The sequence below is a fragment of the Nyctereutes procyonoides genome, unplaced genomic scaffold (genome assembly GCF_905146905.1).
Source record: "Nyctereutes procyonoides isolate TBG_1078 unplaced genomic scaffold, NYPRO_anot_genome, whole genome shotgun sequence".
Classification (NCBI taxonomy): Eukaryota; Metazoa; Chordata; class Mammalia; order Carnivora; family Canidae; genus Nyctereutes; species Nyctereutes procyonoides.
The window spans coordinates 26,771,879-27,060,236 of NW_026575030.1; the positions used below are offsets into that span (position 1 = coordinate 26,771,879).

At 40.0% G+C, this 288,358-nt stretch overlaps 1 protein-coding gene across 5 annotated transcripts; it reads left to right on the forward strand.

The window, feature by feature from the left end:
- Window positions 1-47,748: 47,748 nt before the first annotated feature.
- IGSF11 (immunoglobulin superfamily member 11) lies at window positions 47,749-168,000 on the forward strand. 5 transcript variants are annotated; one of them, XM_055315772.1, is made up of 7 exons: window positions 47,749-47,889; window positions 146,841-147,004; window positions 148,403-148,610; window positions 151,522-151,677; window positions 164,090-164,212; window positions 165,020-165,170; window positions 166,755-168,000. In XM_055315772.1, exons 1-7 carry the CDS (start codon window positions 47,838-47,840, stop codon window positions 167,197-167,199), a joined length of 1,299 nt encoding a protein of 432 aa, XP_055171747.1. In that variant the 5' UTR covers window positions 47,749-47,837; the 3' UTR covers window positions 167,200-168,000. The 5 variants fall into 5 exon arrangements, with proteins under 5 accessions (XP_055171747.1, XP_055171749.1, XP_055171750.1 ...); XM_055315774.1 differs by having other exon boundaries at window positions 165,104-165,170; XM_055315773.1 differs by lacking the exon at window positions 47,749-47,889 and adding an exon at window positions 91,271-91,331.
- Window positions 168,001-288,358: the final 120,358 nt, after the last annotated feature.

A 288,358-nucleotide genomic window follows, 5' to 3' on the forward strand; every position in this document is an offset into this window, starting at 1 on the left:
AATTTCTTCCACTAGAGAGCAGCAACGACTCATGAGTGCATCGGGCCGTAGTTAAAAAAAAACGCTTCGGAATTATCCGTAGAATAGTTTCCAATGCAAAATCAGACAGGATGCGTATGTCACTAATTTTAAAAAGCATTTATTTTGTTGACTTTCTGACCAAGTAGAAATTAAGCCCTAGTATTAGCCGTTAAGTCTAATAAAAGCAAATTGTGTTACATGGTACAAGAGTTCTCTTACCTTAGTTTTCACGCTCTTTCCTCATCTTACTTGCTCACACAGCAAACATGAATTAAGCTCTATTCTGTGCTAGGCCCCGTGCTTTTCCTGGAAGTACAAAGCTGAATAGGACATAGTCCTTGCTGCAGAGAACCCTATTTTATCTAAAAAAAAATTTTTTTTTTTTAGTATTCCTGTGCTAAATAAAATAGGGGATTCCTGTATGTGTAAGACATAACAATAAATCACATGAATTGAATGCATCCAGTGTCCTAGGCACTGTTCCAATTTGCTTTACTTTTTTTCATCTCACTACTCAAACAAGGAATCAGTATTGTTTTATGGGTGTGACATGGAGGCCCAAGAGGTTAAGTATTTGCCAGGCATCATACAATATTTAAGTGGTAGAACTAACATTTGAACTGAGGCAGTCTTTTTTTTTTTTTTTTAAGATTTTATTTATTTATCCATGAGACACAGAAGCAGAGGCAGAGGGAGGACCCCAGGATCACGCCCTGAGCCCCAGGCAGATGCTCAGCTGCTGAGCCACCCAGGCGCCCCTGAACTGAGGCAGTCTTAACACAACACCTACACCCCATCTATACTGTTCTGCTGCTTCCCATGTAAGCTCTGTTCTCAAAAAACAATTGCTTATGGAGAAAGGAGACATGGTGGGGAAATAGCATCATGACTTAAGTGCTTCCTCTTGAAGTCTATGACAAAGTGTCAATGAAAGTATTCCTCTTTCTCAACTAGATTCTGGCCAGTTTAAGGATAAACAGACTTGGAGATGGGGCGAAAGTATCACCTTCATTACTGACAGAAGGCAAATTAGAGCATTTGGTTTTAGATCTGTTAGCTAAATGGGCTTACAGATATTGAGTCACAGCATCAGCAGGCTTCTCCACTTGCCCCTCCCTGCCCCATGAACAGAAGCTAGGCTTAGGGTACCCCTCACCCCCAACCTTCCATCCAGTGCTTGACCCCAGCAGGGACGTTGTCCCCAGAAGGGAGTGAAATGAGTGCTTCCTATAAGCGCCTTACTCCCAAAAGGAAGAAGGGAGGCTCTGAGCCAGGCATGACCAATTTCTTCTTCCCAAATTTACCACTCAGATAAATCACCTTATGTCTTCTAAGCAGAGAGAAGCCAGTAATTACAATTAGTGAGTTCCTTCTGGGAAGGAAACTTCAGAATAGTGGAGATTTATACCTCCCTAATATTTTCCTGCTCTTGCCAGCTATTTACTAGCTAATTTTTTTTGGTAAAGTCATTGTGGTAGACAGAATCATGATCCCCCAAACATGTCTACATCTCAATTCCTGGCATCTGTGAACATCAGGTTACATGTCACAGGGAATTAAGGTTACAGATGGAATTAAGTTTGCTAATCAGCTGACTTTAAAATGGGAGATTATCCTGAATGACTCAGTAGTGTTAGGGAAGGAATGCTTGTGTCCTTCCAAAATTCATATGTTTAAGCCTTAACCCTTAATGTGATGATATTTGGGGGTAGAGCGTTTAGAAGGCATTTGGGTTTGATTTAGGCTGTGAGAGCAAGGCCCTCATGATAAGATTAGTGCCTTTATAACAAGAGGAAGAGGGAAAGGGGAAATCCACCCTACTCCCCTGAGTCCACATAGAGGGAAGGCGATGGGAACACAAAGGGAGAAGGCAGCCATCTGCAAGCCAGGAAGAGAGCTCTCATGAGAGCGCAACCATGCTGGCCCATCCTGATCTTGGGCTTCCAGACGCCAGAACTGTGAGAAAATAAGTGTCTGTTGTTTAAGTCTCTGTCTGCAGACTCTTGTTATAGCAGCCTGGTGTGACTGAGACAAGTTAGGTACAATGTCATCAGCCTTAAAAGTGGAATAGGGATGTGGAAGGGTCAGACAGATGGCAGCATGACAAAGACTTGGCTCACAGAGTGTGAGAACCCAGACCTTGTGACAAAAGAGTTGTCTAACCTAAATGAGACTCCTGGTCTAGAAGACACTATGGTATGGATTAGATGGAGTAAAGCTCAGTGGATTAAAAAGAGGTGCTCCGTGGAGTGCCTGGTGGCTCAGTCGGTTGAGCGTCCACTCTCAATTTTGGTTCAGGTCATGATCTCAGGGTCGTGAGATCGAGCTCCATGAGATAGAGGTTAAGATTGTCTCTCTCCCTCTACCCCTCCCCTCCATTCATGCGCGCGCTCTCTCTCTCAAATAAATAAATAAATAAAATCTTTTTTTTTTCTTTCTTTTAAAATAAGAGGAACTCCATGGCCAGTCTCCCTGCTTAAGGCCTCATGAGATTAAATGGGGCTTGCAAGACGGAGGGAAAGTTATAACTTATATAAGCCAATCAGGGTCTGTGTTACTCTCTGTTTCTTTTCCCTTTTGATATGCTTTGGCATTTAGTAACAGCATGAACATCCAGTCCTTCCTAGCTGCTGGACATAAAGACACATTTGCACAGTATGCGGTAGATAGTTAAATGCAAAGTAGCACAACTTTACAGCCAGAGGCAAATATAATGATGGCATTAGTAATCTGCAGGAAGACCCAAAGGAGGAGAAAGTATCTCCTTCAGGGTCAGGGAATGTTGTCTAGTTGTTTTCTTCATTTAAAGAGTCTTGAGAATTCTGGATTTTATTATCATTAATAAAGATCACATTTCCTTTTAAGAAGTTAAAGCCGTATGTATATATGTTCCATTTGAGTCGCAACTATTTATCCTATATCCACATGTATGCCCCAGAGCCTGGGCCATGAGTCTGCCCACTAGTAGGTACACTCCCACCAAGAAGAATACTTGAAAGAAAAGTCACAAATCATGATAGATTATATTCAATACACTCATTGTTTATTTGGTGAGTCCCTACTAAGTACTAAACATGGGTTAGGTAGTTGCCAGAGATAAACAAACAAACAAACAAACAAACAAACAAACTGCTCCTGTCCTCAAGGAGCTCAAATATGCTTTAAAAGGAAGAAATGGGGACGCCTGGGTGGCTCAGAGGTCGAGCATCTGCTTTCAGCTCAGGATGTGATCCCAGGGTCCCAGAACGAGCCCTGCATTGGGTTCCCTGCATGGAACCTGCTTCTCCCTCTGCCTATGTCTCTGCATCTCATTCTGTTTTTCTCATGAATAAATAAATAAAATCTTTTGAAAAAGGAAAGAAATTAATAGTTAAAACACAGTATAAATGAAAATAAAGATGCTTATAAGAGACAATTCCCATGAGCTCTGAGCATCCTGCATGCTCCTGTTGGCTATGCCAAGAATAAAGGCCTTGAGTTTTCTTTACTTAGATGATTTCTCGGAGTTGGATTTGCAGTAAGCAACCCCATGGATAAGGTAATGTCTTCCCCAAAGAACAGCTTACTGCCCACTATAAAAGTGGTGAATCTCCAAGATAAGTGTTTCTCTCTCATAATGCATCCCACTGCATACGTAGACAACTTTCTAGACCCATCTGTGTCACTCCTGTGAGACTTGGAGAATCCAAGGAACTGGCACAGACATGAAGTTTTGGCTACTACTTTGCTGCAAGCAATAAAGTCCTTTGTCTCTGATCCAGCAATCTCATGTCTTCTGCCAGCATCCATGAAATGTAGGAAGCTAACTGGATAGCTTCTAAGTAGGGTACAATCCCAGACCTTTCACAATTTCTGACTGTATTCTGCGTTGGGAAAGTAAACAGACTTGAGGAATGAATGTGGATATTCTAGGCTGATGAGGACATACACTACGTCAGACAACACCGAGTCAGGCACGTTTACCCTGTAAAGGCTTTAGCAATATTGTTGATCCTGACCTTTATAGATCTACTTGGTTCATGGGTTCAATTCTTGGAAAAAGTGAGTATGTGCATCCTTTTTGTAGTAGCTCTTTACTAAGAACCATTTGCATATCCCTGATGATGAGTGATGTTGAGCACCTTTTCATGTGCCTGCTGTCCATCTGGTGTCTTCTTTGGAAAAATGTCTATTCAGGCCCTCTGCCCATTTTTTAATCAGATTATTTGCTTTTTTGATGTTGAGTTGTATAAATTCTTTATATATTTTGGATATTAACCCCTTATCAAATATATCATTTGCAAATATCTGGTCTCATTCAATAGATTTTTCTTTTCTTTTCCTTTTCTTTTCTTTTCTTTTCTTTTCTTTTCTTTCTTTTCTTTCTTTCTTTCTTCTTTCTTTCTTTTTTTTTTAGAGAGAGAGGTAGCACATGGTTATGGGTGGGAGGAGGGAAGCGCAGAAGGAGAGGGAAAGAGAGAATCCCATGTAAGCTCCATGCTGGGCATGGCTCAATTCTGCAACCCTGAAGTCACTACCCTAGCCAAAATCAAGAGTGGGACACTTAAGTGACAGAACCACCCAGGCATCCTTGCCTTTTCATTTTGTTGGTAGTTTTTTTCACTGTGCAAAAGCTTTTTATTTTGGTGTAGTTCCAATAGTTTATTTTTGCTTTTGATTTCCCTGCTTGAGGAGATATATCTAGAAAAATGTTGCGATGGTCGACGTCAAAGAAATACTGCCTATGTTTTCTTCTAGAAGTCTTGCGGTGTCATGTCTCAACGTCTATGTTCTTTTATCCATTTTAAGTTTATTTTTGTGTATGGTGAAAAAAATAGCCTAGTTTCATTCTTTTGTATGTAGCTGTCCAGTTTTCCTCTTTATTGAAGAACTGCCTTTTCCCCATTTTATATTTTTGGCTCCTTTGTCATAGATTAATTGACCATATAAATGTTGGCTTATTTCTGGGCTCGGTTCTGTTCCATTCATCTATGTGTGCACTGCTCCTTATTTTATATGGTGTTAAAAATATGGTGGCTGCTTTCTGGAGCTTTCTGGCTTTGTTTACATATGCTACTTGGTCTAGATATTCTTGTTCTTTTTTCTGTATTCTGCTCCATTTTGACTCCCAGAACTTTCTACTCCTTGTTCTGTCCTTTCCTAGCATTGCCGACTCTATATTAGCATCTCCTTCCACAAGGACCTTAACTGATAAAGGAGATCTGTTGTCAATTCCTTCAGAAGCTGCCTAATTGCTGCTTTATATTTCCTGCCAAACAGACATCAATTTCTTTTTTTTTTTTTTTCAGACATCAATTTCATACAAGTTTTGTGGCTGTTAGTGGTTCACTTGCCCTCATTTGTATTTTGTGGTTTGGAAACATGCCTTGTTGTCCAAATTTTAAATAAATGTCACTCATAGGCTTTTGACTTTGCTACCTGGTTACTCTTCCTGTTCTTATGTGAGGATTAGGGAAAATGGAAAAACTATGCTGCCATTGCCACCATCTTCTTGGGATCCACGTTAAAACTCTGATCAGCTATGATCATTAGTTTGGCCAGTATATTCCTGCCATCTGCTGCATCTGATGAGGTGATTTATAGGAATACTTGAACTTTACAGAAAGTACCTCTAAAATGTCTTAAGATCATTTCCCTTATTTTATCTAGGCTATCTTCTGATCTTAATTTGATTCCTGTCTCAGAAGCAATCATGTTGATTAGCTGACATAAATAAATTGCCTTGGTGGTTCTATTTCTCATAATGAATTATTTACATATTCACTTCAGGGTAACCTTTATTTGGGGCCTACTCTATGTGCCAGGCGATGTGGGCTGGGCACAAGAGAGACAGGGTTGAAATAAGCCATAGACCCTACACCGAAGGATTTCACAGTCAAATAAACTTGTTTGCTAGTATTCAGGATCTATCCCTAACCTCAGGTGGTATCAGACATTCAACAACCTCTGACAAAGAAAAGGAATTTAAACTATCAAAATCTTATATAAAAAACAAAACAACTAGTAAAATTTCTGGGAGGTAGAGGAAACAGAAACTTCTACTGAGCCCCAAATTAATGTGAAGGACAAGACTTTGTTTTGAGTATTATTGATTTTGAATTTCCTGGTAGTTGTTATGTTGGACCCTGGCTCACGGGTGCCAACGTGTCCCGGTGGACGCCCCAGAGACCCAGACCCCAGACAGGCAGATGCAATTAGCAAGAGGGTTTATTGAACGTTTGCGCAAACGGGCTCTCCGCCTCCGAGGAGGAAAAGAGCCCCGATTAGCAATTACAGGGATCTTTTAAAGGCAAAAGGAAAGAAACCGCCTAAAGGCAAAAGAACCGCGGAGTCGCATAGCATCCAGGTTGATTTCACAGAGGGTCAACATGAACCTATTCAGGGACATTCCAATCAGGGTGTGGGGGAAATGGTTTTCTTATTGTGAACAGAATGCTTTTAGTTGCTAAAATTTCAGGAAGGCGCCTGGATGGGCTGCCTCTGGATTAGGGCTGGCCCTACTTACAAGGGGGAGGTTTCTTCAGTTAGTGGTTTATCATCTCAAAATATAGACAGGTAGAGTTATTTAATGACTCTGGTTTTTCCTGACTAGTAGGGTCCGTCAAGGTAATTTTAGTAGTCTGGTGAAAGAAGGCCTTAGAAACCCAAATACATAAATAGCCAGCAGCTTCTGCAGGGAGCACTCTGCAGTACAGCGTTTGGTCTGTCTGGGCTCACTCCGTTGACATGGGGCTGATGATGTGGAATCCCTGGGAAGTGTATGTAAGAGTCCAGTGCTGATGATTCAAGGTGAAATAACTGAGCTTTGCCCTAGAGATAGCTTAGAAATCTTCAGTTTCTTATGTAACATTAAGACATTTAGTGTGTGAATTGTATTATGAAGCACTTTTGGTTATTTACATTTTTAATATTATCCTTACAATATTATATATTGTATATGTGTATATATGTATATCTATATGCAACATGGACATATATATATATATGCAATGGATTGACTATTTTTGTCCCCCCTAAAATTCATAAGTTAAAATCCTAACCCCCAAGGTGATGGTATTAGGAGGTGGAGCCTTTGGAGGTGATAAGGTCATGACGAAATTAGTGCCCATAAAAGAGAGGCCCCAGAGAGCCCCGTTCACCATGCCAGGACACAGAAGATGGCAGTGTAGGAGGAAATGGGGTCTCACCAGACACCTGGTCTGCCAGCACTTTGATCTTGGACTCCTCAGTCTCCAGAACTGTGAGAAATCATTTCTGTTGTTTATAAGGTGCCCAGTCTCTGGCATTTTGTTTTAGCAGCCCAAATAGACCAAGGAGTTGGGAATAACCTAAAGGGAAATAGTCCTTGAAGCTAACTGGGGATGATCGATGAAAGAATACACAATGTCTATTAAGTTGTCTATTTAGTCTGCTTGATTATAGCTTTGTCTTAAAATATAACCCTAACAATTGATTTTGAAGCTATATAGCACTTACTTGATATTATAACCCTAACAATAGATTTTGAAGCTATATAGCACTAAATGATATTATTCTTTTTTTCCCTCTTCTTTCTTTTTTTAATTTCAAATTTTTATTTAAATTCTAGTTATTTAACATATATGGTAAAATTGGTTTCAAGTGTAGAATTTAGTGATTAATCACTTACATATAATACCCAGTGCTCATCACAAGTGCCCTCCTCAGAATGCAAGCTGGTGCAGCCACTCTGGAAAACAGTACAGAGGTTCCTCAGAAAGTTGAAAATAGAGCTACCCTATGACCTAGCAATTTTACTACCAGGAATTTACCCCAAAAACACAAATGTAGTGACCTGAAGGAACACCTACATCCTGATGTTTATAGTAGCAATGTCCACAATGGCCAAACTATGGAAAGAGCCCAGATGTCCATTGACAGATGAATAGATAAAGAAGGTGTGGTGTATATATATATGCAATGGAATACTACTTAGCTATCAAAAAATGAAATTTTGTCATTTACAATGACATGGGTGGAACTAAAGGATATTATGCTAAGCAAAATAAGTCAATCAGAGAAAGAATTATCATATGATCTCACTCATGTGTAATTTAAGAAACAAAACAGAGGGTTATAGGGGAGGAGAGGAAAAAAATAAAACATTGAAATCAGAGAGGAAGACAAACCATAAGAGACTCTTAATCATAGGAAACAAAGAAGATTGCTGGAGGGTGGAAGAAGAGGGACAGGGTTATTAGGTGATGGACATTAAGGAGGGCATGTGATGTAATGAGCACTGGATATTATATTAAGATTAATGAATCACTGACCTCTACCTCTGAAACAAATAATACATTATATGTTAATTAATTGAATTTAAATAAAATTTAAAAAACCCAATTACCCTCTTTAATCCCTCTCATCCATCTAGTCCACCCCCATCCACCTGCCCTTCAGCAACCTTCAGTTTGTTCTCTATAGTTAAGAGTCTCTAATGGTTTGCTTCCCTCTCTCTCTTTTTAAATACCCCTGAGACAGGATCAGGTTTTTGTTTGTTTTTTTTTATTTCTGAAAACCTTTCTTTTTTATGTAGCTTTGGTCACAGAAGCATGATAAGTTGATGTCTTCAGAGAAAGCTTACCATGCCTCCCAGAACCTTTTAGGATTTCAGTAAAATTTAGTTTTTTATTGTTATAAATATTAGAATTTCATGTTTTAATCAAGGAGACCTATAGTGACATCAATTAATCTGAAATATTTAATGATGAGCATGATTACTATTATGCTTCATAAAATTTAAGGATAAGTGGCAAACTTTGAACTTTGGAATCAAAGTACTCATCAGTTGAAGGGTAGAACAGGCATATCCCCATAAACTATATTATTGGGTTAACTGTAAAGATGCTTTTGGGGATATGATTTAATACATTGTTCATTATTTTCTGTATGAGTACTCATGGAAAAAATTTCTCTCTGTTCTTGGTACCTGGAATAGTTGGGCAGCTCCTAAACTATTGTTTTGTTTATCTTTTAAGGACTCTGTGTTTTATAATTGATTATATTCCTCTTTGCATCACCTGCCAGGAAGCTCAGAGCCAAATTTATGGCTGACCTATAGTAAATTTGGAGGATATGATTATCTGCCTTAACCTCACACTTCATCTAACTTTTACTTTACCATTATTTCTTACTTATTAATTTTTATTTATAACTTATTATATGGTTTATTTTTTTGTAAGCCACTAAATTTAATTGAGGGTTGAATAAATAAAACAAGTAGCTCATATAAATAATTACAAATGGTAGGCATTTTCATGGTGCAACTCAGCTGCTCCAGGGTTGTTGCTAAATATGGGCAGACTGGATAAAGCAAGAAGTTGCTCTAAACTCTAGATGATGATCCCATGACCTGTAATGTAGGAGGAAGCAAGAAGTCAGGCTTTACAAGGGAAACCTTGTTGGAGCCTCCCATACTTAATTTGGACTGTGACCCCAAACTTGAGGACTATAACCTCAAACTCCTCTTTCTTCCCTATCTTCTGTTTTCATTGCTTGCCTCAGCAGCACAGACCAAGGATATATTGTGAGGTCTCTTACCCTTAAACATCTTCCCTTGCTGCCTGAAATTCCACCAGACACAGATTTTTTGAGCCACCAAGCAAATGCCTATGGAAGCCTTAAGAATTGTATCTTCCTACTTCCCTCCTCAAGTAGGAATGGATGAACAACAGCATTACAAAGCTGAAAGGGATTTCAGAGAGCCCAAAGAACTCTCACTTTGTAAAAGGGGAAATTGAAAGGCACCTGGGTGGCTCAGTGGTTGAGCCCTTTGGCTCATGTTGGGGTTTGGGATTGAGCCCCATGTCAGGCTCAGTGCAGAGTCTGCAGAGATTCTCTCTCCTTCTGCCCCTCCCACTTGTGCTCTCTCTCTCTCTCTCTTTCTCTCTCTCAAATAAATAAATCCTAAAAAAAGGACACATGAAAGGGTCAAGGAGCACTCCACGGACAGTCAGATGCTTCATCAAATGTAAATAGCAGGTGGAACACATTAACACATTTTTTTTATTAATGTTCAAAAAAAATTGGGTATTCATTTTACTTTTTAAGTTGTTGAGAGGCATTAATATATTGCCCTAAAATGAAAATTAACGCAATGCATAAAAAGGCAAAACCAACAAATAAGCTAGAAAACTTACTGGGTAAAATTTTAGTAGGAGGGAATTCATTAATATCTGAATAGATTTTTGGTCTGCAGGGAAGTAGTTAAACTGAAAAAAACAAAAACAAAAACAAAAACAACTGTCAGCCTAGGTATGGTCTGTCTTCCTCTAAAGATGCAAATTAAGCATGGACTCTCAAATGCTACTTAGGATAGGAAAGTTACAATTAGCTGCTATAATAATATGCTCTTTGGTTTCTTGCTTTGTTTCACAGTGGCTTTAATTAAAGGCCTAGTGATGTCGGAAAGTCACATTAATTATTCATCTGCAAACATTTACATAGACTTCCCTGTACCCCTTCAATAAATTATCAACTTCACATCTCCATAATTTAATCAAATGACTAAAAATACACCATCTCCAGCTTCTGTGCCTCCTCTCTGGGCTTTGTCTCTTCTGGGTTATTTGTTACTGGAGAAGACTTCCCACTGTTATTAAGAAAGAAGAGAAGAAAATCTGCCTGCTAAAACTGTATAGATAGCGTTTCCTTTTTTCCACACTGTCATGTTGATTGGTATAAAGCTGGGGTTTGCAAATGTCCATAATTTTTTGGAGCAAGATGAGAGGTACCATAGAATTGTGCTATTATTAAAAGCCAACATGATGTTGGGATATATTAATAGAAGCATAATATTCAAGAATAAAGCAATTTCTCCCATAATCCTCAGAGTGTGAAGAATCAAAGCTTCAACCACTAAGCATAGAAAAATCATAAAAAGGGAAACTTTTAGGGGTTATAGCTAAAAGATGAAGAATAGGCGTAGTTAGAGAGCCAAATGTAAAATCAGAAACGCCATTTAAGAAAAATTATTTGAGAAGGCAGATGTGCAATTCGATGTATAAATTACTTAGTAGGTCTGCAGTTTGGCCGAACTCTTAAAGGTACGTTGGGAAACAAACTCAAGGCTTCAAAGGATGGTGAAGGGGAAAACATAGATTTTGGAGTCTGTTGGAGCTGAGTTGAAATTTCAGCTCTGCTGTTTACCAGTGCTCTGATTTTTAGACCCTTTCTGAACTTTCCAAAGTCTTACTGATCTTGATAGGTAATGACTTAGCCCAGGGTCATTTGATTACCAGGAGTAGAAACCCATTCGAGCCAGGTTAAGCATATCAGATTTACTTTAAGGAAACAAAAGGATCTCATGGAACACACATGTACTGACTATAGTTCAGCCTTATGGAGATTGAAAAGTTTTTAGGCAGCTTTTCCTTTTTTTTTTCTTTTAAAGTTTTCTTTATTTATTCATGAGAGACACAGAAACAGGCAGAGGGAGAAGCAGGCTCCTCACTGGGAGCCTGACGTGGGACTCAATCCTGGATCCCAAGATCACTCCCTGAGCTGAAGGCAGAAGCTTAATCGCTGAGCCACCCAGGCATCCCAGCTTTTCCTTTTTTCTAAGTGTTCCCCTAGAATCTCTCATTTTTGATTCCTGTGCAAGATTTGTATTTCCTGAAGAAATTAAGGAGGACCTAAATAAATAGATGGACATCCTATTTTTGCAGATGAAAAAATTAATATAGTTAAGATGGCAATACTCCCCAAATTGGTCTAGAGATTCAACACAGTCCCTATCATCATTCCAGCTGTGTGTGGGGCTTTTTTTTTTTTTTTGGTATAAATTGACAAGCTGATCCTAAAATTCATACAGAAATCCTAGAAACACAGGATAGCTTGAATAATCTTGAAATCCAAATAATCTTGAAAAACAAAGTTGGAAAATTCACATTTCCTGATTTCAAATTTTACTACAAAGTCTCAGAAATCAGGACAGTGTGGTTCTGGCATGAGATAAGATCTATACATTCAATAGAATATAACTGTGAGTCCAGAAATAATCCATATCTCTATGGTCAACTTATTTTTTACAATGGTGCACGAACATTCAATATGAAAAGAATAGTCTTTTCAGCAATGATGCTGGGACACTGGATGTGTACATGTGTAAAAGATCCATGTGTTAAAAAATGAAGTTGAAGCTTTACCTCACATTTCATACAAAAATTAACAGGACTATGAAACTCTCGGAAGGAAAAATAGGTCTACATCTTTATGGCTTCGAATTAGGGAATAATTTTATAAATATGACACCAAAATCACAGGCAACAAAAGAAAAGGCAAATAACTTAGACTCCATCAAAACTAAAAATGTGGGCAGCCCAGGTGGCTCAGCGGTTTTGCGCTGCCTTCGACCCAGGGTGTGATCCTGGAGACCCAGGATCGAGTCCCACGTTGGGCTCCCTGCATGTAGCCTGTTTCTCCCGATGCCTGTGTCTCTGCCTTTCTCTTTCTCTCTCTCTCTCATTAATAAATAATAAAATCTTAAAAAAAAACTAAAAATGTTTGTACATGAAAGGACAGTATCAAAAGAGTGAAAAGACAACCCACAGAATGGGAGAAAATATTTGCAAATGTTTGATCTGATGAGGGTCTAATATCCAGAATGTATAAAGGATTCCTATAACTCAACAAGGCAAAAAGAAATCTCAAATAAACAACACAATTTAAAAATGGGCAAAGGGTGGCTCAGTGGTTGGGCATCTGCCTTTGGCTCAGAGGAGAGGGCTGTAATGTAGTCCCTAAGTCTCCAAACTGGGCCTTAGCTTCTCAAAATGGAGTGTGAGAGGAACTATCACCTTTAGTACAAAAATGCTGTGTATATACCTCAAAATTGGATTCAATGAGATAACATGTAAAGCACCAAGGAAAGTACCTAACTAGATTCCCATCTACCATTTTGCTTTAGTTTTTACTTCTTGTCAGATTAAAAGGACCATGATTAGATATATCACCCATAGCGATTCTTTGTGGCGTGGTTGCCCAGAGAGGCCAGTGAAGTGGGGTACTTCATACAGCCTGGCAGTAGTCTGCTACTGAGGTCTCAGACCCATCCTGATAAGCCTGTGTTCTGATCTCTTAAGAATCCTCCAGAACCTTTGGGCTTGGCAAGGTACTAGGATCATCCTTTCCCACATCTAATGGGCCTGGAACAGTGTTCTCGCCAGAGGCCTCTGAAAGGACATGGTGATGAACTCAAACCCCTGAGTGACTCTCTGTGGTTGTGAGACCCTTGAGTGTCCCCAAAATCCTGGTGCAGCTGAGGTCTTGTACTGTGGGATTTCCTGTGAACCAGAGCAAGTCTCTCCAACCCACCTCAGTTCAATTCATACCAGAAGGTTTTCTGAGGGGACATCAGGTACCTCTCTGAGACAGGGGACTGTCTACAGCTGTCTTCACTCTTTGATGCAGGTAAGTCAAATCCATGGCAAGTGAACAAGTTAGCTTATGGCAACTTGTTCATAAATTCTGTATTCTTAGTTTTGAATTCTCGATAGAGGGCTGAACTATTTCGTTTATGTAGTTGAATTTGATACTCTGAATTTCTAACAAAACTTTTGCCATGTGTGATTTTTCAGATATGGATGGATCTGTGGCCTCAGATCTTAACTCGATTTCTCACATCATGGCATTGTGTTGACCATAAGTATCAGTCAGCATTCCTGTTTTTCTATTATGTTTCCTCTGAGAGGGTAACCACTCCCACATGGTCACCTTAAGGACTTCTGATTATATAACATATATGTTTCTCAGAAGTTTGGAAATTCTTTTTTCAGATTTTATTTATTGATTCATGAGAGAGAGAGAGAGAGAGAGAGAGAGAGAGAGAGAGAGAGAGAGAGAAGCAGGCTCCTCGCAGATCCGAGAGCCCGATGTGGGGCTCAATCCCAGGATTCTGGGATCATGACCTGAGCTGAAGGCAGACACTTAACCAACTGAGCCACCCAGGAACCCAGGATTATGGAAAATTTTGATATGCATTTCCTTCTATCCTTTGATAGCGTAAAGTAGATTGACTCCACTGGGGGCAGGGAACAGGGCACGTGGGCACTAACTGCTTTGACAGGGCCAGGTACAGAAGTAGCTCTGAATCCTACATAATTTCTCAGAATATACAGAGTTGCCTAGTAGCTTCCAGAGTCCATGTCCAGGTAACATGAAGCACTTATGCCATAGAAAAATACAGGCAGTATTAGTGCTTCTGCATCTGTTGTATCCATGGTTTGTTCTGATAGGATGTTTTCTGACTGTGTCTTTCCATCTCTTCATGTTATGATAGGCAGGATGGAAGACTGGAGAGAGCATTGTATAAATTCCAGGCTTGTATCAATTCTTCACTATTTCTATAAGTGTACATCGCGTCCCTTGTAGATGTCGCTCAACCTTTGTGCCTTGAACCTAATTCTTCTTACTAGGATGTTTGTGTGGAGGTAGTAAATTGTGTGCTTAAACCATATAGCTCATGCTATAAGTGCAAAGAGTGCAAAGAAGATGCTCACTGAATGGTAATTTTTTTTTTCTGAATGGTAATTTGAATCAAAATTCACCTGTCTGGGTGAATTCTCCTAAAGGCCCAGCTCACATAGTTACCTCCCGTCTGTAGCTTCTCAGACTCTCTCCATGTGGGTTCTTGACGATGTAATTGTAATTTGTCCTTTGTGCTTTGTTGGTCCCTTAGGCTTCTGTGGTAGCAATATCTGCATGGTTCAAATGCATTACCGGAAGACCATGAGTGCTGGCCATTTGCCGTGCGACTTAGGCCTGACCTCCTTCATACAGTGCTATGATCTGCAGAGATCAGAAGCTAAAGATAGTATCATTTTCTCCCATGAGGACTGTGAATTGTTGCATTTCCTCTATGCACAGAGCTGAACTTTACTATGATTAAAGCACTGAAGGAAAGCAAAGCATTTTCATCCTGATTTCAGCCTTCCTACTATTGGTTTGCTCCACTTCCATTATACCTTCAGTAGCTTTTATGCATTTTTACTTCTCTTCTCAAACTATACCTGGCATCTCATCTCCTACTCCAAGAATTTGACCTTGTCTTTATTTTTCAGTTGAGAAAATCAACATCCATTTCCTCCTCTGCCACCTGAAGTTATGCCCTTCTTTCTTATGTTTCTTTCTTTTTAAAGATTTTCCTTATTTATTTATATAGAGAGAGAGAGAGAGAGAGAGAGAGAGCACACAATCAGGGAGAGGAGCAAAGGGAGTGGCAGAGAATCTCAAGCAGACTCTGTACACAGTGTGGAGCCTGGCTTGGGGCTCAGTCTTACAACCCTAAGATCATGACCTGAGCTGAAGCCAAGGGTTAGACGCCCAACTCACTGAGCCACCCAGACACCCCAGGAGGGCTATGTTTCTGTACTTTCTCATTTCCTATATACTCCTTAGCTCACTCCAATCTGACTTGTCTCTAATATTGGAATTTCTTAAGTGACAAGGATTCAGCGGGATTTTTGTCTCCTTGTCTTGCTTAACCCTTTTATATTATTTAAGTTTTTGATAAATCACTCTTTCAGCTGTGGCATCTGAGACATTTTTCTCTCCTGGTATTCATTCTACTCTCCGATCTTTGTATCATAGCCTCTTTTAAAGGTTCTTCTTTCTCTCATCTGCTCATTCTTTCACTTATTGATTGATTCATTCTACAGTTTTTTTGAGTGCCTACTATGCACTAGGTTCTGTACTAGGCACTGGGCTAAGTACAATGGAATATAACCTTGACAAGGCCTTTGCCTTCCTGGAGCTTAATTCTAATTGGGGAAATCTTTGGTAAACAAATAATAAATGAACAGTTACAAATTATTATTAGTGCCATAAAGAAACAGAGTGAATAATGGAGGACCCATTATAAATATAGTGAATAGGGAAGACCTCTTGAAGGAGAAACCAATAATAGTGTGAAGAGCAGAAGAACATTCTAGCAGGAGAAACACACTGAAATGGCATGTAAAGCCATGGGAATGGATTAAATCACTTGGAGATGGAAAAGAGAATGTTTAACATTTAAAGTCGAGCAGAGGAGGATTCAGCAGAGGGAATAGAAATGGCTGCGAAGGTAGGAGGCTCATGTGATGAGTGAGCTGGGACAATGTGGTAGGCAGACTAATGGCCTCCCAAACATCTATGTCCTGATCTTCAGAACTTGTGATTATATTGGGTCACATGGAAAGAGGGAATTAAGGTTGCCCATGGAATAAAAGTTGTGAATCAGCTGACTTTAAAATAGGAAGATCATTAGGGATTATGTGGGTATGCCCCAAAGTAGTCACAGGAGTTCTCATCAAAGTGGAAGATGGAGGCGAGAGAGGGGTAACAGGAGAAAGTCTCCACCTGCTGTTGGAGTTGGAGGAAGAAGGCCACAAAGCAAGAAGTGCAGATAGCCTCTAGAAGCGGGCAAAGTGCCCCTGCCCATGCCTGGATTCTAGCTCAAGAAGACCCACTGTGGATTTCTGACCTCTAGAACTGTAGGATAATAGATTTGTACTGGTTAAGCCACCAAAAATGTGGTGATTTGGTATAGCATCAATAGAAAAAACTGACTTGTGATCTCAGCTGCAACAGGGTTATTAGCCAAGCCCTCTCCTCAGCTTCTCATTCTCTGTACCTGCTCTGGACAATCTGGTTCTCATCATGACTCCTGTCCGAGCATATACTCTGGCCTCCCACTCTGCAGCTGTCACCTCTCTGAACTATAGATTTGTACACAAGTCTTTATTTCATAGTCCATTAAATAGATAATAAAGGGAAATTTATTGATCTTTTCCCCAAATCAGTTTTTTTTTTTCTGTGCTGCTTATCTCTGTGATTGGTACCAACATTCAATCAGTTGCCAAGTAAATCCTCTCTCACTTCTCACAGTGAATCATTAAGTTCTCTAGAGTCTCTCTGCTGACCCATCCCCACCTCTCCTTTCTATTGTCACTGCCTTGGTTCAAGCCTTTCTCACATCTGGCCTAGATTACTGTGGTATCAGGCTGAAATTCCTGCCTTCCCGCCCAGCTGCCAATCAATTCTCTATGCTGCTGCTGCTAGAGTATTCTTTTAAAAAAATAACCAAATGTGTTTCTCCCCTCCTTAAATTCCTCTGGTAGCTTCCTGCAGTAGCTTTTGACATCTCACCTTGGCTAGGCTGAACTAAAGTCCCCACAATTTCATTTCTCGTATGTCTCTGGTTAGGATGTGAGAGCTGGAGGATGGTAGCAACAGGTACCTTCTCCAGGTTATTCAAGGAAACTCTAATTTAGGTGCTTCTGAGAAGAGATGTGGCAGCCATGATTAGAGTCCCCTCATAAGTTGACTTTGAATTAATCAGGGGGATTATGCTAGGTGGGCCTGACTTAATCATTGGAAGGCCTTTGAAAGAGGGGCAGGCCTTCTCTGAGTGCAGAGATGCTGAACTGTGAATGACAACCCTTACCTTGTTCCCGTAGAGCTCCGGTGTGCACGTGATCTCCCTTCCAGTGTGGGCCCTATGGACTTCAGAATTGCTTAGCCCGCCCCCACTACTGGGTAAGCCAGCAGCATGTAATAAATCCTTCTATGTCTATGTCTATATCTGTATCTATGTATATACCTATATCTAGACCCAGATCTGTGTGTGTGTGTGTGTATGTGCATGTGCATACAACCTACTAGTTCTCCAGTTAAACAGTGATCCATACACAAGTTGGTACCAGAAGTTATGGTTCCAGAGGAACAGAATCTTTTTAAATTTTTTTTAAGATTTATTTATTAGGACTCCTGGGTGGCTCAGTCAGTGAAGTGTCAGCCTTCAGCTAGGTCATGATCCCAGAGTCCTGGAATTGAGCCTCATGTTAGGCTTTCTGCTCTGCAGGAAGCCTACTTCTCCCCTCCCTCTGCCTCTGACCCTGCCCCTGCTTGTGCTCTTGTGCTCTCTGTGTCTCTGAAATAAATAAAATCAGATTTTACTTATTTGAGAGAGAGAGAAATAGCTAAGCGGAGGGAGGGGTGGAGGGAGAGAGAGAATCTTAAGCAGGCTCCACGCTCAGCACAGATCTCGACACAGGGCTTGATCTCATGACTGTGAGATCATGACCTGAGACAAAATCAAGAGTTGGATGCTTAACCGACTGAGCCACCCAGGTGTACCCAGAGGAACAGGGTTTTAAGAATGAGTTCTTGGAATTGACTTTGTATTTTATGGAATTGGTTCTCTGATTAGATTTAAGGGCACTCATGACTGACGCTGTTTCCAGTGGCATGAAGTGGCAATAATGTTAATAAAATTATCGTGTTTGGGGATCCCTGGGTGGCACAGCGGTTTGGCGCCTGCCTTTGGCCCAGGGCGCGATCCTGGAGACCCGGGATCGAATCCCACGTCGGGCTCCCGGTGCATGGAGCCTGCTTCTGTCTCTGCCTCTCTCTCTCTCTGTGTATGACTATCATAAATAAATTAAAAAATTAAAAAAAAATTATCGTGTTTGGAAATCCGTCATCAACTACAGAAAGCAAGGCTCTGAGGCACCAAGTATTAGCAACCTCAGTACATTTTAGTCACAATGAGGAACTTAGTGGGATTGGTTGGTTGTTTTCAAGTACACTGGAAAAAGTAGGGGAAGAAAATGATGAGCTCAGGGCTTCACATTGACTGACCTGAAAGCTTCTATCACTTTCTTGAAAGAGATCCTTATTTACTTTAACCACAAAGTCAAGATTTCTTAAAACCAAACCCAGAGTTTCCTTTTGCAAGTGGCTGAATTATGACACAAATTGAATTTCCAACCCTACAGTATCTATTCTGTTAAAAATAGATCTTTACTGGGATGGAATGGGATCAAGACCATATGGTAGATTCCAGTGAAGATGAGGGAATTTGGACCTCTAAATTTAATCAAGGCTTTTTTTTTCCCTAGTAGAAGCAGCCTTTACACTCCCACCTGTGAAGGTTAGTGGTGTATGTGAGACTGGGCTTGAGCCCAACAGGTATGAAATAGACCCTGAAGGCACAAGCACGTTGCATGAGGAAGTGGTCCAAATGCTGATGGTCTCTTCTGCTATTATACCTTCTCTGTCTCAGCCTGTCCTTACAGCCTCGTGAGAATTTCTCTAAGACCAGTTGACTGAGCAAGAAAAAGCTCCAGACTGGTTTTACACATGTTTTTGTGTGATTTGCAGGCACCAACCCAATGTGGACAACTACCATACTATGTATAGCCCCTCTCTGGGACAGCCTTGAAAGAAAGCAGTGAAGGGAAATCTTCCAAAGTGGGTTAAACTCTGAGCAGTGCACCAAGTTGTTTATTTTGCTTGGAAGGAGATACAGCCAGGTGTGTGACTGCATACTGACTCATGGGCTGTGGCCAGTGGTTTGGCTGGATGGTCAGGACTCAGGAGGAGTGTGATTAGAAAAGTAGTAACAAGGAAGTCTGGGGAAGAGGTATGAGAATGGGCAAATAGTGTGAAGATACTTGTGTCCCATGTGAATTCTTACCAGAAGGTGATCTTGGCAGAAGAATATTTTAATAATCAAGTGCATAGAATGGCATATTCTGTGAATACCAGTCTCTTTCCCCAGCCCCTCCTGTCATTGCCCAATGGACTCATGAACAAGTAGCTATGGTGGCAGGGATTGAGGTTATGCACTGGGCTTGGCAAAATGGAAGAACACTCATTGAGGCCAGCCTAGCTATAGGCACTGCTCATGGCCAAATGGCCAGAAGCAGAGACCAACGTTGAGCCCCTGTTATGGCATCATTCCCTGGGGTGATCAGCTGTTGGCAGGCTGATTACACTGGACAGCTTTCATTATGGAAAGTACATCACTTTGCCTTTACTTAAAAATAAACTTACTCTCAATATGGATTTTCCTCCTCTGTATATAAATGCTTCCACTGGAACTACTATCCATAGATTTGTAGAATGCCTTTTCCACTGTCATGGTATTCCACATTGCATCACTTCCAGCCAGGAAAGTAATTTCACAACAAAGGAAGTGCAGCAATGTACCCAAGGCCATGGAATTCACTGGTCTTTTCATGTTCTCCATTATTCCAAGAAGCTGGCTTAAAATAATAGGGGGATGTCTCTCCAAATAACTAGCTATGGTGCCAGCTACAAATACTTTGCAGAACGGAGACAGCATCCTCCAGGATGCAGTATTTATTCTAAATTTAGTGTATAATATTTGAAACTGTTTCTTCCATAGCCAGGATTCATGGATCCAAGGATCCTGAAAATGCCACTGCCTCCTCTCACTTTTTCCCCTAGTAACACACAAGATTTTTGCTTCTTGGCCCCATATCTTTAGGTTCCACTGGTCTAGAAGTCTTTATTCCAAAGAGGAGAATGCTTCCACCAGGGGCACACAATGATTATTTCATTGAACTTGAAGTTGACATGACCACTTGTCTTTGGGCTCCTCATGCCTCTGAATCAACAAAGAAAGGTGTTACTGTACTAGCTGTGAAGACTTATGTGACCAATCTTACATGTTTTGAGATTTTTAGAAATTAAAGGAGGCATCAGGTACAATATTCCTTAGAAATAGAATGCAAATTCCTCAACTTCAACAGTAAATGAAATATATCGGCATCACTACCTATACATTGATAGTTGTATCAAGTAATTGGGTTTAAATTTCCAGGACAGACAATATCCTACAGGGAAGATACATAGCGAATATACCATACTCTCTCAGTCAAATGAATACCCTCATTTTATGAGCCCTCCTCCCGAGTCTCTTTTTCTTTTAACCATGGCAGGATCACATTTTGTCAAAAGCAGTGATCACAAATAATGTGAAGATTGCAACTTCTGTGATACATGATATATCACTATTTCCTTCAAGGAATTTTTTCTTTAGTGTAATTTTTTTTAAGATTGTATTTTTAAGCAATCTCTACCTCCCAACATTGGGCTCAAAGTTACAACCCTGAGATCAAGATCACATGCTTCACTGACTGAGCCAGCCAGGTGCCCCTCTTTAGTGTAAATATTTTCTGTCTGGAAATCATGGAACCCAGCCATCCAAGGCTTCGCCAAATTGTGAGTATGACTGCGACTGTGTGACATTTATGCCCAGCCTGTTCCTTAGCTCTCCTTGCTCTCACAGGACCTCTCTTCCCTCTCAAAGATTTCCCCCAGCTATTTCAAGCAGCCTCCACAATTCTGGTGTTTCACATATGCTCATAAATAATTATGTCTGTGCTCTTCAACTCTTGTGTGACCCCATGACTGCAAACCACAAGAGAGGTAACTTCCCCTGGCAAAGAGCTTTTGTTTGAGGATGCTTCTCTGCTGGGCACTGCTGCCCTTGACCTGCTATATGCCGAGGCTGTGTTTCCTGGTGGGGTTGGGGGAGAGGAAGAGTAGTCTCTCTGATTCTGTATGCATTTGGTCACCTAGACAAAGGTGGCTCTGTTGTGTTCAGTCTCCTGCAGTCTTTCATAAATATACTTCCTTTGGCCTTTTGCCATGTTACTGCTCTCAGAGGAATTTGAGCTCATCCATCAGTACAGCCACGTACTGATAAGAAATGAGAAAAATGGGCATAGCATTCCCATCACTGTCCCCAATTTTCTCTTGTCTTTATTCCACAACTGTGTCTATACCTCTCGGTCTCCTCTCAGCAAAAATTAAAAAATCAAAACCCCAAGCCAAAAAAAAAAAAAAAGGCAGAAAAAAACCAATCCCCATGCCCCAAAAGGCTCGTATACTCTAAAGATAGGTATTTGGATGCTACTGACGTTTTAAACAATCTGATTCTTAGTTGTCCAGGAAGGTACTGTGGGACAATTTAAAAAAATTTTTTAAATTGTTAGATTATATTAGAATCTGCATAAAATATCATCATTCAGTTGTTATTTGGATATGCTTGCTTTACCAGCTCATTTCCCATCACTTTATATTTTTTCCCTTAAGTATTCCAAATATGTACTAGTTTTCTATCTAGAACAGTATTGCAACATGTTATTTCGGGCTTGGATATAAATACAATAACCTTACAGGCTGAATCCCAGGAAAAAAAGCTAAGCTCTTTTCTTTCTATTAGATATCAATTTATTTTTGCTTTCAATTTTCAAAGGAATAAGAAAAATACATTTGAAATTCATGCTGAGGGCCTAGGGTTAAAAAGTCTCCACCTGTTTTGGTCTGGAAGAACTGTGATATAGCAGGAGCTCTAAAGTCAGAAACACCTGAGTTCCAACTCCACTTACACGTTCCCTGTCATGATGCTTTATGGACCTCAGTTTACCCCCTTTGAAAATAGAAGATACGCCCCAGTATTCATGTCAGGGTTAAATGAGATAACGTAAAGTGCCTAGTACCTGGGGCGTCAACAATTGTTACTTCCTCCTACGCACTGCCTCTTCTTCCAGAGTTGTCTCATGCTTCAGCGAATCATTGTTATATGGAATTTTCATTGCCATGACGACAGAATCAGAGCAGTGAAAAATTTCCTCCCCAAACAAGAGCAACAGTTAACAAAGTAGCACCTTCTTAATTGGTGGCAAATATGTGATTTCTTTCCTTCTCTTTCCCCCTCTCTTTTAACTAGTTTCCCTAATCCTGTTTATTTACTCTGAATCAACCAAAAGGAGAATTTAGTAATTTTCTACTCACCGTGAAAATATTAACAATGATATCGAGCTCTTTTCTAGCACCTGCCTTCCAACAGCTGCCTGTAGAATATCATTGAAAGTACCTGGGATTTTATTATAATGTAAAATTAGAATTTTTCATAATCAGTGTCTGTATTTGTCAAATACCTTTAAGCTATATTTCCATATTATTCATGAAAACTCAAAGAGTTACAGTGGTCATTTAGTCTTTCTTTCCCTCTCTAAATAGAATCATATGCAAGAGGAATTTTTCTACTCTTTGTTTTGACATGCCTTAAAGTTGACTCAATTAATTTCCATGGTAATATATTTCACTCCTTCATAGTTTTTGTGGTCTTAATAACCACCAACCTACAAAAACTTAAGCCTCTTCTCTCTTTTACCAAAGATATATAAAATAACTGATCATTGTTATTAATATATTTTTATTTGCTCTAATTAAGAAAGATCTCAAGTTGTATCTTTTCTTTAGGGTCATTAACTTTTTGTCACATGAGAGCACAAAACTATTGTATTTATTTGTTTATAAAATAATATTTATTTTAAGAGAGAGAGCAGGAGGGAGGGGCAGACAGAGAGTCTAAAGCAGGCTCTGTGCTCAGCAGGGAGTCTGATGGGGGGCACAGAGCCCTATGGGGGCTCCTTCCCAGGACCCTGAGATCATGACCAGAGCTGAAACCAGGAGTTAGATGCTTTAAACAACTTTAACCTTTTAACACTCAGGCACCCCAGTACAAAGCTATTTTATTTATTTATTTATTTATTTATTTATTTATTTATTTATAAAAAGATTTATTTATTCATTCATGAGAGACACTGAGAGAGAGAGAGAGAGAGAGAGAGAGACAGAGACACAGGTAAAGGGAAAAGCAGGCTCCACGCAGGGAGCCCAATGTGGGACTCGATCCCGGGACCCCAGGATCATGCCCTGGGCTGAAATCAGGCACTAAACTGTTGAGCCACCCAGGGATCCCAAAGCTATTTTAAAACAATGTGTTCCATTAAAACATATTTTTATTTTTAATAATTTTTTATTTTATTTTTTATTTTTAGAGAGAGAGAGAGAAAGTGTGTGAGCTGGTTGGGGGGAGGGAGGGACAGATGGAGAGGTAGAGAGAGCATCCTAAGCAGGCTCCATGTCCAGTGTGGAGCCCATGGTGCAAGGATGGATCCCACAACCCTGAGATCATGACCTGAGCAGAAATCAAGAGTCAGTCACTAAACCTTCTGAGCCACCCGGGTGCCCCAAAACATATTTTTAAAAGCTCATTTTAAAAGCCTGAAAATAAATAAATAAATGAATGAATGAATGAATGAATGAATGAATAAATAAATAAATAAATAAATAAATAAATAAATAAATAAATAAATGCCTGATTCCTTGAAGCAGTTTGGCAGAGATCTGAAGGCTTCAGAGTGAGAAAAGAAGTAATTGAATGAAAAATGTATTTTACTAAGTTATAATTGACATGTAATATATTAGTTTCAGGTGTACAACTTAGTGACTCAACATTTGTATACATTGCAAAATGATTACCACAAGACTAGTTATCATCTGTCACCATATAATGTTAATACAATATTATTGACTATATTCCCATGCTGTACATTATACCCCCATGACTTATTTATTTTACAACTGGACATTTATGTTTCTTTTTTTTTTTGACATTTATGTTTCTTGATCTCCTTTACCCACTTTGTCCTCCCTCCCCAGGCTCTCTGACTCTGGCAACCACCAATCTATTCTCTGTATAACAGTCTGTTTTTTTTTTTGTTTTGTTTGCTTTTGTTTTACTTGTTTTTTGTTTGTTTGTTTGTTTTAGATGCCACATATAAGTGAAATCATACAGTATTTGTCATCCTCTTATTTCACTTAGCTCGATACTCTCAAGGTCCATCCATGTTGTTGCAAATGGTAGGATTTCATTCTTTCTTATGGCTGGGTAATATTTCATTATATATATGTGTGTACTTATTTATAGATATTTATATATAAATAATATGTGGGTATATACTATTTATATATATTTACATATATATAAAACCGTATCATATTATGATAATACAATACACACACCCCCTACATCTTTTTTATCCATTCATCATCGATGAACACTTAGGTTGTTTCCATAACTTGGCTATTGTAAATAATGCTTCTGTGAAAATATCTGTTCAGGTTAGTGTCTTTGTTTTCTTTGGATAAATACCCAGTAGTGGAATTCCTATATCATATGGTAGTTCTATTTTTAATTGGTTGAGGAACCTCCATACTGTTTTCCATAGTGGCTGCACCAATTTATATTCCCACCAACAGTACACGAGGGTTCACTTTTTTCCACATCTTTATCAACACTTGTTATTTTTTGTCTTTTTTATAATAGTCACTTTGACAGTTACAAATGATATTTCATTGTGGTTTTGATTTGCTTTTCCCTGATGATTAGTGATGTTGGGCATCATTTTATGTGATTGTTGGCCATCTCTATGTCTTCCTTGGAAAGATATCTATTCAGACCTTCTGCCCATTTTTTAATTGGATTGTTTAGTTTTTGTTATTGAGTTGTATGAGTTCTTTATATATTTTGGATATTAACCTCTTATCAGATATATGATTTGTAAATATCTTCCATTCAGTAGGTCGCCTTTTTGCTTTGTTGATGGTTTCCTTAGCTATGCAGAAGCTTTATTGTTTGATATATTTCCATTTGTTTATTTTTCCTTTGTTCCCCCTGCCTTTGGAGTCAGATCCAGGGAACATTGCTAAGACCAGTGTCAAGGAGCATACTGCTTATGTTTTCCTCTAGGAGTTTTATGTTTTCAGGTCTTATATTCAAGGCATTAATCCATTTTGAGTTAATTTTTGTATATGATGGGAGATAGTGGTATAATTCTATTCTTTTGCATGTAGCTGTCCAGTTTTCCCAACACCATTTATCAAAGAGACTGTGTCCTTTCCCCATTGTACATTCTTGCCTCATTTGTCAAAAATGACCTGACCATATACGGGTTTATTTTTGGGCTCTCCATTCTGTTCCATTAATCTCTGTGTCTGATTTTTATTCCAATACCATACAGTTTTGATTAATATAGCTTTGGTAGTACATTTTGAAATGAAGGAGTGTGATACCTCTGGCTTTGTTCTTTCTCAAAGATTGTTTTGGCTATTCAGGATCTTTTGTGGTTCCATATAAATTTTAGAATTATTAGTTCTAGTTCTGTGAAAAATGCCATTGGAATTTTGATAGGGATTGCACTGGATCTTTAGATTGCTTTGGGTAATATAGACTTTTAAAAAATAATAATTCTTCCAATCCATGAGCATGGAATATCTTTCCATTTATTTATGTCATCTTCAATTTCTTTCATCAATTTCTTATAGTTTTCAGAGTACAGGTCTTTTCACTTCCCTGGTTAAATTCATTTCTAGTATTTTATTCTTTTTTTTCAAGATTTTATTTATTTATTCATGAGAGACAGAGAGAGAGAGAGAGAGAGAGAGAGAGAGAGAGAGAGAGAGGCAGAGACACAGGCAGGGGGATAACAGGCTTCCTGCAAGGAGCCCGACGCGGGACTCGATCCTGGATCCTGGTATCATGCCCCAAGCCAAAGGCAGACGCTGAACCGCTGAGCCACCCAGGTGTCCCAATATTTTACTCTTTTTTATGCAATTATAAATGGGATTGTTTTCTTATTTTGAAAATGAATTTCTTAATTTGAAATTTTCTCATTTGAGAAAAGAACTGAATGACAAAGAAATATGTCAGTAAAATTATTTCTGTCTCATTGATGAAGAATTACTGCAGATATGGAAGTCATGCTTCTTGCAAGAAAATATAAAATGGAATAATTCTCTGGGCTTTTGATACGGTATTTGGAGCAGAAAATGTTTTTTCTCAGGTACAATTATAGAGAGGAATTAGATAAGAAAGAAGCTAAAAGTGCTAAAAATGGAACTGTAGCACAGATTGCTAGCTGCTCACCTGATATCCATTTTCTTATTTTTTTAAAACTTAGGCAGAAGCCTTTTTTTAAAAAAAATATTTTATTTATTCATGAGAGACACAGAGAGAGAGGCAGAGACACAGGCAGAGGGAGAAGCATACTCCCTTTGGGGAGCCCGATGTAGAACTCGATTCCAGGACCCCGGGATCACTACCAGAGCCAAAGGCGGATGCTCAACCACTGAGCCACCCAGGCGTCCCTCTCTTATTTTTTCTTTGGAAGGGAAGCCCAGTTTTCTTGGGGGTGATATTGTGTTCAGGTTAACAAATATTACATTTCCCTGCCTCCTTTACAAATAGAAATGGGCAAGTGATACAGTTCAGCTCAAGGATTTACAAATGGAAGTTTAAGTTTAGAACTTCTGGGAATATGTCTTAAAAGTGAGTGACCCATGGTTAGTATGGCTTTGCTGCTCTGTGGACTTTTTCCTTTTCTTCCCCCATGAAATATAAAATGCATAATCGATGTGGGTCTATTTATCTTGTAAAAGTAAGGGAAAGCCTAGGTACCTTATAGATAACTCACCTCAGACCTCAGTCTTGTAACCATTTCTTTGATGAAGTCATTGTTGCTTTAGATTGGCTGCTTATTAGAATTGCCTGAGTATATTTTTAAAAACTAAGTGTTGGGACTTCTACTAGTAGGTATGAGGTAGAAGATAGCGGCAGACCAGTGTTTCTGTTGCAAAAGCCATACAAATTAAAAATACATTTCTAAAGGTATCTGAGAGCTGTAGAAGCAAGTTTATGATACTAAAATTCCAGAAAGGAAAGAACTGTCCTGAGGTAGGTGGATGGACAATTGCCACTTCTCTTCCTAGAGTCATTTGCCAGCCTTGGGCATGGTCTACTGATCTGTTGTGATCTAGGCAGAAGAGTCTGCTAAGAGAAAGAGAAATGTATAAAGTTTTTAGTGGACATGAAGGGTTGGAGTGAAGAAAGGAAACTTGAAGCATAGTAAATGCATGTCTGGTTTTCCTCACAGGACGTTGGTGAAGCTTTGGTTCTATACAGGTAGCTGGAGAGCTAAGCTGAAAGCTTTTATTTATTTATTTATTTATTTATTTATAATAATAAATTTATTTTTTATTGGCGTTCAATTTGCCAACATACATAATAACACCCAGTGCTCATCCTGTCAAGTGCCCCCCTCAGTGCCTGTCACCCATTCACCCCCACCCCCCGCCCTCCTCCCCTTCCACCACCCCTAGTTCGTTTCCCAGATTTGGGAGTCCCCATGTTCTTTCTCCCTTTCTGATATTTCCTACCCATTTCTTCTCCCTTCCCTTCTATTCCCTTTCACTATTATTTACATTCCCCAAATGAATGAGAACATATAATGTTTGTCCTTCTCCGATTGACTTATTTCACTCAGCATAATACCCTCAAGTTCCATCCACATCGAAGCAAATGGTGGGTATTTGTCATTTCAAATGGCTGAGTAACATTCCATTGTATACACAGACCACATCTTCTTTATCCATTCATCTGTCGATGGACACCGAGGCTCTTTCCACAGTTTGGCTATTGTGGACATTGCTGCTAGAAACATCGGGGTGCAGGTGTCCCGGCGTTTCATTGCATCTGCATCTTTGGGGTAAATCCCCAGCAGTGCAATTGCTGGGTCGTAGGGCAGGTCTATTTTTAACTCTTTGAGGAACTTCCACACAGTTTTCCAGAGTGGCTGCACCAGTTCACATTCCCACCAACAGTGTAAGAGGGTTCCCTTTTCTCTGCATCCTCTCCAGCATTTGTTGTTTCCTGCCTTGTTAATTTTCCCCATTCTCACTGGGGTGAGGTGGGATCTCATTGTGGTTTTGATTTGTATTTCCCTGATGGCAAGTGATGCAGAGCATTTTCTCATGTGCGTGTTGGCCACGTCTATGTCTTCCTCTGTGAGATTTCTGTTCATGTCTTTTGCCCATTTCATGATTGGATCGTTTGTTTCTTTGGTGTTGAGTTTAATAAGTTCTTTATAGATCTTGGAAACTAGCCCTTTATCTGATACGTCATTTGCAAATACCTTCTCCCATTCTGTAGGTTGTCTTTTAGTTTTGTTGACTGTATCCTTTGCTGTGCAAAAGCTTCTTATCTTGATGAAGTCCCAATAGTTCATTTTTGCTTTTGTTTCTTTTGCCTTCGTGGATGTATCTTGCAAGAAGTTACTGTGGCCAAGTTCAAAAAGGGTGTTGCCTGTGTTCTCCTCTAGGATTTTGATGGAATCTTGTCCCACATTTAGATCTTCCATCCATTTTGAGTTTATCTTTGTGCCTCTTCAATAAATGGTGCTAGGAAAATTGGACATCCACATGCAGAAGAATGAACCTGAAAGCTTTTAAAAGGCAGAGTGAAATCCCCTGCAGTCTCCTGATACTTAGGAAACAAAGATCTGCCATGGGAGGGGACAAGCATCAAATGCACACAGCTCGTCTCCCCTTCAAGACATTTGCTAGATTTTAAAATGTAGGGGCAGGCGATGGAAGAACTGGGCTGAGAATTTTGGAAAGGTAGAGCTGGATCTTTCACAGTGCGTTAGAGCCAAAGATATGGAAACATACCAGGCTCTCAATAAGAAGTTCAGGAAATCAGGTATATCAGGAATATCAGGTTCAGAAAGCCTGAGAAAGAGGGGAACTGGAGGTAGATCTGAGTCTTACTAGAACTGAAACTTAGTCCCAACCCTGTCAGTACTTAATTGGATTGAGGCAATCAGCCTCTTCTCCTATATGCTAATAGAGGACAGAAAAAACCCTCTTTGGTGAAGGATAACACACAGAGTTTGGCATACTATAAAAAATTAGTAGGCATACGATGAGGCAAGACGAATAGGGCCTATAATTAAGAGAAAAAGAAGACAAGTGACTAGGGCCACAGGTGGTCTAGGTGTTGAAGTTTGCAGACAAGGAATTTATAATAACTGTGATTCATATGTTTAAGAAAATAAAGGAAAACATGGCCAAAGAGATGAAATGATGGAAAATCTCACCAGACAACTGTAATCTATAAAAAAAATTAAATGGACATATGTACCCTAAAAATACAGTATCTGAAATTAAGAATTTAATAAATAGATTTTATGAGATTGGACACAGCTGAACACAGAATTAGTAAACTGGAAGACAATTCAAGAGAAAATATCCAAGTTGAAGCACAGAGAGACACAAGAATAGAAAGAACAAAACAGTGTAACAAATGCGTATTTAATCTAGCTCTCTGAAAAAAGAAATCTTGATTTTTTTCAGATATAGTGTGTAATGATTTATCATTTATGTATAACACCCCATGCTCATCATATCACCTGCCCTTTTATTTAATTAAAAAAAATTTTATTGGAGTTCAATTTGCCAATGTATAGCATAACACCCAGTGCTCATCCCACCAAGTGCCCCCCTCAGTGCCTGTCACCCAGTCACTCCCACCCCCCACCTACCTCCCTTTCCACCACCCCTTGTTTGTTTCCCAGTTAGGAATCTCTCGTTCTGTCTCCCTCTCTGATATTTCCCACTCATTTTTTTCTTCTTTCCTCTTTATTCCCTTTCACTATTTTTTATATTCCCCAAATGAATGAGACCATATAATGTTTGTCCTTCTCCGATTGATTTACTTCACTCAGCATAATACCCTCCAGTTCCATCCATGTCGAAGCAAATGGTAGGTGTTTGTCGTTTGTAATGGCTGAGTAATATTCCATTGTATACATAGACCACAGCTTCTTTATCCATTCATCTTTTGATGGACATCGAGGCTCCTTCCACAGTTTGGCTATTGTGGACATTGTTGCTAGAAACATCGGGGTGCAGGTGTCCCGGCGTTTCACTGTATCTGTATCTTTGGGGTAAGTCCCCAACAGTGCAATTGCTGGGTCGTAGGGCAGATCTATTTTTAACTCTTTGAGGAACCTCCACACAGTTTTCCAGAGTGGCTGCACCAGTTCATATTCCCACCAACAGTGTAAGAGGGTTCCCCTTTCTCCACATCCTCTCCAACATTTGTTGTTTCCTGTCTTGTTAATTTTCCCCATTCTCACTGGTGTGAGGTGGTATCTCATTGTGGTTTTGATTTGTATTTCCCTGATGGCAAGTGATGTGGAGCATTTTCTCATGTGCTTGTTGCCACCTGCCCTTTTAAATGACCATCACCAAATTACCCCATCCCATTGTCCACCTCCCCGAAAATCTTTTTTTTTTTCTCTCCGAAAATCTTGATTTGTAATGATACCACTTACTGCCATGGTATAAATACTGTCACCATGGCTGATTTCAAGCAACCAATGATTTAATAGCCATGCCACCAGATACCTGAATATTTAACAATGTACTTTGGCAAGCTGGTACAAACTAGTTATACTGCACTCTTCATGTGAATCATATTCAGAAACTCTAAAATATATTAGAAACCCAGAGGAAATAGAATGAGGTAGATGCAACCTTTGAAGAGATTATAGCTGAGATTATCCAAAACTTTTAAAATAAATCAAGTCATGAATTAAAGAAAGCTCACTATAAGCATGATAAATACAAAGAATACTACACAAAGAAAAATGCACCTCATTATAATACTGTTGCAAACCAAGGTGCAATGGGCTGGATGGTGATGCCCAAAGTGAATTATCCATGTCATAATCCTTGAAACCTGTGAGCGTTATCTTGTTTGGAAAAAGGGTTTTCCCAGATGGAACTAAATTAGGGTTTTGAAATGAGTATATCATTTTGAATGATTTAATCCTGGGGGACCCTAATTATTTTCCTATTGTTTTTCAATCATTGTAACAAAAAGGTAAATATAAATTACCTGCATCAGTTATTAAGAAGGTGATATTACTATGGACTTTAAAGACATCAAACATACACTGAAATTTTTATGAATTTGGAGCCAATAAATTTGGATAAGATAGATTTTTGAAAAATAACAACTAGCCAAAGCTGCCAGGGATAAATAAAATCTGAATAGTATGTTATTTATGAAAAAGATTGTCCAAGAAGAAACAATTTTAGGTAATGAAAACCCAGGTTTGGTGGATACATAAGTAAATTCTCACAAACATTTGCGGAAGAAACAAAATACGTCTTTCACAAATTCTTTTCTAAAGAATAGAATAGAGACAGAAGAACATCTTACTTTATATGAGGCCAGGATATCCTTGTTTCTTACACTTAATGAAGAAATTATAAGAAAATTATCTGCCGATCTTTCTCATGAATGTAGATGCAAAAATTTTGAACAAGCACTTTAAAAAAATCCAGTTGTATGTAAAAAGGGATGACCATATGACCAGTGGCATTTATTTCACAGACACAATGGTAGCTTACTATTCACAACTCAATTAAGGTAACTTACACATTATCAAGGTAAAAAAAAAAAAAGAAGAAGAAGAAGAAGACGAAAGGCCATGCTCATTGCAACAAGTACAGAAAAAGCATTTCAGAAAACTTAAAACTGCACCTGAGTGGCTCAGTTGGTTAAGTGTGTGGCTTCTCCTCAGGTCGTGATCCCAGGGTCCTGAGATGGAGCCCCACATAAGGGCTCCCTGATCAGCAGGGAGCCTGCATCTCCCTCTCCTTTTCCTTGCTCCTCCCCTTGCTTGTGCTGGCTCTCTCTATGTCAAATGAATAAATCTTAAAAAAATTTAAGAGACATTAATGATTTTTTAAAATCCTGGCAAACATGGAATAAAATGGAATTTTCTTAATTTCATAAATATATTAAAAAATATAGAGGAGACATCATATTAAATTATGAAATATTCACAATGCTTCCACTGATACTAGATGTAAGACAAGGAGTCCTACTGCCAACACTTCCATTCAACTTTTTCTGGAGGTCTTAGGAAGTGCAATAAGGTGAGAGAAAGAAATAAATAAGGATTGAAAAGGATTATTTTCAGATGACATGACTGTATATGTAGACCATTCAAAAGAATCTATAACTGTTAGAGTCGATAAGTAAATTATTGGAAATAAGATGTATGAGTTAATTTTTTTCTATATACCAGGCAAAAACAAATAGAAAATGAAATTTGAAATATGATACCATTGACAATAGCATCAAAGGATTGAAGTCAGCTAAATTTAGGGATAAATTTAATTGGGAATATAACCAAAAGTGGACAAGTAGCTACTAACTACGATTGTGAGAAATGAAAGAACCCTAAATGCCTTGCTTGATTTGGCATGTTCTTAGATTGGAAGAATGAATATTATAAAGATATCATTTTTCCTAAATTAATCTACAGTTTCAACATAATCTCAATCAAAATTGCAGGAGATTTTATTGTGGAAATTTAGGTGCTGGTTCTAAAATTTACCTGGAAATGCAAAGAAGCAAGAGTAGCCAAAGCAGCCTTAACAAAAACAAAACTGAAAGAAAAAAAAAAAAAGAAAAAGAAAAAACTAGAGGATTTACACTACTAGGTATCATGACTATTATATATCTATAGTAATTAAGGCAGTGTAGCATTGGAGCTAGAAGAGAGAACTTGATCGATGGGAACAGAATAGAGGAATCAAACCCCACACATATTCATCTCATTTATGACAAAGGCTACACTGTAGTTCAGTAAGGAAAAGCTAACCTTTTCAATAAATGGTGCTGGGTTAGCTGGCTATCTCTGTGTCCCACCATGCACAAAAATCAAATCCGTATGATTGCAGATATAAATGTGAAAGGTAAGATGATGCATTTGGAAGAAAATGTAGGAGATCATCTTTCTGACTTTGTAGTTTTTCATCGGTGGGCATTTCATCCCAATGTGAGGGCTCACCAGTGTTCTTGGCATCTCTGAGTGCCTCCCTTACCTCACTCAACCAAGAACATGATGATAGCTCCAATCTCTCCTTTCTCACCACCGTCATGGAGTATATACAATTCTGTGCAACCATCTGCTGGCCTCTACCCATCAACACTTTTTCCACAGCCATCCCTCTCCTACCACTCATTTTCTAAATCACAGCAGTGCCTCCTTGAACTGTTGCACCTACCAGGGAAAGTGAAGGCACTCCAGTCGGACTTCCTCACCTTTTCTCTTTCTCTCCCTTGGTTCTTCTTAGAGAAGCTTCCATGGCCTTCTTGGTAGGGTTGGAACGTCATTTATGTAGTATCTCTGACCTGTCTCCAGGATGACGTAACAATAGAAGCCTTTTGTTTCAATCCATCTGTCTTGTCTCTTGATATTTAAAAAGGAGGTATTTGATTTATTTTTTTAAAGATTTTACTTATTTATTCATAGAGACACAGAGACACACACACACACACACACACACACACACACACACACACACAGGCAGAGGGAGAAGCAGGCCCAATGCAGGGAGCCTGACATGGGACTCCATCCCGGGTCTCCAGGATCACGCCCTGGACTGAAGGTGGCGCTAAACCGCTGAGCCACCTGGGCTGCCCAAGGGATTTGATTTAAAAACAAATAAAACCACAAACAATAATGACAACAACAACAAAAGCAGGTAGACCTTTTCCATCTCTTGAAGCCTGGTTACTAGGAAGTGGCCCTGCCATGGACTCAAAAAAGGGACCATCCTTCTCAAAGCAAAAGAATGACCCTTCCCTCTCCAGCTGCCTGTTCTGCCTTCTGCCCAACAAAACTCATGGCTTTCTGTAAAACGGGGAAAGATTGAAGGAAAACATGATTTACAAAGGGAAGTTAAAAAGGCATCACCTTGTTTCAGAATATCTCAGTTACACATTCTGTTGCTTGAGCCAGAAATTATCTACTTCTCCATTGCTAGTCAACCTTCAGTCTTTTTAGAGGAATCATTTCTTCAGAGAATTCTTTACAGATCTCTCAAATTATGTGAGATTCTGTTTCAGTCCTGCTTAAGCACCTAAACTCTCTCCTTCATATCACTGTCACATTTGTTTGTATGATTATGTGATAAATTTCTGCATTTTCCACTAAACTGGAAGTTCTGTAAGAGCAAACATCTTTTGATTTTTGCTACTTAATGTATCACCAGAGTCTTGGACAGGACCTGGGATATGTAAATACTGTAAAACTACATTATATTATGCCTCGTAAATAATGAGAATTAACATGTAATGGAATTGACCATTAACTCCTGTCCCATGTTCATCCCTTTTGTGTATTGGTGGTGTGAAGACAGGGTGGTGGCTAAAGCTCTTACTTTCCAAGGGAGGTTATGGTGGGGTGAGGCTGGAAGGTTAAATGGCAGGTAGTTATGCCTTAGGAAGCAGAGGGCATGTTCCTGTATGTTATAGCCAAGTATTCCTTCATCAAGGTAATGAAACAAGTGCCAACTCAGTATTCCTGGAATCATGGCTGCTGCTGTGGGCTACCTACTGATCAGGACCCACATTCCATCAGTAGCCAAGCTTTCGTTAGATATGCCACCAGGTGGCACTAAAGCACAGCTAGGACAGGAATAGATCTGGATCCAGCAATAGGACCCCTATTCCTGACCACCTAGCCGATTTATTAACCTAGCCATTTTATTAACCTCATAATAATGCAAACATGCATTTTATATGATCTAGTTGCTCCATTGCCACTTAACACGTCATATAGGAATTTCTCTGTATTTGCTGAATTGATAAAAGACTGCGTGAGACCTGTGTACACTCATTAAAGGTGGAAGGGCAGGGTAGGGTTGGCTGTGAGGCAAAGGTGTTCGTTAAAGCAATAATGCCTTAAAGTCTCTCATTTCAAAGATCTGATCAGAGGTCTTTTCAGTTTATTCTGTGAAGTTATCTTGATTCTGAGAATTAAATGGATTCAATGATCTGTTAGGGGCTATAAAATACAATGCAATGAAAAATTTTTGGTGGAATATCAAGTCCATAAAATGGATGTTTTGTCCCCATGAGGGAAGAGTTTCAAATATAAGATAAATAATTTATAAATAATAAAATAAATAATTTCATAATGGTAATAACAGCAGTTAACATTACTTGCTAGGTTATTTGTCAGAGGTGGTAATGGGCATTTTCACATATATTACCTCATTGAGTTCTTATAACAACCTGTGAAGTAAGAATTATATTCCTTTTTTTAAAAGATTTTATTTGTTTATTTGAGAGACAGAGAAAGAGAGAGCAAGCATGAATGGTCGCAGAAAGAGAGGGAGAAACAGCCTCCCTAATGAGCAGGGAGCCCTAGGTGAGGCTCCATGTGGGCCTGGATCCTAGGATCCTGGGGTCATGACCGGAGCTGAGGGCAGACACTTAACTGACTGAGCCACCCAGGTGCCTCTATATTCTATTTTAATAAAGATTATGGTTGAAGCCTGGATAGGTTAAGTGACTTTCCAAAGGTTATTTAAAAATATGTGTAGCAGAGTTGACATTGAGCAAAACCTTTAATCATTTAGAATTTTAAATGCAAAACTGTATTTTTTATTTGCCTTGATTCTAGATTTCAACAAAGATGGGCACCTGGGTGGCTCAGTGGTTGAGCGTCTGCCTTTGGCTCAGGTTGTGATCCCGGGGTCCTGGGATCGAGTTCCATATCGAGCTCCCCACATGGAGCCTGCTTCTCCCTCTGCTTGTGTCTCTGCCTTTCTTTCTGTGTCTCTTATGAATAAATAAATAAAATCTTTTAAAAAAGAGAATATTTCAAGAAAGATACATTATAGAGACCTGCCAAAATCTCTAGGACAAGGATAAGTGTACTATTCCATAAATTTGATGTGTAATTTGGAAAGAGCTGGTTATTAAAAAAAAAACTATAATAGAATCTTAGTAAGAACCATATATCCAGTCATATAAAATCTACTAAGGGTAGGTCTCTTAGCCTAGATTCCCTTGAAAGTTTACCCTGAGACAAAGGTTTATGTAGAGTTAGCTTAATTAGAAAGTGATTTCAGAGATCAGGGTTAATTGTTGAGGAAATGAAAAAAGAGAGGGAGGAAATGCCAGTCCAGGATGGATTCACTGTTTCTTGGTTACTGTTGATCATGCTGGGTTCTTCTGCAGAGCTTGAGGAAATAAGAACTGACCCCATCCTACATAAGCCAAGTGTAGCCCCATAAATGTTGACATCCCTGTGCTTCTAGGTTACACACGTCAGTCCCACCAAATTCCTGCTCGTGTTCCAGGCAGCAGTGTCCTGAGTAGGGAGAGGTACTTGGTGTAGGTCACAGCAAAGCAAATTAGTGTCAGGTTGTATCTGTGAGTAGCTGATTTGAGCCTGCAGCAGAGACTGGAATAAGAAGGGGGCTCAGAAGATCAGAAAGGCTGCATAAAACCGGTCTAATCCCCTTCCTCTAGGAATACATGGTATTAACATGTAGATTTGGGTAATAATGATCAGATATATATGGATTTTCTACAATGATATGAAAGCCATGAGCCAACTTATTGGAATTAAATATCTTTGAGGCCATCTAATATTTTCTTCATTGTGTTACCATAGAAACACAGCATGGCTCACTGTTGTTAATTCAGTTCCAATTTTTATGGGTTATTACTGATTTTATTATTAATAGCACATAAAATCCAGGTATTATTTAATCTTTCAAGTGCACTAACCATAAAATTTTAAATTGTAAGGAGTGGTAGTAATCACTGAATTGTGTAAGTATCTTCTAAGGAAGAATGTTCATTAACGGATTCAGAAGACAGGCTGAAATGCAAACAAACAATTCTTTAGTACTAAAAAGTAGCAGAAATAGTTACCAGTTCCAAATTGCCAAGCAGGTTGCTCATTCAAATAGAGGTGTTAGGGTATAGTGGAAAGAAGGCTGCCCTTACAGTCAGAAAGGTTGGGTTTTACTATTTGGATTTACTATTTACTATTTACAACTTAAGAACTGTATGTTTTTGACCAAGCATTTAAAGTTTTTTTTAAAACCTTGGTTTTATTCACCTGGGAAAATGAGGGGGAAACTATCTCAGAGGGCTGTTGACAGGATTGATTGATTGATTGATTTTGTTTGTTTTTTGACTATTCATTTGCCTTATTTTTAAAACATTTTTTTTATTGGAGTTCAATTTGCCAACATATAGCATAACACCCAGGGCTTATCCCGCCTAGTGCCCCCCTCAGTGCCCATCACTCAGTCACCCCAACCCCCCGCTCACCTCCCCTTCCACTACCCCTTGTTCATTTCCCAGAGTTAGGTGTCTCTCATGTTTTGTCACTCTCACTGATATTTTCACTCATTTTCTCTCCTTTCCCTTTATTCCCTTTCACTAACTTTTATATTCCCCAAATGAATGAGACCATATAATGTTTGTCCTTTCCGACTGACTTACTTCACTCAGAATAATACCCTCCAGTCCCATCCACGTCGAAGCAAATGGTGGGTATTTGTCATTTCTAATGTCTGAGTAATATTCCATTGTATACATAAACCACATCCTCTTTATCCATTCATTTTTCGATGGACACCGAGGCTCCTTCCACAGTTTGGCTACTGTGTACATTGCTGCTAGAAACATCCGGGGTGCAGGTGACCCGGCATTTCACTGTATCTGTATCTTTGGGGTAAATCCCCAACAGTGCAATTGCTGGGTCGTAGGGCAGGTCTATTTTTAACTCTTTGAGGAACCTCCACACAGTTTTCCAGAGTGGCTGCACCACTTCACATTCCCACCAACAGTGCAAGAGGGTTCCCCTATCTCCACATCCTCTCCAACATTTGTTGTTTCCTGTCTTGTTAATTTTCCCCATTCTCACTGGTGTGAGGTAGTATCTCATTGTGGTTTTGATTTGTATTTCCCTGATGGCCAGTGATGCGGAGCATTTTCTCATGTACTTGTTGGCCATGTGTTGACAGGATTTAAATGAAACTCTCTGTTAATGCAGATAGCATGGTGCCAGCACATAGCAAGTATGCATAAATATGGACTGAATTTAAATCTGAAATGTATATGTGACACTGACTCTGATCCACACGCTGATCAGGTATTTACCAGACTGGAAGGCATCTTTCTGCAATTTCTGGTGCTTTTTATGGCTTATTTTTTTTTCAAGTTTTTTGACTACTAGGTAAGATGTTACCTCTTTAGAACGATAATCTCTGCTGGCTGTAATCAAATAGGACCTCACCTTTTTTGAAGTAAAAGTTCATGAATCTCTTACCTCCTTCTAGAAAGGCAAGAACCTTAGGACACTTTAACTCTGAAGGCAGTGTTCTTGGTGGCAAACAACATAAATTGATGGTGGTTAATTAAAGCAGGAAAGGAGAAGATGGGAAGTCTAAAGGATCAGAAAACAAGCAGCAACCAAAGGAGGCTAGGTCACCAGAATGACATCATAGGAACAGTCCAGAGATAACCAATGCTGGAACCAGGTACTAGATGTCACAACTGGCATCATAGCCACAATTACCTCTCTTCAGTGGACAGTAGAATGAATTCTTTATCCCTTCCTTATTCTTATCCCTGAATTTTTGTGACACTTGCTTAAAATTTATAATCTAGAGGTGAGCCTCTCCACTTGGCTAAACGTTCTGTTATGTGAGCATGCTATAGTTGCTAGGAGTTCAGAAAGCATTTTTGGCATTTGCAGTGGAAGATAGACTCTGATTCCCACTGAGAATAAAACTGGGGAATTCTTGAACATTGAAAGAAGAGTCTTGATGCTTAGCAGTCAAAAAATACACAGCAATCCTTACCATAGTGTACTCCTTCAAATGCTCAATGTCTACCAATACTTTTTTCCCTTATATTTATATTTTAAAAATACATAATGTGTATATCTTCTCACAACTGTAAAATCACTCAATTCTACCTTAGGAGACAATCCAAAGTCTTATGATTATTTATGGTTCCCAGATTTAAGTCCAGTGGTGATATTCATTCTTCTTTTTGGGTTATTCTTATGTCCTGATATTCCTCAGTCTGTGGACTGACTATAAAATTACCTGCCACCCATAACACCCTAATAAAACAAGAAGAGGAAGGAAACAAAATTAGTTGAAAGTGTAAATATGTAAATGACACAGCAAGGAAGAGATAGAGGTAGAGGATACAGACATTATTTCTGAAACTAATTATTAGGCCATAGTTATGTTAATTCTGCATCTTTATGAGGTAACATTCTTTTTTTTATAAAGATTTTATTTATTTATTCATGAGAGACATAGAGAGAGAGGCAGAAACATAGGCAGAGGGAGAAGCAGGCTTCCTGCAGAGAGCCCCATTCAAGACTGGATCCTGGGACACTGGGATCATGCCCTGAGCCAAAGTCAGATGCTCAACCACTGAACCACCCAGGCGTGCCAAGAGGTAACATTCTTTTAGCACATTCATAGAAAGTACTTGAGTTTCAGTCCAGGCCTTGAGTCCAGAATTTTGGGATTTAAGTATATTATCTTTCTTTAAGCAATGTGGTGGCATTAAAAGAATTCATCTACCCCAAGGCTCTTCATACTGCTTTTACTGTTCTCTGGGAATGGCATCTCAAAGCTTTGTTTTCAATGTGCACTTAATGAAATAATCATATGATTTTTTCTTAATCCTTTAATAGTGAATAACTTTAATTTTCATATGTGAAACCAATTTTACATTCCTGAAATAAATCCAATTGTTGTGATGAATTAATTACCTTTTTTATATATCACTGAACTTGATTTGCTAACAATCATTTGCATAATGTAAATCTCTATGTGCTGAAAATTGGCTTATCTTCTTTTCTCCCATTATCTTTGTCAATATTTGGTAATCAGTATAATGCTAGCACTGCAAAATGAGTTAAAGAGAGTTTCATTTTTTCTTTATTGTCAAGTAATTTGCAAAAGATTGGAGATTTTGCTTCCTGAACATTTGGTGAAACTTGCTGATTAAATCATCTGGATCCGTAGTTTTACCAGTAAGAAGATTTTAAACTATTGCTTTAACTATCTTAATTACATGGGACTATTCATATTTTCTGTTTATTTTTGAGCAAGCATTGGTAAGTTCTGTTTCTCTAGAAATTTGTCCCTTTCTTCTAAGTTTTCAAATTTATCAGCATAAAATGGTTCATTATTCTCCTTATCATTTTAATCTCTATAGCATCTGTAGTGATGTCTCCTTTTCAATTATGATATTATTTGAGATCTCTTTCTCTTCCCCTGTCTCTCTTATTTTAAATTTTAGATAAGATGGTCAGCAAAGGCTTCAATTCATGTGCATGTGAGAAAAGACCTACAGGAAGTGAAAGGAAAGCTATGCAAAATGTAGGGAAAGAATAATTTTGTTGGTTCCAAGGCAAACATGTTCCTGTTTGTTCAGGAGATGTTGAGGAGGTCATTGTAGTGAGAGCTCAGTGAATAAGGGGAAAATAGAAGAAGCAATTAGATAAGGAGGGACTAGATCCAGTTGGGCCTTGTGATAAGCAGAGTAATGGCCCCCACCCTGCAAAGATGCCCACTTCCTAATTCCTAGAACCTGAGAATATGTTCCCTTACTTGGCAAAAGCAAATTAAGGTTGCAAAGTGAATTAATGTTGCCCTTCAACTAACCTGGAGATGAAGAGATTATCCTGAATTATCCAGATGGGCACACTGTAATCATAAGGATCCTTAAATGTGGAAGAAAATGCAGGAGAGAGAGTCAGAGAGGCAGCAATGTGAGAAAGCCTTGGCCTGATGTTGGTGACTTTGAAGATGGAGAAACAGGGCCATAAGCCTAGGAAAGTAGGTGGACTCTAGATGCTGGAGAAGGTAAGGAAAAGGATTCTCCAGAAAGGAACACAGCCCCACAGCCATCTTAATTTTAGCCCAGTGATACCCATTTTGGACTTCTGACCTCAGAACTGTAAGATAACAAATTTGTGTTGTTTTGTACCACTAGATTTGCAGTGATTTGTTAAAGCAGCCATAGAAACCTAACACAAGCCCTGTGGTTTATAGGAAAGACTTCTACTTTCACTGTGAGTGAGATAGGAAGTCGTAGGACAGAGGAGTGATCTGATCTGATTCAATAGGATCATTCTGGATGCTGTGATGAGAATAGACTATTGAGGTATTCCTTCCCCCTTGTAGGTTTTGGCTTGACAGTCCCATATTTTATTGAGGTCTCATCAATTTTTTTTAAGATTTAGAAAAATATAATTTCACATTTCTTTTGTAAGTTGGGGTCTCCGCTCTGTTTTGTTGCCAGAAATAAAACTCTGAACTTGCTTTAAAGTTCTATGGAAAACTCGGAATTTGAACCAGCCAAAATGTGATTGCAAGTACCACAAAATATAAAATCAAGTGAGAGATTGAAAGAGATTAGTTTAGATTAGTGAATACTGGTAAAGAGACTTTGAAAAATATTTGAAAATTATTTTCCTTGCATTATAAGAAAGAGAATACAAAGAGAACACTGAAGTGACATAAAATGCTTTTTATGCTGTTGCCCTTTTCAAGTCCTAAAAATCATAGTGGCACCATCTTAGATTTTCCATTAGGATAAATTCAGTAGCATTTTGTCTTAATGGGCCCTGCTCAGAGAGTAACTTTACCTGAAAATAAATGTGTTCATAATATTCTTAAAGTTTAAATTTGATTAATATATAATGTATTAATTTCCAAGGTAGAGGTCAGTGATTCATCAGTCTATAATACCCAGTGGTCATTACATCATGTGCCCTCCTTAATGTCCATAACTCAGTTATCCCATCCCCCAACTTCTCCCTTCCAGCAACCCTCAATTTGTTTCCTATGATTAAGAGTCTATGGGATCCCTGGGTGGCGCAGTGGTTTGGCGCCTGCCTTTGGCCCAGGGCGTGATCCTGGAGACCTGGGATCGAATCCCACATCGGGCTCCCTGCGTGGAGCCTGCTTCTCCCTCTGCCTGTGTCTCTGCCTCTCTCTCTCTCTCTGTGACTATCATAAATAAATAAAAAAAAAATTAAAAAAAAATTTAAGAGTCTGTTGGGGGATGTCTGGGTGGCTCAGTGGTTGAGCATCTGCCTTTGGTTCAGGTCATGATCCTGGGGTTCTGGGATCAAGTCCCATGTTGCGGAGCCCGCTTCTCCATTTGCTTATGTCTCCGCCCCCTCTCTGTGTGTCTTTCATGAATAAATAAAATGTTAAAAAAAACTCTTATGATTTGTCTCCCTTTCTGATTTCATTGTTTTATTTTTTCCTCTCTTCCCCTATGACCCTCTGTTTTGTTTCTTAAATTCCACATATGAGTGAGATCATATAATTATCTTTCTCTGATTGACTTATTTTGCTTAGCATAATACCCTCTAGTTCCATCCACATCTTTGCAAATGGCAAGATTTCATTTTTTTGATGGCTAAGTAGTGTTCCATTATATATATATCTCACATCTTTATCCATTCATCTATTGATGGACATTTGGGATCTTTCCATAGTTTGACTATTAGGAACATTGTTGCTATAAACATTGGGGTGCAGGTGCCCCTTTGGATTAAATGTGTTCATAATCAAAGGACTTACAAGAAAAGAGCCAACTTTTCCCCAAATAGATGAAGATGTGAAACTTTGCTTCAGCAATATTCACAGTGACCATAGGGATTAGCTATCGTAACAGGGATGGAAATACTGCGTGCCTTTGTGTAAATCCTATCTAGCACTGCTCTACCAGAGGACTGGGTAGAAACTGACAAAATGAGCAGATATCAGAAAGACTATGCTGTCAATATATCTAGGTTATAAATTGATCCAACATTTGAGAAGGAAGTGTTAAAGTATGAAATGGGTTCTTTAACATAGAATAAAGTTATTGGCTTATCAGTTATTCTAACAATTCCCTTCTTATCTTCTCCACTCCTTTATTGCTATTTTAAAAAGTATTTTATTTATTTATTTATTTATTTATTTATTTATTTATTTATGAGGGGGTGGAGAGAGAAAGAGCTAGCGCATGAGCTGGGGGAGGGGCAGAGGGAGGAGCAGACTCCCCTCTGAGCAAGGAGCCAATGAGGGGCTTGATCCCATGACTCTGGGATCACAAACTGAGCCAAAGGCAGATGCTTAACTGACGGGGCCACCCAGGTGCCCCCTTTATTGTTATTGTTCGTTTATTTATTTATTTTTTTATGAAAGGGAGACCATGCATGAGGCAGGGGGGAGGGGGTGGGGGGAGAGAGAGAGTCTCAGGCTGACTCTGTCTTGGCCAGGCTTGATCTCACAACCTTGAGATCATGACCTGAGCTGAAATCAAGAGTCTGACAGCTTAAACGACCAAGCTACCCAGTTATACTGATTATAATTTTAGAGCCTAATCCCCTCTTCCCAAAGGAGAAGGGGGAACAATTCATTTCAAATTTTACTTCTGAAAGGACCAAGCTCCAGTCTAGCTTATATATGGTCCTAAGTAGCTTGGTTAAAATAGTTACAAAAAAACAAAAAAAAAGTTACAAAAATGAGTCACTGGATCAAAAAATATTTTCTAACTTTAAGAATGACCTTCTTATAAACTATTCCATGGACAAACATCCTCAAAAACTTAAATGCAATTAACTTTTAATTATATACATAAATGGAGAGGTGTAGGTGCTATTAATAATTTAAAAATAGCTAATTAAAAATAATATATATTTGGCTTTGGAAAGCCTTGTAATTCCCTCCATTTCTCTTTCTTGTTTTTCTCCTAAGCTAATATTAAAATTAATTTTCCATTCTTGAACGCAGAGTAACGGTAGAAAGAGGATCTAGCATTTTGATGGGTGGAGAATAGAAGCTGGTCTAGGATTACATTTGGATTTGGATAATCTATATTTAGATACTTAGGAATTGACTATATTCTCATGTCATCAATGTTTTCGAGCCAGGATTATTATGACACTGTATCAGAGTCCTTTACCCTAGGGTTCCTGGTCCCAGACATTCCCCTCTCCATTTCTTCTTTGGTCAGATAGACCAACAAGAGCTCCCTTAGAAGGGGTTGGGGGTGTGGCATCAAAATGAACAAAATTTTATGGGCTACTTATGCTGAGGTAGCATGGAAATGGTAGGAGTGGGGTGGAGATGGGACAAATGTTGGGGCGGCACCTGCAGTGGTCCCCACAGACAGTTGTTAAGACACTATGGTATATATAAATCTCTTCAGATATTGGTCTGTAAAGAGAGAAAAGAAAAAGACTTTGTGGTGTGGTAGGAAAATAACTATAGGATGAATGTCAGAAAACCTTGGTTTCAGTTTTGGTGTTTACAATCCCTTGATCTTTTGGAGACTTAGTGTATTAACATGTAAAGAGGGGTAATAATACCTACCTTATCTACCCCCTGGGGATTGCTGGGAAGATCAGAGCAGATAATATATGTAAAAACACTTAGAAGTTTATAAAGTATTACACAAAGGTAAGATGTCTGTTGCTTTAGCACTTGGAATACTTAAAAGATTTAAAGAAATCCTACTGTGGTCATAAAGTAGATTAGGACGAAAGAGTCTGGGGAATTCATCATTACTAATAACAAATTTACTCAAAATACATGCCTGTGGTATTATCTCTGTGAACTAAAAAGCATGTTTTTTTCTCTGTTTCCTGTGAGAGTGTCCTTTTGGGATGCTCTGTGTACCGCACTTAGAGTTTCTAGAACTCCCAATCTGCTTCCTGTGAGTCCACCATCTACCATCTGCCCCTGAGCTTTCGGGCAGCCAGATTGCCACCTGAAATCGGATCCCCACTCCCCCTTCAGAAGCCACATTTCCTCTTCTACTAAAAGGGCTACTTCTCTTCCTAACTCACCAGCTCCTGTTGGTAGAAGGTAGAAGGTACACCATGGTGACTTAGAGGCAGGAGAGCGACTCTCTTTCTCTGATTCATGACCTTGCAGATATACCCCATGTACAATTATGAGTTTTTTAAAGGGTGGGGGTCATATCTTATACTTTACGTTTAACCTTCAAGCTAACCAGTGTCTTACATGGTGTAGATACTTAGTAAATACTTGCTGAGTAGATGTGCTAAGAAATATATGAGGCAATTTGCTTTATCAGGGCTTTTCATCCTAGATTATTAGGTTAAGAATGAATATTCTTTTTTTTTAAGATTTTATTTATTTATTTATGATAGAGAGAGAGAGGAGGCAGAGACACAGGCAGAGGGAGAAGCAGGCTCCATGCTGGGAGCCCGACGCGGGACTCGATCCAGGGACTCCAGGATCGTGCCCTGGGCCAAAGGCAGGCTGAGCCAAACCGCTGAGCCACCCAGGGATCCCCAAGAATGAATATTCTATCTCAATATTTAAATCTGGGATGATAGAGAAGTGAAGACCCATTCTGAGTAGCACCTGCCACTTGATAGCTTCCTTGCTTTTCTTCTTATATTACTCTCATGCCCTACTTGGGACTGGGTTTGAATGTGGGAATATGTGCAGGACAAAACAAGGAATTGAATTGGATGGAGGAAAATATGTAATCCTTGCTGTGGCACTTAAAAGAATGAGCCCAGTGATGAAGTCATAGTTGAAGTTTAAAATTTCTGTTATTAATGTCAAATAATCTATGCTGTCATATTATTCTTTTTTTGCCATTAGAAATCTGGTAAGGGATTCTAACATATTGGAAGTAGTGAGCAAAGTTGAAGCATCTTCAATTAATAAACTATATCTTTTCAGGGTATTGGTATTAAAGGTGATTGGCATTTCTTAATGTGTTCTCTCTCTCTCTCTTTTTTTTACTTAAAATTATAACATCACCATTTTCCAAAAAACAGTGCATCCATAATTTCACCATCTTGATACTGTTATTTTTGCATTTATATTCCGATCTTTGTCCAATGTATGGATGTTTTACTTACTTGCTTTTCTTCTGTGCATACTGTTTTCATTCTGAATTGCCCTGGGAGTATTATATCTGCCAGATGGAAGCTCAAAATTTGAGTGGCTCCAAGAATTCTAATCGATGCTGTTGTAGAAATTGACATTTCCCCCTGGGGGAAGGCATGTCCAAAAATTTTAGAAGGTTCCCTTTGGAGGCTGAAGCAGAAAGTGACTATGGGCTGTTAAAACACCAGCGATCCAATGGAAAAGGAAGGCAGGTTGGCTTTTAGAAGAAGAGAAGTAGGTGGATATTTAAGTAAAATAATTTCAGATGCCAAGAACATATCTCTTCCCACTTACCCAAAACAAACAGGAAACAAAAAATAAAAACCCAAAGTAATAATCACCATAATAAAATCACCCTCTCACAGTTGACGAAGAGTTGAAGTTAGTTTAGGAAAGCTATTACGTGGGGCACCTGGGTGGCTCAGTGCTTGAGTGTCTGCCTTTGGCTCCCAAGGGGAGCCTGCTTCTCCTTTTTTTTTTTTTTTAAGATTTCATTTATTTATGAGAGAGAGAGAGAGAGAGAGAGAGAGAGAGAAACCGGCCCCATGCAGGGACCCGACGTGGGACTCTATCCCAGGACCCCAGGATCACACCCCGGGCCAAAGGCAGGCGCTGAACCGCTGAGCCCCCCAGGGATCCCCATGCTTCTCCCTTTGCCTATGTCTCAGCCTCTCTCTCTCTCTCTCATGGATGAATAAATAAAATCTTTAAAAAAAAATCTGTAATGTTTAAAATGGCAGATTTTAAATATCAGAAGCTGAGATAAATTTTACTAAAAGGGCAAGAGAAGACAGTAGGGGTCTTTGCTAGAAACGGGGAGTGAGGGGACTAGTACAGCCCTTTAATGCTCTTTTATGGGAAAAAAACAAGAAAAGGTAGTGGGGTTGGGGGAAAGGAAAGGAAAAAAAAAGTTCTGAAATGGAACAAACCTCAGCAATTCTTAATTGTGCCAGATTGCACAAGAGAGGAAGTGGACAACTAGAAATCATCTGAAAAGGGCCGCGGACAATCTTGCTTCTCGCAGGTGGCGGCGAGTCCCGGGCGCGGGCTCTGCGGGCCGAGACCGCGCGGGCCTGGGGGGCGGCCCGGGGCGGGGCTGGGCTGGGCTGGGCTGGGCGCCCCCCGTCTCCTCCTTCGGCCCCCCCTCCCCCCGGGGCCCCGCCGCGCTCCCGGGCCGCGCTCCCGGGCCGCGCAGGTGCAGGTGGCGGGGCCGGGCCAGCTGCGCGCCGCGCCCGCTGCGGGGGGGGCCGCCAGGCGTCGCGCTGGAGCCGCGGTTGCCCCGGAGACCGAGCGGCGAGTGGGCGGCGCGGAGCCGGGCTGCTGCGGGGCCTGGGGCGGGCGCGGGGCGGGCGCGGGGCGGGCCTGGGGCGGGCCTGGGGCGGGCGCGGCGGCCCCTGGGCGCGGGAGCTGCACTCGGCTCGGCCGCGCGTCCCACGGTCCCGGCCGCGGCGGGCGGAGCGGCTGCCCCAGGAGCGCCGAGGGCCCGGGCGGGCGGCGGGCGCGCTCCCCGCGGCCGCGGGATGACTCCTCCGGGCTCGCCGCTGGCGCCCCTGCTGCTCCTCTCCCTGCACGGTGAGTAGCCGAGCCCGCCGGGCCCGGGGCCGCCCCGCCCGGCGCAGGTGGCGCAGGTGTGGCCCAGGTGTGGCCCAGGTGTGGCCCAGGTGTGGCCCAGGTGTGGCCCAGGTGTGGCCCAGGTGTGCCCCAGGTGGCCCAGGTGGAGAGGTAGCCGCCCCCGCCGCTCGGTCCCCGCATCCCCGACCCGCTGCCGACCCGCCGCGCTCTGCCGGTCACCCCGGGTCACCCCCGGTCACCCCCGGTCACCCCCGGTCACTCACCGGGCTCGGCGCGAAACCGTTTCCGTGATCCCGCGGCTCCGGCAACAACAGAGGTGCTTTGAGATAAAGGAGAAAACTTTGAATTCTGGCTTTACCGTGACCTTCAACTAGCACGTGCAGCTTTCGCTGAGTCTGTGATCTTTGCTTTAAGAATAACTAACTGTAGTGCGCTACACCATGTCCGAAAACACTGATTTTATTTTATTTATTAATTTTTTTTTGTGCTCTAGCTTCTTCCCCAAAGCATTTACAAGGGCTTACAGAAATGCATAATGTGCAACAGCGTTAGAACGGAAAGACTAAACATCTGTGTAGTTTTCTTAGTTTTTTAAGAAAACTGACTTTCCACTCTCGATTTAATCTCTCTTGCATTTTATTTTTCCATGACTAGCTGTCCTGTTTAACTCTGATTTTCACCTAACACAGTGCCCTTCTGTGAGCGCGCTGTCCTTGGAATCAAGTTTTCTGTCCCATCTAATTGATGAGATTTATTCCGAAGGTTTCATTTAAAGAGCAGGTTCAGTGATTTATGGAATATTGTGGTTAACCTTGTTTGCTTCTGGAGATACCAGTATGTTTCCCATAGTTTTGTGGCCTCACTTGAACTGATAATGTACCAGGGATCTTGAAGTAACTTCATGTTAGTTGACTTAAATTGTTCGAATTTATTTAGTAGGGGAGAAAGAAAGACAAAATTTTGCATACTTTTTCCATAGATGCAAGTGAAGGAAATCATCAAAATTACAGAGAACTTTCCTAAAGTTCAGTAGATATATTTTTGGTGATGACGTGTAGACAATAATTAAGTGAACATGAGTACGTGCTTGCAAATTAATTTTGTCTGGTTACCCTTTTGAAGGGGCCGACATTTTTCTCTGTCCTACTTCTCTCAAGTGTGAAATAATTAGAGCTTTTTATACAATTCTTTGAATATAACTGCAAATGTTTATAAATATTGCTATAAGAGCTGCTGAAGTTTTGGTAAAAAATATTCTTAACCTTCATCTATTACAATAAATGCTGCTCTCTTTTTGTAAGTAGCATTTGTGTATAGTTTGTTTTTGAATTATTAGGCAGTACTTTAAAGAGTGGATGTAATTTGCAGAAGCAGCCTTACAAGGTCATCTGATTTGTTTCCTTTCCTTCAGCAGAACTATTCCTCAGCTGTCCTAGGATGTTTTTAGAGACTTCCAAGGACAATTCAGCCTTCATGATAATCTATTCTGTAGAAGCACTTTTCACCCTCAGAAATGAACAGTTGTGTTCATTTGCTCAACATATATTTACTGAGCTCCCACTCTGGGGCTGGTGGAAGACAGGGATGCACAGGAGCTTGTCTGCAGCCCGTATGGAGTCTGCCTTTTTAAAACAGGCTGTAAGCATGAAAAATTATTCATGATATAAGGAATACACACACACACACACACACACATATGATTGCTATTTATTAATGGTGATAGCAAGGAAGACTTCATAGAAAAGTTTTCTGTAATCTGGACTTTAAGTTGGATTTGAATTGGCTGACATGGGAGTGGTTGGGCCTGCTTTCCTAGTCAGAGGAACAGCTTGGGTGAAGGATATGAAATAAAAAATACTGGGGCATATTCTTGAAAGGCCAAGCGTCTCGCTGCTAGAGCAGGAGATGTGTGCAAAGGAGAAAGGGCTAAAAAAAGTAGTAAAAGAATAGTAGAGAGCCTTGAATGCTGAATTTGGGATTTATTCAGGAGGCCATGGTCTCCTTAAGATGGAGAGTGGAAGGGGGTGAGCAGCTGTTGTGTGCCTACTTGTGCCTAGCATAACAGTCCCCAGAGTATACTGTGTCCTGACTGCCATTAAGTTCTTGAAGTCAAAGACAAAGTTGTTTTGAATGAATTAGGGCTCATCCCTAGGACTTAGAATGAGGAGAAGGGGTGGAAACATGAGCAAAGTGGCTTCATTATGAAGGAGGAAAAGAAATGGAACGCTGAGTAGATAACTGTTGTAGCATTGGCCACTACGAAGGCAGGATACACGAAAGGTAGAAACAGAGTCTTGCACTTTTGAAAGAAAGTGGATGTCAAGAGATTCTTGTTTTTATTTTTGTTTGAGTTTCTGTAGAGTAACTTCCAAGGGAATTTGGACTGAAAAGTTGGCTTCTATATAGTTTTACCAATGGGTTAGATATATCTGAAGTGGTTTTTTGTACTACTTGTGTAATTCCTTGAAATAGCAGTTACTTTCCAGAATCTGAGAAAATCCTGTAAAAAGAGAGATCACATGAAATGAAAATGAAAAGAATTATGAGCCTAAATGTTAGCATTCTGAAAAATTGCTTGTGAACTTTGATTCCTTAGTTCTAACTGGAATTATGTAACTGCTTTGGAAGGATTCACTTTTTAGCAGAAAACCTGTCGTTTTCCCTACTTGAAAGGTGACAGCCACTGGATGAAAATTGTAGAGAAATTAAGCTTAACACACTGTATATTCAATGTGGACTATTCAGGAAGCAATTTAAACATGAAATCACTAAGTGCTTCTAAAATGCTATGCTTAAGAACTGTTGTCAGGCTTAAGGTAATGATGCAATGGGTAAAGATCCCCCCTCCCCCAAGTAACAGTATGTTGCACATTTTCAAATGAGTTTTCACACTTTGATAGTGGAAGCATTTATAATGAAAAGTCTCATTTGGATCTTCATACTTAAGCCATGTGATTTAGTGCCAAACAAGGTGATGTGCTGGTACACAAGATTCTTTAGTTGCAATGAGTTCTACAGAACAAGAGACTGGAAATACTAGCTGAGTTGAGGGGAAATTGTGGCACTCCCACTGAAATTCTCATCTTCCTTAGTTCATTTAGAATAGGGATTCTGAATTTATAGTTACCTACAATAGTGATATTTTAGGCAGTTGGAGGTAGGATTGCGGGATTTCTGGTAGCCCACTCACTTCAAGTATCCCCCTCCTTTGTTTGATAAGGACTGTCTGGCACTCAAATATCTCACCCTTGCATTTTGAGAGCATCCCTCAGACCATCTGGAGGCTCTGATACCCTCCTTTAATCATAATTGAGACTAACTGGTTTCGGAGGGGTTGTCAGTTCTTGGGTGGTATTCAAAACGCCATATGAAAAAAGAAAAAAGAAAAAAAAAAGAAAAAAAAACGCCATATGATTTGAACTGAATTTGGTCTTAAAAGTGGGAAGTTATTTAGTTACTTATTAGTTAAGCTGATCTTACTAAATTGTGGAAGGATTTTTTTTTTCTTTCTATTAAAGTTTGGGTAATTGATTCCCTCCATACTGGTTTCCTACCACCTAGAAAGAGCAGTTTACCTTTGTGATGATTTAAAAAAACTTGAAGTTAGTCAAAGAAATAAAATCTGTTTCCTGATTTCACAAATGATAGACTCGGCCATTGACCTGGTACCAGTTCATCTTCATCATTGTCAGATACCACATAGCTGGTATATGGTGTGACTCTGCGTCACATGTATTATAGGACGATCATATTTTAGCAAATATCACTAAAATTTTTATATTTATAAGAAAGATTAAAAAATACAAATTTGCCAATGTGAAAAAAAGCCTGTTCAATGAAAAGATTTTTTAGAAGAAGTCTAATTAGTGGTTTCCCTTCATTTAGCATTTTGATCTTGAGAAAGGTAACAAACTGGGACGCCTGGGTGGCTCAGTGGTTGAGCATCTGCCTTTGGCCCAGGGCGTGATACTGGAGCCTGGCATCGGGCTCCCTGCAGGGAGCCTGCTTTTCCTTCTGCCTGTGTCTCTGCCTCTCTCTCTGTGTCTCTCATGAATAAATAAATAAAAGCTTTAAAAAAAAAAAAAAGAAAGTTAACAAATTGAAAACATTGCCAGTAAAGAAGTTGAGATGCCAGAAACCCTGAATTCAGGAAAGTCTTGTACTACTTAGAGTTCTTTGGAAGAATCCCATGTTCTCATTAATGCTGATTCTTTTCTGTCCTCTTTCCTTCTCATCTTCTTCCATTTTGGAGAATGTTCTATCATTCTATAGCATCAGGGTCTTTTAAGGTAAATAACACCATTCATGGTTCCTTCCAGTGATTTAACTCTACCTAGTTTGAGGATACATCACCCATGGAGTCAAGTAGGCCAACCCAAAAATCACCCTAGAAGCTGGGCATTGTTGAGGATATGTGAGAATGTGGACATAGTTTATGCTAGTATTTTCCCCTTGTTCCATGATGTCAACTCTATGATATAACTCGGTGTGTGTGTGTGTGTGTGTGTGTGTGTATGTGTACGTACACACATATGTATATATGTATGTGTGTACTTTCTCTAAAAGACATTATCATACCTGGCACAGAGTAAGTGCTCAGTAGATACTTGAGAATGACTGAGTGGTTACTTATATAATTGCTAATCCTGAGTGCCTGGAGTACCCGAAAAGAATGTTTTTTTCCCCCTTTTAAAGAAAAGTAATTTTTGTTAAGCATTTTTTTAGGGATTTGGTGAGACTGTATCAGCTTCAGTGTATCTTTAAACCTAAGTATGTATTTTGTGAAGCAGGGGTGATAGAGATCTATTTTCATAGACTTTTCAGATTCTATGACTTTGGAAATTAATTTAAAAATATAATACAAATCTTTCAAAACTGATTTTTAGCTTATTTTTAATCACAAGGCTTTGAAATTGTCTATATTTGAAGTATTTTTTTCCTAAGGAATTTCTGAAGATGTTGCTCCATGCAGTAAGGAATGACCTTGGACTTTTGGGTGTTTACTTATAGCCATCAAGGTTCCCATTTCCGTGCCTTGTATCCTTCATCCTGAGGGCCTGTATGTCAAAACTAGTCTCCCAACGAAATAAAAACAAAAACAAAAAAGGGAAAAAACTAGTCTCCCAAGAACAGAGATATAAAATAACAGTTGTTTAGGGACGCCTGGGTGGCTCAGTGGTTGAGCGTCTGCCTTCAGCTCAAGGCAGGATCCTGGGATCAAGTACCCCATCGGGCACCCCACAGGGGAGCTTGCTTTTCCCTCTGCCTATGTCTCTGCCTGTTTCTCTGTGTCTCTTCTAAAAACAAAAACAACCTGTGTAGTCTAAGCTCAACATCCCCCCCGCCCCCCATTACAGATAGATAGTACTGGACTTTGTTTTAGAAAAAGGAGCATTATAAGGGAAGGGAGAAGAAATGTGTGGGAAATATCAGAAAGGGAGACAGAACATAAAGACTTCTAACTCTGGGAAATGAACTAGGGGTGATGGAGGGGGAGGAGGGCGGGGGGTGGGGGTGAATGGGTGACGGGCACTGGGGGGGACACTTGACGGGATGAGCACTGGGTGTTATTCTGTATGTTGGTAAATTGAACACCAATAAAAATTAATTTATTAAAAAAAAAAGGAGCATTTAATTAGATGAGCCCTGTGTGAAGGCATCATCGCCTGCTCCCAAGGGAGATTGCCAGTTGTCCTCTCCTCTCATTGCCTTGCCCTTTCCTGCAGTCTTCCATATTTCCCCCCAGAGTTTCTTCAGCTAGGATTTATTCCCTATGGACCATCCTTGTAGTCTGTAGACATCTCCTGAAATGTCATCAGTATTCTAATCATAGCTACATCCTCAACCACGTACTCAAAGGTGCCTTAAGGAACATCAGACATCTTTTTATAATACTTCATCTTTGTTTCCTTGTAGCAGGTCCATCATTACCTGTTATACAACTTTTGTCAGCGCCATGGTTCAGGGTCATTTGCCAGAACACAAAATATGGGGCAAAAAGTGAGGATAAAGTGTAGTAAATGTCACTTGTTGCAGAACACATTGCAGTCAGGCTACATTTTAGGTTTTCATCGGGTGAGAAACCTTGTAGTACATTTCACTTAATGCATATTGCCCGTGTGTAAATACAGATTGCCATGCCCGCACTTGTTAGCCAAGACTTATGACAGTATGCAGAACATGTGAAGAATGTGTTAGCAGTGCAAAGATTCTCAAACTTTTGGCTTTGGGATTACTGGGGCCTTAAAGATTATTGAGGACCACAAGGAGCTTTTGTTTATGTGGATTATATCTATTAATATATACTGTATTAGAAATTAAAAGTAAGAACATTTAAAAGTATTTATTAATCAATTTAATAACAATAAATCCATTGTGTATTGACATAAATGATACATTTTCATCACAAGTAAGAATTTTTGCCCAAACCAAAAAATATTAGCAAGAAGAGTGGCATTATTCCACATTTTGGAAATCTCTTTAATGTCTGACTCATTAGAAGACGGCTGGATTCCCCTATCCGCTTCTGCATTCAATTTCTTATGATGTGTTTGGTTAAAATATGTAAAGACTGTCTGGCTTTACACAGCCATGTAGTTAGGGGTATTTTCATAGCATTTTCAAATAATTTCAGCTATTCTTTGATATTTACCAAAACTCAAGAAGTAATTGTTTCTTAAGGAGTGGCTACTGTGGGAAATTAGAAACCATAGCAATAAACATTTCTTGCTCTCTTATTTTAAAATCCATTGGTTTATCATGTGATTTGAGCGGATCTTTTATGCCTGTATGATTTTTTGGTACACTATACATTGATAATTTGGAAGATACTGATTCCTCAATACAGATTTTACAAATGTTGACATATATTAGATTGAATAATATAAACAAATCACATTTGTTAATATCACCATTGATCTTATCAGTGAAGTGATAGTCGTATTTTGTTCAGTGTTGAAAAAATGTTTGCCACATACCTCAGTCTGAATAATTGTGGTCTGTGAGTTGTTCTTTCAAGTGAAAATGCTGATTCCCCCCCAAAGGCAACTATCTTGTTCAGCTTTGTGCTCAAGGATTTGTATCAGGGCTTTTCCTTGGGACAACCATTTTCTTTGGTCTGCTGCATAAGTGAAATATGTTTCATATTGCCCATTTTGTCACCCAAGATATTATAAAAGGTCAAGATTTAATAAAATTACTGTCATTGCTTCATCAAAGGCATTCGTTAGTGAAACTGGATTTTCTTTTTTCACTGTGAGCACATGATGGTGAAGGCCCAGTGCAGTGCCTGTGAGGACAGTTTGGTGCCACTATCCGGGCAATGGTGGGGCACTGGCGGTTCGCTCACCGCTGTGTCTGTACCATCAACACAAATGTCAGCACGGGCAAAAGACAGATGACAGTTCACCATTATTAAGAAAATGGTCTTTACCTCATGGATTTTCTGGAAGGATCTTGGAGACCCTGTTGGGTCCATGGACTGTATAAAAAGGTGGTATACTATAAGGGAATGTTAGATTTTTTTTTTTGAGAATTTTTTTTTGAGACAAATGGCCAAAATTATTATATACTATGTAAGATGATATTAAATGGAGTATGCATTGATTGTTTAAACATAATAAACTCATTGAAGATTCTTTATTTTTGTATTTTATATGTTTTTAATTACAGAAGTAACATTCTAGGCATAAAAATTTGAACAATGCAGAAGTGTTTAAGAACTGACTCATACCCTACCTCCACCAACGAAATTCTCTGGTTTTGCTGTGCTCTGTTCCAGACCTTTTTCCAATGACAAAGTCTGCATGTACGTGTACTTTTTTTTCTTTTATGAGGATTTCTGTGGATCGCATAGAGGATCAGTCATTTATTTGCATTTTTTTGAGCTTTTGTTTGCCCTCTTTACCTAAAATCTAGGTTCAAAATTCAATTGTTTGATTGCACTTAGTAGGAAAGTAATCATAGCTACTAGGTAGAAAGTGTCCGCGTGTGTGTGTGTGTGTGTGTGTGTGTATTTTGTATGTGACTAACAACCACCGTGCTATTGGATAATTTTTCATGAATTACTCATATTGTGTTTTAAGTCAATTTTTTTGAAGTATAATTAGATTATGGTAAGATGCTCTTATTTTCAGTATAATATTAGAGAGTTTTGATAAATTTATGTACCTGTGTAAGTGGAGTCAAATGTAGAAATTTCCATCACCGAAAAGAAAAAGCTCCCTCAGGTGCCTTTGCAGTTAACTCCTCCACTCTTGGGTCTAGTCAAATGTCGATTTGTTTCTGTAAGCATACATTAATTTTGACTGTTCTAACTTACCTAAATGAAATCATAATTATTTGTGCTTTGAAAAGTACAGGCTTCAGGTTTTTTATTTAAAAGATCCACGTTCGGGATCCCTGGGTGGCGCAGCGGTTTGGCGCCTGCCTTTGGCCCAGGGCGCGATCCTGGAGACTCAGGATCGAATCCCACGTCGGGCTCCCGGTGCATGGAGCCTGCTTCTCCCTCTGCCTGTGTCTCTGCCTCTCTCTCTCTTTCTCTCTCTGTGACTATCATAAATAAATAAAAATTTAAAAAAATTAAAAAAAAATAAAAGATCCACGTTCATTTTAAGTTAAACAGTACAAAGCAGGAGAAAAGAGTATTTCAACATAACATTCTAAACCACACCACCCAGATGTGTCCACTTTAATATTTGATGATTATGATTTATTTCTTGATAAATCTAGGTAGATTTCCATCATTTGGAATCGTTTCAGTGCTTACTTTGTCTTCTGAATTAGTTCATGTTTTCACTGCCTTTTTCTATTCAAATTGAAGGAGAGTTTGTATACATATATTATTGAGTCAAAATATCTTTCCTAGAATTTGTTAGAAATTACTCTCCATTTTCTGGCAATGACTGTTGCCGTGGTGAAGTCTGAGATCAGGCTAAATTTAATTTTTCTCCCTTGAGAGTGATTTACTTTTTGTACCTGGATGTCAAAAACCTTTATCTTTATGGTTCGATAGGTTAACCACAGTTTATCGTGATGTGCTTGTTTTTATCCGTTTTTTTTTTCTGTGAGATATTATATCTTTTCAATATGCCTACTCACATCTTCCTGCATTTCGAATCTATTTTCCTGTATTGTGTTTCTGGGTATTCCTGTGTTTCCTATCTTACATTTGTTATCACAGACACTATGTGTTAAATTATTTTTTTCTCTTCTATGTAATTTATTTTAAACATTTTTGACTCAGTTTATTTAAACTAAACCCAATTCACTCACTTCTCTTATTTTTTAAAAATAACATCATAAATATTGTCCTATAATTTATTTATAAAACATAACAATTTAACATGGGTATTTTTCTGCATCTGTCATATGGATATACCCCTCATTCTTTTTAATGACCATTTAGTATAGCATAGCATGTATTTGCCATAGTTTATTTAACTATTTCTTCTCTATTTCTCTATTTGAACATTTTATGTTGTTACTGATTTTTTTTTTTTTTAAGCAGGCACCATGCCCAGTGTGGAGCCCAACTTGGGACTTGAACTTGTGACTCTGAGATCAAGACCTGAGCTGAAATCGAGTCAGACATTTAATTGCCTGAGCCATCCAGTCACCCCTTTTCTTGTTTTTTGAGATTAGTGATGTTGTAGTGAACATCTTTTTATTTTTATTTTTTTAAGATTTTATTTATTCACGAGAGACACACACAGAGGCAGACATAAGCAGAGGGCTAGAAGCAGGCTCCCTGTCCGGGGGCCCGATGCAAGACTTGATCCCAGGACCCCGGGATCATGACCTGAGCCAAAAGCAGATGCTCAACCACTGAGCCACCCAGGTGCCCCTGTAGTGAACATCTCTGTATATATATAATCTATATGCTTGTGTAGGTATTTCTTCAGTTTGTCTTGCCCAAAGTGGAATTATTTGGATGTAATCATTTAACATTTGGGGGGAGATAACAGTATTATGTGGGCTTTGTATAGTCAGACATATTGGGTTTAAATTCCTGACTTACCATTTATTTGCTCCATGACTTTGAGAATGTTTTAATGTCTGAGTTTGATTTTGATTATCTGATGCAGTGGAGATGGCCTTCGTTAAGAAGTACTAAATTAAATGACACATCTTGAATGGGTCTAGCATCAAAAAAAAAAAAAAAAAAAACCATGCTTGGTTAGTAACAGTTACTAGGATTATAAGGACTGGTCAGCCCCAACTTGAATCAAAAGGTACGAGTTCTGTTTAGGGAGTACCAGTGGGAGGCGTGGCCTGGGACACATCCTAACAGTTCTCCAGGCCTGCTTTCATTTACAAAATGAGGGAGTTGAATAAAGTAATCTCTTGTTCTTTTCCAGCTCTCATGATTCTTTGATGTGGCATCCAAGTATTAAAAATACTGGCAATAAAATAAACTGGAGAGAATATATAGCTGGCTTTAACATATTCACGAGACTTGCCCTATAATAGTTACTCGATTTTCCTCTCCTCCCCCATAAATATAATGCAACTTTCTTTAATTCTAGGAATTAAAATCATCCTCATCTGTTGCGGAAAGATTACAAAATTGATTTCAAATATAAATCTTATTTTATATTTTATTTTAAAATTTATTTTTTGCACTTTGGTTCAGGCTATGTACATACCTATTCTCTTAAATCCTTTATATCATAGACAGATCTTGTATGTGTCAGGGGAGGGTCAGTGGTAAGCAGACTATAAATATTACAGAAATCTTCTTTTTTTTTTTTTTTACCAGTCACTGTATTCTGGTCCTTTGTCTTGATTTCTATGACTTCTCTCTGCTTTTTTCTCGTAATGACTCTTCTTTGTCTCAGCCAGGCATAGGTATCTAAATTTTATCTGTATGAGATTATATGACAAATACAGATATTTTCATAGTGCTGTTGTTGATTAAAAGTGGGAAGCCTGTGGACTTCTTTTTAAAAAGATTGATTTATTCATTTATTTAGAGAATGAGCTCGAGCGGGGGGGGGGGCAAGGGGAGAGGGAAGAGAGAGTCTTAGGCCCACTCTGTACTGAGTGTGGAACCTGACGTAGGGCTGGATCTGGATCCCACAACCCTGAGATCACTACCTGAGTGGAAACCAAGAGTCGGAAACTCAACTGACTCAGCCATTCAGGCGCCCCAAGCCTGTGAAGTTTTAAAAAGATGAAAACCAGGGAGTTTTAGCAGGGAGATAGTGATATGTAAATGGAAAGCTTTGGAGGGTTTGGTTAGGGCATGTCTGGGTTCTATCTAGATTTTATGTCACTAATGGTGTTCCCCAGCTGTTTTCTTTGCATTTTTATGAAAGAAGATTTTTTTAAAGTATGTTCTATTTTATTTATTTTCACTTATTTATTTGCAGATGTTTTTATTTGAGAGAGACAGAGATATTTTTTATTTTTATTTATTTGCAGATTTATTTATTTATTTGAGAGAGAGAGAGACAGAAAGACAGAGAGACAGAGATAGTGACAGTAAGAAAAGCACAAGCCGGGAGCAGAGGGAGAAGCAGACTTCCTGTTGAGCGGGGAGCCCAGTGTGGGGGGCTCGATCCCAGGACCCTGGTCATGACCTGAGTCGAGGGCAGGCGCTTAACTGACTGAGCCACCCAGGTGCCCCGACAGAGGATATTTTTATACAAAGCCAGGTAGTCTCCAAAATTGACAAGAGTTGGTCACACCTGAGATTCATAAGCTCTCTGCTTACTGTGTTATCTTGGTAAGCCAAGTTCGTTTTCAGATCATTACATTTTTTTCCCAAAATATTCACAGCAACTTACACATGATTCGTTTTCCTGAGTATATTTTCCAAAATTATGACTTTTAATTCTTCCCAATTCATGATCTCAGTGTCCTCAGAGCAAGGCATGTTTTAGTTGCCCTTTGATCAATCTGCATCTCTGGTTTCCATCTTAACACTTACACTTCTTTGGACAGATTAATTATGCTCCCCCCTACCCCTTCCTCCCTGGTTACTTCCAGTTCAAGGGGTTCAGTTGTCTTTCTCATTAGTAAGAACGTGTAAGGCTGTGAGCCACAGGGACCTGGACCAGTACGGTCTCTTAGAGCCTTTAATTCCATAATGTCCTTGATCTGAGGAAGCCGCTCGGTAATCTCTTCACAATTTCCATGACCGAGCCATCTGCCTGCATTAAAATAAATCAAATCTGCTTACTCCTTCAGTGTCTAGCAAATATTCTATAAACTGATGATGATGGAGACCATGGACACAAAAATAATTTGCAATCTTGAGCATTTCCTGTGAATTCTCAGCTCAGATTCTCTCGACATAGTGGATGCCAGCTTTCTCTTTGACTTAAGTAAAGGGTAGTGGAAGCTTTTCCTCTAGTCCTTTGATGACTGTTACCCCAAGCTTGGCAGGGGAACTAATTCAGCTTTTCCGTATCTAGATGAACCACAAAAACTTTCCTTGCCCCTCTGCGTCATATATAGTGGCTAATTAGGTAAACACACATAGATGTTTAATTTCGTATTTGGCAGTTTGCATGGATGCTGTCTGTGTGTGTATGTATATATTTAGATCTCAGGCAGACTGATTTTGTGTTGGCACAAGCTTCCACTCTTGGGCAGACTTTGAGTGTGTGGACTGTGGTGGTGTCACGCTGTATGAGGGAGTGCGTGATCCTGGGGCCTGTTCTTATGTAAAATAGTTTATTTTTTCACCTCTGAAAACCCCTGAATCTTTAGCATATTTCTACTTAGTATCCTTTTTTTTTTTTAATTTATTTATTCCTGCGAGACACAGAGAGAGAGGCAGAGACACAGGCAGAAGGAGAAGCAGGCTCCATGCAGAGAGCTCGACGTGGGACTCGATCCCAGGACCCCGGGATCACAACCTGGGCCGAAGGCAGATGCTCACTGAGCCACCCAGGTGCCCCTTCTTGGTATTCTTATCTTCACTTTCCTTTCTTTCTTCTGCATCTTCAGTAATTTTTATCCTTATCATTTTAAGTTTACATTATCCTGACAGTTTCCTGGCTGATGTTTACTTCACTTTTCTTTGCTTTGATCCACCCTTTGCTTTCTGCAAGGTTGCTTTTCTGTCAAACACTGCTTTCAGTAAGTATATCCCTCTCTTCCTTCAACAACAAAACACGAGCTCAAAAACCTTGAAGGATAAATTCCGAACTTTTCATAAAACATCAGCGGTGCCCTCCGTGGCATTCTGCTCTTCCCAGCACGTGCCCAGCACCCTCTGCCATTCTGGTCCCGTCTTCCTCTTCAGCTCTGTTGCTCACATTTCCCTCCTCTGCTGGTTGATCTGAAACACATCACGTCCTTCTCTCGATATCCATACTCCTGCCCTTGCAGGCCCAGCCCAGCCTGTTTGCTCCGAGACGGACCGCCTTGCGTTCTGCCCCGACCCCTGTGCAGGGCCTGGCTTCCTCTCAGTCTCCTAGGCTGGGGCAGTTCACACTGCTCCTGTGGTAGCGCCTCCAAACTGCAGTGCCTCGTGCTCTTACACTTTCTTGCACACTCCAGAGGATGAGCACTCTGCTATGCACATGGCAGGTGCCTGCTTTGTCCAGTGAGTGGATGAATGTGAAATCTTTGCTCTCCACGCCTTTGATCGTGTATTAGGTAATGGACAATCTGTTTCTCTCATTTCACAGGAAAGAATTGAAATTCTGTATGTGAAATTGAGATAATTGAGATATGCCTTTAAATATTAAAGTGGTTTTTTTTTTTTTGTTTTATGCAAGAGCATAGACATTTCTCGCTTTCAAAGAATGAAAAAAAAAAGATTCTTTTATGTGGTGGATTGAATTCGCATTTCATTTGTGCTCCAGTTTTGAAACGGTTAATAGTTTCTCACCCTTTTCTTTTACATGTGCTAAGTTTACGGTAGCTTCTATCTTCTAACATGCTCCTGCTGCCTTTCTCTAATTCATACTTTGTTCATTCCACTGAAGAGCATGGACTTACATTGAGTCAGGGTTTTTTGATTATGCTGCATTTCAAAGTTGCTGTATTTATTAGAATAGGCAATAGTGGCAGGAACTAAATTTTTTTAAAAAGTGTAATATATACACAAAATAGTATAAAAATCTTGAGAGTATTACTTAATGAATTTGAGTGAGCGAACTTGTGTAACCAAAGACAGCATTGCACACACCCTGTGGACTCCCAGTACCCCTCTCAATCCCTAAAGGTAGCCAGTTTTTTATTTCTAACACTGGAAACTAGTTTGCATGTTTTTGAAATTTATGTAAATAGAATCATCCATATTCATTAATGTACTCTTTTGTTTCTGGCTTTTAAAATCCAACATTTTTTATGTGATTTATGCACATTATGTATGGCTGTGGTTTCTTTACCTGCATTATAGTATAGCACTTTATCGTGTAAATATACCATGATACTGACCTACCCATCCTACTGCTGATATACTGTAGGTTTTCTCCAGTTTTGGCCTATAATAAGTAATGCTGTGGTGAACATTCTTGGCCATGTGTTCTGAGCAAATCAGAGTGCATTTCTGTTAGGTGTGACACCTAAGAAACAAACTGTGTATATTCAGCTTTAGTAGGTACTGCCATTTTTTCCCAAAGTAGTTGTGTTGGTCTTCATGCCTACTAGCAGTGTCTGAGAGTTGTTTTTTCTGAATCCTTGTGATCAATTTAATTTAGCCATTACAATGGATGATTGTGTATATGTGTAAGCATTTTGCTGTTCCCGGATTATTAACAAGGTTGCTCACCATTTCCCCTTTTACTGGCCACTTTAGATATCTTCCTACATGAGTTGTCTTCTCAAGTCTTGCCATTTTTTTTAACAACTTTATTAAGATAAAATTCACATGCCACTTAAAGTATACAATCAGTGGTTTTTGATATATTACATTATGAATTTTACAATTCAGTGCTTTTGGTGTGTCATTAATTGTTAAGAATCATGGTAAAACAGAACATGAAATTAATTATTTTAACCAATTTTAAGTGTACGAATCAGCAGCATTAACAATATTCACAGTGTTGTGCAATGATCATCAATATTTCTAAAACTTTTTCATTATTTCAAACAAACTATAAACAGTAAGCAATAACTCTGCATTTTCCTCTTCCCTCAGCCCCTGGTAACCTCTGGTCCATTTATATTTCTATGAATTTGCCTATTTTAGGTACCTCACATAGGTAGGATCATACAGCATTTGTCCTTTTGTGACTGGCTAATAGCACGATGTTTTGAAGGATCATCTACGAGATAGTGTGTATCAGGGATTCATTCCTTTTTATGGCAGACTGATATTTCATTGTTATATTGGTATATTTTGTTTATCCATTTACTTATTGATGAACCCCTTGGGTTTTGCCAGTATGTATGTATGTATGTATGTATGTATTATGTATGTGTGTGTATGCACATATACATATGTGTGTGTGTGTATATATACACACACACACACATATTTTTTGGGGGTGGGGAAGATTTATTTATTTTCATACATGAGCAGGGGAGGGGCAGAGGCAGAGAAAGAGCATCTCAAGCTGACTCCTTGCCCAGCTTGGAGCCCCACACTGGTCTTGATCCCAGGAACCTGAGATCAGGACTTGAGCTGAAATCAAGAGTTGGACGCTTAACTGACTAAGCCACCCAGGCACCTCTGCCAGATTTTAAAATTAGAGTCTGTGTGCCTTTTTTTCTCCCTGATTTGTATGGGTTTTGAAGTGTTTGTGGGAATACTGGCACTCTATTGGTTACATGTGTTGCAAAAATCTTCTTTTACTCTCTTATTTTGATGTCCTCTTAAAGAGCAGTTCTTGATTTTAATTAGTGCATGTTAACAATTTTTCCTTTTTGACTAGCACTTTCTGTGTCATGGCTAAGAATTTGTTTCCTGCCCCAATGTCAAAAAGATATTCTTTGTTTTCTAGAAGCTGTACTGTTTACTTTTATATTTTGAGCTACAGCCTACCCAGAATTGATCTTTTTGGTGTGTGATGAGAGTTGGGAGCCAGGCACTAAAACTTACTTTTTGTAGTGGTTTACCCATTGATGTTTATGTCCAGTCTTTTTGCCTCCCTAAGTTCTTTGATACAGTCTTATATTTCATCTTACCTTCAGGGTCTAGTGCAATGCCTTGAATGTGGTAAGTCATAGGTAAATGCTTACTGACAATGGTCGAGCCATATATCTTCATTTCTCAAAAGAAGGAACCCAACCAGCATGCTGTGAAATCGGACTTTATCTGTAAATAGTATTCATTTCCTCTTTACAGCATTATTTTCTCCGCTCTTTTCTTTTTCGGCTTGTTGTCTCCCTCTTTCTCCCCTGTTGTATCTGGCCACCTATTATCATCATCTCTTGCTTCATCATCTGGAGCTGAGGTTACCTTCTAAATCTCATCATCTCCATTTTGCCATTAAATAGTAATTTCCTTTAAAAATAATAATTTTAGGGACACCTGGGTGGCTCAGTGGTTGAGCATCTGCCTTTGGCTCAGGTCATGATCCCCGGGTCCTGGTATTGAGTTCCTTGTCAGGCTCCCCGCATGGAGCCTGCTTCTCCCTCTGCCTGTGTCTGTGCCTCCCTCTCTGTGTCACTCATGAGTGAATAAATAAAATCTTTAAAAATATAAAAATTTAAAAAAGTAGAATTTGTTAAAAATAAATAAGTAAAAAATAAAAATAATTTTAGTGGCATAAAAGCCTTTCCTATTGTTGGGTGCCTTGCATCTCAACAGCACCACTTTACATTTGTTTTGTACAGGGAGTTTGAACTTATGGTTCAAAAATAGTTTCCAGAGAAGGCACAGAAATTTTATGCAAAATATAGTGTTGTACGCATTTGATTTTTTTTCTTTATCCTAGTGGAGAATATCTCAACTTTTAAAAAGTATATCCCTTCACTTTTCAATAAACTATTGAGAAACCCACTCTGTGTATACCACTGTGTTAGGCATTGTGGGTTAGGTGGAATATTTTGTATGGTACCCGGTCTTGAGGAGCTTAATACGTGTGTAACTATAATTGGAGTTGTAAGCACACTTATAATTTGGAGATTTATGTGAATCAGAAAAGCAGTAATTGTGGAACACTTGTCAGATTGTGTGAGAAAACAGAAGTGCAGTTCTGCAGTAGTTAAAATGTCAGATGCAAGAAGATAGAGCCAGGTAGTGAGTGGCCTTGCGTGCTGCCTGTTTCGTCTTTATCCCACCCAGCCTATGAGGCAAATCATCCTTGTTACTTTGGTATCAAGCAGTTTTTAAGGAAAAACAAGACAAAAACAACGACAAAAAAAGAAGAGTCTGTTATGCTGCAGGAATCTGGGGGTAGAAAGATGAAAAAGAGTTGGATTTAGTCCTTAAGACTCCACAATTTAGTCTAAAAGCCAGACATGACTCAGCTTATTCTGATACCATGGAACCATTGTGGTATGAGGGAAGTGTTGTCTCCTGTTGAACCCACATGCTTGTTCTGACCAATCCATGCCATTTCCCTGGGCGGTCTGGTTCTTGGCGTCTGCAAGTCCTGCACTGGCTACTCCGAACGTGTGCTCGAGCAGTGACCTGGAGGCAGTGGCAGAAGCAGGTAGAGTCTGAGACAGTGCTCCTGGCTCCATGGGGCCTTCCTTGAGGTGTGTAAGAGACCTGGTAGTGTATGTGTGTCCTGGGGCGGGGACCTAGAGAAGCCTGAGCTTAGAATGAAGGAGTCTCTGCACACACGGCCTTCAAGATCAGAGGCCAATGGCCAGGACCACTGTATGAAGACGGGGACCGGCATGTACTCACCCCTGTCCCCCATTCAGCACCACCACAACTACCACCAGAAAGAACGCCCCACACAGGACCAGTTGTAACCTACTGGCTACCACTCTGGAAGTACTGGTCAAGATACTCTAGAGCTGAGTCCAGTGGAGACCCCGGCAACTTTGTATAGATATGAGGGCCACCTCCTGTTCTCTGCTTTGGTGTAGTTTGAAGATTCTCTCCTTCAGGCAGTCAGATACCACCTGGAAGAAAAGTAGGACATGGGGAAGGAAATCTAAAAGACTGATTATTTACCTGAGCCATCCAAAAGAGACATCTATAAGATAACTTTAAGAGGCTACTCAAATTATTGCATCAGTCTTGGCTGACCGGATTGGATTGAATTTAGTTATGCCCTGACCCCTGCCACCCATCTAGTTTTGGGGTAGGTTGTTGAGGTAGGAAGTAGTGAGACCATCACATCAATTTGAAAGAAAATAGACTGTGCTTTTATGCATATGCTCATTTATCGACAAATGTAAATTTACGTATTGCTCTCCTCTTGATAACATTTGGTTTAGATGTGTGGCCAACTATGCAGAATCTAGGGTCCCAATCTGGCCAGATGTGCCAATCTTGAGCTCTGTCCTAGTTTTTAACTTAAGCTGATGTACCAACATGGCAGCAAATGTGTAAGCAATTGCAAGAACCATACTACAGTGGTTTATTGAATCTCGATAAATGATCTTTTCTTTAAAGAAAAAGCCTCATTATTTCCTTGATCACTTGGAGTGCTTTTTTTAAATACTTGGATTTTGGCAGGCATTTCGAAACCGAGGTGCCCACAGTGAACTGAATGTGGTTAAACAGCTTGGAACACTGGAGTTGAATAGGCTCTGGGCACATGTGCCAAAGAGTGGCAAGCCAAGTCATCTTGCCCTCATTGCCAGCTCTGATGAGCTTCAGTTTTGCTGCTGCCACCACTTCTGGATCCCTGTCTAAGTCACATGCATTGCTTCTGATTTCAAGGTGTCATAAGTTTCCAGGCTGGATATCAAATTTCCATTTCGATTGTAGCTGCCGTTTTTGGGTACCCAGCGTGTGCCAAGCATTACCTAGGCATTCTATGTATATTTATTTATCAAGTCTAAGACAAGTCTGTGAGATAGAATATAATCTCTATTTCCAAATGAGGAGATCGTGCAGTTGTAGAGTAGAATGGATTTCAGTATGTGGAGTTAAGTGCCTGGATGATTAAGAAAATATGTAAAGTGCCTAATACTGTGCCAGGCTCAGACAGTCAGTAAGTGGATTATGTTGTTTCTTTTAAGCTCCATTCTAGGGCCTGACTGGGGAAGAATTTGGGGAACATTTATATGAACTGTGAGCCGGGCTTGTAGAGATCTTTGGAACCCTAAGCGTGAAAAGATCGTGGTGCCCCCTCCTGTGAAACTCAGAATGGGACACTGAACTATAAAGAGTAAGCAAGTCCAGCACAGTTGTGTTCTTTCCTTCAAGAGGACGACTTTGGTCTTTGTTCTTAAATATCAAATGTCAATCAGCCTTAAAAATGTTTCCCCTTTCTCTCTCTTCCTCCCACCACCCTGTTCCTGTCTTGCCGGTGCCTTAAGTACTTGTCTCTTTTGGGCAATACAGCGCTGGACGTAAGAGTTTAACATTTTATTTTTATCTATGTCAAATAAGTAGGCATGATAGAAGATTTATGAGTTGTCAGATTCAAATGGGAATGATCAAACAATTATGTCAACAAGAAATCATGCTTGAAAGTTCTATTAGTGCAGGTGTTAGGAAAGAAGTGTAAGTCTCTATCGCTGAGTTTATAGTTTTTGAGGGGGAAAGAAAGGCAGCATTTTTTGACTGCTTCCTACTTAAAAGGCTCCCTTGGGGTGCCTGGGTGGTGCAGGCAGTTAAGCATCCAACTCTTGGTTTCAGCTCAGGCTGTGATCTCAGGGTCATGGACTCGAGGCCCGCGTCTTACTCCACATTCAGTTCTGTCTGCTGAAGATTTTCTCTCTCCCTCTCCCTCTGTCCCCCCCAACCCCCGACCTCTGTCTCTCTCTCTCAAGTAAATAAATCCTTAAAAATAAAATGCATCCCAAGTACAGTCCTTCAATATACATTATATGATTCATCTTCACCACACACTTGCATTGTTTCCTTTTTAAAACCGAGGAAACGATGTTCAGAAAGGTTAAATAAAGTCACAGCTCATGTCTTTTGGTTTCTAGAATCTACCTTCTTCCCGCTTCAGGCAAAAGGGATCGAGAAGGTGCTGTTGCCTCAATTTGAAAGCAAAGCCCCCCCTTCCTCCTCTTTTTTTCTGGGCCTGGAAAATAATGCTTATGCTTCCAGATACGGGTTGGAGGTCACCTCGCCCATGGTCTCCCGAGTTGGCTTCTTCCTCCCCGTCTCTCTAGAACATTGCCCAGACTTTAGCCCATACCTGTCTGCTGTGATCTACGCACCCACCTGCGTCAATCCCGCTCTTCATTCCTCGGCCCTTGCACGGTGCAGGGGCCCAGCTGGTGCCAAGCCTGTCCCTGTTTCATGCAGAGTCGGTGATAATTGTACGGTTCAGGCTACAAGGCACCGGCGATCACAGACTTCATGGCGTGGGTGGGAGGTCACAGTCACCCAGCGTCTGGATGGGGTTCAGGCTGGCGCAGCAGAGGCCTGGCCCACAGGCCTGGGGGGCCGACGAGCCACAGCAGAAGGGGCCCCGTGGAAAGGAGCGTTGCTAGCTCCTGGGGGGGGGGGAGTGATGGGAGTTAAATTTGGATGCCACGTTTATTATTTCAGCTCTTTGAATACTGCCCCTAATGATATCTCTTTTCTTTTGTTTCCTCAAAATTAATTATCTTTTTGTAGCTATGGTAACTCATTTGAAGCTCTATTATGCATGTAATCTGTACACATTGAACTCTGTGCTTCAGTGTTCGAAACATTTTCCTGCATAGTCAATAATTCTATATTTGCAGCGTTCTCTTCCTTCTGGTGAAAATTGGCTTTTCCCTTTAGATTTTTGGAGATGATTTTAAAAAGCATGAGGAATGACGGCCTGACTAATAAATTACCGTAAATGACCATCATCTTTGCTACTAACGTTCATGCCATGATTTTCTGGTACTGACCTATTTCTAGGCAGGTTTTACTCTGAGAAGCTTTGAACACGTGGCACATACCACCCTGGTTCCCCCAGTTTGTCTGGCCCAACGGCTCCTGAGCGTCCCCGCACCTGCTGCCCCCCTTCTTGGACTCCTGTGGCCCACAGGACACCCGTCGCGCCTCTGCCTGGCCCCGGTCCAGGCACTCACACCTCTGGGTTGGGCTGGCTCTTTTCCTGCTGCTGCTCATCCCGCGGCCAACCTTCCTGGCCCAGCCTTTCTGCCAGGGCTCGGACAACTGTCTTTTATGCCTGCATCTGTCTGTCTGTCTGTCTCTCTGGGAGGAGCTCAGCACCTTCACCCCAGCTCACTTAGGTAGACTAGATGGTCCCATGCTTCCTTCTCTTCTTTGGGCAGAGCCTCTTTTTTAATTAATTTATTTATTTTTATTTTTTATTTTTTGGGCAGAGCCTCTTGTTCTTTGTCTGGAAAGAGAGGCCTGCCATCCTGTCCGCAGAATGGCCGGGTTGGGTGAAGTGATGGCCCGGATGCCTGGTGTGTAGCAAAAGTCTGTCTCCTCCTGCACCTCCGCCTTTGATATGGCCAGACTGCCTTTGACGACATTTGTTGTTAGTTCACTCAGTGCTTCTCCAGGGCCTGCTTTGTGGTAGCCACTGTTCTAGGTCCTGGGGCGGGGCATGAGAGGCAGGAACAGCCTAACAACGTGGAATAAGGCGGAAAAGGTGACCCAGCACTAGGGTGTCTCTTTCAGGTCCCCACTGCTTCTTAAAATGTTTGTTCACCTATAAAACACTGGTGGGCTGAGGATAATGGAACTGTCAGGAAGAAATCCTGTGAAGAACCTAGTCTCCTGAAGTCCTGGTAAACAAGTTTTTTAAAGCTTTTACAGCCTTATTTTTTGTTGTGGTTTCCAGGTATGTAACAGTTTCCTAAGTGAAGTCACAGGCTCATGGAGGTTGGCGCCTCTGCTGGGTCCCTCTGTCTCTAAAACACTTGCGCTTCGGTAGTTGTGTCGGGCCTGGTACATCTTATGTAAGAAATTAGAACCGACTCCCATGACCAGTATGGCTTTTGGTTCCTGTTGATCCCCTCTTGCTTCTACCACAGAACCTCCCATGGTCAAGGTATTCAGGAAAAGTTTATGGACACAGGAAATGTTTCTTTCTCTAGATGAGCTCTTAAACTTTTCTTTTTGGGGCTCTGTTAACAGTCACATTTAACATTTATCACCAGCAATAAACATCATCCTAGATAATGTTTGCCTCTCTTTTTCTTTTCTTTTTTTTTTTTTAAAGATTTATTTATTTATTTATTTGTTTGTTTGTTTATTTATTTATTTATTTATGATAGAGAGAGAGAGAGAGGCAGAGACATAGGACGAGGGAGAAGCAGGCTCCATGCCGGGAGCCTGACATGGGACTCAATCCCGGGACTCCAGGATCGTGCTCTGGGCCAAAGGCAGGCGCTAAACCACTGAGCCACCCAGGGATCCCCCTCTTTTTCTTTTAATGTATTTTTGTACTTTAGAAATATGGACTTTTTTTGAATTGTGTTTATTTTAAAAATACTACTAAGTTGCTTTGGTATATTTGGTATATACTAAATATTTGCTTAGTTTCTACTAGATATGACTCAGACACTTTAAGGATAAATAAAAAGGCATATAAATTAATATTTATTGATTTGCTTCTGTGTTTAATGTTGATAATTTCAAACCAGAAGGGGAAAGCTTCTTCTACTCAACAGAGGCTTCCCTTTGAAAATTCATGCGGTTGTCGTATAGTCCTAGAATTACAGATCTGGAAGGCACTTTCAGTCTGTCTTGATTTCTGTCCTTTATTTAACTCTTTCTTCCATCCCATCCTGCGTCTATTCTTTCTGTAATGAGAAAGCCAGAGAGGTAGTCTTTTCAAAACTACACAGCTTTTAAGTGGCAAAGTTTGGACCAGGATCCAGGTTAAGGTTCTTTCTAATAATATAAGGGAAGTGATAGAGCCAAGCAATATTTCATTTACTTTTCCTGGCTTGTACAAACTAATTTCAGCCCTGTTAGGGTCAAACATCATCTCTTCCTGGGGTCTTTCTGTCTCTTTCCCCCATCAGCCCAACAAAATATTACACAAGAAAATGTATATATACCATGAGTGTACACAGATGTGTATAAATAGTGGGTGTGTTTGCATAATTGTAGTATGGTTAGTTAAGCACAATGGAGGTATTGTGTATAGCAAAAAAAAAAAAAGTATTAGATCCCCTGCCCTGAGCTACTTTTATGCTACTGTAATGTCCTCAGATTCCAGACTGGATAAGATGAAACAGACAAGAAAATACTCAAATTTCATTTCAGAATCTGCAGCAGCTGGAGTGAACGTCAAACAGATGGGCTTTTCCACCCTGATTATCCTAACTTCCTAAATTTAGAAATACATGCTTTAAAAAAAATGTAAATTACCCGAGGGGGTGGTGTAGCACATGCCAGGCAGTGCTAACGAGTGCAAATAGATGTCATCTGCTGACTTAGATGAATCTCAGCTCCCACTTCTGGGTCTCTGTTATTTCATTCCCTTTAGATTTGTTTTATGTCACTGCTTTCAGGCCTCTTTTCACATATAGATTAATTTTATTTTAAAATATTGAGATTTATATGTCTTAAGCCAAAATAGTGTTTAATTTGTCTTATTACTCAAAATTCCTTCAAACTAGTGGAAAAAGATAAGAAAGAGATGTTAGATGAGGAGTTTCTTGTATATTGCCTTTGTGGCTAGCTAGCTGGATAAGTTTGGGCAAGACATTTCTTCTACGATAAAGTGGGTGGACTGGACTTAATGGTGTTTAACGTACCTCTTAGCTATAGAGTTGTTTCTCTAAATTGTCTAGAATTTATTTTGTGTGGTGATGTGTCTCTAGAATCTAGCACAGTGCCTGGCACATAGTACATGTTTAATAAATAGTGAGAGGGGTGCATGGGGGCTCAGTGGTTGAGCGTCTGCCTTTGGCTCAGGGCGTGATCCTGGAGTTCCAGGATTGAGTCCCACATCAGGCTCCCTGCATGGAGCCAGCTTCTCTCTCTGTCTGTGTCTCTGTCTTTGCTCTGTGTCTGTCATGAATAAATAAATAAAATCTTAAAAAAAAAGTGACAAAAGAATCAGTATAGTCTTATATTTTCAATTTACAAAATTCATTAGGCAAATGTTTAGGAACTAAGTGTTTTATGGCCACCCTGTCCCTATTAGAATATATGTTTTCTCTCTGGTATCTTACAGTTAAGTTGAGATCAACAATGATCCAAGGACATAAAAAAGCAAAATCCAGATAAGTGAGGAGGTTTGTATATACATATCGCCTCTCATTGGAATGTGAGTTGTATGAGGAATCACATTTTATATAAATGAATATGTTGGTAGAACAGCCTTTATTCCACAGTCACAGAAGGGAAAGCAGAAAATGATCTGTAAGTCCATACCAAAGGAAGCAGAATGATCGAATTTGCAGAAGAAGTGAATCCAGAAGCTTCATCTTTGGGGTCAAGTAGGAATTCAGGAAGCTAAGAGGTAATGCGGAAGGGAGAGGGGTTGTGAGAGCTAGGCTTTGTGGGCAAAAAGAGAAGAAAGCAGAGTTACAGAGGCATAAAATAGTCTGGAGCTGCAAAATGTCTGGAGCTACACATGGAGGTGGGGTTCCAGGGCAGAAGATAGAGATAGGGCCACAAGGGCCACAAGGATAGGCAAACACCAGAGAGCCGGACTCATCTGGTGAGCAGTGGGAAGCCTTCATAGGGGTTTAAAGGGAAATAAGTTGCTCACCTTGGCTCCTTGAAACAATGACCTTAGTAGCAGGAGGAGGGTGGATTGGAAGTGGACCAGGAGGAAGACAGGGAGATCACTTAAGAGGCTGTTGTGTTACTTCAAGATCACATGAGATTCTTCATAAATGCTGATAAATAAGTTTAAGCCCATGAGGAGAGATCTATTCTCAGTGAATCTTTCAGAAGCTTGGCATAAATGCTTTTGCAAAAACCTCCACCCCAAAAGGTAAAGACTTGTAAAGAGGGTATTTTCTTAGAATGGGGGAAATGTAAAAAGGCAAAATACAGTAAATTTGGGGTTGTTTCACTAATATATGGATAAATGTGAATAATTGAAAGGTGATTGTATTGATTGAAATCTAGCCATTTGTGTCTGTTTGCTAGTTCTAGTGTTGGTGCGCAGGCCAGACCTCAGAAATCTAGATAACATAGTAAAAGAAGAAATTTCAGTTTCACTTAAACGATGCTTATCTGAGCACAGACTAAACCAGGCCACCTTTTGGAGGAGGATATAAATTTTGAGTACATGGAGTTTTAATAAGCATGTAAAATCATAGTATAGCACTTATTTGGGAATTTCATAAAGATTTGAGAAATGTTAGAATTAATAACTCTAAGAATGGCAGACCTTTGCAGTTTCATTTTTTTATGAATTTTCCTCGAGAGGCTAGCTGCTGATAGTTTGCCAGTTTTTCCATATTTCTCAGAGGTCTCCAAGAATCTCTAACAATCTCTTGGCCTCAAGGCTCTTTCAGGATTATTAAGTCATGTTTTGCACTTCCTGGGAACGGATCCTCTCCCACCGTCCTGGCATGGGAGGACCATACCACTATCCCGTCTCATCTCTCCGCCTCCCCTAGATTTTCTCCCCAGTGGAAGAGCACATTAACCTAAGTTAACCCTGCTTAACTGTAGCTTTGCACTCACTCTCCTTTCCTCCCCTGACCCCAGGCAAGTTCAAAAATTTCAAAATTTTGTTTCTCAAAACTAATGTTTCGTTTATTTAGGGTAATTTTTATATGAAAATAAAACATGATTTTTTTTTTTTTTAGCTTGGTTGATGTAATCACAACTTTCACTGACACCATGATCTTGTGGAAGGTGGTAAAGTGGTGGGGTTGCCTATGATGAATCTACTCATTATATTACAGGAAAAAAGGGCCCTCCAGTGGGCACTGGTGATTTTTTTAAAAAATCCACTTAGTTTAAGGTAGTTTAAGTACCAAAATCTGCATCTGTTTAAAGTATATAGTTTGATGACAGTTGTAATATATCCACGGGGGCAGTAGGTCAGTCAAGATGGAGAACATTTCATTGCCGCCTAAAGCTTACCTGTGTCAGTTTGCATCCATCCTCCCCTCTGCCCCCAGACAACCACTGATCTGCTTGCTGCCACTGTGTGCTAGTTTGCATCTTGTAGAACTTTTGTAAATGGCATCCCACAATATTTTCTCTTTTGTGTCTGGTTTCATTCACTCAGCATAATGATTTTGAGATTCATCTGTGTTGCTGTGCGTGCCAGTAGTTTGTTGCTTTTTATCGCTAAGTAGAACTCCTTTGTTGGAGGTACTATAATGTGTTTTTCCCTTCTCCTCTTAAGGAAAATTTGAGTTATTTTCAGCCTGGGGACTACTGTTATAGGAGTCTTCTTTATGTGAACACATTTGAATTGTTTTGGTGAGTCATTATGAGTGGAATGGTTGGTGTTGAATTTTTTGAGAAATTGCCAAACTGTTTTCTAAAGTAGTAGTACCATTTTTTACCCCCATTTTCAGCGTGTAAGAGTTTTTATTGTTTCACATTGTTACTTGTGAACTTGGTATGGTCAGTCTGTTTAAATCTGAGTCGTTCTAATGGATGTGTAGTGATTTCTTGTGGTTTTAGTTTGTAATTCCATGATGTCCAGTGATGGTGAGCATCTCTTCGTGCCCATTTACAAAAATGGGCTGTCTGCTTATTGAGTTGTAAGACTTATTTTATTTTCTGGATACCATTACATTGTCAGGTATGTATTGTGAATATTTTCTGCCATTTTGTGGGTGTAGTCTTTACAATTTATTGATGGTATGTTTTGAAGAGTAGATGTTGTTGATTTTGAAAAGTCCACTATCATTTTTTTTTATGCTTTGTGCTTTTTGTGTTCTAAGAAAAGCCTATCCAGAAGTTGCAGTATTTTCTCCTATGTTTTTATTTAGAAGATTTATAGTTTTAGTTTTTACACTTAGGTCTGTGATACATTCTGAATTAGTTTTTTAGTATGTTGGGAGGTAAGGGTGTGTGTTCATTTTTCAAAATGCAAATATCCAGTTGTTCCAATACTTTTTGTCTGAAAGTTGTTCTTTTTTTTTTTTTAAATTTATTTATTTATTTATTTACGATAGTCATACAGAGAGAGAGAGAGAGAGGCAGAGACACAGGCAGAGGGAGAAGCAGGCTCCATGCACCGGGAGCCTGACGTGGGATTCGATCCCGGGTCTCCAGGATCGCGCCCTGGGCCAAAGGCAGGCGCCAAACTGCTGCGCCACCCAGGGATCCCTGAAAGTTGTTCTTTTCCTCTGTTGAATTACCTCTCATCTTTCTTTCCTTCTATTTATCTTTGATCTTCTTAAGACTTAAGACTTAAGTAGAAACTTAAGTCATTGATTTTAGACCTTTTCCCCTCAACATAAGCATGTACAGGTATACCTTTCCCTGTAAACACTGTTTTCTCTGCATCCCACATATTTTTATATGTTGTATTTTACATTTGAATGTAGTTTTCTCACTTTCATTGTGATTTCTTCTTTAATCCAACAGGTTTCTTAAAAGTGTCTTATTTAATTTCTAATCACTTGGGGGTTTTCCTAGATATATTTTGTTACTGATTTGATTTAATTCCTTTTTGATCAGAGAACATACTTTATATGTTATCATTCTTTTAAAATTGATTGGAACTCATTTTATTGGAAAACACATGTTCTCTTTGGATGAATGTAACAGGTGCACTTAAAAATAATGTGTATTCTGCAGGTGTTGGAAGTTAAGACAATCAATAGTGTTCTGGTCCTCTTTACTACATTATTAATTTTTTGTCCAGTGTTTCTATTAGTTGCCCAGAGTGGGTGTTGAAATCTTTTATGATTGTGGAATTACTTGTTTCCCTTTGGTTCTGTCAGTTTTGGGTTCATGTGCTTTTAAGGTCTTTTATTAGGTTCATACATATTTATGACTGTTATGACTTTCTGATGAATTAACTCTTCTATCATTATGAATTTTTCCTCTATCTTTGGGTGTACTCTTTAAGTCTGTTTATATGGTATTAACATAACTCTTTCAGACTTATTTTTTATCATTTGTATGGAATATCTTTTCCCATTTAGTTTTTTCAGTCTGTGCCTTTATATTTAACACACACAAGTAGCATATAGGTGGGTCTTGGTTTTTAATATATTCTGTTAATTATCTATTGACTTGTAGGCTGTTTCTCTTTATATTATTTTTTGGTGCTTGCTCTAGAGATTATAATACGCCTCCTTAACTTGTCATGGTATAGTTTAACATTGTACCAATACAAACTCTACAAACATAGAAATACATTTATTGTAACTTCCACTGCCGTTTATGTGATTATTGTCATATGTCTTACATCAGCATGTTTTATAAACTCAAAAGGCAGTTTATGTGTTAAAAAGTCATTTATTTTAAATTAAGAGAAAAATATGTTATAGTTACCTAGATTATAACTATTTATGATGCTGCTCTTTCATTCATGAAGATTCATCTTTTCAACCTGAAGAATTTTCTTTAGCAATTTTTATTGTGCAGGTCTGCTTATGATAAATTTTCTTGTTCCTTTATCTGAAAATGTCTTTGTTTCTCTTTCATTCTACAAGGGTATTTTTGCTGAAAGTAGTATTTCTAGGCTGGCAGATTTTTTCTTTTATTACTTTAAAGATATTATTCAATTGGCTTCTGTGGCTGTGGATAAGGAGTCTGCAGTCATTGGAATCATTTCTCCTATGTATGTAATGTTTGTTTTTTCTCTGATTTCTCTTAAGATTTTCTCTAGGTTTAAAAAACATTTTGGCCATGACATTTCCTAGGTGTAGTTTTCTTTGAAGTTATCCTGTTTGGGTTTTTCTGAATTTCTTAAATCTGTAAATTTGTCACTCTAGGTTTTTTGGGAGTTTCTGGTCATTTATCTTCAGTATTTTTCTTTGCTCCATTTGTTTTTTCTTTTTTGAAATACAATTATTGTATGCTAACACTTTGCAATTGGCACACATATCCCTTAGATTCTGTTCATGTTTATTAAATCTTTTATTTCTGTCTTCAATTTGGATGATTTATGTTACTCTAGCCTCAGGTTCATTGATTTTTTTTTCCTCTTATTTCCCCACCCCCTTTTCTACCTTTAGGTTAGGCTTACCTAATAGACTTTAAATTTCAGATTTTTTCCAGTACTAAAATTTTATTTGTTTTCTATTTTTGAATTATTTTTTATTATTTATTTTTTTTTAGAGAGGAAGAGGTGGGGAGGGGTGGAGGGATACAGAGATAGAGATCTCAAGCTGGCTCCACAACTAGCATGGAGCCCGTCATGGGGCTCAACCTTACAACCCTGAGATCATGATCTGAGCAGATACCAAGAGTTGGACGCTTAATCGACTGAGCCACTCAGTGCTCCTGTTTTTTTTCCTCTATTTTTTAAAAATGAGATTGCCTATATTTTCGTTCATTATAAATAAACATTCTTTTTCTTTGTTGAACGTAGTTATAGCTAGTTTAAAATCCTTGTCTGAGAATTTATGTTGAATTTAACATCTGTTGATTGCCTTTTCCTCTGAGCCATTTTATGTGGAGAAATTTTAGATTATATTTCTGGCATTTGAAGGTTATGTTGTGTAGACTCTGTTTCTGTTACCTTCCTCTGAAATATGTAAGCAGGACCTTAAGGTGGTCAGACTCCAAGTGTGGTTGTGGTGGCTCGGATCTTATTCCAGGCTGTCTCAGGTCTGCCCTCACATATGTGGTTCAGAGGTAAGCCAGAGACTTGTGCAGTATTTCTACAAAATTCTGGGTCTTCTGCTTCTCATTTTTGCATACTTTCTCCCTTACTCCCTGTAGCCTTTGTTGTCTTTGGCTCTGATTTCTCTTGCCAAAAAGATGGTGAATTTTTCTATTAGCATTGTAGCTTCTACATGCTGTGGCCACAGTGAGTGGTGGCTCATAGCACAGTGTAGATTAATTTTGGTCTGTTCCATGCATAGATGCTTTACGTGTCTGCCAGAGGCTTGGGCAGAGTTTTTATACAGAATTTGATGTTCACCTTCTCTGGCTCTCCTTTCTAAAGTTTTCCCTCACTGTTCAGTGGCTTTGGTATCCTGAAGAGTAGGGGTTTTTATTTATTTATTTTTTTGTTTGTTTTTTAAGTAGGCTGCATGCCCAACATGGAACCCAGTGGGAGGCTTGAACTCAGGACCCTGAGATCAAGACCTGAGCTGAAATCAAGAGTTGGATGCATAACTGACTGAGCCACCCAAGTGCCTGGAGAATGAATTTTTTTTTTAAAAGATTTTATTTATTCATGAGAGACAGAGAGAGGCAGAGACACAGGCAGAGGGAGAAGCAGGCTCCCTGTGGGGAGCCTGATGTGAGACTTGATCCCAGGACCCCGGGGTCATGCACTGAGCCAAAGGCAAATGCTCAACCACTGAGCCACCCATGCATCCCGAGGATGGATTTTTTTAAAACGAGAGTTTAACTGTTTAGCATCACTACCATGACTGTAGCAGTACTAGGGGAAAGCTACAGACTTGTAACTTTGGACTTCTGTGACTCCATGCCAGAGGAAGCCCTCCCTATTCTTGGTACACTTTGTGTATCATTCAGGGATATCCCATGGCTCTAAGTCTAGCTGGCTCTGAAATAGGAGTCTGAAGGTAAGGAGAAGAAGCAGATGCCACACAAAGCCCCAGAGGGCAGCCTGTAGGGTGACTCTTCTCTTCATGGCCTCTTATACTTCCCCTTCATCTCTCATCCCTCCCTCTTATCCTTCACCTGGTTTGCTCATCACTGTTTGCCCTCCTCTCCTCATTGTAGTTATTAATTTTATTATTCAAAATCACAATAAAATAGTGTCTTCATGTTTCCTTACCAGTAACACATTATTTTACTTTTTCAATTGTTTAATTTGAAATCTAGATATTGTATATTTCTAGATGGATGTGTCTTGTAGTACCCTGCTTTCCTCAGTTTTTGGGGTAGCTGAAAATAATGTGAAAAAACATAAAAAGTAAAGCAAAAAAAGTCTATGAAGCCTCCCAGTTATTTGGAATGGAAATACCTGGAGAGGTTAAGAGTATAAGCAAAATAATTTTTTTTTATCTGTTAATTCCTATTGATTCTTTGTTTAAAGTCCTCATTATTTTTTGGTAGTTATGTGGATATTTCAAAGACTGTTATGAAAGAAGGCATTGAATGGGGAGAAAGCTTGGGTAGTAGAATTTCAAATATTTTACTCTGAGACTGGAGGTCGCCTTCTAGAATGTACAGTCTGGGAGACTGAACACAAGGAGATTACAAGTAGATTAAGGAATCTATACCCTTCATGCTCAGCTGGGCATGTTTATTTGTAGAAGAAGTTAAGCCCTAATTCAGGAAAACTTCAGAGACTTACTTAGGATGAGTAAGAATGTACAAAAAGAGGTCTGTAGGGGAAAGAATGTGCACTATTAGCATTTGGTGCTGTTGACCGCTTCCACCTTCTGGGAACTCTGCTTCTTATTTCCCTGTTTCCTTTCTCCTTCTCTGACTGCTTGTTCAGTTTTTATGCAGGGTCTTTCAGCACCCAGATTTAGAGTGTGTATTGCAGGCAAGTTCATCGCAGAAAGAGGAGTAGAGAAGAGGAAGAGCAATTGGCCTTTTTCCCAAAAAGATTCCACAGTGGAACTTTATTATTTGCTTTAGATACTTAGGAATTTGTGAAGCACAAGGCCATATTGTAAAGCTAACTGAAATGGGCTTTGGATTATCTGTTGCTATATATGTATTGATCTTCATTTCAGATTATAATTGTAGTTCTCTCTTTTTCTTTTGTGGAGATACCTGAAATAGTCTTGAGTAGGGTTCATCTTGATTTTTTTAGTTGTAGTGTTGTTTGTTTGTTTGTATTTTACCATGGAATGTGTATTCTTCTGGATGGAAGGACATCAAGATGTCTGCCCAACTGATTCACTGTATAATGTTGGTCAAATTAATCTTTCATGACTCTCAGCTACCTTACTCATATAATAAGCTAAATGGAGTAGATAAGCTTGAAGCTTCCTTTCACTTTTGATTGAGTGATTATGAAGACATTAGGGAACTTTGGTAAGACTCTTTTAGTAGAGGATTTGAAACCAAAGCATACCTTTTCTGAGAGAAGAAGGAGGAGGTAATGGATGTGGATTATGTATTTGGGCAGCTTGACTAGAAAGAAGAGAGAAATAGGACAATAGCTGATGGAGCAGGATCAAGAGAAGTTTTTCAAAATAAGACAAGGTGTTTGCTGTTTTGAAGGCACAGAGGAAGGGGCCAAAGAAAAGGGAGCAGTTGAAATGTGAAGTGGTAGGTTGATGGCCCAAATGAGATCTTGATGGAGGTTGAGAGAGTTCTCAGGCAAGGCAGGAGTTACTCTGCCTCCTTGGTGGGAGAGAAAGGTGAAAGGGTAGGCAAAAAGATGGACACTCTGGTGAGGAAGGGAGAAAATTCCTTCCCTCCCTCCTTTTCTCCCTCCCTCCCTCTCTCTTTTTCTTTTTCTTTTTCTTTTCTTTCTTTTCTTTCTTTCTTTCTTTCTTTCTTTCTTTCTTTCTTTCTTTCTTTCTTTCTTTCATTAGAGAGAGAGAATTTGCGATTGGGGTGGGGGAGTGGGGCAGAAGGAAAGGAAGAGAAAATCCCAAGCAGACTCCCTGTTAAGCGTGGAGCCTGACAAGGGGCTTGACCTCAGAACCCTGAGATCATGGCCTGAGCTGAAATCAAGAGTAGGACTCTGAACTGACTGAACCACCCAGGTGCCCCCTTCATTTCTTGTAGTAAAGGTGAGAAATGAAGTGTTTGCCAAGAGTTTTAAAAGGTTAGGATAGAAGGAGCTCAAGAATGATGAACCTTTGGAAGCACTGTCAAAGTCAATTGGCTGTGAACTCAGTGAGAAATGAATAATGAGAAAACCCATTTGAAGTTGGATAGTGAATAGAAAAAACAACCTTTGTTCATTTTGTTTTATATTTTTAGATTTATGATTTTAATCTCCCAACAACTCTGGGTGTCAGTTGGTCATTGGTACTGTAGACATCTTGCTTTGTTCTCACCTTTTTTTGACCTGAGACCCTATTTCTCAAGAACTTCCTTTTGAATTTAGTTTTTAAAAGCATTTAGTCATCTTGAATCTATAAAAGAAATTGTGATTAAGATAAAATTGGTCTTAAATGGATATTCTGTTATTAAGTATTGTGTTATACATTTTATATTTAATATATGATTTTGTGTAGCATTAAGAATGAAAAGACATTTTGACTTTTCCATTTAATAAGTGATATACAGTGTGATTAGAAAAATTGAATATTTTCAAAAATTTTGTTCTCAGCACTCGTTAGGGGTTGTCAAGCTCATATTTGTACTGTTTTTTCCTTGTAGCCCTGAGAAATGAAGGAACCTATTGTAGCTGCTATTTCAACCATTGATGGAATATGGAAAGGGTTTGAGATGGAATTAACTCTAAGATTGCTGTGTTCCATGTGATTTAAGAGCACATGTAATGCAGCAGTTTTAAGATTATAGACATAATTATGATCGTTCTTTTACAAAATGGCTTTACCTGTGTGATTATATATGAACTAGTTATTGAGTACTATGTTTTTGAGAGTATTCATTTCTTTTAAAATACTCTTTTTTTGTGACTGACTTTTAAAAAATATTTAAACATTTCTTTTTTGGAATAGGTTATAGATTCACTCAATGGCTCAAATTTAAAAATATATATATATATATATAAAAGAATACTTCTTGAAAAGTTTTTCTTGGCTTCGTTCTTCCAATTTATCTCCTCCACAGGCAACCCATGTTGTTAGTTTTTTTAAAAAGTATCACTGAGTTATTTTAAGCATATACAATCAAATATATTTATAACCCACCCCCATTTTCCTACACAACCAGTAGCACATTATACTGTATGCTTTCTTATCCTTTTTTAATGTCTGCATAACATTTTATCATATTGATGTACCATAACTTGTCTGCCTGCTAATGGATACTTAGATGGTTTCCAATATTTTACTATTTTAAACAATGCTAAAATGAGTGACTTTATACATGTATTATTTTGCATGTATAACAAAGTTGCTTAATTTAGTTTAAATTAATCACCTAAAATAAAGACCCACTTGTCAGATTTTAAGATGACATGCTCTTTGGAGTATATCTATATTAAAGTGTGGATTGAAATTTAAGATTGTATCAAGACATCAAAAATAAATAATAACCGTAGTTTATCACTCAATGGTTGAAAGTCTAGTATTTTGTCTATTAAAAAAAAAGTTATTTTGAGGCTTTCTTTCAAAAAATAATAATAAGGGGCACCTGGATGGCTCAGTGCTTGAGCGTCTGCCTTTGGCTCCGGTCATGATCCCAGGGTCCTGGGATTGAGTCCTGCATCAGGCTCCCCACAGGGAGCATGCTTCTCCCTCTGCCTGTGTCTCTGCCTTTCTTTGTGTGTCTCTCATGAATAAATAAATAAAATCTTTAAAAAAAAATAAAAATTTTCAAACTTGTATTCATAAGCACTTTTCTGGTAAATAACACATATGGAGGCAATCTTATTTCCTGTAAATGAAAAGCCAGTATTGATATTTTGTTTTCCATATTTCTGCTTTTTTTTCTATTGAATTTTAAAGTATTGGAGACTTTTTTTGTTACCATGTAAGAAATTTGATCAGCTAATGCAGTATACAACACTGGTAAAAATTATCATGAGTTAAAGTTGTGGGATTTAATGTTTGTGTTCTTTATTCACTTCTATTTCAATAATTCCTATGTTTTCTGTCTTTAACCAATGGTCCTTTCAGCTATAAAGTAAATGATATATGACTAAACATAAATACATGAATTAAAAACCTTAGGACTATCAAATTCACCAGGCTGTTTCCTGGGATCACCTGAATGAGAAACCAGCTGACTAGGTCATAACCTGACCAATCTCACAGAACTATTATTGTACATGCTCTTTGGATATGTAGACAGAAGTTCTCAAAATGTTCATTTTTAAAGGTTAGACATTCGAATAGTTATTTAGCATATTGACTTGAAAAGTGACATAGAGATATATACTATCACCATCTTATTGAACTTAAAGGGTTTGTATATAGTAGTTAAGAAACACTGATACTAGCACTGGGTGTTATTCTGTATGTTGGTAAATTGAACACCATGAACACCAATAAAAAATAAATTTATTAAAAAAAAAGACTTAGGAGACAACTTGAAAAAAAAAGAAACACTGATACTGGAGAAAGTTAAGGAGGAAAAAGAGTATTGGGGGTTGTAATCACTGTCTCCCACATCTGCATTTGGAAAAGTAATTGCTACTTGTTAGAAACTCTCTGGAAGCTCTTCGCATTTATTTGTCATGCACAGTACTTTATATTAAATGCTTTTGCACAGTACCATGGGAAGCCCACAGCAAATTATAATTTAATTATTGTCTAAAAATCCTTACAGCACCCACATCCTGAGGTAGCTCTTTAGGATCAGTAGGAGAGAGGAAGGAAGATAACCTTTGTGTCTGTTATCTAACCTGTTAACCTAGTGGTATCCCCAGACTGAGAAATTGCCTTCCGGGCACCGCCCCAGATATACTGTCTGAGAGGCAGGAGCGATTTATGATGAACTAATAGAGAAGTCATTTGAAAGTTGGTGAGGACATCAGGGAACAGAGGGGCAGAAGTATTGTGAAAATACTTTGAAGGAAGTGGCTACGTCATAGCCTTGGTGCCAAATTGCTCTTTATAAAGATCCCACCAGAAGTCTAGTGCTAGATTTGTGGTTTCTGTTGTCCTTGAAATGCTAACCTAGACCTGACCCAGAACTGCAGAATTTCAGATTAGAGAGACACTTTAATCTTTTCTAAGAAGCTGAGCTTGCTTCAAGCTTTATTAACTTAGTTCATGATTATCTAAAATAGTTTTAGTCCTGTTTACCGTAGTAATTCTGCTTCTGTTAGTCTTGACATAGTGAAGCCAAATGTCATTTGGGATCCAGGCCCATATTGCCAGTTGCCAGCAGGGTAACTACTTGGATATTCCATAGAGGGCTCAAACCCAACAGACCTGTACTCATCATCTTGCCCCAGGTCTGATTTCTCTGTTTTATTCTTTCAATGTACTAGGCACTGAGTATCCCAAGGCATGTTCCCCATCCTTAGACTTGAGTGAAGTGGGAATTTATTGAGAGCTTTGACACTTTAAAAAGATCATCACTGTGTGTAGAATGAATTGGAGTGAGCCAAGGCTCATGGCAGGGAGACCAATGAAGAGGCTGTTGGAAAATCAAGTGCAATGTTGGTGGTGTGAGCTAGAGTGATGGCAGTAGCAATAGGGAGAAATGGTGGCTGGATGGAACAAATTTTGGAATTAGAATCAGGGACTCTGATGATGGACTGAGTGTGGGGGCTGGAGGCAGCAGATTCAATGGTGAGTCCCAGGTTTCTGGCTCCAGCACCAGCATCAGTCTGGTACCATATATTGAGATGATGGCACCTGACACTGGGGGTCTGGTCTAGAGTGGAGGGGTCAGAGTTCATTTTGGAGATTAGGCCTGGATTATCTTTAGGGAAGTCAGGTATCCCTTGTGCATTTCCTTTTGTCATTGAAGCCATTCCTCTTGATCCTGGCCGTCATCTAACATTCTCATTTTACTCTCTTTCCCCCCAAATTTCTTTCAGTCCTCCAAGCTATTTTGTTATCACATAGACCTTTGCATTGCCTTCAGTATGGTTTGCTTTCCTTCCTCTGTCCCCTTTCCAACACCATTCTCTTCCTGTTTTATCCAAGCCTCTGAAGCCCTGCTCAGGTATCATCATTCCTGTGACACCATTGTGGGTCATCTCCAGATGAGATCACCTAATTCTCTGCTCTATTTCTCTACCCCATGCTCATCCCTGTAATTTGCACACAGAGCACTGAACTTGAATCATGTGAATACATATCAGTCTTAGACTTAACAGGCTATGAATTCCTTGATCATTGGGTCTTTGTATTCTTTTTTGTTTTTAAGATTTTATTTGAGAGAGAGCATGAGTGGGGAGGGGGGCAGAGGGAAAGAGAGAGAAGCACACTTCTCGTTGAGCAGGGAGCCCAACGACACAAGGCTGGATCCCAGGACCCCGAGATCATGACCTGAGTTGAAGGCAGAAGCCCAACCAACTGAGCCACCAGGTACCCCTTTTGTCTTTGTATTCTAAACATAATCCTTGGTCACTGGTGGGCTTCAGTCAGTGTTTGTTGAAGTTGGCAGCAAGTGTAGACAGGTTTTGGTAATTAATAGAAAGTCAGAGTGTTTAAAATGTATATATTGGGTTCTGTGGTGCCCCCAGACCCAGTCTAATTCTAGACAGTGCTTAGGTTATAAACACAGGTTGATGTGAGTTTAATTGCTCTACTTCAGGTATACTTTGCCCAGTTTGATATCAGGTAGTTTGAAGGACAGCCTTTAGGAGTGCATAAAGGTTTGCAGTTTGGCACAATTAAAAAATACCAGCTTTATTGAGATATAATTTACATATCATAAAATTCACGCATGTCAAGTGTATAATTTGATGGTTTTCAATACACAGCTTTGTGCATCCTTCACTATAATCAAGAAAAACTTGTACCCATTTGCAGTCACTTTCCACTCCCACCCATTCATAGCGCTGAGCAATCTCTGTAGAGTTGCCTGTTCTGGACATCTCTTATCAGTGGAATCATGTAACGTGGTCTTTTTGTGTCTGGCTTCTTTCACCTAGCATCATGTTTTTGAAGTTCATTGATGTTTTTAATGTGTATTAGTACTTCATTCTTTTTTATCATTGAATAATATTACATGCATGGATATACAGATTTCTATTTACTTATTCATCAGTTGATGGACATTTGGATTGTGTCCATTTTTTGGCTATCATGAAATCTGCTATGAACATTTATGAACAAGTTTCTCTGTGGACCTGTTTTCAATTTTCTTGGATATATACCTAAGGGTGGACTTGCTGGATCTTGTAGCCCTCTGTTTAACTGCCAAACTATTTTCCAAAGTGGCCACGCCATTTTACATTCTCCCTAGCAGTGAATGAGGGTCTTGGTTTCTTTGCATTCTCACCAACACTTGCCGTTGTTATTTGATTGTGTCTATTTGAGCGAGTTTGAAGTGATACTTCATTGTGGATTTACATTTTCTTAATAATTAATAATGATAAACATCTTTTCATATGGTTATTGGCCGTTCATGTGTTTTTCTTTTTTGAGAAATGTCTTATTCAAATCTGTTGCCTATTTTTATTATTAAATTTAAAGATTTGTGTCCCTCATCAGACATGATATACAGATAATTTCTCATTCTGTTGGTTGTCTTTTCTGGATGGTATCATTTGAAGCACAAAATTTTTAATTTTTAAAAAAGATTTTATTTCTTTATTCATGAGAAACATAGAGAGGCAGACACATAGGCAGCAGAAGAAGCAGACTTTCTGCAAGGAGCCTGATGCAGGACTTGATTCTGGGACCCTGGGATCATGACCTGAGCCAAAGGCAGATGCTCAACTGCTGAGCCACCCAGGTGCCCCACAAAATTATTAATTTTAACAAAGTTTAACTTAGCAGTTTTTTTCTTTTGTTGTTTGTGCTTTTGGTATTATATTTAAGAAACCATTGGTTAACTCTGGTATAATTTCTTAAACCTGTCTTTTCCCCTTGAATTTTTCTCTTCAATCCCAGGGTGGCCATGTAACCATCATAGCCTATTTGGGAGCCTTTGGACTCATTATACCTTCAGATCAGACGCACAGTGCCAGATCCATAGGTCAACTAGGCCAAAATTGCATGTGTGCTTGTAAATAGGGATGACGATGGTGACTATTTGCCCTGCCAATCTTGGAAATCTATTTGCTAGAATCTGTTAATCCAGTGGGTAAAGGCTTTTCAAATGTATAAACAGGCTTTGCACTTTTTTACGTAATGTTCAGGGAACACCATTTAAATTAACTGTGTCCCGGAATCTTAGGCTAGAGTTTAAACTTGCATGTAGTAAGCAGTTTACAAAAGGGGAGTATTTGGGTGAAGCTTGCCAGTGGGTTGATAATCGGGAGACCTGTAACATCCAGACTTAAGTCTGCTGTGTGCATTTTTCAAAATGCCAGCTATGGTAGTCTTTCTTATTTATTTCACATTTGGGAATATAGGTTGTTTGTGATTGTTTTTGGTACATTTCCCTGCTCTTCCTCTTAGTGCCAGTTTAAGGAATTGCTAATTGTCCATTCTTGCTGGGAAGTACTGATTTCCATTTGAATATAACAGTCTTTTTGCTAAAACTTTCCTATGGTTGATTTGAGCAAATACAAGAAGCCTTCTGTTTGTGGACTGAATGTTCAGCCAGCCGTGACGTAGTCACTATTATCAATGAAGCTTATTCATCACTTTCCATGCTGGTGCATTGTACGGGGCTTGCAGAGGATCCTGGAGACTTTGAATGGAGAGCTTCTCCTCTGCTTACCTCCATACACTGTTGGTATTAAGCAGTTCTGTTCTCTATCTTTTCCAGACCTTGTGGATAATTAGATCTTTTTGTTTTCTGTTGATTCCCAATAGTGTCTTGCAGATGGGCAGGCACTGATTGAGAATTTGTTCGTTTCTGATAGCAAAATGGCAATTAATGCTCTTTGGAGATAGTTTTATGTTCTCTTATATGGGAACATTTGTCTTATATCCAGTGTCATTTTAAAAAGACATGGGCCACATTATGTTTTATAAAATAAAATGGAGTGGCAGTTGGTGATCTTAGATTTATTTATTTATTTTTTTGTGATCTTAGATTTAAAGCTTATTGCTCTTTAAGTAAATTAAGCTGTTTAATATTTAATCTTGTATACTTAGATTAAATTCACAGGTTAATTGCTGAATTTCCCTTGTATAGATAATAGCTGTAAAGATGCACAAGGCGTTATTTGTCCCAGTTCATGACCAGAATGAAGTAGAAGTTGTTATGAAACTAAGTCCATTATATCCTTTGGTAAAATCATGTGCCCTGAAATACAGCAGGCACTTATTATGGGAGCCTGATAAAACACAATCAGATCACCGTAGCATGGTTGCTGGGCTTGTCCCACAACCACAGTAAATGATAAGTGGTATTTCGTGTGTGTGAGTTGTGGCTAACAGGCCACATGGCTAACACGATAGAATAATATTTGATTTGTTCCTGATTACATCTAACAACAGGCTTACTTTTTCCCAAAATGGTCCATGAGAAATGGAATATGCTTGCCCCGCGTTCTCTACCACTGTGGAGGACTCCTTGAGTTTCAGGGACTCACTAAACCTGTGAGAAGAAGCCATTTGAAGGAGAATGGATCCCTGTGGAGTTTACATTTGGTTTGGGAAGGCTACACCTTCCCTGAAGTTTGGGAGTTCCAGAGGGGCTGGTTGACTCAACAGTTTTCATCTGAGGGACTCAGATTTTCTCTAGGGGGATATTTCAGGGCATTATTTCTTCTAGCCAAGAAACCCTCCTACCCTGCCTACCAGTACCACGCACACACACACAATCACTTAAAGCCCCCTCCCTCCCTTAAGAGATTCCCTAATCCATAGAATTCTCTGGATTGAAAATGAGTCTTGGTTTGATGCTTATTGAATTAAGTACCTCTGGTTTGCTGTGGTTCTAACTAGGGGGATCAGGAGACCCTAGAGTTGCCCTGGGGCCAGTAGTGAAAGGATTATTCTCCCCTTTTTATCTCTTATGGTGTCTAAAATATTGCTTTATATATAGAGTGTGCAAAATAAATGTGTTGGCTCTTACTCTTTTCTTCTCTCTTTATAGGTATAATATGTTTGTGTGTGTGTGTGTGTGTATGTATATACATGTTATTAAGGCCCAATATTATTCTAGAACTTCACTTTTACCCCAGATACCTCCCCTGTCTCTCAGCAGCAAGCTCATCATACTTAAATTTACTGAACTTTAATATTTTCATTCTCGAATTGCCCATTTCATCCTGATTTCTCTCCTCTCAGTGACCTGCTCATCATCCTTGGGCTTACTGTTCTCCCCCTTGTATAATCAGACCACCTATTGAATTAATTGAACAGCCGTCTCATTGCAGATTCTAATCGATAAGGATAAGTAAGGAACATTATACGTTCTTACCTTTGAAACATTTCTCTAAGCCATTCTCTCTTGCCTATTTCCTGCGACATAATGCAGCTTCTCTTCACTTCCCACCTGGATGATACCGGTATGTTCCTAACTGGTCTCTGCCCTTCCTTCTATTCTCTCTCCCTTCAAATCTGTGTCTAATGCCAGAAGAACTTGAATGGAAATATAAACACATCCTTCTCTGGATAATAAAAATGTTCAGTTGTTCCCTCTTGTGTTTTATGTAAAAAGCCCAAAGCCTCATCTGCAAAGTCATACAAGTCTCTTGCGATCTATTTGTAGCTTTGTAGTTATTGTTTATAACTGTGCCTCAGAGTTCATGCACCAAACGTACTATCCACTTTTATGACCTCCAAGCTTTTGCAGATGCTCTTCCTTTGCCTAGGATGCCCTTCGCTTCTCACCATCTCTGGTTAACTCCCACTTATCCTTTGCAATCTAAAGGTTATCTCCTTTTAGGAGCCACCCTTTAATCTCACAGGCCATTTCTCTTCATCTGGCTCTTTTAGTAGGTATAGTATAGTATGTCATACCTGTGTTACATCACTTTATTGCCTTGCTTCTCAAACTATTTGTGGACTGATATTTTGTAAACAAACAAAAAAGTAATAAAATGAAATACTAGAAAAATGAAATGTAAAAAACGGCAAAGAATAGAAGCCTTGTTTTTTTAAATTAATAGATTCAGCAGACCTAAAATTACTGTTAAATTGTTATAAAGGTTTCTAAATGTTTACTCTCAGTTTCTGAACTTGATATCTTCTTGTAGACCAGCAACAAACATTGCATGGGTTGGCGTTGGTCCATAGGCCACATTTCGAGTAGCACTGTTTTATAACATTTATCAAACAGTTTTATAATTTTTGCATGTAAGATATTTACTTTTCTCGCTGGGCAGGGGCTATGTCTTATATATCTTAATCATCTTGTGTTTTCCTTGGTGTGGTCTCCACCCCTAAAATAGGCCGTAAAGTGTAGTGCATGACAAGAGTTGATTGGTACCTTTCATTGAATTAAGTGTAGCACTGATGTCCTTAACTTACAGTCACAACTGGCTTGCCTTTTGGTTTGCAAAGTAGCTTTGGTAGAGCTTTCCATTAGTTTATGTGGGTATCACGTTGAACTTCATGATGTCACAGAGCAGTACTGCTGAAGAAAGGGCTTGCAAACTCTCAAGTAGATGCATTTGTATTGTAATATGCCTTAATTTCAGCCATCTCTTAAGAAATCTTGCATGCAAAACATCCCTGAAGGTCTTAGCACAAGTGATAAAATAGCGCTCAGCAGCGGGGAAGGGGGGAAGGAGTAAACTAGTTAACACCACTGAAGCAAGCTTTTAGCAAATAGTTGCTTTGAGGAGAATGTTTACTGCCAGTTACAAATGACATGCTTGTAATTTTTCTGGTTTTCCTGACATAGCACATGCATGTGAATGCCTTTCAGTCCTTCAGGTCTCCCCTCCTTGAGAAGATCCAGCCCTCGTACCTCCCTTCATTCTTATTCATAGTTCATGAGTCAAAAATCTGCTCTTTTGAAGTTGTATTCATCCAGCCTTAGATGTCCAGAACCTGCCCCCCACCCCACCCCTAGATTTCTGCATGTTGGAAAGAACTGGAAACTTGAGTTCCAGCCCAGGCTTTGCTATTGACCACAGGACTCTGGAGAAGTCACATTCTTTTTATAATTTGAGTCTTCCTTTGAAAATCCAGATTAGATTATTTCTAGGGCAGGTTTTTTTTTTGTTTTTGTTTTTTTTTTTTAAACTCTTTTCTCTGGTTCTTATGGGGATTCATGTTTGCTTTTAGTCTTTTAACTCTTGATGGGCAACCTTCATATACTATGATATATTGAGATTCTCCTTGCTTCCCCCACGCCCCGAGGATACTGTAGCCTCCTCAAAGACACCTTATTCATCTTTGTGTTAGCTGCTCTTGGTCCAGAGTCTCAATTCATGCCCTATTAATGTTGGGTGACGTATGAAGCTGAACTCTGTCCTTTGTTTTTGCTTCAGAGTGCTGTTTAGCGGTTTGCCTACCAGGGGAGAACTTGCACTGGTTGCATATTTGATACCTAATTAATATGTTACAGGACTGTTTGAAGTTGTTAAAGTCATAAAGCCATGAGAGTAATGGGGATCAGTCACATGCAGTGTGAAACAGATGAGAATTGTGGTTATTCATTCATTGTTCTCCTCAGGAAGTTCTCATTGATTATTAGCTTGATGAGGGATCTGACTTGGTATTCCTCTGTCTGGGTCTTCTTAGCCTCTGGCAGTGGGAGAAAGATGTGAATTCTTTGCACACATTCTGTCCAGCCCAGCAAGGCAGCCTGCCAAGCGTCTCGAGTCACATGCCCAGTGAGTTGCTGTTTTATTTTTTTCTTCCTTGTCTTTTTCAAGGCTCTTGTTGGGATCTCTGCCTCATGTCCCTGGATTGTAGCCTCTTTTAGTTCTCCCTGTGGTGAGCTACAAATGTTGTTTAGTAGCAGTTGCAGTCTTTTCCAGGGGCTGCTGTTACCTCTACTGAGTAGGCCAAGCATATTTTATGACACTGCGCTACCAGGCAGGTCTTGGAGAAGTGGGGCCACCAGACTCGTTCTGGTCTTTGCTTGGAGCCAGAACTTACACACATTGAGCCCCTGTTCCTCAGCCTGTGCCAGAATGGGCCCATCCTAGGGTGTGGGTGGGATGGGAACCCTGTGAGAGGCAGCTTCTCCTCACCCATTTGCTGAGGGAGAGAAATCCTCACCCTCTGAAATGATACATGAACTATGAACCCCCACATTTAGCTTTTCTTGTCAGGCATTCCATGGTGCATTCTGTTTGCGGAGCTGAGCCTCGAGCCTCAGTGATAGCTCTCGTAGACCAACGTGCAGGCACCATGAGGAAGGTTAGTACTTTGAGTTGTCCTTGTAATGGCGGTATTGTATTAAACCTGAGCGCCTACACGATTTCCTAGTCCATGTGTTTGTGAGATGGTTCTCAAGGGTTAGAAGTTTAGTGGATGGATATCTAGTGGAATGAACTAATTAGTACCTAAGTTTATTGAACCACTGACCTTAACGTTCCTTACCACAATGTTCAGAATAACAGCCATGGTCTTAGAATGACCCCATTACTTAGACTCACCTATTCTGCTGAGAAATGTGCAGAAAAGAGAAAACTGTGAGACTGGAGAATTTAGAAGATTTTCTCTTTTTCTTTTTCTTTTCTTTCTTTCTTTTTTTTTTTACTTTTTGTATTTCTTATCTTTTTTTTTTTTATAATTTTTTTTTATTTTATTTATGATAGTCATCACAGAGAGAGAGAGAGGCAGAGACACAGGCAGAGGGAGAAGCAGGCTCCATGCAGGGAGCCCGACGTGGGATTTGATCCTGGGTCTCCAGGATCGCGCCCTGGGCCAAAGGCAGGCGCTAAACCGCTGCGCCACCCAGGGATCCCTGTATTTCCTTTCTTTCCATTGAATTCCTCTGTTCTTTCTCATATGGGGAGGAGCACTATTGAGTTGACATGAAACCTGTATTTCAATATTGACCCCTCCACTTTCGAGCTGTGTCTACTTGGGAAAGTTTATTGTCTTCTCTGTACAAGCAGGATACTGCCTCTGCTCACCTTACATGGCAGTTTTAAACATTAAATATCACGTGAACGTGTATATGTGGCATGATTTGCTGCTGACCTGGGGAGGACTTCAGTAAAGGCTCCTTTCCATTCCTGTTACATTGAGCATATAAAATATTCCTTACTGTAAATCCCTCACTTGTATTGTATTGCAAAGTGGGAGAAATTGAGTCACTTACTGAAAAAAAAATTAGTTCAGTGAACATTTCTTGTGTATGGGAGGCGAATGCAGCTTCCTTGAGGTATTGGTGAGCTAGTGAGTAAACAGGTGCTCAGGCAGGCCTTCAGTAGGGTGGGCTAGGCCCCGTGGAGGGATGGCCATTTGTCATGCAAATACAGAAGGAAGAAGCCAGAGGAGTCAGAGTTCCAGAGGGAATGGATTTTTTAACTGTGGCTGGCTGAAGAGGGGAAGGACGCTCCAGGCCCAGCGGACTGCTGGAAGAAAGGCAGAGGTGTGTCAAGTGGCCCAGGGAGTGCACCTGGGTTTGCAGGCTTGCCTAGTTGAAGCAACTGTGTGACAGTGCCCGTGGGGGAAGGAGAGGCTGTGAATGGCAGCTCATGGAAGGACTTTGTGTTCCTGCTCAGAAACCTGGTTTATCCCTTAAAGGAGAAGTGAGGTCCATTCACCCCAAGGATCTATTCTTGGGTGGAGCAGAAGCACATTCGCATTTTAGAAGTGTCCTCTGAGGGTCGGCTGTGCACAGAATGTATGGGCGGGAGATGAGATGAGAGGGGCAGGTGCAGGGGTTCAGAGGAGAGATGGTAAAGGCCCGAACAAGGACAGCAAGTGGCAGAAGAGACAGAGAGGCCACCAACCGAGTGCTACTTAGGAGGTAAAAGTACAGGATGTCTTACAGGATGACAAAAATGTCCTGGTGAATCTCTAGGTTCTTGTCTTGGATTCATTGGAATGGAGAATAAAGGAAGAATATCCAGTTTTGGGAAAAGATGACAAAACCAGTTTTGGGTGAATTGAATTTGTTCTGCTTGAGGAATGTGACCAAGGGAGGAAAACCAGCAAGCCATTCAATATATGGTTCTAGGGTTTAAAGGAGGTCAGAGCCAGAAATGTAGGTTTTCATATTAATCTTTATAATAATAATGCAGGAAACAAAAAGCAAAGTAGTCCTTTTGTCCATGCATTGTGACAGAGGGACAGAAATTCATAACACATGTTATTAAAAATGTCTGGTAGATCTCCTACCCCCCCATCTCCATTCTTTCCTAAATAGAGATAGAATGTTGTTATCTCCCTTTTTTTCTCTCAATTCCCATAGTGCCTTTTAGTTTGAAATACTGCTTTGAAATTAAATAAGGTTGAATTTTGAAGGGTCTTACATTTTAATGTGATACTTTACATAACTCCAAGCTGCATTTTAATGTAGCTCAGCATCTCTTCTGATACCTCTGGGAGTCCTTCAGAGTAATTTATTATTATTATCATCATTATTATTGTTATTTTATCATTAGCTCTCAGACAAAAGTTTAGAGAAAATTATTAGAAAAATCAGGATGGGGATCCCTGGGTGGCGCAGCAGTTTAGCGCCTGCCTTTGGCCCAGGGCACGATCCTGGAGACCCGGGATCAAATCCCACGTCGGGCTCCCGGTGCATGGAGCCTGCTTCTCCCTCTGCCTATGTCTCTGCCTCTCTCTCTCTCACTGTGTGCCTATCATAAATAAATAAAATAAAATAAAAAAAAGAAAAATCAGGATGTGTTCCCTGGGCTATAAGAGGGATAAATGTAAATGTCTCAAGCACAGTGGTTTTTTTTGTCTTTTCACTTCGCACACCTGCCTTCTCTCCCCTGGAGGCTCCACAGTTTTAGATCAGAATCAAGTTGGTACTGAGTGACAGTATTCAGATAAAGTTCTTGAAGCTCAGAATTTGTTTAGATAATCTTCTGTGCTATCACCTTTCCCACTTACCATTCCTTTACCTTTTCTCAGCAAGGAGGACAGACTTCATCTTATTTCACAGGATCTTAGGAAACCACATTCTTGGATATTCTCATTCTGTTTCTTTGCGATCTATACATATTTTCCTTAATTATTCTCATGTCAATATTGAGTTTTATGGTAATCTGTCCCTTCCTATCCTCTTCCATTTAAATATATGTAGAAAATCAATGATTCTCTTCCGGCTTCCTTGAAATTGTAAATTTGTTTTTTATTTTCCTCCCTTCCTCCTTCCCTCCTATCCATAAAGGTAGATAATATTCCTGGTCCATTTACAATCCCCTCAGAAATGTACCTGCTAAACCCGTATATTGGTCTAGCCACATGACCAACTGCCCTTTCCATAAGAGATTTTTGTACTGGTAAGTTTACTGTCTCATACAGCTCATTTCATTATCAAAAGGCCTCCTTTATGTAACAAGGTGATATTGTGATACATTAACCAGTGTGCTTTCTGTTCCTGGTATTTCCTTGCTGCCCTCTGACAGTTTTACTTTCTCTGGGTATCAGAGGAGGAGACACCTCAGCAGAATGCAGAGAAGAGGCAAGCATGTCTAGTTTTCGAATTTCAGAAATCACAAAATCTGGGTGTGTCTATAAAGCTAAATTTGGAAAAGTTAGGAAAAAAAAGATTTTGTAGACTAGTTGAGGAAGGTGAGTCCCATAGGGAGTTGAGGGAGTATAGGTGTTGGCATTATGTTTGAAAGAAGACTTCAGGAGGGTTTGATGAATTCTAGAGCTAAGTGGACTTCTACCTGAAAACATCAGTGCAGAAATGCAAGGAGCAGGTTTCTGCCTTTTAGTTAAATGCGGGTCACAAACAAAATTAAGTTTAGTCACAGAAAAATAAAATAAAAAGAACGAAGTTACATTCCTTGCTTATGTGATTTGTAGACTGAGATCCTATTCATCGTCTCTGTACAGTATTGAATACAGTAGAAGATTGCTTGGGTTTGGAAGCCAGCTGGATGGGGGTCGCAGTCCTGGCTCAGCCTAACATCCTAGCCAGGCTACTTAATCTCTCTGTGTCTCCCATTTATGTACCTGGAATTAACCACACCCACCTGTGGAGTGCTTAGATGGAGATGTATATACGGGATCTAGACCAGTGCCATAAGCACTCAGAAATACTCTCCTTCACTTTATTTTTTTCTCTCAGTACTACCTTTTATTTTGTTTTCTCAAGACTTACAGAATATATCTAAATACTTCTTTCATGCGCTATCCCTACAGGTATTTGAAGACCAATATCCTCAACAGTGCCTAGCACTGTGTCTTGCATATTTGAGAAGTGGTATCTCCTAGTGAGTTCTGGAGCACATTGCTGACTCCGCACTAGGTCACTTAGTAGCTTGGGTAGGTTCTTTAACTTCTTTGGACCTCCATTTCCTCATTTGTAAAATGGGATAGTAACAGCTATCTTAATGGTGGTGGTTGATACTAAAGATATTAGTACATATAAAGACTTCCACATGCATGGCAGTTAATTAGGTATGTAGCAAGCACCTCGATTGACAGAGACAGCGCTACTTATTCACCCAGTTCTGTTTTCTTTTTTTCGTTAGAGCCAGACCAGAGCTGCATTCTTTGCAGTTAGGCTGGGGTCATCCATGCATGTATTCTAACCAACAGACTTTAAGAGATGGTGATAGGATGTGGGTTGTGGACATGCATTTGTTGAGATGAGGGACTCATGAGATGATACGAGACTGGATCCCTGAGTCACTGGTGGAAGAGAGCTTCTGGGCCATCGAGGATGTTATGTGAGCATGAAATAGATGTTGTATAAAGCTGCTGTTTCAGTGGTGATTTGCTATGGAAGCATAATGTAGCCTGTGTGGATTAATATAGTATGGCTATTAATATTATTGATTAAACGAAACCAAGTGGAAGACACTGTTAAGTGGTCAATTTTAGCAGAGGCCTTTTATTTTTTAAATATTTTTAAATTTTTATTTATTCATGAGAGACACACAGAGAGGGGCGGAGATGTAGGCAGAGGAAGAAGCAGGCTCCCTGCAGGGATCCCTATAAGGGACTTGATCCTAGGACCCTGGGATCAGGCCCTGAGCCAAAGGCAGATGCTCAGCCACTGAGCCACCCCAATGTCCTAGCACAGGTCTTTTTAATGAAGATAGAGAGAAGAGGGGATTTTATTAAGGAAACAAACAAGGTTAGGACAGGGACATTAATTTTTCTTTTTGAAAGGACTTTCGTGTACATTCATGTTGGGGTGGTACAATTCTTAACCCTTCTTTTTCTTGCCCCATATCTTATAAAAGAAATTTATTTGTTTTAAACCTTCTTGTATCTTGTTGAACTTCAAGCAGGTGTGTATTCTGGAATGGTAATTAATAATTTTATTAGTGAATGAATTACATGGAGGCTGAGGATAAAATGTGGCCCATCCATAAACAGGGAGAAGTGATCCTTGAGGTGAAGCCTGTGGAGTGACAAAGTGTTCTGATAGTTTCTCTGCTTCCTGGGCATGCCACACAAAATAGTAAATGGATTTGATTTTTGGAACGAGCTTTCAAGTATCTTTAAATACTTTCCACAAGAAAATAATGCTTCTCAAAATGCTTTCTGTATCATTTTACTTCATGTATTTCTCAAATTAAGTTATTGAGAAGATGGGCAAAGAAATGATCGAATAAAGTGTAAGAAAAATACAAGTGAGGTATTAAGGTGACTTACTTAGAAGTCTAAGCAGAACAACTTCATTTATTAATAGAAATTGATATGTGAAAAAATTATTTGACCCGTGGCATTACTGGGTCAGTGTTCGCATATCGCATATGTTCACTTTATGTTACCATAATGTCTACTTTTGAGAAAATAAGAACATGCAAATAAATGTTCCCTAAACTTAAAAAAAAAAAAAGGTACAGTGCTGCATTGGAGTAGCTGATAAAATTCAGTGACTTTTTTTTTCTAGAGGAATAGTATTTTCTGATCCTGACATTGGAGTGTTCCATTGTGGGGGGAAGAAAGCATAGAGCCTCCTATGATTTGGGATTTTCCTGTCTCTCCTGGACCACTGTGGAGTGCCATGGCTGTAGGAGCACTGATGCACATTAATAATCTGGATTGAGCTGATATTAGAACTGAAGGGAGAGGCATATCACTTCGGGGAAAGGAGGTGGCCTAGATCCAGTTTTCAGAATACACTCTACCTTCAGGCGGGAACAAAGAGTTTGAGTCTATCTCTTGTTTCACTAAGAGGCAGAACTTTTGTTCTTTTTTTCTTGCACTCCGTTTCTGTCCTGGCACAGGGGCTTTACTGGAACCCCCCGATCATGGCCCCAGTGGTGGATGCTCCTTGTCGAGCCCTGGTGGTTTGGTGGTGGCGGTGGTGATTTCCAGGGTCATGACTTAAGGGATTTCCTGAGCACAAGATCCTATCTGATGGTATTAGTAGTCACTTGAGGGGTTTGAAAGGACAGCCCCAAGGGTTGGGCCAGCTGTTACCATTAGCCAGAAGACAGAAGTTGGGGAAAACAAACTTAATTTTCAGGGCAAGACTAACTTTTTGTTGTTAGGCCCCAAATTAAAGACACCCCCGCCCCATTCGTTATTTGATGGAATACATCTTTGAGATCATGGAGCAGGTTTGTGGAAGTGTATGATTTATTATATGAACATTGACAAAAATTTTCCATAAGTACATCTTTTGTTCAGCAGGGGTACAAATTTATCCCTGTTATCTCTACTAATAGAAACCAATATGAAATGAAAAAATTTTGTTTTCAAGGAAGGATACTATTGGAGAAAATAGAAAAGTGGGATAACATTTTTTAAAACACATATTTGGCTTTGTGAACAAAATAATTTTTTTCCCCCTGCAAACTTCCTTCAATAAGAGAGAGAGAGGAGCTTTTCTTCTCTGTCACATTTAATCTGTAGCCATCTGCTGCTGTATCTCATTATGTTCTTCATGTAATTAGAGCAATTAGGATGAAGCTTGCACTATATATTGGTCTTGGAATGAGTGTTGAGCTATTTGCAGGCTTATTTTGAAAGACTGGAGATTAATGGCCTAATCTTTTAGGTAAACTGATGGAAAATGAGGAATGTTTAAGCTAGTAAAAGAATAAGGGCAATTTTTTCTCTTTATCTGTAATGTTGCCTTCTTATCACCATGGTAACTAGGTATCTCGACAAGTAAATTTTTAATAAGATTAACTCGAAAGATGATAGAAAAGAAAAGATTGTAGAAGAAAGGAGATGGGCTGTGTGGTGTGGGGATTGTGGTGGAAAGCTCTCTGTAGATTTACTGACACTGAGCTGGATGGAATTCCAGGAGGGAGTCTTGGAAGAAAAGAGTAAGGAGAAGGAAGAGAGACAGCATTCATCATCAAAGATGTGCAAAACTCTCTTTTGGGAAGCCAGTCCCGTGATTGTGGTTTGAACGCTGAAGAAGTGCTAACTACTGTGAGATCCTTTGGCTCGGACATCAGCACCTCTCCACACACCCACTAGGATTAGTGTGCATTCCACATCCTGGAAGGGGCTTCTTGTAAGGGATGACAGTTTTTCCTTGCTGCTCGGTCTCCTCTGCCTTTTTTTTTTTTTTTTTAAGATTTTATTTATTTATACACACAGAGAGAGAAGCAGGCCCCATGCAGGGAGCCTGATGTGGGACTCGATCCTGGGACTCCAGGATCAGGCCCTGGGCCGAAGGCAGACGCTGAGCCACCCAGGGATCCCCTGCCTTCTTTATCTTCGTTGCAATTGCCAACACATTAGTAACAATTAATAGTACATTAGTAGTGTTATTCTTATTAATAACATATTGACAGTAACTCAGCTATCACACTGTTTTCCCACTGAATCTTTCCTAAGTCATTATTCACTCCAATTCAGTATCTGTTGGCCACCAAATACATTTTTGTGGAGTATCCCTTCATCTTTGTCTCCTTTTTTTCAGGTGCTTTTATTAAAGCTCTGTATTGTCCACAATGCCAGACTCCTTATCTTGTACCTGTGTTATCACCCATAGCTCTTCTGCTTGCACCCCGTTCCCAGCTGGTGTAGTGTCTTCCCTGAATCAAAAAAAACATTTTTAAAAAAGATTTTATTTATTTACTCATGAGAGAGACACAGAGGCAGAGAGAGAAGCAGGCTCCCTGTAGGAAGCCTAATGCAGGACTCGATCCCAGGACCCTGGGATCACAACCCGAGCCGAAGGCAGACACTCAACCACTGAGCCACCCAGGTGCCCCTCAAAAAATGTTTCATGTTCTTCTCTTCTGTTGCTTCACTGCACATGCCATTACTTTTGTCTGAAAACCCCTTTGTTTGTCTAAGTCCTAAATCCTTCAAGGTCTAAGTCAGTCCCTCACTATCCTAATGATTTTCTACCACTGTTGTCTCTTACATTTGTATTTACTAGTCCTCACAGTGCTCAGAATGGTTGTTGGTAAGACAGTAGATGCAGAAAAGCTGGTGGTGATGGAACCATAGGCCTGTAGACCTGGAAGAGACTTTAGGGTTCAAGGTGACCCATCTTGTTTTGGATTTCAGGTAGGTGTAGCACTGGGTTTTGGGGGACTTAGGCAAGTCAGCGTAAAGGAATGAGTTGGGTCTTGATTTCATTTCTTCTTTAAGTCTGCAGTCAGAGTTCTGGTATTACTGAATTCTGTGCATAGGCAGTTGACCGAGAAAGCCATTTTCTCCAGTTTTGAGGGGATTTATCCTGGATGCATTGAATGTGTTTAGCTTCTGGGTCTGTGCCCAGTGGGTATGCATGGAACAGTTAATTCTAGGGGCTGTCCATGCTCTACTCTATTTAGACCAGGACTCATTTATGTGTGCCAGGCCACTGCTGAGCTTGGCACATGCTGGTGGGCAGGAGAGGCCTGCTTGCCTCTGTGCATATGACAAGTTCTGCTCCTGCTGGGTGGGGCATATGCCAGAGTGAGAGATCCTGCATGAGAGAGCCGCAGAGAGAACAAAACACTGGGAATGGGGGCCGGAGAAGGAGAGAGTAAGAGCTGAAAGCAAAGGAGGTATTGACAGTAGAGGGAATAGGTATGCACATTCTTGATGGAAATGGCCGGAGAGATGTCTTGTGATGTCTTTCCCAGTGCAATGCATCTTTATCTAGGTCCTACCATCACCTGGAGGTCACTGACTTCAATCTTTCATTCATTTATGGCATGACTTATGCCTTATCCCAACTCTGCTTAAAGAAGGTGTAAATTCTTTATTAAAGGTGTCTATATTTTAGTTCTCCAGGGGCTACTGAACTCTAATTTGCTTTTAGTTTATGACAGTGAGACTCTGGTCTACATGACTGAAACTGTTCCATTTGTCCTTGAATTATAAGCCCCCATCCCCCCGGCCCCCCACCAAGGATTCAGCTATAACCTTTATAAATCCAGTACTGGCATCTGCCCAGAGTGAGTAGGGTATAACTTTCCCATACTTTATGTTTCAGGCACATGGATTCTGTTGCTTCAAAATGTCAGGTATACAGGGTGCCAGGATTTGCACAGACTGTGCATGTACCCATCAACAACTATTTATTGAAAAGTATTTGATCTAAAAAATGTGAACTTTCTTGCCTTCATAGAGCCTCCATTTTAGCAGGGAGAGACAGACAATAAACATTGAGCATAATGTATATAATATATAGCATGTTTGGTGATAAATACTTTGGGAAACAAAAACCTGAGAATGGTGAGGAAGAGACTTGAAAATATGTGAATGGGACTATAGTTTAATATTTTCCATTTGACCACATATAAGCCTCATACTTAATTAAACACATATAATTTGAAGAGATTGTGCCTTTTCATGTTTTTTTTTCTTTCTTTCTTTCTTTTTTTTTTTTTTTTTAGATTATAGAACCCTGAGGAGTCAGGCATTCGGATCCTTGTTTCTAATCTTAGAGGAATAATTGGCCATTTGTTTCTGGATATTTGGGGCTGGAGATGAGGATAGGAATAAACTGAAAAACCTCCAGTGTGAATCAAAACTTAGAAGCTCCACACTGAGTTCCCCCCTTTCTGTTCTCATGGACTTGGGATTTTGTCATTAAAGATAGAAATGCATCTTGTAATATTTATCTTCAGTGTACAACAATAATAATTTGAGTTTTAGGTGGTATTGATTAAATCTTATTGAATACATTTAAATGTTATTTGGGGAACATGTTATTTTAAACATGCCATTCTTCACTTTCTATCTATACACGAAATGTTCACTTGCCAGGGAAGACTTCAAAAGGTGGTAAGTGGAGAAAGGGTAGATTTCCTTCATCTACCAGCTATACTTTCACATCTGTTACTTTACTTTATTCTTTCAGTCACTTCTTTTTTTAGGATAATCAGTGTTTTTGAAGTGAGGAAATACATCTCAGAATCAAGATCAAACAACACAGCCCGACACAATTCTGGATTTTTTGATGTTCTATCTTCCATGTGTGCACGTAAACCTTAAATTTTTTCCTTTGGGTAGTTATTTCCCGTTACTGAAGTTTCGCTCCCTGAAGGTTGCTAATCTGACGGACACTGACCTAATAATTTATAAGGTGAAGCCCTCTCTCTGCTCTTTGCCCCTACCAACACAGCATGCCCCGAGCTTACTGTATACTCTAGTCGTCCCAGGGCTTTTTTGCCCTTTAATACTGTGATGGGCTCCTACTTCTATTTCTTCTGGTTATCATCTGGGCACGGAGTTAGTAAGGAAACAGTAGGTAAGTGTCAGTCTCTGCTGCAGAGATAATTTAGGGGCAGCAAGGAGGTGCCTGTGTGCCAAGAGGGCGTGCACGTAGCCCAGAGAGAGCCAGACTTGCAGGAGGCTTGTGGAAGAAGCAGCAAGTCCGGGGAGGGATCCGGGGGGCCTGATGGTGGAAGAGCTTCAGATGTTTGCAGGGATAAATGAGCCCCTACCTGTCCTGTTCCCACACTCCCCAAACCTAATGTTTCATAATCCTCTGGAACTTAGATGTAACCCTTGAGAAAGAGGAAACCAGACCTTGATTGAGGCTACCTTGAACTGCTGACTGTAATTTAGTTTCTACCATTAAGTAGAAACATTTCCTTAAGATGGAAATGACATTCAGTCGTACAGAAGGAAACTACAACTTCTTCTACACCCAAGTTTGGGCTTTGCCAGAGTTTCCGAGGGCCTAGTTCCTTCCCAGTGTTTCGCTCTGATCTGGCTGCTTCTGGTGGAGGCATCTACCATGGCACTCTCGGATACACGACCCGGATATCCAGATTCTTTGTGGTCTGGCTCTGCCCCATTGTGTCCCTACCCCGGTCTCCCAACTGGAACCTGTCACCCAGGAAGGCCAGTCTCCTCATCAGCCTTCTGGCTGCCAGGTGCCTTCAGCTTCTCACGCAGCTGTTCTGTCTTTGCTTGTATTTCTCCTCCTTACTTACCTTCAGACAGGGATGGCCCCCCGTTCTCCTTTTCTTTTTGCTGCTCTAAATACTGCCCTTTTTCAAGGTTCAGCCCAGATTATGCTACCTTAAAAAAAAACTTTATTTTCAGATTCATAATGGTGTTGGTTTAAAAAAAAATGACAGTACCTAACTCAGCACTTAGTTATGTAATCTGTTCCTTGATTTTTGTTCTTTTTTTTTTAAGATTTTATTTATTTATTCATGAGAGATACAGAGAGAGAGAGAGAGAGAGAGAGAGAGAGAGAGGTGAAGACACAGGCAGAGGGAGAAGCAGGCTTCACGCAGGGAGCCTGACGTAGGACTCGATCCCAGGTCTCCAGGATCAGGCCGTGGGCTGGAGGCAGGTGCTAAACCACTGAGCCACCCGGGCTGCCCTGGTTTTTGTTCTACAGCCATTAGTTTTTGGGTTTTTGTTTTTATCCAACTAGATGATAAGCTTCTTGGGAATATGGGCCATGCACCTGTATTTTTCTTGCATTCTCTTTAATGCTAGGACGTGGTGGGCATAGAGTAGATAATGAGAAATTATCCAGTAATTAGGATAGAAAGCATTGTTATTTACATTATGTAGGAGATGAATTTTATCTTTATCTGTTTTATTCTTTATGTATTTCTCTATCTCTACCACTCTGGTAGTTAAAGAAACAAGCAGTGGGTGGATGTACTGTGCATGTCTCTGAAAAGTAAAACAAAGCTGATTTGCTCTATTTTTGGAAGGCTTGATGGTGCTCAGTTTTCAAGTGTCACTTAAAAATGAGTAGCTAAATAAGTACTCTGAGTATTTCCAATGCAGTGGTGTCCTTTGGTAAAAGGGCCTTTGGAATATAGGCCTCACAGGTTAAGGCATTTTTAGTTGATGCTTGCTCCAAGTTATCGAAGGGATAAAAAAAGCTAATGATGTCTTGATTAATTTCTTTACTTATGAAAACTTATCCGACATTAATTAGTCTCTGTTTGACACAACTTCAGTAATTTTGTCACAGATTTTAGTTCTGTGTTTCACTTGTTTGCTTGAAAAAAATGCAGCTGTTTTCCTGCTCTGTTCTGTACTTTCTTTTTTATTCAATAGCAGGAGCCTTTCATAGAAGGTCCTCCTCCGTTAGGTTTTAGAGAGACTTCTTTTCCCTGAGTGTAATGATCCCCTGGAGATCCAGGGCATGCAGAAAACCTGGGGAAGGAAGGAGCAGAAACCTGAGAGGCTTCAGGCACCTGTGTGCCTGATGCTATCCTGTTCCCCTGTCCGCCCCCCCTCCCCCCACTCAACAATGCATTTGTTTTCCTGTGTCCCACTGCAGAACACAGAACCCATTTTGCAGGAGGTTCTGTGTGTCCGTCTTTGGGGATGACCTCTAAAACATGTGTCCTTTTTTGCATATAAAAATAAGTAGCGCATCTAATATTTTTAAATCCTGAGAAGATCCCTTACAAGTCATTTGTGCTTTGTAATACCGTGCTTGGATGGCAGTCTTATCAGAGGTGCTTTTTTATTAAGAAACTCTCAAAAAATTATACACACACATTTTCCTACTGATAATGACCCTAATGATAGGGTGTCACAGCAAGGTTATTGGAGAGTGTGTCCTCATTGTGGGAATAAGCAGAAAGAACAAGCATTAGTTTTGGGAGGGTGGGGATCCTTTCCTCATTCAGTGGCTCTGCTTGCCAACGCATAATAAGAAAATAAATAGAAAAGCTTCTACAAGGAAAAAACAGTATAACTATATTTGTTCACTTGCTTACTCATTCACTTATTTATTTCACATGTTTCAGTAAACACTGATGAGAAAAAGCACCTGGTTCTTGAGACAGAATGCCTAGGGGGCCTTTCTGAGAGGGGTCTTTAAGGAAATGCTGTCTCAGTTGAGATCTGAGAAGTGAGGAGGGCTTAGAGGGTGGACGAGGTGAGGAAGTGGGACACCACTGGGCACGTCGGAGGACCTGAGGGCTAGATGTGAGGCGCAGCGGCAGAGAACAAGAGTGGCAGGAGAGGGAGACAGCTGTCCTTAGAAGTGCTTCTGTTTAATTTTTAAAAGATGATTTTTGGGTTCATGTTTGACAACTAGCTGTGGAAAGTGAACTAGTCTATTTTTGCACAATCAGATTTGCAGCAGCAGTAGATTCCTATGAAGTCGTGTTTAACTCTTCATAGAGACTGTGAAGGAAGATCAGAGGAGAGATGTAACACAGATCGTACTATGATCAATGGCTCTTAGAAACTTTTTATTTACTCTTTTACTGCCAGTAATGAGTGGAACACCTAGGCATTTACTTGACAAATTTCATATTGATATATAGTGTCTTTTAGTTTAATGATTTTGGCATTAATTCTTGAAGCTCAGTTTATTTGGCATTCCTCTTATGTTTAGTGACCTTTAGTACTCGTGTCATCTCACTAATAATATATCAGTATGACCGAATTAGAGCCCTCCTTCAATCTTGAGTTAACTTTGGCACGTGTGTCTTTTTTTTTTTTTTCTTTCTTTCTGTCTTCATTTTTCCTTTCCCTCCCTCAGCTTATCTGTTAGGTAGAATTACAGGGGGTGATGGGAGCAGTTGTCTCTCCTGCGTGTGGTGCCGTGTTACCACCTGTGCAGCCAGAGCCCTGTGCATTCAGAGATGTCCTGGGAATGGAAGCAGATAAAGGTAGAGGAATACTGGGCTGGCTTGGTTAAGCCGTGGGAGGTTTAGTTTATGAAGAGATAAATTGGATATAAGGAATAGGAAGTGGCACATAGTTTTACACTTGACTATCTTAAGTCTAAATCTGGCCCTTATTCATGTAATCTGGCTGCTTTTGATTTGGGCAAATATATAATCTTTGATATACTGTCTTACTGCTGCCTTTGTACTAACCTGAGTCTGGAAATCCTTATATATGTCCTGGGAGATACATGATACAGAGGTCAGAGTTACCTGTTTAATTCTGTTCCCTAGGAAGCCTATTGCCAGACAGATGCTTGATAAGAAAGCGGAAGGAAATCAGGAGGTCAGATGTCTTTTGATAGACTTACCAAATCATTTCTGATTTTTAACTTGTGTAGAATATAATTAAGATAAACCAAATAACTCCGTTTAAAGGAGCGGAGGTATAGGGGCCTTTTAACTTGCTTTGTCACAAAGTAGCTCTGTGATTTTGGACTGAATACTTAGATATTCTGAGCCATTTCCTCACTTGTGCAATGGGGATGGTGATAGCTGTTTCATTAAGGTCCTTTGTGAGCGTTACGGTACATGTGGAAGTGCCTAGCACAGGCGCATGTCCCTAACCTTCAAATGAATTTAATTAAATAATTGTTCAGTACATAAATGCGCGAGGTTAAGTATGCTGGTAAGATATCCCTGGCTCCTGCCTTTCAGCAGGTTATATATAGTCCACTAGTTTGGAGACCTGCTCTCTTACAGTTGCTCCATTTGTTGTTCAAAAAGCACCAGCAGTGCCCTTTCTGCACTATGCTTTGATTCAGTGGCCAGACCAGTCATTTGCAGGGTCTTGAATCAGACGGTGGACCACATGACGGGAAGCTCACTGTCTGGTCACCTTGCTGGACCACATGTGGTCAGGGAGTGCGAGACTCATCCCGGTTTGGCTGCTACACGGTTTGGTGATGTGGGGGTGAGTCCCCCAAAATCAAAAGGTGGAAGAGAGCCTGCACGATCACATAGCAGGAACTCAGCTGATACTGCTTTTGTATCACTCATGCATTCTGTATTAAAAAGGAGATAATATTTTTGTGCACTGAAATGGGTTCTGATTACATTTGTATCATACTCATTTCTTTGGCTACTACTGCAGTTTTGTCCACAAAACTCCTTACTTTTCTATTTTATTCTCCTTTCTGTGCCTTTTTCTTTCCCTTTCTTAATCTTGTGATCTGGTCTTTTCTGAATGCCAGAAAATGTGAAACTTTTCCACACCCAGAGATCATTCCCCCAGCTGTTGCGCATAAAGCAAGTTGGCCTTTCTTCATCTTTTTTCTGTCTCTCCAAAATGACGCTTCTCTTGCTATACATTAAACATGTTCATGGGTGCTTCCTTAATTCTAAACAAGATCTACACTTTTTTCAAGGAATTTTTAGTCGATAAAGGAAAGTATAAAGAAGAATATCAAAATTACCCACAATGCCTTAGCACTTAGAGGTATCATCTGTTTAAGTTTTGGCCTGTCCTTTCTTAAGAAATTACTTAGTAAACATTTGGATTTTCAGTGCAACTCACATAAACTTGCTACATTGAGAAACTTACGTATTTACATGTGATCTCTAATAACATGGGGTTATTTTTCTTCAAGAATTGCAATCACTTCTATAGGAAACTGGGCTGTTTTATTTATTTATTATTTTTAGGGATTGAGTTCTTTATTTAAGAGGAAGAGAGAGAACACATGTGGGGGAAAGGGCAGAGAGAGAGAGAATCTTTAAGTAGCCTTCTTGACTGTGGAGCTCATCTTGGGGCTTGATCTCACAACCCATGAGATCATGACCTGAGCTGAAACCAAGAGTCCAACTGAGCTACCCAGGCACTCCTGTTTTTTTTTTATTTATTTTATTTATTTTTATTTTTTTTAAGCACATCTTGTGTAATACTACTATGAATGTTAACCTTGATTCACTTTTGCCCCCCCCACCAATTGAAGCAGAAATCAGAAGAGATGATCTCTTTCATTTACTATTTTATGACATGTTAGACATTCAACAAATAGTTCATTTTCTTTTTCTTTTCTCTTGCCTTTCCCTCTTTTTATTTTCTTCTACTCCTTTTCAGCTTATGAATTTATCTAAGGAATGGAGCCCTAGTAGATCTCTGGGGTGCCTTGTAGGATGCAACATAGCACTTGAGTGTGGTTCCTTAGAAGTTACACAGATCCATCTAAATTAGCGGCTCCTGCCCTGGGCATATCTACATCCCCTAAAACTGTATGCCAAAATGCATTTCTCTGTGTGCCTTTCTGGGAGGAGAATTGGTCCATGAATTTCATCAGACTTTCAAATGACTCTGTCACCAGAAAAAAGGTTCAAGATTTGAATCTAAGATCTGGTTGTGGCTTAGTCCATGAGTTATTGTCAACTCTGAACAAGGCACATAACCTCTCTGAAAAAAAGAGGAATTACTGTACACAGTGTACATGGAAATTGTAAAAAGAGATTAAATAAGTTTATGACAAATTGAATTTATTGGTCTGAAAAAAGTCAAGGGATGGTTTTCTGCCCATCTGAAGCACATAAACTGTTACTATATTCTGAAGCTAGCTGTGAGCTGTGGGATTTAGTAACAAATAAATACAGACTAGATATTCTAGTGTCAGATTGGGTAGACTGTAAGGAAACATTTTCTATGAAGAATTGCAAACACAAGAATGAGTTTGTGTAATCTTCTATAAGCCCTCATAAAGTGGATTAAAATTTTATTTATGTGAGATGGTTTAAAAGCGATCTTGTTTATAGTTAAAATAGGTTGGATTACCTATGAAAGAGCCCATATGCTCAGAGGCTAAAAAAACAAACAAAAAACCCAGAAACCCTACTAGCTAGTTAAAAGTATAAAATGTCTTCCCTTTGCATTTGCACCTCTTCCCCTTGCCCTGCTTTTCTTCCTGCAAGTAATTGGTGTATTTGCCGTAATGTGTGTGTATGTACCTTAAGCTAGTGTTTTCAAAGCCTCTTTCCAGCCTGTGACATACTAACTAGTGGGACACCTTCTACCCTGACCCCCTTCCTTTCCTCCTTAGTTCTGCACATTCTTCAGCCCCGTGATTTGCACTCATTATGTGCGTGTGTTAACTATTTATGGAATACTGTAGTTAATACACAATCATAGATACAATGCATCGAACTTTTTAATTTCCACTTTCTTACTGTTTTATTTAAAAATCCGCAAACATGCTAACCCAGAATGTAATGATACCCCAGGACCGTCTTTCCCAAGGTAATCAAAGGTATAGGATGCTACAGATGAGTCAAGGGCAAATAACGAAAAACTCAAGTAAAATGAGTAGATCCTTTAGATGGTGTGGGGCCTGGGGAGGTGTTGGAGTGATTTTAGAGAACAGTATATGGGAGTCCAAACCAGATGGCTTCTCAAGGATCTTTCTGAGCCATAAAAAAGTATTGCCCTAGTCAGAGACCCCTGAAAACAAAAGGTTTCTGTGCATAATGGAGCTCAGCATGCTTCTGACCCCGGAAGCTTGGCAGAAGGCCCATCATACGACTGTCATCAGTCAATTAAAGTCAATATCAATTAGGGAATATTAATTAAAATTGTAACCTCCCCAAGGGAAAAAATATCGATTCTCTGCCTCTGTATACAATAAAAACGTTGACTTCTTTATAGATGAACAGAAATGTAGCTTTTTCCCCCAACCAAAAGAAAGATAACACGGAATATCTTTTGAAGGTATCTAATAATAGTAATAGATGACTTCTTTTTAGCACCTGGGTACCATGGAGCATGATGTTCTCTTTTTAACTCTTGTTTTTACATAGTTTCCCTGCCCACAACCCCCATCTCTGTGAGTCTCCCAGCTACATACAAAGGTAGTTCTGCATGGCTAGCGCACTTCCCCAGCAACAGAGAGAGTGAGCACCATCAGAATGATGGCAGCACGTGATCTAGATGGGTTAACGTAAATGGAGAGCAAAAGTATTTCTGCCCTGAGTACTTGATACTATATGTGTATCAGGTAATTTCTGACTTCTGGATGGATTTTAATAATCCTTGCTTTAGCACCCTGTTTTCAGAGAGAGAAGCTATTGAACTACAGAGTGGCAGAGGTAGACTGGGCCATGAAGAGCACGTAGATCAGTGGTCCTCAAATGCAAGCAGGCCTAAAAATGATCTGGGAAGCTTATTACAGGCACCTTGTCTTGTTTTTACCTCCTGAGATCCTGATTTGAATGTCTGAAGTGGGGTCTTCAAATTCTCAATTTTAAACAAGTGCCTCAAATAATCCTGATGCGTGTGGTTCAGCGACCTCCCTGCAGAGGTCTCTGGAGCCCCGGGAGTCCCACTCTGGTCCACCTGTGGTTGGAAATGTGGCGTTTTAATGATGTAGATTGAAGTTTTAACAAAGTGGCCAGACCTTTTGGGAACTGATTTTATAAAGATCCCTGGACACCTCCTAGTAGCCAAATGCAGGGTGGTCATTGGCTTTCGGCCTTCATACTAGAAGTTGACTTAAACTTACAAATTGACTTTATAGTTTTTTCTTCCTGTACTTATTCACTCCTTTTCCCTTGGTACTTCTCTTCCCCCTGCACGTATTTGTTTTTACTCTCCTTCCCCTGCCTCCTCCTAAATGAGACTATACCATGACGTTTGAGCTTTTACTTTTTGTGTTTTACTTGACTGATCTTCTGTCCAGTTTCATGATTTCTCTGGCCCACTTGTTTGTGACTCCTAGAGCTTGTTCTTTTCCTGGATTTCCGGCTACCTACTGGGCATTTTTATCTGCTTGTCCCTCAGAGTCTTCAAACTCAGTGTCTGAAATTGAGCCTAAGTCATTTCTCCCCACACACTTCCTCCACCTATATCTTCTATTTTAGTAAATGCCCCCCCCCCAGTGGCCTACCCAGAGTGCTAGACAACCACAGTAACACCCCCCTTTCCTATATGAGAAAACTGTTGTCCATGGTCATCCTGCGATGAAAGAAATAGTAGTCATGGCCAGAAAATAGATTTTTCTTACTGAAACATACATACATATAATCAAACCAATAACAAAATAAATATTACACTACAAAAAAGGGAAAACTTGTATCTCATAATAATGCAATTGAGTGGATGTAATAATTGAGAAGAGGAGGGAAAACATGTGAAGCAGGGCTTCTAAAAGAGTGAACTTCATAAGGTTCAGAGAGTGATTTGAAGGTAGAAGGACAGAGTTGAGATTATTCAGGTGTGTTTCTTCCGTTACAACCACTGTGCTCATCATGTTTGTGGAGAATCTACTCTTCAAATACAGGACTGTGTAGTGGGAAACACAACTGCACCTGACATGAGCCCTTGTCCCTTCAAACAAACCTGAATCAGAGGCCAGCCCATAGATTACATAAATGTAAGTCCCTTAAGAAATAAAAACGTGCCAACTCAGAGTTTACATACATGTTACTAAAACTTTACAGTCACTGTTGCCCTTGTTTGGAACTAAGACCAACATATTTTTTTCAGAGAATAATTTATCAGTGATGTTGTTTAGAATTGCTAGTTCAGGGGCGCCTGGTTGGCTCAGTCGGTTAAGCATCTGCCTTCCACTCAGGTCATGATCTCAGGGTTCTGGGATCGAGCCCTACGTGGGGCCCCTGCTCAGCAGGGAGTCTGCCTCTCCTCCCTCTGCCTCCCACTCTGCCTACTTGTGCGCTCCACCCCCCCTCAAATAAATAAAATCTTTAAAAAAATAATAAAAAAGAATTACTAGTTCATGGTGACAAGGATGTGCAAACTGGATTTTAGTCAACTTTATTATTATTTTAAAGTTGATGATGCAAACAGCACACCTTGTGTTGTCAGATTCACTCCTGTGCCCTTCCTGTACTACTGGATCCTGCCACTCATACATGTACTTCAAGCTGGAAGCCTTAGAACCATTTTAAAAATTCCATTTCTAAAAAAAAATAAATAAATAAAATAAAATAAAAATTCCATTTCTTAAAAAAAAATTCCATTTCTTTTATGTTTGTGGAGTTTATTGTGTTATTCTTTTTCTGACTTCTTGATGTGGTTAGTTCATTATTTTGGACTTTTTTTTTTGCTACAGTGAACATTTTTGGCAAATCATCTGCCTTTACCACTTTAAATACATAGCTTTGGATATCTGGGGTTTTTCTGAGGTATTATTTATATGTAGTAAACTCAATTCTTTTTTTAGCGTACAGTACAATGAGTTTTGAGAATTGATGATGATGTGGGAGTGTCCCTCCAGAGGCCCAATATTGGAGTCCAGAGGTCTGTGTGTAGGGCTTTCCGGCCGGAGCCAGCTCTCTGGGACTACAGGCCCAGGATGAGTGCCAGTGAGCATTCCCCACAAAGCCTAGGACCAGCCACATCTCAGCAGGAACCAGTCCGGGGAGAGAGCCACGTTGTAGTCAGCAACAGCAGTGATGTCCAGGGATGTTGTCTGGGTCAGAAGGATCCCATGAGGCCCATCATGTATTGCCTCCCTTACTCTTCTGGATAAGGATGGGGAAGGGGGAGGGGGGTGGTAGTGGTGGCAGAGAGCTCCCAGGGACTGTCCTAATGACACTCAGTCTTCCAAAGGGGACCATATAATAAACTAGCAATTTTGGCAGGTCAGATTCTGAATAGGTAAATATTTAAGCTGAAGTCTTGTTTAAACTAGAAGAGATTGAAATATTGCTAATGGGAGTTCTGAGGGTGATTAAATCAGCTATAGAAATGAAAGAAGCTGCGTTTTCTTTGCCCAACTGAATATTTCAAAAATAAATTTGTATTATTTATCACAGAAAATAACCCCTGCCAAAAATAGATTTGTAACGTCACTCTGTGACAATAGGAGTAATAGGACAAATGCATGGGAAAAAGATCAGAAATAATGTACACCAACAGTCTTCATCTCTGAGTGGTGACTTTACAGGTGATTTTAATTTTCTTTTTCTGTCTTTATGTTTTACTCCCCCTAAATTGCCTCAAATAAATTATATGCTTTATATAAAGGAGAAACAAATGCTATTAAAAATAGAAATTTATCAACCAGCAAAAACTAACAATTTCTTTATTAGATATATGTGTATTATGACACAGCCTTCTGGTATACATTTTACACGTAAATATTTGATACAGTACATTTTGTGGAATTTTATATTTTGCTTTTTGTCACCTAATATTATAACATGATCGTTTCCCTTTTCCCCTAATTGTGTTTTTTTACTTTTAATTTTTTTAAAGATTTTGTTTATTTGAGAGAGAGCAAGTGAGTGAGCACTAGCAGGGGGAGGGACAGAGAGAGAAACAGACTCGACACTTAGTGCAGAGCCGCCCGATCCCAGAACCCTGAGATCATGAACTGAGCCAAAATCAAAAGTCGGGTCCTTAACCAACTGAGCCACCCAGGCGCCCCGTAGAATGTGTTTTTAATTTTAAAAAATAGCTCTAAATAGTTTGTTGATGAATCATTTCTCTCTTGCTAGACATCTAGGTTGTTTTAAAAATGCCACCATTTTAAGTAATCCTATAATATACATAATTCTTATTAATCTTTGCATCTTTTTCAAAAATATAAATTTATTTTGTTACTTATTATTCCAGTTCCTGTTAATAGTTCAAAAGTATTACTATGAAAAAATGGGAGGTTTTTTTTGGTGTGTGTTGTGTGTTTTATTTATTAATTTGAGAGAGAGAGAGCACAAGCAGGGAAAGAGCAGAAGGGGAGGGAGAGGGAGAGGGAGTAGAGGGAATAATCTCAAGAAGACTCCCTACATGGAGCCCCATGTGGGTCTTGAACTCACGACCCTGAGCGAAAACCAAGAGTCTGATGCTTAACTGACTGAACCAACCAGGTGCACTTTTTATATGTTTTCAAAACAGGTTTGAAAAATCAAACTTTTTTCCTTCCAAAACACCTTTCAAGTTGATGGCTATAAACATCCACAACTAAACCATTTTAAGTTGAAAGCGGATAGCATGAGGTCATTGTAAAGTAATATTTTCTTAGATTATATAATAAATTCCCCCAAGTGTCTTTTCCATTTACTGTAGTAGTAAGATCATAGACACATTTACTTTAATGACATTAGTGATAAGTGTATTTAACAGATTATACCAACCCAAGATTTCCTTTAGACAAAAAAAAAATCCATTTTTATAACTTTAACAAAACTGGTTTTTAAAATCCACTCACTAAATGCGAACCATGATTGTTTCAGTTGAAAGTATATGCTTAAATAAGTCTAATCCCCATGTCATATATGATTAAGTGAGAATCTAGCCATCGCTGAAGTTTGCTGTATTCCTGGTAATAGTGTCATATTCCATAACTTAAAATTCCAGTAACACCTACTTTGAAGACTCAGAAGACGAATCCAGCTATGAGTCTCAGGAGTGTCACAAACATCCCTCTAAGGAGCATGGTGATAGGCCAGTGAGAATCCAATACCAAGTTGTTACTGAGTCTTCAAATATTTTTATTCCAATTGCCCTGGCATCCAGGATTTTATCGATACCATTTCTAGCTGCCCAGAGTTCTATAGCATTTCTTGTCCTTTCACTCCTATCTTCAAATATTGTCTTATTTCTTACTGTCAAAGTGCCATTTTTAGTGGAGAAGTCGGGAGACATTTCTGGAGAAATGATTTGCTTAGAAAAAGCACTGTTAGACAATCATCATTCAGTGAAAGTTGTGAGAGCCTTTACAGACTTAACAAAGTAGACTTGCAGAACTGGCTGTGGTATATCCAATAGTTTTGTTTATTCTGTATAAATTGTATTTTCACGTCAGTTAAATTTTTTTCTGGGCACTTGGAGACACAGGTCCATGTGGTAGGGCAGGCACTCTTGATTTTTACCACTACAGAGGGACTGGTACAGCTGAATAAGATAAAGTAAAACAAAATGGTCTTGTTCTCACTGGGGGTGCCCTTCTGGCTGTAAAAGTGGCCCTTGCTATCTATAGGATAGGCAGTAATTAAACACACACACACACACACACACACACACACACAGCTGTTTTATCTACCTATGAAGGCTTCCTCGACCTTCCTCCTAAAAATTTAGGACACCTGTTGTCTATCTGTTCTCTTTGTGAAGATATCTTTCACTACTCATAGTAGTTGCTTACCTATGAATTTGACAGGGACAACCACCTAAGAATGGTCACACTAGTAACTTCTTTGTAGGGTCACGTTATCCCCGGATGTTTTTACTTAACTATTCCATCAGGAGTAAATCTTGCCATGTTTCTCAGAAGAATTCATCGCTCTTTCCTTTATCTGGAGCGTGGTCCTACCTCCTTGCTGTTTGATTATTCTCCTTCTGGTCCACATCTCACTCAGGCCATTCCACAGTCTTTGCCTTTGAGTTAAGCCATGTCAGCTTTGCCCTTTTCTCACATCCAGTAGCATATGTAATCTAAATCAGGAATCTTTTTTAGTGGCTTAGGTCTTCTCTAAGCAGAGACCTGTGGCCTGCAATTCATGGTAGAGAACATCAAAATTGGATATCTGTTTAGAGAACAATCTATATGTGTTGGAGGGCTGGTAGGCTCTTTGTACTTCATGCTTGATCCAGACAGCACCTCTAAAATGCATTCTTTAGCATCTAGTGAAATCTGGTGTGTCCAGCTTTATTTATTGGTAAAACAACTTGTCTCCCCCACACATATTTTGTGGGTGCCTCTGTAGTCCGTAGCATCCAGCAGAAGTAAAATTGCTGGGAGCCAAAAGGGAGTTAGCTCTTGGAACATGTGAAATGGGATGATGACTTCCGTTAATGCAGCCTCATTTGCTGTTTTGGTATTCCTCACAACACTTAACTCAATGCTAAGGACAAAATTTACTCTTAAAAAAATTTCTCTATCTACATTTCCCTTTTATTTTATTATAATAATGATGTGGTTCGTGATAATTAGGGGTTGAAGAACACCTATTATAAAATACACTTATTAATCCTTCAGGTCACTGGTTGAACTTGCCATTAATCTCAGCTGCTGACTCCATGCAGTTTAAGCTAGTGTTCTTCATTTTTTAAAGTTCATTCCAGTGACAAAAACAGTCATAACCACCAAATGTTTATATTTCTTGACGTTACGTAGTGAATTTGCGTGTATCCGTTAGTGATGGTCTTCTTTATCTTGCTGCTTATAACTTCAGCCTTGTTTTTTCCCAATAACTAAGGAAAGTGGAAGATGAATGAAATGCATGACTAGAAGATTCCTGGCCACAGTCCTCACATAAGTCATCTCTGAGGACATTGTGAGAAAGTAAGAAAAAGGAGAACTTGAAACTAACCAAATTGAGTCACAAAATAGGCCTACGTTCCGCCCTGTATCTCCCTCTAAAGCATGAATGGTGGCCATAGTGATGGTCATTGTGATGGTTTCTGGATTCTGGTTCACTGCCACCAATGTCAACTCTGATTTATTTCTCGTTCGTTCTCCTATATAAAGGAACAACAATGGCATTCATTATTGGCAATGTTCACTGTGAACTTTAACCCTTCCTTCAGTGCAACTTTGAATTTTTTAAAGGTCTCCCATGAAATATAAAGAGCATTGCGGGCAAGGTCTGTGATTCTGAGAAATCTGAGAAAAGAGGTGATTTGCAAGTGATTGTAGAATAAGCAGTGTTAAGCTTAGGGTTTCCTTTTTTTTTTTTTTTTTTTCTGAATTTCTCCTTTTGGATTTTAGCACCTTTGAATTAGGAGGAGGGCTGTGTAGCTGCTGTAAACCTAGTTTTGTTTTGTTAATGTCTTCCCAGTCGAAGTGGAAATAGGTAACAGGCTCAGTTGCTCAGAGAGAGTGGGAAAGATAAGAAAATGTAGAGGTTGATGTTCTTTCTTGGAGATAAAGAAAGGAATGCTGGTTCCTTGACCCCAGCTCACAAGGTAACAAAACCAGCTGCCTATTTCAGCCTGTAACCTTCCCTTGTATTGGGCTGTGGTTTCAAAGTAGTTGATTTCACTCTTTAAAGCAAGGGTGAAGTGGAAACTAGTAATTACTTTGAAGAAGTTATGTTTGAAATATGTTGCTTGTGAGGTTAGTGATGGCTGGAAGAAAAAAGCTAGCGTGCAGAGTGGAGAGCCTGATGAGTAAGCGTCTACGCGGACTCTGGAACCAGATTTTTTGGATTCAAAGTTTGGCTCTGTCATTTATTAGCGGTAAGTTGGCAAGTTCCTTCAGCCCCCTATGTCTCACTTTTCTTATTTGTAAGTTAGAGAAAACGGTATATGTAATAATAGGACTTCTATAAAGGTCATAAAGATTGAGCTAATACGTGTGAAGAACTTAGAACAAGAAATGTTAGATATAATGATCAACTGGGAGTACTCTGTCTGAAAGTATTTAATTCACATTAAAAGAAAAAATGCTGTGATTGCCAAACCATACTTGTTTATCAGCCAAGTTTGGACCATGTATCACTAGTTTGTAGTCCCTGGTGTGAGGAATGCATGCATGGTAAGTAGTTTAGCTCTGTAAGACTAAGAATCTAAAACTATGCGATCCAGTATGTTGGCCATTTGCCTTATGTGGGTATTTAAATTTAAATTTAAATTAATTAAGACTCTGTTCCTTGGTTACACAAACTACAATTCAGGTGCTTAATAGCCGCATGAAGCTAGTGGTTACCATATCAGATAGTACAAGTAGAGGACATTTCCATCATTACAGAAAGTTCCATCAGATAGAGCTGATCTAATGGTTTATAAAAATATTCACTCATTGCTATCTACCAACTTACATATACCTTGACAAGAAATGGCCAAGCCCGAGGCAGTAGACCAGTCATATGTAGTAGTGTGGGGTTGGATGGCGCTGTTTCCCTGCTTGATCTACAACTGTTAATCTACTCTTCTCTAGCAGCAACTTATAAATTTGTTTTTTTAAATGTTTCTTAAAAAGCACTTTGGTGACTCTAGGCTGCTGGTACTCTCCAGTTTGAGGAGAAAATTCCATAGGGGAATAATAAGGATGGTTTTCCCTCCTAAATTTTAAGGGATACATTATAAGTGCATATACATTTCTAGGGATGATGGAGAAAACTGAGTTGGAGTAGATACATGTTTGCATGTGTGTATTTTTCCCCACTAAAAAAAGTACGTCAGTGTGAAACTTGAACCTTACTAAATATATCAAATAAGTATTGTTCTAGAATTTCTTTAACTGTGTCATAATAATGCTGTGTCTCATGGTGGCAGTCAGTATCTGCTATTGCTGGAATAATGCCCTATGATGTATAATGGGAAGTAGCACACTTTTGATCATATAATGGTGATTTGAAGACTTTTCACTCTGTTAAAACTTAAATGGAGGGAACTTGAGATGGTGGTGGGGTAATATAACAGATTAGATCCCTCAGAACTGCTTACCTTAGTGGATAGGATTGTATCCCTTTTGCCATTCATGGTAGATCCCATGTGTTTCTCCTTAAAGCATAGAGCACAGTGGGAGCATGCGTAAGTGCCATGATTTCTTTAGGAAGAGTTGGTGGTATCAAATATTCTGTGTCATGAATTACCTGTTTTCTCTGAACAAATCTGTATTTTCATTCCTGACTCAATAAATACAGGCCTAATTCTTTATATTTTCTCTCTTTCCTAAACTTTTGCATTGGTAGCTATCCCCTCACCTCCCTAACCTAATGTAATCTATTCTAAGTCTTGAATTTGAGGACTACAATCAACTTTTAGTGGTAAATTAATTTCAGATTAATTGGTGAAATAAAAAAATGAATGCATCCCTTCTCCCAAGGTGAAGTATGTAAAGGTGTGTATTTAAGATGTGAACAGTTTTCTGTATGTGTTATACTTCAAAAATTTTACATTAAACTATTGAAGGTATAGCTAATTTTATCTTATTTATAAGGGTTGGATGTAGCACATAAATAGTTTTTAGCACATAAATAGTCTTTTTTGCTAATCCATCAATTTAAAGAACACTTATTGTTCTTTAATTTTTGTCTCTGGTTATACCAATAATAACTGTTATAAATTTTATTTGCTTTATTATGTAATTTTCTCATATAAGCATTTAGAGCTATAAATGTCCCTTTAAGTACTAGTTTAGCTGCCTCCCAAATATTGTAAGATTATAGAGAAAAACTCCCATGGCACTTCACGCAAAGCCAAAGGGTTAATTCAAAGCTGACCCAATTAAGCCATTATTGCCATGGGGGAGGCCCCTAGGCCTAATGATACTTCTTTGAGACCCCCTGAAGGAAGAACTTTACAAATATGAGAAGGATAGAGAGGATCTCCCTGAAGAATACGTAGTAGCCTCCAAGAAACTCCCAACAGACAAATACTTGGATATATGGAGAGGTATCAAATTACCGAATCAGAAGTCTACTAGAAAGCCAAAGTGTACTAGAAGAATTTATGTAATAAAAAAATAAGGCACTGATTGACTTTTGCACTTCTACTACAGAGGATCTGAATTAACTTTAACATCTGCTGAAATGTGTCTCCGTGGTCTTAATTGACACTAGGGCTCAGATTATACTTAAGAATTTCAATGAATTTAAACAAGGTAATCCTGTACACCAGGGTCCTACTACATTTTAATAAGGTATCTCTATAGTCAACAGGAAATTAACAAATATAAAACAGAGAATAAATAGGAATGCCTTACTTTAACCATTTAAACTATTGTCTGCTTAAATTTCATATGTTTTTTTTAAGATACTTGCAAATTATATTTCTGACATAGGACTGATGTCTAGAACTCTCAAACTTGACAGCAAAAAACAAATGATCCAATTTCAAAATAGGCAAAAAACATGAAAAGACATTTCTTCCAAGAGGACACATAGATAACAAATAAGTACATGAAACAATATTCAACATCATTAGCCATTAGAGAAATGCAAATTAATCAATATGAGGGATCACTACACACCTAACAGAATGGCTAAAATAAAAGATAGTGATAACAACAAATGCTGGAGAGGATGTGGGAGCATTTATTGCCCTAAAATATCCCATAGTCAGCATGGGTGTTCTGACCCAGTGTGTAATAAATTAAACTACATCTTTGTCACTTACAGTAGTGACCTCTTTCCTACTCCATGATTAAAATAGTTAATATTGCTCTACCAATGCAGTATTGCCCAAAGTAAATTGAAATAACCGTCAAGACTTAAAACCCATAAATAATATTTTTATAGAGAAGGGGTAATCATTTCTGTTCTTTCTCCATTCAACAGCACAGTTTGACCCTTTCTTAAACTTGGAAAGAAAGAATAGTGCCAAGAATGGATTACCATAGCCTTCATACAATAATCTTACGTATTAAGCCCCCTTTCCAATATTATTGAAATTGCTGACACCATCTAATCAGCAACTGGTAATACTTTGAGGTTATAGATCTCGTTAATATGCTCTGTTCAAAGCCTATTTCAACAGCCTTTCGACTGCAGTTTGCCTACATCTTTGAAGGAAGGGACACAAGACCCCTCTACCCAGCTATCTATAGGGTACCTCAACAGCCCTATTATTGTACACAGTCTTTCTAGGCAGGATCTTAATCACCTCCAACTTTCTTCAGGAACACAAGAGTCATTTCACACTGGTGACACTTGACAGAGTCAGGACATACTAATATTCACAAAGGATATGAGCCATTGCTCCACACATACGTAGAGCAGGCCTTGCTACCTTTGTTCAATTATTACTGAAAATTATTTGGCAAGGTGGGGGCCACTCCATCCCTAGCAATATCAGGAAACAGCTGATGAGCCCTCTTAGCACCCACAAAGGTTGAAATGGGTTTGACATCTTGCAGGTCTTTTTTGGCTTTGAGAGACCACATATTTTACTTTAATGAATTTTACTTCATTTTATGTTACTACTTGCAAACTGGTCTACCTTGAACGGGACTCGATACAACAAAAGGCTCCGGAATCTGTCCACACTGCAATACAGTGGCATTTCCATTAGTGTCCCTCTTCCTGCCCTAACACTCTTTTGCTACAGAGGCTTTAGCGGATGCCTCCTGTTATCTCTGGACCACCCTTAATGACCACAGTTTGTCCACAGACTTTTCGATGTAATCATCTGCTTTCCTGGCACCACTCTGTTTGCCATTAGATACTGAGATCTCCTGGAAATAGAGACTCTTACTGGCTCTGGGCCTGTGATCCTTTGCAGTCTCAGCCTGCAGTGTCTCTGTGCAGCCCCTCAAAAGCTCTTCTCTCCTGAGCTGAATAGAATTGTGCCCTTTGTATGCGCAACCAAGTCTTCGGCCTAAGAATTAAGGAGAACTCTATACAAATATCTGGAACGATTTCTTTTTTCAGCTCCTGCTCCATGGTAACCGACCCCATAAATTCTATCCTCCTCAGTAGTCCCAAACTTCAGTATCTGCCTTTTCAGCTTACTGAGTCTGCTGTGCTCTGCTTTGATTCGCCTTTCAAAGCTAAGTCTGGAATATGCCTCGAGGCAGAAGGCTGGGGTAGTTGTGGGGATCACCTTGTCATAATTCTATATGCTTCCTTTCCAGCCTCTGAAAACAATTGCTTCATCTATTTTGCTCAATTTTATAGTTATTTATATGCAGTGGAAGGGATAATATGGTACCACTTAATCTTCTAGGACTGGTAGTGTAAGTTATGATATAATTCTTACTAATATTTAGTGGCAGCTTTCTTTCCACCCCCCTCAAGTTTTTATTTAAATTCCATTTGGATAACATACAGTGTATATTACTTTTAGGTTTAGAGCTTAGTGATTCAACACTTAGATATGTCACCTGATGCTCGTCACATCACATGCCTTCCTTATCCCCATCACCTATTTAATCCGTCCCCCTGCCGACCTCCCCTCTGATAACCATCAGTTTCTTCTCTGTAGTTAAGGATGTGTTCCTTGGGGGCACCTGGGTGGCTCAGTGGTTGAGCATCTTCCTTTGGCTCAGGTCATGATCCTGGGGTCCTGGGATTGAGTCTCGCATTGGGCTCCCTGCAAGGGAGTCTGATTCTCTCTCTACCTCTCTGTGTCTCTTATGAATAAACAAATAAATAAAATCTTTAAAAAAAGAATGTGTTCCTTTTCTTGCCTCTCTTTTTTCCCCTTTCCATGTTCATTTGTTCCATTTCTTAAATTCCACATATGAGTGAAATCATATGTTGTCTTTCTCTAATTTATTTCACTTAGCATAATACACTCTAGCTCCATCCACATTGTTGCAAATGGCAAGATTTCGGTTTTTTTTTTATTTCGTTCTTTTTGATGGCTGAGTAATAATATTCCATTATATATACATCCACACCATATCTTCTTTATCCATTCATCAGTCAGTGGACATTTGGGCTCTTTCTATAATTTGGCTATTATTGATAATGCTGCTGTAAACATTGGGGTGCTTGCGTCCCTTTGAATTAGCATTTTTGTATCCTTTGGGTAAATACCTACTAATACAATTGCTGGATATCATAAGGTCATTCTTCTATTTTTAACTTTTTGAGGAACTCCATACTGTTTTTCCAGAGTGGCTGCACCAGCTTACATTCCTACCAACCATGTAAGAGGGTTCCCCAGCCTCTGCAGCCTCACCAGCACCTATTGTTTCTTATGCTCTTAATTTTAGCCATCTGACAGGTGTGGGGTGGTATCTCATCGTGGTTCTGATTTGTATTTCCCTGATGGTGAGTGACATTGAAAGCCCCAGGCCTCTCTTGCTCTGCTTTTTACTCCTCTCCAAAGAGGAGATGCAAATGACCTGTTTGATGAAGTTGAGAGAGGAACCCTGCGTGCCTAACTCAGCTTCTGTACCTCCTGGCCTCTGGGGAACAAACGTTTTAGCTTCTGACCGGTGTGAGGTAGGATATCTCATTGTAGTTTTGATTTGGACTTCCCTGATGACGAGTGATGTTGAACGTCTTTTCGTGTGTCTGTTGGCCATCTGTATGTCTTCTTTGGGAAAATGTCTCTTCATGTCTTCTGCTCAATTTGTAACTGGATTATTTGTTTTTTGACTGTGGAGTTTGATACTTCTCTATATAATTTGGATACTAACCCTTTATCAGATATGTCATTTATAAATATCTTCTTCCATTCTATAGGTTGCGTTTTAGTTTTGTTTCCTTCATTTTATGGAAGCGTTTTTTTTTTTAAAGATTTATTTATTCATGAGAGAGACAGAGAGAGAGAGAGAGAGGCAGAGACATAGAGGGAGAAGCAGACTCCCTGTGGGGAACCTGATTATGGGACTTGATCCCCAGGATCACAACCTAAGCCAAAGTCAGATAGATGCTCAACCACTGAGCCACCCAGGTGCCCCTGTGTGGAAGCCTTTTATTTTGATGAAGTCCCAGTAGTTTTTTTTTTTTTTTTTGCTTTTGTTTCCCTTGCCTCAGGAGCCATATCTAGTAAGAAGCTACTATGGCCAATGTCAAAGATACCTGTGCTCTCCTCTAGGATTTTAATGGCTTCCTGTCTTACATTTAAGCCTTTCATCCCTTTTGAATTCATTTTTGTGTATGGTGTGAGAAGGTGATCCAGTTTCATTCTTTTTGCTGTTGCTGTCCAGTTTTCCCAGTACCATTTGTTGAAGAGACCGTCTTTTTCCTCCTGGATATTCTTTCCTACTTTGTTGAAGATTGGTTGACCGTATAGTTGTGGGTTCATTTCTGGATTTTCTGTTCTGTTCCATTGATCTATGTGCCAGTACCATACTGTCTTGATCACCAATCACCACAGCTTTCTAATATAACAAGAAGTCTGGAATTGTTGATGCCTCCAGCTTTGCTTTTCTTTTTTAAGATTGCTTTGGGTGTTCGGGTGCTTTTGTGGTTTCGTATGCATTTTAGGATTGTTTGTTCTAGCTCTGTCAAAAATGCTGGTGGTATTTTGATAAGGATTGCATTAAATTGCTTTCGGTAGTATAGACATTTTAACAGTATTGGTTCTTCCAGTCCATGAGTGTGGAATGTCATTCCATTTCTTTGTGTCATCTTCAGTTTTTTTTCATCAGTGTTTTATAGGGTGTATCATGTTGATTGAACCACCCTTGCAGTAGTGGCAGCTTTCTTATCCTAACCATTTCAGTAATGCTGTCAGACTTATTCTATGCCCTTTATTTTAATGGTGCATTATGCTTCATTTATATATTGACCAGATGATGTTTTCACTACGATTATACTTTTATTTCTAATTCTTAAATACCTGTTAATTCCTTATAGGTTTTCTGCAGAACTTATACTTCATATAACCAGCTTCAGTTCTATATGCTGTTGTATGTGATTTGGATATTTTATACTTTACACTTATTTGTATCTAGTTTAAATCAAAATGTTTCACTAACTTAAAAAAATCTATTTGGGGATCCCTGGGTGGCGCAGCGGTTTGGCGCCTGCCTTTGGCCCAGGGCGCGATCCTGGAGACCCAGGATCGAATCCCACGTCGGGCTCCCGGTGCATGGAGCCTGCTTCTCCCTCTGCCTGTGTCTCTGCCTCTCTCTCTCTGTGACTATCATAAAATAAAAATAAAATTAAAAAAAATCTATTTGCATTTTTTATACAGTGGATCAAGTTCACAAATATGATATCCTGGAATAATTATAGCCAAATATCTTTTAGGTATTTTCCTTATGACAGAGTAAGTTTTTAAAGCTCTTGAATTTAGTTTGAGCTCATGCAGAAACATTAACACCAATGTTTGATTTTCTAATTTAGAGAATATTTGTTGGATTTTCACGGGGATTGTGGCCTAAAATATTAGAAGGTAGGGAGACATAAAACATAGATAATTGAAGTTATTTAAATCACCAGTTGCAATTTCACTTCTATAATTTCAACCTCTTTTCATCCAAAAAATTTAAATAACCAAGTCTTCTAGAAATTATTAGAATGAATTGATTTCAGAGTAATCTTCTTTTTCTCCATCATCCACCATTTGGTAAGTGTTTAAATGAGTAGTAGAATAAACAACAGTGGAAAAGATAAGTAGCTATTTCAGGCTTCCAATTCATAAATACTTGAAAGTTATTCCTGGGTATTTGAGTTCCTTTGTACAACAGATCTGATACAGTGAAAATAACACTGAGCTGGGAATTATGGGCTGACAGTGGTGATTTCAGACCAATGATTTCCCTGTTGCGGGGGACAGTTTTTTCATTTGTGAAATAAAGGGATTTGATTAGATGATATTTAAGGTCACTTTGTGCTCTTTTAACATTCTGAAAAGCTCCAAATAAAAAACCCAAACATTAAAATGATATCTCAGGGCACCTGGGTGGCTCCATCAGTTGAGCCTCTGACTCTTAATTGTGGTTCAGGTTGTGATCTTAGGGTCTTGAGACCGAGCCCTGTATCAGGCTCTGTGCTGAGCGTGGAGCTTTCTCCCTTTCTTTCTGCCCCTTCTGTCCCCCACTCTCTCTTTCTCAAAAAATAAAATAAATTTAAAAAATAAAATGATGTCTCATATCTAGAATTTACCTTTATTTTTATAGGAAAGTGAAAGAATCTGTAAGCTTCGTTAAGTATTGTTTTTTTGTGATTAGTTTTGTAAATTTTTCTTCAGAACCTTCATCTATTTATGGTTAGGGGACTATAACCTATTTATTCACCTGGCTATTATAGGAATCTTCAGAGTAGCGCATCTAACCATCCAGAATAAATAAATACTTTTAAATAGATATTTGATGAAAGCAGAATAAGAGAGCAATAATGGCAAATGCTGTCTGGTCACTGACTTGATTTCTGAACATAGTTTGAGCAACTGGTATGCTCAGGAGTAGAAAACTCACTAAAGGTAGAAATACTGACTGCAAGATACCCTAAGCCAAATACAATTTGGGAAGGAAAGCTGGTAATTAACGTTAGATTGAAGCAATCTATATAGTTTAAATGCTTTTTTTTTTCTTTAAGCTTCAGTTTATAAAATCGAGAAACTAATTTTAGACCACTATTTTATTTGAAAACTAACTCACTAATGCACAACTTGGCTGCTGGATTGGATAGAGGGTATCACTTTATTTTTTGTCACAACTCATATATATATTTACTGAATTGTGTGTGTGTATTTTCATCTCAATTACAGAGCCAGCAGAGATACAGTTTTGTCTAATAGCGCTTACCATTAGATACTGGCATGTGAGCATCTGGAGAAGGCTATTCCTGTCGGCTTCTAATCAAAAATAGAAAATGATTGTTTTAAGTAGAACAACTAGTGAATTTTAAATTGAGCTACTTATCTGATTCCATCTCACCTTCAGTTGTTTCTGTGTGTTTCACACGCACACGTACCTTGAGATGTAGTATTAGAATGGTCATAAATACCAGAGGAGATTCCTCATAACTGAGGAGTGCGATATGCCATTTATGGGTAGTTTGAATCTCTGTCTTCAATGTCATCTTCCTCTTTATTGATCACTACTGTAAAAGATGAGGTGGTGCTCCCCACTGGAATCGGCTGCAAGGGAAAAGGGGAGGTGAGGGAAGCAGATCGTTACTGCTTCAGACAGTTCGGACAGTTCAGACAGTTCCATGACTTTTCAAGGTTGTGTGTGGATTTTAGACCCAGCCAGACAAAAGAGACTACTCGGTACAAATTGGCTTCCAACACATAATCAACTGCAGGGCCATCCAACAAATATATAGCTATGTCTATATAGATATAGCTACAGTCTGATAATCTGGACACAGAATCAGCTACCCATGCTGGACATCAACAAGAGAACAGCATTAACAAAGTGTTATGAAGAAAGTAGCCATTGAGCTCAGGCCTATGAGAGTAGAAAGATGACCACATTACCCACAATTGTCAAAGGGTTAAATTTTTATTTTTGTATTTTCAGCTTTTTTCACTGTGACCAGAGTAGAGCTGGTTCAGTTTTACTCTGGAACTATCAATCAGACTCTCCCAGGAAGCTGCTAAAATTTTGCATGAAAGTGGCAGAGATGTAGAAAGTTCTATTTATCCTGCGTGGCGTCTCCAGTTCACTGTCATTTTTTTCTTGTGCCAAAGAACACACCCTTCTGCTAGTTTGTCTGGGCTTTTTCTGAACATCAGTTTGATCAAAATTTAGCTGAAATATTCTCTGAAACGGAGACAGCTCTGGAAAGATTAGTGGGCAGAACGAGAGGACACAGACCCTCCACCCCTTCAGATGACAGAGTCCTAGGGCTCCAGGGGAGAGTTGCCTCCTCCGTTCGCCCACCAAGCCCTGAGGGTCAGTCACACGCTGCTAGCTAGCCTGAACTCATGTTTTTCCTGAGACCCAAGGAAGACTCCCTGTCTGTTGACAGGTCAGGGGTTCCAGAAGTAGCCAAATTTATTAGAGAAATGCCTCTCAAATTAAAACCAAACCTCACAATCTAAGGAGCCTCATCCTGAGAAAAGAGAAGTAGAAGTGGGTTATCTTCTGAGTAACATTTATGACCATTGTGTTTAATCAATTAACAGCTGTATTTCCACTGGATTGTTGGTTCCATGAGGGTAGAAACTATGAACTATGTCACTTATGCTTGCTGCTCCTCCTAGTGCCTGACATTTGTTCAGCTGCGTGGATTAGTGAATGTGAAACTCAGTACGCCTGGGCACATAAGAGCCTTGGACTGAGCAGGAGCATAGAACAGTCCCAGTGCTTCCCCAGCCCCTGCCCCCAGCCATTGCCTCCTCCTCCTGTCCTCCCCCCCCCCCCCCCGCCACACACACACACTATACACATACCAGTGCTCTGGTCTCCCTTCCCTTTCCATTCCCAAAAAGAAGTATATTCTTTTTCATTAAGTTATTAACAATATACCTGTCATTAAAATATTTTCCCCGTTTCTCCTCCACTTAACCCATTGTATCCATATTCCTTATTGCCTGTTGTCTCCCTGTATTTTAACAAAGGGAGCCATAAAAATGTATCTTCCTGTGACTTCACATTACTAGATATAAATATATGAGCTCAGCCCATAATAACACTTAACCATTTAGAGAGTGAACCAAGGCCGCCATGATACGTAATAATTCAGCAGTGCACATCTCAAAAATCCCCCACTAGGGAGGCCTTCTGAATTCTAGTGAAGGCTTCCAACAGGTGTTTACCACCTTCCGAGATGATGCCTAGGCACCCAGAGGTTATTCACGGAAACAGTGAGATCTGTAATGGTTGTTCCCTCTCAAGAGCAGCTAGTCTTGATGTCTTGACAGGGAAGGCTCACTCATCTAAGTTGTCATTGCCATCTGCACCCTGGGTGCTTTTCCTTTCTGTAAAGTGGTGCTATGGGGGGGGGGGGGGCTGTGCTTTTCTGATGAAATCCTGCTTCCTCATACCTGCCTGGCTATAGAACCTCTTCATGTTGAAATGTATGTGTTGTGCATATTCGTTGATCCTGTAGTTAAAACATTAAAGTTAAGCCAAAACAGGGGAACAGTGACCAAAGCCTAGGCTAAGTAGTATCCGAAAAGAGACTATAGTCCTCTCTTGCTGCTTTTACCTGGTAGAAAAGTCCTTGTGGGTGGAATGACCCTTCTAGTTTTTCTAGTTTTAAACTTTTCACCAGAAGCATAATGTACAATAGGCACAAAGTTGCAACCTTAAAACATAACTATTATAACAGCCTTCCTCACTTAGGAATGGTAGATGATATGAAAGCGCCTCCTTCCAGACCAAATGCTAGGAAAAATGTTAGGCCTCAAAAGGTACATTAAATCTATTGTAAAGTGCAATAATTGTTAACAAATGTAAATGCTATAGAAGAATAGCAAGTATACACCATTCTTGGTTCATTCTGGTTTTTAGGGATTAGTCTTCTATAGCAATATAAGTTTTCAGAGGAATATGTGATTAAAAACAAACAAACCATTACGGAATTCAATAGTTTTGCAGGATTTATATATAAGTGAGTGTATGTATAACATGTGTATTTTTTTTAATCTTCCCTTCTGTTTCTCGCCACTGCAGTTCAGTGGTTGCTATGGAGAAGGTTACAGTAAGGAAAAGCACCAGAAGGTTAAAAGTTCCTCCTGCATCTGGGACAGAAATAACAGTTCCCCCGCCCCAACCGGGATCTCTCTACGCCCTCCCCCTCCTGTGATGGTCTCCCCAACTGCACTGCTGGAGGGAAGATGGCTTGATGTGCTATTTAAAACATCACGCAGAGGAGCTGATTCTCCTCTTTTTTACTTTTCAGCTTTGTCATTTTATCATCTTTAGTATGGACACTGAATAGAAGGAAAGAATAGATACACTCGGGTGATGGTCAAGTCAGAACATTTCTGGTTTGTGTGGGTGGGTTTTTCCCCTTTGCTTTATTTGTGCGTTTAAACTTTTTATTTATTCCTTATTTGCTGGTAGGAGGGAGGAAAAGCTTAGAGAAAGGACCTGATGTAGAACAGTTGGGATTTGGTTAATCTGCTTAGAAATAACATTAATCGGTGGATCAGATGCTGTCAACAATACAGGGCCTTCTATCCCCCTTATCTTCCCCATTCTTTTTTTGCCTATTCTTTCTGTACTGTCTTTGGTTTCATTTAGATTTATCTTTTTACTTCCTGCCAGTTATTTATTTTCTAATGTTTCTTTTATATTTTTACTTCACATTTCAGTTTTGAATTTCACTTCTGCTTTGTCATAGGAAAGCGTTCAGTCTTTTGGCCTTTTACATGGTGGGGGCGTGAAGAATATAGATATGCACTAACCCACGTACCAACAGAAGTTTTCTCTTAAACATATGCTAGAGCATATCTCCATACTGTTCTCAGCATTTAAAAAAATCAGAGCTGTAGGTGTGCATCAAAATAAGTGTATGGCCACAATTTTCTTGAGAAGTTTCATGCCACTGGGACAATTATAGGAATGTAGGTGAATACATACTGCTTTCTTTCTTCTCTGTTTCTTACTTATTACTGCTTTGGGTTATCTTCCTGAGATTGAATTTAATTTCTCCTGTTTAAAAACTTCCTTTCTGCCAGGCATTCGAATATACACTTCTTCAGAGTGATCCTGGGAGGTAGAGGTTTTCATTATTTCTATAAACAAGCAAACATACTAAGGATCCAAGACTTTTTTTAAGTTTCAAGCCCGAGGTTACACAACTCGTAAGTAGTGACCCCTGGATTCTACTGGATTCTATGTGATTCTAGTGGATTCATGGTGAATTCTGTGTCCTGTGTTCTTTCCACTACACTTAGGAGGCAGTATAGTGTAGGTGTTAGGAACGCCCCTGGAGTCAGGCTGGATGTTGGTTTAAATCCCAGTTTTATGTAGGAACATTTTTTTTTTTAACACCTCTGGGCCTTGGTGTCCTCATTTATGAAATATGACTAATAACCATATCACCTCCCAAACATACTTGTTACTAAGCTAAAAGAAGTGCTCGGAGTGTATTTGGCACATAAATTCTTGATGAATATTATCAAATACATATTGGACATTTACTGTATTATGGTCACTGTGTGTTGGGACCTAAGCATATAGCTTCTACTTAGAATCTGGTGAGAAAGACCTATGCCAAGAGAATTTGAAGTCTTATTACAGTTTAAAGGAAGTGTAGAGTATTGTGGAGATATTTAAAGGAGAAATGTCACCCATTTTGGATCAGGGAAATTTTGAAATCTGAAGGCTAGGTAAGAATTAGAAGGGTGTATGTATGTAACAGGGGAGAGTACTTCAAGCTAGAGAACAGATTGTATCAATCCAGGAGAGCCCAGTGGATTCTTGGACCTGAGAATGGTCCACTCTGGCAGGAGGTACTCTAAGACTGACCTCAGAGACAGGCAGAGGCCAGATTAAGTAGAGCCTGGAAGGTCAGGGACAGTGCTCAGGTGCATTGTGTCGGTGTGTAACTATGAGGCCATATTATCTAACTTGTATTTTCAAATTAGGAAGAACTAACAGGATAGCTAACAAACTCCGTATCTCCACATTTTTAAAAATTGAGGTGTAATTTATATAACAGTTTCAGGTGTACAACGTCATGGTTGGATATTTGTATATTGCAAAATGATCACTATAATGAGTCCAGTTATAGTTGGTAATTTTTTTTCTGACGCTGAGAACTTTAAAGATTCATAGTTTCAAATATGCAGTATAGTATTATTAACTATAGTCACCATGATGTACATAACATCCCCATGACATTCATTTTTTAATTGGAAATTTGTATCTTCTGTCCCCCTTTCATCCATTTTGCCCACCTGTTCATCTTTTGCCCCAGCATCTCAGACAACCACCAGTCTGTTTTCTATATCCATAAACTCAATTTTTTTGTTTGTTTTTAGATTCCACATATAAATGAGATCATATGGTATTTTTTTTCTCTCTGACTTATTTAACTTAGCATGATGCTCTCAGGATCCATGTATGTTGTCCTAATGGTAAAATTTCATTATTTCTATCTATCTATATCTATTTATTTATTTTAGAGAGAGAGAGAGAGCATGAGTCAGGGGAGGTGCAGAGAGACAGGGAAAGAATCCCAAGCAATCTCCATTCCCAGCATGAAGCCTGACGTGGGACTCCATCTCACAATCCCAAGATCATGACCTGAGTCAAAACTAAGAGTTGGATGCTTAACTGACTGAACCACCCATGTACCCCAAGATTTCATTCTTTTTTGGACAAATAATATTCCAGTGTGTGTGTGTGTGTGTGTGTGTGTACCACACTTTCTTTTCCATTCTTTTTCTTTTTCTACTTTTTCTTTTTCCATTCATCCACTGATGGACATTTAAGTTGTTTCCATGTTTTGGCTCTTACAATTAATGCTACTATGAACATGGGCTGCATGTATCTTTTTGAACTAGTATTTTCATTTTCTTTGGATAAACACACAGAAGTGAAATTGCTAGATTATTTCTAATTTTTTGAGGAACCTCCATACTATCATACTATCTTCCGTAGTGGCTACACCAATTTACATTCCCACCAGCGTGCACAAGTGTTAACTTTTTTTCTCCGCATCTTGGCCAACATTGTTATTTGTCTTTGTGATGATAGCCACCGTAATAGATCTGAAGTTATATCCTTGTGGTTTTGATTTGCATTTCCCAAGTCAGTGATGTTGAGCATCTTTTCACATACCTGTTAGTCTTCTGTGTGTCTTCTTTGGAAAAATGTCTATTAAGATCCTCTGCCCATCTTTTATTTGTTTTTTTTTTTAATTTTTATTTATTTATGATAGAGAGAGAGAGAGAGAGAGAGAGAGGCAGAGACACAGGCAGAGGGAGAAGCAGGCTCCATGCACCGGGAGCCTGATGTGGGATTCGATCCCGGGTCTCCAGGATCGCGCCCTGGGCCAAAGGCAGGCGCCAAACCGCTGCGCCACCCAGGGATCCCATCTCTGCCCATCTTTTAAAAATATTTTTTCATTTATTTTAGGTTAGGAGGGGCAGAGAGAGAACTTGTGTGGGGGAGAGGGAGAGTCTTTTTAAAATTTAAATTCAGTTAATTAACATATAATGTATTATTGGTTTCAGAGGTAAAGGTCAGTGATTCATGAGTCTTACATAACACTCAGTGCTCATTACATCACGTGTCCTCCTTAATGTCCATTCCCCAGTTACCCCATCCTCCCAATTACCTCCCCTCCAGCGACCCTCAATTTGTTTCCTATAGTCTCTTATGGTTTGTGAGGGAGAGTGTCTTAAGTGGACCCCTCATGTGGGGCCTGATCCCACAACCCTGAGGCCACCCCCTGAGCTGAAACCAAGAGTCTATGCTTAACTGACTGCACTTCCCAGGCTCCTCTGCCCATTTTTAAATTGAATTGTTTGTTTTTGCTTTTGAGTGGCATGAGTTCATTATGTATTTTGGATGTTAGCCCCTTATCAGATACATGATTTACAAACATTTTCTTCCATTCAGGAGGTTTTCCTTGGATTTTGTTGATCCTTTTTCTATTTTTCAAATCTTTTATTTTTCATGTTGTGTACACTGAAGAATATACACCGAAGAATGCTTTAAACTAGTTCAAAGTTAAACTAGTACTGACAAATTCACAAGATCAAGAAAATCTTAAAAAAAAAAAACATTGTTTAGTTTTCGAAGGAGGCTGTGTTATTGGTGAAAAAGAATAAAATATTTCAGTAGAGCCCTTTTTTTAAAAAAAAAAAAGAATGTAATTGGTTTCGGAATATAACATCCTTCCTGATGGTTTCAGATGGCTTTATTTATTCATAAATAACTCTACTTGTTGATTTAGCCTCTTTTATCACATGAATGCTTCATTAAACAACTGGCACTTGCTCATTACAGCCGAGTGGGGCTGTGTTCAACCAGGTGGTGAAGTTGAGAGTAGATGGCTGTATTTAACAGTAGAGGCCATTTATTTGGCCTTTTGCCATCTGGAAACTCTAGTTAGTATTTCCCAATATAAATTTTCAATCTACTAACCAGACTGATACCGGCATTCAGCTATAGTGTCATGATGTCAGAGAGGCCTACCAAAATATAAACTAAAGTACTGTGTAATTTCTTTAGAAATGAAGCAAAACTGAAGAAACATACATTTTTCCTACCCTAGTCATTGTCCAGGTTAAAAACATAGAAGTTCTTTAGAACACTAAACAGCACAGTATTTTGATTTCCCCTCTTCTGAGAAGGGTTAGTCACTGGCAAGTTGAGATTTGGGCCAGAGGGTTACCCCTGTAATAAAAGGCAATCCTGAAACTCTGAAAACAGCATAGGGAATGTCCCGTTTTCTCTCCCAGTGCCCTTCCCTTTCTTTGAACAGGGATTTCTGAAATGGAAAGTACTGAGATTTTTTTTTAAATATTCATATAACCCTTGGGACATTAGATATATTTTAAAATTATACTTATCATTCCTAGGAGCCACCAAGGTTTACAAGTTTTGTCCATTCATCTGTTTTCTTTAAATCCAGTTGAATACAAATCTGAGACTCTCCTCTTACCTTTGTGGCAGGAAATTTAATATCCATTATTTTGGGGGGCTCCCCCCACCACACAGCAAGGTCTGTTCCAGAACCAAAACACAGGGGGACCCCTCTGGTCTTCCATGGAGTAACTACTACTTCCCCACATGGGAACCTCCAGGGGAGCCTTTGAAGTCTTGCTCTGCGGCTTCTGTGCCTCACAGAGCAGGAGTCCTGGAATGACAAAGCTCCAGTGCCCAGGGCAGCCGTCCTCTCTGAAGCCCTGCTGTTTCCCTTGGCCCTCTTCTCCAGGAACTTGGCCAGCTCTCATGCCCTTTCCAGGAGCCCTCTCTGCTCCTCTCCTGTGACAGAGTTTCCTCCCCAAGCCAGAGCAGGCTTTCACTGGAGACAGGAAGCCTATTGTCTTCACTCCTTTCAGCTTTCCACCTAGTAGGAGCCTGTGAGGGAGGGAATGAGAGAGGGCTGGACGAAGATAGGCAGAGAAGGGGAAGGGGGGAAGAAACAGCTTTTAATGTTTGCACTTACTGCTTGTCCTGTTAACGTTGGGCCATCATATTTTGCATAGTATTTCTATCCTTGGAGAAATTCCTATGTTATGAGTCCACTTTCCACATTAGAAGTGTGAACTCAAATTTCCAGCCTATTTGTTAGCTCGGACTCCGGCTCTCCAGTCAGATGCACGTAGGTGCCATGATTTGGAAGGGAAGGGTGTGAGGAAGGGCCTCTGTGCTGAGCATGGGGAGCCACAGAGGAGTATAGCTGTGGGGTGATGGTGTTGCTGGGCTGAGTGCCAAAAAGAGCGCTGACCTCATTAGTCATTGCTGAAAGGTCCTGCCATTTAGGGTTTGGTTTGGTGACAGAGACAGCTGCAGCAATTCTCTCATCAAGCCTGTTCTGCACCATAGTCTCAGATATTTTCTAGAAGTTTATACTTGAGCTCGTTTGCTTAGCCATCTCAGTGATTCTGAGAGCTTCCCGACATCTTTTTTTTTTTTTAACTAAAAAGAATCAGATTGAGGTACAATTTATATACAACAACCCCCCCCACACACCCCAGTAGTATAGTTTGTTGAGTTTAGGACAGTGTTTACAGCCTTCTAATGACCAGTACAGTTGTGATGTAGAATATTTCTATCACCCCCAAAGACTTCGTTCATGCCACGTGTAGTCATTCTCCGAGCCCGCTCTCCTCTCCACCTCAGCCCTAGCCCCTGGCAACCACTGATATGTTTCCTACTGCTGCAGTCTTATCTTTTTCATAATACAGAATTTTTAAAAAATGGATGCATATTGTATATAGTGTTTTGTTTCTGGGTTCTTTCACATAGCGTAATGCCTTGGATATTTATCTATGTTGCATGTGTCAATAGTTTGTTCCTTTTTGTTGATGAGTAATTTCCCATGATTGTTTGATCCATCTGTAAGTTGATGGACATTTAAGTTTCCAGTTTTCTGGCTATTATGAATATAGATTCTATGAAAATTTACATATAGGTGTTTTTTTGTTTTGTTTTTACATCTCTTGATGAATACCTAGGATTGCAGTTGTTAGATAGTTTGGTCAAGTGCTTATTTAACTTTGTTAGAAACCGTGACAATATCCCCAAATATCTCTACCACTTTGCAGTCCCTCTAGAAAGCTATAAAAGTCTGAGTTACCCTGCATTCTTGTCCACTCGTGGTATTGTCAGTTTAACTTAACTCATTGTAGTGATGTCTCAATGTGGTTTTAATTTCTCTATTGACTAGTGAAGTTGAACATCTTTTCATGTTCTTGTTAACCATTTGTATGTTTTCTATGTGCCTTTAAAAAAATTGGGTTCCTTGGGCTCCTGGGTGACTCAGTTAAACATCCAACTCTTTGATTCTCCCTCAGGTCATGATCTCAGGGTCATGAGACTGAGCTCCACATTGTCCTCTCTGCTGGATGTGGAGTTTGCTTGGGGTTGTCTCTCTCCCTCTGCGCCTCCTTGTTCACAAGTGTGCACACCCTCTTTCACTCCCTCCTTTTTGCCCCTTCCCCCCTCAAAAAAATAGGTTCTTATTGATCTGTAGGAGCTGTTTCTGTATTATAAGTACAAGTCCTTGCTGTGTTTTGAAAGTTATTTCTACAAAATATGGCTAGTATGTTTATTTTCTTAATAGTGTCTTTTAAAAACAGATTATTAATTTTGAAAGTCTAATTTATTGTTTTAAAAAATAACTCATGCATTTTGTATCCTAAGAAGTATTTTCCTAATTCAGAGTCATAGAGACGTTCTCCTGTGTTTCCTTCTAGATATTTTATGATTTTTTACTCCTATACTTCACTGTTTGATCCATTTCAGGTTAACTTTTATATAAAGTTATAAGGTAAAGGTAAATTTACTGTCTGTGTGTTTAGAGGTCCAATATTCTAGCACTGTATTTTGTAAAGAATATCCTTTCCCAATGAACAGGCTTGATATCTTTGTTGGAAGTAAATTGGCCATATATATGTAGATCTATTTCGGGACTCTCTTTAAGTTTGTCCTTATGATCTCACACTATCTTGACCACCTTAGCTTTATAAGATATTTTAAAATCAGGTATGGCAAATCCTCAAACTTTTTTTTTTCCTTTTCAAAATTTTGCTATTTTTTAAAAAAAATTATTTATGTACTTGAGAGGGAGAGAGAGTGTGTGAATAGGGGAGGGACAGAGGGCAGCAGACTTCCTGCTGAGCATGGAGCCTGATGTGGGACTCAGTCTCATGACCTGAGCTGAAATCAAGAGTCAGACGCTTAATCAACTGAGCCACTCAAGTGCCCCTCAGAATTTTGCTATTTTAATCCTTGCTTTTACACATATATTTTACAGAATGCATTTTGACTATTTCTACAAAGTAGCTCACTGGGATCAAAATTAGAATTGTATAAATCAGATGACTTTGGGGAGACTTGATATCTTAACACTGTTAAGTCTTTGGATTAATGGCTGTGGTTTATCTCTTCTTTAATTCTTCTCACGAAAGTTTTGTAATTTTCATTATATAGATCTTACAGATATTTCATTAAAGTTATCCTTAAGTGTTTTGTCTTTTTGATGCTATTATAAGTGGTATTATTTAAAATTTTTAATTTTCAAAATCTCTTTGCTACTATATAAAAATATAGTTGGTATTTGTTTATTAACTGTGACTTTTGTTACCTTGCTAAACTAATTTATTAGTTAGTTGCCTTTTTGTAGATTTATTACAATTTTTAATGTAGATGATTATGTTATCTACAGATAAATATAGTTTTACTTTTTTTTCTTTTCAATCTATATGCCTTTTCCCCCTTATTTCTTGCCTTACTGCAATGGCCGGGACCTCCATTGTTGAATAGGCCTGGTGAGAACATCCTTACCTTGTTTCTGATTGTAGGAAGAAAAGCAGCTTAACCATGTAGTAAAAGTTGTCTTTTTATCATTAATATGGTATTTGTTTTGTTTCAGAGATGCTTGTTACCAGTTTATAGAAGTTTCTTCTCTTCCTTGTTTGAAGAGAGCTTTTAAAATGAATATTTTATAATGAATACATTACTTATTTTTGTCAATTTTTCAGTGCCTATTGAAAGAAATTATGTATATAGTTTTCTTTTTTAGTATATTGACATGTAAGTTGTATTGATTTCAAACACTGAGTGAACCTTGCATTCTCGGGATAAACATCACTTTTGTCATGATTAGTTCTTCCTTCTGTATATTGCTGGATTGAGTTTGCTAATATTTTTAGGGACTTTTATGTCTATGTTTAGAGATGTTAGTCTGTAATTTTATTTGCATATATTATCTTTGTTGGATTTTGGTATCAGGGTAATATTATTAGCTAGCCTCATAAATTGAAGGTTTTTTTTAAATCTGGAAGAATTTATATATAGAATTGGCATTATTTTTTCATTAAATGTTTGGCAGAGTTCACCAATGAAGCTACTTGGGCCTGGTTATTATCTTGGTGGGAGGATTTGGAACTGCAAATGAAATTAATTTTCTTTACTGGTCAAAGGGCTCTTCAGGCCATCTATATCTGTTAAAGTGAGCTTTGATATTTTGTATCTTTGAGGCCATTTGCTCATTTCATCTGTGTTACCAAATATGTTAGCATAAAGTTATTTATAACATCCCTTTATTATTCTTTCACTGTCTTTAGTATCTGTAATTATGCCCCTTCTTTAATATTTGTACTTCTCTCTTTCATTCTTTGAGCATTTTGGTGAGAGATTTATCAATTTTATTGACTTTCTCAGAGAACCAGTTTTTGAGTTCACTGATTTTTAAAAATTTCTTACCATTTTTAAAAAAGATTTTATTTATTTATTTATTTATATCCATCCATCTGTCCCTTCATTCATTCATTCATAAGAGATACAGAGAGAGGCAGAGACACAGGCAGAGGGAGAAGCAGGCTCCCTGTGGGGAGCCCAATGCGGGACTTGATCCCAGGACCCTGGGGTCACAACCTGAGCTGAAGGCAGATGCTCAACCACTGAGCCACCCAGGTGCCCCTACATTTTTTATCATTTTTGTAGAATTCTACTCCTTCTTCTTTTGACTTACTTTTGATTTGATTGGTTTTAGTTTCTTAAGGTGGAAGCTTAGGTTGTTGATTATAAACCTTCGTTTTATATGAGCATTTATATGCTATTACTTTTTCTCTAAATAGTGCTTTCTTCTCAAATTTTGATATGTTGCATGTTCATTTTCACGTAATTCAAAATATTTTCTGATTTTCCTTGTAATTTCACCTTAAAGTGAAATATTTAGGAGTGGATTTTTGTGAATATTTGATGATTTTCTGAGTTTCTTTTTATTACTGAATTCTAATTTATTTCACATTCTTTTTATGATTTTAATTATTTTAAATTTATTAAAGTTTATGTTGCAACTCAGAATATGGTCTATTTTGGTGAATGTTTCTTGTGTTTTGGAAAGTAATGCGTATTCCACGATGTTGAGTAGAGTGTCCTAAAAATCTCAGTTATGTTAAATTATTTATTGGTAGTATTGTTTAGGTCTTCTGTATTTTACTGATTTTTTTTTCCTTTTTAATGACTTCTATCTATACTACAGATTTGTTCTATGTCATTGTTAATGACAGAAGAGTGTTCCAGTCTCCAACTATGATTGGTATCTTTTTTCTCTTTTCAGTTCTATCAGTTTTTGCTTCATGTACTCTGAAGCACATACACAGGACTATTATGTCCTCGATGAATTGACCCCTTTATCATTACTTAATGTCCTTCTTTATTTCTACTTTAGTGACCTAGTTCTCTCTTCACATGCTGCTTTTTCAAACTCCCCACCAAGAAGGAAGGTTGTGTTGGATTTGCCAGGCACCATTGATTTGGTAGTATCTTTTGACAAGGATCTTATGACAGTTACCTCACAAACAACTGTCCAGTCTATAGGTGACTGTTTTGGCCGATTGCCCATTCCTGGTACAATCACTTGTAGCCAGGATGTGAATGAGATCCTGTGTCATAAACTGTTGTAACCCACATATAAGGAATTGTCTCATTCTGCTTTCCCTGAAGGAAATTGTGGCCAAGGTAGCCGTCATAGTATCATGTCTCATCATAACATTGCCAAACCTGTTTCTGCTTTTGTGCCTTGCTGCTTTAAACACTTAATTATAGTCACATTATTCACTTAGTTTTACAGATGAGTTTGCAAACACAGATGCTCACTGGAGTCAGGAGGGTATCCTGACTGAGTAAAGTGGACCATATTATAGAGTAACATGGGGGTTGGGAATCGTGGGGAATCTGGGAGTATGGAGAGCTCATGCTTTGTCTAACTGGAGCAGCACTAATTATCATGTGAAATGCAGGCCCAATGTTACTATCTTCACAGTTTTTCAAGATAAGTTGGTAATCTATTAGAGTTTTGTGCTATTTAATTGTAAGTAATTCAAAGTATTTAAAAACTTTGAGTGGGTCATACAATGTAGGCCAAACAAAATATGTATGTAAATGAGAAGGTTGTGGTCATCCCTGTAAGAGAATTCTTAAATACCAAAGCCCGATATGAAATCAGGAAAGGTCAGTAATAATGGGAGACTTGCTGTAGAGGATTCTGATCAAGTTCACATCAAGTGTTAGGAGCTATTGTTGAGTAAATCAATCACATAATGGATATGACATGGCATGGGGACCAAATAGATATATATATATATATATATATATATATATATATATATATCTTTTTGATTATTTGAAAAGTGACAAGGGGAGTGATAATGTAGACTGTGAGCATTGGTTTGGTACAGGGCTTTGGGCTCCCTCTGTCTCCTCTCTTGAGTGTGCTCAGAGGAAATAATTTCAATATCTAGGTCTCCTGGCATGCTGTTTGCTCTTGGTATGGTTCCCAAGGAATGTTTGTGGTTGAAAAGGAGAAGTTAATGAGAAGGCACTGTTTTAATACATGAAGGGGAACCATAAAACAATGGAAATATAAGACTGTGATACTATGAGTCATAGGCTATGTAGGAGTATTCAGTGCCTCAATCAGAAATATATAAGGATATATAATTTTACAGTAGCTTGCTTTTGTATACCAACAGTAGAGTATATTGCTTAATATGGCATCAAATGATAGAGATTTAGCAGTGATCCTACAAATTGATTAATGTAGATGACCAGTGCATAATAAAGCGATCTACATTGATCAGATTAACCAAATTTACATTAATCAAATTTACTCATTTAGTTTAGTGCTGTGTTAGTGGCCAAAATATAATGTAATATCAACTAACACATTTTTTAGTTCAGATGGCAGTTTAAAAAGAATCATATATTAACAATTATAATTGTAGATTATTTCATCTAATTAGAATTTGGTTACAGTATGAAAAGTGATTTGTCTTAAAAATCACTACGATATTAAAGATCGATACTCCATAGTTTCCTTGAGAAAATAAGGAGTGTAGAATTTTTATTTTTTGAAATTTATTTCAGTCTCATGGAACTACAGAACTCAATTTACATAGATTAAATGAATTTTATATTACATTTTTTTATATGTAAGAAATAGCACTTACGAAATCGTAAAGGAAATCACATAAGCCAATTAGCATTTTGTGACTGCTGGTATTAGTATCTTGGGTGGCAGGGCAACATAGTCCTCCCAAAATACCATCAGATCCTTTGATACTTTGCTGGCTGTATTCCCAGAGGGGAGTACTCTGGGGTTTGGGCTGGTCCTGAAACATGAGTACATGCTCCATAGACATCAGTGAAACTCTGTTTTGAAATCTCAGTTGGATTGCTTGCTCCAGTCCTCCTCCTGAGCTCCAGGTGTTCTGCTCTGATGGATTTGTAGGGGATGTTTCATGTTCTCTGAGTCTGCAGATCACGGCAAAATGTCCTTTGTCGGTTCTCTTGGCTACTGTGTACTGTGGATGATCCCTCTTAAGACTTTGAAGGGTTCTTTGCTCCCAGTTTTTTTTCCTCTAAGGGGTAATTCTTGGTCTGAGAAAAGTATGAATTTCTTTCAGCTTTAAATCTTGGGAAGGAAAGAGTATAGACAACTGTTATTTATGATTTCAGCTCCTCAGAGGAAACAGGGCCATGTGCTTTATGTCTTTCTTATTTAATTGCTTAGCGTCATTCAGAATTCATGAGTTGACTTAATTTTTCTTGGGTAAAAGTACTAAGAAAAGATCCAAGCCTGCAAAATGCTGCCAAACCAGCTTCTAAATTATGCATTTCTCATGTAAATATTGCAAATTGTAAGGTATTTTAAATGAATTTTTAATCTAATATTTAGCATTAAAGTTTAAATTCCTGCCTAGAATTTCAAACATGGAAACACACTCCTAAAGGAAAGGGTTTTTAGTTGTCTATTTAATAAGATAGAAAAAAATTCATCATTTAAAATGTGAAAAATATCCATTTCCCTCCTTTTTACTCTTTCAAAGAAATTTTCATTCATACTCAGTTTAGTCAGTATGTTAAAAAGGAATTCTGAGACACAGTCCCAAAGCAACTTTCGTCTTCCTGATCTCTTTAAATCCATTCAAGATGCAGTTCTTCTTTTCTTATGAGAAAACTTAAGCAGGTTACACAACTTTTCTGATCACTCTGAGTTTAGAAATAAAGCAAAACAAGAAAAATCTCAATTAAGAGACAGAAGTATATGTGGTTTCCAGAATGCCAGTGGTCCACCCTCTAGGATTCAGAGGTCTACCTCCAGCTTCCTTCTAGTGAGGTCTCATCCAACAGCCCTCTAGGTGAGAATGGAAGGTGGCCCTGCACCAGCATTTTGTTTGTTCACCTCTGACCCATTGGTAACTCTCAGATGTCCTTGGCCCTGGCATATTCCAGGATCAGAGGCCCTGTTGGGTGGGAAAGGGCTGGGGCTTAGAGCTCACCAAGCTCTAACAAGGAAGCCTCTTCAAAGTCTCTTTACAGTTGTTCACTCCTGACCTATTTATTCCCAGGGTCGCCCTGAAAGTTGGGTGGCCAGTTTTCAGCCATTTTCTTTGTATGCATCCTTTAGGGTAGCTTGCTCTGGCATCTGATATCTTAACAGATGACATTGTAGGGTCTTGGGTGACTTTCTTTTAAAATTCTGTTCCATAGAGAATTCTGGTAGCTAAAGAACATAATAACCTTTTTATGTTAAAAGTTTCTATCTAAAAGAGGCTGAGAGGGGCACATAGGTGGCTCAGTTTGTTAAGCATCTGCCTTGCTCAGGTCATGATTTTGGAGTCCTGGGATCGAGCCCCGCATAGGACTCCCTGCTCAGTTGGGAATCTGCTTCTCTCTCTGCCCCTGGCCCTGCTCATTCTTCACTCTCTCTTTCAGGTAAATATAATCTTTAAAAAAAAAAAAAAGAGTAGAAGAGATATATTTACAAGTAAATATATCTTTATATAAGTAAAGTATATATTTACCAGTAAATATATCTTTATCTTTATTGATAAGGAGGTATCCCTTCACTCTAATCTGAGTAGATGTGATAGTATTATTTATTTTCTGAGACATGATCTGTGGGAGAGTTTGGCATAGTAGAAAACATACCATATTGGCAGATGGAAGACACAGATCCTAAACTTAACACCTTTGGCAAGTCTGTCTCCCTGGACCCTACTGTATATAGTCTTTCATGTGAAGACTGAAGGAATTGAATTAGATCAATTTAGTAACATGTATTTATTGAGTTCTTAATTATGTGCTCAAAGTGATGGAGTTCTCAGTGGACCTTCGAGTGTACTGGTGAAGATACGTCAAATAATGAAATGAAATGAATATGAATACTAAGGAAAACGTGGTGTCAAGTTTGGAGAGTGCTTGGAATGAAAGGAGCATTGCTTTATGAGACCCTGACTGGGCTGAGGGGTCAGGAAAGGCTCTTTTGTGAAAAATAACACTTGAGCTGATAGGAAGGATGAGCAGGAGGCAAGAATTGGAGTGTGGATTAAATGTGTGTGTGCACGTGCGCAGATGTATGGGCACGTATATTTATAAATAGTGCTTACTGTGGGGCTTGGCATATGGTCACTGTTGCATGTAGTATGTGTTAATAGCAGGAGAAGCCGTGGTGGTCATTGGCTGTCAGCATCCGATACAGCCCTTAGCAGACCCTTTTGCTGATGTGATGGTAACTTTTAGCCCCACTTTACAGATGAAACAACTGAATCAGAGATGAAGTGACTTGTTTGGGGCCACACAGCTAAGAAGATGAATGTGCCAAATTGCAAACTCTAGAGCTCTCCACCTTTAAACCCACCCTTTTCTTATCTCGAATGTTTCTCCTGTGGCCATCTCAGTACCTGAGATTTCAGAGTTCATCTTCTAGGAAACATGAAGTAGAGAAGTCAGTGTTTGATAGCTTCCCCCACCCCCACCCCCACCCCCCAGGGCTTGCTCTCCGCTAGCAGACCTGCTCCCTCCCCTCAGCTCCCACCCTGTCCTACGAATTTATTCTTCCTTTACTTACTCCTGACCCACTCTAATTGGTTTCCCCATCAACATCTTTCTCATTCTTAGTCTGTATTGGCCATTTTTTTCTTTTTAAAGTCTGTGTGAAAGATTGTGTGAGCTCAGCTTGAACTCAGTGAATTAGGGTGGAAGGTCCACATTATCCTGTATGGTTAAAAGGGCACACAGTCCCTTCACCTCTTGGAGTATTATCTGGAGAATGTAGCCAGTTTGGCTTCTACACTATTGGCTTCTCCACTACACTAATGCCATCTCCAGCCGCATTTATTATAGACACTGTGACCAAGAGACTCCCCCTAACTAACCCTCTTCTGCCCTTAAGGTAGCTCTTTCCCTGCTTCATCGCCTGTTTCATCATAAACCCTCACTTAGTACTTGAGGTTCTTTCAGTTTTCCCTAATATGTTCCTTCGACACTGTTCCTGATGTTATCAACTGCTTTGTATCCCATCACAGATGGCTTCTTTTATGAAACGTTTTATCCCGTAAATTTAACTCCTGAGAAATCATCAGACTCTATGTGAAGAACATGAGGTTCTATAGAAGGAAGGTGTTATGTAGATTGATTTTTTTTTAACTAATTTTAATCATAACGGTATGTTACTGGGATACTTTTTTTTTTTTTTTTTGGAGAATTGAGATAATATCACTTCAAAGTAAAACAATTTGAGATACTGCCATGGGCTTAATGTAATTTTCATGATTAGAATAGCTTCTCTGTTGGATCTCCCTGGCCTATTTTAATCTCCTGTTAGTCCCATACTGTTCTGTAGTCCCAGGGGGACAGGCATTCTTTTTAGAAGAGATAACAGTTGATTTTTCACTTCCCAGGATTTGGCTCCAATAAATCACTATTTTCTTTTTTGAATTTTAACAGTGTTATTGAGGTATAATTTACATTCCACAAAATTCACACGTTTAAAATTCAGTTATTTTTTTGGAAATTTATAGAGTTGTACAACCATCTAACCATCCAATTTTGGAAGTTTTCCATCTCCCTAGAAAGTTCCGTGGAACCTATTTGCATCAATCCGTCATCCCTCCTCTTTAGCCTCATGCAACCACTGATTTGCTTCTTGTCTTTATAGATTTGCCTTTTCTGGGCATTTCATATAAATAGAATCATACGGTATATAGTCTTTTGCGTCTGGCTTCTTCCACTTAGCAGAATGGTTTTGAGAAGCTCATCTGTGTTGTATCAGTAGCTTGTGGTTTTTTATTTCTGAGTCATGTTTCATTGTATGGCTATACCATATTTTGTTTGTTCACTAACCAGTTGATGTGATAGATATTTGTATTATTTCTCTTTGGGGGTGTGATATCAGTAATGCTATCATGAACATTCATGATATATATGTTTTCACTGTACTTGGGTAGATTCCTAGAGGTGAAATTTCTGGGTCGTTATGTTACATTCTCACCAGCAATGAATGAGGATTCTAGTTTCTCTACATCCTTATAAAAACCTGGTTTTGGGGGATTCCTCAGCGGTTGAGCGCAGTCTTTGGCCCAGGGCGTGATCCTGGAGTCCCAGGATGGAGTCCCATGTCAGGCTCCCTGCAGGGAGCCTGCTTCTCCCTCTGCCTGTGTCTCTGCCTCTCTCTGTGTCTCTCATGAATAAATGAATAAAATTTTTTTTAAAAAAAGTTGGTTTTATTGATGACAGCCGTTCCAGTGACTGTGTAATGGTATCTCATTGTGGTTTTAATATGCAGTTTCCTAATGAATAATAATGTTGAGCATCTTTCCATGTGCTTATTAGTTTTTTTAATATTTATTCACATATTCTACCCATTTTAATATTGGGTTGTATTTTCATTGTTGAATTGTAATAGTTCTCTATATATTCTATATTTGAATCCTTTATCAGGTGTGTGAATTACAGATATTTTTTTCCTGGCCTATACCGTGGCTTTTTATTTTCCCAATTTAATCTTTTGAAGTATGTAAGTTTTAAAAATTTTAATGAAATCCAACTTTTTAACTGTTGTCTTGTATGATTTGTGGTTCTGGTGATATATCTGAGACCTCTTTGACTAACCCACAGTCACAATGATTTTCTCTTTTGTGTATTTCTAGAAGTTTTATAGCTTTAGCTGTTATATTTAGGTCTGTGACACATTTTGAGTTGATTTTTGTGTATACTGTGAGGTAAGTATCTGAATTAGTTTGTATATTAGTATCTAATTGTTCCAATGCCATTTATTGAAAAGATTATTTTCTCCCATTTAATTGCCTAGTACCTTTGTTGAAAAGCATTTTACTAAAAATATAAGGGCTTATTTCGGAACTCTCAATCCTGAGCCATTTATCTGGTGGTCTATCCTTATGCTACTACCACACTATCTTGATTATGATAGCTCTGAAGCAAGTTTTGAAATCAGTGTGAATTCTCCAAATTTGTTCTTATTTTTCACTATTATTTTGGCTATTCTAGTTCTTTGCCTTTCTCTGTGTTTTAGAATTAATGATATTAAATATTGTAATGATATTGTAATGATGCTCTTGAAAAAATCGATTTCTCATCCCTCCTCACCATTGCAAGTTTTTTTTTTAAGATTTTATTTTATTCATGAGAGAGAGAGAGAGAGAGAGAGAGAGAGAGAGGCAGAGACACAGGCAGAGTGAGAACCAGGCTCCATGCAGGGAGCCCGACGTGGAACTCAATCCTGGGTCTCCAGGGTCACATCCTGGGCTGAAGGCAGCCCTAAACTGCTGAGCCACCCGGGCTGCCTACCATTGCAAGTTTTGCTCAGACCCTATCAGTCATCTTCTCCCATGTTGTATTTGAATCTGGCCAAATACCAACTACTTACTTTCTTACATAATAAAGTAAGAAGCTGCTCATATTTTTCATTTGTGGTTTCTTTCTTTTTTTTTTAAGATTTTATTTATTTATTCATGAGAAACATAGAGAAAGAAGCAGGCTCCATGCGGGGAGCCCGATGTGGGACTCGATCCCGGGACTCCAGGATCAGGCTCTGAGGTGAAGGCAGACACTCAACCACTGAGCCATCCAGGCATCCGTCCCATCATTTGTGATTTCTAAGAGATAAAGAGATGAACAATTTTTATTATTTTGAGTCAACGATTGGTCAGTAGTTGTTCAGTAAGATTGTCATATCAGTCTGCTTACATTCCTTTTTTTTTTTTAAAGATTTTATTTATTTATTTATTCATGAGAGACACACACAGAGAGAGAGAGAGGCAGAGACACAGGCAGAAGGAGAAGCAGGCTGCACACAGGGGCCCCGGTGTGGGACTCGATCCCGGGGCCTTCAGGATCATGCCCTGGGCTGAAGGTGGCGCTAAACCACTGAGCCACCTGGGCTGCCCAGTCTGCTTACATTCCTAATAATACAACATTCAAACCTTTTCTCTAGGGGTTTGGTCTGTCAGGAAAGGGTGAGCACACTACCCTCCTGTTCTTTCCCCTGCAGGTGTCGCAGCTTCCCTGGAAGTCTCCGAGAGCCCTGGGAGTATCCAGGTGGCCCGAGGCCACACGGCAGTCCTGCCCTGTACCTTCACTACCAACGCTGCTCTCATTAACCTCAATGTCATTTGGATGGTCATTCCTCTCTCCAATGCTAACCAGCCTGAGCAGGTACTTCTGTTCCTTTCCATGCTACCTCTCAAATGTTCATCTTTTCAGAAGAGATGGGGAGGAAAGCATCCTAAGTACATATTTGATTTCTAGAATAAGGTGGCACTTTCAGTGAGCCTGTGCTGTTTTAAATCCTATTCCTGTGTTATTAGTCAACTATCAGAAGAGATTATCCTATTTTTAAGAGGCTTCTTTTTTTTTTTAAATGGATGTCAAGAGAATCCTTCTGAGAGTATTACGTAGGAATATGGAATTTTATCAAAAAGCATTGCTGATAGGAAATATCAAGACAGGAAATGCAAAAGTATACTTTGACAGGAAGGGACTAACAGTGGCATATGTGGATGAGAGTATGTTTTAGAGACAGTGATAATGTTTAGGAAGTAACATTAAGTAGTAGTCTTTGATTTATTTGACTAATTTCACAAGTGTTTTAAAATAAACACAGCCAGACATACTAGCCAGCCTCAGAGAGTCTCAAATAAATTAGGATAGTGAAAATAGAAGCTACTACCCAATTACAGCTAAAAGATCCACAATTTTTATTATCCATTGCAGAAAATAATGCTCAGAAAATTAATGAATAGTAATCATGATTATACCTTTATTTCCAAAGATAATTTATTACTGTTACGAAGCTTTTCTGCTTCAGTAAGCCTATTACCACCTAAAAATATTTGATAAGTAAATTTTCTGATATGAATTTGAATATGTATATTTATTAGAAGCTTGCTTTGTTTCTTCAAACCAAGGAATTTATTATAATTAGGCTGAGCCTTTGAGATCATTTTATTCAACTTTATCATTTTAGGAGGCAAATAAAGACTTGACTGTATTCCCCAAACATTTACAGATAGAGCTGAAACAGAACCCAGTTTCTCATTCTCAGCCCACAAGGCTTTTTGTAACACCATTTTGCGTCCTCTCTCCTAAATAGTTGACTTTGATAATAGAAATTGACGTAAGAGCAGTCATGACCCACAACTCTTCTTCCCTCTTATGACATTCGTTTATATTCAGGCTATAACTATGATCTATCATTTTGTCACCTAGTAAGCATGAGAATGGCAGTGCTAATTTTTTAAAACTTTTTATTTTGGAATTATTTGAATAAAAATATGTATGGGCTGAGAGTAAGATTGCATTAAAGACATTTTCTATATTGTGATGGATTAGAAGTAAACAGTGTTATTCCAGTTTGGGGATATAAGAATTTAGAATCCCAGAATAGACCTACGCACTGGTGCTGAGGTAGGAACTTGGTGACAACTGTAAGAGGAAAAGTAAAGTTTTCCGATGTTTGGTGCCGTCTCCTATCTACCAGATAGTTATTGTTATGTACTGTGTGTCTAGACGGGGATGTAGTGGCCTATTTATTTATTTTGCTTTCTTTTTCAGGTCATTCTGTATCAGGGTGGACAGATGTTTGATGGTGCCCCCCGGTTCCATGGTAGGGTAGGATTTACAGGCACCATGCCAGCCACCAACGTCTCTATCTTCATTAATAACACTCAGCTTTCAGATACAGGCACCTACCAGTGTTTGGTCAACAACCTTCCAGATAGAGGGGGCAGAAACATTGGGGTCACCGGTCTCACAGTTTTAGGTGAGTGACAGGATGTTCCAGGCACCTTGGCTTTACTTAGGATATTCCTGACTCTACTCTTGAACGTATTTATTTCTGCCCATCCTTACTTGCCCTCTGGATCTGCTTGTGTCCTTTTCCTGTCTCCTTTCATGTCTGCTCCGTGTGGGCTCTGCTTCTTTCTGCTTTTTTACACACAACCTTCCCATCCCTTTCTCCACTTCTGGTGGCTGTCTAAAGCTGCTTAAATGATTTGTCCTGAAGGTGGCGAAAGGTGGTGTAAAATACCATCACAAGTGGCCTCTCACTTTTCTTCAGTGTTTACAGGATAGGGCTTAGCGTTGAGAACAAGTTAAATCAAGAATCATATATTTTTCGTGCAAAGCAGAAGTCTCAGCACATAGGAGAAAAAATGATTATTTCATGTCTACATAACACCAAGTAGGCTCCCTACAGTTCTCGACTTACACTTCATGTCCTGGTGTAATCGCAGTAATACCTCCTCCTCCTCTCAGAAGTCTAAGAGTGATAAGTTATATGGTCAATTTAGTCTTAATATTGAGACCCTACAGATTTAGGGCCATTTTCATGGTGGCATAGGCAATGAACGATAAAGCTTAGATGAAAATGTAGGTCTCTTGTCTCAAATTGGTACTTCTTCCATTATACAGTGCAGTTAGACTGTCTCATACTAAATTAAGTCCATTCTAAACATGTTTTATTTCTCACTTCTGCTGTCTCGGAAATGAAATACTGGCCTCCTAAATGCAGACTTGTGGTAGAAGGGGCTAAATTCAGCTCATTTGAGGAGACCTAGAAGTGCTGAGAGGAGGCTGATGCTCTAGATTGTCCTCCATCCTCTTCACATCGCAAAATCTACTCCCTTGTTCCTTGGCAAATTCTTGCCCTTCCTTTTCCCTTCCATTTTTGAGTTACTTGAGGATACTAGTCCTGGGGCTTTTTGCTGTTTTCCCTCTTTGCATGATAATATGCTATGGCCTTGGTGCCTTATTTTCCCAGTCTTCAAACAAAATAAGAAAACTAAGGGTCAGGTTGGAGATTTCGATTCTAGAAATACTGTAATATGTTTAAAATTGTAGAATTTTTAGTTATATTAAAATTATAGTTATATTGCATTATTAGTTATATTATTAATATGTAATTATTAATAATAAATAATGATATATTATTAGTTATATTAAAATATGTAAAATAGAATCATATTTTTAAAACTAAATATAGAGATTTAAAAATACTTGAGTACTGAATACAGAGTACTCATGGAATTTCAGTGTTTTTCTTTTTTTTTTCAGTCTTTTTCTGATGTTTATACCTCTAAGTTAGGTAAATGACTTCCCACATTATCTAAGTTTATTTTTTCAATTTTTAAAGAAAGAAAAAAAGCCTTAATTTATTATATAGATAATGCTACCTTCATAGATTTTGAGTTTTTTTCACAGTGTCATGGTGGCAGTGTTGAAGGCAGTAACTGATGAGATTGTTTTACCCCATCACAGCAATTAGGATTCTCTGAGATTTTTTTTACTTTTCTTACCTTATATACCCTTACACCCTTTTGTTGTTCTTCTTCCCATACCTGCTTTCTTTCCTGGTTCCTCGGTCTATTGCACTTATCTTTTATGCATTCACACATTCATTTTGGATAAGTTGAACACATTTATTGAAAAGTCATTAGCGCATTACATCATTAGTTGGATTTAAACTTTACTGCCTACATCCCCCAGCATGAGACTCCAAGCTGTGGACTTAGTTTATATTTTTATTTGCTTGCGTTCTTACTACAAAGCACGACCTTCTTGCTTTAGTGTTCTTTTTTTGGTAATTGTTTATTTCATGTCCTTTGTGTCCTTATCTGCCTTAAAATCTCCACTGTATTACAACCCAAGTAGTAGACATACTTGAACCTTACTCTGACTCCCCTGTAAAGCAGAATTTAGTTTAAAATAGGTCTGTTTGGTTTTTGTTTGTAAAGTAACAAAGAACCTTGGGAAGATGGTCTTATCTAGAGAGTAAGCTGGCAGAGTCAGTGGTTATTCTTCCTTGAAATATCTTTTCTAAAAGTAGCTTCTTCCAGTAATTTAAAAAAAAAATGTTAAATTGTGGTAAAATACACATAACATGAAACTTACCATCTTAGCCAGTTTTTAAGTGTACAGTTCTGTAGTGTTAAGTACATTCACATTGTTGTGCAGCCAACTCCAGAACTCTCTTCATCTTGCAAAACTAAAACCCTGTGCTCATGAAGCAACATTTCCTTCTGCTAACCATTGGTAACCACTTTTCTATTTTCTGTTTCGATGGATTTGAAAACTCTTAGGTGCCTCATATAAGTGGAATCATTCTTTGTCTTTTTATGACTGCCTTATTTCACTTGGCCTAATGTTCTCAGGGTTCATCCATGCTGTAGCATGGGTCAGAATTCCCTTCCTTTTCAAGGCTGCATAATATCTCATAGTATGTATATACCACATTTTGTTTATCCATTCATCCATCCATGGACACTTGAGCTGTTTCCGTCCTTTAGCTACTGTGAATAATGCTGTGTAGATGGGTGTTCTCACTAATGTCTCGAAAGGCAGTCTGTGGGCATGAAGGACCTTAAGCATTCTTTAGAGGAAGGAGAGCTAAACCAAGACCATAAGAGTCCTTGAAAATATCAAGAAAGGGTGTAGCCCCTTTTACGTGTTTGCCTCCTGGCAGCTGAAGTGGTGGGTCCCCACACCTGTGCCTAAGTGAGTAGTACCTATGAGTAGTACCGGACGAGCCACTGGCCCCACTCGTGAGGCGGTCTTCTGGTATGTGGTCTAGAAACTGTTATCTAAGCCTCCAGTGCACTGAATGTTGATGTCTCCTTCATCATCAGTTGGCTTACAGTAAATGCATCCTTTATTCCTTACTCTTCCTATTGTAGTTCCCCCTTCTGCCCCACACTGCCAAATCCAAGGATCCCAGGATATCGGCAGCGATGTCATCCTGCTTTGTAGCTCAGAGGAAGGCATCCCTCGGCCAACTTACCTTTGGGAGAAGTTAGACAATACCCTCAAACTACCTCCAACAGCCACTCAGGGTATGTACAGTGTTGCTTTACCCATTTAATCAGTTACCGTACAGAATTCAAATTCTGAGCCTCATTAAGCAATTAACTTTGATAGATTTTGAAAAATAACACACTGTATTTGTAACAGCTGAAAATTTATCTGGATCATTTTGCGTTTTCAATTTTTAAAAGAATTAAACATTTTCTTTCTCCTGTGCTGCCTTTATGAATCCCACCCAGTGGTAACTATAAATGGAAATTCCATTCCATTACAGGGAAGATTTAAAATAGCTAAATGGTAGCTTCTTTGTAAAGTTAACTGTAAGATAATCCTTGAAGTTTATAATTGAGAATTCACTTCCTTCTTGAGGCACTACTGCCTATTTTAGTATGAGAACCATAAGCATGATCGTGAGAGGGTCAGTCATCCAGTTTTCTGCTTTAAGTCTAATTAGAGGATGAAGATGGGAAAAAGAATAGGAAAACGTCTCTGATCATGGGAGAACCAGAAGTTGATCACCCCAGACAGGTAAAGATGGAAGAGACATGAGTATCGTCGATAACTTTCTATATGTTAGGCATACTAAAGAACGAGGCCCACCAGCCCTTTAAGAACCTGTAAATTTCCTGTGAGAACCCCAACAGTAATATTAATGGACCTTCCCATCATTTTTTAATTTACTCAGCCCCAAATTCATTATTTAAAAAAAAACTTCTCAGTGACAGGGGCATAATAACTTCTGGCTTACTCTCATAATGATTACTGCAATACCATCGTTCCCTATTGATTGCGAAATTGCTAAAAGTTTCAGCCACACTGTGAGGTATATAGCTTTTTTTTGTGGACTAATTTGTTAATCTCACTATTTACATGTAAATGGCATGTTTAATCTAGCTCTTGTGTTGAAATCCTGAAAACCATATTTAAATTCCTAAATCAATCAATCAATCAATTCCAGATTTTCCAGTAAGTATTTCAGTAACAGTTTACCTCTCTGGGCCTGTGTTGCTTTTTTTTTTTTTTTTTTTTTAAACAGGGGATTAAGTAATCATTTCCAAAGTTCTCTGCATCAGCACTAAAATTCTATGATTTATATTAAAAATATTTTTGTGAAATATTGGGCTGAGTTTGAAATTACAAATGTATGCTTAAAAGTGCTTCTTTGTATGTAAGTTGAGAAATATCTGTAGAAAGAGCCTACTGCACCTTCTTTATCTGAGTAGATATATCAGTTGAGGTTTTTGATATCTTCTTTGCAACGTAAATATTTTTTGGTACTTTAGGTATGAAAGTTGAACTTGAGTGCTCAAGATGAAAATGTTTGCCGTTTGTCATTCAAACTCTGGATTCTTTATCAGAATTACTTTGAATAACTTCATTTATCGTAACAATGCATGTTAAGTGAGTCAGAGTTTTTATTTAAATTTACGTCTTGGTACTGATATTAATAAAATAGATCTCAAAATAGCATATAATCCCAAAATAACATAGATTCTGAAAACACTTTACTAATATGTTTGCTGTTGTTTAAACTCAAGATGCATTCTCTGAGAAAAGAATGTTTGACACCAGGGAAGGGTACTTCAGAAGTCACATTAGTGACAGGGGCGTAATCTTTGGGGATTAGAATTGTCTTTGTGTGTTGGGGCTAGCTTGAAGGAGCTCCTTCTGGCCAAATCTGGCCAGAAAATTAAAATAAAGCTACCATCTATTGAATAAAATGAAAGTCCCCGAATCCTTGCTTATATGCATAAATAAATGGAGAGAAGGAAAAGCATTTTCTTATGGTAGAGTGCCAACTAATGTTTGTAGAAGGAATAATGGAGTTTGAAAATCACCATTGGTGTCTAAATAGTGGGCAAAGTTTAATGAGGAACAAGATATTTACATAGTTCCAAAGTGTGCCCCCACATATTTCTTATTAATTACAAAGAAAGAACTTTAAAATGGGGAGACCTGTCAATACCACCTTAATTGAGTGATCAAAGCGAACATTACCAACACTGTTACAAACTGATAACCTGTGTAGGGATCCCTGGGTGGCTCAGTGGGTTAGCACCTGCCTTCAGCCCAGGGTGTGATCCTGAAGACCCAGGATCGAGTCCCACGTTGGGCTCCCTGCAGGGAGCCTGCTTCTCCCTCTGCCTGTGTCTCTGCCTCTCTCTCTCTCTCTCTCTCTCTCTCTCTCTCTCTCTCATGAATCAATAAATCTTTTAAAAAAAAAAGATATCCTGTGTCTACCAATAGATATATGCCTTGAGGAGGACACAGCATCATTTCTGTGGTATTCTTGTCAAAAACACAAAATCTGAATCCAGTCATGAGGAAACATCAAACAGAGGTGAAGACAAAACTGTTCCAAATTGAAAGAGACTAAGGAGTTAAAATACAGTGCAGAATCCTGTTAGATTCTATATAGGGAAAGAAAAAGCCATAAAGGACATTCCTGGTACAGTTGGTGGAATCCGAGTATAAACTGTATGTGGATCAGATGATACTATTGTGTTGATGTTAAATTTCTTCACTTTGAAACTTATACTGTGATTATGTAAAGAATGTCTTTGTTCTTAGGAAATATGAAGTATTTAGTTTGGCCTGTGCTTCTAAGGTCTGTACAACTGGTCCAGGTTTCGTTTAGTGTCTGGGCCTGTGTTACAGTTCGCCAGCCCCTCCCTCAGTGGTTCTTAACTGGGACAATTTCATTTGGCAATATTTGGAGACATTTTTGTTATCATAGCTGATATAGGAGGGTGCTACCAGCAGCTGGTGGGTAGAGGCTAGGGATGCCACCACAATAAAGAATTATCTGGTCCATGGGGCACCTGGGTGGCTCAGTTGGTTGAGCGTCTAACTCTTGATTTCAGCTCAGGTCATGATCTCATGGCTTGTGAGATCAAGCCCCACTTCAGGTTCTATGCTCAGCGAAGAGTCTACTTGTCCCTCTTTGTCCCTTGCCCTCTGCTTCTCCTCCCACTTCACTTGCTCACTCTCAAAATAGATAAAATCTTAAAAAAATAAAATAAAAAAGAATTACCTGGCCCAAACTGCCAGTGAGTGAATTACATTAATATATTTTCTAATATTAAGTATCCTTGCATTTCTGGAATAAAATCTATCAGTTGTGATTATTTTTTAATAGATTTCTCCATTTGGTTTGCTAACATTTTAATAGAGTTTTTCCTTTTGTGATCGTAAGTGAGAATGGCCTATGATTTTTTTTTTCCTGTCTTTGCCCTGCCTGGTTCAATTTTGGTATCAGATTATATAAGGGTTTCATAAAATGAATGAATGTTATAACTCATAAGTGAGTTAGGCAATTTTCCCTCTTTTTTCTATACTCTGAAATAGTATGAATAAGATGGAGATTATTTGATAATTTTATAAATTTGCCTATAAAAGCTTTGCCTCGCTGCTATGTTTTGTTGGTAGATTTTTGACTACTGATTGTTTTTTTAATGATATGTTTACTTAGATTTCTGTATCTTCTCTATTTTTCTAGAAAACATCATTTTGTCTGAGTTTATACATATTGAGATCAAGTTGTTCATAGCATTCTCTATATGATATCTGGAGTCAGAGGACATGATGTAAAATAAAATCCTGGCTCCAGGGATGACTGGTTATGTGACCTTGTGTCTTAGTTTTCTTACATGTAAAATGGACACAATAGCATTAATTGCCTCACAGAGGTGGAATAAAATTAAGTGAAAACATGCATAAAACTTTTAGAATAGCATCTAGCATGAATAGTAAGCACTTAATAAATACTAATGTTTGTATTATCATTAGTATTATTATTCTCATATATGTTAAAACTATTATATTCCCCTTTTCATAATTAATCCTGTTATTTATGCTTTTTCATCTTTATTTTTTGGATCAATCTTGTTAAACGAGCTTTCGAATTTACCTTTTCTTTTGTATACTGATATACATTTCTATTATTCATTTATCCATTCAACAGATATATCTTAGGTATCTACTAAGTTCCAGACACTGTTCTAGGTGTTGGAGACACAGTGAGAACAGAGTAGAAATGCTTCCCTCCAGAGAACTTATTTTCTAGTGGGTGGAGATTGAATATAACAAATCAGTAAATTGCAATTTATTATCAGGTGATATGTACCTTAATTTAAAAGTACTTTATTTCTAAAGCATGCTAACCATCATCTGAGCTTTCAGTGAGTTAGAGTCGTTTTGCTGGTGGAAGGTCTTGGCTCCATCTTGATGGCTGCTAACTGGGTGGTGGTTGATGAGGGTTGGTGTGGCTGTAGCAATTTCTTGCAGTAAGACAATAGTGCAGGGAGCCACATGGATCCATCCTTCCTTTCATGAATGATTTCTGTGTAGCATGCGATGCTCTTTGATAGCATTTTACCCACCATAGAACTTCCTTCAAAATTGGAGTCTGTCCTCTCAAATCCTAACACTGTTTTATCATGTAAGTTTATGTCCTATTCTGAATCCTTTGTCATGTTTCAGCAACCTTCACAGCATCCTCACTAGGAGTAGATGTTATCTCAAGAAACCACTTTTTTTTTTTTTTTTTTTTGCTGATCCATAAGAAGCTACTCATCCACTAGAAGTTCTATCATGAGATTGCAGCACTTCAGTCACACATTCAGTCTCCAATTCTAGTTCTCTTGCTGTTTCCCCCACATCTGCACTTACTTGTTCCACTGGGGTCTTGAACCCCTCAAAGTTATCCATGAAGGTTGGACACAGCTTCTTCTAAACTCCGGTTAAGTTGCTGTTTTGTCCTCTTTTCCTATGAATCATGAATGTTTTTAGTGGCATCTGGAATAACGATTCCCTTCCGGATTCAGATCCATTAGAGGAGTCACTTGCTATGGCAGTAGTAGCCTTATGAAATGTGTTTCTTAAATAATAAGACTTGGAAATCAGAGTTACCCTTAATCCCCCTGGCAGAATGGATGTAGTGTTAACAGGCATAGAAACAACGTTAATCATGTTGTCTATCAGAGCTCTTGGATGACCACTGTCCATAGGGAGTGATCTTTTGAAAGGAATCTTTTTTTTTTTTTCTGAGCAATAGGTCTCAACAGTGGGCTTAAAATATTCAGTAAACCATGTTGTAAACAGATGTGCTGTCATCTAGGCTTTGTTGTTCCCTTTATAGAGCACAGGCATGGTAGATTTTATCATAATTCCAAAGGGTCCTAGGATTTTGAAAATGGTAAATGAGCATTGGCTTCAGCTTAAAGACACTAGTTGCATTAGTCCCTAACCAAAGAGTCGGTCTGTCCTTTGAAGCTTTGAGGCCAGGCATTGACTTCTTCACTCCAGTTATGAAAGTGCTAGATGGCATCTACTTCCAGTAGAAGGCTATTTTGACTACATTGAAAACCTGTTGTTTAGTGTAGCTACGTTTATCTGAGCTAGATCTTCTGGATAACTTGGTGCAGCCTCTCCATCAGCGCCTGCTGCTTCCCCTTGCAGTTTTATGTTACAGAGGTGGCTTCTTCCCTTAAACCTCATGAACCAACCTCTGCTAGCTTCCAACTTTTCTTCTGCAGCTTCCTCACCTCTCTCAGCCTTCCTAGAATTGAAGAGAGTTAAAGCCCTGCTCTGGATTAAGCTTTGGCTTAAGGGAATGTTGTTGCTGGTTTGATCTGTCCAGACCACTGAAACTTTCTCATTATCAGCAATAAGGCTGTTTCGCTTTCTTGTCACTCATGTGTTCACTGGAGTAACACTTATAATTTCCCTCAAGAGTTTCTCTTTGTCTTCACAACTTGGCCAACTGTTTGGTGGAAGAGGCCTAACTTTTGACCTATCTTGTCTTTCAAAATGGCCTTCCTCACTAAGCTTAATCATTTCTAGCATTTAATTGAGTAGTGTGTGTCTTCAAATGAATGAATGAATGTCATTGTAGGGTTATTAATTAGCGTGTCTCAGGGAAGAGGGAGACCTGGGGTGGGAGAGAGATGGGAATGGCCAGTCACTGGAGCAGTCAACACACACACAACATTTGTCCATTAAGTTTGCTGTCTTATATTGGTGCATTTCATGGCACCTTCAAACAATTAAAATAGTAACATCAAAGATCACCATAACCAATATTATAATAATGAAAAAGTTTGAAATATTGTGAGATTACCACAAGGTGACACAGAGACCCAAAGTGAGCAGATGCTCTTGGAAAATGGTACCAATAGACTTGTTCAACCCAAGGTTGCCACAAACTATCAGTACCTAAAAAAAATGCAGTTACTTGTGAAGTATACTAAAATAAGATATGGCTGTATATAGAATGAGAAACTTGTTAATTCTATTATTCAAATATTCTGTATCTTTACCAATATTTTATCTTTTTCAGTTATTTTATGAGAGAGATGTGTTCAAAAATTACACAGTAAGGGGACCCCTGGGTTCCTCAGTGGTTAAACATCTGCCTTTGGCTCAGGATCAAGTCCCTTTAAAAAAAAAAAAAAGATTTTATTTATTTATTATAATGAGAGACAGAGAGAGAGAGAGGCAGAGACACAGGAAGAGGGAGAAACAGGCTCCATGCAGGGAGCCCAACGTGGGACTTGATCTCGGGGCTCCAGGACCACGCCCCGGGCTGAAGGCAGCACTAAGCCTCTGAGCCACTGGGGCTGCCCTAAATAAATAAAATCTTAAAAAAAAAAATCACACAGTAGGATTGTGATTTGTCACAATTTGGATTGGATTGTGGATTTGTCAATTTGTCCCTGCATTTATACTGATTTTTTTTTAACCCACTCTAATCAGCCTGTGTCATTAGTGCTTATGGGATATTATATCTCCCTGATTTTTCTATGTTTAGTTTGCATTTTTACATTATTTTAATTGTTATTAAAATTCCTATAGTAGGTTTCTTGGGTTAATTCTTGCTAGTATGTTTCTATTTTATGGTTTACTTATTTTCAGGTTTTCATATTTTATGTTTTAGGTGTTTTGCTTGTAAGCAGCTTATGTTTGGATTTAATTTGGTGTTCAGTCTACAATCTGAGACTTTGTTCTTTGATTAGATCCATTTATATTAATTGTGATAATAGATGTAGTTCAGTTAATTTCTAATATTATATGTTTTTTTCTACCAAGCTTCTTTTACCTTTCCGTACTATTTACTGATTATTGCAGTGTTGGTTTCTTTTTTTAAATCATGCCTTTTTTCCTTCATTGTTTCCAAGAAATCCTCTGTTGTCCTCATCCTTTCATAATTTAATACAGTGAAGAGAGATGATTAACCCTCCTGTTTGCTGCTTGTTGAGAACTCTGCAGAACTTACTATGGAGGTCATAGATGGAGTTAGGAGAGTGTCTCAAACATCACTGTAGTCCACCACTGTCATGTCTCAGGGCGAAGCCTGAGGCCCAGAGAGATGACCAAGTTTGCCCAGGGGCTACATAGAAAGCACTCCTATTCTTTTGCCACGTCTGGAGCCTCAAGAATCTGATTCTCCTTGAATTGCCACTGCTGAGTCCCTTCCCAGTGAGTGTTTCCATAATTCTTTCATGGGTAGTAAAAAAAAAAGTTTTCACCCACTTCAGTTGCTGAATAAATAGCTGCTTATTTCCTCCTTATCAAGATATTATTCTCAGTGAAGGCAAATTTTCTCTTTTTGTTTTTGTCCTCTGACATAAAGAAGCAAGTCCTGTGCAATGTTCAGTCCTCCCTCTTTAAAAATTAAATACCAGCAATCGTCACAACCATATTGATTTGTTTATACAGTTGTCCATTCTATACATACATATGTGTCTGTGTGCATCTGTACACACAAAGACACAACCCTTATTTTGTGCAACTACTTCAGTGTAGTGTGTTTGGGAAAGTAGAGAGATAGGAAGATAGAGACATATCTTTATTCTAGAGTTCACTGTCCAGTGAGGGAGACAGAGATAGAGAGGTAATTATAGTACTACTGAGTGTTGGATGCTATAAAAATGTTTACTATTAACCTTTATTTCCCAAAGAATCTAGGAAGAACTATATAGGTAAAGAGTTTCCTGAACAGTAAAGGATCTTAAAGGATGAGTAGAAATTTTACTAGGGAAAAGGGGTTATTATTAATACAGGGAGCCATGCATGCAAAGTCTTGCACATGTAAAAGTTTGATGCTTTTAAGTGTGAGAAAAGCTATGAAGCTGCCCACTTCTAAAACTTTTATATAAGAAATGACTGACTGTTTATTATTATGGCCACTTATTATTCCAAAGTACTTAAACAATCATATAAAAAGTATATAGAATAATTCATGACTTAGGAATCTTATCTCTCAACCTCAGATCCTGAGTATTAATATCTGTTGGGGATTTGGAGACATTTGACATTTTCCCGGTTTCTTAACTGATTTTTCATATGACTCAGAAAAAATATATAAATTCCCCAGTGATGCCAGGATGGAATTCCTCCATGGATGCTTTACCAGGCACTGTACTATGCCTGTGGCATGAATTACCTCATTTTGTCCCCACAGCAACCCATGATATGCTGGTAACTCTGTGTTACTCATGAGGAAATTCGCTGGTAGTTGGTGGAGCAGACCCAGCCCAGGTGGTCTAAGCCTAGAACACCAGCTCTTAGTATAGCATCCCTTAGGCAGTCAGAAATATGGTTCTGGGCCTAAGGAGAATGGATGGACGTGGACATGGACACTTACGTTTATTTCCCTGTGATTCTGAAGGGCATCCAAATCCAGCTGCGTGGTTGGTGTGGGATCCAGTGTGGCTGGGAGCTGACGCGGTGGGCTGGGATGGCACGCGTGCTTTCCAAACTGTGGTTGCACATGGTTGGACTTTACCTATCCTTAAAGAAGATCATAAGAACATTTGCTTTCTAACTTCAGTTCAACAAATTACTTCTGCACCAGAGCAGGCCAAGTGAAGTGACAGATTGAGCTGAAGAATTAGTCCTTTTTCACTTGAGAAAGAGCCCTGTGCTTGCTAAGGAGGGGCTCCCGTCTGCTCTTTGCCTTGAGCCTGAGAACAACCCTGTCCTGCTTGTGGCTAATCCTCTCTCACCAATGTGCCTCCTTCCCTGATTCCATTGTGAGTTAGCCCTAGCGTGGCACGTCAACCAGAGTTAGGAATACTTCGTTCTATCAGTCTGCCCATGGTCTCTGTGTCTAGAGAGATGCAGAACGGTGACTTCATCTTTTAAAAATAGCCCTTTAAAGCAAGAATCTTTAAAGTTTACCTCTTTCTACATGCCAGAATAGTGCTTAGTTCAGCTGTTAAAAGTCTCCCAAGTTATCTCTATGAAAATGTCAACAAAATTACTGGTTTGGTGTGAGCTGATCAAATTCCTAGAATTTCAGGGCTTAGGAAAACAGCACCACAGTGTGTGGAATGGTGGGGCGAGTTGCCCAGAGATTATGGTCTTCTTGCACGGTGACATCTGGTAATGTATTGAAGAGGGAGGTGGGCAGATGGCTTAGTTTAATACTAGCAGCAGTGGAACATTGCATGGTTAGGAAATATCCTGCAGGTGGATCCTACACAGTATTGTGGTGTAAAATGCCTTACTAGAACGTCAAGCACACGTTTGATGCCTATAAGCTTTGGACATGGCTAGACCTGATTTTATAGATTGCTGCTACTTCTATACTGTGTAATCTTGAACAAATTGTGTAGCCTCTCTGAGCCTTTTCACCTTTGAAAAGTAGAGAAACCTAGGAGTTTTGTATTGCTTTTTTAGTTTTTTTTTTTTTATCTGAATTCCAGTATAGTTAACAGTGTTATATTAGTTTCAGGTATACAATACAGTGGTTCAACACTTCCACACAGTGCCCAGTGCTGATCATAATAAGTGTGGTCTTTGATTCCCTTCACTTATTTTACACATCCCTCAGTTTGTTCCCTATATAAAACCTAGGATTTTGACAATTAAATGATACCGATGTAAAACTCAGTACAGCTCATATGGTACACAGTAGACCCTAAAGAGAGGGGAGCTCCTTTATTTACTGAGCACTTTCCTGTGTACCAGGTAATTTCTAAGGATGGTGATGCAGTGATGAACAAGACAAACTCAGCCCCTTCTTCCTTTTTTTTCTTTTTCTTTTTTTTTTTTTTTAAGAGAGGAAAAGAATGCTGGAGAGGGGCAGAGGGAGAGGGAGAGAGAATCTCAAGCAGACTCCCTGCTGAACACAGATCTTAAGACCCTGTGATCATGACCCGAGCCAAAATCAAGAATCAAACAATCAGGGCAGCCCTGGTGGCTCAGCGGTTTAGCACCGCCTTCAGCCCAGGGCCTGATCCTGGAAAACTGGGATCGAATCCCACGTCAGGCTCCCTGCATGGAGTCTGCTTCTCCCTCTGCCTGTGTCTCTGCCTCTCTCTCTTTCTCTGTGTGTGTCTCATGAATAAATAAATAAAATCTTAAAAAAAAAAAAAGAATCAATCACCTGAGCCGCCCAGGCACCCTGCCATTCCCACCAGCCCTATCTTTTAATGAGACAGGCAAAAAATGTCAACAAATGGTGTTAAATGCCAGCACTAGATAATACACGGTGCTGAAGAGCACATAGGAGGGGTGTTTAATGGTTTAATGAAGGCCTGGCAAATCAAGTAGAAAACACAGGAGGAGAAAACACTTTCCTCCCAGGCTGGCCCAACTACTGAGTGAATTCACTGAAAGGCTCTCGCACATCGGTAGCCCTCAGAGTTTTTTGGGGTTTTTTGTTTGTTAAGGAAAAGGAAATAATAACACAGATATAAACAAAGTAACCACCAAATATATTGACTTGGTGTGTCCAATACAATTCAGACGTCCAAATTCTTCAAGCGTCATGTTCTGAATAAGCAAGATGCCTATCTAATATGGATTTGACCCTTTAAATTTCCCATTAAAAACAAAACAAAAGCAAGGAAAAAAATGTCCTTTCCTTGGCTTGTTTACTTAAGTTAATTCCAGAAAGGTACTCAATAAATATTTACTTCTTAAATGACTTAACCAATAAATGCATGCAGTGCTGTGGTTAGGTCTGCTTTTGCTGACCCGCTTCCTCTGCCTCCGCCTTTGCTCCAGATAGAGACGAAGATTGCAGCAGAAACAAGATAATGTTAGTTTCTTGGAAAAATAGCCCAGGGTAGGGGTAGCTCCGGGTGTTGCCCTAGGAATACATGGACTTTGTGCCAGAGATGTGCCATCAGGATGCTTTCTACTTTCTCCTAAATTCGCAGCTATTTTGAGTGGTTGAGAAGGGAGGCAGGGAAGCCTAGAGCTTAGATCTAAGACAGCCCCCCATCTAATTCCAGTTTTGTGTAACTAGCTGTGTGATCTTATTACTCACTTAAAGCCCCAGTCTCCTTACCTGTTCAGTGGGATTAATAATAATACCTCATGGCGTCATTGTAAAAGATTAAGATAATACTATAAAAGCTTAACCAATGCTTGGCACATGGTAATAGCTACTAATCTTAGTTTATTGTTCCTGTGATTTACATTTTGTTTACAAGCAATAAATAATCCGTGCTAATGTTGATGAATTAATAAAAAATGAACTACTGAAACATTTCTGAGTAATACCAGTGCGGTGGCCTTGAAAATGCGCTGCTCCTCTACAACACGGCGGACCGGCAGCCCCAGCTGCTTCCTCCAGCGGCTGCCACTGCTTTGCACCCAGTTTGCTTTCACGGGGGCTGCTCCCAGCCGGTGACCAGCACAGCGGTCGGCTACGCAGGCCTATTCCTGCAAGCTGTGACTGCTTTACCAGGTGACTTCAGCTCAGAGCCTCCCCATCGGCCTGATGGAGACTTCCGTAACACTGGGCAGCAATCTGAGATGCTCCCTGCCTGGCCCTCCTTCACCACCATCCCCACCCTTCACAGGGTCCAGACCTGCACTGCAGTCTCAGGCACCCCCACCCTCCCCAGCTTCTTCTCCATCTCCTGTTCTGGAATTTCTTCCACTAAACCTCTGGCTCATCTGGGTGTCTTGCTTCGTGGAGGATCCAGACTTCCAGTTATAAGGGTCGTTGGAAGTAACGACCCCTGGAGCACGGAGTGGATATTTTCTCCATCAAGTCTAATGAGTTTTAACTTCATCTTACGTTTATCGCGTTTCAGTCTAATGAGTTTTACTTCATCTTTACGTTTATCGTGTTTCCTCAGAATTGAAATTTGGTGTTACTGGTCATAAATTCTCCAGGACACACGTTAGCCACTGTTTCCTCGGGGAAGACCACTCACATTTAGGACCTCAGACTAATCAGCAGATTAAGTTGTGAGATTGCACTCAATTAGGACAGGCCTCCACGTCTCAGTGTCTTTAACGTGACGTGATTTTAGTCTTTTCACGAACCAAAGAAATCTCTTTGGCAAAGGCTATGGATGGCTCTCCAGTGTTTATTTTTAAATTTTGTCTGTTGTCTCCTGTTGATTTCTTTGGTTCTCTTAATGCCTCCCCCTCCCCCACCCCCAACTGCTCACTTGATTATGATTTTTGTGACAGACCAGATCCAGGGGACAGTCACCATCCGGAACATCAGTGCTCTGTCTTCAGGCTTGTATCAGTGTGTGGCTTCTAATGCCATTGGAACCAGCACCTGTCTTTTGGATCTCCAGGTGATTTCACGTAAGTATATACAATTCTGATGTCGACTCTGGGTCTTGAACACCAAAGATCTTTGTTACTCCAGGGAACAAAGAATTTCTCTGGATTGTTTTTAGGTCATTTGAAGATTAAATAGAAATTCTCTTGGTTTTATTAATTATTGAAATGTTTTATAAATGTGTTAGCATGCTTTTCAGCCTCCACACTGTGACATCTTCTTTATGACACAGTATCTTTCTCCTCCAGATGATTAGAATCAAATTGGTCACTTGTCTTCAAGTGATTGCATAGTGCTGTAGACATTATAGAAACTTACAATGGTCTCGTGGCCACAGCAAGACCTTCTTGTGTTTTCTCCTAATCCCTTTATATCTGCTTAATTGTTAGGTGGCCATAAATAAACAGTGCAGACATTTTCTCTTTATTTGAGAATTCTGGGTTATTTGAATTCCACTTACAAAAAGTAGTGATCTGGTTGGGCTGAGGCGATAGTTATTGCCAGGGTTCTTTTGGGTGGATCACACAGGTGGACATCTTTGGCCTGTTCTGCTCTAAGTGTGGCTCTACTGAAGTGGTGAGTCCTGTAATGCTCGTTCATTCAGCAAGTGTCTGTGAGCCTACGGTATGTTAGTCCTAGCCACTGAGGACACAGGTTAACTGAGATTTAATTTTATATGAATGCAACACTTTGGGCAATTTTGTGCATTTTAAGAAGATTCTGTGGTGAACTTACATATTTATGAAGTTGTATGAGTGTATGCTATTTCTCTTTCTCTCTCTCTCTCTCTTTTTTTTGTTCTTTAAATCTACCTTAAATATATTTTGCAGCCCAGCCCAGGAACATTGGACTAATAGCTGGAGCCATTGGCACTGGTGCAGTTATTATCATTTTTTGCATTGCACTAATTTTAGGGGCATTCTTTTACTGGAGAAGCAAAAATAAAGAGGAGGAGGAAGAAGAAATTCCTAATGAAATAAGGTTTGTGTATCAGACAATTTGTCCTACATGGTCATTGTCTGTATTTCTATTAATTTTGGCAGCTAAGATTTCTTTGCTAATCCAGTGGCTGTGATGGCCAAGACCATTACCAAGTCATCTTTTCTTCTGTGTTATATCACTTTTCTTCATGATACTGCTCAGCGTCACTTACTGGATCATGAAAGGGGAAGAGGGTCTGAAATGTGCCCAACCAGGAAGACACACATGAAAATTTCCTTCACCTCCCATAGCCCCAAGATAGGTGAGGTTAAGGTGGCTGCCACTGTAGAAAAGTTAGTTTAGTAAAGAAATGTGTTTGACATCGGCATTTATAATAGAAGCTAGAAGGAACAGCACAAGAGCATACCCGTACCTGTGTGCACAGAGAGACCAAACAGTATGGCTTGGTGTGAGAGACAGGTCAAAGATATGAACCTCTTCAGAAAATAATGTGAAAATCATCTTTAAAGAAAATTGACTCTTGGCATATTGTAGGGTCGGGGAGTTCGAGCCCAGTCTCATACTGTACCCTATCATATCCTTGTTGAGAATGCTTTAATGACTGCAGTCTACTTAGCATGAGCCACACAGCACTTCAGGATCTGACCCTTCCCTGCTTCCCTGGTCCTCTGACCACATCCATGATCACTGGTGATCCAGTCTATTTTGTAGCCTCTCAAGCCTCAGGATCTTTGCTCAAGCCTCCACCCTCTTCCTGGACCAAACTACTTCCCTTTTTATCCATCTCTTCGGTAAATTCCTTGATCTGATTCAAGACCAGTCCAGGCATCACTTCCTCACAGAAGTTGACTCTAGTCCCTTGTCCAGCCTTTCAGACTTGGAGATGTTCTTGGATTGATTGTCACTCTCGTTTGGTCATAGGCCTCTGGGGTATAGGAGCTGTGTCTTTTTTTTTTTTTTACATAAAACATCTAGTAGAATGCCCGATACTCAATAAATGTTAAATGAATTAGTTGACAGCTTAGGTTAAATTAGTGACTTCTCTTAGAGTCTTGTAATTCTTAAGGGTTTGGTCTGTATGCAAGGATAGATTTCATCCCAGCATAAGATCACTGAGAAAAATCACTCATCAGCACACCGCAGTGAGTTCTCAGACCCCCAAAAAGTGCAATAAAGTCAGGTCAACTCTAACCATTTTTTGAAGTTCCTCACACCCACAACTTGGTTTTTTACAGCAGCAAGCTCAGTGGACTTCTTTAAAGTCTATTTTCCTATTTAGAGGGGGGGAAAAGTTATATACACACAGATGCACATACATATACACACACATTTTTTCAGTTATTTTGGAAAGTATAGTCTGAGAGATGCGGCCTCAGACTTTTCTGCCCTTGGCTATTGAGAAGCTGAGGGAACATTTTTCTTGAGCGTTGTCTCAAAGAGAATGAGTGTCAGCCGAGGCCACCAGAACTGATATGTTTGCTTTCATGGTAGTATGGTCTATCCTGAGGGTTTGTATCTCACAGACAGACTGGGCTTAGCAGAAGAAGAGAGAGTCCTGGGCAGGAGGGTAGGGTGACATTCAAGTAAATCCTGACAACAACTTTATATTTTCCTCCTTTTCAGAGAGGATGATCTTCCACCTAAATGTTCTTCTTCTGCCAAAGCATTTCACACCGAGATATCCTCCTCAGAGAACAACACATTGACCTCTTCCAATACCTACAACAGTCGATACTGGAGCAACAATCCAAAAGTTCCCAGAAACACGGAGTCATTCAACCACTTCAGTGACTTGCGCCAGTCTTTCTCTCTCCACTCAGGCAATGCCAATATTCCATCCATCTATGCTAATGGGAGCCACCTGGTCCCAGCTCCCCATAAGACTCTAGTAGTGACAGCCAACAGAGGGTCACCCCCACAAGTCATGTCCAGGAGCAATGGCTCAGTCAGCAGGAAGCCTCGGCCTCAACACACACACTCATACACCGTCAGTCAAGCGACACTTGAGCGAATTGGTGCTGTCCCTGTCATGGTGCCAGCCCAGAGTCGGGCAGGGTCCCTGGTATAGCACCTGAGCCGATAAAGTATTCAGAAAAGAATCAGTGGAATGCCCCATGCAGGGAGAGGGTGGGGTGAGCAAGTGCTGGGAAAGAAACACTTTCCTTACATAAGGATACTACTGAAAAGCACAAAGGAAAAGGCAATGCTGTTACCTGGCCAGTGAGATTTGTGAAATGAACTGGAATTCTTCATCCTGAAGACTCGTTTCCCCACTACAGATGTCCCAGCATTCTATTAAAACAAACTGGATCTCAAAGATGTGCCAAGCCAAGGAAAAAGATATAAGAGCAGAATAACACTTAAAACCCAAACTGCAGTCCGGATGGGCTTATTCTTTAATTCATGCCTAACTTAATAATTTTTCAAGAGACTAAAGTGCCAGGTGAAGTTTAAATAATGAAACTATTTAAAAACATAGTTGTCTTTAGGAAAATTAATGAGCAACCCTGGGATCGTCACCGTTCCCTCTTTATCTAGAGGGCTTAATGGGCATGAATGGTTAATATTGGTCCCAACAGGGCTGGCTCTTGTATCATAGAGTCCAAACTTTTTTTACACAAACAAAATTCAGTAAGAAATGGGGGAAGACAAAAGAAACTTCTCTGAGAAGCCCATTCATATTTATTTATTTATGTCTTCCTGAACCATGAATTTCATATTTGGAATGTTGCTATATTGACAGATTCTTGCCTGTCTGTGTTTTTCTAGGGTCTGTTCCAGGTCCATGACAATTACTGTTCATTATTTCCTGGAAAAATATTTTTTTAAAAGAAAACTATTGTTTTTTTTTTTTTGTTTTTTTTTTTTTTTTTTAAGAAAATACATGAGAGGCATAGGGCTGGGAAAGACAAGAGTGTTATTAACAGCATGTTCAGTGATGGTGTTGGTCGAGCCCTGCGGGAGGCCCATGGTGAGAGGGAAAGAGCTGGGTGCTGTGGGCCGCACAGGAGCCGGAAGGCAGGTGGGAGGCACTCGGGCCTTCTTGGCAGCCTCAGAGCCCGGCTGTCCAGGGCTCCCTTCCTATTACACCAGGTTGCTCTTAATGAGGGCAGCACCCGATGCCTTTTGCACTGAGGTAGATAACTTTCTCCTTGTTTGACAAGTGGAGGTTAGTAGGTTGTTACAGGGAGGGCGGCAGTGGTTCTGTTGTTGTTTCCAAAATAACTATTTTTGCAAAAGAGATAAGAGTAAGACAAAAGGGATGCCTTCAGGTGTGCCCCTGGGTGAGTCTGCCCTATGTTTGTCACAGCTCAGGGTTGCAGTTTTGCCCAGATGCATTTTTACACCACTGTAAAGAGACTTCCTTCTGTGATTAATGACCTGGCTTGGCTGGCCTTGGAGTTCACCAGATAATTTACCAACTCCCCACTCTTGTTTTGTGCTGTGTGGATCTGGGCATACTTGTATCGGGGACTATCTCGCCTTAATCACACTTTAAGCAGCACAGAAATGATTTCGTCCCAGAATCGTTCTCTGAATTATTTATGAGGCCAACCTCGTGGTTCGATAAGAGCATCATTCTGTTCCCAATGTCGTCTCTCACTCCCTCTTCGCACTATGCCTTTTGCCCTCTTTTCCTGCGAGCAGAGCCATCACAGGGAGTGGCTTCCTGATTTTCAGACCCATTTGAATAAATGGAAACCAGCAGCTGCTGGGGACACTGTTTTCTGGGAGGGCTAAGCTCAGAACCTAACCAATTGCAGCCATTTCGATATTGATGAAATGCTGAATTTATGTTAGCATTACTTATTTTTTCCATGTGATGGTTCTTGACTTTGTAAAAATTTAAATAAATGAATGTCTATACTTTTTATAAAGAAGAGTGAAAATACCGTGACAGAAAAGACACTATCAGATGTTGTTTAGAAAGCATTTATCTTGCATTTCTTTATTCTTTCTAATTATCTAAAATTCAATAAAAGTTTATTCATATAAAAACAAGTTGTCATTTATTATCATAATACATTGATGGATTTCTGAGTTTATAGTGTTCTATTTAATGTTATAAGAATTCTCCATTCTGTTAAGTAGTATTCATAATAATTTTAATGAGCGAATAGTACTCTTATTCTTGTTAGAAATTTGAGTCCAGTTCTCATGTGTATGACCGAAGATATAATGACCCTTTTCATATATTGAGCTATTTTCCTATTTCCCAGTCTGAAGTTCAGGAAAACAAGGTCCATGACTGTTCTTTTTCTTTTCACTCTGAATCCCTCATCTAGACAGTGCCTAATACAGGTGGTTAGTAGGTGAATGACTGATGACTTCTACACTGGAGTTGCCAAGTTCCAGTTCAGAAAGGTATGGTTATGATTGCAGCTCTTGGGATATACTGGATCATTCTTTTGTTTAAACTTTTTTTTTTTAAGTAAGAGTTAGGCATTTAACCAACTGAGCCACCCAGGCACCCCGTTTTAACTTTTTATTTGAGATCTATATATTTATACAATTTTATATTTATAATTATGTAGTTATATGCTGTTACCAGACATAGTGGAGACTCCCATAAACCCTTCATCTGATTTTTCCAAATGGAAAATTTTCCAAATGTCTTGCATGTAAATCATGCAGTATCACAGTGTCACAAATTGACATAGATGCATTCTATCAACCTTACTCATATCTCAACAGCTGTGCATGCACTCCTGAGTGCAGTTTATGTATTTAGTTGAATGTTATTTTATCAGGTGTAGATTGACGTGACTACTGCCAAAGTCAAGATACAGGATCCCTTGTCCTACCCTTTTATAGTCACAGTCACCTTCCTCCTCCCCAAGTCCCTAATTGTTAATTTGTTATCCATCTCTATAATTATGGCCTATAAATGGAATCAGGTAGTATGTAACATATGAGGATTGGCTTCTTTTTTTTTTTTTCTCAGAATGTCTTTTTTTGAGGATCCATCCAACTTGTTGCATATATCATTCCTTTTTATTTCTGATTAGTAGTCCATGGTGTAGATATACCAGTATATTTAACCATTTCCCTGTTGAAGGCTATATGAAGGATATTTGAATTGTTTCCATTTTCGGCTGTTACAAGTAAAACTATTGTGACCATTTTTTCCAGACTTTTATGTGAACATAAGTTTTTATTTCTCTGAGATAAATGCCTGAGAGTTCATTTGCTCCATCACCATTTGTTGAAAAGCCTATCCTCCTTCCAGTGAATTGTTTTTGCAGCTGTGAAAAACTCATTTAGGCATATTCGTGTGGGTCTCTTTCTGAGTTCCTTAACTGTTCGCTGATCTTTGTTCTTCCACCAGTACTATGGTGACCACTGTAGCTATCTAATAAGCTTTAACTGGTGGACTGGTTTCCTCCATTTTAGTATTCTATTTTGAAATTGTTTTAACTATTCCAGGTCCAAGTGCCTTTCCATATAATTTGTAGAATAAGATAGTTTATGTCTACAAGACACTTGGCTGTTTTAATAGAAATGGTGTTAAACATATGATCAGTTTGGGAAGATCTTGTATCTTTACTATTTGAGTTTTCAAATCTATGAACATGGTATATTTCTCTACTTAGACCTTCTTTGGTTTATTTCATGAGCATTTTGAAATTCTCAGGATACAGATCCTATACATGTTTTGTTGGGTTGATTCCTAAGTATTTAATTTTCTTTGAAGCAGTTATAAATGTTACTGTGTTTTAAATTTTGGTTTCTATAGGGTGCCTGGGTTAGCTCAGTTGGTAAGGTGTCTGCCTTGGGCTCAAGTCATGATCCCCACATCCTGGAATCAAGCTCCCATTGCATCAGGCTTTCTGCTCAGCAGGGACTCTGCTTCTCCCTCTGCTCCTCCTCCTGTGCATGCTCGCTCCCTCTCACTCTCTCTCTCAAATAAATAAATAAATAAATAAATAAATAAAATCTTTTTAAAAATTTTGGTTTATATATATTGTTCTTAGTAAATGGAAACGTGATTGAATTTTTTGTGTTGATTTTGCATTCAACTTTGCTGAAATCACTCCTTCAGAGTGTAGTTGTTTTGTGTTTTGTAGATTCCTTGGGATTTGCCATATACAGAATCACGTCATCTACAAATAGAGACAATTTTTTTTATTTCTCTTCAATATGTGTGCCTTTGCTTTTTCATAAAACTGTTAAATACAAAGGTTAGTGTGATATATTTTTCTTATTCCTAGTTATAGGGGGAAAGCATTCATTCTTTTACCATTAAATATGATGTTAGCTATAAGTTTTTGTAGGTGCTTTTTATCAAATGAGGAAGTTTGATTCTATTACTAGTTTGTTGAGAAGATCTATCATTTATTTATGAGTGTTGGGTTTTGTCAAATGTTTTTCTGCATCATTTGGTAGAGTCATACCGTTTTGTTTTTTTTTCGCTTTAGTCTATTGATAATGCTAGGTTACACTGACTAATTTTCAAATGCTGAGTCAGTCTTGCGTACCTGGAATAAATTGCATTTGGTCATGGTGTATAATTTTTTAAAACTCTGCTGGATTTAATAATATTTTTTGAGAATCTTTGTGCATAACGGCCTAGAATTCTCTAGTAAAGTCATGTGTGGCTAGAGATTTCCTTTTCAGCTTTTAATTTACTAATTCAATATCTCTGATGGTTAGAGGATTATTCAGGTTTTCTATTTCATCTTGAGGTAGGTTTTTAAAAATATTTTATTTATTCATGAGACACACACACATAGAGGCAGAGAAATAGGCAGAGGGAGAAGCAGGCTCTCTGTAGGAGCCCGATGCAGGCCTCAATCCCAGTACCCCAGGATCATGACCTGAACCAGAGACAAACGTTCAACCACTGAGCCACCCAGGCATCCCTCATCTTGAGTTTTAATAGTCTCTGGGCTTGAGGAATTGATCCAACTGTTCTCCTTGTCAGTATTTATGGACATAAAGTTATTTGTATTTTTCCCTGTATGTCTTTCTAATGGAAGGTGGATCTAGACTGATAGCTCTGTTTCATTCTTGGTGTTGGTGATCTGTGTCTTAATTTTACCAGTCTTGCCTAAAGTTTGTCAATTTTACTTATTTTTTTTTAAAGAAACAACTTTTTGGGTTTTTTTTTTCTATTTTTCTATTTTCAGTTTTATTAATTTCATCCCTTCAGCTTGCTTTGGGTTTATTTTTCTCTCATATTTCTATTTTTTTGAGGTGGGAGCAATGATTTCAAACTGTTCCTCTTTTTTATATTAGGGCTGTAACTTTAGCTGTATCCACATATTTTGACCTAGTGCATTTTAATTTTTATTGAATTCTATGTATTTTTATCTTTCCTGTGAAAATTCCTTTTTACCTATGGATTATTCAGAAATGTGTGGAAATTTTCTGGTCGTTTTTCTGGTAATGATTTTTTAGGTTGAAGCTAGAAAAAAATCTATTATTAAGTTAGGAAGAAATCTGTTGTATTTTAATTCTTTTACATTTGTTGAAGTTTATTTTAGGCCTAAGATGTAGTCTCTATTGGTACATGTTCCATGGGCTCTTAAAATATTTATTCTGCTGTTGTTGGATAGAATGTTCTGTATACAATTAGATCCTGTTAGATGATTGTGTTGGTCATTTTATATCCTTACTGATTTTCTACCTAGCAATCAGTTTCTGAAACTGAAGTGTTGAAATCCCTAACTATAGTTATAGATTTGTCTATTTCTTCTTTCAGTTTATCAATTTTTGCTTTATGTATTTTGAGGCTTTTTTCATACAAGTGTATTTAGAATTATCATGCCTTCCTGGTGGATTGATCCTCTTATCATTATGTAATGTCCCTCTTTGTCTCTAGGAATTTTCTTTTCTCTGAAGTTTACTTTATCTGGCATTAATTTACCACCCTGCATTTCTAAGTTACTGTTTGCATGGGATATCTTTTTCCATCCTGTACAACAATGTTGTCATATTTGAAGTGAGTTTCTTGTCAATGGTAAATCTTGTTGGATCATATTTATGTACCCACTCTGCAAATATCTGTTTTTTAATTGGCATATTTAGATCATTTACATTTAAGGTCATTGTTGATATGTTTAAGGCTAAAATCTATTTTTGTTTTCTGTTTTTCCCCCTTTTTATTTATTATTTATTTAATTTTATTTTTAAGATTTTATTTATTTATTCATGGGACACAGGGGGGGGGGGAAGCAGAGACACAGGCAGAGGGAGAAGCAGTCTCCATGCAGGGAGCCAGATGTGGGACTTGATTCCGGGACTCCAGGATCACGCCCTGGCTTGAAGGCAGGTGCTAAACCACTGAGCCACCCAGGCGTCCCTTTCCCCCTTTTCAAATGATCTGTTTCTCTTACCTTCTTTTGGGTTGATTGAATAATATTTAGGATTTCTTCTTGATTTATTTATAGTGTTTTTGAGTGTATCACTTGGTATATAGTTTTTTTAGAGTTTATTCTAAGTATTACAATAAGCATACAGAGCATATCACAGTCTACTTGTATTAACATTTTACCACTTTAAGTCAAGTGTGAAAACTTACTTCCATATATATCTTTTTTCTTTCACCACTTTTAAACATCTTTTTCTTGATCACAATATGTGTATAATTTTTCTTGATCACAATATGGTGTATAATTTTTTTCAATCATCAAAAAGCATTTCTAAAACTAATGAAATGAGTCCATTGTATGCACCCATATTTCTGCTTCTTTGTTCTTTGTTTCTGATGGTCCAGGATTCCTTCTTTTATCATTTTCATTCTGTTTGAAGAACTCCCGTTAGCCAATTTATAAGGGTAGGTCTACTAGGAGCAAAGTCTTTAGTTTTCTTTTGTCTGAGAATGTCTTTATTTCCCCTTTATTCCTCATTGGATGTAGTATTCATGGTTGACAGTTCTTTTCTCTGAGCACTTGAAAAATTTGGGAAGTGTTCCACCACTACTTAAAACACTTTCAGCTCCCCTGTCTTTCTTATATCTTTTTGGGACTCTGATGATGGATCTTTTGTTATTGTCCTGCAGGTTCCACAGGCTCTCTTCATTTCTTCAGTCTATTTTCTCTTTCTTGTTCAGGGTAAATCCTGATTGATCTGTCCTCAGGTTCACTGATTTCTGTCCTCTGTTTCCACTCTGCTTAGTTAGATCAGAAAGATTTTCAGAAAAAAAAAAAGAAAGAAAGATTTTCAGTTACTATACTTTTTAGTTTTAGTTTGGCAGATTGATTCTTCTTAAAATTTTAATCATTAATTTAAATTTTATATTAAATTATATCAAGATACAATTTATATACTATAAAATTCACTCATGTGAAGTGTATATAATTCAGTAGCTTTCAGTATATTTATAGAGTTGCACAAACATCACTGTAATCTAATTTTAGAACATTTCCATCAGTCCCAAAGAAACCTGTACCCACTAACAGTCATTCCTTTTTTCTACACCACCATCAACTCCAGGCAACCGTTAATCTACTTTCTGTCTATAGATTTGTCTGCTCTGGAGATTTCATGTAAATTTTATCTTACAATATGAGCGTGTATGTGTGTGTGTTTTGTAACTGCCTTATTCACTTAGCATAATGTTTTCTTAGATTCATCCACGTTGTAGCTGTGCTATTGCTTTATTCCTATTTCTTTACTGAGATTTTTTAGTTTTTCAGTTTTAAGAGAATTCATAATTGCTTATTGAAGGATTTTTATTATAGCTGATTTAGCAATCTTGTCGGATAATTTCAACATCCCATTGATTTTAATACGGACATCTATTGATTGTCTTGTCTCACTCGTGTGATTTTCCTAGTTCTTAGGATGATGAGCGACTTTTTAATTTTCTCCAGACATTTTGGAATTATGAGACTCTGGAACCTTTTTTTAATATTCATTTATTTTAGCAAGTATTCCCTTTGCTGAGGTGTAGCCCAAAAGCCAGATGTGTGTATATATTTAGTTTTTTGGTGGACACTAAGAATAGCATCTCGGTAAAAGTGAAGTGTTTACACACTCTCTTAGTAGATGGGTGGGATTGAAGGATAGCTCCCCCTTGGCTCTGCTTACACCTTCTTGGTGAATGAAAGTTGGGCACCAATCTAAACCATGTTCTTGCCTTCAAATAGGGGGTATAGATTTGCTGAGACCCAGAAGGGAAGAAGGAGGGCACTTATTCATGGCACTTGCTAGGGGATGGGAGTAGGAACTCACCTCCATGCTGCCTGATTGACACCAGTAGAGGGGAAGGAAGGAAGGAAGATGGAGAGCTGCGTTATTCTGCATCCTTGATGGAAGGTGGGACTTCTGGCTGGGCTTGCTGCGACCAGGGGAAGGAGGAAGTGGAGTGTTGCTACCGTGCCTTGCACCTTTTTCCACCTTGTTGATACTGGATGTGAATGCAGGCTCAGCTCCCCCCACTGGGGAGAGTACAAAGATCTCTTAAAAATCCATCTTTTTGCCACTGTTCAGAGTGTTCCTAATGCTTGTATTGTGTCTGATTTTTTGAAAAATAATTGTAAGAGGGAAGACTGGCTTACAATGGAGATTATAGAGGATCCCTGGGTGGCTCAGCAGTTTGGCACCTGCCTTTGGCCCAGGGCGCGATCCTGGAGTCCCGGGATTGAGTCCTGCGTCAGGCTCCTGGCATGGAGCCTGCTTCTCCCTCTGCCTGTGTCTCTGCCTCTCTCTCTCTTTCTATGTATATCATGAATAAATAAATAAAATCTTTTTTAAAAAATGGAGATTATAATGGGGCTACCCCATCTTGATTGGAACCAGAAATCCTGAAATAGTATTTTTAAAAATAATCAGTTACATCTTACAGTACTCTATTATTTGGAGGGTTTTCAATTGTATATTAAATAAAATTCTTATTCCTTTACTCGATTCATTCAATTCCTTCCACAAATGGTCTGTTATCTTTCAATTCTCAACTTTCCTGTTTCTCTACATGAAAACTCTGCTCCAGGCCTGTCCACCTTCCTTCAAACTAACTTTTCTCTCTCTCTTTTTTGACACCTTCCACCTATCTTTACCCAGATCTTTCTGTATCACAAATAGAATCCAAATATTCTACCCTACATCCTCTTTTTCCATCTAGTTAGAAGTGACTGGAGCTTCTCACAAGTGAGAGCATTTACTATATGTAAGGGAATTGTCCCAGTCTGTATTACATTCCTGTGTACATGATTGGTCTCCTCCACTGGGTCCGGTTACTTCACAATTTTTTTTATCCCATACTGTGTGCTACATTGCTCTAGGTTTGGAGATAAAAACAGAAGAAGGTCGCATTGGCTATCCCCAAAGAGCTTATATGAGAGGTGTACAGACTTGTAAACCAATTACTGCAATATCATAGGTATACAAGTGGATGTTTATACAAGTTTAGTTGGGACAATATCTTCTATACCCTTAGCTGTGAGGTCACAACACAGTACATTCCTTCACAAAGAGAAAGTGCTTGAAGGATGTGCTAAATTGGTGGAACTGAAAATGGACAATTGGTCTCTTAATCTCAGGTATTAATGTAGCAGTCAGATATCAGAAAATTCCCGAAGCAGTGATGTATCAAAGTTATTCATCCAATCACCCAAGGGGCAAATGATTGTACCAATTCCTTGACTTTTTAATTGACGGGTCCTTTGGAAAAGGTAGAGATAGTTATACTAAATGCAGGGATTTGGAAGAGTTGATGGTAAGTAGCTGTGAAATGTTTTAATAAAAATACTAATTGCTATTGTTTTGTGCTTACTACATGGCAAGCACTTTTAAAATGCATTTAGCATTCATTTACCTTACCACAATCTTGTGTGGAAGATACTACTCATATTTTACAGTGCAGAAACTGAGGCTAAGAGTAAACAATTGACCAAACTAGTATGTATCAGTCAATTGCTTTTCTCAGTAGGTACTCCTGTCTGAGTATCTGAATTTCTGAATGAGAGATATGGGGTCTTGCTTGTTTTGCTTTCTAACAACCCTCTTTTGGACAAGTCCTCTAACTTAACGTTTCATAAAATACAGGAAAACATTGAGAACATAAATGCAATCTAGAGAAAAGTTGACTTGTAAATTCTGTGCATATGTAGTTATTTATAGCTTTTTCTCACAGCTCCCTTGTGAATAAGGTATTATTTCCCTATTTTAGGTAAAGGCAGGGTACAAAATTCTGACTGAATCATAAGACATTAACGTTAGAGACAAAATTATTGGGCAAAGCAATACGTGTAAGTGCCAGCTGTGTATTTAACACTGTGAACTCAGATGATAGCTGATTAATTTTGGCAGGTTGAACAACTACATTAGATAATTTAGGATAAAATATTTTACACTGAAGTCACCTTTCTGTACCATCCATCAATTGCCTCCCCCCCAAGTTCATCAGACTGACAGCAATTTTACATGTGGGACTTGAACAAAATACAACCATGTATATGTATATGGATGAGTTGCAGTTGTCCATTATATGGGACAAGTTACAAAATTCTCGAAGGCTCAAATTCATCTACAAAATGGAGATAACTAGCTATCTTTGAGAGCTAAATGAAATAATGCACACAGAATGAACAGCACAGTGTGGCCATAGTAAACACTTAATATTAGTCATTGTTAGTGGCTCAGAAACTTACATTTTTAGTTAGCTAAGTAATTTATACCTACTCAGTATTCCAATTATTCTTGCCAGAGGTACTACCTGAGTGCTGCCCATATCACACAGCACTTTGAGACTCTTTGTTTAAGAGGAAGAAGAATACTGGGTTATAATTGTCTGCCCAAATAGTCCCTTGTTTTCTGATTTCTAACAGTTATTCCAAAATAGCATATCTGTGTTCTGATTAACATCAATTTAAATCACTTGAGGAGAAATTAAAACATTTACAGAATATCTACTGCATGTCAGCATGCTAATCACTTTGTGTGTATCCTATCCATCCTCACAACACACTTCCAAGTTAATATTATGTTGATTTCATAGATGAGGAAACCAAGGCTCATGTAGGTCCAGTAATTTGCTCAAGGTCAAAGCTGGTAAGTCCTAGAGCTAAGAGTCTCACCATAGACTCCTCCGCCAGTAAGATGGCTGATCTTGGCACTGCTAGAACTTGGCATGGCATAGACAGAATTATTAATTCCTTCTAGTTATTCTTTGTCCATGTGTTTTTTAAAACTGATTGGAGGGCATTTCCATCTCTGACCTTCTAGACAATTAGGATCATTTTCTCCACGCAGTCAAGGTTTTTAAGTTTTCCTTTTTAATTCCTACACTTCAGGGAGTCTCGCAGCCTTTTAATTCTTTTTCTCATTCGTTTCCTAGGGCCGTAGCAGATGGCATGAAGTATAGTTCCCTCCCCACCTTTGGAAGGCAGTCAGAGAGGTCTTGTGAGAGGAGAAATGGAGGAAATTCTCTCAGGAGAGAAGGTCTGAGAGGGATGAGAAGTCCCTGAAGGCACGTGGTGACAGGAGGAAGCTGCTCCCCCGCAGGATGCGCTGCATGACCCCACCCTGAGTGTCAGACCATCCTCAACCCTCCTGATGGATTTAGGCAACTCGTTGAGCCTCTCTGGGCCTCATTTTCTTCCCCCTTTAAATGAAGATCATAATTCCTACATCATAGTTCTGAGGATTCAATGAGCTAATATGTGAAAAATGACATAGTTCTGGGTAAACTGTAGCTGTTGTTTGACTTTATTTTTTATCTCTATTTTTTTAAAAGATTTTATTCATGAGAGAGAGAGAGAGAGAGAGGCAGAAACATAGGCAGAGGGAGAAGCAGGCTCCTAGTGAGGAGCCTGATAAGGAACTCGATCCCAGGACTCTAGTGTCACTACCTGAGCCAAAGGCAGACGTTCAACCACAGAGCCACCCAGCTGCCCTGTTATCTGACTTTTTAAGCCTTTTATTTAAATTTTATAAGGAGGAGGAAACATTCCAATGGAGAAACTACAGAAGATCTGAGTCTCATAGAAAACCAGCTCATCACCCTCCCTCTTCTTCACTTCCCTTTTCCTAATCATCAAGACGTCACAAGCCACTCCTTATCAGGACAGAAGAATAGGCTCTGGTTTTCTGAGCCCCAGTCCTTTCAGTGCCATACCCAGAGTTTAGCAGCTGCTCAATGACCACCAAGAGTTGCCAGCGGGTCTCCAGGCCCAGGATGGCCAGATCTCTTGACATTCAGGAGAAGCCAGAATGCTGACTTGTATACATCTCCTGAATTGTGAATGTTGGCAATGAATTTTTTAAAAAGTTGAACCTGTTTAACTTAACTATGCATGTCTGTGGGCCTTAGTTTCCCTGTGGTCCAGTACCTATGATCTCTGTCACAGGAGAGACCAATTTCAAACAGTTCGGTGGGTTGATCAGCCTGGGGCTCTCCTCTGCTGGGGAGCAACTAGTGTCCGGAAACTACATTGCAGCCACTTCCCTGTGCACTTAACATCTATTAATTCGTTTTACCCCTCCCAGCACCTCCAGGGAGGTGCTATTACTGTCCTATTTTACAGAGGAGAAAATGAGGCACAAGCAATTAAATAGCCCAAGGTTAAGTAGCAGCAGAGCTAGGACGAGGATGCAAATGTAGGCAACCTGGCTCTTAACTGCCATACAGTGTTTTCTGGTATTTATGCTTCCACAAGAAGAAAAGGTGCATTACTGATCATTTTTAAATTAAGAGGAAGATTTGAGAGATTCAGATTAGTATACTCCTCTCCCCAGTTCTCATAACAGTCTGGGCTTAACATTTAGACAGGAGGGGAGGAGGCTGGTCTGGCATGTGACTTCTTGGGCGAGGTTCTTGGGGAGCAGATGGAGCTGAAAGCCCTCATTGTGTGAACTCCCAGCCTATCCCTCCCCCTGGGCAAGAAGTCATGAGCAAGTCTTGAGCCTACAGAACTCCAGAAACCTATAGAGGAAAGCTCTTCATTAACAATGCATTGATTTGTGACTCCACTTTTATAAAAAGAACAGCTTTAATAGAGGCTTCTGCAGCCTTTTTTTTTTTTTTTTTAAGTGTAGTGTTTTGGGTTACTTGTGAAGCACTGAAGACAAATTAACTGGTAGATGGGTACAAGGAATCATCAGATGTGTTGCTGCTAGCACTTTTTTTTTTTTTAAATTGAGTATATGGGTGAAAAGAATGTTATTTTCAGGGGGAGGATTATCAGGGAAGAGAATTTCTTCTCAGTTGTTGAAACACAGCTGAAAGGGGGGAACATCTTTCACCTCCCTCTGACTTTAATTATTCCATATGATGGAAAAAGTTCCCCTGTCTTGTCTAAAAAAGAAAGTGAAAACTTGTCATTTTAGTCTTGCACTAGAAAAATTAGAAATACGTTTAACCGAGGAACACAGAGCTGGGTAGAGATTTTTGGTCAGATGGGGAGAGGGCTCGGGCCTTAGTCACTCCCATCCGGCAAAAGGAAATGATTTATCAAGAGCCCACCATGTGCCAGACACAGTCCATACATTATCTTATTTATTCTCACTTCAAATCCATGAGGTAAGTATTATTTTCCCTGATGTGTTGGAACAAAGCAGTCCCTCTTCTCCGCCCCCAGTCACTAGCTGTGGCTTCCAAAGCCGGGCTGCTAGGGGTGGCCTTCTACCAGAAGGTGGGCAAGCAAGGAGGAGGAAGGGAAGGTGGAAGGTTTTCCTGTAATTCGGGTGGCACAGCAAATGTTTTTCTGTTACCTGTTTATTTAGGAGGGCTGCAGGAGATTATGGGAGAGCTGGCGGCTTGATATTTCAATCCCCTCTCCTCCTCTCCTTCCCAGCCACTTGTCCTTTCCCCTGATTCACTTGCACCTTCATGGTGGTCTCTTGAGCCCAGCTTCTGGCTCAGTCTGGTGTCCACTTCCAGTCCAGCCTCCACACTGTTGCTGACTGGAAATGTGATATTCCACTTCTGTGTGTTGTATGCCTTGAAGAGCCCTCCTTGCCTACAGAAAGAGGGTGAGTAAAACATTCAAAAATGGTAGATCTCATGAAGGGCCAAGTGGTCCGTATGACTAGGGGTGAGCCTGGCATCTGTAGGTTGTGCAGCTGCACGGGCGATGGCAATGTGCATCCTGTTAACCATCCAGGCTCCTCAGCTCTGTGAGGAGTGATCCCGCCGTGTTCAGCACTTCCAGCCTCCCTTCCACCCTACCCCTAGCTGGCCTCACACTCTAGTCATATCCATATGCCTGTCCCCCCCCTTCACTCTGAAGCTTCAGCCCTCCTGGTCCTTGCACCCCACTGCTCCATCCTTTTATCTGGAATGCTCTTCTTGTCCTCCTTGACTATTTTGGGGTGAACTCTTCTTAAATCGCAGCTCAGGAATCACCTCCCAGGAGAATTGAGGACACTCTTTCTCTTGGGCCCCAACCGTGCATCTGAGGTTTGTCTGCAACATCAGTGGGTTCATTTGTTTAAATGTCTGCCTTCTCACGGTAGAGTTGAAGCACTTCGCATTTGGAGTACTGAGTACATAATGATTAAGGCTAATTAATGTTTATTGAATAAAATGAATATACTTTATAGGTGACTCAAAGTTACACAGGACTCCAAGACTGTCTTAATTCCATGCTCTTCTGCCTTCTGCAAGAAACTATGACATGGAAACGTTAGGCGAGTCATAAACACACTGAAGTACCCAGTCTCTTAGCTATGGCCCCAGAGACCCATCTCAATGCATACATACTTAAAAAATATTAAAATCAGGCTCTTTAGATCATTGGTATCTTGCTTTTATCACTTAATGTTATTTTAATATATTCTTATTGTTATTTTAAAAAGTATTTATGTAGCTAAATAATATTCTATGACATGATTACCATATTTTTAATCTAGTGTTTTTCAAACTAGCTCATCACCTATTAATATGTAGGTTTAGTGAGTTGCAATCAATACTTTAGAATGGATGTATTGTATGTAGTAAGAATATAGTCTCATGAAGCTTTTATTTCACATTGTATATGCATATGTACATGCAAATGTGGGTTTGGTGTGTGAATATGTACACAACAGTGAAAAAAGTTCAAAAGCTCCTGTTTTAAAGATTTTATTTTTATTTATTTATTCATGAGACATGCACAGAGAAAGGCAGAGTCATAGGCAGAGGGAGAGGCAGGCTCCATCCCAGGACCCCAGCATCACAACCTGAGCCAAAGGCAGATTCTCAATCATGAGCCACTCAGGTGCCCGAAAAGCTCCTGTTTTAAGCTTTCTCCAACAGCAGGATATTTAGGTTACTTACATTTTTTTTTTACTGTTATAAATAATGTTGTAATAGGTTTCTCCATGGATAATTTCTTGAGTTTGTTTCCCTAGAAAAGATAGATATGGCAAATAATTGGCCGAAAAATATGAATTGTTAGCCTCTTGATATCTTTTGCCAAGTTATTATCTAGAAAGTTTATAGCAAACTACAACAGCAGCAGCAACATATGGTATTCTCAGGTGATGTTTTAGAACTAGGCTCTGAGTAATGAACATTCTCAGCCATTCAGTGAGGGAGGAAAGCACATTCCTAGTAGAGAAAGAATAATCAAAGGAATTGGGCTGGGGATGCCGGAAGTGCCTATTAATATTGAGGAACTGCAGGTAGTGTTATGCATGAGTGGTTATTGAAAAAGAACAAGAATTTAGTTAAATAGCTTGGGGCCAGAGTTCAACCTATATTTCAGAAAGACTAAATGGAGAAGAAATTAAGCTTTAGAACCCAGCTGGGAGGCTATTTCAATGATTCAGGTAAGAAATGTGGAGAAACGGATAGAAAAGAGGGTCCTGCTTTGAGAGACTCCTCTTACATAGAATAAGATGGCTTGAGGGCTTATGGGTAGATAACTTATAAATGGTAACAGAAATGGGGATGGAGTTTGGTTGAAGAGAGTGGGTAATAATAGGAATACTCTAGTTTGCTATGCAGGTGCCATGGAACCCTATCTTGCTTCTCAATGAAGAAATTATTGGACAACCTACCTGAATGCTTCATGGGCCCAATGCACTGGGTTAAACCTCTTTTTGGCTTGGGTTCAGCTGTTATTTTGGGATAATTTACAATCCAAGTAGAGGGCCATTGAGAAACATACTTTTTTTTTTTTCTTCCCCATACTACATCCTACTCCAAAACTCAGGAAGCCATTTGTGATGGATAAAACTTGTGAATCAGTACCATTGCAGGGTGAGATCTTTGCTGGGATTCAAGATTCTGATTTGGAGAAGGATTACAAACAACTTTAAAATCTGAATATGGCATTTATGACTGTTGGGGACATAACTGGGGCTCAGTGAAAAGGCAGGATTGCCTACTGCTAAAAGTTTCAGTTTCTTGTTCTATAGTTCTGTTTATCAAATACATTAAGATATAAAATGGAAGACATTTACCTCCATACACCAAGTGATTGAGGCAAACCTCAAAATAGCTGAATTATGTAATGGCATAGTGTACCCATTTTCACTTGTGTTCTTTCCCCCTTTGTTTTTTCCAAGATTTCATTCATCATCATTTTTTCCCCAAAAAACATTTATTAGGCACTTACTATGTGCCAGGGATTCTTCTAGGTACTATTGATGCAGCAGTAAATAAAATGAAGTTTCTCCCTGAAAAAAATGTGCATTCTAGAAATTGTAGCAGAAATAGGGAAACCCATCTCAGCAGTATGAATCATAAATATGTGTGGCACTTCCAATTGACCAGAAAGTTCTATTCTTTATCATTTTAGATTCTAGATAAACCAGACATTATTGTTTTATGGCTACTGAGACCCCTGGAGCTGATTATCTTCTTTCAGTCAAAATCTACCTAGGATGGAATATGCATAAGTTACACTAATATGTACCAAGATTCTGGTTCCTCTTCAACAAAAATAGCAATAAAAAAAAATAGCAATAGTTTGCTCTGGACTTGGATTCAGGAGACACAGTACTTGGTGACCAGCAGTAGAACCTTGACCAATTGACTTAGACTCTTCAGCCTAGTTCCATTTTGGTAAAATTGAGTACAGTAATATCTGCCCTACTCATTGTACAAGGTGGTGACGAATTTCAGTGAGATCATGGAGGTGAAAAATATTTTGAAAAGTACAAGGGTTGAAGTCAATATAAGGTTACTGGTATTTTCCATGAGATTATAAGGGCCCCAAAGGGCTTGTTCAGACCTAAGGACAGCCAAGTTCACCATGACTATTGATTTCTGCAAAAGAGCAAAGGCGCCTGGGAGAGGATTGCGTCCTTTTAGGATTAGCATCGCATGGGTAGGATCCCAACCGCAAGTGATCATTGTAAGGACTTGGGGATGTGAAAACAGAACAGAACAAGAACCGTTTTCGAAAAATCGACTTCAACATTTTGCCACTACCGGGCACTCAGCAGGGAGCTCTTGTTCTAGAGACACTTCCTGACTGATGGTCAAGCGGAGCAGGGCCGGGAGAAACGCTGTGCTCACAAGTTGTCATATGCAGTGTAGCATGAAACGGTGCATTGGTTTTTCTTTTTTTTTCTTTTTTTTTTCTTTTGTGTTGTTTCGCCCCAGGTTAAAACGTAGCCAATGTCTTGCATTACCTGATGCGCTCGACACCGGTTCTCCTCCTCGGTGCTTTGGTGTGTGTGTGTGTGTGTGTGTGTGTGTGTGTGTGATCAGGAATGGACTGTTCGGTAGCTGCAGGGTGACGCCTGCTGCAAATTGCAGGAAGCGCATCTCCTACAGATGCAGCGTTTGGACTCCGCGGGCGGCGAGGCCAGGGCAGCAGGGCCACCGCCCCAGCCCCCCGCGAGCCCCTGCCCGGCGCCGCGCAGCCCACCTAGGCTGGCCGGCGCACCGAGGCACACGAGCAAAGGGCACGCGGCTTCAGAAACACGACTGAGCGTCCGCGCTGTGCACCTGCTGCCACCGTGTGGCGGGCCGGGCCCCGGGGCGTGGTGGTGGCTGCCCGGGGCGCCGTCGGGGGGCCCGCCCCTGGGGCGCTGGCCCCGCAGCCTTCAGCTCTGCAGCCTCTCTGGGGCCCTAAAACGTGCCGTGCCCAGCAAGCGGGTCGTTCTGTGGCGCAATGACGGGCGGCAGCGCCTGTAAACGGTGCGCAAAGTGGCCACCCTAGGCCCCTCGGGGACCCACGCCATCCGGGGGTGTGCAGCCCAGGCGGGGCCGGTCACGCGGGGACCCACGCACGATACTGGGAGCAGCGGGAAGCCCGGCCGATGCTGCGCGGTTTTGCACGCCGACCGCTCCAGCTCACGTGGGCGGCATCTCCCGGGACCCCCCCAGCCCCAGCTCACGTGGGCGGGCATCTCCCGGGACCCCCCCACAGCTCCAGCTCACGTGGGCGGGCATCTCCCAGGACCCCCCCAGCCCCAGCTCACGTGGGCGGGCATCTCCCGGGACCCCCCCACAGCTCCAGCTCACGTGGGCGGGCATCTCCCGGGACCCCCCCCCCCAGCCCCAGCGCACGTGGGCGGGCATCTCCCAGGACCCCCCCAGCCCCAGCCCCAGCTCACGTGGGCGGCATCTCCCAGGACCCCCCCAGCCCCAGTTCACGTGGGCGGGCATCTCCCGGGACCCCCCCAGCCCCAGCCCCAGCTCACGTGGGCGGCATCTCCCAGGACCCCCCCAGCCCCAGCTCACGTGGGCGGGCATCTCCCGGGACCCCCCCACAGCCCCAGCTCACGTGGGCGGGCATCTCCCGGGACCCCCCCCCAGCTCCAGCTCACGTGGGCGGGCATCTCCCGGGACCCCCCCACACTCACGGGGCGGGCATCTCCCGGACCCCGCCCACAGCTCCAGCTCACGTGGGCGGGCATCTCCCGGGACCCCCCCCCCCCCAAGCTCCAGCTCACGTGGGCGGGCATCTCCCGGGACCCCCCCAGCTCCAGCTCACGTGGGCGGGCATCTCCCGGGATCCCCCCCCAGGTTCTCGGCTGGGCTCCCCACAGGGCAGGTTCAGCGGCTGGGGATGGGGTGACAGGGGGCACGGGGCGCCCTCACTTCTGCTCTGACCTCCTCGGCCTGGAGGCTCCTGCCAGCTCCCCAAGTTCCTGCGCGCCCCTGTGCAGCTGGGAGGCGGGCACCCGCTCGACGGGGCACCCAGCAAAGTGGGAGTGAAACGCGCGCGAGTCGTGGGGTCCGGTCTCCCTGGCTTTCCTCGGCTTAGGCCCAGAGTTTCTTCCCACCTGACTGCTCTTGGGCGCAGGTGCACAGACGGCCTTCCACCGTAGCCTTCCTTAGCAGCAGCCCTTTGTGGCTCCTGACCAGAGCATGTTGCCCCATCCTTGGGTTTCCCCCATGCTTACCTTTACTTACCCATTTTGCCCCACAATCGTGTAGGGTTGGATCCCCATAATGAAACCCTTAGTCCATGTCAGGCGCAGTGGTTCCGCTCCCCTGATGCAAGCCTCCATGGTAGCACTTAGACCCTTCCAGGCAGTTCCTGTAGATTTACATATCTAACTTGTAATTATATAACATAGATATAAATATAATTATATTTACATACAATTTGTACCACAAGCCTGGAGAAGAGGTCCTGTTCTTCCCTGCATTTTGAAGATGAGGAAATTGAGGCATAGAAAGGTTAACTAACTAGCTCCGCTTCGCAGAGCCACGAGGGTGCAGAGCTGGGATTTGAGTCTATTATTCTCCACCCCGCACAGTCTCTCCTGATTATTCTTTTAATTGCTGCTGTTGTTGGAGTTCAGCGGGCCGGAGAGAGCCAGGAGGACTGAAGTTGGCCCCTCAAGGCCGGTGAGACTTGCGTGAGAGAGCTGAGCTGACACTACCAGGCCCCAGCCTCAGAACAAATGTAAGCTCCAGATTAGCGTTCCCGACGACAAGGAAGAAGGACAGGCAAGCAGTCAAAATGAAATCCAAGGTCCAAGGGCTGAATGGAGGGACAGGATTGGTTCGGATCTCCGAGGAGTCCCGCACGGGTTAGCATGGCAGGGATCCAGCCCCAGGCTCGGAGAGAGAGAAGCCGGTTAAAAGGAGCTGCGGGTCAGGAGTGAGAGTTGAGTGGGAATTTAGCTCCCTGACACGGTGACTGTGGCGTGAGCAGATGCAGAGGAATGGGTAGTCGAATCAGCTTTTTTTTTTTTTTAATTTTTATTTATTTATTTTTTTAAGATTTTATTTATTTATTCATGAGAGACACAGAGAGAGAGAGAGAGAGAGAGAGGCAGAGACACAGGCAGAAGGAGAAACAGGCTCCATGCAGGGAGCCCAATATGGGACTCGATCCCGGGACCCTGGGGTCACAGCCTGGACCAAAGGCAGATGCTCAACTACTGAGCCAACCAGGCGCCCCTGGAATCACCTTTTAATATCCAGCTCCCTAGTTCCCTTGCCTTGGCACTGAGTACAGGGCCTAGGGCAGGTGGAGCCACAGATGGTTATATGCTAAATGGATATATGTGATTTGTGCCACATCCCTTCATTTGGGGGCCCATCTTCCTTGATTTTGTGTGGTTCACGTGGGGCTCACCAGACCCCTCACTGTACCCTCAGGTCCAGAGCCGAGCTTGCTATGAGGCTTGGAGAGTCAGAGCTTTGTTTGCCAGTCCTGTTGAGGATAATTTAGGTTGGGGTTGGCTCCATTCCACTGGTCTCAGTGATTGATTTGTGGATGAACATAAAATATCAGCAATACCAATCAAAGCTATCGGAATGGTGTGACCTTGACCTATAAGTACACTATAAATTGAACTGACCCGTGGGCCATCTTGCCCAGCCAAATGCAGGTATCTCTCTTTTTAGAGAGGATGAGCTCAATATGCAAAGAAAAACACAACCGAGAGAGAGGCCAAACCTCACTATTTGAATTCCTGGATATAGTCACACACGAAGGTCTAGTTCTAGCCTGTGCTGTTTAATATAGTAGCTACTAGCTTGTGTGACTTTTGTACAGTTGAAAAATGCCTCGTCCAGACTGAAATATCCTGGGAATGTAAAATACCAGAGTTTGAAAACTTAATGTGTCTAGAAAAAAAAAAAAAGAAAAAAATTGTCTAATTGATAGTTTTCACATTCTGATCACATGTTGAAAGTAGAATACTTTGGGGGTATATTGAATTTATAAAATATATTATTAAAATTAATTCCACCAGGATAATTGGATAATTTAACTTCTTAATGTGTCTGCTAACAATTTTTAAATATATATGCGTCTCACATTATATTTCTATTGGTTAGCGCTTCTCTAACTCTTCAGGTATGGTAGCCAGTAACTTCCCTTTTTTAATGAATCTAATTTGAATTTTTTAATAATAAATTTATTTTTTATTGGTGTTCAATTTGCCAACATACAGAATAACACCCAATACTCATCCCGTCAACTGCCCCCCTCAGTGCCCATCACCCAGTCACCCCCACCCCCCGCCCTCCTCCCCTTCCACCACCCTCAGTTGTTTCCCAGAGTTAGGAGTCTTTATGTTCTATCTCTAATTTGAATTTTTTTTGTCACTTGCACATGAATGTTTAGGACAGGCCATATTTGATCCCAGCTCGGGGTCTGGGAAGGCACAGGAGCAGCAAGCAGAGCATTACCTAAATCATCAGGATGAAGACCACAAGACTTTAAGCTCTCCATGTAGGTGGTTTCTGTGACCTCCCAAATCCCATCCTTTCCCCACTTCCTTTCTGAGCAGTAGGTGAAAATTTACAGATATCAACGAGGCATTTCTTTTTGGCCATTGCCCATCACAAAGTCAACATGCTTGTGACAAAATTGTGGTGCCCTTCTGGTCACCATATCAAAGATTTGAAGTCATCCTTAATCTCACCAACGTCCGCAACCTCTTGATTTGCAACAAAACAGATGAGCCAGGATAAATTTTTAAGGTCCTCTAGTTGGATGTGGACTCAGTTCATAGGTATGAAAACTGATTAATCAGGAGGCCTGTTGAGTCTTTCTCCACACTCTTGGCCTGTCATGGCTCTTTCCAGATGACAGAAGCAAGCAGTTGCTGCCCCTCTGGCCCTACCTTTCTCCAGAAGAAAGCCACTGGCCACCTTCTCGGATTCCTGGTATTGTAATTGCTTTGGTTAAATGATCTGCTTGATTGAACTGACACCTTGTGGCACCAACAAGTGTGAATTGGTACTGCACCCAATAAAGAAGAATAGCCGAGAATTCCCGAAGTTACACTGATGTTTCATTTGCCCATTTGTTTTCATACATACAAGAAAAGGCACATGGCATTTGACTCATTTACTTATCAAGTTTATACTAGAGAGCACACTTTATTCACGAAGTGTACCTCAATATGAAAGGCACAAGAAAGAAAAGGAGCAGAAAAGGGGCTGATTAGGAATAAGAGACAATGACAGGCCTCAAGAATGAGGCAAGGAGGGGATCCTGGGTGGCTCAGTGGTTGAGCGTCTGCCTTTGGCTCAGTGTGATCCCAGGGTCCTGAGATCGAGTTCCGCATCGGGCTCCCCGCTGGGAGCCTGCTTCTCCCTCTGCCTATGTCTCTGCCTCTCTCTTTCTGTTTCTCATGAATAAATAAATTAAAATCTTTAAAAAAAAAAAAAAAGAATGAGGGCAGCCCAGGTGGCTCAGTGGTGTAGCGTCGCCTTTAGCCCAGGGCCTGATCCTGGAGACCAGGATCGAGTCCCACATCGGGCTCCTGCATGGAGCCTGCTTCTCCCTCTGTCTGTGACTCTGCCCCACCCCCCAATCTCTCTCTCTGTCTCATGAATAAATAAAATCTTAAAAAAAAAAAAAAGAATGAGGCAAGGAGAGAATAATAAAAAGAAACTTTAAAAATAAAGAGACAAAAGAGTGAGAAACACAGAGACACATAGAGAAAGAGACCTTTAAATGAGAAAAGTAATCACTATGGACCGAGAGTTGTGCAGAATCTAATGCTGTCTTCCCAAGAAGGAGCCCTCCCAGGTCAAGTCAAGGGCAAGGACCCTTTGGGGGTAGTGACGACGTGGGCGTTCGGAGGAGAATAGGGAAGAGGCATGAGGGAACTCTGGATAAGGCTCGGTGGGCAGGGTGGCGTGGATGGTTTCAGGCACTCCATGATGCCTCAGACTTGGACTCGAGTAGGGCACCTCTAACTTCCTGTGGAAGGGGCTGTAATAAACTGGGGATAGAGAGCCACACACATAACTGTGTTAGAAGCAGGTGACAAGGCAAGCCTATCTTGCTTGGGGTTGCGTTACTCAGCGTGAGCTGCTGTATCAAAATACCATCGACTGGGATCCCTGGGTGGCGCAGCAGTTTGGCGCCTGCCTTTGGCCCAGGGCGCGATCCTGGAGACCCGGGATCGAATCCCACGTCGGGCTCCCGGTGCATGGAGCCTGCTTCTCCCTCTGCCTGTGTCTCTGCCTCTCTCTTTCTGTGTGACTATCATAAATAAATAAAAATTAAAAAAAATTAAGATTAAAATACCATAGACTGGGTGTCTGAAACAAGAGAACCTTATTTCGTACAGTGTTGGAGGCCAGGAGTCCAAGATCAAAGTGCCAGCGTGGCTGGTTTCTCACTGTCCTCACATGGCAGGCGGAGACAGAGTTCTGAGGTCACTTCCTCTTCTTACAGGGACACCAGGCTTAACAGATCAGGATCTCACTCTTACGACCTCATTTCACTGAAATGAGCTCCTAGAAGCCCCCTTTTCAAACAGTCACATTGGGGTTTAGGACTTCAGCATAGAGATTTTGGAGGGACACAGGTGGAACACAAGTGGAACACAGTTCCAGCAGGACCATGTTGGAATGCTGGGACACTGATGGTGGGAAAGCTCTCTCCACTGGGAAAGGGGGGTGAGGCACCAGGGGACGGAGGGTACTGGCAATGTGACCACGGAGGCTGGGGAGAGATGGCCAGGGGGACAAGGCCTGTGGGGCATCTGCGCCGAGCAGTTCCTCTTGTCATCTGCCATCTGCCATGTAACAGAGTTAGGAAGGAAGTGAGAACTCCAGCCCAGGAGATCAGAGATGAAGTTAGCTCCATGACCATGAGAGTGAACTGATCATGACCCACCCAAGAACCCTGTCAGGAAGAGGGAGGGGCTCTGGGAGAACTGGATTCTGGTGTTGTCACGGGCAGGCGCTTTGTTTCATCTTCTAAATTGCCCACACCTTTCTCAGGCTGTGACACCTGGGAGACATAAAGATCCTGGAGCAGGGGAGACAGCAGGCAAGGAGGATTGGTGACCATGGGAGGATGGATCGAGGGGCTTGGGAGACAGTGAAAACCCCACATACAGGTGAGCTCCTGATACTCTAATAGACCCATGGGTGCTCGCTGGAGTGGGAAACCTTTATGATGTGGCCTTTTGGGTTTATTGCTGTTAAAGATCTTCATGCTAGGTGGTGTGTTCCCGTCACAGGTGTGGAGGGAAATGTGGCCCTTGGTTCCTGCCCCTGAGATGGACAGCTTTGGGCCGGGGCTGGGATCTGGCTTGGGGATCAGAGTCTCCTTTGCATTCACCCCCCAGTGTAGTGGAGCTGGCGCCAAGCCCGCTGGAGGCCTCCCCTGCTGTGTCCTCCTGGGACGAGGCACCTGGCCAAGCGTAGTTCCAGGTGGGCCCAGCCACCAGCTTCTCCTTGAGTGGGTGAAGAACCTGATGGAACAGGATCGTAATCTGCATGTTCACACGTCAGTAGGGTTATCAGAAGAGAAGCAGGAGGTGACTCGGAGCTCGTGTGCAGAAGAGCCGGGCCTCCTTACGGTTAGTAAAGGAGGAGCAACAAAGGGGCTCAGAACTAATGGAAATCAAATGGCTACGTTGAGTTGAAATACCTCGCAGGTCTTGCTCAAGCCGTTTAGGAAGCCGGGCACACCTGAGCGAATTCCACAGCGCCCAGGATCTCCAGACCAGCGACCGCCTGTCATGGGTGTGCAGAGCCACGTCATCGGAGGCAAGGATCTGGAAAGAGGCAGTGGGAAGTCTTTGGGGGGGGGGTATCACCTCCAAGGGCACAGGCCCCATGCAGGGCCTGGCAAAGAAACTCAGAGCAGCCTTCCTCCCTCAGGGCCGGGACCCTGAGCTGGAACGCAAGCAGAGCGTGTTTTGCAGCAGAATGACCCAAGCAGGACGCATCTTCCTTGGGGGCCTTGTGTCCAGGGACTGAAAGCCACTGGGGGGCCAGGGCAGCAGGAAGAAGAGACTAGAGTTCAGAGGTTTGTGGGAGAAAAAGTGGAGGAGATCATTGATGGGGGGGCAGTTAGTGTACGTGTGTCGGAGGAACTGTCCAGCCTGGGGTGGGCTGTGACATGGAGGAAATAACTAAATAAAACCGTTCTGCCTCAATCAGTGAGCTCAGGAGAAAAGCTACAGCTCCTCTGTCCCAGGACACCTACTTCTCAGAGCTCTCATGCTCTCGAAATCCCATGTTCATATTTGTTCGCGTTGTTCTTGTTGGGATAGAGCTGGAAGCCCAATACCTTAGACAGAAGGGCGGTTCTTTGCAGGATTTATTTTGATTAATTACACTGGTCGGGGAGCTAACTGTCCCCAGGCTCAGAGAGCCAGGCTTGGGGTTACCCAGGACCCCACTCCCCATGCCACGACTTACGAGGAGGGTGGGAGCCAGGGTGGGGTTTCTGAATTGGGGCTGGTGCTTCTGGAGGCACTTGCTTTCTGGGGTGCTGCAAGCCAGATGGCTCTGCTTTTACCCCATGACCACAGTAGTGTCAGAGATCCAACTGGCCTTGTGTTGCTCTGGTATCAAGGAAGCAGTGGACCCGGTACCCACTCACAAAATTGAACTGTTCCAGAATTTCGCAAAATTCAAATCCTTTTTTACTTTAGGGCAGGGGTTGGCATACTTGTTCTGTAAAGGGCCGGATAGTAAATATCTGAGGCTTTGTGGGCCAGTTTTTACTGCAACCACTCGACTCTGCCACTGTAGCATAAAAGCAGCCACAAGCTACGTAAACGAATGAGCATGGCAATATTCTACAAAAAACTCCGTTTACAAAAACAGGAGGCTGGCTGCTGGCTGGTTTGGGCCCAGGGACCATGGTTTGCTGCCCCCTGATATAAAACATCTTCTACAATCTTCTCCCAATTCTTCTACATCTTCTACAATCTATGTTCCATAGTTATTAGGAGTGATGGGAGGGGCTTGGAAATTCCAGGTATTTGTTTTGGTGCCTGAAATGGGGTTTGGGATGTTGGCCCTTGATAAGATCAGATGTGTATCCCTGATCAGTCAGCATTTGAAAAACCATTCAGGGAACGCATTTCTGCACAGAGTTCTTAAAACATTTTTTAAAATGTGAGTATAGTTAACATACAATGTTCCGTTAGCTTCAGGTGTGCAACATAGTGATTCAGCTTCTCGTGGGTCATACTCTGCTCCCACGGAGAGCTACAGTCTGTCACCCCGCAGTCTTATCACCGCAGCACTCACTATGTACTCCCTGCGCCATAGCTTTCATCCCCATGACTTACTCATTTGATAATTGGAAGCCTGTATCTTCCTCTCCATCCATTTTGCTCCTTCCCCCACCTTCTACCCCTCTGGCAATCGTCAGTCTCTTCTCTGTATTTGTGGGTCTGATTCTGCTTTTTGTTTATTGTTTTTTTTTTTTTAAGATTTTATTTATTCATGAGAGACACAGAGAAAGAGAGAAGCAGAGACACAGGCAGAGGGAGAAGCAGGCTCCATGCAGGGAACCCAATGTGGGACTTGATCCCGGGACTCCAGGATCACGCCCTGGGCCAAAGGCAGGCACTAAACCACTGAGCCACCCAGGGATTCCCTTGTTTATTGTTTATACTGAACAGAGTTCTCAGCGTCCTCTCCTCTGTCCTGTATCCATAGAGAAGTCCCTGCATCCATAGAGAAGTCAAATACCACCAAGATTGTATCACCTGTACGTAGCAAATACGGAGATGATGGGAACAAGCCAACGCCAACAGTGTCCTAATCATAAGAGGAGTCTCTAAAATGTTTCCAGATGAAAACAGAATTCACAACATCACTAACTAAAGTTAAATGAATGTAGGTTGGATAAATGCAAGTGTAATTTTACTAGAGGTTGTCATTTTGCCTACTTGACAGCTAAGATTAAGAAAAATATTTTCCTATTGCCTCACCAAAAGGTACATGGTTACTCATGGGTTTTGCTGGCAAATAAGTGAGAAATACTATTTTAGTGTTTTATTTTAATTTAATTTAATTTTATTTTATTATTTTAAAATTTTATTTATTTATTCATGAGAGACAGAGAGAGAAAGGCAGAAACACAGGCAGAGGGAGAAGCAGGCTCCATGCAGGGAGCCCGACGTGGGACTCGATCCTGGATCTCCAGGATCACACCTGGGGCTGAAGGCGGTGCTAAACTGCTGAGCCATCTGGGCTGCCCTATATCAGTATTTTAATTTGTATTTCTCTTATTAGGAATGAGATAAGCATCTTTCTATATGCTTATGAAATATTTCCTTATCTGTGAATTTTTGTGATTGGTGGTTGTTGCTCTTTATTTTTTGGGGTCATTGATCTTTGTGCTACCTTTTTTTTTTTTTTTCTTAAAGAACCCTACGTACATATGGAGACTAATTTTTTTTATATAAGTTGCATTTTCCCAAGTATATTCATTTGTATTTTAGCTTTTCTTAGATTTTAAATGTAAAAGTTTTTTTTTTCTTTTTTCTTTATGTTTTATGGAGTCAAATAGAGCCGACTTATTTTTCTTGCTTCTAGAACCTAGGTCATGTAGGAAGACTTCCCTTTTTTTCAAGTTAAAAACAATATGCCTATTTTTCTTTATGATTTCATTTTTTATCTTTAAATCTCTAATATATTTTGAAATTATTTTGGTGGGTAATATGAAAAGGGTTCAATTTTGTTTTATTTTCCAGAATGCTATGTAATTATCTTAGCATCATTTATTAAAAAGTTATTTTTTTCTGTGATTTGAGAAACTATTTTTTCATATATCAAATTATCATATACACTTGGGTATGTTTTTTGACTTTCTATTTTGCTTACTTACATGTTGATATTATATTGTTTTAATTTTAATGGATTATAATATACCTTAATATAGGGTAACCTCTCCCCCTTTGCTCTTCTTTTATCAGGATTTTTCTGATTGTTTTTTCTTGTTTCTTCTTCCAGTTTGACTTTATAATTAAGATGTCTGTCTGTAAAAAATGATTCTATTGGTATTTTTGTTGGGATCACAGTAAATTTATGAATGAATTCAGAATTAAGATTTTTAGAATACTTTGTCTTCTTATTTAAGTATGTGCTGTATCTTTTCATTTGTTCATATGCATTTTAGTGTCTTTCATGAATGTCTGTAGTTTTTTTTCAAAAAGATTTTATTTATCTATTCACAAGAGACATGGAGAGAGAGGCGGAGACCTAGGCAGAGGGAGAAGCAGGCTCCCTGTGGGGAGCCCGATGCAGGATTCAATCCCAGGACCCCGGGATCACGACTTGAGCTGAAGGCAGACACTTAACCACTGAGCTACCCAGGTACACTGAATGTTTATAGTTTTGATAATTTTCCTTTAGTTCACAGAACTTTCTTAACATGTTTGGTGGGCAGTTCTGCTGGTGATGAGCTTAGTTGTTATTTATCTGAAAATGTCTTTATTTTATCTTACTGTATGAAGAATATACTATATAAAAAATTCTAGATTGACAATGTTTATTTATTACTTTCAGCATTTTAAATATGTCATTTCATTAGCTTCTAGCGTGCAGAAGGAGAAGTCAGTGACAATTCTTAGTATTTTGGGGTCTTTTTATGACTGCATTTCTTTTCATCTTTGATTTTTAGAAATTCAAGTATGATGAGCTTATGTATTGTTTTCTTTGGTTACTTTGGATTTTGGTGGGTTGAACTTTTCCAATCTGTTGGTAGCTATTTTTCATTAATTTTGAAAAGTTTTCAGCCATTATTTCTTCAAATATTTTTTGCTTATTTTTACTGCAACCTGCTTCTCCTCTACCCACTAGAAGTCCAGTCACATTTTTATTAGACTTTTTGCTATTACCATATAGTCACTGAAATTCTTTTTTTTTTAATAAATTAATTTTTATTGGTGTTCAATTTACCAACATACAGAATAACACCCAGTGCTCATCCCATCAAGTGTCCCCCTCAGTGCCCGTCACCCATTCACCCCCACTCCCCGCCCTCCTCCCCTTCCACCACCCCTAGTTCGTTTCCCAGAGTTAGAAGTCTTTATGTTCTGTGTCCCTTTCTGATATTTCCCACACATTTCTTCTCCCTTCCCTTATATTCCCTTTCACTATTATTCATATTCCCCAAATGAATGAGAACATACACTGTTTGTCTTTCTCCGATTGACTTACTTCACTCAGCATAATACCCTCCAGTTCCATCCACGTCGAAGCAAATGGTGGGTATTTGTCGTTTCTAATGGCTGAGTAATATTCCATTGTATACATAAACCACATCTTCTTTATCCATTCATCTTTCGATGGACACCGAGGCTCCTTCTACAGTTTGGCTATTGTGGACATGGCTGCTAGAAACATCGGGGTGCAGGTGTCCCGGCGTTTCATTGCATCTGAATCTTTGGGGTAAATCCCTAACAGTGCAATTGCTGGGTCATAGGGCAGGTCTATTTTTAATTCTTTGAGGAACCTCCACACAGTTTTCCAGAGTGGCTGCACCAGTTCACATTCCCACCAACAGTGCAAGAGGGTTCCCTTTTCTCCGCATCCTCTCCAACATTTGTTGTTTCCTGCCTTGTTAATTTTCCCCATTCTGACTGGTGTGAGGTGGTATCTCATTGTGGTTTTGATTTGTATTTCCCTGATGGCCAGTGATGCAGAGCATTTTCTCATGTGCATGTTGGCCATGTCTATGTCTTCCTCTGTGAGATTTCTCTTCGTCCTTTGCCCATTTCATGATTGGATTGTTTGTTTCTTTGCTGTTGAGTTTAATAAGTTCTAGTCACTGAAATTCTATTCATTTTCTAGTCCTCCCACTCACACTCTGTGTTTCAGTTTAGATAGTGTTCATTGTTCTGTCTTTATTTTCCCTGACTTTTTTCTTCGTCATCTGGTCTGCTATTATATTAATCTAGAGCATTTTTCATTTTCGTTCAGTTATCAGTTTTAAGTTTATGTAATTTCTGTTTCTTTTACATAGGGGCCATGTACTTCATCCGTTGTATGTATCTTTTCTCCTAAATTCTTAAACATATTTATGATAGCTATTTAAAGTAGTTGTTTCTTAATTGCAACATCTCTGTCATCTCTGGATTGGTTACTGTTGATTTTTTTTTTTTTTTGGATTATGGATTACATTTTCTTACTTTTTGTATCTGGTAAGTTTTGGTTGTGTGCTAGACATTTAAGATGCTGCCTTAAAAGAAAAACCACCTGGCTTTTGTTGTCTTAAGAGTGTTGGGTTATGTTCTGTCATGAAATTAATTTAATGAAAAATCAGTTTAATGGTTTCAAAGCATATTTTTAAGCTGTATTAGGAGAGACTTATAGTAGGCTTTACTATATGGCTAGAATAAGAAAATTCATTTTTAGATTTTCTGAGGTCTCAATTAAAATTTGAAGTGTGCAGTGAGGTTTCTTCACATTGTCTGGGTGGAACGCCCATGTTTCTATGTGCACCTGTGACCTCTGCCATTCCCACTCAATGCACAGAATTTCTTTAAAGATTTATGTATATATTTTAGAGAGAGAGAGAGAGGGAGAGAAAGAACATGTGTGTGTGCAATTAAGAGGAAGAGTGGAGGGAGGGGGAGAAAGAAAATCTCAAGCAGACTCTCTGTCAAGTGTGGAGCCCAATACACAGCTCGATCTCACAACTCTGAGATCATGACCTGAGCCAAAACCAAGAGTCAGTCACTTAACTGAGCCACCTATGTGCCCCTCAGTGCACAGATCTTAACACCAGTAGTTGTTATCCTTTATCTACTCATTCTGTGCATGTGCATTGTTCAAAATGTTAAGACCCCTTTGCACATTTCTTGCTTTACCTCCGTGTGAAGCTCCCTTCTTCTTAGCACAAGGCTTCACAAATCCATTCCCTTGAGACCCTGATCCCCAATTTATGTCTCTGTAGGTAATAAACCCATTATGCTCCACATCAACTTATCTTCCTAAACTATGACCCAGAAATTGCTTTCATACAGAAAGCCAGGGAGATCATAGGATTTATTCCATTTACTTCCCTTCTTTCATATACTGCATATTGTCCAACATCTGAAAACATTTGCTTCATTGGTTTGTCCAATTTTACCACAGATTAGTTTGGTATTAATTACTGTCATGGTCATAAGCAAAATTATGGTTTGTATGTTTTGTTTTGTTTTGTTTTCTTGTCCTCGTTGCTTGGCATGATGTTCAGGAGGAAATTTTGTAGATTAAATAAACAGCAAACCTATCTTGTCTCTATTACCTTTAGGATTCTGAAATTTTCATGCATGGAGTGGACTACAAATATGTCCTTATCTCTACAGCAACTCTTTAAATCATTTTAGCTACCACATTTTGCCTTTGAGTTTTGGCAGTTTGTCACACTTGCCTCTGAGCTTGTCACTGTGCTGACCCTCAACTCTTGAGGGACTCTATCCTGACCTAAGCTCCCTTTGTAAATTAAGGTCCTAACCTTAAATCTCATGCCACAGCTGTGCCCTTGCCTAGTCCTTGTGTTTGGGTATACTCTCAGCTCAGGCAGGATTCAGTTCTTCACAGAATAGGATGAGAGAAATAAGCATCACCAGTCTCTAGAGTCACTATAGAGTACAAAGACACTCCAGTTCATGTGGGCATGGCCTGAGAATTCAAGCCAGCAGCCCCTGGAGTTGTTGCTACTGACAGCACACCCTTTACTGCAAACCTCAGAGGGATTAATAGTGACTTTGCCTCTAAAGCTTATACCCTTTGTGGCTCTGAGGCTGTCACTTCCCTGGAATTATAGATTCATACAGTGCAGCTGCTTAATTCCCATAGAGAACCAACATGGTTTCTCACTGTCATGCTGAGATGCTCTTTCCAAAGGTTTTTTAGAAAGACAGCATCCCCATTCCCAGCCTTTTCTTCTCTTCTACCAGGAAGAATGGTGAAAAAGTACAACTATTCTAGCAAAGGGGAAGAGAGATGTGGACTCTTTTTATTACTTTATTCTGGGCTAGAACTGTGGGCTAATATGATACCCAGGCACAATTTTATTTTGTTTTCTTTGACTTACAAAAGGTGGAGCATCTCCCATTTTATTTATAGAAACCTACATATCAAAAGAGAGAATAAAGGAGATTTTTATATAACGTGGTTCTTAGCAAGAATCTGCATGTGTACGTGCTTTTCTCCCTCATTGTAGATATACAGTCTCTGGAAAGGGCACAGGGAGACCCTGCAACCTTTTTAACAAATAATGATTAGGGTCTATTCTGTTTAGCACTGTGAGGTGGAAAATCCTTCTGTGGTGGTGCCAGAAAATCTAGGCCCCACTGAGGACATTTTCTGTAGATGTTCAGTACATCATTTAATATGAATGTACATCATTTAATATGAGTGTGTTGTGACTTGATTCAGAGCTTTTTTACAAAAAATTCTCAGGAAATTTATTTTATTGACTTTGGATGTTGCTTTCTTTATTTCTTCTCTTTCAGCATTCTAGGAATTAAGGAGATTTCTTGTCAAAGAGTGAGCTAATCGGAAATTTAATTTGGAAACAACACACAATAAATATTAATTTCATATAGAAGCTAAAATATCTTGTGTTGCCAACTGTGATGCAGAAATCTTGGGGTGTATTTCCTGGGCCTCAGTAAGGGGCATCATCCAAGTGGTTGTGGAATCCACTCTTCCCTCCAACTCTACTGCCAAAAGCACATCTTTAGTTGTTGTTCGGACGCCTGGGTAGTACAGAAACCTACTGCATACATCACATAGCCTTCTGTAAGGGACTTAAAAGAGAAAGGAACTGCACAGTTCCTTTTCTCTGTGTGACACTCTCTTTGATTCTTCTTGTCTTCCTCAGGCTATTTTCTTCCACTCTCTTACTACAGTGTTTCTTTTACTGGCTAGTGTGCTCCTGCTGGGCTTTAGCTGAGAGGCTTTTCCCAGTCAATTATTCAGCCTCTGCCCCTCTCTATGGTGCACTCCTATATTGCAGCCACATTGCATTATTAAACATTTTCATGATAAACAATTCAGAGTAGCATTCAAAATTAAAAACATTCATCCTGAGGCAAATAGGAACTCTAGTTTATTGGAATGTGCTTTAACAATAATCTGATATTTTTCAGAAGTAGGGTATCTCAATTACAATCTGAGTCACTGGGTGGTGGATATCTTTTCAGGGTCCTAGGACCTAGTGACCCTCTCAGAATTTGCCCTTGGCTCTCAGCAATATGGTTTTCTCTGAAGCTATGAGCTTTTCTCACAAAGAGCTGATTTTCTATTAGAAAGTTATCCACAACTTCTCTTTCTTACCACACCTCTGAGAAAGAAGATCCAGCTTGCTTCCTCTACCATCTATTAGTTCTAGGTGAACTGTATTGTACTATTGTATTAATTAAGGTGTGCAGTTTGAATAATGCACCAAGCTCAACATCATGTTAATGAACAAATCTTTAAAATTCTCATCATTTCTGAAAGAATTTTCTTTATTAACCCTTGAGACATTCTCTAGGGTAATCTCAAATTCTTTCTTATGTGCTTCTTAACTAAGCAACATTGTACTTAAAGAACAGCTAAAATCTTTTTTTTAAAGGTTTTATTTATTTATTTGAGAGAGTGAGTGAGCAAAAGAGCACAAGCAGAGGGACTGAGTAGAGGAAGAGGGAGGAGCAGAGAGCCCAATGACCTGTTTTGCAGGACTACAGAAATGGTGGATGCACTGCTTCCTGAATCCTCTGGGACTTCACAGCTCCTGTCTCAGTATTTCAATTTCTCAGGTGCAAAATGAGGATTTGTCATGGCATCCAGCATTTAAGGTAGTTGTGAAAATATATTGAATTAATAGATATCAAGCACTTGAATATTGCCTGAAACATTATTCAATAAATGTTTTAATGATTTTATTTATTCATTTGAGAGAGAGAGAGAGAGAGAGTGAGAGAGAGTGAGCACACACTCAAGGGGGAGCTGCAGAGGGAGAGGGAGAAAGAGAATCTTAAGCTGACTTCTTGCTGAGTGCACAGACTTGTGTAGGGCTCGATCTCATGACCCTGAGATCATGATCTGAGCTGAAATCAAGAGTTGGTTGCTCAGCCGACTGAGCCACCCAGGAGCCCAGCTCTACTATTACTATTAATTGGAAAGACTTATTATAAATAACATATTTTGAAATGTGCATCAAATCAGCATTGTACTTAACATGATTCTGTCTCTCCAGTGCCTCAATACCCCTAATTGGATTTGTGTCTTAGGTCTTTCCAGGCAGAAGCTGAATGAACTCTGGGCTGCATGCAACTGGGCTTTACCAATTTTCAGTGGACCATTGAGATATTGCATTCCTGCCCTGACTTACTGAGTTTCACCTATTCTTTCAGTGGTTTCTGCTACCAGTTGGGATGGCCTGTAATTTTACCTTTGCTCCTCCTTCTCTTATCACCTCAGCCACTGGTGAGTGTTTATAGAGGCTGAGGTTGGAGGATGCTCTAGATCAGGAACCTCTGTTGGCATGTACAGCTGAGTTGGTCTCCTCAGTGTATTGTAGCTGGGTCAAGTGTACTCTTGGCCCTTTTTCTGTCACGTCCTATGTTAATGATCCATTCAGATAGGATCCTATTCTCACTATTAAAATGTTGTCTATCCTCAAGGCCAAAAATCTCAAGTTTCAGAAGGAAATGTAGGAAGACCATTGGTGATGACAAAGTATGTTGTCAGGGAGCATTTACCATTTACCAGGCTGAACATGTGTGTTCCTCCAAAATCCATACGTTGAAACCTAGTTGGAGGTGGGGCTTTTGGAAGGTGATTAGGTCCTTTGTAAAGATACATATAAGGTATTAGTGCCTTTATAAAAGAGACCCCAGAGGGCACCTTGCGTCTTCTACGATGTGAGGTTACAATGACAAAATGGCTCTCTGTGGACCAGGAAGCGGCTCCTCAGCAGAGATTAAATTTGTCAGTACCTTGGTTATAGACTTCTCAGACTCTAGAACTGTGAGATATACATTTCTATTGTCTATAAGCCACCCGGTCTATGGTATTTTTGTCATAGCAGCCTGAGCAGACTAAGGTACAAGATGACCGGAAATGTACCCTTGCGCTAGAGTGACCCTGTTACCAGTTCGTCTAGGTTAGTCTCAGTTTATATTTGTAATCCTAGAAGTTATTACTTTTTATTGAGATATAATTGACGTGTAACATTAATTAGTTTCAGGTATGCAACATAATGATTTGATCTGTGTGTATCTCTTTTTATTATTTATTTATTAGTATTATATTTTTATATTTTATTTATTTATTCATGAGAGAGTTAGAGAGAGAGGTAGAGACACAGGCAGAGGGAGAAGCAGGCTCCATGCAGAGAGCCCGATGCGGGACTCGATCCCAGGACCCCGGGATCATGCCCTGAGTGGAAAGCAGATGCTCAACCACTGAGCCACCCAGGCGTATAAATCTTTTTAACATTCATCAGCGCACATAGTTACAAATTATTTCTCTTATGATGAGAGCTTTTAAGATCTACTCTTTTGGCAACTTTCAAATACATGAAACAGTATTTTTATCTAGAGTCACCACGGTGTATATTACATTCCTAGGACTTATTTATTCAATAAGTGCAGATTTGTAACTTTTGACCACTTTCACCTACTACCTCCTATTAATCTGTTCTCTGCATTTATGAGTTTTTTTTTTAGGTTCCATGTGTAAGTGACATTATACAACATTTTTCTATCTCTGACTAATTTCACTTAGCATAATGCCTTCAAGTCCCTCCACATTGTTGCAAATGGCAGAATTTTTTTCTTTTTTATGACTGAATAATGTTCCATTGCGTATATTTACCACTCTGTCTTTATCCTCCCATCAATACACATAGATCATTTCCATGTTTTGGAGATTGTAAATAATGCTGCAGTGAACATGGGGCTGCATATATCTTTTCAAGTCAGGGTTTGATTTTTTGAGATAAATACCCCAAAGTGGAATTACTGGATTGCACGGAAGTTCTGTTTTTAATTTTTGAGGAGTCTCCATACTATTTTCCACAGTAGCTATACCAGCTTACATTCCCACCGAGTGCACAGGGATTTTTTTTCTCCACATCCTCGCCAACACTTGTTGTTTCCTGTCGTTCTGATAATAGCCATTCTGACAGTTGTGAGGTGATATCTCATTTGGTTTTGATATTTATTTCCCTGATCATTAGTGATGTTAATCACCTTTTCGTGTACCTGTGGGTTATCTGTTCTCTTTGGAAAAATGTTCAGTTCCTCTGCTTAGTTTTTAATCAGTTTATTTGGTTCTTTTTCACTATCAAGTTGTAGGGCTCTTTATATATTTTTAGATATTAAATCTCTTCCCTGATGTATGATTTGCAAATATTTTCTCCCATTCCAAAGGCTATCTTTGCATTTTGTTCATGATTTCCTTTGCTGAACAGAAGGTTTTTGGTTTAATGTAGTTGCCATTTATTTATTTTTGCTTGTGTTGCCTTTGCTTTTGCTGTCAAATCTGAAGAACCATCACAAAGACCAGTGTCAAGATGCCTACCACCTATGTTTTCTTCTAGGAGTTTTATGGTTCCAGGTCTTACATTCCCTAGCAATTTTTGTATCTCTCCTTCAGTCTTAGAAGTAAATTATAGGGCAGTAAATTGTAAGGCCATTTTACCTTGAACTGTTGTCTTATAATCACTATCCAAATTGCTTTATGACAGAAATTAATGTCAGTTTTCCATAGATCTCCAACTCTGCATTACAGGTGGTTTTTAGCGATTCTATTACAAACCTTCCAGGAGAGTTATGTGGATAATTGTGTTTACGAGCCTAACATAAGCATATTTGTGGTGAAAGGTATGATGAACATAGGATATAAGACTCTACCACAGTAAAATAGATAAAAAAAATCTCTTCTCAGGTGACACCTCCTCCTGAAGCCTTTCTTGATTGCCCAAGACAGGCGAAGCAATCCTCTGTGCTTACATAAGACCTCCTGTACTTATATCTCTCTTAGGATTTACCATATTATATTCAAATTAACTTTGGAATGTGACTGTACTCTTTGAAGGCAGGGACTGTTTTGCAATTATTTGTGCTTTCCCAGGGCCTCACACAATGCCTGGCACTAGTAGATGCTGAAAAAAATGTTTGTTGTTTGTCATACTCAGTTGAACACTAGGCTATTTTTATTGTCTCTTTTATTGATTGAATTTGGCCACCTACATTATAAAACAAATTAATCGATGTTTTATCGATCATGCAGGCCACCTATCCAGCCTGTATTTCCAGTCTTCCATGTCTGAAACATTCTCTTGCTTCCACCTCACATGGAGGCAAGTCCATCTCGTTTCCTTCTCCCTCCTCTCAAGAAGTCTGATGACACTCCATGTTCCTGGTCATGTGATAATAAGACACCAAAAATAAGATTTTAAGATGGAGGCAACATCTACCTTAACTGGGAATTTCTTAGTAAAACCCCATTAGGGACTGTAGCCAACCCCAGAGAGATATGGCTACAAGGTCCACAAATAAAGCCAATAACCCAGGTAAGGCAGATGTTAATAGGTTTCTCTGGCCAAAGTCATGTCTGGAGTCTGAAATAGGAGCTGATCTTGATGAAAGAAATTGATCAAATAAAGAGAAGCCAATTAGAACTTAGAATAATTCTCATTCTTTGCCTGTAATTCTGGTAAAACATTTGAAAGTAGTGGCTCACATATGGTGTTTATACTCCGTGGATTTGAATGACCTGAGCTATTCTTGTTTTGCTTTGCAATGAATAATTGAGATTTGAGCATTGCAGGATGAAAGAAAAAATGTTTCAAAATCCAAAGTGACTATAGTAATTTCTACCTTTCAAGTGAGGTAGGGTGACATATTTCATATCAGAGGAAAAATATACATCTGTACTACTGCCTTCTACTCATGGAGGCCAGAAGTGGAGAAGGAAAGGAAAGCCTGAAACTTCAAAGTCTCTGCAAGTTTTTTGGGGGTACCAAAGGTGGAGATAACCCACCGTTTTGTCAAAGGACATTAATGAGTTTTTTTTTTTAAAGGTATTCGAAAGTGAGCACAGAGCTTGGTTAGATTGGAGAATTAAATTAGTCTGCATAATAAAATGAAGGGAATTGAGATGTGAAATTTGAGGGGAAGAGGTGGTTAAGCAACAGGTCAAGTTAGTCTGGAGACAAGTATGGGGTGGTTAATAATTAAATATAAGCTATAGGCATTGCTTCATGCTCAAAATGCCCCAAATTCCAGTTGTCCTAAATTTGTAGTAAGGTCTGTTCCACTCACCATGCTTTTGAGGAAATCATGGAGCAAATGAGTTCTGTATCTGTGTTGTCTAAATTGAATATAACAGAGCTCCTGGAACTTTAATATACATGCAGATAGACTGGGGATCTTATTAAACATGCAGATTTTGATCCAGTAGCAGGTCCAAAATTCTGCATTAGTAAGAAGCATCCCGATCTTAGCAATACCTCTGGTTTCGAGACCACATTTTGAGTGTCAGGGAGAGAGGCAAGGGCACCATAGGCAAGAAATGTAGGCGAACTGTCGTGTTCAGTGGATTGGGAAACTTAGACTCAGAAAACCCTTGAGAATGTAAACCCTAGAGATCCTCACATGTCTTAGGACAGTATTAGACTGCCCACCAAGCATGGGAAAAAGGGTGGAATCACTTTTATTAAATCTCAAATGGCAGGGAGAGGGGAGCTGACACTGGAGTTCCAGGTACTTGAATTACTTTTTGAGTTTTTGAGTTTTGGGGGTTTTAGGATAGAAACTTTCATGATTTGCTTTTCATGGTCTCTTCCCCCACCCTCCTTTTTTTTTTTTTTAATTTTCCATTGTTTTTTCTCCTAATTTGCATTTTGTTCACATCTAATGCATAGTCTCAACTGGAATCCCAAGAAGAAAAGTCAAGCTTGCCCTGAAAGTGTCACCCCTAATTAATATCCTAGAAGGCCACCTTTCATTAGTATTCAGCCCTGCTTTCAGCCCAGATCATTAATGGACTCTTTTCTCTGAGGATGATAATTGGGTGTGACGCTGATGTTCCCTGCCGGTCTGGGGATATGAAGAACTTTATCACTGTGGTGGGCTCCTCAGGGAGTTAAATGGCATGGCTGGAAGCTGTTCCACCAAGAAAACATCTTCTGGTATTGTAAGCAAAGTTTCAGCCATCACCAAACCTGATGTTGCTGCATACCTGCAGGTGAGGTTCACGTAATTGTTCATGGATGAGAGCACTAACACTGCTGTTCACTCATGGAGTGTCTGTTGTCAGTAAGCCCCATGCAGAGTTCTTAGCCCCTCTATGGAGTCACTCATCGGTAGGTTAAATGCAACAAAAACAAGAATTCCTCCTCTGACATGAGTTTCAATTTAGGATACTCCCCATTCTGACTTGGTTAATATGAATTCTGAAATAGTAAATCACAGGTTTCCCAAACCTCATTTTTTCTCAGCCTTTTACTTGTTGACCATTCTCCATTCTAGTCCTTTAGAACTCTGTGTATATCAGAGCTATACATGCATTTGTTTTGTCACCTTCCCAATGGAAATTTTCTTGTCACTTTCCCTGGTTCCATTCACAGGGCAGCATGTTCCACAATATTAAGCAAGCATTTCCGTCTCTTCCCCTGGTAATTGTGAGCTCTGGCTAAGTCTGACACATTGGGGTGTGGACAGCAGTTCTTGAGTGGCAGGTGAGTGATTAAGGTGGGACATGGACTAAGAACCAGGCCTAAAAAGCACGTAAGGAACCAGGCTAACAAACCAGATGGGGGCCCCAACTTCCCGGAAAGCAAAGCAATGCAGGTGGTCTACCTTCCTGGGAAAGGGATAGGACTTGTTCTACAGAGCTGAGGAGGTAAAGAAAAGCAGACGAGAAAGCTGAGGATTATTAGAACAGCTGCAAAGTCAGGCTGCTTACTGAAGCCATCATCAGTCCCTGAAATTTATAGATGCTTCCTGCTGAGGTCCTATCTGTTCCCCAGGGTGGCTGCTTCTGGACCTGCAGGTAGAAGTGAGTGAAGTAACTTGCTGGAGTGGAGGAAGGCCTAGGTCCAGAGAGCACAAAGACAGTTACTGATACAGATACTATGGATTATACGATGTCTCCAAAATTATAGGATGATCCTGGAGGGACAGCACCGATCATGTTTCAAGCTAGACTTTAGAAACATATGTATGGAGCCAGTATGAACTTACTACTGGCACAAAGACTAGCACCCAACAATACACTGTAGCTACTACTCATGTTTGTTGTATTGAGCTGGACTAAATATGAGCAGGCTGGGGTTTGTCCAAGTGGAAGCCTTGGGTGTGTGAATCACATAGCAGGGAATTGATATGATTTTAAAAGGGCAGATATATTGGTTTTGAACACAGCAATAAAAGGAAGGCTGCATGTTGGGAGAAGGGGTGTCATGAGAAGGACACAGTGTGAGAAATCCAGAGGTGAGGCATCTAGAGAACAGATTAATTCAGTCGCCTGCTAATGTCTTTAATGGGCCAGCTTCTTTCATTCTTTCTGATCTCCATCCTCAGTGGGCTACTTTTTCCCTCAGGCTTGACCTTCCATGGTGAGGAGGTGGCTTATTGCTGTCTCATAGTTGCATACAGACACAACAACAAACAGGGTTATGAGAATTGTCCATTTCAGGTTCTCCTTCATAGAGAGGTCCAAGTAGACCTCTCCTCATCACTCTTTGGCAAGAACTGGGTTCCTGTTTATTCCTCAATCAATCACTGACAAGCAGAATGAGATTTCCATGACTAGGATATATTGTGCTGAGCATAATGTATTCCTTGAAGCTGGGGGCCTGGTACTGGATCTTGACTCGCTCTAAACTAGCAGGAGGAGGGTGGATATAGGTAAGAGAGTTTGGGTAGGCTACCGTGAATGTCTGTTAGAACAGAGACTTAGGCAGTTTGAGGGGCTCTTGGAATGAGTCTTGCTGAAAGCCCAAGTTTAGTGTCTGGTGTGCACTCATCTCATTTCTAATAGAACAGTTGTTGCTCTCTGAGTCCCTGAACTGGGGTCATGCTGAAGACCATGCATGCAGGAAGGGTAGTGAAGGGTTCAAAGGGTGAAGTAAAGACTGTATCCCAAGTCATGATCTTTAGAAGTTCCTGTTGATGTTGTGGGTGCACACTGAGGACCCTAATTTTAGGAGACTGGCCTTAGCTTGGCTAAGGCCAGGTTCATCATGTAGCTCTACTGATGATCCACAGAGAAGTTTCTCCTTGGTCCAGTAACTCTTCCGTGCAGTCATAGATCGAAGACTAACAATGTGGATGCTCATTCCCCAAAATGCTTTCTCCTTACTAGCTGGATGTCTTCCAACAGCTCTCTGCCCTTCTAGCCCCTTACGTTCCTTGCTATAAGCCCAGGCTCATGTACTTTCCAAGGTCAGCTTTGAACCAGTGGGGAAATGCATTTCTATCTGAAACTTCCAGACAGCCTGTGGGGAAGTTGGGAACAGGATATTTCTTTTATGGCACCCCTAGTCTTACTAGATAACTATTCTTTCCAATCTTCCTCCTCCTTTATGCTCATTCTTCTAGATGTATTTCAGGTTCAAAGAGGCCAAAATGAATGATACTTTCCTCCTAACCAACTTTTAATCATGTTTTCCACTTACTGCTGAGGTGGTTGCAGACATATTATAGTTTTAGATTTGGAAGAGTGCTTCATTTCTATTTCATCATTTTCCTAGTAACACTTAGTTATAAATTCTTTGGCCAAATTCAATTGGAAAATGAAATTATCCTTATTTCATTCTCAATTTCTTTATGTGAGAAAGTCACAAAAGATACTTTTTATGTTCTGTCTCTTGAGGTTTAAATGCCAGTCTAACCTCTTGTACCCTTGACACATTGTCCCAAGATAGTTTGACAATGGAGACATTTTGGATGCCATAGGATATTTCATAACTTTAAATATTTTATAACAAATTAAATGTTAATTATATGCTGGTCAGGAAAGAAAATTGCTGAAGTATTTAATTAACATTTAATTTATTAGTCATCAAATATTTAAGTAGCTCCTATTGCAGGGACTTTTCTTCCTCATTAGTTGTAAGTTAGTAACCTGTTATCATTGTTAGTTACTCTAGCTCCTACTACTCCAAATATGTATGGCCTCTCTAAATTTCTTTAAAAAGATCTTTGCATACTGTACAAGGTAGACTTCAATGTAGAAAGACATTTCTAATTCCTTTTCCCCCCAAAGTTGATTACTACTTAGACATATTTTCTCACAGAAAATCGACATTTGTACTGTAATTTATAATTTGAAAAATGCTTTCATTTTCATGATATCAAATGGCCTTTTCATTAGTAGCCACTTTGAAATTTGTAGGTGGGTAGAATCACTGCTATTTGTAGGAGCTGGAATCTTAGTGGGGTTGTGTAACCTCCCAGTTCCCACATAGCGTAGGTGGCATTTGACCCCAGAGTTTAGTTAGCCTGTATCATGATCAATGTCAGGTGGTATTTCAGCCTCAAAAAGTCCTGACAGTTCCTTCATTAAGTCACTTTTGGTGTTTTGTTTTTCAATTTATTATGAATGGAAACTATGGCCTATAAATGATTTCCTTGAATATATTTTTATTTAAGCAAAATATGGGACTAATTTTTTTTTGTGAATGTATCACGGACATAAGGCAAAAATGTATATTCTCTATTTGGAGCCATGTGGTTCTTCATATACTTAATATATTTATTATTTGTACTATTCAATTTATTGATTGCATTAGTTCCTCTAGGTATTTGCTTATTTTTTGTTTACTAGATCTACCCATTTTTGAAAGAAGTATATTGAATCTTCCTGGTATATTTGTTAAGTTTATTTATTTATTAAGTTCTGTTTGCATTTCCAGTACTTTTTGCTTTACATATTTATCTGCTGTGTTTTTTGATGACTGTGGCATCTTCATGAATAGTGTATTCTTATTGTAAAATATTCCTAAGACATCTCTGATGTTTTTATAATCTTGTCTGATTTTAAAATGCTCCATTCAACTTTACTTTTATTTATATTTTCTCAGTATCTCGTTGTCTCTTTATTTTCAACCTTTCATTTTTGCTTTAAGTATTTCTTTAAGCTTAAGAGGTTTTCTTTCTTTTTCATTAAACAGATCTGATTGTCTTTTGCCTTTTAATGGGAGAATTGAGTCATGCACAGTGCAAAGACAGGTGTGCTCGATATTATTCCATCTCTCTTGCTTTGTTTTGTATTCATTTACATAGTTGAGTCTTCTTTTTACTTACATGGCTTATTGAGATATAATTAAAGCACACTAAGTGGGCATATTTAAAATGTACTGTTGGTTAGTTTTTGATATATCTGATATATATGTACATTTGTGAAGTCATATTTTCATTCAAGACAACAAGCATTGTTGTCACCTGCAAAAAAAAATCCTTGTGTTTGTTTGTAATTTGTCCCTCTTTTCACACCTGGCCTTAGGCAAACACTTCTGCTTTTTGCTGATATAAATTAGTTTGAATCTTTTAAAATTTTATATGAATGAAGTCATAGAGTATATACTCATTTTTTTTTGCCATTCTTTCAAATTACAGAATGATTTTGAGATTCATTTATTTTGTGTGTATAGCAATAGTCATTTCTTTTCTATTCCATTGCATAGATATGCCACAGTTTGTTTATCCAATGACCCGTTGATGGCTATTTGGGTTGTTTCCAGTTTTTGTAGTTTATGAAGAAAGCTGCTATGAATATTTATGTAAAAGTCTTTGTATGGACATATGCTATCTTTTCTTTTGGGTAAATATGTAGGAGTAAAATGGTTGGATTATATGGTAAGTATATATTTAACTTTATGACAGTACAAACTGTTTTACAAAGTGGTTATCCTTTTACATTCTGACTAGCAGTATATGAGAGTTTCATTTGTTCCACATCCCTATAAATACAGAGATTATAATAGGACCCAAGAGTGACATGACATAATAATCTAATAATCTAAATGTCTAGTTACTTGATATGTAAAGAACCAGGCAAATGTAACCAATTATCAAGGGAAAAGGCAATAAGTAGATGCTAACCCTGAACTGGTCCAGATGTTGGAATTATCAGACAAAATCTTTAAACATCTATTGTTAACTATGCTTCATGATGTCAAAGCATACACATTTGAAGTGAATGGAAAGATAGAAGTTCCCTGCAGAGAAATAAAAACTATGACAAAGAGCCAAGAGTCATTTTTTAGAACTGAAAGAAATGTAGTATTCTAAATAGAAAAGTTCACTGTATGAGCTCAGTAGCATAATGGAGAAGATGGAGAAACAAAGTTTGTGAATTTGAAGATAATCTAAGAAACAAAGAAATAAAAAACAAAATATTAACAGAGCCTCAGAGACCTGTGAAACAATAGCAAAAGGTCTAACATACATGTCATGGTGGTCCTAGAACAAGAGGAGAAGGATATTGAGGCAGGAAATACATTTTTTTTTTGGGGGGGGGGAAATCATCCAAAATTTATTCTCCAACAAGACAGACAGCATCAGCAGGTAAAAACTACCAGGGTTTCTCCACAGATCATATATTCACATGGGCATGATTTGCTTAACAAGGAGAAAGGCTCTGGTGTGTTCTCTGTAACAATAGCCACTTCACAGTATAAATAGGTACTAACATTGTGTTCTCAACTTACAATTCCAGAAGGAAAGGCACAATGTGGCAAAAAATTTCTTTTTGGATCCTAAAGTTGGGTGCAATAAACACATTTTAAAAACTAATGACCAAACTTCCCAATTTTCCCCAGGGAAAATAAACCCATACATTTACAGATTTAGGAAGCTCAGTGAAACTTAAACAGGACAAACTCAAAGAAAGGTGTACCTAGATAGATCAGAGTCAAACTGATGAAACTAAAGATAAAGTCTTGAAAACAGCTGGAAAAGTCTCACATTACATACAAGGAAGCAATGATTAGGAAGACATTGGATTTCTCATAAAAAACCACGGAAGCCAGAAGAGAGTAAAACAACCTTAAGTGCTAAAAAAAACAATGAACAGTCAACCCAAAATTCTATGTCCAGTAAAAATATCCATCAGGAATGACAGCAAAATGAAAGTATTTTTCTCAGAAGAAGGAAAGCTAAGAGAATTCATCAGCAGGAATAAAAAATGCTTCTTAAGAAATGCCAAGGAAAATGTTCAGGATGAAAGGGTCTTTGGGAATAAAGGAGAGCACCAAGAATTGCAACTCTCAGGGTGAACAGAAAAGATTATTTTTTTTCTCTCGAGGTTTCAGAAATATATATGACTGAAAACAAGCAAATACTTACGGGATTTTCAATGTACGAAGAAGCAATACGTATGACAATTGTAAAGGTCGGTGGTTGCAAATCTACTTTTTATATGAAATGGAACAAAATTAGCTATAATTATGCTGAGAAGGTAAGGTTATATTTATTTTGTAATTATATTGTAATTTCTAGAGCAGCCACTGAAGACCACTAAAAACAGGACAAAGCAAAAGATACATAGCCAAAAAATCCAGTAGATTAATTAAAATGGAATACTAAAAAGATTTAAATAATTTGAATAAATACTCTTTTCATTGTTTTTGCTGATTTGTTAGAGTTGATATTCATTTCACTTGTTTCCTGCTTATTAATTTGAAAGTTCTGCACATTCCTATTCTCTTTTCCGTTGCTCAAACTTATATATGTATTTCTCTAATATTTATTTCCCCCATTAAGACCCTGTATCTTCCCTCTATTCTCCTGATGATTACTCCCACTAAAATAAGATTTCTGAGTATTTCCTTTTTTTTTAAAATTTTTTTTTAATTTTTATTTATTTATGATAGAGAGAGACAGAGAGAGGCAGAGACATAGGCAGAGGGAGAAGCAGGCTCCATGCACCAGGAGCCTGATGTGGGATTCAATCCCGGGTCTCCAGGATCGCGCCCTGGGCCAAAGGCAGGCGCTAAACCACTGCGCCACCCAGGGATCCCGATTTCTGAGTATTTCCAAGAATACTTTCACTTTCCCAGTCTCTTAAACTCCCAGCCCCAATCCAGATGAGACTTTTGGAAGACTTCTTCTTTTCTCTATCCCTAACCGCAAAGTTTTGCTGAAATAGTTTAGAATTATTAAAATTTTCACTGTTTTATCCTTTCTTTTTAATAACCCTTATTTAGTGAAAACATCACTCATTCTCACAGTTTTTAAGTATTCATTTATAGTTCTCTCTCGCTTTCTCACACACAGAGACACGCACACACAAACACAAACACACTGCAAAGCCTGATGCTTACCACTGTTTCCTCTTCTTTTCACTAGATTACACATTGAGTTCTTCATTCTGACTTATTAGTTGTTTGGATAGAGTCCTTTCTTTAGCATTATTTTCTGATGAGAGTTGGGTGACATAATATATGCAGATAATTTTTTCTCCTGACAGTTAAGTATCAAGATTGGATACAGAATTCTTGGGTTGCATTCCTTTCCTTTCAGTAGGAAAGATGTTCTCCAAAATTTTCTAGCTTTTAACATGATGAATAAAGATTTCTTTTTAAAATATGTTATTTATTTATTCATGAGAGACACACACAGAGAGAGACAGAGACATAGGCAGAGGGAGAAGCAAGCTCCATGCAAAGAGCTTGATGTGGGACTCGATCCCGGGAATCCAGGATCCCGCCCTGAGCAAAGGCAGATGCTCAACCGCTGAGCCACCTGGGGGTCCCTGAGTAAAAATTTCTATACCACTGTGCAGCAGATAAATTTTTCTTTCTGCTAGAAACTCATAATTATTTTGTTATCCTTGGACTTCAGGAATTTTAAGACAGTGTACTCAGGAGTATATATTTTTCAGTCAAATTTGCTTAGTGTACACTTAGTGCACACTTTAAATCTGAAAGCTTAGACTTTCTTACATCTCAGGAAAGTTCTTTTATTGCTTATTTTACTTATTTCCTCTTGTCACTATATTCCACTGATGATTTCTAGAACTCCTATGACTGACATCTTAGTACTCAGTCTATCCTCCGAGACTTTGATCTTTTCTGTCACAATTTGCTTTTCTATTTTTTGTGATTGTTCTTCTAATTACAGTTACAAGGCACTAATTTGGGTCTTGGTGTTTACCACTTCTCTGTCGATTAATTTACTGGGATATTTAGTTTGAAAATCAAGGTTTTTTTGATCTAGAAGATTTGTGTGTGGGTGCTTGAGAGCTGCCCTTGAATTTCATGAAGTACTATTGGTACACTTTTGGTCAGCTGTCCTCTTTCTGCTATGGAAGCACCCCTTTTTAGGCACCTCTTTTGTTTGGTCTTGTCTTTTCTGGAATCATTTGATATGTTCTTCTCTTTTGTGTGTCACTGAGACTCAGATCTAGTTATTGGGATTTCCCAAGTGGCAGGAGCCCTGATACCAGTCAGAGGTAATATGATCTCTGCCTCATGGGGTGGTGAAGTGGAAACAGCAGTTTGGAGTCTTTAGAGAAAGTTTCATTCTTCCCAGAATCCACACATTCTTCTCGCCTGAAGGGCAGGGAAACCTTGGCTCCATAGTTCAGCACATCTCAGCTTCCTGGGGACCTGTGAGACCTCACACGAGGGGTCAATGTTGACCTTACCCTTAGGGGGTGAAAATCTGTGGGGATGGAACTCCTTCAAGGAGATCATGTGGACTTAGGAGGAGAGGGAAGACCTGTATGAGGTTGCTATCATCCCAGAACCCCCCTTCTTGTGGAAGTTTAAAAAAACCTAAGCTGCTTCTGCATAAAAATGTAAGGGAGATGGAAATAGGATTTTAAGCAAAATAGATGGAAAGAAAACGTATGTACACATTTCAGATGTTCATTTACCTGGGAGAGCAAAGGGAAGACATCCATCTTAGAGGATGGGGAGAGTTTGGGACATTTCATACTGGTAGTGTTGTAATAAATGGACTATTACCTAGGGCTAATTGACTAATGAATGCTAGTGATGTAAGCTAAAACTGTGGTCATTAAATAAGGAGTGACCTTAGCTGTATACAAACATGTCCTTGGGGTCAACTTAATGTTCTGTTTTGACCCATCTGGGATAGATCTAGTGTGGGGGTTTGAGGAGTTCCTCTAAGCCTTTCATGTCCTTGGGAAATCCCTGCCTTTCCTAGGGACTGTTGGGGCTGAGGGCCTGGGGGTTCTTTGAGTAGAGAAAGACATAGTGGATGTCTCTGAAGATTCCAGTGATTTCCTAGTGTGAGAAGTCTCTGGTCAAAGGGGAGGATTGGAGCCTTGTGCTAGTCATTGAGCTATTGTCTCTCACCTCCACAGATACCCTTCTATACTCTACTTTGTGATAGATTGTCTGTGCATCACATTTATGCTTTGTCAGCTGGTTCCTGTTAGGACTTGTCAATAGTGAATGCTAAGAGGGAGACTGCAAGAGGAGGAAGATGGGATTTATTCCTTTCTGTTTGCTTTTTGGTCCTTTGAGTATCACACAGTAAAGCTTCTTCACTCTGGCGGCAGCAGTTCTTCCCTGTAGGAGCAGCTGAATTTGTTTGCAGTTTTTTTCCAGCACCTGAGAATCAGTCTTATTGCACTCCCTCCCCTCCCTGCCCCCCAGCACCAGTCTGCTAGCATGCCCTTATCTGAAGATGATACCCTCCTGTAAGCCCCCTCCCACTCCCCCCTACCCCCCCACCCCTGTCTCTGAGTTTCCGTAATTACAAACTCTTCCATTTGCTCCTCTGGTTCTAGGGGGGATAGCTGTGTCTTATTCTTACTGAAACTGTGATACCTCAATGTTCTTTTATACTTTCAGCTTTCTGATTAATAACTTTGTATAATTCTTTATATAAAATTTTTTCTATTCAGATTTCCTCTGTGTTTTATGTCTCCTGACGGCTTTAACTGATGTAAGACTCATTTGGGTTTGTACCTAGAATTGTAGTATGGATTTTTCAGTCAACACCACGTGGGAGCCCTTGAGACTTAAAAGTCTTGCAGAAAATAGGAAGAGGCATGACCGTTTTTATTTTTTTTCTGTTCCCCAGACCTTCCATGAAAATGGATCACATGGATCCTGTCTTATATGGTGGTTCTAATTGAGAGCCACCCCTTCCCCACAGTGCTGGTTTGGGCCACTAGAAGTTACATACTTCCAGACAAGACTACTCTAAGAATGCCTAGATACCCAGGAAACAATGCAGTGGTATAGAAGCATGATCCTTGGCACTACTGAGAGTCTGCAGAGCCACCTAAGGATTCCTAGAAGAGGAAGAGTTAATGCTACAGAGCTCTCTGGAGTCTGTGGCCAGAGCATTTAGAAGAGACTTATGGTAATGGCTGCTCTAGTAGCTGCCATAAGTCAAATTACCAGGGTTTATGGGAAGCCAGGGAAAGCTGGTCTACAATTAGGAATCTGGGCAAAATTTTGAAGGATGATTGGCATATGGCTAATAATAGTATCTTCACTTTATTGAACACTGTATCTTAAACACTTGACATCTATAATCGTACTTAATCCTCACAACCATCCATTTTGTAAATGAGGAAATAGTTTTAAATAGGTTCAGTAATTTACTCATATAGTCATGTAGTTAATAAATACTCAGAATGGGCCTTGGCTCCAGGTCTGTCTTGAAACTAGAGCTATTAAACACTATTCCTGACCTTCTCATTATGTAGAAATTTTGATAGGCAAGAAGTCAATATTCCAAATGGGAAGAAGAGCATAAGCCCTCTTTGGCTGTAACTGCCTAGTTCCTACTTCTCCCTGTTGGTCTGAAATTGGTTTTAGTAAAAATAATGTTAATCTGACAAAATCATCGATGTTTGTTTTATCTCTAGGCAGTTGGACTTTTTTCTCTTTTTTGGTTCACTTGTGTTTACTTTTTGGTAATCCAAGCTATCCCTTTAGAGAAAAAAATCACTTTTCTTTTTTCCAATATAATTGATTGATCTTTCATATAATTGATTGATCTTTAAGATAAGCTGGGTACATTTCTCTCTGACTGTAGAAAGATTCTCAACTCACTCAGACTTATTTAGTGCAAACATGAATAGAATTAATGTCACATCATGGCAGTGGGAGGGGAAAGTAGTCGGGGGAAGAAGTAGCAGAGGGAGAAAGCGTCACCATTCTCTCTTCTCCCATTAGGTGACACATTCCTGGAAGGCAGAAAATCTGTTTACGATTCCATACTGCCTAAGCAGCGTTGTTAATTGGTCTTAAATAACTGATGTAGGGCTTTTGTTTTAATGTATCTTATAGTCTGTCCAATAAGAACAATACACCTAACCATCTACACATACTTTTGCCAGCCTGTCCTCAGGTCTGTTATTGGTGGTGGTGGTATGAGTGGAGCCATTTGATGAATTTACTGCCAGGTCCACAAGTGGGTGGTCGTGGCTCTTTGCTATTAGGAAAAACCACTGCTACTCTTTAACCAGCAAGAATATTTTGGACCAACACTCAAATTTTTATTTTAATTGTATAATGTCAGAATATTTACACTCAAACTCAGTGGAAATGATGAATCTGGGAAAGAGGCTCTTTAGGACCACATTGTGGGGATGGCATGTGACAGTGCTCTGGACTTGGAGTCAGAGAACTTGAAACTTGGTCTCATCAAGATCTCAGAATGTCAGCCTTCTTATCTCCAACACTTGACTAAATCACCCCCCACACAGTACCAGTTTGAGTTAGGGTGAGATCAGCTGTAAGTAACAGAAAATTTAGATCAAATCAGCTTACGTAATAGAGAGACTATATTAGTTTATGTGATCGGAAGTCTAGAATTAGATAGGCTTCAGGATTGGTGTGATTCAGCAGATGATGTCATCAAGAATCATGTCTCTTTTCATCTCTGTCCTTTTTTGCCTTTCCTGGTGCCAGCTTCATCCTCAGAATAAATACCCATTGCTGTCACAACTTGAGACCCATATGCATCCTTGTCCACATTTAGAGTGTGTATATATGGGAATACTCTGGAAATCTTTTGGAAGATAGATGATATTTTCTCTTGCAGACCCCTAGAAAACTTCAGCGTACATTGTACGGTGCTCGTTCAGTGTTTGAACTGTGTCAATTCCTACCTTTAAACTAGCAACTGAGGCCTGAGGTGGGGATACTACTTCTTTTCCTACATACCCCACATCTAGAACCAGGTATGGCATGACCTTCTGCCAAAGCATGTGTGCTACAGCAGATTGGTTGTAGATTCCAGAATGGAAATCTTGGCAGCTACCAAGAGAAGGGGAATGGAGGTTAGGGTAGCAACCACAGTATCCATGATGGGAACGTTGAGGACAAGACACTCAGCCCCAACGTGCCCCTAACACACATACCTTCAACCAAAGCAGCCCTGACCACTTACTTATGGGAAAATATTAGAAACCCAATAAAACACCATATCATGGTATTGTTATTATTAATAGTAGCAACCACAAAACTACCACAGTCTTAATTGGCTTACTTTTGTATCTCCCAGTAAGTTTTGCATCCTGTGGACTTTGCTATTTTCATTTTCTCTTCAGCCAGAGAAGAAACTGATAATTTTGTATCTTGCTTAGGTCCAAAGAATATTGAGTAATGCTGATCCCAATAAGCTTATTGCCATTCTCTGCTTATAATATATTTGAAAGCACCTTTTCTGCACCTGCAAATGCAGATTGGTTTCTGTTTACTGTTGCAAGAGACACCTTTTATTAAGATGTAAGCAGAGTAGAAATAAAATTATAGAAGAAGTCTTCGGTTTTGACCTTCTTGACTTTGTTGCTAATAAACTGTCAAGATAACACATTACCTTATAAAGAACACCTTAAAATATTCAAGACTCCACTGGTCAAATTCCTTAGCCAAAGGAAAGATAAATCTATGTATAAACAGGTAGATTACCAATTTATATTGTCTGTTTCTTGTTTATCAGTCATTGAAGTTCAAGGCCACAGTAGCTTGAATTTTTCCTGTCTGAAAGGTTAACTTGGTGTTTTTGGATAAGGGCTCTTAGCTTTTTAGTCTTTCGACCTTGGAATGCCATTCAAACTACAGCCCTTCCCTCTAATGTGGCCTCAATTATTCACAATGCCTTTAATCTTACAAATTAACCAAATCCCTTCCACTGACCTTGCCCAGGGCGCAGGGTAGACCTTTATCAGTTAATGAAATTTGACTTGAAAATTTTGTGGTTTTTATCATTTACGTTTAATTTGAAACTCTTTCTTTATTACCAGTTAAAGCTACAATGAAGAGCAGACTTGCCCAAAAGTCTGACAGCATTGTTTTAAAACAATAGATTTTATTCAAATCCTAAGTGATAGAATAAAATGGTCCTATCATCCATGGGCCAGCCTTGGCTATAAAATTTCTTCATCTAGTATTTGACCTTAATTTAGGAATTCTTGTCTCTTCCATCCCTCCTCCTCTGTCTCCTTTCCTCCCTCTTCCCCATTGTCCTTTCTCCTCCTCCCCTCCTTCCTCTTCAAGGGTTGTGAGATAGATTTTGTCCTTCTCAGCCAACAGCCAACAGTGCTTGGTTTTAGGTCCTGCTCTATAGGTTAGGGCCTAACATGTAATTTTGCTTGTGAGATAAACTATTCTCCCCGGTATTTTCCAACCCTGATGAGATAGAGGCTTAAGCAACACTCCTGCCTATTTCCTGTACCGTACCCTCAAATCCTCTTAAAGCCCCCACCCTACCCCTTTAACTTCACCCCAAACTGTAATTCATCTCTATGAGTCAGGTTAAACCCTCTGGAACCCTTCTCCCAGCTATCTTGGTACAGAATACTGGAACCCTTAGGACTGGCTGTTCTTACTGGAGTATTGGTTCAGTAAAACTTTGAGGCCTGCATGCTGTGACCAGGTGCAGGCAGGTGATGGAAAGGTGGCTTTCATCTCATTCCTCAAAAGCTCTCACTCCTTCGCCCCCCACTCCCACTCCCTGGGCTTTCTTCAAAGATCACTCAGGGCTGTCTGAGTTTGTCCATCATATTCCTACTGGGAAAATCTCTTTCCCATGATTTAATTTCCACCTAGGAGCTTCTGCCTCTGGATTGCCAAAGGCTGTTGTGCCACCAAGGCTAGGTGGGCTTCCATGAAGGTACCTGTGACCAATCATCACCTGATGGGACTGAGGGCATGATCTCCCCCTGCTGGCTGTGCATACACTGTGCTCTCTGTCTCCACAGGGCAAGCAGGCCTGAGGGCCTGGAGTGGGGGCTCCCGGCCTGGAAGTCAGCACAGAGCATACTACTGCCATCCCTGGTGCTGGCACTCACTTCACTGGCCACTGGCACTCAGCTGGGTTCTTTTACTATCCCCAGTGAGGACTGGATGGATTCCTTGATGGGGTTTCTAGGTCTTATTCTATCTCAGGCAGAGTCTGCAAATTGAAATCAAAGGATTATGCTTATTAAATGGACCCCAGGAGGGGCAATTGACTGTCACAGCATTCATAGCCCACCCTCCCAGTAGGTTTTGCTGGCTCACTATTGACTTGCCTGTCTGCCTCTCTGCACTTTTCTGCATCAGTGTTTGGAGACTGGGAAATATTTTCCGTACTCAGACTCTGTGTTCAGATGCTGGCTTTCCTGCCTTCTATCTGTGTGCCTCTGGGCAAGTGAGTTAGTTTTTCTGGGCTTCAGTTTCTTCAGTTGTAAAATTGAGGCTCTGCTGTTATCTACCTCTGAGAGCTCCTCGAAGGCACAGATAACCTAATGTCTGTGAACGACTTAACCCAGTGCCTGGCACATTGTACCTGCTCGGTAAACACGTGTCATAACTGTTGTAATCATGCCTATATTTGGTTGCACTTCTGTTATCTGGCAGTGTTTTCACACTCATTATCTGATTGAAACCACCCAGCGTTTCTGGGAGGCAGACGTTATTGTGTCTCTTTTACATATGCAGAAACCAAGACTCAGGAGAATTAAGTAATTTGTCGAACGTCATGCAGCTAAAACATGAGAAGCTTACTCATTTGGACTTCGGTGTGTATGGATTCCAGAGCATCGAGCTCTTTTCCCTGCTGTTCCCTCCCTCACAGCTGGATGGCACAGTTAGCTCACAGTCGGGCCCTTCCTCATTAGGAAGGTTTTATGCCTCCTAATTTGGAATCCAGCATTTCTGAGAGATCTCCTTCCCAGGTTCCCGAATTCAGCCTCAAGCCTGCCCGAGCCCCATCATTCCTAAGTAAGAGACCCACAAGCACTGGCCCTCCTCCCCTTCCTTCTTCTCCCTGCGGGCCAGTACTATGCTCTGTGCTGACTTCCAGGGCTCCAGCAGCCAGGCTCAATCATCCCTGGGCCTAACTAGCCCTGTCCACCACTTCTTCTTGGTCATATGAGGGGGTTTTTCTGTCTAGAACGTCAAGGCACCCTTAGGTGCATGCTCTGGTCTCATGGTAGAGGAGGGAAGCTGGGCTGCGCAGGACTTCACAGTGCAGGGATCGGGCCTGGGAAGCTCCACGTCCTAAGCATGTAGAGAAACCTAAAGGGAGGATCGCTCCGCAGGGTATCTGTTGTTATTTTCCCTTGGGGATAGCTAAATGCCTTCCAAGTGAGCTCAGCTATTCAAAGGTTTCAGAATGTGGATATAAACATAATAAAGGCACCAAGACTTCTATGAGTATATGAAAAATTCACCTATAACCTTTAGATTGGATGAATCTATCCCTCTGTCTCCTGCAGCTCACGCCTCCTCTGTAGGGTCTGAGGTGCTAGCAGGTGTTCTGATGCTGCATGGGAAGAGGGCCTCCACGGTCAGCTATGTTTGAGACGTGCTGGATCACACAGCTTTCTCCAGTAGAAGACTTTTCACAGCCCTAATGGGGGGAAATAAAACTCTCTAGAGTGAACGTTGCTTGCAACATCTTCAATCATGTTGGACCCGGGAGTGTTTCCTTTTATCCCACAGAGCACCCACTGAAGCAAGTGTCACAGTGGGCTAGGAGGTGGGGGACTGGGGCTTGAACCTCATGGATCCTGTGACCTGAATAAGCCACTTCCTATAGGGAGCGTGGCATTATCAGCTGCATAATAAGGATGTGGGGCCCCTAAATGATGTCTTTCAAATACACCATTCCAACTGTGGGTTATACTAGCATACTTACTTGCTTCTTGTGCATGTTTTTGGGGAGATGGAAGGTAGGAAGGGGATTAAGGAGAAAAGGAAAAGGCCCAATGTAACGTTTCCCAGGCAAAGGCAATCTGCTTATTATCTTTTATTGTCCTATTTTTCGTACTTGTGAATCCCCATTTTTACCTCACACTCCTCTTATGCTTTTCCCAGTCCCTCATTTTCTCTCCTACCCTCCCACCTATGACCAGTCATCAAGTCCTGTTGGCTCAGCCTCTTAGATCCATCCTGCAGCTTCCTACCTCCTCTCCCTTTCCCCTGCCATCACTCTGGTTCCTGCCACAACCATCTCTCAGCAGGACATTGCAACAGTCTCCTAGTTTGTGTCCCAACGTCTCTCTTGCTCCCCCCAAATCCATTTGCTACTCTGAAGCCAGCTTAAAACTCTGTTGTTTGGAAACAAAATTTATGAGTTTTCTCTTTCACGTAGCACTTTTGCAGGTGTATTAATGGCTCAAGAAGGGATTATTGGCTGGGACATAGAAATTGTTTGGCCTTACAGGATTTATTTTTCTATTCATTAAAAAAAAAACTTTATCAAATGTCTGTTATATGCACTATTCCAGGTGCTGGGCTAATAGTGGCAGACAAGATGAATTTAGTCTTTGCCCCTTTGGTAGTTGGAGTCCAGTACAGTGGTTCCCAAACTTCAGCATACACCAAATCACAAGGAGAGCTTGCTGAAACGGAGGCTGATCCCAGCCCTCAGATTCTCAGGGAATGTTGGTGTGGTTTCCCCAGGGACCACACTTTGAGAACCAGTGGTATAATGTAAGAGAAAGAAAAATCCATGAGTAAACAAGTGAAATAATTACCAATCATAGTACATGCTATAAGGAAGGATGGGGACCAGAGGGGGATTTACTTAAGGTGAGGTGGGCAGGGAAGTTCACTCAGAGAAGGTGATATCTGTGGCGAGGCCTAAAGGAAGAGCGGGGTCTAGCTACGTCTGGCAAAGAATGTTCACCAAAAAATGAGTGTGTGCGTAGACCGTGAGTTGGGAAAGACGCCCCATGTGGGACATTTCAGGTGTCAGAGTGCCTTTTATTCGGACTGCAGTGGGATGCTTCTGAAGGAGTTCTAGGCTACCTGTGGAACAGAGAACGGATGTCAGGAGCAGGGCAGCAGTTGGGACAGCAGCTAGGAGACTGTGGCTCTGGTCCAGGTGAGAGAAAACAGTGGCTTTGGACTAGGATGTAGCATTGGAAGTGGGGAGGAGGAGATGGATGACAGGCTGGCTCCCAGAGGCTCAGTCAGCAGCACTGGTAATGATGTGGGCAGATGGCTGTGAGGGAAAGTGCAGAGTTCAGGATGGCTCCTGAAGAGATTCCATTCAGTAGGGCCCTGTAATGGGGTTTATTTAAAAAGCATCTGCTCAGTAAAGTATAGAGTTGTCAAATCACTGTGTTCTACACCTGGAACTAATGCACCATGGTGTGTCAACTCTACTTCAATAAAAACAAACAAAAATATTCCATCAGGAAGATGGAGCCCTTCAGTGCGTGTGCCCACCCTCGAGCATGCCCTGGAGGCCCACAGAGGCTCCCAGCGTGGTTTTCTGGTCACAGACTCCTTGCTCAACTCCTCAATGAGAGCCATTCCCAACCTCTTTACATCACCCTTACAGCTTCTAGCCCACCTTACAGCCGTTTGCATAGAGAGCTCCATGTTATAAATGATCAGTCATTTGTCAAATGGAAGAGTGGCCATGAAAAATCATCAGGGGAGCCCGAAACACCTGCAGAGTAGCAGGCGCCATCCCTAGGGCTGCAATTCTGGGTTGGGTCCAGGTGTCTGAGCTGTGGCGAACTGAAGTGATGCTGATGCAGGTGAGGAAGACGGCTTTACCTCTACTACTCTAAGTGTGCCCCTGGAACTAACCATCAGCATCCTTTGGAGCTTGTTGGAAATGTGGATTCTCAGGCTTGTCCCAGGACCCTCTAAATCATAATCTGCATATTAAATGTAACAAGATTCCCAGTGGTTCAATTGCATGGTAAGGTTCAGAGAAGCCCTGCTCTAGATGGTATAGCAAAACTGATACCCGTTGTCTTGCATGATGAATTTTGGAGAAGACAAGGGCCTACCTCAGTTTTCCACATAAACCAGCTTGGACTCTGTTTTTCCTTTCTGCTGTATCCTGGGGAGGGCCGAGCACCTCCTAGCCCATGGCGAGTGGCCATGGGCTGGGAGCCCATCCTTGGCCCATGGAGGAACTTACTCGGTTCTCTCTTCCTGGGTAGTGAGCATGTTCCTGCATGTCCCCGCTCCTCCCCGCCCCTGAGGAGATCCCTCTGTCTGCTGCAGTTTTATGGCTTTTAAAATCTATTATATATTCCATTATGTGATTCCACTGTCCTCCCTCTCATTCAGCTGTAGGATGTGCTCCATTCTAATCTGGGTTCAGAACATTTCATCAGATGGTCTCTGATTAAAAATCCAATAAAATTTAAAATGGCGAGAATCCAGAATAAAGGAGATGTCATATACCACATGAGATCTGAATCAAATTCTGTTCTAAGCCACCTGAACACATGTTGGAGACCACCTCTGAGGCCTGTATTAGAAGGAAACAAAGCAATAGTAACAGCTCCCTCCCTCGCTTCCTACCACACAACCTGTTTTGTGTCTTTAGCTTTAGGAACCAGTAATGTGTATGAGGACTTCCAGAGTATAGTATTTATTAGGCTCCTTTTTGTTTTTTGTTTTTTTTTTTAAAGATTGATTGATTAATTTATGACAGAGAGAGAGAACACAAAGCACAAGCAAGGGGCAGGCAGCAGAGGGAGAGGGAGAAGGAGAAGCAATACTTAGTAGACTCCCCCTGAGTAGGGAGCACAACGCAGGGCTCCATCCCAGGACCCCGGGATCATGACCTGAGCCGAAGGCAGATGCTTGACCGACTGAGCCACCCAGGTGCTCCCACTTATTAGACTCCTGTATGCTAAGTGTGGGTACCAAATATTATTCTTTTTTTCTGTATATCTGCCCATGCATCCGTCCGTCCGTCTGTCTATCTCTTCATCATCTACCTGTCATCTGCTTTATAGCGTAACTGCAGCTGTCAAGCCCTTGGAGCCAGTCTTCCCAGCCATCTGCCCTCTGACCACCTTCCTCCTTCCCCGTCTGCTCCAGGCTGTCCCCTCTGCCTGACTCTGCCTCCCTGGGTGGTGCTTTCTCTGTGCAGCACCATTTCTCTCCTCCCACACTCAGCTCTTGCATTAGGTCAAAAACTGGCATTAGAGAATTAGAAGAACTTTACTCTGTTTATCCCCGACAAATGCTATGGAAAGTGGATTGTTAACCAGTTTCTAATATATATTTTCCTGTCACGTTTCTCAGTATATGTAATTAGATGCACCAACTTATACTTACTCTCTGCCCCTTCATAATTATGTTCCCTCCCCTTCTGCGAGGGAAGGTTTCTTCCGCGTAATTCTCCTTACTTTTTAAAATAGCAAACAAAGCTGCAGCCAGCTACACTGTCATGCACACACTGACACCTTCACTCAGAATCTCCATTATAATTTTTAGCGTAAAGAAGTTTTTGCTTTGTGCAGCATTTTTTTTTTTCTAAGAACTTAAGGAATTGTCATAATTGCCAGGGACAAAGCATGGGCCATGTGGTCAGAGAGACAGAGTGCAATTAATGTTGTCATTGATTTGGAGATGGTCCCTCTTCCCTGCAAAAGTAGGCTCCATTTTTCCCCAACACGCATTAAATGAGAGTTTTGAAAGGTGGGGGAGGGAAGGAGGTGACATGTGCGTATGAATACAATCGTACTGTTTATGTGCAATTATTTTCTGTTCAGGCTACCAGAGTGGGAGTCAGAGGAGGGAGCCAAGCTAAAACTCAAGTTAGTTGTTTTTGTTGTTTGTTAAACTGGAGGAGGAGAAGAACTGCAGGGAGGTTCCGTATTATCTCTTATTCAGTTTTAAATATTTCAATTATGCTTCTCCACTGGTATGGAAAATTGAGAGTTGGCTATAAAATGCTTGTAAAAATAACCATACTTGAAGCAGTTTAATTACTTTAATGAAATGGAGACAAATATTTGTAAGTGAGGAGCATGTTCATAGATAATGCAAGTAGAGTACATGTATTATTCAGCAAATGACTTAATTAGTTTTTAATTAGTAGAAATTGCAATAATTTTTCAGCATATCTTTTATTGGAATGGTTTTTAATAATAAAATAGCGTGTGGGTATCCTTTGTAGAAAGCCATTTACTGTAAAGCAGGATAACAGATTTGTTGTTTCAACTAGAAAAATTTCAGTTCTATTATAAGCTAATTATAGTTCAACTTGTCTTGCAGTGTTCAACGTAGTGCTTCCCATGTGTTATCTGCAGGATGTGTACATCCGAATACGGGAAGCGATGTGAAGATGACAGTTTCTAGACTCTTTCAAAACTTCTAGGTTTGCATACATCCATCTACTCATCCTTCCATTTATCATTCACTCATCCATATATTTAATATTTACAACATGCCAGGAATGGTACTAGATATTAGAAATGTAAAGGTTTCTAAGGTATAGGGCCTTAGAGAAGTTCAAAATCCAAGGATGTGTGTGTGTATGTGGGTGGGTGGGGGGAGATAGACATGTAAATGAATAATTAGAATTATTTAGTGAATGGCATTCTACTGATGTGGAGAACAATGGAAAAAGAAAAAAATAAATTTTGTTACAGCTTGTGGCCCATTGACAAGTCCTTGACACAGAGTGGCCTTCCTCTAGGAACTCAATTGTCTCAATGTTAATAGCTTAACATTAGCCCAACCTCCAGGACCCTGTAAGGCTCCTTTAACAAATAAAAATTCCTTTGGAAACTTCCTTTATCTCTATCCCCCAAGATATATGGTAGTGGTTATCCTGCAAGCATATGGCATATACATCTGAAGGGGCTCATGACTAAAGGTTTTAGTGGATAGCAGTAAATAACCTTTTCCTAACAACAGCTAACCCCTCAAAGTCCTGGAAACCTTGCTCCCAAATTCCTTAAAGACTTACTCTATCCCTAATGCCCTCCCACCTTGAAAGTATGTAATTAGCCACTCCTCACAACCCCAGTACAGCAGCTCTTAATGTCCACCTGTCCTGTCCCCACGCTTTGCTAAAACCACCTTTTTTTGCACTGAAGATGTCTCAAGAATTCTTCCTTGACCATTGGCTCTGAACCCCAAGATTTTCACATCACTACCACCACATATATCAAGTGGTTATAAAACAAACATGAGGCAGCAGCCAGTTTGTACTGGGGTCTTCAGAGACTGTCAACCAGAAGAACTGACTTTCAAGTTCTTGCAAGGACTTCCAAGTGGTAAGAACTTAAAGAAGAAAAGCAGGGAGGTATGGATGTGCCTGATGTGCTTAGGAAACAATCAGGATTAGAAGGGAACAGACACAATGGAGTCTTTCCAGGCCTCGAGGACCATGTGGTGGAATGTTCTTTCAACAAACGTGTTCTCTAATTGTTAAGATAATACATGCCCAGTGTGGGAAATTTGGAAGAAAAACCCAAAGAAGTGTTATAAAGACTAAGAAAAAAATCACATATAATCTTACACATTGTTCATGTTTTGTTGCTTTTTCTCTGCACACAAACACACTTAAAAATTCAGATTGTGCTATAGAAATAGCTTTAGGGCAGCCCTAGTGGCCGAGCGGTTTAGAGCCGCCTTCAGCCAGGGTGTGATCCTGGAGACCTGGGATCGAGTCCAACATCGGGCTCCCTGCATGGAGCCTGCTTCTCCCTCTGCCTGTGTCTCTGCCTCTCTCTCTCCCTGTGTCTCTCATGAATAAATAAATAAAATCTTTTTTTTTTTAAAAAAGGAATAGCTTTCTATCCTTTTTTTGTCGCTTTGTGCATCATAAGCACATTTTCCCATGTCATTCAAAATTCCTTGTAAATTTAATTTTTAATGGCCATATAACAGTCCACAGTATGCGTGTTTGGATGGCCTGTAATTTATTTAAGCAGCTCTCTCTTGTTGGGCATGTTTATTGATTCCATTTATTACTGTAATAAATAATGCTATTATAAACATATTTACACATAAATTTGCCTGCATTTCTGATTATTTCCTTAGGGTAGTTATCTAGTATTGAAATTACTAGGTCAAAAGCTATAAAAACTTTAAGACTTTTGATGCATATTGTCTTAGCATATTTACAGTGGAAGAGGGCAGTCAGGAGTTTTTATAATGTTTTTAATCTTTGTTTTTAATCTTTGCCAACTCCATAGAAAATAGTGTCTTGTTGGTGAGGTAATTTACATTCCCTTAATTATTTTTATTTAACGTTTATTTCAAGCAGCTGCTTAGTGATGGGCTCTGCAGTTTTCACAGCCATTTGTGTTTTGAATTATCTGATCCTTGTCTATTTTTCTACAATGCTTTAATATTGTCATTATCAACGTATTATTTTATTGATGGGTAAAATATAGTCAAATCTATGAAAACTGTCCCTCAAGATTTCTTCTGTTTTTAAATGTTTTTCATATGATATGACCTGACATTCTCAAGGATCCTTTGGCAAACCTGCCATCATCACTTACCAACAGGTTTCTTTCTTTTTTTTTTTTTAACCAACAGGTTTCTCAGCCTCTATAGTGAACATGCAGCCTTCATCTGTGAATAGTTGTGTCTAGGTGATTCCCATGAGATGTATGGGTGTGTTATAAATGATAAATAATATTTATAAATATTATTTTTTGTATTATATCACTTATGTTACCATATACATATTATATATATGGTAAATACATCTATGAGTTATAACAATGGAAAAGAAAATGAACACTTAAGATGTTCATTAGCTTTATATTATACAATGTCACCAAAATGTTTGCATATTTGCTATCTTGTAATATATTTTTAGAGAATGGAAAGCCTGCCTCTTGGAGCCCTGATGAAAAAGGAGAGTTATGATTAGAGGTCATTACTGTTGATCATGTTTGGATTATAATAGAGGAAACTGTGACCGCTCAAGGGACAGCTATCAAGATAACTACCCTACTCAAGGGACAGAGAGAGGAACTAGATCTGTTCTAGAAACTTGATTGTGGTTGCACCTAAGCTAGTGAATGTTGTGTGTGTGTGTGTGTGTGTGTGTGTGTGCACGTGTGTGTGTATGTTTCTCTAGCTTGGCTGACGCTTTTGAAACAGTTCTAGGAGAAGTCATATTGATGATTTCTTAATGTTATCTTGAGTAGAAAATAAAGGGACTTTGTTGAAAAAAATGTCTGACTGATATCTTGGCCTTTCACTCACTGCCATTAGAAAATAATTTATTAATTAATTTGGGGCCAATCAAGGAGTAAAGAGTTCTGATCTACGGCCAGAAATTCTTCTAAATGCTCCAATTCTTTTAATCTACATCAAATATCCTCATCATCAAATTAAAAGTCAAACAACAAACAAGGAAAAATATTGGAAATAACTATAGAATACCCTGAAGAGAGAGTTCCACATTCTTCTTTCAGGGTATAGTTCTCCAATTTAGAATAACTTTGTTCTACACCTCTCTCTTCAAAAAATATTCAATAAGAAATAATTAGAAATGCAGATAAAGATTAATGTACACACATTTTTGTAGTGTATTTATTAATATATTTGATGAATTGATGTTTGAGAACAAGATTAATGTTGAATGAACATATGACCCTCCATAGAATGTCTAATAACATCCCATAAAAATAAGGAATTAAGTACATCCCCTCCAAGATGGGGCAGATGAGTACTCCACCACTGGAACAGATTCCTCTCAAAGCATAGTCCAAAAAAAAAAAAAAAAAAAAAAAGATTGCCAAATGCATGCCATCCCATTATGAACAGGGCCACAGTCCTAGTAGAAAGATTACATGGAAGACTATTCTCTGCTAAGTGAAGTTCCTTGGCTCAAACAGAAGGATGAAAATAATTTCTCTGATGTTCTATGGACGAGAAAGAACAAGCAGATTTTGGACAAGGTGGGGATGGGGTGAGTGGTCTGGTTAAGATGCTGTGTTTATTTCAGCTTGGCAGAAGTATCCTCAGTCCACGTGTTGGCCCTGGAGGATTTCAGTGATGGACCAGCACATGGGCCTGGCATAGGGCTGCCCAGTGGTCCAGCCAGTTATGGCTGCCTATTTGAGGCAGCATCTGTTGCTATGGTCCCATTCATTTTTGAGTTTGTGGAAGGTGCATCTTTGCTGAAAAATCTTTAGAAGTCATTTGAAAGTGAGCCGGACGTTTACTTGACTGACTCTTGATTCTCTCATGCTTTGGCCTTTTCATCATGCTCATCTTTATAAGACCCTCAGTTCCTGTGAAGGCCTGTTAACTTCTCAACTCTCTCTGCAAGCAGCACAAATAACTTCATAACTAACTTGGCCAATAGCATGAATGAATGTCAAAATCCTCATCTGTGAAATGGGATAAATATATTGTCTGCCTGACTCGTAGAGTTGCTTTGATAATAAAATAAAAATCGCATATGTGAAAAGTGCTACAAAATGTGAGCTATGAGCTCAACATTGTATTTTAGCATTCATTCATAAAGATAGACCCTGAAGATGCCAGGACGAGCCTCACTTAGCATTTTGTCCTCTCTGGTTAAAATGGGATCTCCCCAAAGGAGGATATTTGGTAAAAATAGCAATCATCACTTAGTGGAATTCTGGAGGCTTGTGATGTGTTTCCGAAGTTGTTTGACCCCCATAGAAAAGGCATTTTTTGTTGCTACGGAGCAGATTAACCTTAAGTTCCTCCTCTCCAACACTAGGTGGTACTAGTGTACCCAGTAAAGCAGTTTACCCAGTAACTGAATCAAAACTCCTCTTCATGTCAGCCTTAATTTATGATCAGGATTTACAACTCATTGCCATAACTTTACCTTTCCTAAGCCATCAATTCTCTGTTTCTCTTTTAAAAATTCACTTCTTATGAAATTACTACTTTTCTTTTCTCGGGGGCTGGGTTGTTTTTGTGACAAATCCATATCTACATTTTGAATTACTGACTTGCTGTCCTCACGGGGCCGCGGCTGGCCTTTCTCCAGTGAGATACTTACTGCAAGACCTTGTTTGCACAGTGTCACCATCAAGTCCTGATTTGAACTTTTTCTGATGGATAGTCAATTGGGAGGAGGGGGTGAAGGTATTTTCTGCATTGCTGAGATTCCGCTCTGTAGGAGGAGCTTTGGGCTATATACTGGGAGACCCGCGTGCCCCATGGGCGAGTTACTTGACTTTCTGTGCCTCAGTTTATCGTCTCTAACATGGGAACAGTTGTTAAAACAGTCTCTTTGGGACTGTTATGAAGACTGGAGATGGATGATAATGTTCTTTTTTCTCATCTGTGAAATTGGATGATGATAATAGTTATTGCTTAGGGTTATAGACTAAAGAAACGAAAAATATGTAGAAATGCCTAAGCTCAGCGCTTGGGACTTAGAGGGTGCTCAGTGAACCTTAGTGATTATCGTCATCATCATCATCAAGGATGCCACAGGGTCTGTGTATTGGCTGGAGGTTAGGCTGGAGGACCCCCTTAGGCCCCGCTCTTAGATTCCTTGGCTCTATGTGATTATATAGAACTGTTTTTCTGTCTGTGATTAAGCTGGCCATAACTGCATTTGAAGGATTAGGAACATTTGTCCCTTTTCCCATTCCTTTCTTTCTCCTTTTCACCAAAAGAGATAATAAATTATTTCCATTTAACCTGCCCCCACACCACTTAGGATATGAATTTGCATTTCTGCAAAAAGACCTGAATAAGAAGACAGGAGACCTAGTTTTCTTCCTCACAATGCTGTCAGGGAGCCCTGTGAGATTAGAGAGAGTTGGCCTGGAAGTCAGGGGACTTCTTGGAATTATAATTCCTTATAAATGTTATGACTGACATTCTCCTACTTGATGATTCTTTAAAATGGGAATGGTAATATTTTTTCTTCCTATCAGACAGGTTTTTTTATGAAGGTAAAAATAAACATATCAGATATGAATGATAATATTGGACTCCAAATGTCAGTATTAAAAATAGAAGGTTATTAGGTATCTGAGGATGGGTGAAAGAGGTCATGGTTTTGGAATGCTGACTGGACAAAATGTGATTGACCTACAAGTTTTCAACTCTAAAATCAGGAAGCTAGGGTATTACATATTCTCTCCCTCTCCTCTCCCCTCACTTACACACACATACACACCCCCCACACCCTAGTTCCAGTTTAAAATAGGACAATTATTTGTCCCAGTGGAGTTAAAAATGGAACAAACAGTAAAATATGGGTCACTCCCAACTGTGTTTGGGAGATCTAGTAATTTTACCTTTGGGAGACCACGAACATCATTTTCTAGAGCAGAGATCAGCTCCTGGCCTCTCCTTAGTGGAATAAAACCTGCCTAGATGTGAATAGGCATAGACAGGGAAGAAGGTAAAGAGCAGCTCATAGAAAAGGAAGGAGGTGGGAGGAGAGAAAGTAGAGGGGGGGAGCAGAGAAAGGTTAAAGAGGGGGTTGTACACTGTTGGGAGTCAAGACAGTTACCATCTATGTGTTCAGATGGGGGAAGACGAGAGACTGGAAGCTTGGGAGTTAGGGAAGCCAGGGCTGGGACCCCAGCTGTACTGCTGGCTGGCTCTTCTGCTCTGCTTGATTTGTGTTTCCTTAATTCTAAATTGGGATTAATAATCTGTCTTTGCATGGTTGTGGTTAGCTTAGCAAAACAAAATGTCCAGCAGTAGTGTGTACGTGTGTGTGTGTGTGTGTGTGTGTGTGTGTGTTGTTGCCCGGAGTTGAAGTTGCCTGCCTGCCACACCCTTGTGGAGAGAACCCTTTCAAAGCCTTCTCTGTTGAAGCCTAGTTGAATTGTGCAGCGTTCTTGTCATATGCAGAGACTCTCCTTGAAAGCATCCATCATTGTCAAAAATGTGCAACAGAATGTAGGGCTGCAGGGACAATATTCTCCACATCCCACTTTCAAGCCAACTTTGAACACATAATCAACACTACTTGGTAGTTTTTGAGTAGACACAAATGCGCTGAATCACACTGCCCATTAGTGCCCATTTCACCATCCTGATCACAGGGACATTTGGGGGGAACGTTAGTGTTATTTTGCTAAAATCAAGGCATGCCATGTTTGCAACATCTCTAAACTTATTTGGCTTGGTAAGCAATTCTAACAAATAGGTTTTGTTATGAATATTTCAAAATCTTTTGTTATAAAGTGTGCTCTGAATTTTCTAAGAACTGGTAGTAATGTATTGGTCTGTAGTATCCTAGAACTATTCTTTTTCCTTCTTTTAAAAACTCAAGGATTATTCCATCTGCAGTCTTCTAATATATCGTCCCTTCTTCAGGATTTCATCACGCTAATGTGGGGTAAATAACTCTGAGATGCAAGATGTAAATTCCTTTAGCACCTGAGATAAAATTAGTCTGGGTTCTGTTATGTGTTTTTTTTTTCCTTTTAAAAATAAAATAATGATTTGTCTCCATTTGGACTGCTGTAACAGGATACTATAGGTGGAGGTTTAAATAACAGAAATTTATTTCTCGCAGTCCTGGAGGCTGGGAAGTCCAGGATCAGGGTATTGGCAGATTCAGTCTGTTCCCAGCTTCATAGATGACTCTCTTGTTGCTGGGGCCTCACACAGCAGGAGTTCATCAGATCTCTTTTATAAGAGCACCAATCCCATTCAGAAGGGCCCTGTCCTCATCTCCTAATCACCTTCCAAAGGCCTCATCTCCTAAAACCATCACTTTGGACATTTGGAGGTTAGGTTTCAATATATGAATTTTGGTGGGAAACACATATTCAGTCTGTAGCGTGAGTCTTTCTTAGAATAGGAATAGCAATGGCTCAATTTGAGTGTTGTCTTAAAAATTTGGAAGTACTTCCCCATGCATTATCTCATGATCGTTAGAGTCACTTGAGAGGTTGGTAGGACTGGCGTTGTTGTCACCATTTTAAAGACATGGAATCCTGGGTTTAATTAGGATGTTAAATGAATCGAAATTTCACTGCCACCTGTTGGCAGAGCTCGGTTCTACAAGGCATGGAACTTGTGTCTCCATTTTTTTTTTTTTAAGATTTTATTTATTCATTCATGAGAGACACACACACACACAGAGGCAGAGACACAGGCAGAAGGAGAAGCAGGCTCCGTGCAGGGAGCCCGACGTGGGACTTGATCCCTGGTCTCGAGGATCATGCCACCCAGGGATCCCCATGTGTCTCGATTTTTGAATGTGTTGTTTTATTTATGTATATATATATGTAGTATATATATTACGTTCAGAAGAAAGACAAATAGACAACATGCATGTGTGTTTGTGTGTGTGTGTATAGTGCTATCCAGTAGAATATTGTGATGGAAACGATCTATGTCTGTGCTATCCAGTTACAGTAACTATTAGCCACATGTGTCTGTGGAACACTTGAAATGGCTAGTGTGACTGAGGGCCTGAATTCTTTTTTTAAAGTAGGTTCCACGCTCAGCCAATGCGGGGCTTGAACTCACAGCCCTAATATCAACACCTGGATTGAAGAGGCAGATGCTTTTAACCTACTAAGCCACCCAGCTGCCCCTGAGGAACTGATTTTTTTTTTAAGATTTATTTATTTATTTATTTCAGAGAGAGAGCAGAAGCAGGAGAGGCGGAGGCAGAGGGAGACGGAGTCTCAAGCAGACTCCCTGCAGAGCTTGGAGCCAGATGTGGGGGTCGATCTTCCAACCCAGAGATCATGACCTGAGCTGAAACCAAGAGTCGGATGCTTAACCGAATGAGCCACCCAGGCACCCTGAGGAACTGAATTTTTAATTTTATTTAATTGAAACGGCCACAAGCTAAAGAGGCACATGCCCAGGAGTAAGTGGAACAGGACTTCTCAGCCAGCAGTCCCTTTTTCAGAGCTAGGGCATTTGGTAAGTCCACCTTGGGGGTAGACTTCAAAGGGGCAAATCTTGAATCCACTGTATTTTCACCCTAAAGAGACTGTATTAAGCCACAAGTGAGTGCTTGGAAGGCTGGCAGGGGCAGGCAAATAGAAAAGGGGGTTCGGGAGCATGGGGAATTAAACTCCATTTCTGCACATCTGAGTCATAGTGTGTAAATTTTAATTCACTGCATGAGCAAGCCTCAGGCCCTTTGGGGCTTTTGCCCTGCTGAATTATTCTTATAGGGTCTTGCCATCCTGAGTATAAGTCTTTGGTTATGTGCTTTGCTTTCCAATTCTGTACATTTCGGAGTGTGGATCTCCACATGGGCAATTGGTTTTGTTGTTCTTGCTTGGAAAGAACACGGAGCTCCCCGACCACCTCCCTCGGAGTCTCAGAGCCAGCAGATAACAGCATCGAGAGCATGGGTTTGGGTGCCAGGCTGCCCAGGTTCAGCTCTCTGCTGTGCTTATTAGCTTCGTGACGTGGACAAGCACTGAAGTGCGGTGTGCCCCAGTAGCTTCATCTGTAAGGTGGAGATGATAATAGTACTGCCTGCTTCATGAGGCTGAAGCGGTATTAAATAAGTGGTCATGTTAACAGCGCCCAGCACGGTGAGCACCATATTCGTGTTTGTTGTTGATATTGTAATGGGCTCAGCCCCCTTCTTGTTTTTTTTTTTTTTAAGATTTTATTTATTTATTCATGAGAGACACACACAGAGAGGCAGAGACATAGGCAGAGGAAGAGCAGGCTCCCTGCCAGGAGCCCAATGTGGAACTCGATCCCAGGGCTCAGGATCATGACCTGAGCCAAAGGCAGATGCTCAACCACTGAGCCCCCCAGGAGTCCCAGCCTACCTCTTGATTTAAGAGCCACTGAGACCAAGGGAGATTCTAGGCTAGGGGGATTTAAGGGACACCAGGCTTTCTTCTAGTAGCTGTGTAACAAGAGCTGCTGCTCCTGCTGAAGCAATGGGGTACTTGGTTCCTGGAGTTGTGTCTGTGAACCAAGACCCTGTGCATGGGGCTGTCTCCAGCCATGGCTGGACTTTCCCAGGGCTGACCCTTATTTGTCTCCTGACGGTCCATGCCACTTGCCTTTACTTCCATGGTCAAATTCTGGAAGCTGGAGGGACTCCCTGCCCCACTTTGGGGGGTTGGCCCATTTCCCAGGTTCTCCTCAGTTGTCTGGGCCGTCCTGCCTCTCTCATCATGTCTCCTTTTTATTCCCCATCAGACATTGTTTTGCATGTCATAGGAGATTTATTTTATTTTTTCTTTTGTAATTTATTTCATGAACTGTATTTCCTTTGGCAATAGGATCAAAACCTATCTTTTTTCCCCCCTAAATTTTGAAATTGCATTGATGTAAATTCTAGCACTAACTTCTGTTATACAATCTAGGTCTAATATTCATTAATTCATTCATTCATTCAACAAACTTCATCTACTTAGTGTCCACTATGCAGGAGGCACTGTGCTAGATGCTGGGGTGCAGGGTTTTGCATATCCTAGGAATGAATATAGAAGGGCCTCCAAAAATGGTTGCTTAGTTGCAAGGTACAGAAATAAGGATATAGTCACACTTTCCTGGATGGCTACTGTACCTTAAGAGAGACATACCTCAGTGCCTGTAGGTGGGAAGGGAAAAGGAAGTCAAAATTCAAAGAGCTGAAGAAGACAATGAAAATATCACCAGGTCTTCTCTCTTATGGTCATCCTGCTCCTTAGCTCCATCCACCTGCCCACTGCAAGGGATGACATAGGGTCAAGAGGAGACTGATCACTGACTTTGTCTCCAGAACTCCCAATGTTCTGCAGGATGGGAATGGCAAGATATATCAGAACTACCAAATTTTGAAGATGCATTTGGAACTGTGAATTTGAATGCACACATCTCCTCTTGTTTCAAATCTAAGACTCTGCTCGTCCCTGGTCTAATCAGTTATTCAGGAGAAATTTACAGAGCAGAGCACGGGGACACACACCCACAAACATGCCTTTTTGGTTTATTTGCTTTTTTTCAAATACAAGCAGTTTAACCTGGGCACTATTTACTAGGTACTGTCTTAGTGGAAAGAGATGTGAGTACTTATGTCAAATTTATTGGCTCAGGAAGTTCACGTCGTGTTGGAGGAACCCACGAGGGCCTCTCTGGCAGTGGCCGAGGCCTCAAGGTTGGGGGGTGGTGGTGGGTGCCAGGAGATGTAAACTCTAGTTGATGTTACGCTACCAAGACGTGGCCGATGCTTGGAGCAGAGCAGAGCAATGGAGAGAAGGAATAAAAATAAGAAAAACCCTGCTTGTTAATATGTATATTTTACATGGCATCTTTGAAGATGAAGCTGCTGCTTACACTACTTTACTACAATTCAGTGAGTTTTACAAGACCACAGGGGGACGTGTTCCAGTTTGAGCAAGCTGAAAATGGCTTAAAGCTGACAGAATAATGAGTATTTTTTTCTTTGTTTAATATTTTTGATCCAGATCGGGTAACTCTGGTTTCTGTCATTTTTACCCGGCATACCTTTTGCTGTTTTCCAGATATGTAAGTTTCTTGCACTTACTAGAGGATTTAATTTCTCGTATGCATAAAAAAAAGAAGCCAAATAAAGGCAGGCATTTCTAGTTATTAGTCGAATTTTCCAGAATTATGTAGCATATTTGATTCTCTGTTTAGCCAGTTAACTTCAAAACTGATGGCTTTGACAGGATAGACTTCCTCTTTCTTCTTCGTTTTGTTCTAATTGTTGTACTTTTATTGTTGATTTGAAGTTTAAACTATGACTGGACTTTGGCTTTCTGCTCCTGGACAATCAGGGATGGAGGGAGAATTTTCCAGGACAAAGGGGTGTCCAAGTGGGATTAGATTTGCAATAGGTTAGCAATAGAATAGGTGTGGGAGCGAACAGATTTTGTGCTGTCCCCGAGGTGGACAGCTTTTCAGGGAGAGCTTTGTTAACATGTTTGTTTATTATTGTTATTTTTATTCAGTCATACAGTTTCCTGATTTCATGTTAGGAAAACGGGTTTGTGTGTCAGCAGCTGCGGAAACCTATCTCTGTGTCCAAAGCTGTTTTTCGTTTCACAACATGCTTTGTCCATCTTTAAACTTCGGGACTGTGTGTCAGAAATTCCTGAAAAGCGAGGATCCCTGGGTGGCGCAGCGGTTTGGCGCCTGCCTTTGGCCCAGGGCGCGATCCTGGAGACCCGGGATCGAATCCCACGTCGGGCTCCCGGTGCATGGAGCCTGCTTCTCCCTCTGCCTGTGTCTCTGCCTCTCTCTCTCTGTGTGTGTGACTATCATAAATAAATAAAAATTAAAAAAAAAAAGAAATTCCTGAAAAGCCCAGGTGTTTTTGCCCCTGAGATGGAGGTGGTCATGGGGACAGGAGTAATGGTACTATCTCACCCTCCTTTATAAATTACATATGAGGTCACATGTCTCGGTTCACTTTTTAGAGGGCAGGGGTAATGAGCCCATTTTACAGGTAAGGATCCAAATGTTAGAATCCATTTGCTAGATTATCTGTTGCACTTTTTACCTCCCTGGGTGCAAGACTTTGTACCTCGTACAGGTCCAGGAGCATCCAACCAGGAGAGAAATGAGGGTCTCTGCCCTCAGCCAGGCTCTGGGGACATGCAGCTCCCCATGCAGTCTCGCTCGGCCCTCTGTGTCCTTGTTTGTTGTGGCTTGCAGCTGCTTCCCTGTACGCCGGAGGCCCGCTGCAAGTCTGCTTGCTGCCTCCTGCATATGCATCAGCTTTGCACACCTGTCCAGTGTCAAGGCTATATTTCCCTCCCATTAGGTTTCATTCTGCTTCCTTCCCGGTTAGTGGCACTCAGGGGCATGGCAAGGTAGATTGGGAGGAAATTTGAATTAAACTAGGAGACTGGGACTCTGGTCTCCTTGGCTTTGTGGCCCCGAGAGAGATCAGTCATCCTCTTTGAGGCCCGATCCCCTCATTGGTAGAACAGGGGTATGGGCCAGATGGTCGCTGATATGGTTCTAATATGCTGGTGGCTCCAAACGCAGTGCTCGCGGAAGGGGAGAGGCTTCTCTGTTCAACTTTCTGGGAAATGGAAATGCTGATTTTGTTACTTACAACACTTAGTGCTAAGGATAGTTAGGAGTTTTAGATTTTAATTTTTCTTCTGACAGAAAAAGAGAGAAACTGCCTTTCTCCCAAATATTGACAAACCCAAGGGACGCTGCACTTACGTGTGCTGCCATCTGTACTGGTGGAACGTAGCAGAAGTGAGAAGCCCTGAAGATGTGGTGCGGTGCGCTGGTGCCTGAAGCAAAAGGTACGTGATATACCCCCCAAAGTGCCAATTCTAAAAACTCAAACTTGGTTAGGAAGGAAAAGCTGGGAGACAGGGCAAACTCTATGGGGAATTTTATTGCCATTTTCTGTAAAAGCTCTGAGGAGCAGAGTTCTATTTTTCACCTAGAGGACAGCAGAAAGACTGAGCAGTAAACCCTTTGGGTGTAATAAATGCATAAATATGGCACAACAATTCTCTATAAAATGCTGACAATTTCTCCTTGAGGTGGTAGTCTTGATTTGGATTTTTGTCATTCATTCTCCTCTTTCTTCTCTCTCATTCTTCTGGGAGATGGTGAGAATGCCCTATTTCCTAAGCCTTTTGCTTTATAGGTTTTTTATAGGTTTCTGCCTTGAATCCGAATTTCAATAACTTATCTCCTTTTTGCTTCCTGCCCGGTTCCCTTGTTTCCCCATCACCGAGTCCTGACTTCCTCCCACCACAGGCCTCCTGGAGACGGGAGTCCTCACCTGGAATGCCATTCTCAGCATCTAGGCTCATTAAACATAAATTAAAGGATGAACTTTATTATTATTTCAAAGGTATTCTCAGTGTCTCCCATAATGGGATCTCATGGATCCATCATATCAAATGGTGATAGCTTGTTTCTCTTTATTGAATATTGGTTTCTGATGGAATCCAAAGAATAAACAGTGTTTGGAGGTGATAATAATAATGGCTTACTTACATAGAAAAGATCTCAACGGGTGATTTCTTCATTTATTTGTTTATATTATGCCTTCTTCCAAAATAATTTTAGGCAGTTTTCAATAAGGCTCATATATACATACACACACACACACACACACACACACACACACGGACACACACAAAATGTTAGTGCCTTTCAGACTTCCTAGTGAAGTGCTCCTAAGGGTAGGGGAGAGTAAATAGGCTGTGTTCTCAGGGTGTTTGGGGAAGAACCCAGAATGATCAAATTGTGCCTTCCAATTCATAATGTATCTGCATTTGTATTAATATTAACACATTTAAAATAACCTAACTTTGATTAAATTGGGGTCTCCAGACATATGAGCCACCTTTGGGAATACATGTATTTTAGTGTGAGAAGCATGGCAACAAGACTTTCAAATATGTATAAAAGAACAGGAGTCAGTTACTTTAAAAGGGGTAAATAGGGGCCCCTGGTCAGCGTAGTCAGTGGAGCATGCGATTCTTGATCCTGGGGCTGTGAGTTCGAGGCTCATGTTGGACAGAGAGATTACTTAAAAATAAAATCTTTAAAAAAAAATAAAAAGGTGGATAAAGTTTCTAAGGACAAAACTAGTTTCTGAGTTCCCTACGAGCAAGGACAAACCAGGATATCTCACATATATATTTAAATAATTCAAGCCTAGGGGCACCTGGGTGGCTCAGTCAGTTAAGCCTTTGCCTTCAGCTCAGGTCATGATCCCTAGGTCTTGGAGCTGATCCCCTCATCTGCCCCCTGCTCAGCGGGGAATCTGCTAGTCCCTCTCCCTCCACCCTTCTCTCTACCCTTCTGTGTGCTTGCGTACACTCTCTCAAATAAATTATGAAGAATAATAAGTAATCTACACTGATGGACTCAATTATGTTTTCCCTTGACCCTATTTCAACAAAAAAGAAAATGAATTTCCCCCCAAAAGTCTTAGGCTTCATTAATTTTTAAATTTTATTTATTTATTATTCTTTGTAATTGATACCTCTGAGTACTTGTTGACTAGGTATATGCTCTTTGCCCCACGTATGAAAAGTCTGTTTATGTTAATTTCCTGAGTTTGCTCTAGTGGTTTTCAGACTTTCTTGTGCATTAGAACTAGCTGGGGAGTAAAAAACAAACAAACAAACAAACAAACAAACCCCAAAACTCATATGCCAAGGCTGTGCCTGATGCCAATTAAATCAGAATCTCAGAAGTGGGGGAGGGTGTAACAACTGGGCATCAGCATTTTGTTTCTTAAAGTCTCCTAAGAGCTTCTAACATGGAGCTAAGTTTGAGACCATTGGTTCTCAAACTTGAGTGCATTAGGAGAATCACCTGGAAGGCATGTTAAAACAGATTCTAGGCTCCAGCCCTGGGTTTTTCCAGTAACTAGGCTCCAAGTGGAGCTTGAGAATGTGCATTCACAGGAGACATTGGTGCTACTGGTCTGAGGATTGCACTTTGAGACCCATTGTTCTAGAGTTTTCATGGACGTTAATACTATGAGATTGGATGGGATGGAAACCTTCAAGCTCTAAGGATGATTTTGGGTTAATTTGGTAAAACCAGGTGATTTCCCAGGGTTTGAGAAATACCTGTACAACTATGGTCTTTTGCTACAGTGGCCATATTTGAGTCTGACTGACAACATGTTCTATTCCAGTTGGATTTAGCCCAGGTCTTGGAGACTCAGTCCCAATCTCTTGCTGTGGATTAACTCTGTTTCATAAATGCAAATTAGGAAAAGATGTCCACCGTGTTGCTTAACCCAGGTGTCCCATGAGGCCTCACTGTGCACTGTGAATATTGTCTCGTCATGCTCAGGGTTTGCTGGTTGCTGTGGATGCTACGTTGAGGTGGAGGTCTTCATGATGAATGTCTTTTCTTAAGGAGAGCTATAGCCTTCTCTTTACTAGGCTTAACTGTGCCCAGCCTGGTCAGCTCTTGCTTTGGCTTAGAGCATTGTTTCTTCTTCTCTTATAAATAAAATCTGCACGACTCTCTTAGCTGTACTTGTCCCATTAAAGGGTCCTTAGTTTTCCCATTATTAGCAGCTCCTGTTGATGGTGTCCCGCAGAGGCCTCAGCATGGGCTTCCTCACCATGCATTCGAGCAGGAGAACAAGGGGAAGCAGGCAAGTGTGGAGACTCCACTAATATCTGCCTCCCAACTTCAAAACACAAGAGCTAGGCTGGAGATACAGTGTCCCTGCTTCAGCAAAGCTGGCAGCAGGTGAAACAACATTTGCATATTTGTTCCTGCGGGCTCTCAATGGCAACTTCTGTTTAATCTTTTTTGCTTCTTCTTATATCTTTTAATTATAAAAACAAATAAAATATCTAGCTCGGCTTGCCACTTTCTCCATCCCACCTTCTGCCGGCTGCCAATGCTTGACAGTTTTCAGTTGGCTGTCCTTTTCCCCTGAAGTTCTAGATCGCCCGGTCATTACACTGCCTCAGGTGTGGATTGCCAGGTGGCTCAGTGGTGAGGTCGAGTCCCAGAGATAATGGTGCATTTCTTTTACTCAACTTTGCCTTTCTTATATATATATATAAAAAAACAAACAGCATTTTGTGCTAAATTTACCACCATGTGTATTTATTAAACCTTGTATTAATGAAGAATATACAAGCAGAGTAAAATTTAAAGAAACACAAAACCTAGGTATAGTGAGAAATTTTTCTTATTAACTGCATGTAGTGATTAATATCAATTAAAAAAATAACTTTAAGGAAGGAATGCCGTCACTTTAGAATTTCTGACATCAGAAGTCCCTTTAAATTCACAGACGTCCTCAGGCTGCAGGTGTCCTCAGCTCTTTACCAAGACCATCATCAGGCTTAACCTGTCTCCTCAGTTAACCAAGGAAGTTCTCCTCCAGCAATTTTAACTTCCTTCTCAGGTGCCCACCTTTCCTTTCTTGCAGTTTTCAGGAAAAGGAAATAAGATCCTAATTATACACACTAGCTCCATTTACCTGCTCCACTTCACCATGATTGTACTTTTCTGATTAGGAGAAAATTTGCTTTCTCTGACTGCTTCCTTAGATTTAGCACCCTGCCCTTTCCAGCCGAAGAGAGTCCCCTAATTTACACTGAATACATGCGTTAGTCATTACCACTAAATGTTACAACTTCTCATTGAGAAGCTGTTCTGGAGCTGTTCTGTCTGGCTCTCGGTACAACTTGGCCTCTTTTAAGGGGCGTCACTGAAGGTTAAGACCATGTCAAAGCTCACTACACAATATAATTATTCAGTTAGGAGTGGGAATGACGTGTTTCCCATGAGGGGAGGTGGTCCTTGTGCCACGTGAATGTCTGGAGGCTGGAAGTGATGCAGCTACTGGACATAGTTCCAAAATGCTTTGCATTGGCAAGCTGTTTAACTCTTAAGGAAAATTAGGTGTACACCTAATAGAAACTTTTTTTTTTGCTTTAAATATTTTTTTTTTTAAGTGAAAGGACACCAACCACACTCCTACTCAATTAAGAGAAACACTTTTACAATCCTGAGGTCTTTTATTTCCTTTACATGTATCATGCCATGAATTCAAGGGGAATGGGTCTCAGCAGTTCAGGCTCCTTTCCATTGGTTCTCACAAAGTGTGCTTCTCTGGGTGGGGCAGGCTGGTGCTTCGGTTGGACCCAAGTACCTTTCTTTCTCTTTGGCTTCCTTCTTTTTCTGATCATTTTCCTTCACACACTTCAGGAAGCTATCTCAGGCTCTTTGAGTGTTTAATATGCTCAATGGGGACATTAATTCTCTTGGCAAGAATCTTGCCCTTAACTTGTTTGTTTACAACAATGCCAACAGCATGTTGAGTAACACTGTAGACTCTTCCAGTTTTGCCATGGTAACATTTGTGGGGCATTCCTTTTTGAACAGTGCCCATTCCCTTGATGTCCACAATATCACCTTTCTTAGAGATTGGCATGTATGTGGCCAAAGGAACAACTCCATGTTTTCTAAAAGGCCTAGAGAACATACAGCAGGTACCTCTCCTCTTCCCTTTGTGTTGGTCATTTTGGCGAATTACAGATGGCGGTTCCTAATAGAAACTTTTGAAACTGACCTCTTTACTAAATGGAATAATAGACCTCTGTCCTCTGTAAAATGTGGGATGCTGTCTGGAGTCATGGCAAAGTCAATGTTCTAATACACCAAACACTCCTGCTCCCATAGATAACGTCTCCACTTCTCAAGAGTTGGCTGCGTTTGTTGCAAACTTGTTTGTGCCGTTTGTTTTTTGTTATCATAATCATATAATTTTATTAACCATTACATAAGTAGATGGGACATTAATGCAAGAAGAAAGTATATCAAAATAATATAATTTTATTGACTATTACATAAGTAGATGGGACATTAATGCAAGAAGAAAGTATTTCTATGGAAGCTAAGCTTCTTTGGAAAGATTTGATAAAACAAATTGCTAAGAATTGTTATCAAATTAAGGATGGGCAAAACATCTGCACGAGATTAGAAAAATATCGTAAAAGTCTAGGGGAATTTTGCTTTTAGATTGCTTTGTCTCTTCTGAAGAAATTAGATGCTACATCATGGATGTGCTTTATGCAAGAAAGACAACCGAGAACTCCCTTCAGCACACTTAACGATAGAATATGCAGCCTTAGCTCCACATTAAGACATTGGTGAATAATATATTTATAGGTTCGAGTTTTAGTGAAATGTTTAAGGGACTTTAACTTAATTAACTTAATTTTTTTCTAATTAACCAAACAACTGCCAGTCCCTATTACATTCACTGTTTATACAACTCAAGTGGGAACTCAGTGTTCATGCGCTACGGGAGTTACAAGACATTGTCCCAAAACTCCATACTTGGCCCTATGGATTTTGAGAATTCCTGTGGGGTTTATGTGTTCCTGGCCCCTCTGGCTCTAAACTTCTAGTTCTCTATTTCTCTTAAAAAAAAAAAATCTTAGGTAAAGTATTTACATATGTCTAGACTTGATTGAAGGGGGAAGGAGGGCAGGGCAAAGTTTTACATTTTAGGAATAAAAATAATTTCAAATTAGAAATCAGCTACCTTTGTTCTTAAAAGTCCTAAGGTCACCCTGCAGTTGGGGATTCGGCTGTTAATCCCACACCCTCTCCCCGGCCACACATCACTTGCCTAGTTTTTTCTAACTGCTTATTTCTTTTCTCTTCTGGTTCTTCTCTCCATTCCTGTTCATGTCAAACACAGCGCGGTATGGCCAATACTCTGCTGGGTCATTTCCTGCTAATCCTTGCTCTTGGGTGGGGTCTCACTTCCCTCCCTGTCTTCTCTCAGGCAGCTTTATATATGGTATATGTAGTTTACCAAGGTGACCCCACCCCAAGAAATGGAACACCTTTGAAAGCAAAAGTTGGCAATATTAATCATTTCTCTAGGACAAAAGGCAAAAATTGGGATTGTACTGGGTAAACCAGGATCTGCTATTATTTTCCTAACCATAGACAATTTTCTCCTTAAGAATAATTCTGGTGTTCATAGATAAAATATTTTTCATCCCATTACATATACTCTTCCACTTTGCTTAAACTCACACAGCCAATTCTGTCCCTCAACAGGAGAGTGTGTGATTCACTGAAGCAAAGTGTGTTCTTTACTGGTCATCGGCATTTACTGTTCTGTGTACCTCACCCTCTCTGAGCTCAGTTTTTCCATCTGTGAAATGGAGAATATTATTACCTGCTAAGGGACTCATGAGAAAAGTAGACAGTAAAGCATTTTGGAAGGGATTAAACTGTAGAAATGTAAGGTTTATTGTAATCACTGTTATTATATATTTTTAATGAAATTAAGAGTCAGAAGTTATTAAGAGTCAGGAGTGGCAAATGATACTGTGCCATACCAGCCTGGCAGCTTTTCTTGTTTTGGGCCTCTGAGCATCATACACAGTGTCCTTTATTCTTGCTCCTTGACTCTAAACCTGGTCCTTCCTCATAACTCTACCAGTAATCCTGGATCCTGACCTTCAGCCTCTTTATTATTTCTGTCTTGGACCTCTACTCAGAAAATTCATCCAATCACCCTGAATTGTATGTCATTGAGTTGAGTTATTGTGATGCTGATAAATGAGAACTAAATTGAAGCCATCAGCCTCATTTTCCTTACCTATTTCCAGATGTGGAAGGTAATGGGCTTGGATTGGCTGCTAACACCGAGGCTCATCAAAGACCATTTTCCCTAAGGGCATTAAATGCAATTTATTGATTGGGTGGAGGCCTAAGGCATTTGGGGTGTGGATTTGTATTACAGCCCATGAAGATGGGTTGGAGCTGAAATCCAAGCCTGCCACCTGAGTTCGTCAAATTGATCAGCAACACTGTGGCTTGAGATTCAGAAGCCAGGTAGGCTGACAAAATGAGAAGGTAAACAATGTCTCACCTTATTACCGAGAGATAACAGCTCTTTCTTTCCTCTGAGAGTGGGAATATGGACCTGTTTTCTACATGCTGAATTCTATTGCTTAACTTGGGGAATATATCTATTTATTCTTCATTGTCTCCTCCAGTCAGCCAATGATGGCTCCTTGGATTGTCTAAGCTTGCTCTTTCCACTTCCTCTCCTGTTTTGAATCCACTCCACTAAGGCTTTTTACCTCCTCCACTACAAGCAAACCACTCTTAAAATGACTGCCCCTCCTCATTGCTAAAAACAGAGGACAGATTTCAGCTCTGATTTTCATTGCATTATCACAGCATTTGATATGCTGAGTCGTACTCTTCCTTGCAACAGCTTCTTTTCCCTTGGCTTCCAGGGTCTCTTACTTTTCTGGTTTCTTCATACCTCCGTGGCTGTTCCACCTCAGTCCCTTTGGTTGGTGCATCCTGATCTTCTTGACCTCTAAATATTGGGTTCTCTAGGGTTCAGTCCTCAAGATGTTTTCCCTATTCTGTTTACACTCATGTCCAACCAAACTCAGGTGTTTAAATACCATCCATCTGCTGAAGACTCTCAAATTTATATCTCTGACCTGAAACCCTTCCATAGACTTGAAATATGTATGGTTATTGCTTACTCAGCTTTTCACTTAAATTTGTAATAGGTATGTTGAAAATTAATATGTTGCATACTGAACTTCTGTTCTCCCCCAAACATCCTTCTCCTAGTTGTTCCTTATTAGTAAAGAGCAATCCTCCCTTTCAGTTGCTTGGGCTCAAACCCTTGAAGTCATCTTAATTTATCTTTCCATTTCATATTCTACTTTCAGTGTGCCAGCATAGCTTATTGGTTTATCTTCAAAATATTTGAACATCCAGAATGTGACCACATCACCCTGGTCCCGGATACCATCCTCTGTCACCTGATTTATTGCTATATCCTTCCTGATTGGTCTCCCTGCTTCTCTGCCGTGGCCCCCCGTGATGGAATTTCAACACTAGCAGCCAAGTGATCCTTTAAAAACCAAAGTCAGATTATGTTTGTCTTTGCTCAAAACCTTGAATTTCGCTTAGAGTAACAACCAGAGGCCTTACAAAGCTTCCTGTGAGGCTCTTCATATCTGTTTCTGAGCTAAATCCTAATAGACTCCTTCACTCTCACTCTGTGTTGTTAGTGACCACACTGGCTTCCAGTACTCTAGCCACAATCCTGCCCCATGAGACTTTCACTTGAAAATCTCTGCTTGAAAAAAACTTACCTTTCGTCACTGTATTATAGTATCTTTGAACAGTTACTGTGAACATGGCACTGTGGTTTCCCACCTCCCAACTTCCTTTGTTGGAAATTAACTATTTTTGTTTCTGTGTGCTTTTAAGACCTATATATTTTAATAATATGAGTTTATTTGAAAATTATGGTCTCTTCTAAGGGTGTAAATGTAGATCAATTAAATCCTCAGTCATCGGGAGCCACAGATAGTGGCAACTGAATACTGAACAGGCTCACCTGGCAAAGTCAGCATCTCAGAAGGCACAGTAAGGGAAACCTGAAACTATAGAAGCTATTGAGTCCCTGATTATTGGACTGAAAGAAAGGATTCAGTGCCCATCCCTTCTTTGTTTTTCTAGGCATGCAGCTGACTGGCTTCTTCTATCTAGAGCAATGCCCCAAACCACTTCTCAATCTATTAAAAAGTGATAATATATTATTTAAATATATCTTAACCTGCTTTCAAAAGTGACACATTTAAAATACATTTGAAATATAAGTGAATTATTCATTTACCAAAGAGCAGGCTTTTACCAAAATAGTTCAGGATAAAAAAGCAGCATATGAGATTATCTGATTGTCACCTACTTGCGTTCTAACAACCATATGTACTCTCCCATTCACTTTTGGTATTTTCGGTCCTCAGGCTGAAAGGTCTCAAACAGCATTTTGAGATTTGAGAATTCTGAGGTTTTTGATTATATCCACACCTACTGGTGATCCAACTGCTGATGGTTTCATATCAGGAAACTTCAGAAGAACTTTGCATGTTTGCACTTTCCAAAATTTTGATAAAGTAAAAATTCAATTATTTAGAATTTGTAAACTACAAATTAAGGTATGTGCTTTAATACATGCTCTGTTTTTTTTTTTTTTGCATGCTCTGTTCCTATCTCTTGTTCCAATTTTTTATCCTTCTGTTTGGAACATTGCCTTAGATGCTTCATTAGTTTAACTAGCATTAGAGAACATCTAATGAATTAGGCAGTCAGTCAAAATTGGAGTATTTTGAAAGGAAGCTCCTGTTTCTTCAGATATAAAACCAGAGTCTTAAGTTTGGAAAGAACCTGAAAGTTTCATCTAGTGTTTCTCACCTGTAGTTGCTTATTAGAACCATCTGGAGAGTGTCTTAAAATGCTGGTGCCCTGGGCCAATTGAAACCAAGTTTCTGAGGATTATGTCTAGGCATCTGTATTAAAACAAAAACAGAACCCCAGGTGATTTTACTGTGTCACCAGGATTGAGAACCATGATGTAGGTAAACCCGCTTTATGCTTAAATCTTCTCTGCATCATTGTCACAACCCTAAACTTGGCAGGTCTCTGTTAGATTCCTCCAAGGAAGAAGTTTAGTCTTTCTAAGAACAGCTCTATAGGAAATTTTCCTTATATTGACATAAAGCTGTCTGCTTATACCTTATGCCCATTGTTCCTGATTCTGTTATTTGAGACCACAAAGAACAAATCTCACCTCTCCACATGACAGTTCTTTCAAACTCTGAAGCCAGTTATTCAGTTTATAACCAAGTATTTATTGAATACCTGTTACGGGCCTAGATCTGCCCTGAGTCCCCAACACAAATGAAATATGGTCATTGCCCTCATGATGCTCAGAGTCTAGTGGGTAAGATGGAAAAACTAATGACACTGGTACAGCTCAAGAATGCATGGTTACCCTCCCATCTCTCTACCCTATATACCACCCTATCTCACTCTTCTGTAAGCAGAATTAGCCTCAATTCCTTGAATTTGGCTGCAGATGACATCATTTTGAGGGCTTGTACTGAGGCTCTCTACAGAGGTTTGAGCTTACTTCAGGTTGTCTACCTCCCGAATTAAGTATGGCTGCTAGGCTGGATTTCATGTGTCAGATGTGGTCTGAATATACTGAGGAGAGAGAGGGACTGCCATCTACTTCCTTTTATTTCTAGATGAAATACTGCTGGCTCATTATGAAGTTATAGACAATTAAAGCCATCAGGACTTCCTCATATTTCCAGGGCTCCTTGTAATGAACATATCTAGCCTTTGGATGTGGACGAAGATAAGGGTAAGGCAAGGCCAATCTTATCAAAGCAAGGAGTTGGAGGAATTTAACTTCCCTCTCTCTTGTCTACCTTTTCCCTGGGCTTACTCATGAGTCCATAAGATCACGTGAACATTCTGTCAATTGACCACTTCTTTCACTAGTCCCAAAGGGCCACGGATGGGCTTGTCCAGAGGTGGGCACATTTGTCAAATGAATTAGACCTAAAAGGGAGCAACAGTTTGGTGAAACTCTTTCCTGTTCCAGACTTATCTATCTGCTAATCAATACTGGAAGCAAGTAGCTTTTCTAGTGGCCTTCTGGATGCAAACAGGTCAATTGCATTTTTTTTTTGGCTCTCTCTTTTTCTATGCTCAAAGATCAATGGTGGAGTATATTATCTTATAGTTTAACGAGAATCTTAAAAATCTGTGACCTCTGATCTTTAGCTGACTCATCTTTTTTGTACTTTAGGGTGTCTGGGTTATTCTGGTCCCTTAGAAACCTGCATCAACTGACATTTTTTCAGTGCTGCCCCAAACTGCTCTCCCTTTATGTTTGGCAATTAGCATCTCAAGAAGGAATACTGCTATATATTTGAATTTTTGCATTCACATTTAATGAAATGTTTCTCAGATATTTATAACACAACAGATTCTGCTCTGCTGAAATCAAAGTGGGCACACTAAAAAAAAAAAACCCAAAAAAACCAAAGTGGGCACACTGAAGATGGATTAAAGGCAAAATATCACCATCAGGATCAGTAAACACTCATTGAGCATGTATGACATGATCAGTTTAGATCAAAACCAAGACACCTGCACTCCGGTGTTTATAGAACCAATTTGGGTTCTAATCTGGGGAAAATGTAGGCAGGACTTCTTCACTGTTGGTGCCCTTTTTAGTATCTCTTCAGTAAGAACCAGACCAACCTACTGAAGATGCTATGGTTACATTTGCAGATGTACATATGAAGGTGTTTGAAAATAGGCTTTTATCACCTGCCCAGTTCTCTTACCCATCCTCCATGATAGAGTTTCAACTCCCCAGCTCTTCAAGGAGCAAACTTGTGTCAATATCAATGGCCTGTTTGATCTTCACCATCTTTGTCATCTCTGCAGCATTTGACTTCATTGATAATTCGATATAGAAACAAAATCGCCGTACACCACACCCCATCTTACTCTCTTAGTGCTCCCTGTTTCACTACACCATTCTGGACAGTCATGTCCTTCTGGTCCATCTTTCTCTGCTTTGGTCCTCCCACCCTCTAACCATGGGCCTCCCTTGAGACTTAATATTTGATATTATGTGTACTTTTTCATTTGGATTTCTCAGGATTTAACTACCATTTGAATTATTATATCTCCCGAGTCTTTATTTTCAGCCCTAGAGTACAACATACATTATCTATTACTGGTTAAAATCAAATGTCATTGTAATTTTGTTATTATCTTTACATTAATTCACCTGTATTGGCTGCTTTTGAGTGTAGGTAGTACTTAAAATTAAACATTTCATTTTTTTTTTCTTTTTCTGGCATCTCTGTTTCTTCAGTGGAATTCCTTTTTCCCACTCAAGCACATTGGATTTTTCCCCTAAAATAAGTATTTACTATATTTCAGATACTATTCTAGGTGCTGGGTAGGTTATAGACTAAAACATATGGTCCCTGCCTTAGTGGAGTTTGTATCACAGTGAGGGAATTAGACATTAATCACGTAATCACAAAAATAGACCTTACTATATGAATGAGGAGAACGACAAAGGAAAAGTACAGGGAACCATGAGAATGTAGAATAAGGGGCTTGACTTAGGCTAGGAGGCAAGGGAAGTCTTCTCTGCAGAAGTGACGTTTGATCTAAGATCTGAATGATGAGTCAAGGCTGGAAAGGGACATCCCAGCCCTAAAAACCAGCATTCCTGAAGGTCTTGGGAGTGAGGGTGGCAGTTGGAGTAAATTGCAAGTCAAAGCCTCAAAAAAACCCAGCGTAAGTAGACAATGACATGGAAGGGAAAGTGGCAAGAGATGAGGCTGAGTTCATACATGAAGGGCCTTGAGGCCTTTATCCTAAGAACTATTAACAGCATACTAGGTAAAGGAATACCACGATCACACTTGTATGTTTAGGTTATTGGGGGTCTGTGGGGATAGAATGGATTGGCAGGGAGTGGGCGGATCTGGATGTAGGGCCACCAGTTGGGAGGCTGTTGGAATAGTGGGGATAAGGTTCAGGTAAGTGGGTACAGAGATGGGGAGAAAATGCTGGCTCTGGGATACAAATCCAAACCTTAGAGCCGCTGTGTCTGAATAGACTTCCTATTCAACTGGCCCACATGTTCCCTTACATTGTCCTCTATCATAATACTCTCTGCATCTGTGTTTTCCTTTCCACTCCTGTTCTTGCCACAGAATTCCAGAGCTATGAATTCATGTGTGAGTTTTAGCCATATCCTGTTAGGGGTTGTTCCCTGAGAACAGTTCTTCTTCAGCTCCTCAGTTCCCTACCTTACACAGGGATTCAGGGGTCCCAGCAACTTCTCCCCATCTCGGGACCTATGTCAGCTATGCTGAGATTGGCTTCTTCTAGGACAAAACCTGTGGATCAGTGTGTGTTATAAGGTCATGGTTCCAAACAGGAATAAGCTTCATCATTTGGTGTATTTTGCAAGCATACAGATTTCTAGGCTCAGTACCCAGAGGTTTTGGGGTGAAACCCAGGAATTTTGGGGTGGAGCCCAGGAATCTGTGTTTTATGTAGTACAGATGTCTAAGGACCAGGCAGGTTTGGTTTGCTCTAAGGCACCACTTATCTGCATTTCACTTTGTATTGAAGAGGATAATCTTTTTCCAGGGCTAGGCTCTGTCTTCTTTGGGATATCCTCCCCAGTCTCCTTCTTCCCCTAACTAAAACAACCTTTCACACTTAAATCTTTATTTGACTTTAAAGCCTTCTGTTTTGTGGTTTTTCTTCCCACTAGGGATTCTCTGATGTCTTCTCGGCAGGCGTAGCCACCTGTGAAGGGACGTGCCATGCCATAGAGGACTGTTCCCTGGATGGCTGAGTGACAGGGAGGATTTCCTGAGATTCATTATGAAGCAAACCCCATATTTGCAAAGACGAAGTATTGGATAGAGCAAGAGAGGAAACTTAGCAGCAGGAAAATAATCTATTTGAGAATACAGCCCTGTTTCATGTATCTGTCAATTAGATTTGCTTCCTTTTGGTCTTTAGATAAAAAAAACAAAACAAAAAAAAAACCCTCACATAAACATGACTGTGGTGCATCTGTTTTAATGCTTCTAATCTTCTGACTACTAGAGCAAAAAATTAATATCTTCCTTCCTCGGTAACAGTGAAAACTTAGATACCGATGGAAGGAGGGAAACGAAGAACAGATGCAGTCTATCTCCGGGTGGAGGACTTTGTGTGTGTGTGTTTGTATTCACATACGTATGTGATTAGCATCAATTTAATATTTTTATGGAACTCTAGCAATAGATCATGTTAGATATGTGAAAAAAAAATCAAAATTGGATCCCTGACCTAATATACTTAACTTTATAGGCAGAGTGAATTATCAGATATCCACGAGCCAAAGAAATAACGTGAAGGGAAGTTTACTTGGTGTCCAAATATGGATTCATTACTTTTTAATATTCTCTAACGTCTATTCTTAGAACCACGGGTCTTTTCAAATGTCCTTTAATTTCATCTATAGTCAGTATACTGACAAGTGATTATTGAGCTACGGCAGGTAGCAGAACATGTATTTGCATTCCCTAAAATTGAGTCACTGAAACCCGAATGAAGAACACAGATGAATTATAAATTTAAATTGTGTGTGTGTGTGTGTGTGTGTATGTGTTCAAAGGGGGAAGGAGGTGAAGCTGGGAGGAGGTGGGAGAGTGACTTGCTTCCACTCCTAGCACAGAGGAAGATAAATCAACAGAGAAGATTAAAAAATGCAAAACCCTTTTCCCATTCGCCTCGCCTCCTTGTGGTGTCTTTGAATGTGTTTGGCAGCAGTGGGCCATGTCAGGCCACCTGTACAGTCAGCAAATTGCTCATGGTTTTTAAAGGGCTCCTTTATTAATCTCCACTAGCAGCCCTATAGGAAATTGGATGCTTGCTTTGGAACGGCCACTTTATTTTTACATTTTTGAGGCATTATTATGTTTTGATTATATTTTCTTTTGTTTTAAGGTTAAAGAGGCTTTTCTTTATCCCTGCAATGGATAACAAGCTCCTTCCTTATGGAAGACTATCTGCCGTCTATTGCTGTCATTTAGAATGCCATGTCCAGGGGTAGACAGAGTCTGTAAGTCGTGAAGTTCCGGGGCGCCAGTCACATTCTTGTGCTGGCAGGCAGAGATTCACGTGGACTGTATTGTGGGTGGCACTCCCTGAAGCTGTGTCACAAGGTGGTGGGTACTCAATAAAAAAATGAAAATGAATGAATAAGCAACTGACTGATTGAATGCCTTTCTTTTCATTTTTCAGGGAGCCTAGTGTAGTTTACGTTGAGTCCAGATGAAAGAGAAATGTATAGACCCTGGATTAAGAGAGACTTGGGTTCAATCCCGGCGCCCTTGTTTACTTCATGTGTGATTGGGGTAAAATGACTTAATTTCTTTGACTCTCAATTTGCCTATCTAGGTAGAGGGAAGTGGAGGGAACCAACTTTGTAGTTATAAAGAGAATTATGTGTGATAAATAGAGAAAGCATAATATAGTCCCTGACACAGGGTAGATACTGAATATTAATAGTGATAATCCTGTCTCACATTTAGATCTTTCATCCATTTTGAGTTTATCTTTGTGTATGGTGAAAGAGAGTGGTCTAGTTTCATTCTTCTGCATGTGGATGTCCAATTTTCCCAGCACCATTTATTGAAGAGACTGTCTTTCTTCCAGTGGATTGTCTTTCCTCCTTTATCGAATATTAGTTGACCATAAAGTTGAGGGTCCACTTCTGGGTTCTCTATTCGGTTCCATTGATCTATGTGTCTATTTTTGTGCCAGTACCACATTGTCTTGATGACCACAGCTTTGTAGTACAACCTGAAATCTGGCATTGTGATGCACCCAGATATGGATTTCTTTTTTAAAATTCCCCTGGCTATTAGGGGTCTTTTCTGATTCCACACAAATCTTAAAATAATTTGTTCTAACTCTCTGAAGAAAGTCCATGGTATTTTGATAGGGATTGCATTAAACGTGTAAATTGCCCTGGGTAGCATTGACATTTTCACAATATTAATTCTGCCAATCCATGAGCATGGAATATTTTTCCATCTCTTTGTGTCTTCCTCAATTCTTTCAGAAGTGTTCTATAGTTTTTAGGGTATAGATCCTTTACCTCTTTGGTTAGGTTTATTCCTAGGTATCTTATGCTTTTGGGTGCAATTGTACATGGGATGTGAGACAAGATTCCATCAAAATCCTAGAGGAGAACACAGGCAACACCCTTTTTGAACTTGGCCACAGTAACTTCTTGCAAGATACATCCACGAAGGCAAAAGAAACAAAAGCAAAAATCAACTATTGGGACTTCATCAAGATAAGAAGCTTTTGCACAGCAAAGGATACAGTCAACAAAACTCAAAGACAACCTACAGAATGGGAGAAGATATTTGCAAATGACGTATCAGAGAAAGGGCTAGTTTCCAAGATCTATAAAGAACTTCTTAAACTCAACACCAAAGAAACAAACAATCCAATCATGAAATGGGCAAAAGACATGAAGAGAAATCTCACAGAGGAAGACATAGACGTGGCCAACACGCACATGAGAAAATGCTCCCCATCACGGAAATCCAAATCAAAACCACAATGAGATACCACCTCACACCAGTCAGAATGGGGAACATTAACAAGGCAGGAAGCCACAAATGTTGGAGAGGATGCGGAGAAAAGGGAACCCTCTTACACTGTTGGTGGGAATGTGAACTGGGGCAGCCACTCTGGAACACTGTGTGGAGGTTCCTCAAAGAGTTAAAAATAGACCTGCCCTACGACCCAGCAATTGCATTGTTGGGGATTTACCCCAAAGATTCAGATGCAATGAAACGCCGGGACACCTGCACCCTGATGTTTCTAGCAGCAATGTCCACAATAGCCAAACTGTGGAAGAAGCCTTGGTGTCCATCAAAAGATGAATGGATAAAGAAGATGTGGTCTATGTATACAATGGAATATTCCTCAGCCATTAGAAATGACAAATACCCACCATTTGCTTCAACGTGGATGGAACTGGAGGGTATTATGCTGAGTGAAATAAGTCAATCGGAGAAGGACAGACAGTGTATGTTCTCATTCATTTGGGGAATATAAATAATAGTGAAAGGGAATATAAGGGAAGGGAGAAGAAATGTGTGGGAAATACCAGAAAGGGAGACAGAACATAAAGACTCCTAACTCTGGGAAATGAACTAGGGGTGGTGGAAGGGGAGGAGGGCGGGGGTTGGGGGTGAATGGGTGACAGGCACTGAGGGGGGCACTTGACGGGATGAGCACTGGGTGTTATTCTGTATGTTGGTAAACTGAACACCAATAAAAAATAAATTTATTAAAAAAAGAAAAAAATAATGATAATCCTGATTCTATGTTTTTCTTTTTTTTTAAAAAAGATTTTATTTATTTATTCACAAGAGACACAGAGAGAGGCAGAGACACAGGCAGAGGGAGAAGCAGGCTCCATGCAGGGAGCCCAGAACTCTAGGATCACCCCCTGAGCCGAAGGCAGATGCTCAACCACTGAGCCATCCAGGGGTCCCTCGATCCTATGTTTTTTTTTTTTTTTTTTGATTCTATGTTTTTCAATCCAACTTTAGTTATGTTGGTAACAATGGGTGGAGAAGGTAAAGCCTGGTCATAGGACTCAGCTAAAACCCATGTCAATAAGGGCAGGGACTTGTGTGTCTTACGTGTAGCTCTCAGTTTATGCCCATCCCAGGGGTAAACATTGCATGAACTATCAGAGAAGTTACTAGTATGAGCTGGCAATATATTTCTTCATTGAAACATAAAAGAATTAGCTGAGCATTACTGATTCTACCTTGTGCAATGAGAAGGATGTGCATTTTATCAGACACTAGCTTTGGCCTATGATTCCGGAGCCAACTAGAAAGAACACACGGGGAGGTGCTGATACTAAATTCTCAGTGCTCCACGCAAGTATGGCCTGTTCTGATGGCCCGGATGATGCCTCTTTAGGTTCTGTTGGTGTGCTACCGCTTTCTGCTTTTCTACTGTAATAAATTCTCAAGCCTGCAGCCTGCCTTGCAGAATTTAGCAGACTTATTCCTTTTTATTGTTATTGCCTCCTCCTTGCCGCTTTTTTTCATTATTTGTGCCTTTGCTCCTTCTATGCATTTATTAGCAGAATTAGCACATTTCCAATATTTGTTCACATTTAATGAGGTATTGGTATTTTGATGGCAGAAATGAAGAAGTGAGACCCACGGGTGAGAATTTTATTGAACTTCGATGTATTTTATTTTCCAAGATGTGTAATTCACAAAGTCATGATCTATTATTGTGCGACACAAAGTGATACGTACCCCTACAGTATCTGATATTTTCATGGCTAAATATATAACACTGTTAAGGAAAATTTCTTAGACAAGCTGGCTGTATCCTGAACAGCCAAATTTATTTAACAGGAAAAGAAAAATATCCTATCAGCCACAAAACACTTCAAATACATTAAAAATTACTAGAAATACAAAATTATATTAGAAATGCTTCCAGATTAATTGGATTAAATAGTCTTAGGCAAGGTACTTTTGGTGTAAATAATGGAAACCTACCCAAACTGGCTGGAGCAGAAATGGGGAATTTATTACAAGGACACATGGGTTTCTCAGAGTTCCCAAGTGCAGAAATGGGACTGCAGCATGGAGCTAGGAAGCCAGCAGAACCTAAGCATAGACACATTTTAAACCTCAAGATCTCTCTCTTTTCAATGCTCTCATTGCAGTTTTCTGTGCTTCTTTCTGCCCAGCGGAAGTCGGCTACCTCCTAAGGGCAAGCTCAGCTCTTGAGTTTAGATGAAGAGCTCAAACTACCCAGCATGTCTGAACCCCTAGTCCATTTATCCAGGGGAAATAATGTGATTGGTGCAGAGTGTAGGAGTCCTATGGTGAGCACCTGACTGCCTAGAGATCTGAACTGGGGTGGAATGAAATGAGTAGAGGAAGGAAATTCTCAGTGAAGTGAGAAGTGGGTATTGTCTGCTATGCACTTTGACCCGACGGATGCCTTTTCAATGCTACGTAATGTAGACACAAAATATTTGTAGCTGAAGCATGTAATGACATTTGCTTACTGTTAGAAGGTGATTCTATATATATGTATGCCAAAGTGACCTATTTTTTCTTTTTTTTTTTTAAGATTTATTTATTTATTTTAGAGAGAGTAAGAGTGCATGCTTGCACATGCGTGTGAGCAGGAGAGGGGCAGAAGGAGAGGGAGAGAGTCTCTAGCAGACCCAGGCTGAGTGCAGAGCCCAATGCAGGGCTTGATCTCACCACCCTGAGATCATGACCTGAGCTGAAACCAAGATTCGGACTCTTAACTGACTGTGCCACCCAGGTGCACCCTCCCCTCCGCCAAAGTGACCTATTAAACTTTCTGTAGAATTTAAGTCCTAAAAATTTTTATTTGAAAGAAGTAAGAAATTATAGAGAGTTGCATATAAAAGATTTTATATTTATTTTGCTGCCTTTGGGCATGGGTTAGATTGTGTTTAATCATCATTATAAACTAATTATAGTGTTAGCCTTTATTTGATTACTCAAAAATGCTGATTATTTCATTGGTATTTTTCTCTTCTTATCTTTATCCATTCCTTTATTCTATATTTCTTCTTTACTTTTCTCTTGGCCTATTCTTTTTCTCTCTCTCTCCCTCCTGTTTTTCTTTACTCTTTCTCTCCTAAGGAATGAAAAGATGTGTGTGTGGGTGTTGTTGCAAGGGGGAGAGAGGAAAAATTGAGCAATGACAAGTATGAAAGTAGCAAAATTATTTTAGTAACTTACTGTCTTGGGAGGATACATATTGATGTATAATTTATACACAAATGCAAATAGTCATGTAAATTGGGTGCGTATTTTAGCTCTTAGAAAATGACTGCCCTCGCATTGCTGTGCTGTCCTTCCTATGTCTTGGCTTCACACGGCTGCTCTGGAGTCACCAGGAATCAGAATTAAGAGGATTTTGTATAGCTCAAGGTGAAACGTGTGGCCTTTGTATGCCCATAAAATGACCAAGGCCTGTGAGAGAGATGAAAGGAGAGGGGAGAGAAGTATAAATGAAGAGAAAGGCGAGATGATGTCATGGTATGGATCACGGGGGAGGATAAGCAGGGGAAAGAGGAGGGGGACTGAGCAGGTGACAGGGCCGAACTGAGTAGTATGTAGGGAGCTGTCTGGAGGGCATGTACTTCGTCAGGAGAAGGGCTGCTGCTGGCATGTCTACTGTCTGTGTCATTTAGGAAAAGACTTCCCCTTGCAGTTTATGTGGCTGCAGAAGAGTCCACTCCTCAGCTGGCCTGGGCACCTCTGTGCAGGGCAAACTTACGTAATAGTATGCAGCATCCTGAGGGGTAAGAGAAACCAGAAGTGGGAAGCCAGAATGCAAATCTAAGGTTTGCAAAGAGTCCCTCCCTAGCTGCAAAGCACCAGGTGAGGACCTGGTCATGCAGCAGGGGCTGTGTGTGTGAGAGCTGTGCCTTGGGGTGTTAGGGCTTCAGAGCCCTGGAGCAGGGAGAGTGATCAGTAGGAAGCTGGTCAGAGGGGATGAGAGTCGGAGTGTGGGTCATGCTTCCAAGTGAGGGCGGTAGAGGAGCACGTGTGACTTGGTAGAAGGAGCCCTTGGGTGGGAAAGGCCAAAAGCACCTACTTTATTACTGTATTAGGTATCGTACTGTTGGGCAACTGATTCCTGCTGCTGGGAGAGGACCTGCTGTCCCTGTCTCACCTCCAGGTTGGGGAGGAAGAACCTTAGATGGGCTAAGACCAGATCCAACGGGACATGGTTACTTGACTAATAAGTGACAGAGACGGGATTTGAATGTAGGCCTATTTGGCTGCAAAGCCCGTGTGCCTTGAAATGCCTCTCTTACCTCTGCTGCCCTTCCTGAGGACCGTGCTGGCCACCCCCAGTTGTTCGCTGGTGTGCTGCACAACCCTTACAAACACACAGCTCTTGTCTTAGAGTAACCTTGGACTAGGGAAGTTGTTGCAGCAAACGTTGGGATATGCAGATTGTCATAGATGACAAGACCCCTGAGTCTGGTCTTCAGATTCTTTGAGATTGAAGACTGTGCATGACCCAGGGTCCAGCAAAAGAATTCTGTGCTGCTCTAGACCGTGAGATAAGACTGGGAGACAGAGATAGGAGGGGAGCTACTTAAACTTCAGGGACTTTGCACGTTTAGGGAATGACAGAGGTGAGTGTTTGAAATACAGATTGTCTTGGAAAATTCAGGATGAAAGTTCATGCTTCTTGTGGCATCCCACATAGTAGATACCCCGTATCTAACCGGTCCTACAGGGGCGACCGAGGATGGATCCAGAGTGCGTAGCACATTTTTGCCCTAACGTACACATGGTAGGGACCTACCTTGAACAACTGTGATAAGACAATAACTTTGGAGTAACTTTGGAGGGCAGGAGCTGGTAGTTGGAAGAATCAGCCAGGGGCCCTTGAAGGACCCAACGGGGCAAAGAGCCATAAGGGAGACTGGGAGCCACTCAATGGTCAGAGTAGACCTAAAGAGAAAAAGCAAGATAGATGTGTGTGAACTCTACATGAAAGAAATTAAGTTCCCTTTCCTCCTCATAACATGAGAGGAATCTTTTGTGAATGACAGTTGCTCGCGTGACTTGAGCGTAATTCTTGAGCGAGCCTCTATCCTCCCTGAAGCTCTGGCTTATGTATCTTCTCCTCCTTGAGGCCTTGACTGGTGTGCCCCTTCCAGGCTCCACCACAGCGGAGCAGATCACTCAGCATCTTAGCAACAAGTATTCATCCCGCATCTAAGCTAAACGGGGCTCCACGCTAGGCACTGGTGACGAAACAGAAAACAGAACAGACCCAGTTTCTGCTCTTGTGAGGCTTTCCCCACTTGGTGCCACTGCTGAGCCTTTGTTTTTTTAAGGACACGCTATGTTATTTATACTACTTACACATTGCTTTGAAATGACTTATTTATGTGTTTCTGTCCCCTATTAGACTGTGAGCCCTTGTGGGCAAGCACTAGTTTTTTTTTTTTTTTTTTAAAGATTTTATTCATGAGAGACACAGGAAGAGAGAGACAGAGAGAGACAGAGAGAGAGAGAGAGATTGAGAGGCAGAGACACAGGCAGAGGGAGAAGCAGGCTCCATGCAGGGAGCCTGATGCGGGACTCGATCCTGAGACTCCAGGATCACACCCTAGGCCGAAGGCAGGCACTAAACCACTGAGGCACCCGGGGATTCCCACAAGCACTAGGTCTTAACCAAGTTTTTATCCTCAGTACCTACCAGAGTGCCTGGAACATCATGGTAACTAAACATGTGCATGCGTGTATGCTCATGAAGAACACTCATTCATTCCCTATAAAAGGGAAACTTCTATAGATTTGCAGACTTCGAGCATGTTCTCATTCATCCTTCATCTTCCAACACTTCCCATTTCACAAAGAAGAGCCTCCCAGGAGAATTATTTAGTACGTTCTACAGACTTCTTTGAGACCTAATAATTTCTCGAGGAAATCAACCAAGACTGAGGCAGAATGATGGTGGTAGGTGGGATTAGGATGGGTTCATTTTATTCTCCACGGCCATTGTCTGAAAACTTCAGATTTACAAAAATATGCATTATTGGGAATTGTTTAATTTTTCATCATACGGTCCTTTTATCTAGCAAATTCTTCCAGTACATTTGAAATAGAATTCAGTTTACAGAACATTGATTTACAAATTGCTTTATCAGCAATATATCTATTGTTTGGAATCTACAACAGCAATATATGGGAGCGGGATGAGTAAGTTAATTAAGAGCAGGGGACATAAAACTTTAATCAATAGACATAACAAATAAAATGTACTCCGAGCTGGTGTTATGGCTGGGTAAGTGGTAGGGAGAGGGACAGATGAAAAAGGTCGGGCATGTGCGGTGAGGGAGTGGGAGGAAGAGGTAAACAAAGCAGAAAGGAAAGATGAAGAAAGGGAATAACGGAATGAGAGAGAGAGAGAGAGAAGAAAATTGAGAGTGTAGGAGTAGAGAGGTCCAAGAGAGGTCAGCAGGAGAGAGGTAGGGCAGAGAGAGCAGCCGGGGCGGGGGGGCTCTCTGTGGACACAGAGGCAAACAAAATTGAGGCAGAGAGAAGAAAAAGAAGGCAGAGGGAAAGAGAGAGGCAGAAGGGGAGAGCATGGGGCCAAGGGTGTGTCCACTTGTTAGGCAACGTAGGCCCTACACTTGCAGGGGTATCTTGGGACTAAAGTGCTGCTGATGGAATTAGTTCCTCAGACCTTCATTCATTCGGTGGGTCTTTATGGAATGTGAGTCAAACGCTGCAGTGTTCTAGGCGTGGGGATACAGTGGTTAACAGAAGATTAAGATCCCTACGCCCTGAGTTAAAATGTAGGCTTTGTGATGAAGATGGCTCTCTAGCTCCTCTGACTGCTCGGCTACCGTGGTAGGAAGAGGGCCTGCATCCCTAGGAGGGCACCTCGGCACTGACCAGCTCTCACACTGTCAGTCTGCCCTGGAGTTAGGCCCTTCGACACCCTCAGTATCCATGACTCTCCTCTTGGGTGACGACAGGTGGCTGTAGTTGCACAATGGCCCCAGAAGAAACCTGTGACAAAATGGACCGTCGCCAAATGGAAAGTCTAAGTCTCGCTCTTTCGGCTTCCAGGATTTATGTCTGTGTGCGCGCATGTGCACACCTGCATGCACATTGTGCCCTGGAAGCTGTGCCTTTCCTTGGATACATGGCCTGTGCTTCCTCTCCCCACACACACTGCTGAGAATTGCCCAACCTTTGTGGCCCTCCCCATCCTGGGAGGTCGCAGTGGTCTTGGCGGGGATGCCTATCAAAGGGACCAGGGCCGGGGTTGGGGCCTGAGGGCCAGGGCTTGGTCATGCACGGGAGTAACCTGGAGCAGACATAAGTAGGTGGACGGAGGGAGACATCTGATTGAATAGAGGACTGCAGCTTACTTACTAGGGGAACAAATGGGTCAGTAAGTCCAAAGAAAGACATTAGGGCTAGAAAAAGGAAATGAGGTCAGACAGCCAGGAGCTGGGAAAATGCAGGGACAAGACTGAAGATGGAACAAAGTGAGGATGAGGGAGCCCTTCTGAGGGCCCAGGGAGGCTTGGAGTTTCTGCTCAGCGGCTGCTGGCAGCCTGGGTCACTGGACAGTCTGCTGGGAAAAGACATAGTGTCAGGCACAGACAATTCCAATTTAGTATGTGGCGATCTCAGCATAATGAAATGATATAAGAATTACTGGTTTGTTGAACAAGCAAAACTCTGAAAGCACTGCCCTTTCTGCACTGTCCATGACTGCACCCCCCCTGCCGTGGGGCTAGTTGTTTCCCTGCCTTCCTTGTGGAAAACAAGCACAGTTTACACACACACCACCAATGCGGTGCCAGGCAATAATAAAAAGTTTAATCCTAATGTAAAGTTAGGATTTCTCTCCTTTCCCAGTTAGGTCCTTTTGCAAAGGGACAGAAGCCGTGGCCAGCTTTTTCTCTTCTTTTCACCTCCCCCCTACTCCCCGTTAATTCAACCCACCCTCCTTCATCTTGTTAACTTTACTTTTAATCCCCAGAGAATAGTAGTGCATGTAGGGAGGGTGTATTCGTTTTCTACTGCTGTGTAACAAACGACTGAGGTTTAGTGGCTTAAAGCCGGACCCATTCATAACCTCAGTTCCTGTGGGCCAGGAGCCCAGGCGTAGCTGCGTCCTCTGCTCAGAGTCTTACAAGGCCGCAGTCTTGTCTGCTGGGCTGTGATCTCACCCAAGGCTTGAGATGCTCTTCCAAGCTTCATGGTTATGGGCAGAAGTCATTGCTTTGCACCTGTAGAATTCACGTGGCTCGTTTCTCAAGGCCAGGAGAGCAGGACGTCCTCAAGGGCTCACCTGATTAGGTTAGGCCAACCCAGGAGACTTTCCCTTTTAATTCACTTAAAATTAACTGATTAGGAACCTTAATCACATTTACAAAATTCCTTCACCTTTGCCATATGCCTTGTATGGAAGCAAGGCATGGTCTTGGCCACCCTCGAGGAGAGGGGATCACAAAAAGGTATGGGGGATTAGAGGGAGGCCATCTAAGTAATCTGCCTATTAAAAGTGGGGAGAAAATTTCTGTTTGATAAATATTGCTGTGGGTTGGCTTTTTCGAGTGGACATGGGTTTGCGGCTGACCCTTTCCCGTTAGCCACCCCGATAGATTCTTTGGTGATGTCTCAATACACTTTGCTGCCCTTTCCATCACAGAGGGACTTTCACCTGAGGTTTTCTTGACACTCCGAATGCACTTGTATTCCAGCTGCAGTGTGTGATGCTCCTCAGTCCCCTAGCCCCCAGCTGCCCACCTGTCCCGCCTCTCTGGGCTGAAGGCCCCTGCCCCTCTTGCTCAGGATCTATGAGAATTCCCTGCTGGCCCAGGAGTAGCCCACACTTGGGTCACTGGGAACACTCAGAAATCTTAAGAGCTTTTAAAGGGTATTTGTAAAAAATTTTAAAGAAATATAAGAAGAGCTTAATCTTTCTCTCACAGATACAGAGGTGCTGGTTGCCTCCATATGAGAATCTTTGTTCTCATATTCCGAGAGGCCAGCCAGGACTTCTCTTACCTTTTCAGTTTGAAAGGTTATTCACCATTCCTACACCTACTGAAGTGCAAACAAAACAAAACAAAACAAAAACAAACAAAAAAACCCACAACAACAAAAACAAAAAAAAAAAACAATAACAAAACCAAAACTCTCTGAGGGGTTCAGTTTAGGCTCTTTTTTCTCTTGGCTTGATGTGAGGAAGAGGCATCGCTGCACCTGAGGTGGAAATTCTTGATCACATCACTTGAAAAAAAATATTCTCCCAATTTCCAACTCTCTATCCATTTCCTTCCTTCCTTCCTTCCTTCCTTACTTACTTACTTACTTTACTTTATTTATTTATTTATTTATTTATCATCTCCGATTTGGAAAGGATCATGGCATCTGTGACAGGACTCCAGAACCAGTACCTCTGAGGTACTTCTGAGGTTTGTGGGAATGAGACGTGTAGGATGACGGGTCTGTTAGCCACAAGGAAGGATGTTCAGAGTTCAGACAACACAAGCCATCATACTTCGAATGAGCTGTGGAAAGTCAGGTGTGCAGAAGGACACAGCTTTTGCCAGGCAGGGCTGCAAATTTAAGAAAGCAGTCAGGAGCCAGGGAACCTTGGGCAAAGGAGGGCCAGACCGGCAGCAGGTGGACCTTGATTCCTAGCCGATGTCTGTTCCCACTGCATAGTGCACCCATGAAGTGATGGTGAAGGTTAAAAATTAGCAAGAAACAACAATAATTGTGCCTTAAGTTCTTATATTTCTTTAAATTTTTTTTATAAATACCCCTTTAAGTGAACTGAAGAACAAAAGTACTGTTAATTGCTATGGGACATGTGCAGGTAAGCTTTCAAAGAGCTTGTGGGGCTAAGATAAATATATGAATAACCATAACAAAAATCAAATATACTTGTCAAGAACTCTCTATCCTGTTTCAGTCTATTATTTCGTATTTAGTCTGAGGTTAAATGTATTAATGAAAATGTTCGAACAATGCAGAATGGCCATTTATCTACTCCACGCAGTAACTACTGTTCTTTTTTTTTTTTTTTTTTTTTAAGATTTTATTTATTTATTCATGAGAGAGACAGGCAGAGGCAGAGGGGGAAGCAGGCTCCCTGCAGGAAGCCCGATGCAGGACTTCATCTCCAGGCCCCAGGATCACGTCCTGAGCCGAAGGCAGATGCTCAACCACTGAGCCACCCATGTGTCCCAGCTTTTTTTTTTTTCTTAGTTAATAGGCTATTTTTAAAAGAAGTTTGAGGTTTACAGAAAAATGGAGCAGAAAGTACAGTTTCTATGCATTCCTAGTAACTACTTTTTAAAGCTTCTGATTTTTAGTGGTTCTGCTGCTTATGATTATAACCTCAAGTTATCACTAATACTTCCTTTTCTTGATTTGTTATTGCTAGATTGTATTTGTTGATTCTCTGACACGAAGGATGAGATATTATTTCACTATATTTTCTCCCAATTTCTCTTCTGCTTTTTCTCTCCTCAGTTTTTGTTACATTAGTAGTTTTTCATTTGCATTTATATTTAGTTTGTAATGACATTTTTCTTGCTTTAGCCATAGGTTTATTAGAAAAATTAAGCCCCTGACTAGCATTTGCAGTGTTATGATTATGCATAGATTATCCATCGTCACACCGAGCTTAGTGCCTGGCCATAGAGATGGCAATATCAGGCTGTGTCACTAAATCACCGATGCTCAAAAGAGAGTATCTTAAGCGTCAAGGTCCACTGGATCATTGTTTAATTTCTTTCTGACTCTCTTCATTTCTTCTAGGTCATATTCAGCTACCACAGCTTCTTCTATCTTACATTCTTTTTTTTTAAACCTTTCTAATTTTGTTGGAATAGCTTCTAGCGTATTTTTCTCCCCCACAGGAGGCATGGGAATTTTTTATTTCTAAATGTCAAAAAAAACCTTTTTTTCCCCCCACATGTGATTGATAGTTTGAATATGTATGGAATTCAGGGCTTAAAAATAATTTTTCTTATAATTTCGACGATATTATTTGATTGTGTTCTAGTAATCAGGCTTGTTGATGAGAAAGAATGTGATACCTTCACTCAACGAGTTCTTTTTAAAGTGCCTGGAAAGGGCCTGGCATATAATATGTACTGTGCAAGTGGTTAATAAATAAAATGCTGAAAATGCTGTCTGATGCTTTTATAAGTGATTATTTACACTCTGCAAACTTTTAGGATTTTTTTTTCTCTATCCTTAGAATTCTGAAATTTCACTATGCTGTATTGCTAATCCTACTTGGCACTTGGTAGAAACTTTTATTTTTATTTTATTTTATTATTTTTTTGGTAGCAACTTTTAATCTGAACATTCTTGTCTGTCTCAAGTTTGGGGAAATTTTATTCCATTATATTTTATTTACTCACATCTGTTGTCTCTATTTAATATTTGTTAAGTGGATGGTGAATTTGTCTTTGTTCTCCATATCACTTTCACTTTTCCCTCCACATTTTCCCATTCTTGATCCCTTTGCTTCATCTTTTGGATCAACATACAGAAGTGATACCCTTCCTGGTATCTCAGAGTATGCCGATTAGATTTTTAAGGTTCCCCTGTGCTTCCTGTAATCCCTGTTCCTTACTGAGTCAGTTGTTTGGTTTAGTCACTGTGGCGAGCTTCTTTCGCTCCAGATTTCACTCAGATGTCTAGTGAGTCCTGGCTATTGGTTAAGACACATAAATAAGGGTTTGGTTAATTAGATTAATGAGTATATCTCCCCGATATCGTCTCCTCTGTAGTTGTGCTGGTGACTATCAGCAGATAGTCTGACTATCAGCAGAACCGCCTCTCATGGGAGGGCAGTGAGTGGATGAGCCACGGGTGGGCACCTGGAGGTGAAGCAGACATGAGGTCTGTGGCTGCCAGAGCAGCTGAAGCTAGAAGGGGCTGGCTCTAGGGGAGGACACTGTGAAGGAGAGCTCTCTCCTCCTCTTTGTCCTCCACCCTTTTCTTTTTTCTCCTTCTCCTCTTCCTTCTTTCCCTTAGGGTCTGATGTAGAGTATAGAAATGTGTGATACTTCGTTTTCCTTCTCTCTCTGCCCCAAACAAGTACACATCAGCTCTTACCCAGATAATTGGATACTCCCCACTTATGTTGGGGAGTGGTTTGAAAGCTTCATTCCGGCAGGCAGAGGTTTTGCTATTTGTGTTCTTATATACCTGCGAGAGGATTTAGCGCTCAGTTGATCTAAAAGGAGTTCTCCAGTCAACTCATCTGATGGCCTCAGAGCCTATTCCTGTCCTTTATCATTTGTTGATGCCAAGTTGTTTGGCTTGTCTCCAACTTTTCGGGGGAATAACATCTCTTACCTCTGGTGTTTTCGGTGGTCATGTTCTGGGATTCCTCAAACTTCTAATGCCCTGATTGCTCTCTTCTGTGCTATCCCTGTTGGGATTTCGTTCTTTAAACAATATCATTTTAGTTATTTCACTGGGAATTTGGATCAGGAGAGAGGTAGTAGGGTATGCTCATGAAATCTTCTTGTGCTGGAGGTTTTCTTTGTAAAGTACTACATTAATATGAAAATAACAGTGCTCGTTGCTGCCCATCACTTGACCACAGTGATGGGAAACAGGACTCCTCTGACTCCTAAGGTTTGAGAGAGACCACAAATTGTGGTCAAGTCTTTATGGGGAATTAAGAGGCTTCATTATTAGTACCTTTGCCAACCCAAATATGTGCAAATGGCTAGCAAGCCTCACCACTTGCTGTCACAGACAGCTTCCTCTCCTTGCTGGCCAGTGCATCCACCACCTCTTCTTCCTTTATTGCTGCCACCTGGGAAGTATTAGGAAATAACAGGGCTAAAGACTTCATGCTAAAGACCTGAGGAGAAACTTCCTTTATCAGGCCTTTTAAAAATGTCCTCCTTTCTCATGACTTAGAGTAACACGCGTCTCTGCCTAAAGTATTCAGCTAGTGGGTGATGGGGAACAGGGATGCTCTTAAGATTCTGGGAAATTTCAACACAGCAAACACTATTTCCAGTCTTTCTGAAAACCTTTTGATTACCAACTTGTGCTTGGAGCCATCCCTGAAAAAAAAATCCAATTTGGTATATTTTATGGATTTTATTATAGTGCTATTTATTCTCTATCCCAGATAGCTAAAGCCAGTGTTAAATAATGCAGGCTTTGTAGCTCTGAAGCTCTGATACAGACTAGGTCTGTGTGCTCTGCTTTCAGAGAATCAGAGCGAAGGGGAGGGGAAGGCAGCTGTAGGAGCCAACTCACAGCCCTCTGCTGTGCTGCAGGGAACATGGCCCACGTGAGCGCTGGGAAAAGCTGGCCTGGGCCTCGGGACACCTGGGGCTTCTGACTCAGTTCTGGGGCTGTAATTGGCTTGTGTTCCTGGGCAAGTCGCTGAGCACCTCTGGGCCTCAGTTTCCTCCTTCACAAAATGTTTAGAATTTACCACCTGTCCTTCAGGCGACTTCATGCTGGATGATCTCTAAGGTTTGTTTTGAATGCTCCGAGTCTCTTTCAACAACATAACTTGCATTTCTGTGAGCAAAAAGGAAACATGGCAATAGAAGGCAGAGTTAGTCTATTTAGGAGACAATATTTCCCATGTCGTGGGCTTACTCTGCCTGAGTAAGGAGGGAGAGATCCACCAGGATAAATGATTTAAATGAGGTGTTGCCATTGCAGCTAAAGACTGGTGACAGTTAACTGCTGTGAGAATCTAAAATCGTCCATCCCTTAAAGTATATCTGCAGGATCCTGTGTGTTTATAATGGGTGAGCTAATGCTTAGTTATGAGTGCCTTGTTTAATAGGTTTATGGATAAGGGGAAGTACCTGTAGGACAATGGAAGCCAGGAAGACCTTAGAGTACTGGAGAGGGTGTGGAGAAACTGGCATTGGAGAAAAAACTGCAAGGTATACACAGCAACGTACATAGTTCTTAAAAGCCTTGCATTTAGTGAAAAAATAAGGAACAGAACGAGGTGTTACCCAATTCCATCCATTTGAGCTAAAAATACATATTATGTAAGACCATATACAAATAATTTTAAGGGGATTTAATAAAAAGAATAAACTAAAGGGCATGGGATTACTTAATTTGAAAAACAAAAGGTTAGAGAGAGGTGTGGTGTATATTTGTAGGTATTGGAAGACTGTCCTGTGGAAGAGGGAAGACTTGTTCTGGGTAGCTCTTGAGGGAAGAAGATATGGGATCATTTGTTCTGTGGTTTGGTGAGTGGGTTTTGGTTCAAAACCAAGAATCTTTTGTGTGCCAGTGCAAGCTTACAAAGTAAGTCAGTGGGCTCTGCGCAGGATAGGTAAAAGGAACAAATCTTGGTTTGTGTGGAAGTGACCCCTGTTTTGGGCATATTTGATTATATGATGTCTAGGGCCCTCTTCATGGACATGAGAACAATCCCCAGTCAACTCTAGAGTAAATAGGAAAGATGGTGGTTTGAAGCTATGTGGTGGTCAAAGGGGGAGAGGTAGCTAGTTAACCACCGAAAGAAACATCCTTGGGTGGTGGTGGCTCGGTGGATTTGCCATCATCTAGCACTGACACGGAACTGTTTGATGGAACTGTCAGAACAGCTGTTTTCAGCATTACTGTGCATAGAAGTTGCTTGGGAAACTTGTTTTTAAAAAGGCAAAATTTCCAGATGATGGTCATATATGGGAGTTTTGGGCTAGGATTAGAAATCGCTGCAGTTGAAACAAGTACTCCAGGTGATTCATATGCAGGTAGTGGTCTCCAGATAAGATTTGAGAAACTTGTGTCAGGCCAGATGCTGTTCTGTAGGCAGGGTCAGGTTTTGGAAGAGGGTTTGAATTCTTGGCCTCTGGAGACCTCTTAACCCTGAGCTTCTGAGATTCTCCGCCAATAGTTCATAAAGGCTCTTGTCTCTTTTAACATGGGCATCTGAGCAGGATTCCAGAATAGTGACTGGTGAGTGTCATTATACCTGAAGATAAAAATGTTGATTTAGAAACAGATGTAAATATTTAGTACAGAGTTCTTGCCTTTGGCTGCTAATGATTCTTTGATAAGTTTTAGAGTTTTATTAACAAAATATACACCAGTGATCCTGAGTACTAATTGCATTTGTTCACATATGGAGCTGGTTGATTAAGTTGGCTCTAGGAATAAAATTAGTTTCCTGAAATCCCACATATTTGTTTGCTCATTAGTAGCGTTTCCCTAATCTTTGTGCCCAGGAATCCAATGGCAAATCTTGTGCACAGGAGATAATCACGTGTAAAGCAGGCTTCCCAGACCCGGGGCATATCAGAATCACCTTTAACTATTTTAAAAACAGTAGTTTTCAGTGAGTTTGACAATGTGATGACAGTACTACCTTCAGATTCTGATTTAATTGACCAGTGGCGTGACCTCGTTGTTAGGATTTATTTTTATTTATTTATTTATTTTATTATTATTATTATTTTTTAAGAAGCAGGAAGGGTAGAGGGAGAGAGAATCTTAAGCAGGTTCCATGCCCAGCACAGAGCCCAACGTGGGGCTCGATCTCACAACCCTGAAATCATGACCTGAGTCAAAATCAAGAGTTAACTGACTAGAGCCACCAGGCGCCCCTGATTGTTAGGATTTTTCAAAAACTTTCCAGGTAGTGGTACTGTGAAGCTGAATTTGAGAACCACTGTTTTTAAACATCCAGACATTGGAGCCTCAACTAAGACATTCTTATTTGGTGTGTCTGGGGTGGGGCCTAGGGAAATGCATTTGAAAAATTCCCCAGTCATTTCTCATGCTCACTTTTTTTAAAGATTTTATTTATTTATTCATGAGAGACACACAGAGAGAGGCAGGGACACAGGCAGAGGGAGAAGCAGACTCCATGCAGGGAGCCAGATGTGGGACTCGATCCCAGGACCCTGGGGTCAGAACCTGAGCCGAAGGCAGATGCCCAACCACTGAGCCACCCCGGTGTCCCTCTCATGCTCACTCTTATTTGCAAACTACTGGTATAAATGAAAACAGCTTAGGTTTGGAACGACACAGATTTGCTTTTGATTTCTGTTTTACTGCTTATTAGTGGGCAATTTACTTTGGTGACCTTTAAGCTGTTTCTGCATCTGTAAGTGGGGGTAATATGCGTTGACTTCACAGCCCCACGGTGGGATGTTGTGGTTCCTCCTCTCACTCTGGACTCAGGCTGCTGGAGTTTGGATTCCAGCTCCTCCACTGGACACCTGTGCATCATTGAGCAGATTCTCTAATCCTGAGCTTCTCGGACTTTAATGTGCACACTGCATTCGAATCACCTGGGGAGTGTTCATGTGTAGATCTGAGGAGGGGCCTGTGATTCTGCATTTCTAACCAGCTCCCAGGCAGAGTGGACACTACAGGACAGTTCACAATAAAAATGTGGGTCTTATGTTCAAAAAGCTGAAAGAAATTTTTTTTCAAAAAGATTTTATTTATTTATTTATTTATTTATTTATTTATTTATTTATTTATTTATTTATTTATTTATGAGAGACACACACAGAGAGGCAGAGACATAGGCAGAGGGAGAAGCAGGCTCCTCACAGGCAGCTGGATACGGTACTCGATCCTGGGACCCCGGGGTCACACCCTGAGCGGAAGGCAGATGCTCAACCGCTCAGCCACCCAGGTGCCCCTGCGAGAAAGTTCTTAAAGGTATTGAAATATAAAACTTTTTACTTTCTTCAATGGTCCCACTTTTGTGGGACCACCACCAGCTTGTCATGGTGTGTGTTATTTAATGGAGCAGTAAGTAAAGGAAAAACAGCATTTATAATTTTTAGCATGAAATTCATGATTATCTTTAAATTATACAATGTCAGTTTAAGATGCAAATATAAAAGCACTTATCTTATATGTGGAATCCCCAAATTACAGAATTCATATTTTGTTGCTCATGCATCGGCACGTGTTTCATTCTTCCTGGAATTCTGGGGACAAACCTAACGCTATTGTTTCACATCCTGAGGCTTTCATGATCCACAGCATTTCCTATTTCCAGTTATTGATGAGTAGGAAAGAAAAAGGAAGAAGAAAAAGAAACTATGGATGCCCCAGCTCTATCTTGTCTTTTCCTTCTTTGTCCTTATTTTCAGCATTAACTGGCTGGCAAACACAGGGATGTGATATGAGTAAGAAAAGATATGAAAGGGTCCTTGGTTTGTGTTTCTTGAAATGCCATTTCTTTTTGTGTTCAAAGCAAATTCTAAGGATGCGGAAGGAAAGTGTGGTTTCTTGGAGCTTCCAGCATTTTCACTTGCTGAGTCATGGACTTGATGCTTGTCTCGTACTTGTTTTGAGGCTTGTTGAACTCCCTCACATCACGGGCCTACTGGAATCCAGTGCTTATGGGATTCACAAGTGCCATTTGCAAAGGGAGCTTCCAGGAAGGGTTAAAAAAAAAAAATCCATGTCCCATTGGATTCCATTTACAAAACACAAGTTGAAAGATAAAATTAAGAATCTCAAGATAGCAGAGGATTAAACCAAGTGGGACTACCCTGAGCAAAGGCTCCTATGCAGTGACTGCGTGGTCCCACACTCATGAAGGCAATTTTGGCCACACTTTTAGCAGCAAGTATCTAGGCTCCATACTACTGTCCTCTGTATGTTACTATAACATGACGATAGGCAAATAAGATCTCCGTGACAGGCAGATATGGCATATGGTAGGACTCACCAAATGTAAATTCTTTTACTTTCTTGTTTCCTCACTTCTCCCCTCTGAAAAAAAGCAGCTCTATAGACCTTCAAAAAACCTTTGGGATGCTCAAATGGGGCTGAGGCACTATAGGAGATAGTGAAGAGTATCACTTGCTTTGAATTTCTTCTGATGAAAGAATGAGTGACCCTTGACTGGGCTTGGCTTGGTCTCCAGCCTTAGCAAGAGCTCTATGACTCACTGTAGCCAATTGTGGCTACAGGCCTAGGAATACTAGTCTAAGGATTCCAGGGAAGGGAGAGAAGGCCAGTTTCCCAATCACTGGTGGGAGGAATGCCTGTATTTGTCCCTTGTCTTCCTGCTGCTTTTGTTCTCTGAGCTAATTCCTGTTTGAAGAGCTGATATTTAATTCAACAGCCCCCCATGGAGCCTTGTGCCTGTGATAGAAGTTTCTAAAAATCTCTCAGTCAACAAAATGATAACAGCTGGTCTTTAAAACTCTGGGAGCTCTAGACTGGGGAGGTGCTGGGGGAGGGAGAACCAAGGGAACCAGGGATTGGGGCTGGGGAATGCACTATTTGTTAAAGATAATGAGGCAAAAATGTGACAGAGGTTTTTATTACAAATAATAGACAGAAGTCTTCAAACAACAGCAGAGTCATTAAAAAAAGAAACAGAGTTAAATAATTGTCTAATTAGCAGGCACCAAGAAGGCAAAATTTATTCCATTAGAACTTCTTAAGGGAGAGTCAATAAATTCACAGCTGGGTGTTCAATTTCTCAGGAATACAGAGAATGTGGATTTTCCTGGTGCCAAGTTGTACTTCGATCCCTTTGCCAAGCTTCCTTTCTGATGAACTCAAGGTGAGTCTTGCCTCAGAGAACAGCTAGGCTCAGTTGCTTTACCCAACCATGTCATTAAGCTCTGGCCCAAGTAGTGAGCCTTCACAGAGTCAGGCACCGCAGGGACTGCTACTGTTAACAGTGCTGTCAGCTAACATTCCTACAGGGCTCTACAACCAAGCATGTTGACATACATGGTTTCATTGAATTCTTGTAGCTGTTCCGTAAGGGAGCTGAACCCGTGCAAGTGAATGCTTGAGTCTGGATGGTGTGTTAGCTCGGTCAACCATAATAAACTATAAGACACTGGATGGTCTAAACAACAGAAATTTATTTTCTCACAGTTCTGGAGGCTGGAAGTCAGAGATCAGGGTGCCAGCACAGTTGAGTGAGGTCTCTCTTCCTGGCTTGCAGACAGCTGCCTTCTGTCTGTGTGATGGAGAGAGAGAGGCGGGGAGTAGAAGAGAAGGGGGTAAGAGGAAGACAGAGAGAGAGGGAGGGGAGCCAATGGGAGAGGAGAGAGAGGGAAGGGAGAGAGACGTCTCTTTTTTTCCCTCTTCTTATAAGGCCACCAATCTTATCTGATTAGGACCCCATCCATGTGACCTCATTTAACCTTAGTTACCATCTAAAGCCCTTATGACCAAATACAGTCACATTGGAGGTTAGGGTTTCAATATAAGAATTCGAGGGGGACACAAGTCAGTTGATCCCAGATAGTGGCTACCTGGTGAGAACTCCACCTATCTGGGGCAAAACAGCTCACTGTCTGGATTAAAACGACCTTATTCTCAGAATCTCTTGTTCAGGAATAATATAATGTTATAAGTATTATTTGGTTAAGGAATTTCCTCAAAATCCATTTATCTGAGTAAAAGATGATTCAGCTAATCTCTTATCAGAATAAATCACCTCCTTTCAGGAAGATACATCACTTTACCAGACTCATCAAACCATTGGTTTACTCTTTAAGACTCCCTTAGAACTCTCTCCTTGCCGTGTCAACTAATCCCAAACTATATCAGGAAGTTGGCCCAATCGCATCAGTCCGCTGCATTGAAATACCTGCCTTAAACCAGACCCCCAAATCTCAAAAGTATCCTTCCTAGAAGATAAATCTCTGTCAAGGGTGTATTCTTCCTTAATGCAGGAGGCAATGAACTTCAGCTTTGCTCTATGAACACGTTGATTAGGTGGTTTTATCAGGCAGTCCGCAATCAGCATTTGTTTGAACCTTGGCTGCCTTCAACATTTCCTAGCTGTATGATCATGGTGCCCTCATCCACTTTCTTGATGGAGACTTCCCCCAAACCAGGCTGCCTAGGAGAAATACAGTATCACATGCTTTTGACTTCCAGTAGAATTACGTATCTAATTTTCTCCATTTCTAAAATGTTATCAACTGTAAAATATAAATTTAAATGCGTTGGGGGACAAGAAAATGGAACTCCGCTATAGTAAGTGTACACATTGGCTTTCACATGCATACCGATTTCAGAAATGATAAAAGATAGGAAAAACTGTCTTAAAGAGTGAGTTTAGAGGTTTCTACTAAAGCCCTCAGCTTTCAAGGGGAAGGTGGGGGTTTTCCTGAGGTACTTTCAAACCCATCACTACAGCTGAGTGGTTTCTGATTCTCTTTTGGGGGCGGGCCAGCTCTGCTTGGGGAACAAGGCAGTGAGCCTAAAATCATGTCCCATATGTTTGAGTTCCTCATGGATTTGGTCATGGTCCCTATGTTTGCAGACACTTGGAATGTGTTTGCTTCAGGCTGGAGCTAGCGTTTGTTTAAGGGAGACCTGGGAGAGGGGCCCTCCTCTCACAGAGCTGGCATTATGCTTGGCTGCACTGACAGAAAGTATTGATTCCTTGTTTCCTCTCTTACAGAGGACTGTGCTCTGCCTCTACTGGATCTCCTTTCTTCCTTACTCTTAGCTTACCTCGTGACATATTTGTGGCCAGTGCAGATAATTTGGATTGTCAAGGCACATCTTACATAGCGCTTTCCAAAGAGACATCCACAGGCCAGGGCCAGGATGCAAGCTATTTCTGATCTCTGATGAGCTAAGTACAGAAGCTGAGAACATTTAGGCATGTTACAGCAATTTGACATTGCCGTGAAATCCAAGTAGATGATCAGCAACATCATCTTACTGAATAGGGTCTAGACCAGTTCAGGTGTTGTGTTATACCCAGAGCGAGCTGCATTTAGTGCAAGATAACGTATTGATCATTGCAGTAGGACCACATACTGGCTTGGGGGGTTGAACGTTAAAAACAAACAAACAGGAAAAAGAAAAAAACAACTGGCTCATAACCACAGATCTATTGAAATATATTATTCTAAAAGCTAATAATTTTTATAGAGAAGCTATACCTGGCATTTCAGCACTTGCCACTATGTATGTAAGATTTTGGAACACTGACTGGACACCAAGAGTTCCCAGCCTAGCTGGTTGAGAATTGTTAAAGTTTATAATTCATTTGACCTTATTCTGCATACAAAATATGATGCTCTATTAAAAACTGTCTAGATGGTGACAGATATGGATTGCCTATTCCTCACCTTCATGAAAATATAATTTGAAGCAAGTTTTGAAGAAACTGTAGACCTTAGACATGGATCAGCATATTCTCTCTAGCTTTAGTATTGATCAGAACATGACCTTTGACTGTGGCCTCGCTGACCTCACTGTAAGAGTAAGATGTCTTTCTGGGCTCTCCACCCTAGAGTCAGGGGTGCTCTTGGTGTTAACAAAATAAGCATTTCCTGCCAGAGGCTTTCCTCTAGCTATTTTTCTTTATCAAAGCAAAGGGATAAGCTGTCCTCTTCGCAGTCATTGTTTTTAATGGTCAATTTTCTATCTATTTGGTCCTTCTTCCACTAAAGAAAAACAAACTATAACAATGTCCCTTTAGTTAAAGCAAAACTTAACTTGATCTAGACTGACCATTCTTACCAGAGTTCTTTCCCTTCTTTCTCTCCCATGATCCTTTAGCACTTCTTAAGTTTCTAACAATACCTGACAAAATTGTTTCTTATATACTATCTATAAATTTTCCTGACAGAAAAATAATTTTAAGTGGACTCAAAATGCTCTTAAATTTTTTTACAGTGAGTGTAGTTTCCTTATAGCTTGTCATATCTGTTTTTCCTTCCCACCCTCCCTTGTATCATATTTGCCTTAGAAATTCCTACTGACCCTTCAAGAGTCTCCTTAGGCTGTATAATGTAATAGTTATGAGCTCAGATTTATCAACTTCCTGTACTTACTAGCTGAGTGACTTTTGCAAATTATGTAGCTTCCCTAAGTCTCCATTTACATGTCTATAAAATGGGAAAATAATAACATTTACCCAATGGGGACTATTATAAGGATTAAGTGAGGTAGTTCTCCTAAACAGATAGATATTAAGGACTCAATAAATATTAACTCTTCTTACTCTTAGGGAACCTTCCTTATAGGTAGATTTTCCATTGCTTCCTCCCCTCTGAAACTGAGCTCATTGGTCCTCCTGAGCTACGACATTGCTCTATACTTCCTTTTAATGTTTGGTCTTATGTCTTTCTCTCCCACTAGACTTTGAGTTTACCCAAAGCAGATTTTTGCTTTCATCTTTGATTCCACAGTATCTTATCACATGCCCAATAGGTATCTGTTGAACTGAATTCAAACAAGCTTCTCTTCCTATCTTTCTAGCACAGTGATCTTTTCCAGTGTGAGGTCAATGGGAATGCTTATTTAAATATATTCCCTATTCCTCACAGTATCAAAATTTAGGATTACTGAGAATCTTCATCTTTAACAAGCTTCTCAGGGATTCTTAAACTCAAAAAACCACTGACCTCCATCTTTTCAGCATGTCCATGTTTGGCAACTTGTATCTGTTTTAGACCTATGCCCTAGACTCTGCCTATGGATTTTAATTTACTAATCCAAGTTCTACAAAGATATTTTCAAATATTTTAAAATCCCAAAAGTTCCCTAAAACTGGGGAAAGAAGTAAAGGGGTATTAATTAGACCCAGATCTAAGAAAAGTACTGTAATGAACCTAACGCTGGAAGGAACAATTAATTGTGATTTTCAAAAGCTCAGATTGTTGATATGCCCAGAAAGAATGAGGGTTCCAACTCTACCATAGTGGTATACATACCGCATAAAGAAATTTTTCAAGCCTTTTGCACTCCAAGTCAAAAGTGACACTAGACCTATGTGGTTGAGTTTCCCTTTTCTTCTGTGTTTGAGAATAAAGTATTAAGCGGTATATTAAGGAAGTAGTCATAGCATCTAGTATCAAAATAGATACAATATCAACTCAGGTCTTCATCAGTATCATTAGGGAGTATGATGATTAATTTTATGTTTCAACTTGAGGCATAAAATTATACCCAGATAATTTGGTTAAACATTATTCTTGGTATCTCTGTGAGGATGTTTCTGTAGGAGATTAATATTTTAATTGATAGACTAAGGAAAGCAGATTATCTTTTCCAGTGTGGCCTTACCTAGTCTCTTGAAAGTCTAAATAGAACACAAGGCTGACTGAGGAAAAGTTAGCTCTTTCTGCCTGTCTTCAGTCTGGGACAATGATTTTCTAAATTCAGATTTGAACTGGAACTATACCGTTGGCTCTCCTAGGTCTCTAGCTTACTGATTTCTCAGCTTCCATAATTGTGTGAGCCAATTCCTTATAATAAATATCTTCCTTTAGAATAGTAGCCTGTATACTGGTAGCTAGTAAACTGTACACACTATATCTGTATCATCTCCTAAAGGTTATTTCTTTGGAGAACTCTATAGTCAGGGAACATGTTTTAGAGGCTAAAGAAACTATTACTTTGATGAATCAATTTAGTTAATCAGTTCTTTATTAAACATCTGGTAGATTCAAAGCAATGAAATGTACTATGTGCTATGAGGACTATAAAGATAAAGAAGTTTCCAGCCTTGGAGTAAGTTTTTAAACTTGCTTTTAAACTATTATAGAGCATGGGATTTTAAGAGCTGCGAGAGAGGTTTCAGTGGACGGGGAGGTCACTTTGGCCATGCAGTTCGAGAATGGCTTATAAGATAGGCAGCACTAACTCAGGATCAGTTTTCTGTTAATGTCACTCAGTTTTCCAACTACTGTCCTTGTCTCATTTATATGGAAACAACCTTGAACTCCTCCAGTTGGTATTGTAGGACATGTTAAAATCATGAAGGCCCTGTTCTTAATGAAGATTTAATAGTCATTCAATCAAATAATAGCATCAAAATAAATAGAGCAAAAACTATCAAGGAGAAATAGACCGAAACACATTAGTACAAGTAGGCTTTAATAACTTTCCCCCAGTCCATTGACAAATTAAGTAGACAAATGAGTAAGTAAAGATGTAGAAGACCTAGAAAACATAATTAACAAGGTAGACCCAATATAGCTACATCAATCTACAGTGTGCTGTTCTCTGAAAACAGAAAACGCTTTCTTAACAAGTGCTGTGGAACATTTACAAAAGTGGAACTATGTTAGGTCCAAAAGAAGGATTCCAAAAAATTCCAAAACCACAGACTACATTTACAGAATCCAGTAACATGAAAGATTAGTTACTAAAGTAGAAAACAAAGATATTTCTACCACTTGTACACTGAAACCTCTTTCTTAAACTGCTCTTAGTTTAAGTTACTTAAGTTACTTGGCTAAAAGTAAAATTAAACTGGAATTGGAAGATATATAAAAAAGGAAGAATATGAAGATATTATGAATGACAACATGAGGAGTATAACTAAAACTAAACTTGCCAAAAAAGGTGTGGTTTTTAAAATATTCATAGTAAAAAAAATAAAAATATTCATAGTAATCAAGAGGAAAGAACAAAAAGACATGTGTTAGCCATCTGTGAAACTAGAAAAAGAAGAGAATTGCTAAATACTACCAAGTAAAATAGAAGGGATTAAGAAATAAATTCAAAAATTCATAAAGTCAAAAACAGAACAATGGTTGACTAATGAAGAACTCTGTTATAAGTAACACATTAAAATAAACAATCAACTAGCTTAATAAAGATATGCAATAAAGAAAATACCACTTACTAGCATTTCTTTGAGTACAAGAGAAAGTTGTGCACAGAATGATGCTGCAGGCTGAGTTTCTAGGAGCTGTTTGCTGATAAGGGTTCTTGTTTTGACCTGTAGCCCCTGGTAGCATCTTTCTGAATAGGCATCTGCTAGTTGGCCCTCTTTCCCTTTGGGAAAGCAGACCCTGGCTGTCCATGCATCACAGGGATTGGATTGTGGGTCTCAGTCCCTGGAGATATCATGAGCCATCTATATTTTCCTCCTTACCTTTTCTGCTTCTCTGCTGCTCTGGTATGGATGCCACAGATGAGAAGGCCCTGACTGAGGGTCACACTGCCTGAGTTCTAACCTGCTGCTATACATTTCTGCTCTTAAGGAGTATTCTCAGGTCAGAATCTCAAGCAGTTGGGACTTAGTTTCTTCTGCAAAATGAGGGAGATTGGGTTTGATAATTTCTGAAATCACTTACAGAGATAATGTTTTAGATTATCTTTTTTTAAGGCTTTATTTATTTGACAGTGAGAAAGAAAGCCTGATGCAGGGCTTGATCCCAGGACTCTGGAGTCCTGACCTGAGCCAAAGGCAGATGCTTAACTGACTGACCACCCAGGCACCCCAGATTCAGTATCTTTTGACATGCAGTGTCTTGTTCTAACTCCAGCGGTTATCAGTTCCTTGGTTGCCCTGCAGTCTTCTCCTCTGAACTTGAGTAAGTGTCAGGCAATCAGCTGGAGGATGCCACGACCTCAGATTTCTTTGGAGACTTTGCTAAAATCGGTACTAAAATTTTTGTCAATGAATTTTTTTCTATGAGCATTTGTATGAAAAAATTTTAATTGGTTCATTGTGCCTATTGACAGTGAGTTCAGTAGAAACTGAGCCAGACTCTAAGTGCTGCTTTTATAAACCATGAAATGTATTATCATTTTTTCCTTTATTAAATTCTGCTTCATTCTGCCCATTTTCATCTGAGTTTAGAGTGCCAGAATTGACCAGAATGGCCATCCATTCCAGATTGTGTTTCTGCCTAATATGAAGGAAGGTATTAAATATATTATGTATTTGGGGCTTTTTCAGAGTTAGTTCATAGATCGTAGAGTTACTACTGAAAAAGTTAAAACAAAAACCAAAACCCAACCTTATCTCCTATATCCATGAAAAGGTTGAATAATTCTTGAAGGAGGCAAATTCTGCAGACATTGACTTACAAAGGCAGTGGTTCTTTATGAAAACAGAATATGCAGCAACATAAAACAACTTCTCCAGATCAGGTCTGCTTACTTGGATACTTACCAGACTACCGGTGCTAAGGAGCCTGCATCTGTGTCCTGTTATTGTTACTGATGCTAATTGCTTTCTACTGAACATGGGTCAGAACCAGGAAAGAACACCAGCTCCAATCTGCAAGGCATCACCTTTTGTGAGCCTTTACTACTTGGAAAGGAAGCAGAGCAAGGGAGAACTCCATTTGCATTTGGAGAGTGAGATAGGAATAGAGGATAGAAGAGAATTCACTTAACATAAAAAAAAGAAATTATAAAATTCATCCAGACCTATATGCTGAAGCGTTTCTTTGCTGCTCTTTCTGATTAGAGAGAGTGTCAGGAAGTGAGTGATGAGCCAGCAGGCTTTGGGGTGAGGGTGTTGCTTGCTCAGTGGTGGGACTGCATTTTCCATTTTCTTTTACCATCTATGTGAGTGCTGTAACAGAGCTCCTTAGTGTGAGTGGGAGGGGATGGGGAGACTCTTCCAAATCAGTAGTGTCTGTGAGATTGTTGGTATCGATTTTTCCTCCTGAGTGACACAATTTAAGTGACTCTTGACAGGATTTTTCTTCTTGATGACAATTGACTTCTGATTACCTAGACATCTCACAGCCACTAGCAGGAGAGACAGGGAACACTCACAGTGTTCACCTGTGAGGGGGAGCTCTGAGTTTCTCCAGTTTCTTTCAGGCTTTCCCTACTAGGATGCCCCTAAACTGCTCCCATGAGGGCCCAGGTGGCAGAAAAAGAGGACTATGACAAAGAGATGAGCTTGTCTGTTGTATACTCTTGCTCTGATGAGCTTGGCAATTCTGATAATTCCTGACATATATTAGTTCATCATCGTCAACATCATCCTTTAGGGTGGGCCTGCACAATTTCAAAGATATATATATAGAAAGCAAAAATATTTTTAATCACCTGAATAGTTTGTATGAAGGTCACAAAAAATAAGGATGCCTGATGAATCCTGTTTCATTCTGCCCATTTTCATCTATATTCAGAGCCATCATGTTTAATGAAGAAGATTGAGAATTACTGATTCACATGTCTAGGTGTTATGTAAACTGGAATTTATATGTAGGTTTCTGGATTCATGACTAACTGGGGAGAAGAAAATAGTCAAGAGACTGATTTTTTTCTTACACTCCTTGGTTAGAATCAAATGCAGAGGTTGAACCATCAGAAATATTAGAGACCCTCTTTGCTTTACTTCTTTTGGACAAGACAATGAAGACAGTTACTTACAATGCCTACTCCCAATGAGGACCTGAGGCAGCCTAAATTAAAGCAAATAAAATAAGAGAGTTAAATTGTAGATAAAGAGAGCCCGGAAATCTGGATGAAGGATAGAAAATATTGTATTAGAACACAGTTAATGAAACTGAACACCCAACGTGGCTCTGATGGAAAGTCAGTAACAGTAGCAGCAGGAATAAGCACGATAGTAATGGTTGCCATTGTATGGTACCAAATGGTTTTTAGACCTTATTCTAATCTTTACAACAACTTCATGAACAGCAGCAAACCCAGAGGCTCAGAAAAGACAAATGATTTGATGAGAGCTACAGACAGAGTAAGTTAGGAGCCAAGATTCAAATTCAGAGCCGTCTGAGTTCAAAGCACATATTTTATGATATAGACCTATCTTTGCATGCACTAGCTTCTCTGTGGGCCGTAGGATAAGTTATTGAGATGTAAGGTGCCTCACAGCCCTAGTAAAGGCCCAGTGCTGGGAAGAATTACTGTCTTATAGCCACTCACTAGTGAGATGACACATGTGTAAGAAGAGGCTTTCTGGGGTTCTTACCCCTTCAATTTCTGGGAAGAGGGTCCAACTCTTAAGGCCTTTGGGAAATTATCTTCCAGAGTCTATATTTCCATTGTAAGGACTGTTGAAAAGAGCCACCAAAAATACAGCCTGTGTTTTACCAACTCTACTACGGATGCTTCAGGTGCTCTATGGTGAGATGGGAAGAAAGGCTCACAACTCGACCCCCACACGATGATCTGGACAAGGGAAAGCTAATCCTGGCCTGGTTACCTGATACCACCATCCAGATGGCATAGCTGACTAAAGCCCAACATGCTAGAAACTAGGATTATGGTTAATTGGGAGTTGGGGGCTTTTGGCGGCAATGCTTTTTTTTTGTTGTTGTTGGACAAAAATATACATAAATGGTAAGTATGTTTGCAGCCCTAAGAGTCTCTGTTTTGTAATAACCATGTTAATGTTCTCATAAAAAGATATGGGGCAAGAGCAAAGTGACAGAAAGGCTGATTAGCATTTTATGACAGAATTAAGCTGCATGACAAATAACTCACTGGTTTTACAGCCCAGCAAATTCTACTTTCAAATGCCGGAGGTGCTAGGATGTTTTTGTTCATTTATTTGTTTTTTATATTTAACCGTGAAGGTGTCTAGAGCAATTTGTAGAAAAATGGAATGCAATTGTATTAGTAGTAAATATGATGATTAGTGTTAATACTTATTAATAATCCATTTGCTCCAATATTTCTGTAAAAGTTACTATATTCAGCTACAGGATTTTTCAACATACAAAGTGGTTTAGAAGTAGAAGAAAGTGTTCAGACCACTACTTGTCAGTGTCCTAATTCATATAATGTGTTTTACAAAATTGAACACTTCTTCCATGTGTTTTCCCCAACTTTGGGGAAATCTCAAGGGGAAACAACTCCCACTCTGTTCATGATACCAAATTTTAGATAAAGAACTCCCTCTAAACTTGCAGTTTTGTTACAGGTAAAGAATGGCAAGGGGTAGGAAGAGGCAAGGGAGATGGCTTGCTTAATTCAGCAAAGGAAATGTGCATTAAATAAAGGATTAGGTCTTGTTCCTGAGAAAGAATTCAGTAGCTGGTTTTCTCATCTGCAGATAAGGGAATTCCTGCATGTTTCCTTAATTGCTGGTGGTAGATGAGGATATTAGTTCTCATTTATTTCACTAAGAGTATAATATTAATATATCTAAATTACTGGCATTAAAAAGCAAAAAAAACTTGCTCATAATTTTACCCTCCTAATAGAACACTGATGATATACTATATCATATATTTAAATACAAAGGGTGTAAAAATTCACCTCTTCTTTGTAGTCAGTCAACACATTAGGTAATAGTTGGGGGCCTGCCTTGTGTCTAGGACCATACTTGGTGGCTGGGGATGCAAGATGATGGTCTAGTGCCTGCCCTTTAAGAATTTCAGTCCATCTGGGAAGTCAAGATGATGGAATGAAATAATTAATAAGCACTACAGGGTTACATAATAAAGTGACATAGGATATGGATAAAAATTATACGGTTACTATGGTCTTAATTGCATATGTAATTTAGATATATAACACTTTATACATTCTAACTACTAATAAACACCTCTTGGATTGAGAATTGGGGGTATTAGTTTTAGTTGCCACTTCGTGTGACTACGAATAATGAGTGAAATGAATGAATGCAAAATGGAATACAATTATAATCACAGTTAATTTGATCATTAGTTGCTAATATTTATTAATAATCCATTTGCTCCAAAATTTCTAACAAATTGCTATATTCAGCTACAGGATTTTTCAACATACAGTGGTTTAGAAGTGGAAGAAAAAGTTCAGACTATGAATAAAAGATCATTAATGAGCCACTTAACATGTAACAGTCATTTTTTTCTGGATAAAATGAGGAAGATAGGAAGGTCTAGATGACCTCCATAGATCCTTCCTGTTTTGATATTTTATAGCTCCTATCTCTGGCTACTGTCAGTGGGATGATTTCAGTTTTTCTATGAGTGCACATTCATGTTTTCTGGCCTTCTCCCTTCTAGGAGCAAAGGCAGGCCTCTGAAGGGGGGTTGTGGCTGAGGGTGTAGTTCATAGCTTGTGTGTGAACTTTTCTCAGGCCTTTCTTCGGGTCTCTTTCTTACACAATCCACTCTCCATACTACTACTAGCAGAGTGATTTTTCTGTAGTATATTGTCTATGACTCTGACCTTGCCAGTTTTCTGCATGAGAACCTTAATAGCTATCTCTGTTAAAACTTAAAATTTTAAGATCTTCTACAATATGGCTTCAATTTAGTTTTTCAGTCATACTGGCCACTTCTACTATGAAAGCATGCCACATATATTCCGGCCAAATTATGGCCCTTAGTATTTTTCAAACATGTATTGTCTTTTTCCAAGACTGAGCCTTCATTCCTGCCAACCTTCTTTCCTAGAATGCCTTTTTCCTTTCGAAACCTTACCTAGGATTAAATCCAATCTCCGTTTTCTCTTGTAAACCCCTTCAGGAATGCTTCAATCACATTGAGCCTTCCTGTCCTATAAATTTACGCAGCCAATTCTCCCTCCCCCGACTTTGCAATTTATTATTTCTGCCTTCTATTTCTCTGATTCCTACATTTGTCTTTACTTTGAGGTTGTAGTTTCATTTGGGGAAGGATCATGTCTTGAGTACCCCACATAGCACCTGATACATGTGAGTTCTTCCGTGTCTGGTGAAGTCCTCATCTAGGTTGAGGAAGTAGATATTCATTAAGAAAAAGAAAAGATAATCATTTTCTTTTTTGGGGAATTATTCATTTTTGCATAGTTACATTTAACCCTCCTCCCCACCCAAATACAGACTTTTGCCTATAAAACATAAAGCAGTATAGGAAAAATGAATTTATTTCTTTCACAATTATTAAACATATGCAAGCAAGTGCACGCCTATCTTGAATGATTAATCCTTCAATTGGAAGGATTCGTTTGAACTGCCCAAGTAATTGCGTCAAAACCCACGTGCCTGTTTCAAGCAAATTGTTGGAAAGCAAGAGTTTCAAAAGAAAAAAAATTCACCTTATTCCTTCCTCCTGCTTCCCCTCCTCCTCCAGGGAGTGTGCCTTCGTTTTTCTTCCAGCATAAATAAGCTGGCTTTCTTGAAATAAACTTTGTAATCTTTTTTCATTGCTGATGAGAATTGTTTTGTATTTTTTTTTATTGGAGTTCAATTTGCCAACATATAGTATAACACCCAGTGCTCATCCCATCAAGTGCCCTCCTCAGTGCCAGTCACACAGTCACCCCCACCCGCCCACCTCCCCTTCCACTACCCCTTGTTTGTTTCCCAGAGTAAGGAGTTTCTCATGGTTTGTCACCCTCTCTGATATTTCCCACTCATTTTCTCTCCTTTCCCCTTTAATCCCTTTCACTATTTTTTACATTCCCCGTATGAGTGCAACCATATAATGTTTGTCCTTCTCCGATCGACTTACTTCACTCAGCATAATACCCTCCAGTTCTATCTTAAAAATTTCTTTCATTCATCTTTGTGGCTCTTCTTCTTGGTTCCCATGTTGTGCTCCCAAGTGCCAGAAGCCCCTTCATGTAGTTGTCTCCCCATGCTTCCTCTTCAGACTTCTTGGGTTCAAATCTCACTTCTGCCAAAGTATCAGCCCTGTGACCCTCCACTACCTTGTCTCTTTCCGCTGTATTTCCTCATCTCTAAAACAGGATTGATGATAATCAGGTTGTGGCTGAAAGAGTACAGGAACAGTACCTGCTATGTAAAAAATATTAGCTGTATTAACTCTTAGTAATTGTTAAGCTTAGAACTGACCTAGTCCTCTAGAACTGTTTAAATTCTAGTGCACGTGGCTATTCCTTGGTCCAGTTGTGATCCACGCTGTTTTCTAGACTATCCCACCCATCCTACATAGAGCCACTTCTTTTCCATCTTGTATCTGTGCAAGTTTCCCCCTCCCCTTCTCCATTCCCAGATGTACCATTATCCCCTTTTCATATGGAGACTTCATTAGGCTCCAACGGGTACCTCCCTTCATCGTCTTAGATTGAGAATAGTAATGGCTAATATCCCATGTTGCACTTTGGGTAGAGGCTGAGAGGAAAATTTCCACTATAAATGGCACTGTGCTATTGGTTAGAGGCATAATGAAACTTTTTACCTTTCCCTATAGCATTCAGGGAGAAGAGGCAGGGCCTTGGTGGAGGAGCATTTTGATTTGAAAGAGCAAATCTAACAACAGCAGAGAGACTGAGGGAAGTGCTGTTAGGCTGCCTTCCAAACACACCATACTGTTGATTCTAACAGTAAAGGGGCTCTCTTTCTAATCACTTGGTTTATATTTCTCAGCCCTCTTGACAAAGGCAGTGGAGATGAATGCCGCTATTACAGATGCAGCTTGTGTGCTGGAGTTAGCCAACTCCTGAGATTAAAAGTAAATTAGAAAAAAAAATGTATGTGATTTGTGCTTGGGAAGCTTTTCACTCCTGTCAAGAGGTAAAAATAGTAAAGTTAATGCATGCTCTTTTTTTTTTCTTTTGATTCCAGTCAGGATTGAAACCAAACTGGATTGGACACTTTCTATCTTTTAACCCAAGACAGAGCCAGGCCAACAGTGGGTGCTGAGTGTTAGCTGACTGAGTCACCTGTTGACCCATTAACTGTTCTGCTCATCCTATTCAGAGCAATGTTCATCCTCTTATTTATTACTAGTTCCCAAGCTGCTACAAGTACAATGTGCAGCATTCTAGGTACAGTTTAATCAGTTTCTTTTTTTTCTTTTTTTAGTTTAATCAGTTTCTTAAAGATAAATGATCATCTGCTTTTTCTGGGATGCAGTCCCTTTTCTTATGTAATCAAACAAAACAAAACAACAATGGCCATTTTTGTTGGAATAGTACATTGAGATTTCATATCTTATTAATATTTATCACCAACATTCATTCTTACCTATCACTCCCTTGTCCCTTCCAGCCT

What these genes read in the sequence shown, in the direction of transcription:
- IGSF11 (XM_055315772.1), top strand. Translation starts at nt 47,838, where the DNA reads ATGACTCCTCCGGGCTCGCCGCTGGCGCCCCTGCTGCTCCTCTCCCTG. An exon ending in ATGCTAACCAGCCTGAGCAG is followed by an intron (nt 147,005 to 148,402) that starts GTACTTCTGTTC and finishes TTTCTTTTTCAG; the next exon opens with GTCATTCTGTATCAGGGTGG. An exon ending in GAAATTCCTAATGAAATAAG is followed by an intron (nt 165,171 to 166,754) that starts GTTTGTGTATCA and finishes CCTCCTTTTCAG; the next exon opens with AGAGGATGATCTTCCACCTA.